General features: G+C 35.8%; 15 protein-coding genes and 1 long non-coding RNA gene across 19 annotated transcripts; 8 read left to right on the top strand and 8 right to left on the bottom strand.

Annotated features, from left to right (window-relative positions):
• Nucleotides 1–5,121: 5,121 nt before the first annotated feature.
• LOC136804583 (thioredoxin domain-containing protein 11-like) lies at nt 5,122–14,645 on the top strand. The gene is made up of 13 exons (XM_067061182.1): nt 5,122–5,316; nt 6,173–6,386; nt 6,891–7,028; nt 7,250–7,333; nt 8,000–8,093; nt 8,542–8,648; nt 9,112–9,180; nt 10,810–10,947; nt 11,560–12,286; nt 12,704–12,849; nt 13,480–13,589; nt 14,186–14,266; nt 14,533–14,645. The coding sequence occupies exons 1-13, from the start codon at nt 5,225–5,227 to the stop codon at nt 14,615–14,617; spliced, it is 2,085 nt and encodes a 694-aa protein (XP_066917283.1). The 5' UTR covers nt 5,122–5,224; the 3' UTR covers nt 14,618–14,645.
• A 659-nt stretch (nt 14,646–15,304) lies between these two features.
• Nucleotides 15,305–16,784, bottom strand: LOC136804627 (uncharacterized). The gene is made up of 2 exons (XM_067061231.1): nt 16,691–16,784; nt 15,305–16,396 (listed from the first exon to the last, which is right to left on the bottom strand). The coding sequence occupies exons 1-2, from the start codon at nt 16,761–16,763 to the stop codon at nt 15,462–15,464; spliced, it is 1,008 nt and encodes a 335-aa protein (XP_066917332.1). The 5' UTR covers nt 16,764–16,784; the 3' UTR covers nt 15,305–15,461.
• Nucleotides 16,785–19,802: 3,018 nt separating this feature from the next.
• On the bottom strand, nt 19,803–65,626 carry LOC136804581 (capping protein inhibiting regulator of actin dynamics-like). Of its 3 annotated transcripts, XM_067061179.1 has the most exons (18): nt 65,408–65,626; nt 55,835–55,905; nt 55,447–55,528; nt 55,132–55,178; nt 54,779–54,897; nt 54,096–54,171; nt 53,712–53,762; nt 53,292–53,351; nt 50,543–50,599; nt 31,936–32,052; nt 30,277–30,386; nt 29,865–30,034; nt 28,628–28,671; nt 26,552–27,889; nt 24,874–24,984; nt 24,418–24,475; nt 21,994–23,477; nt 19,803–21,264 (listed from the first exon to the last, which is right to left on the bottom strand). In XM_067061179.1, exons 1-18 carry the CDS (start codon nt 65,472–65,474, stop codon nt 20,623–20,625), a joined length of 4,704 nt encoding a protein of 1,567 aa, XP_066917280.1. In that variant the 5' UTR covers nt 65,475–65,626; the 3' UTR covers nt 19,803–20,622. The 3 variants fall into 3 exon arrangements, with proteins under 3 accessions (XP_066917280.1, XP_066917281.1, XP_066917282.1); XM_067061180.1 differs by lacking the exons at nt 50,543–50,599; nt 53,292–53,351; nt 53,712–53,762; ... (4 more) ...; nt 55,835–55,905; nt 65,408–65,626 and adding an exon at nt 41,570–41,795; XM_067061181.1 differs by lacking the exons at nt 50,543–50,599; nt 53,292–53,351; nt 53,712–53,762; ... (4 more) ...; nt 55,835–55,905; nt 65,408–65,626 and adding an exon at nt 33,390–33,489.
• Nucleotides 65,627–66,459: 833 nt separating this feature from the next.
• LOC136804580 (ragulator complex protein LAMTOR2-A-like) lies at nt 66,460–76,982 on the bottom strand. Its single transcript, XM_067061178.1, has 5 exons — nt 76,808–76,982; nt 70,052–70,217; nt 69,630–69,719; nt 68,830–68,927; nt 66,460–67,492 (listed from the first exon to the last, which is right to left on the bottom strand). Exons 1-4 carry the CDS (start codon nt 76,873–76,875, stop codon nt 68,874–68,876), a joined length of 378 nt encoding a protein of 125 aa, XP_066917279.1. The 5' UTR covers nt 76,876–76,982; the 3' UTR covers nt 66,460–67,492; nt 68,830–68,873.
• A 1,105-nt stretch (nt 76,983–78,087) lies between these two features.
• Nucleotides 78,088–127,274, bottom strand: LOC136804575 (cytosolic endo-beta-N-acetylglucosaminidase-like). 2 transcript variants are annotated; one of them, XM_067061173.1, is made up of 12 exons: nt 127,074–127,274; nt 125,835–125,983; nt 124,316–124,470; nt 114,262–114,410; nt 113,420–113,585; nt 112,443–112,546; nt 90,769–90,877; nt 90,152–90,354; nt 87,355–87,537; nt 86,760–86,833; nt 86,522–86,559; nt 78,088–79,446 (listed from the first exon to the last, which is right to left on the bottom strand). In XM_067061173.1, the coding sequence occupies exons 1-12, from the start codon at nt 127,256–127,258 to the stop codon at nt 79,033–79,035; spliced, it is 1,929 nt and encodes a 642-aa protein (XP_066917274.1). In that variant the 5' UTR covers nt 127,259–127,274; the 3' UTR covers nt 78,088–79,032. The 2 variants fall into 2 exon arrangements, with proteins under 2 accessions (XP_066917274.1, XP_066917275.1); XM_067061174.1 differs by lacking the exon at nt 78,088–79,446 and adding an exon at nt 85,627–85,752.
• LOC136804574 (uncharacterized) lies at nt 81,023–85,590 on the bottom strand. The gene is made up of 2 exons (XM_067061172.1): nt 85,272–85,590; nt 81,023–83,030 (listed from the first exon to the last, which is right to left on the bottom strand). Exons 1-2 carry the CDS (start codon nt 85,409–85,411, stop codon nt 81,059–81,061), a joined length of 2,112 nt encoding a protein of 703 aa, XP_066917273.1. The 5' UTR covers nt 85,412–85,590; the 3' UTR covers nt 81,023–81,058.
• On the top strand, nt 93,613–97,117 carry LOC136804615 (uncharacterized). Its single transcript, XM_067061219.1, has 5 exons — nt 93,613–94,087; nt 94,217–94,486; nt 94,612–94,729; nt 94,872–96,010; nt 96,174–97,117. Exons 1-5 carry the CDS (start codon nt 93,613–93,615, stop codon nt 97,115–97,117), a joined length of 2,946 nt encoding a protein of 981 aa, XP_066917320.1.
• On the bottom strand, nt 100,799–103,754 carry LOC136804577 (uncharacterized). The gene is made up of 2 exons (XM_067061175.1): nt 102,431–103,754; nt 100,799–101,284 (listed from the first exon to the last, which is right to left on the bottom strand). Exons 1-2 carry the CDS (start codon nt 103,706–103,708, stop codon nt 101,108–101,110), a joined length of 1,455 nt encoding a protein of 484 aa, XP_066917276.1. The 5' UTR covers nt 103,709–103,754; the 3' UTR covers nt 100,799–101,107.
• LOC136804579 (uncharacterized) lies at nt 104,951–109,919 on the top strand. The gene is made up of 4 exons (XM_067061177.1): nt 104,951–105,105; nt 105,602–105,789; nt 106,981–107,092; nt 108,525–109,919. Exons 2-4 carry the CDS (start codon nt 105,610–105,612, stop codon nt 109,493–109,495), a joined length of 1,263 nt encoding a protein of 420 aa, XP_066917278.1. The 5' UTR covers nt 104,951–105,105; nt 105,602–105,609; the 3' UTR covers nt 109,496–109,919.
• LOC136804578 (uncharacterized) lies at nt 120,254–123,516 on the top strand. Its single transcript, XM_067061176.1, has 2 exons — nt 120,254–120,844; nt 122,419–123,516. Exons 1-2 carry the CDS (start codon nt 120,505–120,507, stop codon nt 123,414–123,416), a joined length of 1,338 nt encoding a protein of 445 aa, XP_066917277.1. The 5' UTR covers nt 120,254–120,504; the 3' UTR covers nt 123,417–123,516.
• Nucleotides 127,275–128,019: 745 nt separating the features above from the next.
• Nucleotides 128,020–132,205, top strand: LOC136804626 (uncharacterized). The gene is made up of 11 exons (XM_067061230.1): nt 128,020–128,332; nt 128,598–128,669; nt 128,914–128,985; nt 129,629–129,682; nt 130,001–130,072; nt 130,345–130,425; nt 130,606–130,665; nt 130,912–130,974; nt 131,301–131,344; nt 131,627–131,732; nt 132,043–132,205. Exons 1-11 carry the CDS (start codon nt 128,133–128,135, stop codon nt 132,098–132,100), a joined length of 882 nt encoding a protein of 293 aa, XP_066917331.1. The 5' UTR covers nt 128,020–128,132; the 3' UTR covers nt 132,101–132,205.
• A 4,588-nt stretch (nt 132,206–136,793) lies between these two features.
• Nucleotides 136,794–140,218, top strand: LOC136804573 (cyclic AMP-dependent transcription factor ATF-4-like). Its single transcript, XM_067061171.1, has 3 exons — nt 136,794–136,935; nt 137,877–138,125; nt 139,192–140,218. Exons 2-3 carry the CDS (start codon nt 137,930–137,932, stop codon nt 140,073–140,075), a joined length of 1,080 nt encoding a protein of 359 aa, XP_066917272.1. The 5' UTR covers nt 136,794–136,935; nt 137,877–137,929; the 3' UTR covers nt 140,076–140,218.
• A 2,552-nt stretch (nt 140,219–142,770) lies between these two features.
• Nucleotides 142,771–168,829, bottom strand: LOC136804572 (WD repeat-containing protein 7-like). Its single transcript, XM_067061170.1, has 30 exons — nt 168,613–168,829; nt 168,245–168,354; nt 167,948–168,026; nt 167,424–167,519; nt 167,123–167,207; nt 166,384–166,457; nt 165,720–165,836; nt 165,241–165,351; nt 164,800–164,834; nt 164,443–164,539; nt 163,926–164,008; nt 163,378–163,460; nt 162,677–162,739; nt 162,232–162,308; nt 161,510–161,663; nt 160,924–161,144; nt 159,994–160,189; nt 158,209–158,384; nt 157,648–157,783; nt 152,162–152,500; nt 151,375–151,529; nt 150,553–150,718; nt 150,012–150,196; nt 149,011–149,173; nt 148,165–148,347; nt 147,410–147,771; nt 146,765–146,977; nt 145,043–145,125; nt 144,655–144,859; nt 142,771–143,360 (listed from the first exon to the last, which is right to left on the bottom strand). The coding sequence occupies exons 1-30, from the start codon at nt 168,781–168,783 to the stop codon at nt 143,187–143,189; spliced, it is 4,392 nt and encodes a 1,463-aa protein (XP_066917271.1). The 5' UTR covers nt 168,784–168,829; the 3' UTR covers nt 142,771–143,186.
• A 9,201-nt stretch (nt 168,830–178,030) lies between these two features.
• LOC136804571 (uncharacterized) lies at nt 178,031–178,785 on the bottom strand. The gene is made up of 2 exons (XR_010846279.1): nt 178,479–178,785; nt 178,031–178,259 (listed from the first exon to the last, which is right to left on the bottom strand). It is a non-coding gene; the product is annotated as an uncharacterized lncRNA (long non-coding RNA).
• Nucleotides 178,786–180,738: 1,953 nt separating this feature from the next.
• On the top strand, nt 180,739–181,601 carry LOC136804625 (universal stress protein YxiE-like). The gene has a single exon (XM_067061229.1). The coding sequence runs from the start codon at nt 180,941–180,943 to the stop codon at nt 181,475–181,477; it is 537 nt and encodes a 178-aa protein (XP_066917330.1). The 5' UTR covers nt 180,739–180,940; the 3' UTR covers nt 181,478–181,601.
• Nucleotides 181,602–185,986: 4,385 nt separating this feature from the next.
• Nucleotides 185,987–193,019, top strand: LOC136804570 (ras-related C3 botulinum toxin substrate 1). Its single transcript, XM_067061169.1, has 5 exons — nt 185,987–186,267; nt 190,309–190,380; nt 190,791–190,861; nt 191,248–191,294; nt 191,892–193,019. Exons 1-5 carry the CDS (start codon nt 186,233–186,235, stop codon nt 192,243–192,245), a joined length of 579 nt encoding a protein of 192 aa, XP_066917270.1. The 5' UTR covers nt 185,987–186,232; the 3' UTR covers nt 192,246–193,019.
• Nucleotides 193,020–206,041: the final 13,022 nt, after the last annotated feature.

Raw genomic sequence — 206,041 nt, 5'->3', positions numbered from 1 at the left:
AATAGGATAAATGTTTAATATTTTTTCACTCCGCGCTGATAAGAAGCTAACATTTGGCCTAACTTGATCTTCTTTATGACAGGGCTCGAAATAACGGTCGGACATCGGACATTGTCCGACCCAATTGCTGAAATGTCCGACCCAAATCAATTCTAGTCGGACATCATGTCCGACCCAATTACTTTCAGAGGCGTTGTGAAATTTCCAAAAGAAATTACAATTTACATAGAATTAGTAACTTCTTTATTTACACAAAAGCATGCTTCAAGTAAAAATCATGGGCTTCTGACCATTAATTGGCATTTGTTTAGCTTCTTTGTGATCAATGTGAAATTCTATCAGAAGCTTGTATTAGACTTGAAGTATATAGATTTGGAAGTACATAATTGTTAATAGAAAAATGCGGTAAGATGAAAAAAATCGGTAAACACCAAACTGAATTACCATTTAATAGGTAACACCTTTTAAAAGAAAATTGTTTAGAAAGAAAAAAATTGAAGTGGCTCCACACACTTTCGGTTTATTCTTATGAAAGCTCACAAAAGCAAAATAAGGCACCTGCTTTTTTCCTATTCACTCAAATAAATCGCGATCGTTTGTTTTGATTTTCCTTATAAGGAAATCATGATTTTTGGAGATAGAGGCTTAAAATTAATTAATTAAATTCAATTATGTCTGAGATGATTCATTGTACTAGCTACGTACAGAAACCTTTTGCTTTTAAGTTGAAAAACGAATGTCCGACCCCACATAAAAATCAATCGGACATGTCCGACCCATTTTACTTTAAAAGCCTTAGGACATGTCCGACCCAAATCAATTTTTGATCGGACAATGTGTCCGACCACCTAAATATCGTTATTTCGAGCCCTGTTATGAGTATAATTGATTCAGAGAGTTAAAAAGACGCGGATCTCTGAAGTTGTTCAGAAAATCAACTTTTTCTTCTATTTCTCCTAACTAAGCTATCGATTTTATCTTATTTAGGATAATTCATCCTATTTAAGCGAAATACCCGCATTTCTCCTAATTTGCAATAGTACTCGACTGGTTAAGGGTTGCGAAGCGATCCAGACTCGCAACCTCAATTAACAAGTTGCTAGCAAAAATCTACAAAGATGGCTTGTTGGTTTTGGCCAGTAGTTTTGATTTGTTTTGACAAATTTGATCACCTCCGTACCTCCTCTTATAAATTGAACATGAACTTGACAGTCAGGATTAACCGCCTAAATAGGAACAAATTTTTCGATTTCACAAATATTCTTATCTAGGATATAGGTACTTATCTAGGAATATTTTTTATTCTAAGATTAGAATATTTTAGAAATTTTTATTTTACACTAAAACTAAAAAAAGTCGCATGTATGTATCAATTATCATCTATGTTTTTATTTAGGTATTTTCTAACTGTGTTCCAAATTTCAGAAAGATTCATCAATGCAGTATTGAGTTATTGCATTTTAAAGTTTCCAGGCAGATTCCACTGCTTATTAATGGTCTATTTACACATCAAATCCCGTTTTTTGGTAAAGACAGTACAGTCAAGTATCAATATTTGAGGTATTACGAAAATCGCTACTTTTTGCCGTAATCGCTTTCGTTTTTAACATAAGGTCTTAGCAACGGGTACCCTGGGCATAGTTACGGGGCATTGAGAAAAAATCCTGACATAGAATTTCAAAAAGATTCACGCTATCATATTCTACATTACAAAATACACCTGTTCTATGTTGGGTTTTTTTCTCGGTGTTTTGTAGGCTTAATTTATCGTCATGCAAAGTAAATAAAACCCCCTGGAAATCTTTAGGTTTTGATAAGCAAAATACTTACATACTATTGTTTACTTTTCAGGTATTCATCCAATCAGAATTCACGCTCAGAAACTTTCAACCAATCAAAATTCAACCGTGACGCGGGAAATGATCCAATCAGAATCCCGAAGCTAAAGACTTACAGCCAATCAGAATTTGTTAGCGAGCGGTATTCATCCAATTGGAATCGCGTAACACGAAAGCGAAAGTGAAAGTAAAGGCGGAAATATATTCTTTTTTTGACGTGATTTGCATATATTAGAACAGAAAGAAACGCCAATTTGTCAAAGATTTGTTTAAAACCACCTTATTTTTTCTTGAGTATCGCCTAAATTTATCGAAAAAATATGCTTTTCAACATTAATCTTAAAATGTCTTTTATTGTTAAGTATCCCCGGGGCGCTCAACGCCGAAAGAAAAATAAGCGTGAAAATCGAAAAATTTGTTCCTATTTAGGCGGTTAATCCTGACTGCTTGATTTTGTGCAATCTAGGACCCTGCCGACGCACCGGACTTAACAAACACCGGACATGTGAAAGTCCGGTGTAAAATGAGAATTTTTTTTACCACCGGACACTTTCTACACCGGACTTAAGGAAGTCGGAGGTCCGGTGTCGGAGAAGGATATTTTTTCCCAACGGACAATCAAAACACCAGACATGACCAGTCCGGTGGGTCCGGTGTTTCTTAATTTTTTGTTTCATAAATGTCTGGCGTCCAAAATTCCCATGTATGCAACACCGGACTGACAGCGAACTTATTGCGTCTAGTGTAGCGCAAGGATACTTTTTGCCACCGGACAAATACATCGGACAGTCCGGTGCGTCGGCAGGGTCCTTGCAATGGGCCATTCCAGAAAGAAAAAAATTACCACCTAATGGATGACATCAATTTTTGAAATAAATTTTGGCACAGAATTCCAGGCAAACTTTAAAGAGAAAGTATCGGAATTCCATGAATTTTACATAATTTTGCATTAAAGTATTGGAATTCCATGATTTTTTTAGGTTACAGTAACGGAATTCCACTGTTTTGACAGGTATTTTGTAAATTTGTTACGGAAATTCCGGACTTTCTTGAAAGCAATTTGCTACGGAAATTCCATGTCGTCCATTGGGGGGTAACGAATAAAAACTGGAATGGCCCAATCTAAGACACCAAGTTTAGTTCACTAAATGGACTAAAAGAGCACTACTTCCGCCTGCACACAAGAGAAATATGGCGTGAGAGGCAGACTTATGAAATATATAATCCCCAGCAAGGGTAGCCTGGATATTCATGCTGTAAACTATTTCACAGTCTAGTTTTTGATATTTTATGTTCTGGTGTTTACAGCCTGGTCTCCCTAGGCTAGAGTGTTTTACTTTTACATTCTCATAGCTTCACCCCCTGGCTGCAGGCATCCACTGAAGTACGGAGGTATCATAATTTTAAATGTACTAAAGCTAGTTATGCAAATAATTATTGCTGTAGTACCGTGAAGTCGGGTAACTTGCATCAGTGGAGGGAAACTACTTGCATAGCCATCAAATGACTGACCAATCGAAGCAGCAAAATTTCAAAACAAATCAACTAGGCAGCTTCGCTCACAGCTTTACTCTACCATTTTTGGGCCATTTTTGTTTTGATTTAACTTTGTATGACCAGCCAGCCAGGGTAATCCATACCCTCCTCCAGACGGTTTGTTCCCCCCACCAAATTCTTGATTTTTTTTAATCTCCCCCCCTCTTTTTTTCCCCCCTATGACTTTTCAGTTTTTTAGTTTGCCCCCTCTTTTTTGCTTTCCCACCAGAAAATTCCGAAAATATCAGCTCCCCCCATAGACCCATATAAATTTCTCAAATTTCAACCTGACACAAATGTAAAATTTTGCTGCAAAAGGAATACTAGACAAAATAGAACGAAAATGGGTTAATGTAATCAAACATGCTTAGAAAAGCAGACTTAAAACAACAATGAAATGAAAAATTAAAATCCTAAATAAAATCAAAACAACTTGGTTGCTGAGATAAAGTTGAAGTGATTCCACATCTCCCCCCACCAGCCCACCAAATTTGCCAATTATCGATGTTTTCCCCCCTCTTTTTTCCCCCCTTTATTATTCAAATTTTCATTTCCCCCCTCACCGATTCAAAATTGGAAAATTGGTTCCACCCTCCCCTAGGGAGGAAACTACCCGATCTCACGGTAATTGAATTGGCTATGCAATAGACCGTTGCATTTGCCTGAAGGAGTATATGTAATAAGCCTAGGTAAACCAAGATGACCCAGGTTTAAACTCATCTAGTTTTTTCCCAAATCGCAATTTCATTTTCAGTCATGTTCAATAATTAAAAATTCCAGCATTGCAGATTAATAACAGGAAATTATTTAGTAGGTAGACTTTGACTAACTATGCATCAATGTGCTATTGTTGTAATGTTTTACACTTGATGTATGGTGTTTATTTTTTTGGTATTACTTCTTTTCCTGAAATTTTTTCATGATGGAAGTATAAATTTCCTGAAAGCCAATAAAATTATCTATAAAATGTAATCAATTGCTCAAAGTGAGAGTAGAAATTACAAGGCTTTGAAAAATATAACGTTAACTTCAAAGAGTTCCACCTTCCCAATCACTTACTTTTTAAATATGATTTTTTGTCTTCTGACTAAGCAAAAGTTGTTCTAAAAAGGTTGTCTCATTTTTTTGAATTAGGTTCTAGATAAAAAATAAATAGCTAAAACGTATATATTTTTAAAAAATTTGACAGACTTTTGTCTTTATCCCTCAATAAAAAGACAAATAGGACCTAAATTGAAAAAATGAGGCAACCATTTTTAGATAAATTTTTTACCTGTCATTTAAAAAAAACCGCATCAAATTTGCTATAACTTGTGGGAAGGAGGAACTTTTTGAAGGTAGGAAGGAAGGCTCAAAAAAGTTATTGCAGAAAACAACTTTCAAGATTTTTCTCAAAACTGAGTTTTGTTTACTACAGAAGAGATTTATAAATATAAAAGGAAACAGATGAAAGTTCGACTTTAATAAAAGAAATTTTGGTAAGGTTCAGTAGACACAAAGAGTGAGGCTTTTATATAAATGACAATATTTCGAAAACCATAAACAAATTTATATTTCTGACTTCAGAATATGATGCAGAACCAAAATTTACATCTACTGAACGAAAAAAACTGATTTTGAGTGTAAAGACAGTCCTTAAATTTTTCAATTATTCTTTGTCATAGATTATTGTCTATCGAGAGTAGCAAAGCCTTAGCAATCAAAATTTGTGCTAACATGTACTGTAAGTAATTCCTTTTTTATTTATAGTCAAATCACATTTCTTGAAGATATTAGAACTCAAACATGTTCAGTAACCAACAATTTAAAAAACCAAATATGGATGTTACTGCAATGTTTGTTCGTTTATTATGATTTTCATGGAAAAAAGAAGAATCATAATGTTGTCATCAAGCTCTTTATTTCTTTTGCTTATATGTTGGTGGTGCTGGGAAGCCATAGGGTAAGTCAAAATATATAAAAAGATTTTTTCATTAAGGATTTATTTACTACCATGTACCAATAAATGAATTTTTGTTAGTAGGTCAGAGTTTGATTCAATCGTTAAAGGTTTTGTTTTTAAATAAAAATGATATCGTTTGCTTACTCATCAATTTTATTCACAAGCTTTTTCACATTGGATTGACACAGATGTGGAGCAAGATTGGTCAGAAAGAGAAAAAGAAAAGCATAGTATACCAATAGAAAGACACTGCCCTGATATAAAATTATGTGTCTGATATGAAACAGGAACACTTTAGTAGGGGAAAATTTGTTCATTTTTTTGAGGTCGCTCAATTCTTTTAGTCAAAGCACTTACTATACATTTTTGGAAAGCTAAGGGGTAGGGGAATCAAAATATTTTTCGGATAAGTATGACGCTCCCAGGCAAAATCATACCATAGGGTCAAAAATTGATGAAAATTTGAGCTTGAGAAAACGGAGACCTGCTGTATATTTTTGGAAAGCTCATTATATCAATGATATCAATAAATAAACTTTTGAAAACGAAACTAACCCTTTTCCTTTGAGATTGAAAGTCACGATTGAGCATTCTAATATTTTATCTCAACAAAAAAAAACATAGGTAAAAAGAAGTTGAGAATTAAAGTCACATCAAAAAACAGAACAAGTAAAATAGTTAAGGTTGAATTTATCAAACTGTAGAGCTTGAGAAAAAGAACGAATTTAAGTGTCAGAGGAAATAACATCTGAAATTCAGAACTTTTCATTATCAAACTGTCAAGTTTGATGGAAAGAAGGACCTTAACAGCGTCAGAGAAAATAACATCTCCAACTCATTCATTTTCTTGTTTTAGATCAAGTTCATTTTACAAGAATGATGAGCCAATGATATTCCCGTTGGGTTCAGACTTTGTTGATTTTCGTAATGGCTCAATGGATAGTTTGAGTGCTTGGTTGAGGTTGCATCCAATCACACTTGTTGTTTACTATGCGTCGTGGTCTGGACAATGTCTAAAAGCAGTACCTGAAATCATCAAAACTCATAATGTGATCAGAAATAACCCTGGTGTAAGTAAATAGATGATATTTATTGGATCAGATTGGATCTGGCCTGGGGCTAGGCAAATTGTTCTAGAGATAACTCAATAGTCATTTGGGAGAACGCAATGGGGTGAATTACAGAAAAATCATGCAATGTCCCGTCTGCAACAGGCACTTTTTGAGGGTAAACTTTATGCGTAAGCTTGCTATTAGACAGATATCTTTGTTAATTTGAACTGGAATGGGATAAGTTTATTTCCATCGAATTATAGAGAGATTCAATTATAGAGAGAATTTTATGAGAGTCTCCCATTGACGGGAACTGAGAATTAGTTCGAAAGATTTGTATATTAGAAGTTCGGTTTAGCAAGAGTCCATTGTAATACTGTAATTATGAATTTAAGAAGTTGTATTGGATTGAAACCATTTTTGGTCCCTTTTTTTAGTCACAATATTTAAAAAGGATTCATACGTCACTAGAAAATAGATAGTTATTTCATACACAAATAATAAATTTCATATTATTTTTAGTTGTCTGTAGTTGGTATCAATTGTTGGCACAGTGAATGTCAGAAGAACTTCAATACTCCTCATTTTCCACGAGTATTCTTATATCATACGCATCATCGACCGATTGAGTACTTTGACGAAGTTTTAACCAACAAAATGGTAGGCTTTGCTTTAGTCCAAAGTTAAAGAAATTGGATTAAAGTAAAATTAAATTGGGATTTCTCCCTTCAAAGATTGATTTCATTCTCTTACAGGTTTATTCAGTAACTAAAAATTCAATGATATGCAAAAATATGTGGTGGTAGTGTGAGTATATTCTTTTGACTTGTATTGTTTAAGGAAAGATTATTTATCGCGAATGTCTTTATCTTTTATTTTAGGTGGAATTCTTGATAAATTCAATTCGACCTTTCACACACATAGGAAGTGCAAATGCTCTCAAAAGATTCCAACAAGAAAATGATGTAAGAATATAATAATAATTTCGTAGTTTCTACCGGTCATTGCAGAGCTAACTTTTTCACTTTGTCCGATTACGATTTGAAGGCTATATAAGGCTTATAGTCTTCTCATGTTAATTTCAACCTAATGACTATATTATACTATATATACTGCTTCGAAACAAAAGAGGAACAGATTTAAATTAGAATAGGTGTTTAGCCAATCTAAAGGTCATTTCAGACTTCATAATTTTCTAAGGGAGCTACGCCACCTAGAACCCCTGTTCATCTGCTCAAATTATTTACGCAAAATTATATACCGGGCAAACAAATTTCCTTATTACTGTGATTGTTGTAAAGCATGTTGTATTTGGAGGGGCTCTTGAAATGATCAATTGTTAGTATAAAGGTTTTTCAGGTTTGATTAAATCATATGGTTTTCTAATCATGAAAGAAAACATTCAATTTTGAAGAATGTTTTCAAATATTTTCTTTCATAATGACGGGCTTGATACTTAGTAGCATAACCTCGCCTCAAAGACTTCTATTGATCAAAGTAAAACAGTATCTGGTCATTGAGTCTGTGGTGTATTGGTGGTTTTCCTCACTCACAATTAAATTCCTATTGATCAAAGATTTTTGGGAAGGAATTTTAAGTAACCATCTTGTTCTTTATTCATTTCTTGTTAGAATCACGTTTTATCTTTCATGAGTCCAACAGAAATCCCATTGTCGCGGAAATATAAAGTCATGTTAAAAGTGGCCCTACAGAGTCTTACATATGGTTTGTAATTTTTAGTTTACTTCCATTTACTATCGTATCTGCTTTATTTAGTTTTCAGGTTTCTTCTGTTATTCTGTGTTGTAAATCAATCATGTTTTCTTCAAAGACGCCCCCTTTGGAAACAGTAGTCTATCAATGATCCTCCTACACTATATAAGAACTAAGACTTCAATGGCAAATATATTAAGAACATCCGAAGGATTCAATATTTTTGGATGTTCTTATAAAAAGACGGGTATCATGTTTGAAGAAAAGCCCCCTTTACATTTTCACAAGTAGTAGAGGGAAATCCGTCCGGTTGGGATTTCTAACATGGATTTCCATCCAAATAAGAAGCCTTTAGAGCAGAATTTTCGTGAAATTGAAGTCAAATTTTAGACTTTTTTTGCAGATAAACCAAAGGTGATCGCAACACTGTTCTTTATTTCCTTTGTTCTTTTGATTTCAGCAAATACACCAAAAATCGGTATTATAACAAACAAAGACATAGCATCGACTCATGGACTCCTGAAACATGGTTCTGTGTCTCTCAATTCAAGATTTAACGAGAAAAAGGTATCAGAATGTTATGTTTAGTTTTAAAAAAAAGCCTATGTATGATATTCACGACGTAATGTTTTCTACGGAAAGACCCCGGTTTTTGCCAGTACAGTAGTGGCAAATTTTATACAGCTTTTGTCTAGTTTAAATTTGCCACTACTGGCAAACCGGGGTATTTCCGTTGAAAACATTACGTCATGAATATCATGAATTCGAGATCAAATCGTGTTTGATTGAGCTTATCCAGAAGAAATTATATTTTTGTATTGTTTATTGTGTGTGTATATATTTGTATTGTGTTGAGTTTGTGTATTTTGAGGCGTTAAACACCTTTGTATATCTTTTAATCTCACATTAAAAATCTGAAGAGTTCATTAATTCTACCCCCTAAACTTTATACATAATTTATCATGCTTCATCTCTAGTGATGGTTTGTCTTCTAAATCATTTATTAGTTTAGTCATTTTCTGTGTTTTAGGTATACCCGGCCAATTTTAATTACACGTCGCAAGATATTATCAATTGGATTAGTGCAAATTCTAGAAAGGTACCTGTCATGTCATGTTTTATTGTTTTATATGCGTGATGATACACCTTTCCCGTAATTCAAACTTTTCAGAAATGGCCCGGGTAAATGTGCGTTGTGTACTAAATTGTTTGGGAGGTAAACGAACGCGTTTTTGCCTGCTGCGAGAGGTTAGGAAAAGTGAGTTTTGTTTGGCAAAAAAATTTCCGGGTGGTATAATATCATGAATAGAAAGAACATACTAAAATTTGAGAGGATTTTGATTGACAGAGCACAAAAAGCACAAAAAATCCAACTTTCCCTAAGGAAACGCAGGCAAAAACGGGTTTATTTATCTCCAAACGTCCAAACGGTGGACAACATCAAAATAATGTGCGCGCATCTGTTTTTCGAATTACGGGAAAGGTGTATTCACCCCTTTAAACTTAATTACATGGTTATTGAATAAGTATTGCAATTTTTGCAGATAGCCCTGTCTCATGGACCAGAGGAATATGAGATGGAAAAGCAGCTTTTCTAATTACTCAAAGTTCAACGATCACTTCTATAGAATATTCTATTGTAAAAACGTTGATTAGGTCATTAAGTGAAAGTCCAGAAAAGACGGCTCGCCATACAAATCGGACGGTTTCTACATGATTTGACGATAAAAATGAAAATTTGTTTTTCCTTTTTTGCCGATTACTAGTCCAATTTTTAAGAATAAGGAGCAATATTCTTACCAATGTATAGCAAAAGAAATGCTTAACGCAATGATATTAAATTGGTTCTGGTAAAACTGTCAGAAGTCGAGTAAAATCAAGATGAAGTTATAATTTTCTCGAGCTCTAGCTTTCCATATTATGGTGCGGTCATGATGTGGTTATATCAGTAGAATGGCTAGGAAATTCTGAGCAAGAAGATATAGGTACCTTTTCGTATAGGAGAGGTGTACCCAAAATATAAGCCCCAAAAGTTTGCGCATAATCAGGCTTGAAACAAAAGAATTTTGTCACAACACACTAATTATGCAGATTTTTTATAGCGACAACAAAAGAAACCTATTTACTCGACATAAACTCCCTTAAGGGCAAGAGACCTGGTATAGGACGAGCCGTTTTTCTATTGTTTTCAAGAAGCTGTTTTTCCATCTCTTTACATTCCTCTGCATGGACCCAGTGAGAATTTTGAACAACAGCAAGTGACTTCGTTTGTTTGATACAATAGTAGAGACTTTGGAATTAAAAAATCCAACTCTAATTCCTTCTTAAGACCATGTTCGCACGTGACTGTTCCGTTTCGCTCTCAAATGGAACGAAGCCATTCTATTGGTTACATTCAAATGTTACGTCACTTCTAACCAATAGAATGGCTTCGTTTCTTTTCGGAGTGAAATGGAATCGTCACGTGCGAACATGATCTAACTCGAATACGCCTCGTAACTCAAATGAGGCTAACAATTATAATAAACAGCCTTTCTTCAGTGGCCTTGCAGACAAATCTTAGTTTTACAAAATTTGAAAAAACCCTTTCCATACATCTTATAAAAAGGGAAACTATATTGAAAAATCAATTTCCATTGAAGTGCCCCTTTAAACTAAAACTTTAAGCGTTCCCTGTGAGAGCTCGTTTACCACCGTTTTAAAGTTAATTTCTTTATTTCATTATCAGCTTGTTAATCAATTGACACCACACATTTACGAGAGGGAGTATTATACCAAGCAATTGAAACAACCAGCTTTGATACTTACTTCTCCTACACCTCTCTCGAATCTTGATAATGGAGAGAAATTGGCATACTACCCTATGGTAAGGATGAATTACAACAAACAGATCAATTTCCAAATGCGGTTCGAAAACGTCAATACTAGCTGTATCAGAAATATTGATGAAACTTCGCCGTCCTATTTAAATCCTAAAATCAATGTTACTGTAAGAACGCTAGATGTACTTTATCTATACAAGTATCTTTATATCCTCCCAGCTGGCACATAACGTTGTTTCAACGTTCTTCTAACGTTATATGGACGTTGTGAACATTAGATGAACGTCGAAACAACGTTGTGCCAACTGGGCTGTGAAGTCAGCGTCTGTAACTTTTTGACGCTTTCTGCAGTGATACAAAGTGTCACTGACCAATAAAAAAAATTCTTTGAGTGGATAAATTTTCGCGTGGCCTTTTTGTTCGCAAATCGAAGATCTAAGATTTTTGCGTACACAAAATCATTTCCTTTACTTTGCTTGGGGTTGTGGCGAAAATACTGAATTTTTCGCGAAGACTAAATTTCCGAAAAATTGCCCAAAATTGGCAAAAATTAATCCAGTCGAAATTTAATTCACTTGGTTTGTCTTCAAGTTGCTGGCCAAAATAAGTTGAGAGTCATTCAGTTATAGTTCCGACATCTTTAATTTTTCTTTCAGCTTTATGAAACTGCTACAAGGTACTACAACTGTTCGTCATGCTATCAAGAAAAACGCGAAATCATAAAACGTTCAAAGATGCTACGAGAGAGCGTACTATGTCGAGATTATATCATTCTAAAAGACTTTTTGTATTTATCAGAGCATATCTGCTTTAATAAACAATCTATGATTTGTGGGTCTCAAAATTTATATACGGTCATTGACCCTTACCTGCAAGTAACATACATTCGCTACAGCACACAAAGCGGCCACTTGTCAAGAAGAGTCTATCGTGATGATTACCAGTGGTGTCGTTATAGAGTTGTCAGCGTTTCGTTCTTAAAGAAATACGGCTTAGCTGCAGGTTTTGTAGAAAACGAAGCCCTAAAACTTAACAGATTACCAAAAATGATTACGTTAAAAGATATATTACATGACCTAAATGTTACAGAACCTATAGTTAATATTTTATCAAAAGACTCTACAGACACATTCCGATGTGGCTCTAATGCGCCTTGTTGTCACAAGGGCCAATCTAAAATGCCGCATGGTTCGATCGACGGATTAGCATGCCGCACAAATAAGACATTGAATTTTTACATTTTGGATGCATTTCGTTATGAATATTTAGTGACGAAGGTATTGGGTGTTGAGCATAAAACGAACGAGAGTTCAATATTTATTGTTGATTTACAAAGTAAAACGCATCACCTGATGGGAAGAGAAAAAGCTCCTTCTGCTTTAGGTAAGATTTACACTAACTGGACTCTGAACAATGTTCAACTCTCTAGGGAACATTTTTTCTTCTTCACTTTCGTGGTAAGAACCTTATAAAACATTTTCATAAAATTTTGTTACTAACACTTGCCTCGTTTTGAAATTATTGCCATTGTGATTAATTCCCAGCGGTTTTTATTAAAACTACTTTCTAATTCATTAAAAAAATCATTCAAGGGACATAATAACCATGGTAATTGTTTGAATACGGGGTAAGTGATGTTCGTGACGTAATTTATGAAAAAGTATATTCATGCCAGAATAACAAAATTCTTGCGGCCTTTTTGATCTTCTGTTATTCAAATGTCATCAGACCTAGTATATAGGAGACAATATAAAGCGCCTCGAAATTTTAAGATTAAGTATTTACGATTTTCATCTGCAGAACGATTGATATTGGACTACACCAATGATAACTTGAATCCTCATTACCCATCCATACCTTCACAACAACACAGGCAACCTTTACATAAAGAAATCGTTGAATTATCCAGCTCTTCATTCAATAAAGAAGTTCTTGAAAATGACCAGGTATAATAATATAATGGTATGATATGGAAAGATGATATAGATTACTTTGTATATATTACATCTTATGTTGCCCTAAAAACTTCAGCATGCATTCTCCCAAAAAAGTTTCGAAAACGATGTGCTTTGGCAACCATCTTAGCATGCTTCGAACCTTTATCTACACACTGATCTATTCCATTTAGCGTCATACTTCAACTTAACTGATATTTAGTCGAAAAATTACGGTGTTTTATACATATTCCTACCGAGGCCAGGGCCCTGATTTTATGAGTAAACTCTTTCGCGCGTGGCTCGCGGGCGTCAGAGAGTGCTTTAGTACCACACCCGACCATTTTCTTTTTCTTTGTATAGTTGTTTGTTTGAATGTTTTGTCTGTTTTGTATCATATTTGTTGTTATTGTCGGTCGATTAATTCGGGTGTGATGGTATTTCAGCTTTTGCTGAGATTATGTTGAGGGTAGTGTTTTGATCCATGAGAGATTTTCAAACTTTTCTTAGATATAATAAAGAGTTGACACAATATCTACAGATTTTGTTTCAAACTCAGAGTTTCATGGTGCTAAGGCACCAAAAATGATTAAACTGAATCATGATTAAATATGAGTGAACTCTCTTTTTCTTCTTCTACAGAACGTGTTAGTGATGTTTTACGCAAATTGGTGTGGTGTTTGCAAACCAGCAAACCTCATGTTCTTGAAACTCCTGCACCAACAGAAAGATTCAAAAGTCAAGTTTGCCAGGTAGCTAGAACATCTTCAACGTAAAGACTTGTGAATACCTTTCTTTATTTTTTCTTTTATGTTTTTCCAAGTCTTCATTTTGTACTCTGCCGCTGATTTATTTAATGTTTTCAGTAATGATTAATAGTTTGTATTTTTTATGCCGAAGCCTGGATATGTCTGTCACTAACTGTAGAGAGCCAAATGGTTATATGGTGCTTAAAAGATATTTCGATTTCTTATCTATATTCACAGTAGACTCGTCGCTTATTCGAACTTCTATTATTCGAATCTTTCTATAATTCGAACTTATTCCCAGCCCCCGTCAAGGAGAATCCTCTTAATATACTTTCTATAATTCTCATCTCTCTGTAACTCGAAGAAATAAAATTGCCCGTTCTAGTTCGAATTAGCGAGAATCAGCTGTAAATTATTTCTTATATTTCTTCTAGAAAATCCTTTGTCTTTCAGCAAGGATTTCTGACTTCAGATTTTTAAAAGTGTTTAAAAGCAATCCGAATGTAGAAGCACATAACTCAGCATCAGCGATTCTAATCTCCTCTTGTCTTGCATTTAAATTTAGGATTCTATAATTATTTTTCTTTTCCACACCACAGGATTGACAATGACTTGCATGACTTACCATGGCATCTAACGGCTTCTACATATCCATCGTTCATCTTGTTCCCTGCTCAAAGGTAAAAACACAAAATCTTGAACACCACTGGTCCCTCGAAGTGAATGTTTTTGTATCGTAGTTTTCTAATAAAATTAAATTTAAAGGTACTTTTCATTTTCAAAGAGGATTTTCGAGAGCTTTGATGAAAGTTGTACTTCACGTTTTTACAAAAACGCGAAAAATGTAAACTTTCCTCTCTGACAGGTAAAGCATATTGTTCACTTTGTCACACTGGTTAGTCACAGGTTGACTTAATGAGGACATATTTTACCTTTTATTTTCCAGGAAAGAAGATTCGATAGCATTTCCTACGGACAAAGAAATGACGATGGAAAATTTTGCACAATTTTTATCTACATCATTATCCTAGAAAAATATATTTCAATTTCATTCAAAAATCCTTTTGTATCTTCATTTGTGTTGAATTAGGCAATTGGGCAATATTTTGCCATGCCCCCCCCCCAATATTTTGCAAAGCATCTTTTTTTTTTACTTTGAAAAATCTTATATATACCGTTTAGAGGGGTGAAATAATGGCAAAAAGTCGAAAATTTTCTTCCTCGCCCAACCATGGTGGGCGACATATTTTTTTGGCCCCCTCAATTCGATGCGCACGCTGGGGGCCATGGACCAATGACAATTCAGAACCGTATACCAGATATATTTCGGAAAAGTTCTTTCAAACGAGTAAAAGTTACAGAAAGTCAGATCTGGTTATGACTCGATTTTTTTTTTTGTAATCTGATGGCTTTCAGGACAGCCAGGGCCTACAGACTACTTCCTAATGAACTATAAAATACTTTTCGTCGATTAAATGAAAATGGCCCAGAATCTGCTATATATTCTTACCAAGATTGACCTTGAATCAAATTAATTGAAAATGGTATGATGTACCTGTTTTCTTTATCGGTTTTTCTCTGGTAGTAATAGGGCACATGGGGAACCACTGTTCTAAACCTCAGCCACATACGGTACTATTTATTTCAAGGCCAAGGTTAGAGTCTTATTTCAGATTTACCTTTGCTCTGTCGATCAATATATTTTCCGAATCAATCAAATGGTCAATCAAATTTATCAAAAAGAACGGATTCAGTAGATTGCTTTTCATCGCCTAGATTCCGGGCAACCTATGAACTGATAAAAAAATTTCGAATGGAACTTTTGGAAAGATAGCAGTAGATTACGGACCTATAAACATGATAAAATAATAGAATTTAATTCCTTGTGCAATTCAAAATTGAATCAAATTTTGGCTTTACAAAAGTATCCAAAACAAAACGATTCAAAGAAGTACCTTCATCTCCGTATCGTAGCTTAACCGGATGAATAAAATGTAAATCATCCTGGTAATGACTCCAAAGATACCGGGTGTCCCGGATAACGGAAGAGTTCACTCGCCCGGGTAGGTAAATCCCGTCCAGGAATTCTCTTTCGGAGCTGGTCGAAATCATTCGGAGTATAGTCGGTACAGCAATCTCTAAGAATACATTATTTTCATGAAATATCTTTGAAAGTTTGGAAAAAGTTTTCCATTTGTGTTTAGGTACGTAAAATATATCAGCACGTCCGCGATAACAATCTAATCTTTGATCGGTTGTATTTTCAGGGTCGTGTAAAGTTGATATTAAATTTGAATATTTCGTCATTGCTAATTGTCGAGCTAAAAGACATTTCTTTAAACCCCATCGACTGTTCCACCAATACCAGTGGTCAAACGCGCTCAAATTCGCAACAGCGATTGGCCATTTCGGTCCTTCCCAAATTTTATTTTGATCAAGTTTTAAAAGTGACCACGGGTGTATTAATAAGTCATCGTTGATTAAAAGATAGCCAGTGAAATTTGTATATTTTTCCATTGCGTCTGCCAAAGCAATATAACTGAAATATCCTTTGTGTGACTCGATTTTGTGAACGTTGAATTTTCGAGATTTTTTTGTACCGTAGAATACCATATTAGGAAATGCTCGCTCGTAAAGTGACCTGATCATTGGGATATTGTCGTAAAACGGATGATTAAAATTAACAAGTAGCAGAATATTTTTATAGTAGCCGCTCAAACAAAGTTTATTTGGGTATAATGGACTTCGATGGATGATTTTTAGCAAAGGGTGCTGCTGATTTGTCCATATAAAGCTTGGTAAATAATATTCTGAAGAGAGAAAAATCATAGAATGATATTGAAATGTTATACTTTGCATGCTGTATGTATGGCAAAAAAAGCTTATAATTAGAAAATGAGCTAGAATGCTAAGCTCCCAGGGTTGACCTAATAATTGGAGTTGCTTGTGAAAAAATAGCGCAGATTAATAGGGAACTTTTGTAAAATTAGGTGGAATGTGAACAAAATGTGTAAAAATTAGTTTTCATCGAAATTCGATAACTTTACAGGAAGAAAATACAGTTAGATGAAATTTGAAGATGAAAATATAGATGAAATACAAACCTTTTATTACTATTGTCAAGCAGATAATAAGTATGACAAGAAAACTATTTTGTAGCATTGAAATCTTTTTCATAATTATAATGCCATAGTTTCATTTTTTTATTCAATGTTTCAAAATTTTACCGCGTAAAAAAATCTGCATTATTTTGCACACATTCAGCATAAAACTAGTTTTGTTTTGCTCGATGTTTTGCTGTTATTGTTCCAATATTCGAACAAAAAAATTCGAGTTTGTTTTGAATCTGCAAATAATTTACACCCTTTTACTTTACACTGAATTTTGATAGAGAAGACAAAAAATGACCAAATACACGTTTTTTTATAAAAACAAACTATATAAGAACACAAGGCTTTGATGGCCAAAATGCTAAGAACAAGTTAAGAACATTTTAAGGCTAAAAAACACCCAATTTTTTAGGAAAATGGGTAAAAATCTTCACAAAATAAAATCAGAACATTTTTTCGCTTAGAACTCAAAAAGTTAAGAACATCCGAAGGCTTCAAAAATTTTGGATGTTTTTATAGAAAACGTGTATGGAGGAATGGGATAATTCAATTCAAACTAGCTCTTCCCATAGAATTAAGATTCCCATGTGCAGTTCTTATTGTTCTTATTTCACCATTTTTTGCGCATTTTTGTCTGTAAAGCCTTAAAATGTTCTTAACTTGTTCTTAAGGTGGTAGTCTACCGCCAGATTTCAAAAGTCAAAAAATCACATTTTTTGCAATAACTCAAGAACTTCTTTACATTTCGTAATGAAATTTTCAGGAAATGTATATCAACTATTAACATTTCTAAAAATAAAAAAAAATTCTAAAAATAACCAAAGACGGGGGTAAAATCAGCCAGGGGGTAAAATACTTTATTTTGCTTGTGTCAGGTTTTCTGAATAGTCGGCTTGACCTATGAAGTTAGTTTTTTTTTTTAAATGACTAATATTTAGAAAAGGTCTGGAATGAGTGAAAAAAAAAATTGAAATTTTTTTCCAGGGGGTAAAGAACTGAAAAAAACGCTTTTTTGAGATTAAAAATCAGGAAACCAATTTTAAAAACTTTTAAATCCCATTCAATACACAATCATGTAAGGAAACTTCCCTGAAAATTTCAAGTCTGTAGCTACTCTCAATCCTAAGATATTTCTGACAAGGTGAATGCAAACCCCCGGAAACGCGTTTTTGAGAAAATCAAAGAAAAGGCAAAAGTCTGCAAAAATGGGTATTATTTTAAGTTGGAAAGCTCTTTTCAAAAAATTTCTTCACTGAATACTCATCCAACCAGTCAGGTTTCAAAAGTTAAAGTAAAACATTTCACAAAAATTGATAAAATATCCAAAAATCAACAAAAACATGTTGCGCTAAAGTCATGTATACATAGCAAAGTTTGCGGTAATCTTGCGATAACATCAAATTTGGGTGAAAACAGCCACATAAGTGTGTCAAAATGTTCATTGAAAGTCCAGCATAACTCTCTGTAGGCATGAAAACTTTTTGTGTGCATATTTTTATTCACATAGACTAGATGACAATGAGCAATGAGCTGGCTTCTTGACCGAAGGAAGGCTGTTATGAGTGGCGGGTGTCAGATGAGAATTAGCCTGGATATCCAAGCTCAAAATTTAAGAAAAAACAAAATTTACCTCAACATACAAAGTTCTTAAATTATAGAGCTTGGTCTCCCTAGAGAATGAAAGTGAAAACCCATGTTTCCTAGCCAACCCAGGGCAGCAAAACAGAAATTAATAAAAAGCAGTCTTACAAGATCTAAAACTATTAAAAACATCCAAAGATTACACCAAAGTCCATAAAAAAGTTTGCATGCATTATCATGACCAACCATGTTTTCTTGGAAAATGAACTTGCCTCTGTTTTCTTCTTTTTCATGTTTTCGTGTAACAGAAAGCCCTATCTTCACTAGCAGCTGGAGGACTATCCTATTTTTGTTTCAGAATGCTCCACGCCGTTTAGATTGGTCCTTACGGCTTTAGCAAAGTGAGCGCAAGCAAGCGGACTGCATTCTCATACGAGAATGCAAAACGCTCTAGGGAGACCAGGCTGTAAATCAGAACATAAAATATCTAAAACTAGACTGTGAAATAATTTACAGCCTGGATATCCAGGCTAGATGAGAATGTGCGTCTCCAGAAGTTAGGTCCAGTTCATTATAATGCACATTTCCATCTCTGTTACATCATGTTGTGCTTGGAAATATCTCAGTTACATTTAAATCCACTACAAAACATTATGTGAGCCACCAAAAAGCACACACCGCCTCTCACCGCCTATATGCTCCTCAAAACAAAATGGCGGCAACTTAAATGTTTTTCGTAGAAATCCAGCAACATAACCAATGTACAGCAACTTTATGGCTTCTGTAGAGTCTATTCTTCATTTAAACAAATCATTTCCATCAAAGAAATTAAGTTTTGATCTAAAACCTGCCAAGAAATCTGCAGAATCATGCTAGCAGCTTTCAGCTTGTTTTGATGTGTTACACTACTTAAGCTACCATCTTTAATTTTAAGGATGACGTAATGCCATGGAAAATAATATTTTGACGCCCGAAAAGGGCGTAAAAAGAGCTTTCTTTTGGCGTATCACATTGCTATGTTTCGGCCGAGATTGGAAAAATAAGTCCTTAGCAACGGGATTTTTTCCGTTGCTAGGGCGATTTTTCAAGCACCCAGCAGGACAAAAATGCTCACTGCGACCTGAAAAATAAAGATATCTCTCTGAAATTTCCAGGAGATGTTCAGAAAGACCTAAGGATCTCAAAACACCCAAAAACCAAAATTCGACAATTTTTTCGATGATTTTCCATTTCTCGGTAGACTACCACCTTAACATTTTGACCATCAAAGCCTAATGTTCTTGTATAGTTTGTTCTTATAAAAAAACGTGTAAATCCATGGGTAATATAAGGAACATGAACCCGTTAGTGAATGCCAGCAGCCTTGGAAAAAAGCCCAATGCAGTGGAAAAAATCGGACTAAATATTTTCCTTTAATAATATTGATAATTCTTTTTCATTTTCACCACAATGAAAATTAAACAAAGAAAAATCTAACAATATATAATGATTGGAAGTGAGAGAGAGAGGGCAGACGAGAGAAAAATATAATTTAATGGACGATTTTTGGTTGGAGTAACATATAAAAAGCAACTTATTTGTGACAAACGATAGTCGTTCTAAAATAAACCAACATAATGTAAACAGACCCATATTTCAGGGCTTGGTTTACACTACACTGGATACAATCTGTACATTTTAACTGAACGACTTTTTTTGATTAAAAAAAATGATAGAGATTTGTGACGAACACTTACATTTAAATAAAAAATATAGCCATAAACATAAACAAATAAAAACCTGACCGAAACTTAATGAGTTCCGTGCCAAGTGTAAACAATCCATTATCCTTTACTTAAAAAGTAATAATGATCTATATAGTGTGAACATACCCATATTTCAGGGTTTGTCCTTTCAAGTCCGTAAGTATTGTTCATTTAGGAAATTGCCACCGTAAAAAATCCGTAACGAAAACAGGTAGCCCGTGTTTCAGGGTTTACTGCACTTCATGGTTTTAAGGTGAACAATTCCTGAGAAATAAAAACAAAAAAATCAACACGATCACAAAATAAAAGAAAATAACCATCCAATTCCATTTCATCAATTCGTCCAAATGATATATCAATAAAAAAGGGGAGAAAACAATTGTCCGTTGCTTTTGCTAGTTCGAACAATCCAAAATTCCAATAATCCATCCATTATTTTTCAAAGATCCACAAAAAATATAATAAAAAAACTTAACTCGTTGACACAACACTGTGTTCATCAATTTCTTTAAAAAGGTGTAAGTAGAATGACATCGGGGGGTAGTAATGAGTATATTATACAAAAAAAGAACACTCCTCCGAACAAGCAATGACGAATTCTTAAGAACCCTGTTCTCGTGTGAAATTATTCAACAACTCGCTTGGTAAACAATGATCAACATTTTGCCCGAATCCCGTACTCGGTGGCACTATTGGCTCAACAGGTTTCGATTGTTGAAGCCAGCCAGTCGGGTTGTAACCCGGGAACGCGTTTGCTGTCGGTTGTTGGGGTCCAGGTCCTGGTCCCCATAATTGGCTTGATTGTACCATGGGAGGTTGAGCGGTGGCTGGGAGTCCCCAGTGATTAAATGCTCCGTTCATACCTATGCTTGTTGGAGCCGGTCCTGGCGCTACTTGGCCACCGAACGAAGGTGGCGCGAAACTTTGTTGGACAAACGGCGCCACAGGTGGAGCTTGTGTGGGGTGAGCGGGCGTTCCCCAAAGACCACCCATAGATGAGAAACTAGGTTGGGCGGCGGGTGGTGGTGGTTGTACGGGTTGAATATTTTGCGATTCAATGACACTCATACATTCTTGTTCGTTACTTTGAAGGGCGGTAATTTGTGGATTAGTCATCGCCATGGCGGCTTGTTTTGCAATCGACACTGTTTCGTATTGGGCACATGCCATACCAGGCACAGCTTTGAATTGTAAGAGAGTACCAAAATGTTGACAGGCTGAACGGATCGCGTTGGCGTCCATCTGAAAAATAAAAATCAACATAAAAATGTTTGAAGGTTTGAACTTTTATCATTTTTAAACAAAGGAGTACCACTTAAAGGAAAAGGGAGCTTTCCAGTCAACCTCGACTGCAATTGCATGTTACTTTATACTACTAAACTCTAGCCAGGTGACCTTCAGAGGAGCCCAGTGAAACTCATTAAAACTTGATGAGACGGACAGCAATGGGAGTATTTTCCATATTCCAAGTCGTTCAAGAAACGGAATACGTGAATGATGATATCATTGATGTTTTTCATGTTTTAAGAAGTTGCGTAATTTTCCGCCATTATGGAAGCAAACGTTCGATATGCGTAACAAACCCGGGGGGTTTGACCGACGGGTATGTGCGGCGGTTAAGGGTATGTTTTTCAAAATATCAGAAATGCACTGTAAGGGTGGACTTTTGGGAAAAATTGCAAATTTTTGCTCGAAAATGTTGATTTTTTTTGCTCTAAAAGAGTTTAAAATTTGAAAAAATGCACTGTAAGGGTATGAATTTCACCGATTTTTTTCTGCACTGTAAGGGTGCGATTCTAAAAGCCAATTTTTTCGCCGCACATACCGTCAGTTGGTAAACTCAATGCCCCCCCCCCGGGGTAACAAAACATGAACCTCTATAGAGATTATGAGAAGTATAGGAATGACTGTAATTATTAATCAGCAATTTGCTATTAGACCACACGATAGAGGGAAGATATGAAAATTTACCATGGGAGGAAAGCCTTTCAACAAAACCCAACTGTAGTCACCACTCGCCATTTTTTGTTCACCAATTGCGCCAGGGACAGCTGCTAGACGGGCTTCTAACTCTAATTTCTCTTGTTGTTGCTGTTGTTGGAATAGCTTGGTAGCAAAACTACTTTGAGGGATCTCGGATGGGTTGAGCCCCTTTGCTAGGTCATCATCACAATCGTCAAGGTCGTCAGCATCCGCCATGGATCCGCCGCGCGGTCGCCACGGAACGCCTGGTTTGAATTCGGCGGGTGTTGGTGAAAGGCGCGGGGCAGCGATGACACCCCATTTAGCGGAAACTGGATCGACTTTTTGTGGCGGGAGAGATTTGTCTTTTTCGTCTGAAGAGGGCGGTGTGGTTGGCTCGCTATTCCCTGCTGAACTTGGCTGCGTCCATTGGAGAAGCTTCGATTTCTGTGGTCCGTCTGATAGACTATTGGCTGGAACAGGAGGCTGTGGTAACAGGCTGGATAGGGACATTGAAGAGGTTGCAAGGAGAGGCGTAGAAATACTGGAAGAACCACCGATGGATGAAGTGTTGGCTTCCGATGATGATTTGTTCATTTGCTGCAGGTATTGTTGTATGTAACTATTGGTAACCGTTTGTGATGATGCTGGCGCCGACGTGGCGGAGAAATTGGATGAAGTGGGCGGTGTATCGCTCAAACCTAGCTTCTGGAAATGCATCTGTGCTAGCAAGATTGGATTAACAGGTGGTTGAAGATCACTGTTGCTCATTTTGTTTGGTAACTCATTGCTGGTGGATTGTTGTTGTTGTTGCGTGGCAACCGAAGATGGTGGAGGCTGGATGGGGTTCGGCTGGCTTGGTCTTGATGAACCGATTGGAAGTTTGGCACTAGCCTCGCTTGATTGTTTGTTTTCTTGTCCGATTAAGCCGGGATGTTTTCTAGGCTTTTGTATAACACCAACAGAGTCTGAATTAGGGCCGTTAAGGTTATCCAAGGGTCGACCCACGATTTTGTCTTGCAATGAGTCAGTTGTGGAAGATTGATTTTCTGACATAATGCGATAGCTTGCAGGCGGCGTTGGTAACAGGCCGTCTCCGTTGTATTTGAGTCCTGGCGCAGTAGCCTGCCCGGGTGCTTTTACGGAATTGTCTTGAGGGGAGGTGGTAGAAGTGGCTGCAGGTGCTGCGCTTTCCACTTTTGGTTGCGATGACGTAGAATTAGTAGGTGAAGTAGCCTTTTGGCTCTCCGCGTTCTGCATTTGTTGTAGTTTACGGCGCTGCTTGCGATTCAGTTTTTGCGGCACTAACGTCACGTTTGTCGGACTTGTGATGTCGGGTTTCGTTTGAGAAGACAGCGTCGGATCGTTGGAAGAAGAATTGTTATTTGGCTTTGATTTGTTAGATGAACTTTTATTGTTGGAGTTGCTTGAAGAGGCGCTTTGGGCGGATAATGGTAGCTCGGGCGGTTTGTCCGCCTTCATAAGTAAATCACCTGAAAAAAAGAGAGCAGATTTATTAGATTTCAAATTTATGGAAGAGTATCAGCATGCCAGAAGACAAAAAATACGTTGTTCACAGGTATACATACATATAAACAACTCTCGTCGAGGAAGAGTAAAAAGTTTTCTTCTTCAAGGCATGCAAACTCTTTTACAACTCTTATATGAGAAAAACTCATGCAAACTCTTTTAAATGTGGTATAGTTACCATTTTCACAGGAGTGATTCTTCAATCTTAGATCATCATCAGTGTGAATTTTTTTTTTTAAATAATGATTTAATCAAAGGATATCAAACAAAGTTTGTCATTGGTTGGTTGACAAAAGGCTGTTTTTTGTCGTTTTTTACTACTTTTTAGAGTCAACCAGCAATAATTTTTGTTTGATATCTCTTGATTGAATGAATATTAAAAAAAAAAAATTCATAGTGATGATGATCTAAGATTGAAGAATCACTCCTGTGGAAATGGGAATCATACCACATTTCTTGTGGTATGATACCACATTATCTTGTGGTACATTTCTTCTACAAGAGGTTGATTTTTTTCTTCTTCATTTTCATTTTTATTTATTTTTCAATTTTTTGGCTACATAATATTCCACTCACAAATATCTTTTCAATGAGCAAAAAAATGTAACTTGATTCGAATTCTATCAAAAGTTATAGCCCTTTTTGTATCAGCTGCAAATTATTTTGAGACAGACTTGACTTTTCATTTTTTCTCCTTCAGGGAAATGTATCGAAATGCACGGAATGGAATTTCTTCAGAACATATTGTTGGAAAAATAATCATTTGTTTTATTCTTACTTTTCATGATTTCTTTCTTTCTCTCAAGAGCAATAAATGTAAAACGGGAAAAAGAGGCAGTTAACGAAGAATTATTGGAGCTTCAATTTGGTCTCGCCTTATAGTGAAAAAAGTTTTCAACTTACTGACTGCGCTTTCTATGATTCCATTGTTGTCTTTCAGGGCTTTTTCTGCTTCTTCTCTCTGTGAGGAACAAGGTGGGAAACGAATCATGAAATTGAAATTCGAAATTTGGTGTTAGGCCATGAGAAAAGAAAAAAGGATTTAGATCATTTATAATTTTATATTATTTGTATTTGAAATAATCTAAATCCAAAACTGGTGGCAAACGCCCGGTGTTTTTCGTGTGTTTCCGTATAAAAGATTACGTCATGAATATCAAGGATCTGAAATAATCGTGCGACCATCAGCTATTCTCCAATAACATTTAAAAAAAACTAACTGACAACAAAAAGGAACAACACTCCACTTTGTATCTCCGTTCGTGAAATGATATTATGTCTAGGGAAAAATGTTCATCCATCAGGTTATCAAGAGTAAAAGCAAAAGTACATCACAAATTGAAAAAGTTAAGCCCTTACCTGGAAACCCATGTCTAGGAGTTGTTTGAGCGCACGATTCGTCCATGCGTTACTACCATCTTGTTTAGAGGGAGTATTGGGTGCTGAGCTAGTTGTTACTCTGCCGTCTTTCTGTAAAAAAAGCAAACCTTGGGTTAAGTTGTTTTGTTTTTGATTAAGATGATATCGTTTGCTTACTTATCAATTTCAATTTACAAGCCTTTTACATTGGATTGACACGGATGTGGAGCAAGATTTGTCAGAAAGAGGAAAAGAGAAACATTTGTTCGTTTATTCAGCACTTTGTAACAACAGCGAGACACCGTCCTGATATAAGATATGTGTCTGATATGGAACGTTGTTAACCGGTTAATTTTTTGAAGAGGTTACACAGCTTTCTGCGCAATGCAATTGGTTCTTTTCGCATGACGACGGACCTACATCGGCCAGAGTTGCCCGTCGTTAGGAAAATTCATTGTGACGTCACTTTTTCAAAGGAAAATGAACAATGCGCTGACATCATGGCCCGGTTGTTCTAAAGTGGATTAGCGGCCGATTAGCTTAATTTTCGATTAAATCTCGATTAGCGCCGATTAACGCAGAACCGTCAGTTGTTCGAAAAAAATTAGGCTTAAATCTGGATTAAATCCCGATTAAATTGGCCAAATTTTAATCCTGCTCTGACCCAGGATTAACGAGGATTAAGAAGCTTTTTTCTACAAAAAAGGTGAAGTCGCTGCATTGAAGAGATAAATTCGAACGAAAAAAGCTTTTCGAATGTTTTGGAAAAAATCCATCAAAGCTAAAGGAAACGGTTAACAAATACAATAATGACCGGTTTTTTCGGGCTGTACTGAAAATATTGCCTTTGGTCAACGTAACAACCTCACAAGCTCGGTCGTTACTTTTTTCCAAAACATTCGAAAAGCTTTTTTCGTTCGAATTTATCTCTTCAATGCAGCGACTTCACCTTTTTTTGTAGAAAAAAGCTTCTTAATCCTCGTTAATCCTGGGTCAGAGCAGGATTAAAATTTGGCCCGAATTTCAACCCTCGGACCCTTAGTGGGACAAAAACGGTTGATAATTTTTTACGACCCTTGTTGGGACTAATTTAGCCACATTTCGATGTATTTATGGGCAAAAATTGAAATTTTCCCATTTTCACGACCCTTAATGGGACTAAGATTTAATTTTTCTGATTTTTACAACCCTCAAAGAGACAGCCAGCTTCCAAAAAGGCACCCTTAAAGCAATAATGACTTACAATGACCTTTTTCTCTTATTTTTACAGTAAAGTAGGTATCGAAGAAATAAGAATAACCTCGAAATGCTTTCTTTGAAAGAATACATTAGTATACAGTAGAATATATTAGAATATATTAGAATACATTCTACAGAATACGAAAAGTACCGTGACACGAATGAAGGCTAGAGAAAATTCGTCCGCCGAAAGATCCAAAAGCACAAAAAAATGGCTATTAAGGCTGGGAGTGTAGCATGGAAGTCAATAACGCCATCCCAGATCGAAATTTCAGATGAAATAAAGCGGAAATGCTGAAATAGCCGTTCTCGCTTGAAATAAAATTTTATGACCATGATTGTAGTTGCAATAAAGATTCTATATAAGGAATAGCCCTAAAGTAGCCACTTTCTTAGTGTACCAACAAAAAAAGGAAGATTATTAACAGACGAAACTTACTTTGCTGGGTTTCGCCACCGTCGTCCAACCAAAATCTTCTTCTCCGGTTTTATGCGTTTCCGCACTCCAGTTCTCCGTTTGCGGACTTGTACTTTGCAGCCAGCCGCTCACTTTGGAGTTTGTGTCTACTCTATTATTGACCGAAGATAAAGCTTTGTTCACACTACCGTTTGTAAGGTGTTCTTTAGAATGATGACCATTAGATTTACTATTGTTACTGTTGCTAACGTTCGAATGTTTAGGCTTGGTTCCACTAGGTCTTTCCTGGTTTGACGTATTCTCGTTGTAAGAAACCGTTGCACTTGGCGCCGGACCGGCGTCAAAACTATCAAGACCGGCCCAAGAAGTAATGCCAGGGCTAGCAGTCCGTACATTATCAGATGAATTTTCGAGAACATTTCGTGTAGGAGGAGGTGGGTTAGAAGAAGTCGTAGAATAATTAGAAGAGTTCTGTTTGGCACCATCAGGCCCGTTCCGACGTGGTTGTGCCGACAAGTTTTCTTTCATCGAGTTAACTAATTTAGAAGATTGCTCGGGCGGCGCCACGGGCGGCTTTTCCTCGTTCATAGATGTCTTACTGTTGTCAGATACGGAGTCCCATTGTTTGGCCGAGGGAGTGACGGTTTCCCACGTTGATCCTGTCAAGCTTACACCCCACGACGGGTCGCTATTCGTGTTACCGTTACTCGAAACCATGTCTACTTTGCTTTGCTGTAGTTGTTGTCCATTCGTTGAACTATTGAATAAATTCTTAACAACACTGTTCATTTTCGTACAAGAATCATCTATAACCGTAGTGGAAGATTGAGAACTAATTTGGTTTTGTGTTGTCCTACTTTGACCTCCGTTTTCAGTGCGCATGTCCTGGTCCCAATCTTCTGAGGCGGGAATACCACCCCATGAATTGGCGGAAATGTTTGTAGACGTTTGTATAGGTTGTCCTATAACGCCAACATTGTGTGATTTAGAAGTGTTAGAAGAGGAATTAAGAGATAAATCGGTAGCCGTAACTGTGGTAGAATTCGAAGGTTTGTAATCTATTTCTAGATCCCAGTCCTCAGAGTGATGAAAATTGTTTCTACTCGTGCTGTTGCTACTAGCAACCGTGTTACTAGGAGCAATCTCAGTCCACCCGTTCGTGTTATGATGGTGGTGGTGATCTCTATAGTTCGAATTATTAGAGTTATCGTAATAATTGTCCGAATTTGAAGTAGAGTCCTTGGTTGTTGTCCGGTTTTGTTTCATTTGCTGTTGACGTAAGAAACGCGGAGGAACTTCGCGTGGATATTTACTTTGTTGTTGAGATTGCTGTTGGTATTGTGGTACCGTACGTGCTTTCTGTGGCAAGGAAAAAGAAAGAAATTAAGTAATTGAAAAAAGTTTTCGATGTGGTGTAGTCTACACAATAGACAGATCCAGGCTTTTAGGCCTACTCTTGGTCTATAGGCACTGCTATAGGCGGCTACTAGTGACCCCCACCGGGAATTGCTTATTAATAGGTTTAAACATAATAGACAACATTCACAAAATGTGTTATCAATAGAGATTTTAAATAAAAGAATGTTTAAAACACAGCTGATTGGCTTAGGTTTCGAAACTCTCTATTGTTTCATTAAAACCTCAGTGCGCATGCGATTTATCTGGAGAATTTCAATATTCAAAACAAGAGCAGTGCTCATAGCCCGAAGAGTAGGAGTTTTACGCTCGAAACGAAGGAAGATATGAGATGTGGTGAGATAGCCTAGATGTGGTGTGATTTTTGATCAAATGTATACATGTTACCGCAATCCTTAATACGGTAACACCCAGCAAGCGTTGGAAGCTATTTCTATTGTTTGATATTGATTATTTCATAGCATTTTGTATAACACTGCTACTATGATTGAGCGTTATTTGGGATAAAAGCAAACAGCCGCTAAGGGTGGAATTTTTGGGTTTTCTTTAGGAACGAGTTTGAGCCAACTTTCCCATTGGGGTTGAAATCTAATGAAGAAAGAAAGAATCTTTATGCTCGAAATTTCTTCAGCAAAAAGAAAGAGACTGGACGTACTGTAAACAAACAAGCAAACAGCTTACCTGTGGTTTGGTCTGTTGTTGAATTTTCTCCTTCTCATCACGCTCTGCGAAAGAACGGAAATGCACATAGTTATTACGGAAAGGCGTGTACATTTTAACACCGCGCGTTCTCTTCATGACGAATGAGGAGAGATCTGGTTAAACTTATTTATACAAAGTAGAGTCGGTAATCTTCTATGTATCGAGTTGCTTTGAAGTACGAAATCATTTACGAAGACATTTTTAAAACGGTATGACTGATGCTTGTGTTATCACGTTTTTTGAACCATAAATGAGAGATGTAAAGCCAGCAGAACAGTATATAGGAAATGTCTCTTTGCTTTTTTCTTGTTTTCACTTTTTGAATGCATGTGAATGGGTGATAGAAATACGTTCAAAACCGAAATCTAAGATTAAATGTTAACAAGAGCTGCCGGGCACATACATTCGACGCCTTGTTCATTCATTAAATGTTTTTGATAAGAAACGCAAAGATTATTCATGAAAATTTGTATTGAAAACATGGTAGAAAAGTCAAAAATCTTGAAATTTAAAAGACGAATTTATTTTTTGATTACTACAATCTTTTTCACTTTGTAGATATAGACATTTGCGTAGTTTACGACATTGGCCTAAAGTCCACAATTGGGCAACAACTCTTATTAGAACTAGTTTATTTTTTTCAAAAAACCATTTGTTGTAGTGGCATTCAAAAAATAAGAATGTTAAATGAATCGTATTCATAATATGTCGAATCGCATATAAATCTTTTCGATTTAAGTCGAATGGTTAATGCAAAATGAATAAATTATCAATAGGGAATTCTTCTTCTTTTTGCTTTTTGAAAAATAAAACGAGAATCAGGGGCAGGGTCAGATACGTTTTTTAAAGCACATAATAATTTAAGATAGAATGGCACTGTATGATTTTCATGCATATAAAGTTATAGGCCAATTTCGGGTCAAAATACACTCCACTCTTAAATCATTACAAACCTTATTTTCAAAACATCTTTTCACATTTAATATTTATCTCCAATAGACCTTTAGTTACAAAAGCAGCGTGAATGCTTATAAACGGTAAACAATGTTAAATGTCACGGAGTTATCTTGCCAAAAACACTTTGAAAACGAGACCCGCTATAGATCATACACTCAGAGAAATGCGTATTCCAATCTTACTTCTAACTTAAAAAAAAAAAATGAAATTTGAAATCTGACGGTATTTGAATCTGGTAAAACAACAATGAAGGACGAACCTTTAGTGGTGGTGGTGGTATCTTTCGTCGATTTCTGTTTGGCAGCTTTTTCTTCCGCCTTCCGCCTTTTCTCCTCCTCTTTCCGCCTCTGTTCTTCTTCTTGTGATTTCTTCACTTTCTCCACACGATCACGTTCTTTCAACGCACGCTGTTCACGTTCTTTCTCTTCCCTGGAAAGTGTATTAGGAAAGGGTAGGGTAAACCAATTCAAGTGGTCATCAAAACAAAGACTTAACTCTCAGATGGAAAACGGGTTTGACACAACAAATGAGCTAAGATTCTTAACAATTCATTGATTTGTGCTTGATTTTGAGAGGAAAATGCTTTTTTTTACACTTCGATAGGTGGAAATCCTTCTGAGATGGACGAATCACGAACATTGTCTTGACATTATCACAAAATTTTTGGTTACCTTTCTTTCTTTTTACGATTTTCAGTTTGTATTCGTCTTTGGTCTTCTTCATTTTTCTTCTTCTCTTCTTCCATCTGTTTTTTACGCTCCTGCTCTTGTTTCTTTCGCTCCTGTGGGAATCGGGAAAGTTAAAACTCTTTTATATAAAGCCGCACTGTTGAGTCCTGGGAAGGACGACACACAAGTCTGCGGGTAGATTTACGCTCAGAATTATTTCTTTAAATACTCTATAGATTCTGTTGAGGAGCAAACGACCCGGGGGAGGCAGTGGGTTTACCAACTGACGGTATGTGCGGCGAAAAAATTGGCTTTTAGAATCGCACCCTTACAGTGCAGAAAAAAATCGGTGAAATTCATACCCTTACAGTGCATTTTTTCAAATTTTAAACTCTTCTAGAGCAAAAAAAATCAACATTTTCGAGCAAAAATTTGAAATTTTTCCCAGATTTGCTGAAATTTCCACCCTTACAGTGCATTTCTGATATTTTGAAAAACATACCCTTAACCGCCGCACATACCCGGAAGCCAGTTATTTCCTATGTAAGCTGCGCGGCCCGCATAGTTTCCACGCAAACGCTAGATTTAAAATGACGTTTACCAAAAGATTCCGAAAAATGAGCTACGCCTGTATGGCCCCACAACATGAACGGTTTTTTATACCCTCCTAATGAAGAACTGGCTGCTTAAATATTATTTTGGTAAAAAAGAAGAAGAAATTCAAAGAAGAAGAAATTTAAAGGAGACTGGACTTCCCTTTGCGTAGTCGCTGAAGTGTAAAAACTGAACTTATTAATCTTGCTAATTACGCCCACTATCTTGCTACAACTGAGATTTAGATTATTAACACCTCATCATTTCAAGGCCCCCACTCATAAAACAAGTTCTCCTTCCATTATATAACTTTAACAAAACTTTCATATCTTTTTTAAAAGGACATCAAATCCAAAAGAAGAAGGAAAAATTTATAACTGTACAACTTTAAGCATAAATTTCAAAATGCAAATGAAAGATAGTAAATGCACACACCATACTTCAAAACGACGAGAGAGTGAAAGGGGATTTTTTTTCACTCGAAACAAGATACATCTACTTCATGAAGAAAAAGATTAAGGGGAAACAACATCAAGAAAGGTTTCATCTTTCTTTTTCGTCTGTTTAGTGAATTATAAAAAAATATATACTAAATTGCGAATATAAAAAAAGATGGGGTATAATATAAAACGAAACTAAATGTCTAAACTGTCTAAGATTTTTTTTTCTCCTGAAATTTACACAGCATTTTCTCAAAGTGCCTGATCTATAGATGATAGTATTTTGTGGTGCCAAAGAGTCAAGATAAGGGAAAGAAAATTTAAAATTGATGAAGAAAATGCGAATACTACCTTGAATTCTTCACAAATCTTTTTCTATAAGGGTAACTTTTTTTCTAAGAGACAACCCGAAAAAGAAATTTGGGATTTGACATGACACCACGGGCCAAATTCTTGATTTTGTGGTGTTTCTGTTCGAAAAAATGACGTAATCTTTAATACGCGCATGGGCAAATACAAGGATACGATCTCTCTTCACTTCAATCGAGTCGAATTTTTTGTGCTGATGGAAATTTATCATTTTTAAAAACGTTTTTGATGCCAAAAAGTGAAAAAACAGCTGGTGTACCTGTTCTTTTTCTTCCTCTTTCTTCTTCTTTTCTTCCAGCTCCTTAGCTATGGAGGCCATCTCCAGTTCTCTACGTCTTTGTTCTGCTTGCAACTGTTTTTTGCTCTTCGGTTTGGGCTGCGAGGAGAGAGAAATAAGAGTCGGGAATTAGGTTGGAGTGTTTTGAGGGATTGCGTTTTGAATGAGCGGTTAAGTATAAATAAAGAAACCTTGCTTAGGCTAGAGCAAAAGAAATCGTAGTTTTTCAAAGAAGAAATTTTTGATTTTGATATCATCCTACATAGAGAAAGGTCTTTTGGATTTTTTCCATAAAAGGTTCTTCTTTAGTTTCTATATTATTACGAGGAAATACTGGTTAAACTTAAACTATAATATATTACAAATTTCTAATGATACAACAGTAAAAGTCTCAGTCAAAGCAAGCCATTCAGCTAACGAACATTGCTAATGGAATCAAAACAAATCTTTTTTTGCACACACAAAAAATGACGATATTATGATGGTATCACGCAATGAATCTATTTAGCAATGAATTTTGATGATCCCTTGATGAGCGACCATTATGTTGCTTGGGTGATTAATGAATGAAGACAGTAGGAGCAAAAGGCTAGGGTCTTCCTTTGTTTAGTGCAGTCTATCAAATTGTCATTACACATTTAGTTGCATTTATGAGGTTTTCCTCTAATAAAAAAGCTGTTTCCTACAATGATGGGAAAATCCTAAACAGATTTGTATCGATGATAATAGTGAAGTTAAGTAAATCGGTAAAATCACGACGAAGAACGAAAATTTAACAGGCTAGTGAGTTTCAACCAATCAAATTTCGTATTTTCACTAGCCTAATACATTTTTCGCCCGTCGTCGTGATTATCTGGTATGCTTAACCTCAGTAATATGAATAACGACAATATTCTACAAAACTGATGAAAAAATGCAGTTGATACCAGAAGAGCGGCTGTTTTAACCCTTAAGGCCGATAGAGACTGTCTGTCTATCAATGCATATTTGGAGACAAATCTATACCACTACTTTAATATACATGTTCCGAAATCAGTCATAAGCACACATTATTGTCCCACCGAGAGTTGTCATGTCTGCTTTGCTCAAGATTATACCACTACAGAATCTACATCAAAGTTTCTTTTCAAGCCCAATTTTTCTTTGGCTCACTTGGTACCTACTGGCTTTCCGTAATACTTCGAATAAACGCCTCCCCTCTAGGGGGGGGGGGCGTTCATTCGAAAGAAGTACTTGTAAGTGAGAATCATATGGAGGAAAACTTAAATTGACATATTGACATATTTAAGAACAAAAAGGCAAAACAAGGTTCCCATTCACTTTATTAAAGTGACCTGGGTTAGAAATTATTTAATAAACACCCCTCCTGAACTCCAAAAAATGATAAAAGCCTGGGGCGTTTATTTGATGTAATATGTTTAGGATTTAATGCTCACCTTGTCAGTCCACATAATACCGATCGTCGCATTCACCATAACTGCCTCAGTACCGTTCAATTTTTTTCTTCACTTATGATTTTTTTTGGTATTTTTTTTATCTAATCAAACATTATAAACGTTTTTAGAGCGTAAAAATTTTTGCATATTGATGTTTTTAACTTTTTTGGGTTATACGCAAAAATGTTTTTAAGATGTTCTTATTCTGAGTCTTTTGTGAGATTCGTTATTTTCTAGAGCCTGAAAAGCCTTAAAATGCTCTTATACACTTTGTTTTTCTATAAAAAAATATGTAATATGAACAAAACTTGTGTAAATCTGTTATAATAATTGAAGTAAGTGGCTGAATTTACCTTTTCATTTTTTTATAATATCGCACCCATAATTATCTTTCCTTAAAAATTCGATTTCTGATTCAAACTCGATCAAACGCTATTTACATTTTGTAATAAAACTGGGAGCTCATTTGAAAAGAACTTAATAGAATAAACAAATACCAATGAATCCCATAACCTTCTCCTGCAAATTTATCACATCCAAAACATCGACAAAACCTTATACTTTGACATTCTACTATTCAAAAGTGCTACAAAAAAACAACAACCTATCCTTTCACCAGCCAAAAGAACTTCAAGTACTTGAAGAATTTCGTCATAAATAAAATAAATACTTTTGATAGTCCAAAAGACCCTACACTTCACTATTTGTGTTTTTGGTATCTCGTTTTTTAAGAAATAATTCCGAGATATGCAAGTGAACAGTTGAAATTCAGAGGATGCAACTTATTTGAAATGTTTGATACAAACCGACACAGGGAACGAGTTTCTACGAAAAAGTGTCGAGAAAAAAAAATTAAACCAGATCAAACTGACATAAAAATTCAGACACAAAAAATTCTCCAAATAACTGATCTCGATTGAAATAGATATGCTCTTTATCTACCCACATTATCATAATATTTATTATAAAGCTGGTACGAAGCTCACGCTTGATACAAAGGACTCTGCAATACAGCGAATGTCACGTTTCTCGTTCGCTTTAGCGTCTAAAAACTGACCCAGAACACAGTTTTTATCGATCCCGGTCAATCTCTAAGCGGAATTTTTACGGAAAATTTCACGGGATTACAAATTGACCCATATCGAAAAGTACTACTGTTAGGACATCACTTTTCTAATAACTCTGATCAAAGATGGCAAAGGGTCAGTAGCTGTTATAAATCAAAATTAAAGAAGTTCTTGAAAGAAACCTTTATTCGTCTCAAATCAAATCAAACACATATCGATGCAACAAAATACTTCTGTCCTCCATGAAGGGTTAGGATAACAGATACTTTAGTTTTAAAAATACCACTCTTTCAACATTACACGTGTTGACATATTTTTTTACAAGCAGCCAGATTGCTATGGCTCGAGCCTTGAAATTAGCCAGATTTTTTGTCACTCTCTAGTAAAGTAAAAGCTTTTTAGATAATCTAAGCATTGCAAACAATAGTCATGGACCCAATAATCATATATATGGTATAGTCAGGGGTGGTCAAGGCAAACTTTTCAGAAAGTGAGCTAGAAAGGAACGTCAGCCCTGACCCAAAAATTGGAGTTGCTTATAAAAAAAATTTGTATTGAAATATAATTCGAAAATTTTTCAGTCACACTTGCTTTTAAAATCAGATATACACTTAAAGTGAGACTTCTTAGGATGAAATCATGGTCAAAATTTGAAAAAATTCTAAAAAGCTGAAAATTTCATTCCACATTATCATCTTTCTGCGCAATGCGTCTTCCAAAAAAATTGTTTACTCCCTACCAAACAACATTCTGATACAAACCGCAAAGGAATTTGTTAATCACACGAGAAAATGTTCTTATGCTGGAGAATGTGTTCATCACGTTTATAGATCGTTAATAAGAATTACATTTCCTTGACGGAAACAAGTTTGGAAGCTTATCGAAATATCAGTAAAGAAACAATAAAGAGCAATCATCGACACGTCTAAAGTCGCAACCAGACAAGCCAGGGGCTTCCAGTTCAAAACTCTCCGCTGCTTCATTTGATGGTCATGTCAGTGATTAGTTACACGTTTTTTTATAAGAACATTCAAAAATTTTTAAGCCTTCGGGTGTTCTTAACTTTTTCAGATTTTAAGCCTTAAATGTTCTTAACATGTTCTTATTTTGACCATTTTGTGGATATTTTTGTGCATTTTTCTAAGAAATCGGGTGTTTTAGAGTCCACAAAGCCTTAAAATGTTCTTAACTAGTTCTTAACATTTTGGCCATCGAAGCTTTATGTTCTTATATAGTTTGTTCTTGTAAAAAAAACGTGTAGACAAATTGGATGGTCATGTCAGTGATTAGTTAAGTATGTTCATGATGTGCAATAGTTGGAACTATTTGCTGCAAGACTGCCTGTAAGTCCCGGATTGATGGTTTTATCTGGTTTTATACATACGTAAAGTATCGGCTTATATCAATAATCGCCTACCAACGAATCAACGAAATACTAAATATTTGCCGAAAGAAACTTCAACTCATTCGAACACCACGTTGCCACAGCACAAAGACTTTACTTGTCGTCTATTTCCATTCCAAAATCCACACCTGCATAAGATGTACGTTTTTTACATCTAACCAAAAAACATAAAAACACATACCAAGTAATGACAATCCTACGAAAACACCCACTCTGAAATATTGAATTGCCGGTGAAAAATCTGAAAAAAAATTACCCGGACAAATAAATTATAACTACACAGTCACAACAAAACATATAACACAACAACATGACAACACACGAAAGGCCTACACATTGTTTCAAAGGTTTTTTCGAAGATAGAAATTTAGAGTTCAGCTATATACCAACACATACACATAAAGAAACGTAAATACTGTGGCAGGCATAGAGAAAAAAAAATCACATACGTACTATATTAGAAAGACAAAAAAAAATCTTTCTGATTTGACAGATCAGCAATTCAAAACAAACTTAAGCGATTACGCATCTCATTATCATTCAATTTTCGTGACTTTAAGAACACTTTAAGAACACACAAGAAATGAGAAAAGACATCAACTGAAATTGAGAACTAAGACTTAAGTTTAAATTCAGATTCTTTCAAAACACGCCCTGGACAAAATAATGAATAAGACATTAGCTAGAACGTGAAGATCTAGAAATCTAGTCTGCCCTTTGTACTAACTGTCAAACTCATGTTCTTATTAAAAAAGTGTAGATGGTATAAGAGGCACTCTTCTCCGCCGAGATACTTTACATTCAATCAGCGGAATAGTGTAATACAAGACAGAACGAAAGACTGGAGTCGTTTATAATGCGTGTAATACAGTAGTATAAGCGTTACATGATAATACGATTTTTGTTACGGATTTTAGTTTGAATAAACTAAAATTTGTTCCCTCCATTATTTTTTGTTTTATTTCTACTATTAACAGAGCGATAGTAGACAACCACATGATCAGAGAGAAGGAGTGATTATAAGTGGTACTACTAAATAGACATTTGATTCTCAGATCTGGTCCCTCTCTCCTCATATTACATTTTGAAAGTACATACAAACACTCAGAAAAAACTAAAGGCATGCAATACACTGTATGGAATGTCAGCTTTATAATCATCATTCTACTCTGACTTTTAGACGGAAATGTAAATACAACACAAGCCTCCTTCAAAGCTTTCGGGAAAGTTACAAGACGAAGAATCAACAACGCGATAAGCAACAAGCGCAACGATAGCCAAACTCTTAAATAAAGACTGGGATAGAGAACTACTCAAACAAGGCACAACTCTGCTTACCATTTCTAGCCATAAGTCGGTTTTACTTTCCCCAACGGCAAATACTATTGTGATTTTCAAGTCCTTATTTTTTTAGAGCTCAATGGTGTTTCATTTGAGATCATATTTTGAAACATCAAAAAGGATTATATGGAGATATACTGTCAATAACTACACACATTTTAGTGACCGCTAGACGCTGTCTTTTTTCAAACAGCTACGGGTAGACTGATGATAGGTGTGGTCTTTTTGTATTACTCATACTCGTAGTCGTATAAAGCTTAGCTAGCCATTTCAGCCAGAATGTTACTTTACATTGGGTGAGGTTAAAACCCTTATAATAATAGTTGTACCAAAAAATGGATGGACGAGGATTTGGCTCCAATTTTGACACGGTGACACAAAGTCTAACATCCGAAGTCGTTGTATCGTGACACGCTTGTACGGACAAGATACGAAAGGACATTCGACGACGCACCTAGGGAACTACATGTTTAGACTTAACCAATAACAGCCATAAGCACAAGAAGACATCCTCGATGCTTTACATTCTGAAGAAACCACACTATACGTATTCACAAAATAGTTCCATACTTGCGTAGGCTATTTTTCATGACTTGTAAGTGTACGGTTATCGGGCGCTGCATATCTCCTAATATTTATAACAAAATTTATTTTTTATTATTTATTAAAGGATTTACAGTCCAGGCACACTAGGGCCTCTAAACCGGTCTATCTACATAATGATTACAAAAGTGATCTTGAATCGTAACGTAACGGGTGCTTTATCCATGCCTGAGTCAGTTCTTCTTTAAATGCTTTGATTGACTTAGCATTAACAACATTTTTTGGGAGCTGGTTCCACGCCGATATGCATCTATAATAAAATGATTTTGTTTGCACACCCCTTAATCCATCATCTGAGAAATTAGGGATCAATTCGTAATCATGTTTACGATGGGGACGAGTTCGGCGAGAAAACTTTTTGACGATGGTATTTTTGTCATAGAAGTGAAGGTGTTTGTATATTTGAACCATGTCGCCAAATTGTCTCCTAAATTCAAGAGATGGTAAGTCCAGTTTTCGCAGGCGCTGCTCGTATGTTAAATTTCGTAGACGACGTACCATTCTTGTTGCACGCCTTTGAACCCCTTCAAGTAGGTTGACGTGCTTACGCAATCTAGGTGACCATACAGATTGAGCATATTCCAAATGAGGTCGAACAAAGGTGGTATACAGTGTGTAAAGTGTCCTGGGACATAATTCCTCGAAGCCTCTTCTGATCACACCGAGAATTGAGTTTGCTTTCTTGACCTGTTTCGATATGTGCTCTTCAAAGGTAATATCGGAGTCGATCAGCACACCTAGATCCTTTTCAAGGGAAACGTGTTCAAGTTGGTTTCCATCTAACGAGTATGGGTGTGCATGGATGATGTTCTCGAATTTCCCGAGAGTTAGTACATGGCATTTATCTGGATGGAATTTTAAAAGCCATTTTCTCGACCAATTTTCCAGTTCATTGATGTCCTGTTGGATTGTCAAAGAATCCTCGATTGAGTTGATCTCTTTGACTATCTTCGTATCATCGGCAAATAGGAAAATAGATGAGATGACGTTGTCCGGGAGGTCATTGATATAATAGATAACACAAAGAGAAATGGTCCAAGGACACTTCCTTAAGGAATACCACTTACAACGGAGTTTGTACTTGATCGAGCTTGATCGACCTTTACGAGTTGCTTTCTGTCTGTCAAGAAAGACTCTATCCATCGTAGACAGTTACTTGATATTCCATATCCTTCAAGTTTCTTCAGCAAGCGACGGTAGGGAACAGTATCGAAGGCTTTAGCAAAATCGAAATATATCGTATCAACTACTTTACCATTAGCAATGCTTTCGCAGCACTTATCCAAGTAGTTCAGGAGTTGAGTAACTGTTGATCGGTGACTGATGAAGCCGTATTGTTTATTTGACAATAGTTTTTGATCTTGTAGATGATTCATGATATGCCTCCTTAGAAATGATTCCATCAATTTACAACAACTGATGTCAGGCTGACTGGTCTATAGTTTATTGCTAGATTTTGAGCACCCTTGTTCTTGTAAATTGGCGAAACGTAAGCCATCTTCCATTCTTTCGGTATGATTCCACACGACAAGGTTTTATTCATTATGATCGCCAAAGGCTCGGCTACGTGGTCGACCAATTCTACCAACATTTTGGGATGAATTTCATCTGGACCAAAGGATTTGTTGGTGTCAATCAGTTTTATCTGTTTCTTCATCATCTCCTCGGTGACGAATAGATCACTAATCTTCTTATCTGTTCGTGCAGGGAAGTCTGGTAATTCACCCTCTGGCTCATCAGTAAAGACACTACAAAACTGCTTTTGCAAGATGTTTGCCTTCTCGTGGTCGTCATGTTTAAGAGACGATTTATCGTCAGGGTTCTGAAGAAGTGGCGAAACTCCACTTGTTGATTTGAGTTTACTTCTTACGTGAGACCAAAAGATCTTGGGTTTCTCTTTGGATTTGTCACAGATACTCTTCTCATATGCCCGATGTGCCTTCACCAGCATTCGATTTACTCTATTCCTTGCGAGTACATAGTTGGCGCGGTGATGATCTCGGTAGAGAGGTGAAGATCTTAACCACCTTCTATTCAGCAATTTCTTTCTCTTGATTTCATCTTGCAGGTCCTTTTTTATAGGGATTTTGCCTTTATTCTTCCAAAAGCTGTTACCTACTTCTTTCAGTGGTACAAACCTATTTCTGAGGTCGAGTATAGCTTCTTTGAAAGTTTTCCAAAGATCATCCACTGATGTTTCCACAGATGCTTTCTTGAAACTTTGTTTCCAGTCTCTTAAGCTAAGATCGTTATTCATCGATTGGAAATTGGCCGACGCAAAGATATATCTTGTCTGTACACTTTTGGGGTGAGCGTAACAAGCAAATTTGAACGCTAACGAGCTATGATCACTTTTACCAAGTGGACTTAAGTAATCTAGATTCACTATTTGATTTTCTTCCCCTGTCAATATCAGGTCGATTAGAGATGGGTCATCTGTTCCACGACATCGAGTTGGCTCGTCAACGTGTTGATGAAGATATGCATCTCTCAAAGCATCTAGAAACTTTTCTTCTTTACTATCTTCTATGTGTGGGGTTGTCCAATTTTCCCAATTTATCGTTGGGAAGTTGAAGTCTCCTAGCAAACATTTGTGGGAATGTGTGGGAAAATAGTGTTAAAAGAGTCCTTTTTGGAGAAAAACATCACAAAAAGTGCCATTTTTTGTTTCCAGGCTACGCTGCCTTGCCTTTTTAAAATACGGCTTGAACTGATTTCAAATAGTAATAGAAACATAAAAACCGATCGACATTTTCATGCAATTTCACATAAACGTTAAGTGTATAAAGCGTCTAGCACAAAACAATTTTTTTTCTAGAAAGGAATAAAAAGCACACAGCTAGCATGCTGTGCACAAGCGTGGACATCTGAGCATGACAAATAGTCCTTTTAAAAACTAATCTCAACCGGTGGGAAGTCCCCCTGTATAGTCATTTTTTTCTCTCAAAGATTTTTAGCAAGATTGTATGTTTGATAATATTGTGTTACCTAAAAACCATCCACAAAGACTATGACAACATTCATTGTGACAAAATGTGGGCCTACCCTACCATTCTAAGGACTAATGTTTCAATATTTTGATACATTATGTTGGCTTCGCATCTTAAAAATACTTTTATTCCGATTTTAGATTGTTTTGCAGTTTTGTCGACTGATAATATAACATCTTCCACTCAATGTTATGAGATGTAATCCAATTTAATAGTGAGCAGCAAGCCATCGATGTGAAAATTGTTAAGCTGTGTTGCTATACTCAGAGCGTCTGTGACATACTCGATAAAGGAGTTTATCTTCCAATAATTTTCAAGTTAAAAAAAAAATTGAAATCTTAATACAGTCGAGTCTCATAACTCGAACACTCACGGGGAAAACAAGTTTGTTCGAGTTAAGAACATTTCGAGTTATGGAGTAAGGTTTATAAAGCATTGTTAACTGAAGGGACGAGAAATGTTATTCGAGTTATAAAGGTTCGAGTTATAGAGGTTCGAGTTAAAGAGGTTCGAGTTAAAGAGGTTCGAGTTAAAGAGACTCCGCTGTAGTGTTTCTGACCAGGAAGAAAGTATTTGCCTCATATAAAATAGACACAGAGGTGCCTTTTTAAAAGTTTTTTTAATTCTAGGTATTAGAGGACACGTTAAAAAAAGGACTACAGGATTTGGATACTCTGAAAAAAATCATTGAAGGGCTTACAAAAATCATGAGAAATAGCAGCCTAACCGATCTAAAAACGAAAAAGATACAAATAGGGAAAAATGTAAACTTACTGTATCCAAAAAGTTTTGATAAATCTCAAGGAAATACACCATGTTTTGTTAAAAACCAAGGAATAAAAGTGAAAATAGAAGCCGATATAAAGGATTTCTAATACAACATCAAGGTACGCTTTATCTCGACGAATATACCATCATGTCTAACCTTTCTAATAGACACTACAACATTTGCGCCCTTTCAAAGTTAAGGTCAGCAGTTTTTATACTTAAGTACACAACTGAGCGAAAATGATAGTAAGTTTCATGTAAAGACAAAAAAGGGAACTTTTTCATATAGTATTTCTTGGAAAGATTAAAGATAAAGAGCATTATACATGCTTTTTTATAAGAACGTGCTATATAAGAACTTCAGGCTTCGATGACCGAATTGTTAAGAACAAGTTAAGAACATTTTAAGGCTTCGTGGACGTGAAACACCTAATTTATTAGGAATATGGACAAAAATACCCAAAAAATAGTTAAAATAAGAACATGTTAAGAACAGTTTTAGGCTTAAAACTACAAAAGTTAAGAACATCCGAAGGCTTCAAAAATTTTGGACGTTCTTATAAAAAAACGTGTAACAGTTTTTGACCTGCAAACGGGACTATGACGTCACCCGAATTGAATGGATTCTTGAGCTAAGAATTTTTCAGTTTAGAAAGCGACTGATTTAGAAAAGTTAAAGTAACAAAAATCATATTTTCAAAAACAGCTACTCTTTGAAAAGACAACCCATCATTACAATCAACAAAGCCTGAGCTGAGTTGAGCTTTAAAGTCTGATTTAAAAACAAGGAAATTGAAATACAGAGTAATGGATTGAGATTAGCAGTTATATTGTACCAAAGTTATATAAATATAGATGCATGTAAACCTTTTTCTTGAGCGAAAATCCCTAGGCAGTCACACAAACATGCAAATAATATCATATGATAGCCACTGGTACTACTGTCAACAAAAGAAAACATATAATTAACATTTATCGTATGGTGCAAAATATATGAGCAAACTGGTTGGCTTAGAACGAATACATAAACGTGTTATTCCCCAAAACAGTGCAAATTAAGTCCCAAAAACAGTGAAAATATTGAAGGGAAACGCCGCAAATACAAGCAAAAAATTCAAAATGGTAGATCGAAGGAAGGATTTTCAAAATATAACGCGTTCGAAAAGCCGTAGAACGCACATCCGAAGGTTTTTTGGAATGTCATAAAGTAAAAATTGTTCGTCTTCCCTTTTTTGGAGGAGACAAAACATTTAAAATGTTGGTTTTGATTTTGAGTACTACTGTTGAAATAAACAGTGCATTGATTGATGCTATACATTGGTGGGTTTGCTGGTTGTATAGGTAGAGGTGGACGTTTAAGAAAATTTAGCGTTGCTTTTTCGATCAATCAAGGATCCATTCACTTATTATATTGCATACACATAAAACCTTTCCTTTTCAAGTACAAGCGCGTCTCTCCACACCCACGAAAAACAATTCCTATGAAACTAATAGAAAGTTAGGATAGTAAATTGAACTAAATTGAATCCATTTACTCGTTATATTGTACCAAATAGATCCACGTCAACTTTTCCTTTAGTATAACTAAGAACCTCTCCAAACAACACAAAATAACAAAATCATATGATACCACTTTTACTATAAACATCATGACAACAAACAACACATCACAGAACAACGATGTGCAGCAGACAACTTCCTCTCAGAGACCAATTGATGCAAATTATAAAGTACCCTCCATCATGGTGACTCTATTTCTTGTAAGTAAAACAAACTACACCTTTTTTATGAGAACGATTTTATAAGAGCAATGAGACTCAAATTTACCAAAAAATAAGAACAAATTAAGAACAGTGCTGAGCCTGAAATGACCCTAAAATACCTCAATTAACCCTATAAGAACAGGATAAAAACAATTTGAGGCTCAAAATCGCCAAAAAATAAGAACAGCGGAGCCTCAGCAAAATTTAACTGATTCTTACAAAAAAAAGTGTATATCATTAGTAGTTATCAAAAGGTATAGTCAAAATCTGGCATTGATATCCCAGTACTGTAATTGAGAACTTTTTTAAATTATTTTTTTACATGTTCCACAGTTAGATTGGTTATATATAAAAGTATGGACCTGTTCTTTGACTGATCAGCATTTTTGATGCAAGTAATAAATTTTAAGGTCTCTATAAAAAAGTGAGGCGACGATTTTGTTTTGAAGATAAAAACGATACAATCTTGTATTGGATGCCTCTAAGTCAGACAGTTGATTTTCTGTTTTAAGAAGGTTTACTGTCTAAATACAATGGTTTTTTCCGACTTGTCGCCGATGTTCTGCCGTCCATCAAATCACAGGAAAGTAAGAAAGAACTTCGAGATCGTATATATATCAAAACAAGACACACAAAAATCTCATCACGAATATAAAAAAGGCATGGCGAAGGAGAGACCTCATTATACAGTGAAATGGGACCAATTAAATTTTAAACAACATAATTATGTAAAGTAGAAAAAAAAGGCCTTATCATAGTATCGTCTTGTTTAACTAAATTATTGAGTCATTTGAACTCTAATTACGTTTGTTTTATAAGAACTAGGCTGTTCAAAGAAGAATTGAATCCAACATTCAATCCAACATTTCAAATTCATTGTTGGACGAAATGTTGGACGGAAAGTCGCGCATGAAAAAATTCGGAAAGTTGCATAAAAAGTCATTTGCGCAAAAACGTCAGACATTTTCATCCAACATGATTACGCAAATGCATCCAACATTGAAACCAACATAAAAGTGACGTCAATCTCATTAAAAATGTTGGATAAAAAGTTTGATAGCGATCAAACTTCATCCAACATGATTTCCAACAATTTTCTTAAATTACTGTAACTCCTTAATTTTCAGGTACTTAGCACCATTTAACCAAATACTTGAACAGGTATTAAAAGGCACCCAATTTTACCAAAAACGATCCAAGTTTTTCATGTTTTTCTTTATAGAATATTCTTGATTTCTAATTTAGGGTGAGAATAGCTCTCGTTCATATAATTGAGCCATAATCGTTTTTATCTGCATATGATTGTTCTTATAAGAAAAAGTGTCAAACAAAGGATCAGTTTTTTTTATTGCATTATCTCCTAATAAACAAAGGAGAGACGCACCGCAGGGGTTGGACGTGAGAGTGAATGGCTCGTGCCCTTCAAATCCTCTTTTACGTAACATCGCATGGTATACTAAATACACCCATACCTTGTACACCTTTTTTTATAAGAACATCCAAATTTTTGAGGCTTTCAGATGTTCTTAACTTAAAATGTTCTTATCCTCTTATCCAGTCCTTGTGGCTTTAGTCCTTATGGCTTTAAGTCCTTGTGATTTTTAGACTTCCATAGACTCCAAAGACAAATGACTGAAAAAAATGGATGAACTTCAGCCACACAGGTGGTGGGTGCACCAGAGAGCTCTGGAAAGTTGTTTATAATTGATTAAACCATCTCAAATTATGTTCTAATAGATATCTTCTCGAAAAAGTTGAAGAGCAAAACCCATTGAACCTTCAATCTTCAATCTCAGAAAAAAATAGCCTGAAGACTTTGCAAAAATTCATTTCCTTCAATGTCGAGTGGATTCGGCATCTGGAATTGTCACCAAAACTCTCCAAATCCCATAAAAACTACATTAGCCCTGAGTTTTCAGGTCTTATTTTGAAATTCTTCATGCATTTTTGAAAATTCTACAACCTTTTGTCCGGGATTGTGGGTGTTTTCGAGTCCGCAAAGCCTGAGAATGTTCTTGTGCTTGTGCTATTTTGGCCATCGAAGCCTTATGTTCTTATATAGTTTGTTCTCATAAAAAATCGTGTATGCTTGTATAAATGTAGGAGGTAATCAAGCACACCCTACTAAAATATATCATCAAGGCGCCATGTATAACAAGTGAAGAACCCCTAGACGAATTGGACTTTAATTCATTAAGCGAATTTTAACAATTATACAAAAAATGAAATAAACTTAGTTTTTGACATTAAAATTATGGCCTAAATCACCAAAAAATAGCCGTGCTGATAGGCTATATGTCTAGCCCAAATAAAAATCTCAAGTCCCAGCAATTGTCTTGAATTACTTTAGACGAGTCCAAGTTCAAACGATTAATTCTTAAATTTCAAATTTCAAACTCTCTTTGAGAAAATTTTTAAGAAATAAAAAAATCAAAAATTAGTTGAAAAAATACTAAACACTATAAAAAACAAACACTAAAAATTTCCATTCAAAGAATTCAAAACTTCTCTTTTGTTTAGAATAACGATAAAATTTGTAAAGTTTTTTTTCTCTCTTCAGCTTTTCGAATTAGAAACAAGAAACGTTGCATTTAGTACGGGCGATTTAACGACGTTCACAGGCTAAAACTTCTCTACAAAAATTATTTCAATTAAAAGACGGTATTATACTAGTGAAAAAATATTTTATTCCGGGAACAAGAGGAGAAAATTTCAAAAAAAAATTGATGAAGAAAGAAATTTTTTTGATGAAAAGTAAATCTTGAGTAACTAAAATAGACTCTTCTTTCTCTCACGATATATTAAAAATGGGGTAGGAATATGATAGATGGAGAAAAAGATAATAAAATTAAGAGCCATTTTTTTTAAGAGTCTTCAGGGTGTGATACCTCATCCTCTTGGATTTTGATGAATTTTTGACCAAATGATCCATCACACAAGAAAATAAGACCCTGAAAATTTCACCTTGATATCTCAAGTAGTTTTGAAGATACAGTGTCTCAAAGATAGGCTACTAAGCGGAAATTGACCCCTAAAAATCATGAACTCTGGTGGGGAGCAGATTTTGAAAGCCAATGAATTTTTATTCAAGTACATTAGAAAGCTGATTTACAGTGGATTTCAAGAACTTTTTGTAGGGAATCAGAAAAAATCAAATTGAGTCTCCAAAATTTTCCCCAAAAATCTCTAGCACCTCCTGTAGAGGGCTTCAAACTTTGTGTAATCTGGGTTTGGAAGCACTTTTAGCTGTCTGCTGATGGTCCTTGAGACTTTTTTGAAGCAAACTTTTGACCTGGAGTGGTTTACTGGTGGGTTTTGGCCACAAAAATAACATTTTCAGGATTTCTATTTTTGCGTAACCGTCAAAAATGGCCGAAAAAATTGCTATTTTGGCTGATCTGGAGCAAAATTCAAGATGGCGTATCTTTTTGAACCCCCTACAAATTTTTTTGAAACTTTCAGTAATGCTTTCTTAGTAGGTCTAGTTTATAACCTCAAAAAATCTCAGTGGGGCCTTGAAGTCTCTTAAAGATATGATCAATTGAAAATTTGCTTAACTTCGTTGTTTTTTTCCTCCTAAAATGCTAAATCAGGCCCACTTAAGGGCTCTAAAGGTAAATTTTTGTCAAAATATTGGTTGATCTTCTCTAGCCAACTAATCATTGGCATTAAGGGAACAACTGTAAAAAAATTCAGGTCATTTCCATTAACAGATGACATTTATGACTGTTTCTTTATTTTTAAGTATAGAATATGTAAAAAAATGGGACTGACATCTGGCCTTTCCTACCATTCCAGGGCCTATATTTTCAGGAAAAGCCTCAACCTTTCACAGTTTGGTAAATATTATTCCTAAATATAAGCAGGTTACTTCAACTAAATGGGTTTAACAGTACTTAATTCCTATTCAAAAACTTTTTAGACTCATTCAGAAATCCTACTTTGACAATAATTTGCGCTTTACCGCAAAATTTCTAAGTCCAAGTGTCGTGATTAACTTTAGACTGTCCAATATCTCTATATTTGTGTACACTGACAGCCTTACTTGTTGATTCTTAAATAACTAAGCAACATTACTAGGGTGATATTTTATGAGATACTGCAAACAATGATGTTTAAATCTTCTGGACAAGAAATATTGGACAGTCTAAAGTTAATCACGACACTTGGACTTAGAAATTTTGCGGTAAAGCGCAAATTATTGTCAAAGTAGGATTTCTGAATGAGTCTAAAAAGTTTTTGAATAGGAATTAAGTACTGTTAAACCCATTTAGTTGAAGTAACCTGCTTATATTTAGGAATAATATTTACCAAACTGTGAAAGGTTGAGGCTTTTCCTGAAAATATAGGCCCTGGAATGGTAGGAAAGGCCAGATGTCAGTCCCATTTTTTTACATATTCTATACTTAAAAATAAAGAAACAGTCATAAAATGTCATCTGTTAATGGAAATGACCTGAATTTTTTTACAGTTGTTCCCTTAATGCCAATGATTAGTTGGCTAGAGAAGATCAACCAATATTTTGACAAAAAATTTACCTTTAGAGCCCTTAAGTGGGCCTGATTTAGCATTTTAGGAGGAAAAAAACAACGAAGTTAAGCAAATTTTCAATTGATCATATCTTTAAGAGACTTCAAGGCCCCACTGAGATTTTTTGAGGTTATAAACTAGACCTACTAAGAAAGCATTACTGAAAGTTTCAAAAAAATTTGTAGGGGGTTCAAAAAGATACGCCATCTTGAATTTTGCTCCAGATCAGCCAAAATAGCAATTTTTTCGGCCATTTTTGACGGTTACGCAAAAATAGAAATCCTGAAAATGTTATTTTTGTGGCCAAAACCCACCAGTAAACCACTCCAGGTCAAAAGTTTGCTTCAAAAAAGTCTCCAAGGACCATCAGCAGACAGCTAAAAGTGCTTCTAAACCCAGATTACACAAAGTTTGAAGCCCTCTACAGGAGATGCTAAAGATTTTCGGGTAAAATTTTGGAGACTCAATTTGATTTTTTCTGATTCCCTACAAAAAGTTCTTGAAATCCACTGTAAATCAGCTTTCTAATGTACTTGAATAAAAATTCATTGGCTTTCAAAATCTGCTCCCCACCAGAGTTCATGATTTTTAGGGGTCAATTTCGCTTAGTAGCCTATCTTTGAGACGCTGTATCTTCAAAACTACTTGAGATATCAAGGTGAAATTTTCATGGTCTTATTTTCTTGTGTGATGGATCATTTGGTCAAAATTTCATCAAAATCTAAGAGGGTGAGGTATCACACTTTCTTTATTCTGAAGATTTTTAAAAAAAATGGCTCTTAAATTATATATGTTCCATCCAGACCAAAAATGAACAAAAGAATAAGAAAACAGGAGAATACGAAATTTCAAGGGGAAAATTTTTATGTTTCGAAAAAACTGTACTGTTAGTACCCCGTTCAAGATGACGTCACAATGAAAAGAAGAAGAAAGGAAGAAAAATACGAAATAAAAAGACAGAGAATTAAAAGAAAAGTTGATGATAAGTTATAAATGAAAAAAATATATATAAGAAAATGTATAGATATTATATGAAAATTCGAAGAATATAATTTCGAAATTATTTTGAATTCATGAAGAGATCAAACGTTTTAAAAGTCGTCCCTGTCATCGCCAGGTTGTTTTGTTATTTCGTAAAGGGTAGAATTAAAAAAAAAAGGTATACGGTCAACTTTCTCACATTCGATCCTCTATCATTCGAATATCTCTGTAAATTCGAATTAAATCATTAGTCCCCTCAGCTTAGCCAACTGTATAAAATACTTTCCGTAACTCGAATCTTTCTCTGATTCAAAGAAAATTCTTTGTCTCTTGAGGGGATAGATTAAACGAGTAAACGCAACAGAACAACAGGGCACCAAACACCACAAAATTAGAATCATTTTATAAGAATAAATTCAGTATAGTAAAAACACGATGTAAAGCCCAAAATATCTTTAACAAGATGAGAAGAATATTGTGAGGTTGAAAGAAACAAAAATCAAATGTTTCCCATAAAAACAGATTGTTTTAATTCTTCTCATTCGAGCTGTCTGCTCCAAACTCTCTCAAGGTTTTCAAAAAAAGTGAAATTAACATTTTATAAATCGAAGAGTTTTTTCATTTTCTTTTTCTATATAATTTTTTAGCAAAATAGCGACATTTTTCTTTTTTTTGTTCAATTACATCACAGTGAAACCACATAAACTATTTGACTATCTCTTTAAAACATCTTATCTTATCCATCTTATAATCGATAAATTAAGATCAGCTGATTTTCTGGGCGAGAGGGGAATGAACAAAAAACCAATAAAATGAAAACTAGAACACTCATGATTGGCTATTCGTCTCTTTCAATGTATTTTTTGGGATCCAAATCTTTGACTGTATCCTGACAGAAGAAAAGGGTCAATTTTCAAAAAGATAAAAAGGTGTTTGACCTAAATCACTCTTTTTTGAGATGAATAAAAATGAGCGGGCGTCTTTTAGAAATAGAACAATTACGTCAAATGAAATGCATTCCCAAAAAGACATTTACCAATTTAGATACAAATGCACAAGCGCTTCATAAAAATGAAAACCAATCATGCCTAACCAGGTCTAATGACCTTTACCAGTATTATAGCAACGTACAATGATTTTCGAAGAGAAATATGAGATTCTTTCTGAAGATGAAAATCTGTCCAATTTACAAACAACAATATGTATGACCACTTTTTTTTCTTTCAGCATTAAAGAATTAGATATTATGCCCAAAGTGAGCACAGTATGTCATGTAGGAGGTTAACTGTGTGGTCGTGCCCTGCGATGGCTTTGGTAAATCACAAAAACTTTATTTTATTGATTAAGTGACTAGGTAAAGTTCATAGCTATTTGTAGCAGAATTCCAAGACGAAAATCAAAGGCAAAGTTTGCAGGTTTCCCAGGGTTTCCATGTCTTGTAAATTAGACCTCAATCAACTCGCCCAGAATAAAGCAGCAAATAAATTATGCTGAACGTGAATTTAAAAGCCATGATTTTATGAAGCAAAAGGTACTGAAAAAAGACACTTTAACTTTCTTTGACTTTTCACTGCTGGAAGATGTTGGCTTGAAAAGCTCCACCAAAAACTACAAAACCTGAATGTTAAGTACTCTAGTTGTGTTGGCACACTGCTAAACGGTAAAATTTAAGAACAAAATAATTCAAAAGTGGATTCTAACATACCTTTGCCACAGGAACTGATGCCGCAACTTTTAGTTTCTTTGTCGGTGTACTGTGATTCTAAGAAATGAAAAAGAGTGAATAAATGCTGCAATGTCTTCAAGGTTTTGACAAACGTTTCCACTCAATGTGGTACATTATCAGGAAGAACAAGTGATACTTTTATGGACCTACCTGGTTATGCATTTAACACATATATAATTGATATCTACGTGAGCATGAACGTTAAACAATCATTCAGAACACAAATAGTGACGATTTAATTAAATTAGTCTTTTGTTTCTTATAAAAAACGTTTAGAAACCAAAATTTCATGCTCTTGAAATATTCTTTCATATTCAAGACTTCGAGAGCATAAAAAACATCTATCTCATCAAAAAATTGAGTAATTTGGCTAAGAACATGATGTATGCTTATTAATAGTGATTCTTATAGATAAAGATGCGTTTTTTGAGCTGAAAAGTTCTTCTTTTACAAAAATTTGCTTGACCCATCTTTTACCTACTTTCATGCAAAAAAATCAGAAAAAAACAATGATCCAATATTTCACAAAGCCCAAAAAAACCTTTTTTAGCCGTTTTTTGGCCCAAATTTACCCAAAAACATTTTTTTTTGAAAATCTGGCTCCGTCACATTCGAGGGTTTATAGTTATGCATCTTTGTGCAAAAAATCATAAAGAATGAAAGAGCCAATCTTGAGAAAAGCTAATACCTAAGTAATTGATAATGTGCTTATAAAAAAATATCGAATTTGGCCAGTTTTTCTATAAAAACACTCAAAGCAATCAAAAATGCATGTCTAAATACATATATGCTTCAAAAGTAAGCCCTCATAAGCAAAAACAAAAAACATCTATCTCATAGAAAAATTGAGTAATTTGAAAGAACATTAATGTATACTTATTAATAGTGATTCTTATAGATAAACATGCGTTTTTTGAGCCAACAAAATTTTTTTGCAAAAATCTGCTTGAGCCATCTTTTACCTAAGATGGTACCCTACTTTCATGCAAAAAATCTGAAAAAATTAATGATCCAATTTTTCACAAAGTCCAAAAAACCTGTTTTTTAGCCGTTTTTTGGCCCAAATTTGCCCAAAAATATTTATTTTCGAAAATTGGGCTCCGTCACATTCGAGGGTTTATAGTTATGCATCTTTGTGCAAAAAATCATAAAGAATGAAAGAGCCAATCTCGAGAAAAGTTAATACCTAAGTAATTGATAATGTGCTTATAAAAAAATATCGAATTTGGTTAGCTTTTCTATAAAAACACTCAAAGCAATCAAAAATGCATGTCTAAATACACATATGTTTTAAAAGTAAGCCCTCATTAGCAAAAAAAACATCCATTTCATAAAAAATTGAGTAATTTGACTAAGAACATTGATGTATGCTTATTAATAGTGATTCTTATAGATAAACATGCGTTTTTTAGGCCAAATAAATTTTTTTGCAAAAATCTGCTTGAGCTATCTTTTACCTATGGTGGTACCCTACTTTCATGCAAAAAATCAGAAAAAATTAATGATCCAATTTTTCACAAACTCCAAAAAACCTGTTTTTTAGCCGTTTTTTGGCTCAAATTTGCCCAAAAATTTTTTTTTTCAAAAATCGGGCTCCGTCACATTTTGGGCATTGCCATTTTGCATCATTGTGCAAAAAGTCAGAAAAAACTAATGAGCCAATCTCGAGAAAAGCTGGTAACGAACGGACGGACGGACAGAGGTGAATTTATAGGACCTCCACCCCACCGGGGTAGGTCCAAAAAACTCTTATGAAATGAAAAAGAGTGAATAAATTCTGCAATGTACGGAAGCCCATTAGAGCCAACACCTTGAAGTGAAAAAAAGATTCCGCACTTCTATTTCAATCAGAAGCGCTATTCGTTTTCCTACCCGCTGCAACTTAAACATGAAGCACTACTAACAGATCTTCCGCTCTATGTATTGAATGTGCAGTGTGAGAATTTTTTCCACTGCAGATTAAATCACAAGCGTTACTTGGAATTTTCTGCGCTGCAATTGAAATCTACTTTCGTAGCAATGTCTTCCAGAATTTGACAAACTTTTTCTACTCATTGTGGCACATTATCCTTGAAGTCCCTATAGAAATTATAGTGATGCATATTCTGATTACAGCTTTCAAGTTTAAATATTACAAAGTGATTGGAATTCATTAGGGTAGAATCATTTTTAAAGCAGCATCAAATGTAATGACTACATGCTTTTGAAGTCAGCCAGCTCTGTTTTTAAGCTTATACTAAACTCTCTTCAACACAACTAATGTTGTAATAAAAGAAGCCCTTTTACAAAAATTTGCTACATTTTGCCAAATCATTCCCAACAAATCATCCCAAAGAACAGTATTATTTTTTACGATTTTCTTTTTGAAAATAGGGTCATACAAAAACCAAAAGATATTAACATAGACAAAGCCTAAAGTTTACATATTCTAGCCATAATTGTTATGAGCAGCTTAACCAAGGAGACAACTATTTTCACAAATAAAGTAACCTCTAGTCCACTTTGTACCCTGCCTATTCCAATTGTGAAATAAAGTGGGCATAATGTGGGCTGTCTAAAGTCAATACGTTGCCCTCTTTTGACGTCAATGCAATGACTTCTTTAAATCTTTTCCAAGCATAGATTTTAACTGCCATCTTTGTGCCTTCTTTTTGCCTACTCTAACAATTAGAACAGGCAGGGAAGAAATTCGGGCGTCTAAACTAGAGTTAAGTAATATGTTTGTTACCTTTTCAGATTTTCTATTTTCTTCTTTCTGTTTCATAAAATCGTCTTTTAGTCTTGTAAGCTGGAAAACATTAAAAAGTGATTAATTATTTAATTTCAAATTACTTTTTTCATAGTGCCTTGATAATGACAAAAAAGTAATGATGATTAAAAATTCAAAATAAAATAAGTTTATGAAAAAGGAATAGTCAAATCATATTTTTTTAACATGTTTTCCAGCCTGAACAATTTGGCATGTTGAAACAGGTTGAAAAATTAACTGGACATAAAAAAGGAGGGTTGATCTTCAAAAATAAGACTGACGTAAAAGATGAACAAAAATTTAAGCTGTTTTAAAATTATATAATTTTTAGTTTTAAAAAGTCACAAAAATTTTCATTTTAGCAAAATCATGAAAAAAAATTTGTTAATTTGAGAATACCTTTTCTTGTGTGATTCCTGCAGGTACTGATTTTCCATTCTGTAACCGGTTCTACACAAAAAGAAAGTACTTACATTCAAAAAAGGACAGCGAAACAACCATATCAATTCTTAAAAAAGAGCTCCATCACATTTTGGCCATTTTACATTGTTGTGAAAAAATCAGAAAATAATCTCATGAGCCAATTCCAGGAAAAGCTGGTAACAGAGAATAGACAAAAGGGAAAACTGACAAAGGCTGATTTTTTAAGATCCTCCATCTATCCAAACAGCCTTTTTGTTGGAAAGCAGCAGAAAAGCCCTCTTAAAGTTATTTGGCAGACCTAGCCCTGCCTATTGATTGCTTTCAACATAATAGGATGGGATGAAAAGAAAATAATCATACTTTTAGGATATTGACAAGTTTATTAAGTTCAGCTTCTTCGTCGTCTTCATCATCTTCCATCGCATCTTCTTTACATCTAAGAAAATGTGATGTACAAAAACTGTCAAAATCTTCAAAGAAAGACTCAACGAAGCTTGGAAAAAACATCCAAAAATATTCGGGAAAAGACAATTGTACAATCAAGGTCCGGTTCTCAGAGGCCATCATGTGCCTTAAAAACATGTATACATTATAATAATAATTAACTGGCATATTACATGGTAACAACGAGAATTATTGTTGATGGCGAAAGGTAATAGAGGTAATAATATTATCAGATATTGTTGAGAAAACATCATTGTCTATAATGAGAGCTTTATTTTCTTTGACTTTTAAGATTAATCACATAATAGACCATCCAAATTTAAAACTGTATTGCCAACTTAACTGAAAACCTTACTTGGTTCCTATGTATAGATAGATTTGGAGGACATAATACTTGCACTTGATTTGCATCTCGAATTCGCATGAAAAACTTCTGACAGAGCAATAGCCTTGTCGAAGTCTCAGGGTCTACTCTGAGATTACCTGAGGGTGGCCACTATTCTAATTTTTCTATTACCCTTATCTAAAGCACAAAACCTCTCAAAAGACCTCTCAAAGATTACAGAAGCTATTCTAAGAAATACATGTTTATGATATACCTATATTCATTATCGTTTTGGAATTGTGATTTGCTGTTTGCTTGAGCTGATAACAGTGTGAATAGTTCATTTGTTCTTGTGCTATTTTGAATGAGTTCTCCAAGTAAACTGAAGAAAATCTAAAACAAAAGATTACCAGATATTTATAAGATATATAACAGAATGTTTACACGATTTTATAGTCTAATGATACCCTGTGATACCTTCAATTATCTTGAAAGAAGTTGTACTAAACCCTGCTTTGACAATTCACCTTTTTTTTTATGGAAATTCCAAAAAAGACATAAAAAGCCTAGTGTTATCCAGTCTTTAGCCTAATTAAAGTTTATTTGCACCCAAATTAAAAAACAAACCTCGTCACTTTTGTCATTGTTCCAATCAGCAATATTGCAGCTATCAACTGAAAAAGATATAGGAAATTCCATAAGAAATGACACACTGGTAAAAGTTGAGAATAATTGCTGCCTGAAGAAGGTGATGAGACAATTCTTGGCTGACATTATTTTCTATGTTAACATTTAAACTTCTGGGAAATATTGAAATAACTTAATATAAAATTGGAAACAAACTTAGGTTCTAATGAAACACCTAGAATAAAAATGATTTTACTATAAAATCCAGGTACACAATTTTTCATCAAAGTTCTTAAAAAGTTAATGAAATCATACAATTTTGAGATAATCCTGCCATTATTTTCTTGTATGCTTTACAGGTTTCTTGGTACTTCTGTTTCTTTTCTTGATCAACGCTCTAAATAGGAAAATTTTGATGAAAAAAATTAATTACACCCTTTTCAAATTAGCTTCCAGTCAAATCCAGAGAATTCAAGAGAATATTGCGTTGAATCTATTATTCCTTGGATTATTGTTGATTCTTTTAGGGTTCTAGGGGAGTTGTGCATTACCAGTCATCATTGACACTGTGCTTGTAGGTATCAGCAATTATATTAAATTCTAGAGGGTAAAGATCTGGCATACCTCCCTACACTCTTGTAGTGGTATCTGATTCCCCCAGTAGCATGGGTCAACCTCGTTGATTTGAAAAAAGATGACTTACTTTACTTCCTAAGAAATTAAGATCTGGATGAAATTTTATTGCAAGTCTGGTGAAAGCCTTTTTGATATCAACTGAAAAATAAAAATCATGTTGAAAATAATACAATAAAATTTATGCATTTATATCTAGTCCTGAGAGATAAAACCAAAGCAAAATACTTTTAGGCAAATGTATCTTGATGATGTACATCTTGACAAATTGCGGTTCCTTTAATTTTTACTCTTGATTTTGTCTACCAGATAGACCAGATCCCCCTTTAAAAAGAAGCTATCCTCAACCACAGTAACTTGTTTTGGTTTGCCTAGATAGCCGATACTAAGCGCGGGACATTTTTACCATAGGGATTTGGATACGAAAATTGATCCAAGATGGCAAACAAAACCTCTTCTGAGATTTTGATGTGTTTTTATGAAATCAAATGGAAAATTTTGTGCCATATGTGCTTGTATTGATACAATCTTGTCGTCAAAGTGTTTTGTTGGTTATTTACAAGCTGTGTCTGAAATTTCTAGCCGTATTTTGCAGTGATTGAAAAGATATTCATTGATAATGTTGGCACTTTGGTTTGCATACAGATGAATACACAAGAAAAACGATCAGTGACATCAATGAAAACCCTCTATCCTCTCATCATTTGCTGATGACACAAGACTGATGAAGGCCATTTGTTGTACTACCTGGTGCTGCAGGTGCAAACTTACTTCAAAAGGATCTCAACACTGTTTACAATTGGACATCCGACAACAATATGAAGCTTGATGGGAAAAAGTTTGAAAAAATGTTCAACTAACAGTACCATCAGTCTACCAATCAGATGTTCAGCAGCCCATCAAAATAAAAAGTTCAGTGAAAGACCTTTATGTCCTACTTTCAAACAACCTGTCTTACAAAATGCATATTCAAATGATCACTGTCAAAGTCAAGGGTTTATACACCTGGATTTACAGAACTTTCAAATCGAGGGATAAATCAATGAGGCTCACTCTCTGGAATTCATTCAAACTATTCAAATCTGCACTTGGACTACTGCTACTAGTTATGGTCACCTTCAAAGCAGTCACTGGTGCAAGCCTTAGAGTACCTAATAGTTAGTCACATTGAATGAATTGAATGACAAAATTTGGTTGGTTGATGCTACACTTTTGTAATCAGTCATTTTGTCTCATTTTAAGTTTTCAAGTTTAAATAAATTATTGTCTTGGGAACTTGAACTTGATTCAGGTAACTCTCAACCTTGTTGTTCCAAATACATCCTGTAGATGACTGATGTTGGTTTTTCTGAAAGTTTGATTTCCTAGCAGGCTAGCTGTTTATATCTGTTAAGTGAACTTGCAAATGAATTTACGTTACAACAGTGTATCCTTAAGGAAACACACAAAGATGGCAATACACTTGACTTAGTAGTATGGACAAACAACCATGAATTAGTACATAGCTACTCATGCATCCTAACGAACTCAAACATAACGCACCATTCATCTGTAAATATTAACATTCATAAAACTTAACTATAGAAACAGTAACTGAAACAAACAACAAAATTCCAAGTAAAGCTAAGGCTACACTGGTAGTTTTTTCAGGCGGCTGCAATGCAATTAGCATTGCGTTACAAGCGCGCGATAAATTGCAAAATGTAGCGCGTCAATTTTTTCTGCAATTGCTCTGCAATGCAATAAAAATATTGCAGAATAAATTGCAAGTGTCTGCAACAAAATCAGTTTGAACTGATTTTGTTGCAGAAGAATCTGCAATTTTTTTGACGATGTATCTGACATTCCAATCTTATTATGTCATTCGAACGTCGGACCTTCGAAAATCGAATGTTTTGTAATTCAAATGTTTTGTAATTGAATATTTTTTTGAAAAAGTTGTAAAAAGATTGTGAGTTGTTTTTTAGTAGATAGTGACAAGCCAGACATTCCAGCCAGAAAAAAAACTTTCAGACGAAGAAAAAAAGACTTTGATCATATGTGACCCCCCAAGCGATTTGGAGTACATTAAACATGAGACCGGTATTGGTTTGGTTAATTGTGCGACTAAAAGCTGAAAAAAGCAGCCAGAAGACCCCACAGTACCGTATGGTCCGTGCGGACGATGGTGCGGTCCCCTCCGTTTGTTTATATTTCTTTCGATTGCCGTAAGAATTTCAGCCTCGAGTTCAAACAAGCAAAACAATAAAAACAAAATATCCGCACCATGACATGAAAAAAGAGTTTTAGAATCAAACTTTATCAAATCCAATAATTATATTTTTGAAATTCAAACTCTATTTATATATATAAGTTCCCATTTTAAGGTATAACGAGTCGAGTCTACTGTTTATAATAATATATAATGATTCTAACTACAAGTTTAACTTTATAGTCTACTACTCTTGGAAAACTAATGTGGGAGGGTCTAATAAGAGGTGGTCTTTGGAATTTTAGAATAATATGATAAACAGGAGGGATCGATGCTAATAATCAGAGATAAATCTTTTATATAAAATACAATAGTCAGTATGAGGTCCGGCAAGGGTAGTCTATATAAGCGAGAAAGAACAGAATCATCTACTTCACTTTAGATCTCCTACATACCTTTTCCAAGGGTATGTTATATTTTTAAGAAATCAAACTTTATTTGTTCATATAAATGTAAAAGTTTATAGCTCAGTTTCAAACAATCCTTATTGTGTCTTTACATGATCTATACTTCATTGTTCATTGAGTTTTAAAACGTTTTGGTTAAACAGAATAAAATAAAGGTGTCCATAGTGATTGATTAAATGTCAACTCTAGCCGACTTCCATTGCCAATTGACAGCTCCCTCCAAATTGAAATAGTCTGTAAATTCTTCTCTAATTGATTTAGCTATGTTGGTCGAACGAATTCCATGTCGATCGTTTTCTAGTGAAAAATAGGTTCCACTTGGTACTTCGTTTCTCAAAGACCCCTCGATAAGTTCACCCGAGCCAGTTTCATGGTCAATCAATCCTGCGTGTAGATCAATCCTCCCAACTGATGTCGAGCTTCCCTGCCAATTATGTAATGCGATCGTAGGTAAGGTAATTTTCTTTACCTTTTCAGGACCTAGCGCTATCGGTCGACGAAAAATACGCCATCTATTTGCCAAGATACCGAATCTGTTCTCAGAGATTCGCCTTTCCCGCGATAAGCGATAATTGAAAATGCGCCTTTCAACTGATAAGCCTTTTTGAGGATAGGGTTTCATTAGATAGTTTTTTAAGGGAAATGCATCATCTCCAGTCGCGACAAAAGGAACCTTCATCTTATGTCCCGGCAAATTCTGTGGAGGAGGTAAATTGAGAGATCCATCCTCAAGCGATTGTTTTGACTTGCATTGGTCCCAGATACCGCCGTCTGAATTACGTCCATTCGCACCAACATCAGCATAAAGAAACTCATATTCTGGACCAACCATTGCCAACAAAACTATACTGTCGCTCCCTTTATAATTTCTGTAGCGGGAGCCTGAATCATCAGGCTGCTGCATCACTATATGTCCCTTTGAATAACTTTCGAATGTTTTTGATAAAATTGAATGTTTTGTAATTTGAATGTTTTGTAATTCGAATGTTTTGCAATTCGAATGTTTTGTAATTCGAATGTTTTTCACGTTTTTCCTGGTTCCTTTTTTTAGATGGCTAGACAGCTACAATTTTAGGCGGCTGCAATGCAACAATTGCATTGCAGCCGCCTGAAAAGACTATCAGTGTAGCCTTAGCTTAACTCATTTGAAAAATTCAATTTCTATCATGAAGAAATTGCCTGGGAATCTGTAAAAAATGAACTGTCTCAAATTGACTAGGACAATGAGTTTTATGAATTAAAATCTGTAGAAAAATTAGAAAAACTGTTGAAAATATGCGAAAAAATCGTCAAAAATTTGTTCCAATTAGGAAACCTTACAAAATGAACAAAAATAAAAGAATTCCGAGAGAAAGGAGGATTCTAATGAGGAGGCGTTCTAAGCTAGAAAAAAGATTCATCTCAGCAGATCTCAGCAAGAAACTGTTTTCAGATTAAAAAAGTCAAAACCCAACTTGTTGATATTGAAAAACATTTACAAACCTCATACAGGAAGAGTACTACAACTGCAGAAAAGAAAGCTTGTGAAGTGATCAAACTAAATCCAAAATATTTCTTTTCTTATGCTAAAAGACACAGTACGACCAAACCTGGAATTGGTCCTTTAATAGATAAAACAACAAACAATTATGTGTCTGACAGTAAAAAGATGGCAGACATTCTTCAAAAACAGTACCAATCAGTCTTTAGTACACCACTCGAAAACGCAAAATATAATGATAAAGACAGTGATTTTGTTTTGACTGATATTGATTTTACGAAAGAGGACTTTGTTGAGGAGATTGGAACAATATCCAAAAATGCAGCACCAGGACCTGATGGTTTTTCTGCTATCTTTCTCAAAAATTGTAGCCAAGAACTAGCAACTCCTTTTTGTACAATCTGGAGAGAGTGTTTTGATAACGGGGTAACACCACATCTCTTCAAAGACAGTCATATCATTTCTATTTACAAAGGTGGGGGGGACCAAGGTGAAGCCCAAAATTACCGGCCAGTGTCACTAACCTTGCACATAATGAAAACCTTTGAAAAGATTGTGCGGAAAAACTATGTTAATTATCTAGAAGAGAATAACATTTTTAATGACTCCCAATATGGCTTTTGACAAGGTAGATCTTGTTTGAGTCAACTCCTTGAACATTATGATACAATACTATCATACCTTGAGAGAGGTATTTATGTCGACATAATCTATTTGGACTTCAGTAAGGCATTCGACAAAGTTGATCATGCAATTTTGCTACATAAATTACCTCAGCTCGGGATCAAAGGAAAGCTATTGCAATGGATTGAATCGTTTTTGAAAGGCAGAAAACAATCTGTTGTTGTAAATGGCTTCAAATCCGAAAGTGCAACTGTCATATCAGGAGTACCTCAAGGAACAGTACTTGGGCCAATTTTGTTTCTTCTTCGATGATTTCTGATATTGATGATAATATCCGGTATTCAATCCTTGCAAGCTTTGCTGATGATACTAGAATGCTTAAAGAAATCCAAGGAATAATTGACACGTTCAAGTTGCAACATGATCTCAACATAGTATATGATTAGACTGAGAACAATAAAATGAAACTAAATAGTTGTAAATTCGAACATTTGAAATACAGTAAAGATACTGAATCAAAAAGTTTATCAACCTATTTCACTAACAACAAAACTGTAATTGAAAACAAAAACTCTGTCAAAGATCTTGGAGTGTGGATGAATAGTGACTGCTCATTCACAGATCACATCAATAAAATGATAGCAAAAGCTAAGGACATTTCTAGTTGGATTTTGAGAACACTCAACAACAGAAGCAGTGATGTTATGATAACGTTATGGAAATCCTTAGTTCTCCCTCACCTCGACTACTGTTCTCAGCTTTGGTCACCAAACAGCACCCACCAAATTGAACAGATTGAATCTGTACAAAAGAACTTCTTCAATAAAATCAAAGGCCTTAGTACTTTTGATTATTGGGAAGAATCGAAAATTTTGAAAATGTTTCCTCTACAAAGGAGGAGGGAGAGATACGGAATTATTTATATTTGGTCGATACTAGAGGGTATAGTACCAAATTTCAGCCACACTGAAGGAGACGGCACTGTAAAAGGTGGTGTCTCGTCTTCAACTACAAGCCATCATGGTCGAAAATGCCAACTACGAACAATCGAACAACGTAGCTTTCACAAATTTATTTGTGAGAGCTTAGCTGTACAGGGTCCAAAACTCTTCAACAGTATTGGCTGAATCAAATGCTCTTTTCGATCAAATTACACGTGTTGGGCTCAACGAGCTGGACAGACGAATATCATCGAATCAAACTGAAGTATACTGAAGTAAGTATAAGCTCTAAAGCTCTAAAACAGCATCTAATAACATTAAAACCAGAGTATGATTTTATAAAGTGCACTTACAAACATCAATATGTCAGATGTAACAAAATTAATAAGAGCACTGTCATCATTGACAATAAAACAAAGGATTTTCTGTCAAGAGTCTTGTAAACATTCCAACAACTTCCATCGAAATGATCTGTTACAGCTTAGTCTACCATTTTTTTTAGAGCGCGGTCCGAGGATTGAGCCGAGTATGCTCGAAGAACGCCTGCGAGCTCCTGCGGTACAGTTGAAAAACTTTAATATGTCAATCATCTTCTCAAGCGTAGAACACGCTAAGCGATCCTAGCGTTACGATAGTGTTGCAGATTGTCAGTGGTGGATAGTATTCAGTTATCATTATCTCTTTATTTTCATTCCTAGAACTTTTGCAAAAAAAAGGAAAAATAGAAAAGTTGTTTTTTACTGCCTTCTATTCACATACTGTACTGGGTTTGAAAGATCTTCTATGTGGCGTTTTTTTTGCAAACTTCAAAAAACTGATCTTTGTCCTGCTTAATTGCGGGTCTTTAGCCTAAGTGCTTGCATGCAGCATAGGGTACCGTAAGTTGGTCTAATCTCAACATCCGTCTTCTAATTTCGACACCCTTCTTTAGAGATAGGAATAATATGAAAATCGGAATCGGTGATTGAAAAAAGATTTATCCTCCCTTACAACTAAGCAAATGAAATAATTTCGACCTTTTTTTAATTTTTCAGCTCTAGAAAAGGGTGTCGAATTTAGAGGAGGGATGTCGACATTAGACCAAGTTACGGTACAAAGTCCAAACATGTTTTTTTCCGAAATTTTTGCATGAAGAGTTAGGTCTAGTTTGACAAACTGTCTAAGGGTTGAATCTTTTGATGTGAGCGTTATTTTTCAAAGAATCCTTTCTGATTGGATGAAAGCGCTTTACCTTCATAATGATTGGATACTTCTTTTCAAACAATCAAATGGCAATTTTTTGATTGGACAAAATAAAACAACTGATATTGCCGTGATTGGATAACAAAATCTTTGGTGCTTTCACGGTTTGTGTAAACCGCAGGTTACAGGTCACAGGTTACAGGTCACAGGTTACAGGTTACAGGTCAGTGATGACAGGTTGACTCTAATCAATGTCATTGCAGAGGAAAATGTTTGGAAAACACAAAGAATTGTCAAAAACATAATTCTCAAGCAATTTCATCCATATAAAACCATTTCAAACATCAAAATTTAACCATGTGCTTTTATTGATCCTTTGCAGTTTGCGCCGTGTATAACGCAGACCAGAAAATATTTGAAACCATATTATACGTATAACAGGTATATTACATATTGTAATGTTTTTAATGTTATATGATGGTTACATATAATAAAACACATCACTCTAAAACTACCTTCTCAGAGAACTCACGAGCTTCTGATTGGTGTAATTTTATATCCAGCCATATTGTTATCATCACATTCGGTATGCTAAATATTTTTGGTGTTTTTCTCTTGTAAGACATGATATTTTGTGATTCTGTCAATATTTTTGTAAAAAATTGTCATTAAGTCATTAAAATAACAATTGAATGATTAATTAGTTTCATCCTTCTAAAACCACTCTCTTAGGGACCCCACAAGCTTCTGATTGGTGCCATTTTATATCCATTCACACTATCCACATCACATTTTGCATGATAAATATTTTTCGTGCTTTTGTCTTGTTAGGTATCATATTTTATGATTTTGTCATTATTTTTGTAAGTAAGTGTCACTAAGTTGTTATTCTATTCAATTGTCATTTTATAATATCTAAATAACATGTATTACTTTTTTGTAATTTAATGCGTTATGTATTGATGTTATGTTATGTATATGTTATGATCTTATTATCTTTTTTCTGGTCTGCACTTTGTTGACCTGTAACCTGTGACCTGTAACCTGCGACCTGTAACCTGCGACCTGTAACCTGTAACCTGCGACCTGTAACCTGCTGTTTACACAAACCGGTGCTTTCACGAGCGTTTGCGATTGAACAAAATGTTTTCTAGGGGGTGAATTTTTAGTTTTTCTTCTATTTCTTCATGTTCCCCAATCCGTGGAGTCTTCATATATATATATGGTGAAGATCAGAGATCTGACCTCAAGGAGAGAAAGTGTTGAAAATACTAAATAAAATAAAGATGAAACATAAAAAGGCACTAATATTTTTATAATTATACGTTGTTTTTTTTCCATTTTTTTGAATTTTTCTAAATATATAAATCAAACCAGTCAAACATCCTGTCAAGAAATGAGAATTTTATGCGAAAAAGAACCAACAAACCAATAGATATAAAGTTTAAAAAGCCAAGCAGAAAAACACAAACACCAAAACCCACTCAAAAACCCAACCAATGCAATCTGGAGTCCCTGACTTGCGACAGGCGCAGCGACTTTAAACATGTTTTATGGACGTCCAACACTCAGCCTCCCCCAGATTGCATAACCCTGAACCGACCCGCAGTCCAAACAAACTATATATACCACAGGAAAACTCATGAAACCTGCCAACTTAATTTCCTCAATTCAAATTTGTTTTCATAACTCAACCAAGTTTATCAATCATACTTGTCATAACATGTCACGAGAACTTTCACTGATAGCGCACCTTTTTTAACTTTTTTGTTTTCATTCAAAATGACCGGACACCGATTGGAGAATTAGAGAACACCCGTCGCCTAACTGCCTATTGCCCGATGGGATTAACAATTAACGAGTGTGTAACTTTCTGCCGCGAGAGTGACATCAAACAGTCCGTCCTTTTGCCACTAATTTGGTCTTCTTCGTTCCAAACATTGGCGTGTCAAAGATTTAAAAGCCTACTCTGTGCGAAATAGAAATCATGTATTTTTTAATACACTGTTCATTAACTCAAATCAAATGACTTTGGAGGTGGCCAAATTGTTGTCCAATGTTTTGTCAGATAGTCCCAAGATAGTCTTGCGTCATCGATGACTTACGACGCATCATCTCGAAATGGAAACACATGGTATTTTTATACCAAGCTAACTTAGATTCTTTAAAATTGTCTTCCGTTTGGATCTTGGAATTTCAAAACTTGGCAACAACCATTGACACTTTTTAACCCAAGACTGTCAGGAAACAAGTCTAAAGTTCCTGGGCTCCATGGCAAGACTTTCAAAAAAGTTAGTCTGCTGACACATACCCTGAAGTCAGGTAACTTACATTAGTGGAGACTAACATGAATACTGTAGCCATCAAATGACTGACCAATCAAAGCAGCAAAATTTCAAAACAAATATGAACTACGCAGAGCTTCGCTCGCATCTCTACTCTACCATTTTTGTTTTGATTTAACTTTGTATTTTAATGCCTAGACAGGTCATTCATTTGAGGGCTATGCATGTTAGCCTCCACTGATGCAAGTTACCCGACTCCGCGGCACGGTAGATCATCTGTTGATCTTTGTTTTTTTTTATCAGGCCATTTTTTTTCTAGAGGACACCAGATAAAGATGGTCTACTGTGAAATATAGTTTAAATATGATATTCACCATGGTAAATCTTGACATCAGGTTTCAAACTATACTAAACTATAAACAGGGAAGTTAATTACAGAAGTAAACAAAGGAAAATGGTTCACTTTTTTGTACCTTCGGTAGCTGTGGTATCGAGCCCTAAAACATCATACTCTCTCTTTCTTTCGTCAATCCTTGGCATGTCTGGATCAAAGGGCAATTTTCTTGGTATTGCATGCGCCCTCTATTACAAGTAAAACGCAATATCTAACAGGTTTTTGATTTAAATTCTCAGGTGATCTTTCTATCTTTACAGTTCAAGGTCTTTTCATGATTTACCTTTCCCGTGAATTTGGTGTACACTACTACGGCGATTACAGCTTGTACGAATCTACTATTGAAATTCCCTGAGAAATTTTAGATCGCCGTAGTAGATTGCTCTATCGTTTCTCTTTACGTTCGGGGAGAACAAGATGGCGGCTTCCGTCCTACGTCACGAAGTTGCTAGTCCCAGTCAAAAGGCTTTCAGGCGTAACGCCCCTTGCGCGCCCAAGGGGACGAGATAGAATTTGGGGTATGTCGTATGTCTCGTTCACTAAAAAGGTCTAGGCTCCTGCTTGGCATCAACTAACGGATTCGTGCTTCTTATAGACTATCTGTGGTTTTGTAGAGCGATTGAGAATATGAAAAATCCATTTTCGCTAGCCTGAGGATTGTGTGGCCACAAGCATCGTTTCCAGACTACTTTTGACAGATAGAATTAGAATGGGTCACAATTTACCCTTCTCAGAAAAGCATCATCATGTTCTTATCGCCACAATTCTTAGTAGTAAGTACAAATAACTTCAATTTGCTAATTACTATTTATTCTAATGCCATCCTATTGACTTAAATTTCTTATTTTGTCCATGCTTATTATATTGTTAAATATAAACAGGTGAACTCAATTATTATTTTAAAACAATTGTTAGACGGTCAGTTTCAATGCCGGTGGGCTTTACCGACTAAAGTCTACGCAGCCGGACAACCATGTTTGCCGGTATGCTCGGTAGAAAGTGCGGAAAATAAGATATCTGTGGTATTCTCTGGCGTCAGTCAGTAACGTAAAAAGAACCTGGGATACACGGGGACGAGATTAGGCTTAGGCATCAAAGACACCGGGGATTTAGGAAATAGAACGCGAAATCAAATTGTTATAAATTATATTACGTATCGTATTGAAAAACAAATGAACTGATGAAGACAATTAACAATTTCTAAGAAATGAAATAACTATAAAATTAATTAATTAAAAAAAATTCTTGAAAAATACTTTTTCAAAATTTATAGCCATTAGAATATACCAAATATTGTTTCTTCCTGAACACAAACAAGAGGATGTCGTCATCTTGACTAAAAGGTATGTTTATTTGTCAAAAATAAGGTTTTAATTTGAGAGGGGAATTCGAATACTTTCCGATAGTATAATAGTCTAAAAATTGGTTGGTCACGATGGAATGACCCCAAATTTATCGCAATCAATAGCATAATACCATTATCAAATAGTTGCAATTGTTAAGTATCGGTGGAGTCTCCACATAACTCGAACGCGTACGGGAAACACAAATTTGTTCGATTTATGGAGTAAGGTTTATAGGGTATTGTTAGCTGAAGGAATCATAAAACTTATTCGAGTTAAGGAGACATTCGAGTTTGAGGAGTCGAATTATGGAGATTTAACTGTATTTTCTATAACCTAATACATGTTTTTTCTTGTATAAGCATAACGTTTAAAATAAGCATATGCAGGCTCAGTTTTTGGTACCCAAACAATGGCTCTATTGTTTGAGAACAATAGAATGCTAAGCATAATGCGAGCCTGACATAGGGACAGACACTTACTTATAAAAAAAAACATGTGGGAAGCTTAATACATCATCATAATTGAGGATAGGAAATACTCTCGAAACAAAACGCCAAAACATCATTTTAGCGCCATTTACTTACATACAAGTAATATTAAAAATGCATTTTGTAGGTAGTCAATCAGTCTAATACTATCCATTCTTTGATAGTGATGTCTACTACAAAGTTCTGTTTTGCCAATTCTCGATGACATTTCGTTGGTTCCTTAGAATATCAACGAGTTGTCCTCGTTTACACCATTTCCTATGGAATCTCGTAAGTAACATTCATCGTGCATGGTTCAAAGGGTTTTCGTTTGGTGTTTGCTGTGAGTGACTTAAAAACAAAATTTAATAAAATCATAAGTAAGACACAATAAGCAGCCATTCTAATTCGCGTCGGCATTCGGTAACTTTGGCTTTTGCCGACCTAAAAGTGCTATACATTTCACGGGAATTAAATTTCGCAATCTCATCTGCGAAGTTTTGGGCCTATTTGTTTCATCACTATTTTTGCTACATTTACTGTAAGTGCTCTCATTTCAATTTTGTCTGTCCAAATCTGTTGCACTTCTTGTAAATAAACATGCAAACTCCCTATCAGCAAAAATAGTAAAAACTTCAACCTTCTGCAAGCAAAGCAAAATCGCTATTTCTTCACAGTAAAAATTGCATCTAAAATCAGACTGGATGATATTTTATTAGCCTGATTGCCGATTTTGAACTAATTAAATTAAAGAAGTGAAGAGCTGAAACTGTAGCTTGCTCCACGCACAGGTCTATATCTGATTCAAAATAGCAGTTACTTTCATAATGGCGGGAGAGTGGCCACACAGTTGAGAATAAAAAATGGATCCATATATACTTTTTAAAATTCATAGTACAATCAGGGATCATCAAGGCAGACAACAAAACTTGCAATATTTGCTAGCATTTTCACACTATTAGCAGATAGCATCTACAGCATTTATAGTAAGTGAAACAAATAGGCCATTTAAGATTTCGCGGGGACTTAATTTCACGGATGGCCCTATTTGGAGATAATATGTTGACGATTTTGTGCCTTCTTCTACCAAATCATGCATATTGGTTGTTGAAATACGCGCTATAAGCACTTCTTTGATACCAGTAATTTTAAAAGTAGTTTATTTGGAAATTCATAGTTTTGTTTAAAAATAAAGGCCTTTCCAAATTTCCATTGGGACTTAATTTCGCGGATGACACCTTAATCTGCGAAATCCACGAAATTTTATCCCATTAAAGTATCGCTTTAGGATGGATTGGCTGTTTTACGTATTAAATAAAACCTTACGATTTTGGTGTCCCTCCTTTGTAAAGTACCTTTTTGGACGTCACATAACATACTAAGCAGGGTAATCAGTACTTTTTGACCGATGCTGTGACCGCCTTGTAGTAAGGCTAGAATGTACAATGTGTCCCAAAAAAAAGCGGAAATTGACTTGCTTACTTAATATTTCAATCTCAAAACCTATTCAATCATCTTAGGCATTGAATATCTATTGTTTGAACAGAGAATTGGGATCTTATTTTAATCATTCTAAACCCAGTTTAAATAAAGATTTTACTTTATATAGAAATTTGCCCGCTTTTTTTTGGGACACACAATAATTTCAAAATTACAGAATCTTTGGTGAGTTTGAAACATACACATACCTTTTTTTAATAGTGAGACTAATTGTAATGTGATGAATGGTTTGTTAAGCTAAAGAGTTGTTCAATGGTTCGTGTAGATATTCAGCCAATTTTTCCATCTGAAAATCAAGAAGAAAGAATATTCACAAAAATGTTTTTTTATAAGAACATAAGGCTTCGATGCCCAAAATATTAAGAAAAAGTTAAGAACATTTAAGGCTTTGCGGACTCTAAAACACCCCATTTTTAGGAAAATGGTGAAAATTAGAACATGTTAAGAACATTTTTAGGCTTAAGACTCAAAAAGTTAGGAACATCCGATGGCTTTAAAAAATTGGATGCTCTTATAAAAAAACGTGTATGTCACATCACAGGGGACGAGATGGAGCTTTTACAAGCTCTTATTTGATTTGGTTGGTCGTTAACCAGTAATAAAACAACTTTGCTACTTTATTACTTCAAATGACCAATTGTTAAAGTATCTTATAAAAACTCCATCTCATCTGCATCATAGATGTAATAATTGTATACTTTTTTTTTATCAGAATAGTTCTTGATGTTACTCACGACAACATGTTGTCAGATGTTACGCGTTAGTGTAAGGCATATTTAAACACTGCAATGCATGATGTAATAGAGAATAGTTTTCCCAAGAGGCAACATCTCGAGACCAACAAGAGGAAAGTAACAGATAGAAACATTTATTTTACTAGCAATATTTCCATCCACTTACATATCTTTAGCGTGCTAAATTTTCAATGTATTATGAATCCTCAAAGAACTGATTTGCTACTTTGACTGGGTATAATACGTTTGCTCACCTTAAACTTTAACATCCCCAAGCCGACGGTCGGTTGAGCATACATACATAATAAAACAGCAGAAATTTTCGTAACAGCAACTTTTCCTTCCTAGAAATAAATCCAAACAAAAATATTAATATTACACATTAGTTGATTCAGCATTGGGCTAATTCCAAAAAAAAAACCGTACATAGGAGTTGGGGGATATATTGTCCAGGGAAAATACTTTGAAAAACCATCATATCCACCGGGTAAATTTGCAATATCCAGAAGCATTTTTAATCTAAGGGGCCATTTGATACTTTTCCAGGGTTAAAAGACATGTCGGGTGAAAGATAGAAATGTCCTGGGTAGATTATGGGAAAATATCCTCTGCATCCTGGGAATGTATATAAGTGAACCAAACCTCAAAAACTTGTATCAAAAGTAGAAAAACAAACCTCACAATCCATAAACATAACTCTTAAGCCTTCATTATTAAATGCCATTTTTCCTCCTTTCTCATAAGCACCCCAGATATTGGAAGCAACAGCAGCTGTAATCTTTGAGTCCTTGTTCACATTAGAGCCAGCATACGCCAACAAAGATCCTTCATTGTTTAAAAGCCTAACAAAAAGAATATAATATATATTTTGAATATATAAACTGGTACCTTAGCCTCGATCACTAATATCAATATTATTTAAAAACTTTAAGTGTATTAATTTTGGTGGGGATTAAATCTGGCAGGTTTGGCGGTTTTTGGTAAATCAGCCAAATTGAATACCCCCAAATTTGAAAAAAAAATCTTTTTAAGATAGAAATTCTATGAAAGCATTTTGAAGTAAAAAATGTTAAAATACCAATAAGTTTTGATTTACAAGTGCCTAAAATTTCCCCATCTTGCAAACAAAATTCCGACCAAATTATACAAATTCTATCATTGCCAAATTAAATACCCGCCAAAAATCATATTTTGGCCATCTGCCAAATTAAGTACAAGCCAAAATTATGTCAACAAATTATGTTAAAACGCAACAAAAATATGTTCAGATTAACTTTTACTTTGGAGTTCTTCCATAAAAGACACTAAAATCAAATCTGATGAACTAAGAAATTATAAAACTACTTGACACCACCCAAATATTTTCAACTTTTGGCAAATTTGTCCGTGTGATAACCAAAAAGTTTTTTATCAATGCACACAAAATAACTTGAGATTCTTGAATGTTGGCCAATAAAATTTCTCATAACATAACAAGGGAAGTGTAATGTCTTGTATTAAACCAAATGACGAGTGATTTTTATAAAAGTTCTCTCCTAATTCTCGTTCTCGACAACAACGTACGTCCTTGACTTTTCAACTCAAATTCGAAACATTTAGAGCTTGACGATAATCAAGAAAATATCCAAATTGTTTTGCTGTTGAAAAAATGTTGTTCTTTAACCATTATTACAAGCATACATTTCCATCGTGGGACTCCTTTCCTCTGCTATCTTTCCCATGCCATATGTCATCGAAACAAAAAAATAGAAAAAGACTGATGTTATCAATCGATGAATCCAATGATGGAGGGTTTCTTCTCCGAAACCAATACTGTATCATCTGCATTTTGAATTATCAATCTAGAAACTTTCAAATACATCTCTGAAAAATCTGCAACTTTTCAAAACAAAACTTCTGGATCGAAAATGATCGAAAAGTTTTGTTTTTGTGTGAATATTTTCAGCGGGAAGTTATCAAATGTTTTTGTTTGAATCTAACGTTCGAATTAGAATTTCGAATAAAAACATTCCAAACTACACAGAAGCAGAAGAAGGCGGAAGTAAGTTTTGAAACAAAAAGAGGACATTTTTTTTGAGTCGACAATAAATTAGTTATCACATGACTTCTCGTGCAATACTCGATATTTTACTCGTTCCGAGATTTTACCGATATTTTTCCTCGCCTAAAGGCTCGGAAAAATATTACGGAAAAATCTCGGAACTCGTAAAATATTTCTCGTATTGCACTCGAAATCATGCGATAACTAGTACATATTTTATAATATTAAAATCAATAAATGAATTGAATCAGGTGAGAGCTTTGGATAATAATATTACAAAAGAAGTGATCAGAACACAAGAAAGTAATATGTCAAACAGCTGAAGTCAATCAAAGTAAAACAGAATGTGTGCAACAGAGTCACATTTTTTCTAAAAACAATATCTCAACTTCTAAAGTATTTTTTTCATATTTCAAGCTACAAGTTTCAGGTTTTGACTTCTACATTGAGAGATTTTGAAGTTCTTGATTCATCTTTAATAATAGTTTCCATTGTAGCAGCTGAGGAGCACTTGATAAAATCATTCAATGAGATGATGTTAAGTTAAAAATTGAGTCATAGGGATGAGTGTTAGCATAGATTAACTAAGGTTAGGTTAGGTTCTTCTTTATTAAGGACTGTCTGTCTTCATCCTTGGAATATTTATTTTGGTACTTTCTCAAAGCTTTTTTAAACCTTACTTCAGTGGTTGGAAATACCATGCTCAAAATGATAAAAAGATACAATCTATCTTGAAATATTTGGGATACATCACGTTCAGAGTTACCTCTTGCCTAAAAACTTACTTTTCAAGAGATTCTACCGGGTTTACCACTAATAAGTTACCCTCTTTGATTTGATATTGTAGGCAGTAGAAAAGAGATTTCTCAAAGATTATTTCGGAATCATTCAGAGGAAAGTTAAGCCTAACTTAAAATTTGGTGTGTTACTTTTTAATTTTACTTCATTAGTTCAAAAGTTATGTTCAAAAACCTAAAATATCAATTTTAAAAAATGGCAGAAAAAGGCGAAAAGCGAGAGTATTAAATTGATTGTGATAAATGGCCCAAAATGATTTTATGCATCACAAAATGTATTTTCATTATGTAAAAAGCACTTATTTACAAGATTATGCATCCCTGTAAATACATTCCATCATCTGTGAGTCGAGATGAGCTGCAATAGTTCAAATGAAGCATTTTTCTCAAAAATCTCCACCTTTCTCAACGATGGTGCACACACAGAAAAACTTTTGGAAACTCTTGGGAAGATGTTGAAAATTCTGTGGGGTTTGAAGCATTCGGCATCTTGTTTATGCCCAAGGGAAAAACAGAAGTAAAAAAAGACAAGAGATAAAGAAAAAATAAAGAGTGTTACAAGGAGCAAGACATTGTACTTTAATGTTTTGGTAAAAGAAAAGTCGTTTCTCTCATAAAGTGATACCTTTGTTTTTAGCCTTTTTTGACATTTTTTAAAATTGACATTTTAGGTTTTTGAACATAATAATATTTGAACCAATGAAGAAAAATTAATAAGTAATACACCAAATTTTAAGTTAGGCTTTCCTCTGAATAATTCCGAAACAAATTCTTCTGCTACTGCCTGCAATATCAAATCACACCCAGTATATAATGCTACGAAAAAAGGTTGCCTTAGTTTTCTTTAATTGAAGAAAAATTTAAGGTTACAGATAGGTCAATTTGATTATTTTTAAATCATTTTTTAAATTATTTTTAATCATTAATTGTTTAGCATCCTTTCTTTGATGAAATTGGACTGGAGTGGTTAAAGTGCAATTCAATGGCTTTCTAAATATGTAATTACTTTTTCGACATATTTTTCTAATTTGGAATTATGACGCAATTTCAAAAGACAAACTTTGAACTTTGACGAGTTACTCTTCAAATCTACTGAATATTTTTCAATGAAACCTTTTGTATTCGAAAGCCCTTGTTCTCCCCTACAAAACCATGCTCCGCTTTATCATTTACACGCCCTATTCAAAAGATATTTACTTTTCATGTTATGCGATGTTAAAAAACAGGTTTTTCACGTTTAAAGCGATTTTCTCCACAACAAAACCTCGAATTAACAATCGGAGGCAGGGTTTTGCTATTCAATCTTTTCTGAATAGAATGACATAGGTTTCTGAAATATCGACCAACCAGATCTTGTAGAGTAACCTTTCAAAGTTGGTATGTACACTGGATTTTTGAAGAAATTGTGATTCTGAGTTATTTCAAAATTTAAAATATTTTCATCTTTACCGAAAAATTCCCCCTCTTTTATTGAAAAGTAAAAAGACCATTATCAGGGCTGCAAATAAGCGTCGGTCATCGGTCAATGTCCGACTGATAAAGCTATTTGACCGACTGAAAATCTTTTGTGTCGGTCGTGATGTCCGAATGAAAAAAGGAATAAACCATTAACTTGAGAGTTGAAAATAAATCTCTTACACCCTTGTCTCTTACTTAGCCTATTCGATTGACTAAAAATATTTATTTGCAGCCCTGCATTATTCCATTGTAAGACTTTATAATAGGGATATCGAAATAATCGTCGCTTCCCTTTACAGTTTTCTTTTACAATTCGAATAAAAGGCTCAATCAATAGGGATTATACATCGATAATGTTTTTAGCATTTTTTGCAATTTTGATACATTTTTAGGTTTAGGGAGATGCATCATTCGATGGTCTGTAAAATGTTGAATCTTTTACAGCAGAAAAAAATTTTTTGATGTAAAAAAAAGATTTTCTTCAAAGGAGCCCTATCTGTAACCTTAATCCAATCGAACAAAAGTGAAGGATTTTGTTAATGAATCAAATTGTTTGAAGAGTCTTGCATGATATCTTTTTGCAAAATCCATGTTGAGTATCTGTAAGAAATTGACTTCAAAGCCTGGAGGGCTAGACTTGAGACTCTTGGATGGGAGATGAAGTAACTTTAAAAATGCAGTCCTCAAAAAACAAATGAACTGCTAGATATACAATCCATCGTAATGATTGCGGTGCATTCTAGGCACATTCTTGATGGGAAATAATTGGCTTTTAAAAACACTCTTTCTTGCCTGAGAAAGGTTAGAGATTCTACTCTAGCACTTTGGGCTTTAAGCTCAATGCTGTAAGGAAACGCATATTTGGACTTTGTACCCTATGCTGCACGCAAGCACTTAAGCTAAAGTCCCGCAAAAGCAGGGCAAAAATCAGTTTTTTGAAGTTTGCAAAAAGACACGACATAGTTTAAGATCTTTCACGTATTTATTTAGTACAGTATGTGAAAAGAGCAGTAAAAATACAACTTTTCTATTTTTCCTTTTTTTTTCCAAAGTTCTAGGAATCAAAATAAAAGTATAATGATAACCACCAGACCAATAGCCGGGTGGTGGTGTCTTTTTTTCCTTTAAAAGTCTGAAAAGTCAAGTTGGTATTGATGGGGGTGGGTCCCCCTTTTTTAGAAAAAAAGAGTTATCCTCGGTTGGCATTGATACCAAAATAGGGGTGGGTACCCCTTTTTTTAAATAATATGATTCAGAAAGTTGGTATCCATATCAAAATGACAGCAAAACTTTCCTAATTATTGCCCTTATAGCTAGAAAATACCCCGAAAAAATTAAACAGTCTGTATTTCTTTATCATCTTGGTCGTTTTTGTATAAAGGTAAAACTCTAACACCAAAACAAACTTGATCAAGTAGGATGTAGTATAAGTATCAAACAAACCAGAGTAAATAAATCTTATTTTTCTTTTTTCTTTTTTGTGAAAATTCGAATTTCGAATGTGCAAAGTACATTTGAAAGACATTCGAATTTTCGAAAAAAATATTCGAAATTTTAAAACATTCAAAAGTTTCATTGGGTTTGTTTTTATCATATTGTCAGTTTTCAGTCATTTTCTATTTTAGTATAATGACATTTTTTGTGTTGTGTTGAAGAAAGAGTATTTCAAAAATGAGTTTTTTTGAAGTTTCTCTTAGTACCCTGTTTGTGTGGGAGGGGATGGGTCCCCTTTAAACAGCTTTTAAACTCAAATTTGTCAGATTGGTATTGGTACCGTGAGATTGGGTAACTTGCATCAGTGGAGGCTAACATGCATAGCCCTCAAATGAAAGACCTGGCTGGTCATTAAAATACAAAGTTAAATTAAAAATAAAATGGTAGAGTAAATATGCGAGCAGGGCTGCGTAGTTGTATTTTAATGACCTGCCAGGTCATTCATTTGAGGGCTATGCATGTTAGCCTCCACTGTCAAATTCAAAAAATCATGTTGGTATCGATACCAAATTAAGGGGGTGGGTCCCCCCTTTTTCTGAAAATTATGATTTTCAAGTTGGTATCGATACCAATTTTGGGGTGGTGGTGTTAACTTAGCTCAAAAGGTCAAAAGTCGGGTTTTTGGGCTATGGGTTGGTATTATAAATGTTGACCCCCCCTCTGTCGTAAAGCTATAATCGCTTTGCGTACTCTTTGCTTGAGAAAATGATTGACGGATTAAAGTTTTTCACCCGTACGGGAGCTAGCAGGCGTTCTGCAAACGTTCTCGGCTCAATCCTCGGACTGCGCTAAAAATGGTAGACTTAGCTGTGATAGATCATTTTGATGGAAGTTGTTGGAATATGTTTACAAGGCTCTTGACAGAAAACTGTCAATGATGACAGTGCCGTTATTAATTTTGTTAGATCTGACATATTGATGTTTGTAAGTGCAATTTAAAGTTTTGATTCCCATTGAAGCAAGACTCATATTCTGGTTTTCATGTTATTAGATGCTGTTGTAGAGCTTTAGAGCTAGCCTGCCAGTCAGGCACATTCTGGCAAATGAACGGGGTGAGCATTTGCATGGGGTATTCGTCACCCAGTGTAAATGATATGAGATAGGACGTCTCAGGCTAAAAGCGTGAAAATGAATAAAAATGAACTTCAAACTGAAAATGGGAAAAAAGGAAGAAAACTGGGAACTTTATTTTTTCGTTAAAAGTTTCTTCAATCTTCGAATAAAAAATTGACCCATGGAAAAAAAATTTCATCTATGCAGTTCTTTGAAATGAAGCAAAATATTTCCAACCCGGTTCAATTGCGTGGGGTATTCAGTGCTATTACATCACTTTTGTTTTTGACCCCTTGCATTTGCCACCAATCAAGTGAAAAATACCCCGTTCATTTGCCAGGATGTGCCTGACTGCCTGCCTGTGTCCCAAAGCAAAAACATGCCCCAAATATGTGCAAGCCAAGTTCAGGTCATGTTTGGGACTTTTTTAAGTTCAAAATTTCCAAGTGACCTGAAAAAGTTCAGGCCATACATCCGAGTGTCAAGCCAACACGCACCTCCAAAAAACAAAATTCAGCAAAACTTTTTTTTGAATAGCTTTTGCTCTTTGGCTTTGTGGTGGTGAACATTTAAAAGCTGAAATACTCACATTGTACTGATGACACCATCTGAGTTTGCTTGTCCCAAAACTTCTGACAAAACCTTTGGTTTAAGCATCGCTAATGAATGATTGAAGCAAATGAGAAATAAATTCAAGAAAAAAATTGAGAAAAATTCAGGATTCACTGCTCGGCTATCCTTTTGGATGTTTTGATCGGAATCACGGGATATTGCTAAATCAAATCCTTTTGAGCACCTCCTAAAAAAAAATAATCCCACGATCGCCCGCCCGCCCGCCATTTAGACGCCCTCATTCTTTACCAGTGGGGGGCGGGGGGCGGGGGGCAAAAGAAAAACGAAAAAGACTACAGGGAATGTACAGAATGAAGTAATAGTTGTCATCCCCCCTTGGGGGTGGGGGGTACTTAGCAAAATGGGTACCGGGTATGTGTGCGAGCCATCATAATAATAATAAGGGTCCCTTTTTAACACTTCTTTTCACCTCTAAAATCGTAAGGAGAGACATTTCTGTATGGCTGACCCGTGCGGGATTGCATTTATTTTTCTTTCTGTTTATTGTGTTTTCGGAAATACTCATTTATTTATATGTTCCCTTGTTTAATGTTACTAATACTATGAAATATCATTTAGTCAAAAAAGTTGGATGGATTCTCAAAAACCTAAAAAAGGTTGTAAAATTAAACAACGTTTTTTGAGGGAAGAAGCTTCTAGTCGTTGAAATTCAGAAAAGACACGCAACCTCACCTCTTCGATTCTTTTTTTTTTTTGAGCTGAATTTTTTGTATATGGGTCTGTTTTCAACGACTAGTTTACTAGTCTAAATCAAACGTCAAACGGTGATGGTATTGACGAAAATCAAAATTTCCTCTCTCAAAGGCCTCAAAGGGTCGCGATTTTCAAAAATTTGGACAAAATGGAGTGAAAATGAACAAAAATTTTAAGAAAAAGCCTCTATAGAAAACTCTATAAAAAATCCCAAATATAAAAAGTCTATAAAAAGTCCCAAAAACGCCAATTTTTTCTTTCTCTACAAGGGTAAGCTAAGAGGGTTCGATTTTTGGCTCGAAAATACCCGTCACCACGGCGCATCACCCTTCCCCCCGGCACCGCGTAAGATTTTATCCAGCCGCCAGTGGGGGTAAAAATAACAGACCCAAACTCGATGGGGATTGTTGGGGATAGATATTTTTTATGGCGGGGGGGGGGGGGGGGGGGTCGAATTCCAACTTTTTCTAGTCGGAAAATTTAGTGGGTGAGGCCATTTAAAATAAATTCGGGCATATAAAAATGTAAAACTGTTGCTTTAGTGTGTTGTGCAATTATTCGGCATTATTAAAAATTTCACTAGAAATAATTTAATTTATAAATCTGAAAAATAGTTAATAGGCAAAAAACATAGGCTTCGGAAAATGGGCTAATGACAAAAAATCATATAGAAAGATACAGATAAAAAATCAGAATTGATACAAAAGATAATAGTCAGGAAGAAAAGACACTATTATTCTGCTACAGACAGTTGCATGCCACTTTGGTGACAATCTTCAGGCGGCATGAAACTGTGAGTAGCAGAATAATGAAATGTCTTTTCCTCCTGACTGAAATCGCTCTACTTATGTATCGAGCACTGTAAAAAACTGAAGAAATACTTACAAAAGATAATATAAATACCTCTGTAGAAAAATACATACAAATACGCCATACAGTTAGGCAACATCAGCTCTGACCCGCAAAAATTGAAGTTATTTTATGAAATGTGTACACGGTGACATATCTTTTTGATTCTGTTTTCTGTCTAAAGTGAAAAGTATCACTTGATCTGATTATGCAATAGAGTCTCTATAACTCAAACACGCACGGTAAACACAAGTTTGTTCGAGTTAAGGACATTTTGAGTGCTAGAGTTTATAAAGCATTAGCGAGTTTATGTATGTGTGTTTTTCAGCGACGGAGATGGCAAGGTTCTAATTTGAGTAGATCCTGACCAGCTGAGGACGACGGTAAATCAGCACTTTTACCGTCCTCGATTTTGCGGGGCGGAATTGTGGGTTTTTCCAAATCGCTTCAGTCACCCTACCGTCCTCAAAAGTGCAAATACATAAACTCGGTATTGTTAACCAAAGGGACGACAAAACTTCCCAGCTGGCTCACAACGTTGTTTCAACGTTCATTTAAGGTTATATGGACGTTGTGAACGTTGAAACAACGTTATAGAGGTTCAGGTTATGGAGACTCCACTGTAATATCATATATCGTCTAAACCAATAGTTGATCAATTCTGATAATATTTTCACAATACAGTTTTGTGTCACCATTTCCATCATTCGAATAAATTTGGAATTTCACTTCTCGACGTGGAGACGAATTTTTCTTAATGAGAAAGTGTCCGATTTGATAGTGACTTGCGAACGCGCGGCCGATGAAAAAATCCGTTTTTGATGAATCAATTTTATGAGTTTTTCCCGTAATATCCTGAATAGCACAGCATGCGGACGCATTTAGGCAAAATATATTATACGATCGGGCATTTTCGTCCACTTGCCATGACAGCTGAATTTCGATTTCAATAGTTTCGTCATTTGCATTTTTGTTTAGAGCTTTGTGTTCGATAGTAAGTTGGGTGGTGGGTGGTTTTTCAGCATCCAAGTTTCGTTCGGAAGCATCAATGATCTGAAAGTCAGACAAATTGTTTATCAGTCTAGCATGTTAGACCAATAATCGGGAAAAAGTTATAGTAGAAATTGGCAAAATTAATGGAAGGGATAAATTGCATACCTTAAGGGAAGAAATTTTTGCGGGAAAAAATTTTCGCGGAATTTAATTTCGCGAATCAGAGTCTCAAAATGGCAGATTTCGCAGAATTTAATTTCGCGAATGAGCCGATTTCAAGAGTTTCACGGAATTTAATTTCGCGATTGAGAAATTACAAAAGGATTCTTTTTACAGAGAAAATGTTTTTGATATTTTTCATCGATTCCAAGACATATTTCAGTCACATTAACAAACTTTAACAACAAAATTGTAACATCAAATATGAATTTTTTTATGATAAGTCATCGCCGTCTTCTTCCTCCAAAATCGAATTTCGCGATAAATGTTTTGCCACATCCACACTCAAATCCAGGCCTCATTTAAAATACACTATTAATGATCGTGATGGGCGCGTTGACAGGGGATATAAATTCTACCAATTTTATGGCACGTAAATGCGTATGTCTATATAACATGTTTTGTAAGTACCTTTCTGGTTCGTACTTAATAGCAATTCATCTTCTACAACCTTAGATTCAAAAGGAGATATGTTCAAGTTTTCTAGGTACCAAAAACGCTAGAGCGAGCGAGAGGAAAGAAACTGTAACCGTAGTCACTGTTCCACAAAATGTAGATTTTTTCAAATGAGCTTTAGATGTATCAACAATTCGTATGAAAAATATTTCAGATGGTCCAATACCTCTCAATACCAATAATCCATCTTTTAGGTAATTATTTTAATTCACACTTTTTAAAAGAAGTTTAAATTGACAATCCGTAAACTAGAAAAGTCAAAAAGTCGACAAAAATTCTGTAAAAAGTTAAGCTGTCTCATGAGTCGGTGGATGGGCGGAGGAATTTATGGGCGTTGGTCGTTTTTGGGCGGACAGGATGTAGCACCCGAGAATGTCAGTAATAATAAAGTCAACAGAATATCATACACATTTTATTTCACCCCTCGACATATTCTGTGGAACAGGGACTGTCTTTAAATACTGCGATAACTGGCATGCACGACCGATCATAGACTATGTTATGTCTAAGACGAATCACTATCTAAGAAAAAAGCCCAAAGCCGAAGAAAATTCGCAAACGGGTTTTTTTGCCGAAAAGAGTTAACGTCTTCTTCGAAACTCTCCCGCCGATTTTTTCCCGTATACCGCCATAATCGTCTAGACCGATCAAGAATATTATTTATTTTCCGGAGTAGATAAAAGAGAAATGTAGTTTAAGATTTTTTCTCATCATATCATGGGAAAGACTTTTAAAATGATAGCAATAAAATTAGAGGGGGTTTATCTAAAGAATCCTGCATTACTAAAAATAGACAAAAATAACGACAATTTCACAACCCCCACCCACCCCTACATTCCTCTTTGGTTATCACGGGAATTACTCTTTAGAGGAACAGACTGGGAATATAGAAACAGAGATTCAAGCATAAATTTGTTTTGATTGTATTTTCTTTCTGTTTATATTTCTTCAAATGATTCAAATCTTTAAAGTACAAAGGGTTCTGGGGGGGGGCGATTTATGCTGATCCAGCACTGACAGGGGCTGGTTCTTGCGAGGCAGCTTCAGTTGTCACTTGAGCGGTCTCAGGTGGGGTATCAGCCTGGTTAGCATCAGCTAGTTGCTCCTGACTGGCTTCAGCAGTAGCTTCTGGTTCTTGGTTAGCTTCAGTAGCCTCTGATTCAGGGGAGGGTTGCGGGGCAGTTGGCTCTTGGGCAGCTTCCTGTGCAAATGGTTCCTTGGTAGCTTCAACAGGGGCAGAAGCTTGCTCTTGACCGTCAGTAGCCAGTTCAGGAGAAGCCTGTATGGATGGGGCGGCAGCTGGTTCAGAAGCAGATGGTTCTTGAGTAGCTTCAGCAGGGATGGCCCCCACTGTTTCTAATACAGACTCTTCAACATCACCAGAGGTTTCAGGTACACCATCAGTGGATGGTTCAGAGTTAGCTGCTGGTTCTTGGGAAGCTTCCACTGATGTTTCTAATGGGGCTTCTACATTCTCAGCAGTCGGTTCTTGGGTGGATTCGGGAACCGATTCACCGGCTGGTTCCTCTTGAGCCACGGGAGTCTCAGATGGCTTATCGGCCTGGGTACCGTCAGCTTGTTGTTCCTGACTGACTTCAGCAGAAGCTGGTACTGAGGGGTTAGATTCAGCATTGGCTTCTGATTCAATAGCAGTCTCTTGGCTTGCTTCTTGGGGTTCAGGGGCTGCTTCAGTAGTTTCAGCAGGAGCTGCTGGCTCTGAGGAAGCCTCAGAATCGGGTTCAGTAGCCTCAACGACTTTAGGTTCAGCCTCAGCTGAGACAGTTTCAGCAGCAGGCTCAGGAACAGATTCAGACACTTGGCTGGCTTCAGTAGGTGAATCTTGTGTAGTTTCAACAGCTTGTGCTGAGGAAGTCATTTTAGCTGGTTCAGTAGAAACAGCGGCGGCAGATTCGGTCTTAGCTTCAATTGGTTTGGCAAGCTCTTGGCCATCTGCAGCTGGTTCAGGAGAAGCCTCTTGTGTAGCTTCCTTAGGTTCGATGGCCTGCTCTTGGCTGTCGGTAACTGGTTCAGGGACCTCAGTGTGGGTTGCTTCTGTGGCAGGACTCTCAGCAAGGGCTGAAGTCTTTGCAACAATCTGAGGGCACGAGATGTCTGCCTCAACGATTACAGCATCCTCTTCAAATTTACATTCCTCTTGAGTTTTGGATGACACATTTTTCAAAGCATCTTCTACTAGTCGGCTAGATGCCTTTGCGAGAAGCTGGGCGGTGTCTTGGGCGGACATCTTATCCTTGACTGAACGGACTGATTGGACGCTTGTATTTGGCGTGGGTGGTTGCTTTCGACTTACAGTCGAGGCTTTGCTGCGTGCAGACGTGATGTCTGATTTACGGGACTGTACGGAAGCAGTTTTCGCCATTACGGAGCTCTTACGCGAACAAACTGACGACGTAACCTTAGCTTGGCTCACCTTGGTAGTGGTCTTAGATGCAGCAGGACTCGCTTGTTTCTCAACAGAAGCGGTGGATCGAGTAGCAGTGCCGCTTAGTACACGAGCTTTTGTGCTTGATTTACGCTCAGTCTTGATTGAAGATTTTTTAGCAGCAGCAACGCTACTTTGTTTCTTCGCTACCTGAATGGATGACTTTTTCACGGCAACCGAATCTTTTTTAGAAGGTGCCTCGATAAGCGCCGCAGCAACGGATGACTTTTTCTTAGAAGCACATGTTGTTGATACTTCCGAAGCAACACTTCCGGCTGCGGATTGACAAGGTGGGGACGCCGCTGATTGACCAGCACAGGGACAACATCCCGAGTCTTTAGTAGCCATTTCAGCTAGATCGGACTCAAAGTCTTGCATCTTAACGATGGATGTCGCGGGAGCATTATAAGTTTCGACCGATTTTTGACTGTTGGTAGTCTCAGCTGTGGCTGTGCGTGTACATGAAGGAGAGGTCTTGTCGCAGGTAGCAGATGGTCCCTTACAGCATCGTGACTGAACGCGTTGACTGAAATGATAAAACAAGTATCAGTGAATTTTTGATTGAACAAGGTTTTTATATGGCTAGTTACATAAATCATATGTTATTAAAAGAAGTAACCGTGCAGGAGAGTAGTTTATTCTATCAACATACACGGTTATAATGTGCAAAACCTTGAGCATTAGACTTTAAAAAGTATAGGTATAATCTATAGCATAATCTTTCCAAATTAAAAGAAAAGAGAAGATAGAAACATATCAAGATAGATCGAAAATGAATGAAAATGTTAGTTTGTCACTGCATTCATTAAAGAGTGGCTCCATAAATCTAGTGTTAAAGAGTGTCCCCTCCCTCCCCTACCAGCAGTTAGATAGTTAAGGATCCTTTGTTTCACTTCTGACTGCGTTCCCAAAGTTAATTTTTTGCTTTTATATATGTAACGGAAAGAAAGAAGCTCCGTAATAGTCAGATAGCAGTCACTATACTTGTTTTCCACTCCTGTCGGAAGCACAAAAATATGAAAATATTATTGGTGTCGCAACCCCGGCAGAAGTAAAAAATGTTTGTGAGTTGATAGACTAAAATTTACAGAAATTTAAGGTTTATTATCAAAAAAGGCCTTGGATTATCCAAAATAAGAGATTTCCATGCCCTATTGGTGCATCCCTATTTGTTAGAATGGAAAGAGAGTCAAAAAGCTTTTCGAACCTTTCGCTAGTTCGAAGAAAATCATTGGTCCCTTCTAAATATCGAACTAGACAGAATCAACTGTAAGAAAAAACACAAACATAGGACCAGCAAAGAACAAAGACGAGATAAAGAAAACAACAGCAATGACAATAAAGAAAATAAATAAACAATCAACCAAACAAAATAAACAAAGAAACAAATAAAAAAAAAGAAATGAGACATTAACAAATTACTAACAAAGAAATAAACACATTTTTAATTCTAAAAGTACAAGGGTTTAAAACCTTGCCCCCAGGTGATCAATAGACATAACAAGAAGCCCGTGGGGCGTGAAGGCCCAGCAACTTAAAATTATGAATATGTAGGCAGAAGAAGAGGCTCTCCTTGATGAGGTTGAAAACTAAAATCACCGAGGAAGTTAGACTGTTATAGAACGGTGTTGAAATTAACAAAATTGGTCATGACAGTATTCATAAATTCAGTAAATTCACTGAAGGTTATTTAAAAGCCATTGCAACGTCTATCAAGAGTTATTGATTTGATTCTTATAAAGTATATGCTTATAAGAAAAATAAATATGCTCATATTGTGCGCCGTCCCTTGTTTACTTTGAAAGAACCATTACCGAAAGAGTATATCACCGTCTATCAAGAGTTATGAAATTGAAAAAAAAACAAGACGCTGTTATCGCAAACTTTTGGCGAACCGAACCACAAACCACAAACCACAGACACTTCTATTTGAAAGGCCCTTTTCGCTACGCTGGGCCAAAAAGCACAACAACATTAGGCACATAACTTGTAAAAAGTGGACACGAACATGATGGAGGGGCTAAAGTCTTAAACTGGTAGAATAAATCTGCTTTGATCATTATTTCATTAGTCGGGAAAGCTTTGGTCTACCTGGGTTTTCTGGGTTTATACATGTATCAAGAAGATCAAACTATAGCTATGTATAATCTATCTATCTATATATTTAAGTAACATCAGGCCCGAAGGCCAAATTTTCGCTACATATAAAATACAAGATTGTTTAATAAAATAATTGATAAATATTAAAATCAAAGGGCTTAAAAGAAAAGGGGTGATAAGTGTGTACAAGCTTGGAAAGTGTAAGACTTAAGACTAAGAGATTAAAGTTATGATTGTTTATGAGTTTGGTAGAATTTGAATGCTAAGAAGTAAGATTAGTACTATAAAGCAAACGTCGGTTAAAGCCTTTCTATGCTTCTATTTCAATTTCTATTTGGTTGAATTGCAGGAGACTCTGAGGCCCATTTTTGAAACTATAGACACTTCCCAAGAGCGCCCCTTCAGCATCTTGAACTGGCTACCCGATTCCCCTCACATAGCATGAGTTGTCCCTGACGAAGGTTGGTTTACTTGTCAAGTGAACCGCTGCGAGTGGGAATCTTAGCCTTAGGTGCCTGTGCAGAAACCAAGATAATGACAAATATACAACAGCATCTGTTGTGCAACAATGCTGCGGTAAATAACGTAATTTTTATTCAAGCAGCTCAAAATCTAATCAATGTAGATAAAAAGAAAGATAAGGAGATAATAAAAATCATAAATCTACCTGAAGAAAGTCGCAGCAAATTCTTCGACGTCGGCCGGTTGCTGAATAAGGACGTCGCGAGCCAATGCTTCCAACATGGCTTGAAAGCCGGAAGGGATAACCAATGTTTTTTTGTTTTGTGCGGCGCTTGTGTTTCTCATATTTGTTATGTTTGTGTGAAAGTAAACAAAATTTGTTTGTGTGAAAGTAAACAAAACAAAAAATTTGCTGTGCGAAGATGTGTGTTGGTTGGTTGAGTGAAGAAACCCAGAGAAAGATTTGTCAGTCTGCAAACTTGTTTTGTAGATGTTTTTTGTCGAATTGACGTCAAATATATTACTTGGCTGAATATAAAGTTTTTGACGTCAAATATATTTAACCAATGCGCATAAATTAAGAAAATAGATTAAAAGTTAATTGTTTCATTCCTAACCATGTGAGAATATGCGAAATTATGGTAGTTGATTTGAGTAATTTATTACATCGGAAATGTTTCCATTGGCTACGAGAGATGAAAGAATAATTTAGAAAAATAAGCTTTTAAAATGGTTGCCTATGTTTCTAAGGCAACAATAATTTTATTCCGGGGGGTACTAGGTTTGCGAGGTGACGGGTATGTCCGAGCAAAAAATTGAAAATCAAACCTTAGAGAGATGAAAAATTGGCGTTTTTGGGACCCTTAGAGAGACGTTCTCAAAGTTCTTATCGATTTTCACTCGATTTTTGAAAAATCACGACCCTTTGAGAGGAGGAATTTTGAATTTCATGATTTTTGGACCATTACAATGAGGAAATTTTTTTTCAATGTTTTTTTTTACCCCATTGAGAGACTTTCGAGGGTATGAAATAAGGTGAAATAACCCTTATGGCTCGCACATACCCAGCACCCATTTTATCTAAGACCCCCACCCCGGGTTTACATTGTGACCTTCAAAGGACACCAATATAGCATCAGTATCCTTAATGGGGCCCCCAGCCGTTTGCATGAGTGGACTTTATCGGTTGCGTGAATACGTGAAAATTGTAAAAATAAAAAAGTGCGCGAATGCGTGAATTGAAAAACTTGCGTGAAAATCCACTTTTGGTTATTCCGTGAATGCGTGAATTTTCTCTTTTTTCCATTGATTTCCCGATTTTCCCCAAAGATTTTCCAATTTCCTGAAAAATCGTGTCTGTGTGAAACTTTTTATGTGAATGCGTGAATTTCGAAAATAAATTGCGTGGTTTCGGGAGTCGAGGGTCCGCTGGGTGCTTCTCTAATAAATCTATACCTTAAATTCGCCAAGTAAGAATTGAAATCTTCCACGCCCTGAAATCAATAGCGAAAAAATAAGTTATAAAATAAGACCTAACTATGACTGCAAAACTATACCTAAATTCATACTGAAATTTTGAGAAACATGCAATTGTTTTCAGTATATCTGGAGACTGAGCAGCTGGCTTATTTTTTGCATTGACATCAAGTTCAATTGAATTCTTAAGTAAACTACAAGAAAACTATTACTTTACCGTTATTTGTGGATTGTAGATGTAGCTGAATTTCTTTAATATGGATATCTTGGTTAAGCTTATGACGATGTTCTCTGAAATGTATGGAAGTGAACCAGATAGAGAAAAAGAAAAACAGTAAAGTCTCTATAACTCGAACACGGGAGTTTTTGTTCGAATCGTAGGATTGTTAGCCTATACTAGACGTCACCCGCGTTTTTTTACGCAATTGACGAGATGAAAAATCCCGGTTTTTAGTGAGGTGCTCGCTATAGGATTGTAGGATCCATTGCTCACTCTTACTAAAGTTTCCAGTTCCGCTGCAATGGAGCCTACTCGTGTGTTCAAGTGGAACACAAATTTATTCGAAATATGAAGTAAGATTTAAGAACTTAAGGTACCGGAATACAATACTTATTCGAATTAAGGAGACATTCAAGTTATATTCTCCAGTTAAAGAGACTCCACTACCACTACAATTATATTTGACTCTTTGAGATCCGGTCCGCACACAATTTTCATCGGTGCCATTTCAAAGCTAACAATTTACCTAGGATTTAAATTTCACAGGGAGGTTACAGTCTGTTTATTTCAACGATCGGGTCGCGTAACTTACTGTATTTGCCATCTATTTTGGACTGATATCGTATCATAAGAATCAAGGACCATCTTGTCTCCATCTCCGCGACACAATACCAATTTAGGTTGAGCATGGTATTCAGAATTGTTCTTATAAGTGAGCAAAATGGTTAATTGCGATGCTTCTTTTTTCGTCAGACGTAAATCAGTTTTGAATAACCTGAAATTGAAGTTTGTTTGTTTGTCAATGTTATTCATTGTTGTCGCTAAAAACCTGTTTCCATCTATCGCGCCAGCATGTACGCTAGGCCAAAATTTCCTAAGATAGCACATTGACGTCACGAATTAAATTTTCTTGTACACAAAATGCTCACGCTCTTGTACGCTTTTGTGCTCTTTTCTACACTGAAAACTTTTTTGAGCGTACAGGAGCGCACATCTCAATTGGTAATTTTTCAACCAATCAAGAAAGAGAAAAACTGCTCAGTAAACAAAAAAATGTAAATATACAGATTGTGTTCGAGTCCACCTCTTTGTTGATGGAAATCAAACATCGATCGCGCAGAGTGTGAGGCCAAATGCGTACGCTTTTGTACGCTTTTGTGCTCTTTTCTACGCTGAAAATTTTCAACTTTTTTGAGCGCACAGGAGCGCACATCTCAATTGATAATTTTTCAACCAATCCAAAAAGAGAAAAACTGCTGAGTAAACAAAAAAATGTCGCGAGTGTGAGGGCCAAATCTATTTTAAGAATTTCGGCCTAGCGTGCACGCTCGCGCGATCGATGGAAACAGGCCTTAAACCAAACAGCTGCAAACAAATGACAACTGTACTTAAATTTTAAACCTTTAATACAGGGTTGGTCTAAAAAGCAGGGTAGCCAATGGGGTAGCCAATTTGGCTAGGTTATGGGGTACCTCTTTTTGCCTAAACCTTTGAAATCTGAAACCTGTTTAATGTGGAAATAACTATTACAACATCTTGTTAATGATTCCATGTAATAAAATTTAAGATTCCTTTCGAACTTCAGTCACAATAGCCTTTTTTCCAAAGGTACTGAACTTTGTTACTTCTCAAGAGACCTGGCGCCATTTTGTCTTCCTTCTTGTCTTCGTTTGAAAATTTACAGACCCGAATAAATAATATATACAAAACAGTTTTTAATATTTTATATTTAGATTTTATTTATGTTTTTAATTGTTATTTCCGTGAAGCTGTAATTCGATGATAATAGCTTTGGAATCGCCTTTGGGCCATATGATCTCTAATCTTGTCATATCTTAACAATCCTTTGTTATTCAATCTATTACTTAATTTAAATCATGTTTAGATGTTTCAAACAATTAATTCCTTTTAAAATTTTTTAATATGGCAGCTTATAATAGGTACAAAAGGTCTTTTGAAATAGGTCTATTATAATGAAGCTCTATTTCTTACTCCTCGTGCATTAACACGTGGTAATTTATATCTTTGTTTATCTTTGGAATCATACATGATCAATTTAAGTATCAATCAGATTCATGCTCCCTGGTCAGTAAAATGTGGTTCTATGCATTCATTTTCGGTATTTCTATTCTGGTCTGTAAAATATTTAGGTACCCCACAACCTAGCCCAATTGGCTACCCAAATTGGCTACCCTGCTTTTTAGACCAACCCTTTAATACACTCCAACTTAATTTCAATACACGTTTTTTTTTATTAGAACACCTAAAATTTGGCTGAGCCTGGATGTGCTTATTTTTTTAGCAATTTTCAGCCTAAAATGTTCTTAAATGCGTTCTTAATTTTTCAGACTACTCTAAATCGACAATATGATACAAAATAAAGAGCACTTAAATTTGACAAAATTTGGACAATATTTGACTCTTGACTTTTGAAGATCCACCCCTAAATTTGGTTAAAACTGCTTAAAAAGAGGAAAAAATTGTAGTTTCTTGTCATTTTTTTCCAAACTGAGGCTGGACATGTTCTTAAGATGTTCTTAATTTTTCGACGAATTTCAGCCTATATGTTCTTATAAACTAGGTTCTAATAAAAAAAAAAACGTGTACGTCAGTGTCGCGTAGATTTAGATTTTAAACCTTCAATTAATTTCAACTTCATTTCAATACATCGGTTTCGTTTACCCGGTTGGTCCACTTATATTTTCAAAATCCTTTTTGGATTTTCGAATTTGAAATCTCCGACAACTAAAATCAAGACATTTTCCACCACCATCTACGCTGATATTTAGATCCTTCATTCTATTCCTGTACCAATTCTCACCGGGTTTCTAAGACAGGGGTGTATTACCAGGGTTCAGGCAGACCTTCGAAAATAAAATTCCCTGAGTTTCCCTGAATTTTAATCAATTTTCAAAGGTTTTTTCCCTGAGAAATTCCTCATTTTAGCAATTTTTTCCCTATTTTTTCCCTGAGTATCAAGCAAACCATAAAAAATAAGCATAGTCAAAAGAGATGTATCTTTAAACAAAAGGCACACAAATCAAATGGTAACCTAAGGTAAAAATTAAAGCTACAAATACTGCATATGAATAAACACTTTAAAACTAAAAAAACTTTTAAATCTGTTTTTTCCATTCATTCTTCAAAAAATAAAATTCCCTGAGTTTCCCTGAGCAGACTGGGAAAAAAAAAATTTTCCCTGGGTTTCCCTGAGTTTCCCTGATTTTTCTGAAAATTTATCATATTTCCAGGTTTTCCAGGTTTTCCAGGGTCTGTCTGAACCCTGATTACATTTTCTAAAACGAGGAAAAGGTTTGCCCCAAGACTAGCGAATTCGCGAGAGTTGACCATATTACATTTTCTTGTTTGGAGACACTCGGATATCTTACCTAAACATGACGTCATTCGTCTGTTCTGCATCTTCAAAAGTACCGGAAAAAAACAAACAACCATTTCCGTTGTACGCATCGTCCGTTTTGTAAGCAAGTTCCGTAATGATTGGACATCCGGATATGACTTGATACCGGTTGGTTGGGAACGTTGGCTGCATGTCGGTCAGACTTAAATTGGATATTGGTCGGTTACTAATTTTCTAAAAAATTTATTAATAAAAATAATATTTTTAATATTTCGTTTAAGATGATAAAAAATGATAGGCTTCTATAGCAAGAACTTAGGGCAAATGGTAGTCTAGCAAGCTAGACGACAAATTATCAATATACCGCATTATCATATCACGTCTACACTACTGTATTGCACGCATTATAAACGACTCCAGTCTAGGCAAATGATAAAAAAAAACGGCAAAATACTTCTTTCAATATATTTACACGTATTTTTATAAGAACATCCAAAATTTTTAAAACGTTCGGATGTTCTTAACTTTTTGAGTTTTAAGCCTTAAAATGTTCTTAGCTTGTTCTTAATATTTTGGCCATCAAAGCCTTATGTTCTTATATAGTTTGTTCTGTGTATCAATTCTTTACTGTAATCTTAAAGATTTTACCTTTCCATTTTTGAAGAGAGAATGACCATAGCCTCGATTGAATGTTGTCACCATGGGTAACCGATTGATATAATGCGGATAAAGGTCATCGCTCAAAAGCTCCCAAAACCTAAAAAATAAATGTTAAGAATTCTAATGTAGAATCTTGACTTCACAAATGGATATTTTCACAGTCTTTGACCCAACGAACCAAGTCCAGATCCCAGCGTATCAATCTTTTTGGTGGAAAAAACGGTAACATTGGAAGAGGGAGGGGGGGGGTAAAGTATGTACCTTATCAATGTTGGGGGGAAAGTGACGAACATTTTGAGGGGGTGACGAAATTTTCCCCCGACTGCAACCATGGTTTGCGCCGACGGGCCGGAAAATTTTCGATTTTGACCGGTCTTATTTGGCTAAAACAGCTTCCTTTTTGTTCTGATTTTCTGAAAGAAAACTGTTAAGTTTGTTTGTTTTAAAAACAAAATAGTATAATTAGACTAATTTAAGTGTCCATCTGTCCCCTCTTAGAAAGGTTCTAACGTTTTTATTGGCACGCGCACAGAAAAGAAAAAAATAATTAGGTGAAGAGAAATTTTTTATTTTACTTTGCAAAAAAGTGGAGGGGCCATGGCCCCCCGGCCCCCCGGTGGCGCGGGCCCTGGTATCCACTATCGAAATCAATAAAGAATTTTCTATCAAATCTTTAAAACCCCTCTGTGGTCGAAACGAGTGTTATAAACGTCCAGAAAAGCCCAGATTTATCAGCCCTCAGACAAAATGTCCTAAAATACTCCGAAATCTTTAAAAAACACAACATCGAGTTTTGAAGTTTTTTGACTTTTGCTATGAAACCTCGAAATCACTACATAGCCCGTCAGCTAGGACCTAAAAATTCGGTTTTTCGTCTCCGGAATGGGAGTAATCCTAAGGTGGTTTTTTGGTATCCTTAGACATCCTAGTTATGGAAAAAGTTGGTCGACCAGATCAAATCGGTAGCTTAATATTATTTTTAGGCCCAAATGTGTGGCTCGGTGGTGTGAAATTACAGCAAAAAAATCGCTATTTTGGGGGGTCTGGCTAGCTTGATTCTGCCATAACTTTTGATCTAATAGTGTTTTGTGCTTGAAATTTGGAGGAGTTTTTCATCATTATATGTTAAATTCAATGGCAAAAATTTTTTTTCAAAAATATGTAGTGGGGACCTACAACTGGCCCTTTGAGGCCGGTGAAGACCTAAAAATGAAATTTTCATACGTGATCTATATTTTTGAGCGTATATCATGATGAACAGGCCGAAATATCTTGAAAATGCTTTGAAATAGTTCACAAAAGTTCACTAACATGAAATATATTTAAAAAAATTATATACTGGTCCTAATTAGTTAAAGGTAAGAAAAGATAGAACTCAAAATTCTCAAAAAATCACTTTTTTAGCATTTTCTATACAAAAAATGTCATATCTTTTCATTGAATGATCAAAATCACTTGAAGTGTTAAAGAATGTTTTCTTTACTGAACCCAAACTAGAATAAAGGGGTAGGGTCCCAAGACAGGCCCTCAAAGGCGGAATAGGGCTGCTGGTTAGAGAAAATCACTTCATTTTTATCATAATAATTATCCTCCATTATCTCTTTTTCTTCACAATAATATCACAGTAATTAACACGTTTTATATGCAGTGCAGTCGATTTTGTAACATGTTTTGTGTGGGAAATACTTTCATATTTTACAATCAAATTATGCTCTCAATATTTATAACTAGTGGCAGTGACAGACTAACAACATTACGGTTATGTTTTTCTTGATTGGCTGAATTTTAGACAATTATAATCGATCCACAAAATCTTGGCTTTTCGTGTTTTATTTATAATCGATTAAAGATACTTTTTATTATTTCAGATTGAAATGAAATTTAATAAATAGATAAAATGGTTAAAACAAGTAAGAAAAGGAAAAAGGATGATGACGAAGATTGGGTTCCAGAAGGCAAAAAGAAAAAGGTAGTTGCAAAGAAGAAATCCAAGTACGCAGGTCAATCTTGCTTTATACACATTACGGACTCTAGCGAAGACTTGACAAAATTACCCTCTTCTGAATCATGGAAGAAACTGTTGGAAGCCGCTCGAATTCGAAACGATGAAAATGTATTGGAGTTAGAAATTCAACGTAGTGCTGATGGTGGAAATGATGATTACCCTGATATATTCTATCATTTGAAGTGTAGAAATGCATACACCCACTGGAAGACTCTAGATAACATTTTAAAAGTAAGTATATTTTAACAACTGACAGTTTGTCACAGAGTTCTTGGTTTAACTAACCCAAGAGAATCCGCAAGTCACCACTGACTTATTTTGAATGATATGAGACAGGGGTATAAGAGATGTGATATATTGATTTTCACTAATGGTTATACTAAATTATATTTCAGAGCACCCAACCACTATTCACCAACGAGAAAACCGATTACGAAAATGTTGAAAATGAGCCTCCGAGAAGAAGGTCATCACGTCATAGTTCTGTTGAATCGGGAAGCAGTATTCTTCCAAAAAAGTGTATATTTTGCAAAGCAGACAAATACGTTTTAAGCAGTAAGACACGAGAGATTCTGACGCCTTGTGTTCAATTACGAGCAGATGATAAAATCAGGACATTGGCTCAGGAAAGATTCGACTCTGATGTTCTTGCTGTCACAAGCGATGAATTAATAGCAAAGGAAGCCCACTACCACTTTACGTGTTACAGAGATTATGTCCGCATTCGACCAAAAACGACGAGAACCAACAAGAACCATGTGGTGACACCGATACTGTTTTTGACGATGGAGATAACGATGACCTTACCGATCTCCTCAACTGTCTGAATGATATACACCAGAACACCAGAACCCGAGATACATCGAATTAAAAAATTTCTACAATCGTTAGTTAAATCAGAAAGTGGGAAGCGAAACATTCGACGAACCATCGAAAGAAAAACAAACGACTTCGTTTTTCTCTCTCGTGGTAAAACTATTTTCCTCTACCCATCTTCGTGGGAGAAAGAAGATATAGTGTCAGAATTGTATGAGGCCAAATTGAAACTTGCAGAAATCGATCAAGCTCAGGAACCAAAAGCGGTTGTTTGTCAAAGTGGCAGTATTATGAGGAAGGAAATAAAAGACATTGACTACACAATGCCATGGCCACCTTCTCCTGAGGATATGAATGCCATCGATTTTCAAATACCAGAACATTTGGATTCATTCTTATCAGTCTTACTTTCTGGCAACATCAATTCTCAATCAGATCGAGTAAATCGACTCAAACTTTCGTTTGCTCAAGATCTCGTATACGCAGGTATGTCGAACCTTTTAAAATACTTGAACATTGTAGGGATGTTGCTGTTTAAGAAATTTAAATTCATTTCATGATTTTACAAAATATCTAGTTTCTGCTTTAAACCAAATTATACTATATCAATTTTAGTGCACAACGGAGAGAAACTGACACCCAAAAGTTGTTTATTGGCTTGTCAGATCAAAGACTTGACGAACAATGTGGAACTAATACGCACAATGAACAAATTGGGCCACGGGATAAGCTATGATGTGGTTCAATCGTTACTGACAGAGGTGGCTTACCAAAAAGTTGACTCAACAGATGGAGAAAAGGTTCAACTTCCGGAAACCACCGAAAAAGAAACGTTTGCCATGCTTGCTGAAGATAACATTGATCGCCTCGAAGAAACACTATCTGGTATGAAATTAAATTATTCAACAATTCCAAAATCATTTCAAATAACAATATCAATACCCTCGGCGTTTTAACATCTTGGATTTCTTTAAAATATCAAAAGAAACCCGTCATGTTATTTATTTTAGGGGAAGGGACGACACACAAAGTTAATTCAATCATTATCCAGCCAGACGTGAAGAAAACAATTGAAATCGATGGACGTGGAGGAAGTTTCACAACGGAGCCTGTACATACAAAGCGAAGGTAATTGATTTGCAAACGAACATAATGGATTTCTGAATTGCTCTTGATCTGTTTATGATGATGGATTTCCGTAGTCTGACCGTTTATGTTAAAGCATATTATTTCAGCAATGAATAAGGCAAATATCTTGTTTCCCTTTTAGATCTTTTAAAAGCACCCCGACGTTGCTCGAAGATTATATTCTTGGAAAAAGGGTTGGGCCAAAGGCAACCTCAGCTGCCAAAGAAGATTCTTTCGCTGATATCCTCTGTGCCGATCAAGTCCATCTCTATAACACATGGGTAGCTTTAAGAATCCACCAACCAATCATGCAACACGTGCCAAGCTGGACAGGCTTCTTTATCAAGATAAGGCAAGATATACCTATAAGACCCAGTCAAGTTGGTTATCTTGATTGTTTGGACGCCCCCGCCACTGAAATGTCGACGATCTATCACATGCTGGAGCGGGCTATACGAATCAAAGATCAACTCAATGTCAAATCAATCGTTTGTGTTTACGATCAGGCGATCTATGCTAAAGCGTATCAGATAAAGTGTAAGGAGCCAGAGAAGTTTAAAAGCGTCTTCCTTATGATGGGCACATTCCACATCATTATGACCTTCCTCGCTGTGTTGGCTACCAGATTCAAAGACGCTGGACTGAAGGATTTAGTCATCCAAAGTGTTCTTGTCGCCGAAGGTTCAGTTGATACAATGTTTTCGGGATCACGGGCTTACAAGAGGGCAGTTAGAGCATACAAGATACTGTATGAAGCATTTTCACGTTTGTTACTGGAAAAATTCAAGAAGGAACATCCTAAAACTGTCAAAGCGTTGTATGACAGCATTGGAAGCAAAACCATCGAAAATTACACCGATGTTGTATCTTCAACGGAAATGCAAGAAGAATATTCCAACAAACTCGTTTCATTCAAAGAAAGTTTGTCTGACAAAGGAGATCTTCCAAAGTTTTGGTTAACCTTTCTTGAAATGTGCGAGCTGCTCTTCAACATAATCTTTGCAACTCGAAGTGGTCATTGGTCACTCTACCTTGTTTCGCTTAGACAGGCTTTACCTTGGTTCTTTGCATACGACCGTCCAAATTACTCGCGTTACCTAACTGCTCACTACCAAGAACTGACACACCTCAAAGAAGATTTTCCTGATATTTACGACGAATTCCAAAGTGGTAACTTCTCCGTCCAACTGTCATCTGATAATCCTTTCGGAAGAATGGAAGCTGATAAAGTCATCGAAACTACAATCAACAAAGACACAAAGACACCCGGTGGAACAACAGGTATGTGTTTGATTTTAACCAACTACTTTAAACAATGACTGGAAGACATTGCCTGAAAGCTAGTAGCCTAAAGCAGATTGTAAAAAAAATAGTTTTTAAAAGAACTTTGTTTACTGAAAAGTAAAAACTGTCCATTTTCAGACTTTTATTGATTTATTTTCAGGCTTCAGTACAAACCACGGAGCTGTTCAAAGATGGGTTCTCACTGCAGCATACAGAGCGGAAGTTAGGAAGCACATGCAGGAGTTTCTTTCCATGTCAAGGAATTCCAAACACCCAGACCTTAGCCCTGCTCGAATCAGACGGGATCAAAAGGATGTAAAGAACGTCAAAGATACAATTGATTCAATGTTCATCAATCCTTTTGAAGAATGCGATTTGATGAGCTTGACATCTGGTGTTGCGCCCACAGAAGAGGTTAAAGATCAACTTCTTGATGCTGAAATGCTTGGTGAAAACGCTTTGGTGAAATTCCAACAAGAAAGATTACAAAGTAACGAAGTTGACTTCTTCGCAACGTTAAATAGGCTTAATTTGGGTACTTTCACCAAACTATTGAGGAAAACAGTAAAGATGCCAAATGGTAAAGAAGCTCAGTTCTCAACCCAGAGCAACATTTTTGGCAAGATTGCATTAATCCAACAATTCCGCCAACTCGACCTCAAAGAAGTATTTCGTTTTCCGCTTGGTCCCGTTCCATGGTCTTTGGCTGAATCCAATGGATCACTAAACAAGACAACGAAATCTTCATTGATGCATCATTTGGAAAAAGATGTTGCCCCTCAGCAGAAAGTTGACAAACCATTTGCTGCGATCATCGACGGTATGGCATTGGTACGAAAAGTAAAACCAACAGGACACACTTATCAAAGTTATGCAGATCATCTCCTAGCATCGGCCATATCTTCCTCTGGAAATGCATCACGAGTGGACATCGTTTTTGACGTTTATCGTGACAAATCGATCAAAAATGCAGAAAGAGAGAGAGAACCGAGAAAGTGGAAAACTGGAGATCAAGAAAATCATTGGCTCTCAGAAGATCAAGCAATTCACGTCTCTTTTGTCGAATGGCAAAAACAAGATGGCACTGATTCGATACCTCGCTGAAAGATGGAAAGCCAACCATACATGTATTGGGACGACTAATGTGAATGTTGGCTTTGATCAAACCTGTATCAACATTCAGAATGATACAAACGTATCAGAATTGTTCTGTAACCACGAGGAAGCAGACACTCGTTTGATCTTTCACGCCAAGCACATATCCCAAACCTTTGACAAAATTGTAATTCATACCCCAGACACCGATGTCCTGCTAATTGCTCTTGGGCTCGCCAATAAAATCAACTGCACGCTTTTTATGAAAACCGGCGTAAAGAACAAAGCAAGAATCATCAGTCTGGATGGAATCGTAGAGTCACTGGAAACCAAGTATGGAGTCAAAGATACCGTCAACGCATCGAAAGCACTCCTTGGATTACATGGGTTTACTGGCTGTGACACGATCAGCTCATTTGCTGGGAAAGGAAAAGTCCAGCCAGTGAAAACAATGATGAAAGACCAAGATTACATCAACCTTTTCGCCAACTTTGGAGTGTCACCCGAATTGACGGAGGAGCAGTTCGAGCAAATCCAGAAATTCGTGTGTGACCTATATGGTCATAAAGAAGACGACACGAACATTGTGCGTTACAAGATGTATGCAGCCAAACATGGTCATCTGGACCCGAAGTCAATACCTCCGTGTGCTGACAGTCTCAGGCAACACAGTATGAGAGCCTCATACCAGGTTTACATATGGAGGCAATCATTGGAGAGTCATCCAGAAATTCCATCTCCTATTGGATTGGGTTGGGATGAAAATGAAGGAGATTTCATCATTTCGTGGAACCATGTCAAACCTGCACCTGACGAGGTGCTTGAAATGATGTTTTGTACTTGTACAAAAAAAAAAGATGTGTGGCTGGTTCATGTCCTTGTGTAGACAATTCTTTAAAATGCACAGATGCTTGTACGAAGCAAAATTGTGATAACTTCGTGGTTTTTGAGTTAAACAACGACGATTTTGATGAGGGGGATGGTTTTGATGAGGAAGTTAGCGACGAGGAAAATGATTTTGAAAGTGAAGAAGAATCAAATGAAGATGAAGATTATGATGAAGTCTTCATTTAATGAACTTTTTTATTATTTAAGTGATTTTCTATATTTATTTTATCTACTTGTCTATTATAAACTATACTTTGCTTTTGAGACTATTCAAAATATCTCTGAAAACTTGAAAATCGGACCAGGAATAAACATACCATTTTTGGCCTCAGACGGCGTTTGAGAGCCAGTCTTGGGACCCTACCCCTTTATTCTAGTTTGGGTTTAGTAAAGAAAACATTCTTTAACACTTCAAGTGATTTTGATCATTCAATGAAAAGATATGACATTTTTTGTATAGAAAATGCTAAAAAAGTGATTTTTTGAGAATTTTGAGTTCTATCTTTTCTTACCTTTAACTAATTAGGACCAGTATATAATTTTTTTAAATATATTTCATGTTAGTGAACTTTTGTGAACTATTTCAAAGCATTTTCCAGATATTTCAGCCAGTTCATCATGATATACGCTCAAAAATATAGCTCATGTACGAAAATTTCATTTTTAGGTCTTTGCTGGCCTCGAAGGGCCAGTTGTAGGTCCCCACATCAAATTTTTGAAAAAAAATTTTTGCCATCGAATTTAACATATAATGACGAAAAACCCCTCCAAATTTCAAGCACAAAACACTATTAGATCAAAAGTTATAGCAGAATCAAGCTAGCCAGACCCCCCAAAATAGCGATTTTTTTGCTGCAATTTCACACCACCGAGCCACACATTTGGGCCTAAAAATTATATTAAGCTACCGATTTGATCTGGTCGACCAACTTTTTCCATAACTAGGATGTCTAAGGATACCAAAAAACCACCTTAGGATTGCTCCCATTCCGGAGACGAAAATTTCACCTATCTGACCGACTAACAGTGTTAATTAAAATGTAAGTAAGTTTGCAACCGAAAAAGTCGAAGGCGACCCATAGGCTTCCTCTTCCTTAGATGTCTACCTGAAGGAAGGAGTTTCCTTGACCCCTCTCTATAGTTACTAAGCATCGAGCAGCAAGGCATCAACTACCATTTTGGGATCTTTAGAATAGGGTCCAAACCCACAACCTATTGCTATCTTCGAGCTACAGCCGCTTACAATATTAGATTCCACCAATTTTTGAATATCTCTCCATCCCCAACATAAGTATAGGGCCTTTTAAGAGGCGGAGTTTCGCGGTTGGCGGAGGGACGGAATCCTGTCTTTTTTTCTGCGGAGTGCGGAGTGCAGAACTTGTCGAAAATTTGGACAGGATTTCGGAAATTAGGTTCTTGTCGGAGACGGAGTGGGGAAATTTTAAATTTCGTTTAGACAGTATGTCGGAAATCAAAGAAAAAATTTGACGGAATGGCGGAATGGGGTTGAAGCCCTCCCCTTTGAGGTTTGTAGTTGCTAAATTGTTCTTCTTATCTCAGACTATTTTCACCATTTACAAAAATATATTCATACATAGTAGTGGAGTCAAATAAAAGATACAGAAACAATAGTTTCCTTTTTTGGTGTTTATAAGTATTGTGAATGCCACAGAAACCTCCGGTAGTTAAACTTTCGTTGAAATTCCAAGGGATTAATTTTTAAATTCTTTCAATCAGATTTTCGTACTTTTTTGGCCAAGTTTGTAGACTTTTGCACAAAGTTAGTTCCTCCTATTTTCAGCATTTTATCTACCTTATCGGCCCTTTTTACGTCGGCCCTAATTTAACGCCAGCCCCTTTTACGCCGGCCCTTATTCCGCCACAGCCTAATTTTGGGCTTACGCCAATTAGGGCCGTAAATAACGCCAAAACTTGTAAAAATCACTATTCAGGCTTCAAAACAGTAAGTATTAATTAAAATTTACATTAAAATGTCATCTTTCAGTATTAAACTGTTGAAAATTTCATTGAAAATCATTGATTTTCGTGAAGTTTTGGATATAGAGTAAAAAAATGGATAGTTTTCATCCTTTAATCATGCCTAAAATCCTTTAAATTGAGAAAAATTGGTCAAAAATTAACGCTGCTTTTAGGAAAAAATTTTGGCCCTTTTTGCGCCGGCCTTTTTAACACCGGCCCTTATTACGCCAAGAGCCCACAAATAACACCAATAAGGACCGGCGTAAAAAGGGCCGATAAGGTATACGATAGATATTTCAGGCGCAAGAAATTTCGCTAAAGTTTGGTTCACAACATACTATGAACGGTAGATTGGAGTCGTTTATGATATGATGTGATACAGTAATATGGGTGTTAGTTGATAATCTGATGACTGTTGCGAGATAATATCAGTTTTTATACCAGAATTTGATCCTTCAACTATTTTTTGTTTGCTTTGTACATACTTTTTTTCTCGAGCTAGGTAAGGGAATTGTTTGTTACCGCTGTTTTCTGTTTAGTTTTCTTAAGACCTTTCGAATAGAATACATGATATATTCTTTGATAATAATTTTTTTTTAATTAGCCTTTGGAAATGAAAATCTCCATCCATGTAGTGTTCGAATGCTGAGAAAAGTAACATATAGCCATTTTGATAAATTCTTTTTCATTTTTTGAAACGTTTTTCAGTGTTAAGCTAATCTACTCAAAATTATCTTTCCAACATTCGTAGATTAACATAAAATATATTTGCAATATATTTGAATAAATGTCGGAAATTTAAACTAATGAAATTACAATTTGAAACAAAATTTCTGTTGAATAACTTGGGACTTATAATTAGACTCAGTCCATTTATTGGCGCTCTTAGATTGTTGTAACTATAATAATATGCATATACAAAACTTCAAATGAAATATTGAGGTAAAATCTTCAAAACACTGCATTACTTGAAGTTTGCATCAGCATGCGACATTTCCTTATTTCTCGATAGATTAATTAAAAAATAATTTTTTTTCAAAAAGTTGAATAAATAATTTTGTATGAAAATCATTTTCAATACAATTCACTGTTCATAATTCCAATAAATATTTTCTTCTCAAAGAGAGGCTGCTACCAAACAGGTTCCCATTTACATATATGACCATATCTCGATAATCCACATTTGCCAAATGATACTTTATCCACTGCTACTCCGTTCCTACTTATGTATTGACAAGTTGGGAATTCGCCCTCTTCCAAACTCACCCCAATTGATGGCGGATGGAGGGTCACGCCTCGTTTCGTTATCTGAAATCAAAGAGATTATGTATGAGATACACGTTTTTATAAGAACATATTCCTTAATAGATAGAAAGGCATAAAAGAAAACTTTACATATAGTTCCTTGATCAAATGTAAGGAAAATACACGCTTTTTTATAAGAATATCTTCTACCTTAAGGGAACTTATTTTGGCGGGAACTAATTTTGGCGAATTTGGCGAATTTAGACGAAATTCGCCAAATTTAGTTCCAGCCAAAATTAAATATTTTGCTCACTCGCCAAAATAAGTTCCCGCCAAAATTAGATTTTTTGTTTCCTTGCCTAAATAACCCCTGAAATTCATCAAAACTGCTCAAAATAAGGCAAAATAGAACAGATTTACGCTGTCATTCGCCAAAATTAGTTCCCGCCAAAATAAAAAAAATTCACTATTCGCCAAAATTAGTTCCCGCCAAAATTAAAATTTTTTAAGATTTTCGCTGCTCGCCAAAATTAGTTCCCGCCAAAATAAGTTCCCTTAAGGTATAAGAATATCAGGGTGAATCGTAAAAATACCCTAAGAATACCCTATAAGGTGAGTTTCACAGAATTCGATAAGTATACAGTCATTTTGAATTTGGTTAACAGGAAAACCTGCTTCTTTTGTTAGTTAGACTTAAACTGAAATCTTGAGGTTGAAATATAATTTTATTTTTTAATTAATAATATAATTTATTTTCCCAATAGACATTCAAGTCTCCAAACTCACAAATTGATAATTTCTCGTGTTTGTATAAAAGTCAAGTCTAAAAAAGTAAGAATACGTTAAGACTATTTCACCCTCAATTCTTTGATAATTTCTTAAGAATACTTGACCCTTATCCAAAGTACACTATTCTTATAAAAAAAGCACCCCTTAGACCAGGGCAAATTTTTGATATTATGCTCCTAATAGGGTGCAGAATTGAAAGAAGAAATTTGCCCTTCGAATATCCTGCAAATTTTGAATGAATCGATAGAACTTATCAAGGGCCCCCTTTACTAACGGTTTTTTCGAGGTCTGAAAATCAAATATCTGATGCTACCAACGGATTTAGCGTGAAAAGTAGATAAAGAAAATGGGGGTATTTATTAAGTTTCTGGACCACCTGATGCCGAGAAATGGCATCTTTACCAAAAGAAGAATGGTTACCTCGACTGTTGTATGTTTCTGAGCATCAACAAAAGCGATTCCATATTTCATCAGACCACCACCAATACAGACAGCTTTTGGTTTCAATAAATGATCCGCGTATGTATTCACCCAATCGCCCGGCCGCACGTAAGCCATCCCCGTTGTTTTCTCAACACAACCAATGGATTGATGGGACAAAATTTCCGGGCGGAAATGATAGTGGATGTTTCTATGTTCTCCATTAAAAAGGACACAGAGTGAAGCAAATACAGATCCCGTTGCTAGTTCGTAATTACCAGCTTCATTGTCATTGCAAACAACTTGTTTTCCATATTGAATATCGTAGGGTGTATATTCGATTCTTTTCCTTAACGATATACCCAATCGCCCACTATAGATGGCTAACCAAAGTGAATGCTGAACTGCAAATCCAAAATCACTCTTAAGTCCATCATATTGGTCAAGCCTTGAGAACCAATCATCGGTCAACATTGCTGATGTACACGCAGCCGCCACTAACGCCCCATCTAAACCATCCCAAAGATCAAACACATCAGAAGGCACAAAGTTCGCCCAACAGTCACCGCTCTTACATATGTAAGGCGGTTCAAATGAAGTGGTAGCTCCTCTTAACTTTTCAATAAGTTTAGCAACCAGCATCAATATATAAGAAGGTGGGCCTTTCATCTTTGGGATTTCACTTGACGTCCAATCTAAAGCGGTCAAACACCAATCACGAACATCCCTCATTGTCCCTACACTCATGCACCCCTCACGGAGTTCCGCCACGCACGAGGCATCACAAAATTGCGTATTATAGTCTCCATCAAGATCTCTAAACTCAGGTACGTTGACGTTTTTAAAAAGGGCGCCTTGATACCGATCCGCCACGCTTGTACCTTTCAAAAGCATCACGTCGAGCATTTCACCAATGATAGCAGAAACACCTTCATGATACACACCAGGTCGTCTTGGATAACAATCTTCTTTTATATCAAAACATTTCCTTAATTCAACCTCATCAAAACTATAAAAATCTGCCCTCATAATATTCCGCCCATTAACGGGCGTATCTTCATAATAACATTTACGACACGGAACGACACCTTCGAAACAGTTTTGTCTTGTTGTACTTTTACAACCTTCTAGTAAAGCACACTCGCCAGAAGCTATCTTAATGTCACGATCTATAGGCGCGCCACCACCACCATCACACTCGCCAGGCCCCATGCTAGCCCAACCTGTTAATGCATCCATGAAAAGGCCGAACATACCACCGGCCTCTGTGCGCCCCATAGACCCAATCAACAGTAATGAAGACAGTATTATCACTCGAAATGCATTCATGATGTTTGCTGTATCTATGGAAACAAAAAAAGTAATTATTTTTTACTTAGCTCAAGGCATACATCGTATAAAATACCCTGCTCTAGAATCATATAGCTTATAGAAATCTAAAACCTTGTTTAAAGGGGATATTTACAAATTTTTTGATTTTTGGACCCTTTCAGAGAGAGTGATCGGCTTATAACCTTTTTAGAAAGATTTTTTCGTTGAAGGAAAAGGTTCTTAAGTGTCCCCTGGATAACAATTTAATACGTTTTTTGTAAGAACAAAACACTTCGATGGCCAAAATATTAAGAAAATGTTAATGATATTTATAAGGCTTCACAGACTGAAAAACAGCCAATTTCTTAGGATAATGGACAAAAATACTCAAAAAATGTCGAAATTAAGAATATTAAAGAACATTTTTAGGCTTAAAAAATTCTGGATGTTCTTATAAAAAACATGTAAATGTGTAACTGCGAAGAAAACAAAGATTTTTCTAATAGCGGAAAAGCTTACCCCTTTATCGACGAGTTGTCCAAAGTTGTTTGATGAAAGTGATTTCAAAATTCTTCAATGAAAAAAAATAAAAAGTTAGAAACAAAAGAATATGTGTGCAGCAAATGTTATGATTTGGTAACCAAAGCATCAACTAATCAATCGCATCAACGAATTTGAAAAGTAAAAAGGAAATGTAACAACATTACTAGACCATTCATTGACCAGAATGCGAATAAATAATTATATTGAAGAAATTAAGGAAATAAAAGTAGCTAGCCGGTACAACTTAGTTGGTATTGAATATAACATGTACGTTGAAACAACGTTCAGAGAATCAGGAAGCTAAAATCACCAAAAATAATTATACTGCAAATTATAATCACAAACTTTTACGCCGTTAAAAGTTCATAACCGAATCGTAAATAATATATATTGAAAGAAGACGGGAAATTTAAGGAAATAGACGTTTTTTTTATAAGAACAAACTATATAAGAACATAAGGCTTCGATGGCCAAAATGTTAGGAGCAAATAAAAGAACTTTGGGGACCCTAAAACACCCAATTTCTTAGGAAAATGAACAAAATTGCTCAAAAAATGGGGAAATTAAGAATATGTTAAGAACATTTTTAGGCTTTAACTCAAAAAGCTAAGAACATTTGAAGACTTCAAAAATTTTGAATGTTCTTATAAAAAATACGTGTAGAGATCATACCCATGCAGATAAACATATTTATGATTTTTACTCATGCGTCGATTGTAATATTTTTTTGAATTTTTTAGTTTTGTATAATGGTCTAAATAATAATTTTCATATTATTCAATCATTATACACAGAAAGAGTAAAGTTTTTGACAGCTCAAGGTGAGCATTCTCTTCAACTTCTTAATCTATTTTAATTGACAAACTATTTAGCATGAGAGTACATATAATATGTCCATGGGTGGGTGGGGGATGGGTACTTGGGCAAAAAGGGGTACGGGATGTACCGCTGGCCAGGATACCTTTTTTCACCTCCCTGAGTCCCAGTTAGGGTCGTAAAAACACCAAAATAGAAAAATAAGTCCCTCGTAGAGTATGGGGGGGGGTTTGAAATACAGAAAATTTTGAAAACATTTTGGAATTTCAGTCCCATTCAGGGTCACTTCTTTCGGGGTCACTTTTAAAACGGAGTCCCACGTAGGGTCCATTTTTCGAGCTTCAGTGGCACACCCCGTCGGTCGGCCAGGGTAATACCCCCCCGGACAGATATGTACAGTAGTTTCAACAAATTCCTCTGGACTTTTGAATTACAAAAATTGACCCATGACTAATTTGATCATTTGGCAAAATCTCAAATACCTATTTATTTATTTTTTAGTGTGGAGGATGACTCGGTTTGTACTGTTATTAATTGTGATTGGGTTTTCATGGAAATCTGTTACCATGGATACAGATATTTATGACGAGCAAGAAGTGGAAAAAGAGAAAGGTCTGGAATGGGAAGCGGCAGGGATGTGTGCTTCTATTGCTGGATGTAAAACAAAACACCATGCATGCTTTCTGATGGTAAATGGGCCATTCCATTTTATATCCAAACAGGGGGGTTGACAAACATTTCCAGGGGGTATAAAAAAGATTTTTTCATTTTTACAGGGGCTAAAAGGTTACTTTAGGCGTACAAACTTTCGCGAGCAGAAACTTTTGCGAGGACGAAAAATAGTGAAATTCACGACATTTACTTTTGCGAATTAAAGGGAAAAATATTTTTCGGGAGCATAAACTTTCGCGAATCAAGACGTAAAATTGAGAATTTTCACATGAAAAAATGGCTTAGAGGGACAAATACTTCTTGGATTGGCTTGAAACATTTGTCCTTTCACCGTCCAAAACCCCCTACAGATTCATTCCTCTTTGGTTTTCAAGGGAATTTACTACATATGGTTTTAAAGAACGACAAATTACGCATGCGTGTTACAATGCAGGATTCTTTAGAGGAACAGACTGGGTACTTGCTGGCCCCTTCTGACCCCTTTTCATAACGTTATGAAGTGTCACAATTCTAATTTTTTGTTAAAAAAATAGTTTATCCTAAGATCTGTGAAATACTCTTTGCCTGTTGATATGATATAGAAAATTGCCAAAAGTCGTTACTCGTAAAATAATTGCTTTATCGAGATTTCTAAGCCAATCAAAATACTAGTACAGAAAACTGTGCTAGGTCATAGCGTCAGCCTGTTAGCTATAGGGTTACACCCTCAAAAAAGCCCAAGAAAAGGTGGGGGCTAAAGATGTTTCAAATATTTGGGGTGACCTAATGTACTTGGGGGGGGAGCTGAAATCTCATCATTTAACGCAGGGGCTGAATACTTCATCTTAATGCTTGGCTTCAATTACTCAAATTAAAGCCCATGAAGCTGAAAAGTTTTCCCTTGCGGCGCAGTATTTTTATATAAAATGAGCAAAATATTTTATCTTAACCTTCGAACTGCAACACAATTTACATTGAATAGCCCTTTTTTTGTGGGACAAACTTTTAAAAGGGTCGAAAACTCTGGGGACTACCAAAAATTTCATGAATCTTTGGGGGAACTTAATTGGCAACAACCATGAACTGTTATAGTCATGGTCCGTCAAAAGAATATTAAAAACTTGGCCCCGCCACCTTCAGGCAGTATTAGAGAGAAAATATTTTTGTCCGATATTCTGTGTCTTGAACAAAAAATGAGATAAATTTTAATTTTTTTCTTGTTATTTTAGGACGGAAGATGTCGGGAATTGTGTTACCCAGATGGACCAGTCAACGCGCGTAATATTATGAGAGCAGATTTCTATACCTACAACGAGAATACCATCAAAGATTATCCAGCAGGTAATAGCGAGTTTATTATGTTTTGTTTCATGTAGCGGAGACGGTTAGTTTTTGATTTTCTAGATCCTAACTGACTGAGAAATATGATAGAGTAAAGCTTTTATCAGCCCTAGATTTTGCACCTCAAAGATGTGAGTTTTTCAAAATCGTTTCAGTCACTCTTCCATCTTCAAAATGGGTAGATACATAAACTTGATGATCTAAACATAACTAGGGCTCACTTCAACCTTTTCGAGGCGCTACGTAGCCTGAATGAATGTATAGTAGAACTAACTCGAACCTCTACAGGGTGTCCGGAAAAAAGTATCGAGTTCAAACATGATTCTGAGTAGAAGGTTGTTGCGTGTGTTTAACAAAATGTAAGAAAGTATCTACCAACACAATAATTGTTTTTACAACGGTCATTATGATTAAAAAGAATTAACTAACTTTCTTTACAATTTTCATGGCGTTAAAGTTATTGAGAATTGTTTTTTGTAAAAGCTATTCATAAAAGATGTCCCATGACAATTAAATATGACATAGAGAGAAACTTTGATAAACATTGCAAATTTAGTGTGAAAACACACACAAGAACTTTCTTTCTATAGAAGTGGTACGACTCGATACTTTTTTTCCGGACACCCTGTATAGTGGAGTTATAATTGTATGATAACTATATCTATAACTCCATAGTCATTATAAAAAACCCCGGTCTGGCAATGTATTGTTTTAGCTTTTTGTTCAATTTTCTTTTGTTACAAACAAAAGACAAGTTGCGATTTGCATACTTGTTGATCACGTTATCAAAATCTCCTCTTTGGGATTGGTCTATTTTCTAATCACATGATCAAAATGTTTGCAAAATATGTCGATTTTGGTACGTAAGCTCTATCTTTTAACAATAAAAAGAGACAAAAGCCGTCAGACCAGTGTTTTTATAATGACTATGATAGCTCGAATATCTTCTTAACTCGAACACGTTTTGTAGTCCCTTCAATTAACAATGCCTAAAAAACCTTATTCCATAACTCAAAATTGCCTTAACTCGAACAAATTCGAGTTCCCCTTGCGTGTTTGAGTTATGGAAATTCCGCTGAGCTACCTAATGTTGCAATTATCTTTGGTAAATCCAGACGGGAAATTCAAAATTAGAGGAAACGCTTAAGAAATTGTTTTCTTCCAATGCTTGCAATAGACCTTTTCATAAATTACGTCACGAACATCCCTTGCCTCGTTTTGAAATTATTGCCATGGTGATTAACTCCCAGCGGATTTAATCAAAACTACTTCCTATTCATAAAAGAATCATTTAATGTCCCAAGGGAGACAATCACTATGGTAATTGTTTGAATACAAGGCAAGTGATGTTCATAACGTATTCATATCATATTATACTATTGGGACGGAAATGTAAGTTAAAAATCTCAGATAGCATATTTTTGCTTTCCAGGAAGTCCTATTAAGGAGATGTACGACAACATGATCTTGAAAGGAACAAGTGTAGCCGATTTGTATCAAGGAAATGTGTTCAAACGAAATAATGTACCCGTCACTCAAGGTTTAAAAAGCAAGTATAACCACAAGTTTTGTAACGCGGCATGTGTGACCACACTTCGAGGAGGTTGCAGAGCTATGGGTGTGTTTAAGAATGCTCATGATTGGTGTTTAACAGCTCTGGCATGGTTGGATGATATTGAAAACCTTGAAGGTCCCTCTTCATATGTTTTGAAATTGGTTGCCGATTTGATTCGAGATTCTACGAATAGTTTAGATTCTATGCAAGGGGTTTTGGTCGCTTCCGCAGCTAGTTCCGCCATGTTGACTTCAGACTGGTGGGAGAATGGTAACAAGTTGTTTGGAAACGAATTTGGGTTTGCCGTACAGCATTCTCTATGGTTAGCGATTTTTGCTGGCCGCATTCGATTCACGCTTCAACCAAAAGTACCTGATCAACCAAACATCGGAACCACAATGCTTTGCGATGTTCAAGAAGCTGAGAATTTCGAATTGGATTCTGGGTCAGTCTACGCGAGTATTTGCACCTTCCTAGATGCGAATGAACACATGCGTTTCAGACCTGAAATTCATACGAGGAATTCGATTGGCTGTGTTGAAAAAACAACCGGTATGGCATTTATACGGGTGGGAGATTGGGCAAAACCGACGGCAACCGCAACCTGTATTGGAGGGGAGTTAAACAAACACGGTATCGCTTTCCAAGATTCCATGAAGCTGATCACTGTTGAGATTACCACTCGAGGTGTAATACTTTTCCCACCATCCATTAAAGAGAGTTTGAAGTCCATGACAACAACGCAATGCACCACGGCGAAAGGGAATGGGCCGAATGAGAATGGCATTCTGGGTAAATGTGGATTACAAACTGTAGGTGGCATTTGTAATTGGTTTGCCGTATGGTAGCGAAAAGCAAAAAAAACAAAAGACGTTTCAAAATTGTGTAATACTTAAAAATAAAATAATACAGCATCACCGGGGAATAGGGTTAGTGTCCGCTAATTAGAAGTGTCCGCCTTTTAGAAACTTTTCAATTCTGTACTCTAATTTTGGTATAAGGTACTATTAAGGAATTAAGTATGTAAAATTTTGGTTTAAAGTGCTTTTCTAGAGACACTAGGACATGGAAGAACAAGAGAATGATTATTCAAACAAACGCATTAATTTACTTTTTATAAATCATAGTAGTCTTGAGGACCCTGTAAATTTATCATTTTTATGGCATAAGCAAATTCACCGACTGAATAAAGGGATCGCTACAAACGTCTATAAGCAATTTGTTCAGTGAAACTTTGATGTGTTTGAGAAATAAATTGTTTGGATAAATCAATCCTGTCTAATCTTTTAAGTCTATGACCAGTCAAAAATGTCTGTACATGGGAGGGTTGGAGGATATAGTGTCCGGGGGTAGTGAAAAATCTACAAAATTTGCCCTGCCCGGGGGGTAAACTTGCTCTGTTTGGAGGTAATCTTGCTCTGTTTGAGGGTTACTTCGAATGTACAGGGGGTCAATTGACGCCTGTCCCAGGGGGTCAGAACCTGCTGTCCGTGGGGTCAAAATTCACTATGTCCGGGGGGTAAATTTCTAAAAAATATTATATCCTCCACCCCCTCCCATATTCAAATTCTTTCTGAAAAAGCTCATTGGGTGTCCGCCATTTGGATTCTTTTTTATGAGGATTTAACAAGGAAATGGCCCGGGAAAATAGAATTGTCTGCTAATTAGAGGTGACCACTTTTTTTAGAGCGTCCGTTAAGGTTTTACTGTATTATAAAAGATTTCTACATTAATATTGTACGTTAAAGTGAGGATTTCCTCTAGCCTGTATTGTCTAAATTTTATCAAAAGCCCACGAATTTTGTGAAATTTGATGTTTTGCTTTGAAGTGCTGGTCTGGCTACCAGTACGGGTTGTCCTGAGTTCGGAGTAACGCGGATGAACTCAGACCAAGTATCGAGTCGCTTTTCGCCAACCCGAACCCACCTCACTTATCCGTTTTCATAGTAAGTTTTATATGGATGATAAAGACTTGTAAACTTACACGAAACACATTGAAACAGTTTTATGTTTTTTATTTCTTGTGGTACTCTATTTACCCTTCTAAAGCTTTGTTAACCATTTGGTATAATCACTACCGAGTTTACGTATCTGCCTTTTCTTGCGGCGGAAACGATAAGCTTCTAATTTGTCTACATCTTGACTGACTGAGGACGACGGTTAATCAGCACTTTTACCGGCCTTGATTTTGCGGGTCAAAACTGTGGGTTATTCCAAATCGCGTCAGTCACTTTACCTCAAAAGTGCAAATACATAAATTCAGTACGTTTATTATGTCAGTATCTTAAGTTTGCTTGTTTGTATTTTTAGTGAGTTTAGAATTACACAAAATAAACATGTTAACTTTTAGCCTGGAGATCCCTGCTCTGATTTCTTCTTTTATATACTGATGGTGAAATGAGTAGCATAGTTTGAGGTATGAGTTTAAAGGGATAATCAGATGGATTGAGGTATTCAGATTATAGAAACCTTCTGCGGTCCTTAGTAAAAGCTTAAAGTATTTTTGCGTAAAACAATTTTCCAAAATCGAGAAATCAGAATTCGAAATTTTTGAAAATGGGTTCTTACACGGTTCTTACGTTGAAATTATATTGTTTTAATCCTAAAAGCCAAAAACTTGTAATTTAAATGTCTCGACTTTGAAAAATAGTTAGGCAAAAATATTTTGAGATTTTGCTCAGCTGAAGTGAAAAATCCCACTTGCGAAATATTACTAACCTTCTGATTATCCCTTTAAGTACCCACCTCCGAATGTCAGTTGATAACTTATCCCGGGGTCCACTTAAAGCTTTTTTTATAGACTGGATGTCGCGATTAAGTGACCCAGTAGTATATGGTAATATGCATTTGCTTAGGTAAAAGACTGTAAAAGAATCCACCAGATTTTTGTTGTTTTTGGAAGGTAAAAAAAGAATGAAGTAATGTTTTTAATTGAAAATAAGGGATTCAAAATTGATGTTTGTTTCTCATTCATAATTATATTTATAAACTTCAAGTAGCTTTTTTGTTATTTTGATTTTAAACATTTTTTTTCTAAATGGTAACCTCGTCAAATCAAAGATGTTATAGATTCCGTTGGAGTTTGATTGAAAAATATTTATTGCCAAAAGAGGGTTTTCAGGTTTTACTTATAAAAGCGGACGTTTCTTTCCATGATGGCGGAAGTTGCGTGATTTATTTAAACTGGGGAACCTCTAAAAGTGAAAAAAGATCCAGGTTGGCACTGGGGTATTTGGACCTTTCTGGAGTTGGAAATATAGTAAAAAATGATTGCACAGAAATCTGTTAAATGATGATGCTATGCGCCATATGCACCGTACCCTACGGAGCGAGCAACTCACCAAAAACCTGGATTTTGCATTACGTTTCTTGGTGAGTTCCACTTTAAAGCCAGTATATCTATTCATGAGTCTGTTTGCTTATCCTGTAAAAACATTCCACACCTCCATTAAAAACGCAGACAATTCATTCCAATTCTTATTTGACACATTGCAGTCAAAACATTGTAAACTCTCTGCGTCTGGTCATTAAAATGTTATATTAAAGTGAATACATTGAAGTGTTGAATCGAACAATTAAGTTACGTCACGCGCTATATTTTGCATTGATGATTGGTTGAATAACTGCAATCTTTATGCAAGCTCAGCGTTTTTGAAGCAGCGATTCAGACCTCGGAAAACATAATGTCAGTCTGGCTTTAATGATTTTCTCATGACGTTATATGGACGTTATAGGGATATCAAATAGACGTTGTTTTGATATTTCATGCCGGTTGGCTATCAAAAGGAAACTTACATTTCATTGTTGATGTGATAAACTGATTCTCCAAGCTTCTCATACACCCAACCGAAAGCAAAGATGGCTGCAGATAAATCATGCTCTCGAATTATTTTCAACGCCTGAAAAACGTAACAGGTTTAGCTAAATCTTAAAGAATAAAGGCCAATAAAGGGTAAAGGACTGAATTCTATATCCCTTAAATATAATTCTACAAGAGGTGATATCAAGCGAGAATAAGTTTGCTCTTTTGATGATATGCACCATTGCAATGTCTTCTGACTTTACATCATAGACCCAACAGCTGATTGGTTGTAAGTGACGTAATATCAGTCAATACGTCAATTTCAACCCAGCAGCTGTTGGGCCTGTGGAATACATACATTGCAATGGTGCATACCATGAATTGAAACCAAAACCGCAGTTTCTGACAGAACACATCGAATCATCTTCCAATCTTTCTTTAGCGGCCAACAAATGACCATTGGAATGTGACAAGGTCACAGTTCATAGTGTCCCCTTGTAGTGGCAAAAATGCCAAAACGGGGGAGAAAAAGCTTTTTTGAAGATCAAGGGGGAAGGGCAAAAATTAGATGCGATTGGGATGCGAATCTCTAGATGGGGGAAAAGATTCAGGCTTCAAAGCAGTAAAATATAGCATATTTTATGTATTTTTAGCAAAACAGTGTAAAGGCATGCCTTTTTCAAAGAAGTGACTCGATGTTTTATCCAAACATGTCCATTTTTAGGCAAAAAGCATAGAATTGGGGACTTCGAGGCTTTGGGTAAAAAGTCTTGAGATATGATGCGCCCCTTAGTAGCTTTAATGTAGCAATTTTAACCACTCCAATTAGAAGACAGTGTAAATGAGTGAAAGTGTCCGTTGATTAATCCGTTAGTCAGAAGTGTCCGAATTTTAGAAACGGGTCAACAATGTCCAATAATTAAAGTGTCCGCCAATTAAAGATTACAAGTAAGTCTAAAAACATACCTACTTTATTCGTGTTCCAACCTCCGCCTCCAGGACACCCCCGCCCAAAGATATCAACGCCCACGTAAACATCATGTTTTCTTTGTTTAGCTTGTGCTAGAGATTCTGTCAGATGAATAGGTGACCAATTATAGTTGAGGAAGATACCGTCACAAACATCGAAGAACAACCTGTGAAAATATGATAAATAATACTCTATGGAGTCTCTATAACTCTAACAGCGAGTGGAAAATGTTCGAATGAGGGAGACATTGCTAAAATCAATACATTCAATGGACGCTTTTTTGGTATTTGGGGTATTCGGATTATTATTGAAGTCATTGAATGCATTTTAGTACTAATAATCACACGGTCGATCTGATGCTCGAATCTAGACTGCGGAGAATCCGTGAGGATTGGTTGAAATTGCTTTTGGACGCCAAAAATCTTGAATTTACACCTTTCTGAAAGTTTAACCCTCGCTGAGATCTCTAATATGTATTTTTAGTTTTATATCTGTCTAAACAGGATCAAAAGTTACAGCCAAAGTGGGTCTATTTCAACCATTTTTTGCCTTTCTTTGCCTTTTTTCTGCTATTCGTTTTGATTCGATTTGCCAATTTTTGAAATAGATTTATGCTTGGAAAAGCTTAAAGGTTTCGTTTTTAAATTAGAGTCACAAGATTGGGGAGCAAGATTGGTCATAAAGAGGAAAAGAAAAACATTTTTTTGCTTATATCAGCATAATATAACAATAGGCAGACACTATCCTGATATGAAATATGTATCTGATACGAAAAAGAAACACTTATAAAATATAAAACCTGTAAAGTTTCGTGAGTAGTCCGTTCGGGATTGGATTCATACCTATTGTCAGCACACAGCTTGTTCTGCCATCTTAGTTGTCCACTTTTGATGACGCTATCGTACCATATCACTTGTGCATCATTATTTGATTTATGCATTTCATCTGTCAAATGTTTGACCAGATACACCAGTTGATCCATCTCTTCATCCTGGAGAAGGAGGTGAAAAATTTTTTCTCTCTTTAAGTATTTCATCATCAGCGGCCGTACCTTGAAAGTAGACCATCCGGGGGGCACTTAAGGTAAACGACCTACCGTACGTAGGTACTTTTTCCAAGCGAAAATGAACAAAGATGAGAAAAAGTGCACACTAAGGGTGTAACATTTGGAAAATCTGATTATATTTTACCTAAAGATTTTCAATAAAATGCACCGTAAGGCTTGATTTTTCGCCTAAATTTACTCAGATTTGGCTAAATTTTCTCTGCACTGTAAGTGTCCGATTTCAAGGGTCTAATTTTGGACCATACAGACAGTCGTGAGAGTATACAGCTACGGTGCACAAGGTTGGGGGTTTCAATCCCAAGCCGGGTCATACCAAAGATTCTCAAAATGGTACTTAATGCCTCTTTGTTTGATGCTCAGCAATTAAGAGAAGGATAAAGGGTAAGTGATGCAATCCAGGGAGAAAGAGTGGCACCCTCCCCTACCTTCGGGTAGATAGCTATTGAAAGAGGGGCCTTCAGATATTGCTAAGCGACATCCGGTTTTTTTCAGGTCATTTCGCCTTCTTTAAATCCAACACAAATGGGTTTATACTCTTATCAACAACTATTTGAGTACATAGATTTGATTAATGATATTCAAAGGAACTTCACAATCTATTACGTGTTTCAGCACGTCACATTTCCGATTCACCCGATTGAATAAATATGTTTCCCGAAAATAGAAACCGATATTTCTCACAAATAGCGGAAGAATTTTTAAATGCATGTCATTCTTTGTTAAAAAGCATTTAAATGCAATTAATTATAAAATGCGAAACCGGAACATATTTTTCTTGTCTTGTTGTACAACCGTTTCTACATAATATACACGTAATAATTAGAATCTCAATTCTATACTAAGCCAATTATACAGAGAAACTGTATTAGTGGAGGTTTTTCTACAAGCAGAAGGTTATTTTTGTAAAGTTGATAGTAAGCTCGAGAAGTGTACAAAACAGTTTTGACAAAAGAACGGACTGCAATTTGACTAAAACCTAAGAACCAATTAAGAACTATCTGAGAGTCTCTAGATATAACTAGAAAGTTTCAAGTCCATATACAGCAAAATGGTTGAATATACTTAATCCTTTTTTTTAAGTAATTAATTTTTTTTACAATGGAGTCCCATTAACTCGAATGTCTCCTTAATTCGAACAAGTTTTATGGTCCCTTCTGTTAATAATGCCTTATAAACCTTACTCCATAGTTCGAAATTTCCTTAACTCGAGCAAACTTCAATTCACTGTGCGTGTTCGAGTTATGGGGATCCATTGTATAAAAGAAAGTGTATATTGAATTCTTTTAACGAAATTAAGTCGATATAAGATGCCGGTTAGAACATATTTTTTTAAAGAACAAACTATGTAAGAACATAAGGATTCAACGGCCAAAATATTAAGAACAGGTTAAGAACATCTTAAGGCTTTAAGGACTCTAAAACACCTCATTTCTTTGGAAAATGGACTAAAATATCAAGAGAATGGTGAAGAAAAAAAACAGGTTCAGAAAATTTTCAGGCTTAAAACTCAAAATATTAAAAACATTCAAAGGCTCCAAAAATTTTGGATGTTCTTTTAAATAAAAACTTAGTATTGGAAATTGACGTGAGAGTAAGTCCATTTTAAGAGAGGAAGAAAGGTGGCGAAAAATTTTTATCCACTTTAAAACATCTATACAATGGAGCGTTATAACAGAGCTTCTTTTTAACCAAACACTGTTCTTTTTGCCAGGTTCTCCGTCCTTGAACTGTTTTAAAGTAAAGTCAACTTCCCTGTCAAACGGACCGCCTTTGGGGGTAGTTGTTTATAATTTGAACGGAAAATACTCTCCATATACTGAGTAAAGGTATTAGTTGAGTTAATTGGAAATAAGCAAAACGGTGGAGTGCAAATTTAAAAAGGGTAATTAAGTTGAATGTCCGTATGATGCACAGCGGAACATTTTTTATATCATTTTTCTCTTTTCCAAGTTTTTTTTTTCAGTTTTCCTTTATTTGTTTGAGATTTGAATCTGACTGGTATCATGGATTAGCTTGCTACGATGAGTTTTTTTTTGAGTCTTTGACAAACAAGAGATTTTAAAATAAACTGGTTACAATGGCCGGATGCGAGCCAAAAGTCTGGAATGCGCCATAGCCATAGCTATCCAGCCGCTGTCTTTCAATAAGTTAATTCAAAAATCTAGGTGTTCGAAATAAAATGCAATAAAATTGTTGTGTGAAGAAATTTAAGTATGAATTGAGAGTTCTGAGGGAAAGGAGCACTAAAGAAGAAAAATATGTGTAAAATAGCTTGCCTCTGTCAGAGCTTAAATTACAGTTGTAAAAAAGAGCTAAATGTGACGAAGGGGTGTTAAATCTCAGGGAGACTGTTCGTTTTCAAAGAAGCCTTTAAGGAGCTTAAGGAGCGTTGGCTGAATGGTCAAGGCGCCTGCGCCACAAACCAGGGATTCCCAGTTCGAATCATCGCTCTTTCCCTGTGTTACGTTCAGCTCATAGATATCCGATCCGGTTGACCGTGGATCTCGTGAAAACAATCTAAAAGTCCTTCCCAGCTGGCACACAACGTTGTTTCAACGTTTATCTAACGTTCACAACGTCCATATAACGTTAGATGAACGTTGAAACAACGTTGTATGCCAGCTGGGTTGACTCCATCTATAACCTTCTTCACGTGGATTCAAAGTTGACTTGACTCTCTCTCTAATTCGATCTAAGAACCGAGCATTCTTTTCGAATTATAGGAAGATTTGAAATACAGAGAGTATGTCGGATGACTTTACAAGCCGAGGGGACCAATGTTTTAATTCGAATTAGAGAAAGATTTGAATAAAGGAGGTTCGAATTAGAGAGAGAGTTGAATGTCATCAAAGTACAGTTGACAGTCGATAATTTGACCTTCAAGGGACCAAAAAATTTTTTTTCTACATTAGAAAAACTTAAAGTAATCGAGGTTAGAATCAGAGAAAGATTAAAAAAGGAGGTTCGAATTAGAGAAAAATTTAAGTAGTGAGGTTCGAATTAGAGAGAGTTGACTGTAATCAAAGGTGATATAAAACCACGCTTGTAAATCACATATTAAACCCACACCCAAAGAGACGAAAATGACTTCAGTTAACCGCAACACGAGGTTTAATTATAATTATTGCCAATCAAAATAGAGAGAGAGGCTTGTCGAAACAAAAATCGTGTCTAATAGCAGTTAATCTCGTGCCCTATGTCAATGCAAGTTTAATTTGAATATTGATGGGAGATAAGTTCTATAAGAAATATAGCTAATTTATGAGGATATATGTTCTGCTGTTGCGTAAATGTTCTGCTTTTGTAAGGAAATAATGGAAAACAGTCAAAACAGAAAATAAATTGGCTGCCTCATGTTGTCATTTTCGTATACTTTGTGACTTCGTCAGCAAAACAGTCACCACCCACCTCGCGGGGTAAACAGGGTCGGATACAGGAGGTAGGCTATCTTATTAATGGAGAGTAATTAGTTTCCATATAAGGTAATACGATAATAAAGTACACTCTCCTCCATTGGTTATAGCCTCCCTCTGTATCCGAGCCAAATAGTTGTTCTTTTGTAAGAAAATATGGGAAACAGGCGATAGTTTTAGGTAGTTATCATTTTATGTGACGAAGAGGATGGTTTTTGCTCTAATCGATATGCATCATTAGTGAGGATAATTAAAGGTTTTGTTTTTAAATAAGGGTGATATCCTTTGCTTACTCATCAATTTTAATTCACAAGCTTTTACACATTGGATTGAGACGAATATGGAGCAAGATTGGTCAGAAAGGGGAAAAGAAAAACATATTCTGCTTATATGTCAGCACAGTATAACAATAGGCAGACACTGTCCTGATATGAAACATGTGCCTGGTATGAAACGGAGACACTTATGTAAAAATAAAACCTTTAATATGATTGGACGATCTCATCATGCTCACGATGTTAAACTAGTTAAGTTTGGAACTTGGAAAATCAATCGTAAAGATAAGCGTAAAAACCATAAAAACATACTATGAATTGCTTGTGATTTTTTTCAATTTGATTTCTTGGTAAAACATATGGAATGACCAGAAAGACGGATTAGGAAGTGCATTAAGATGAATGTAGCCCGGGGTCCACTTAAAGCTTTTCGATAGACTGAATGGCGCTGATAAATGGCCCGGTGTAATTTGGCAGGCTCCATTTTTTGGTTTCGCTTGAGGTGGTAGAAAATACGTGCCACTAGATCCAGTCCTTTTTTGGAGAAAAAAACAAATAGAAAACAATGACCAATAGACCAATTTTTTTCAAAATTTTCGGGAATTCACATGTTTTTATTATAGTTTCAAAAATTTTGATGGGGTTTTAGAATATATTTTATTGATTTGTTGTTTTCTTATTATTTCTGAAAACGAAAGTGAAAAAATTCAAGATGACAATATCCTCTATAGTCTACTTCACTGGACTCAGTGCCATCAAAACATGAAATCATCCGAAAGCAAAGTTCAGTCAGAAGTAGACTCTAGTCTAGTTGGGATGTGGTACATAGAAGTTATGAAAATAAGGTAACTACAACAGAAAGTAAATTACAAATCACGTGGTCTTATAGGTCCATACAAACACTCGTAAAGTTCTCCTAACTTTCGAAAACTGGCATTTCAGTAATATTTTCACTTCCTTGTGATAGTAAGAAGCTTTTTGTTCAGATGCACATTTTTTAGATGGAAACTTGTTTTGCTATTATTGTATCGCACCAATGAATGTCGAAGATCATCAAGAATTAATAAAGTTTTGTTTTTAAATAAGAGTGATATCGTTTGCTTACTCATCAATTTTAATTCACAAGCTTTTTCACATTGGATTGACACGGATGTGGAGCAAGATGGTCAGAAAATGGGAAAGAAAAGCATTTTTTTGTTTATATCAGAGGCAGACAATGTCCTGATATGAAACATGTGCCTGATATGAAACGGAAACACTTATGTAAAAATACAACCTTTAACACATGGATAAAGATACTCCGTGGATATGTGGGGGGAATCAAAGGTTTATGAATACACTCTTTTTCATAAGAACGATTTTATAGGAACAATGAGGCTAAGAATCGTCAAAAAATAAGAACAATTTAAGATTAATGGTCGGCCTAGAGTGAATGAACTTTAAGCAATTTAAGGGGCAAAGTAGTAAAAATCGGGTATAAATTACTTTAATTTTGCACCAAGAATAAGAACAGCCGAGCTTCAACAAAAGTCTTCTGAATCTAAAAAAGATACTACATGGTGAACAACGGCTTTCGGATACTTTGGAATCATTTTTATTCGTATCGCTTGTATAAGCATTCTTTAGTGTCTACGCCCGTATAACAAGGTGGATATGCATGGAGGAGGTTAATGTAAATCAAATACAAAGTCTCCATAACTCGAACAAGCACGGGGAACGCAAATTTGTTGGAGTTAGGAAATTTTGAGATACGGTGGAGTAAGGTATTATTAACTGAAGGGACTACAAAACTTTTCGAGTTAAGGAGACATTCTAGTTATAGAGGTTCGAGTTAAAGAGTTTCCCAACTGTAATATATTAGCAAGCGCCTGTCTTTCCTTGGACACAGGAACGCGGGAATAGTGCTTATAAAGAGCTCTTACAAAGAATAGAAATTGCCGCGGCAAAGTGTATTCAGTGAACATATAAACATAGAGTCCATTGCAAGCTTAAGCTGCAGTGAAATACAACGACGTGGTCTACCGGGTCTACCACTGTAAAAACAAATTAGTGAACTGCTCAATATCATAGAAGTAGACATAAAAATAGTAAAATTTGTTGTTTTAGGGTATAATAAAAACAAAAACAAAAACAAAACCCCTCATTGGTAGAGGTTGACAAATGACGCTCTGAACATACTGTTGATCGACGATTAACAAAATCTGTGAGTAGACACAAAAAGAGACTCTCCGAAGTTGAAGTTCTATAATAATATGGATAAACCAGAGAAAATGATCTGGTACGAAACAACGAGACAATAAAAAATTGATTTGACCAAGCTTGGGTCAAAAGATGTTCAACCATTCGTATCTACCATTTGTGTCCAGGATAACTGTTTGGGTTTGTCTCGCCCATTCATGGATCATATTATGTTCAATTATCTACGTTGAACTTGAAGGCGTACATCGCACCAACCACACCCTACCTTTAACGGAACCCGATTTAGTTTCAAACACGTTATCGGATTTAAAAATCAGTTTATCGGAATTGAAATCGGATTCAGCCAAAAAGACGGTTTTCAAACGAGAATATAGAAGACGAACAAAAGAGAATGAGGTTTTGAAGAAGAGACGAGAGTTTAATGATGTTTCGAAAACCTACGTTTTTGTTTTGCTGGCGCATAGCGGAATAGGTCAGATTCTGAACTTATAGCATTTCGGCCAAAAGCTGCATAAGAGATTGGGTTGAATGCTTGAATGACAGAAGGGTGCCCAGTAGTAAAACTTCAAATTAATTCACTAGAGGAAAGAATCAAGTAAAGCAGGCCCAATTTTTTTCAAATTTTTTGCTTTACCATGAAACCCAATCCAATTCCTACGAGTTTAGACCAAACTGGGCTTTGCCCTCCTATATAGCTTATGTCTAGTATACTCGTCATTGGTACTTAAAGGGTTAAGGATTTCAATGTAGCGACTTCTAACATTTTGACGTCATTTATTTTTGGTAAACTCGAACCCAGTCTTCTCACGCTTTAAAGCTTGATATCTGAATAGCGCACCGCGCTGAATCTAAAAATAGATTTTATTTTTGACATAATCATTACTCTCGATGTGTTTGTACGAGTTCCAATCCCATTAACCTTTGCGCTAATCTCTTTTGCACGTTAATTACATCGTTTGACAAAAGATATATAACAGCTTGCACGTATCTTTAATTGAGCCGCTTTGAATTGTGGGATTGCAACTCGTACAAATGTCAAAAAAGTGAAAAGTAATAATTATGACGTATGCATTGCGGAGCGCTATAGAACCCTCTTACAGTTAGTCCCAAAAAAAAGCGGACAAATTTAGTAAAATCCTCAAAACTCATCATCTAAGCTAGTCTTAGAATAAGATAAAAATTCTCTGTTCAATCAATAGATATTCAATTCCAAAGATGATTGAATAGCTTTTGGAGATTGAAATTATTAAGTATAATGAGTCATAATATTCCGCTTAAATCACGAGGGTTTTACTTCATCAAAAATTTGTCCGCTTTTTGGGACACACTGTGTTGATTTGATTCCTCATCTGGACAACAGTGAAGAATCTGGGAATTGAAACACTGTGCAAAAATTTACTAACTTCAAAGCACCACTTTTTAATGAAACAGCTTTCAAAACAGCAGTGCACTAGTCTCCCCCACAGCATACAGCCTGACCGTAAAAAAAGACACACAGTCGTGTTGTTATTAAGTTCAGAGGCAAACAGCGCTCGTCAAAGCATCTTACAATTTTTAAGATCAAAATTGAAGTAAATAATCAATAGAATAGTTATTTGTGTTCTTTATAATAGTAAACCCTTTGGTATTGTTGATATCTGAGTGTAATACCCAGTAAAAAACTGAAACACTGTTTACTTTTACGCAATAGCAATTTTAGTCAAAATTCATTCTTTTATCTGGGCATCAGCTTACCAAAACACCCCTATCATAGATCCGGGGAAAAAGGCGCAACTGATGGCTAATTTCAGCGCCCATTTGCTTCCTAACACCCTATTAAAATTAGCCATTTTCAGCCCAAAAAGAGGAAAACTTTTGTGGTCCCTCGCTTCCGCAACTGTTTGAAGAATATTTTCCTTAAAAGGGAGCGCAAAAATTGAAATGGAAAAGCAAACACTATCGTTTGAAAGACCTGGACACGCACAAGTAATCTTTAGTGAGTTAAACCCTACTCCTCTGTGGCAAGGAATACAAGAAATATTATTTTTCTGTTTTTTTTTTCTCTAGGTCACCATGGCGATATGAGTTTACAGACATGGCAGTCACAGTTATTCTACATCTTCACAATGCCTTTTGGCCTATTATTCTATTACGTAATGGTCCACCATTTAGCTGTTGAAATTTTCGAGCTCGATGCTTATGCTACTGTCTCGATATACCAGAAAACTCAACTAGCCTGGACTGTCGACCAACGTGAATTGTATGAAAAATTCAAAGTCTTTGTGTTCGCAGTATTCAGGCTATTTGCTTGTATTTATTTACTAGCGCTACTGGCTATATTCAGTGGACGATCGTATATCGATGGTGTATATCTACTCTTAAATATGACTTTTTTGGTGTCAAGTGTAAACGAGGCTTTATTTCCGTACACCGATATCCCGCATTCGATAGTAGCTTTTGTAATGACTGTATTGACATTTAGCGTAGTTTTGATTTTCTATACGGCTCTATATTCACTATTCATCATGTTTCGGTATAATAACTTCCAAGAATTATATGAAATGTTATTCACAGACTCAGATCAAATGGATGATGTACAAACGTTAGACGATGACCATAATGACGTCATTAAAAATGGTAGAAAAATCAAAAATGGTACCGTAGAAATGGATGATGAATTTTGGTGGGAAAAAGAAGAGCCAACTCACAGTGCTAGAAATTTCGGCGAAGTTGGTAACAGCAATCTTTTGAAACCGAATTACCGACTTTTAGCACCATCCTGGACTATAGATTCAAGTGCAACGAGTGAATCGTCGGACTATACCGACGACAATAATGTCGGTCAACTACCGATAATTTCTCGGGAAACGAAATCAGATGTCGGTGACTATCAGACAAAACGGAAAACACCACCGTTGACAGTTAATATTCCTCGAGCGGCAAGTTATGCACCGAGTATTGAGATCACAACACCGACACCGAGTCCCGATCACGGACCGAAAAAAGACTATTTTGAATATGCACAGTCGGCGCATACGAATATTTCTTCACCACCAAGCGAATAATAGATAGAGTCACATAAATCAATTTTAAGCTATTTTTTGTTATTAATTCTTTTAGATTGTTTTTAAACTTAGGAGTGAAAAAGATGCACCTAATTCCGAATATTATTTTTTATTGATTCAGAATTTTAAATCTTGATGAGAGCCTAGATGTTCTAGCCTGTTAGAGCCTCTAGCTGCTAGGGATACAAGCAAGGGATTCAAATGATTATAGTCCAATCAAAATGCAATGTGATTACCACGTTAGAGCTGACCTGTTCAACTCAACAATCTCCTCCCTAGAGTATCCTACTCTACATTTTGATAAAAGGCTTTGTAAGATCTAAAAGTCTAAGTAAATTTCGAGACCCGTATTACAATAGCGTAGCCAAGAGGGGCGCAAAATTTGTGTAGGAGAGCAGATTTTTATGACACTGTGATTATCTACTCATGGTATTAATAGATAATTAGAGTGTCCTAAAAATATGCTCTCCTACATAAAATTTGCGCCCCTCTTGGCTACGCTACTATATTAGCATGTACCAAACCTGAAAGGCAGAATTTACTTTTTGAAAAATCTTACCGCGCCTTAGCCAGTGTCTTCCAAACTAAACCAAATTTTCAATTTGTTAAAAAGCTGTAAAAACGGTATGCGTCTTTTAGACTGGTCGTGTCTCTCTTTGCGAAGAAAAATTGACACAGGTTAGAGTACTATCGTCATCATAGAGAGACATACTCAGACCATGTTCGTATGTAACGGCTCCGTTTCACTTCGAAGTAAAATGAAGCTATTCTATTGGTTAGAAGTAACGTAAAACTTAAATTTAACCAATAAAATGGCTTCATTTCGCTTTGGAGCGAAACGGAACCGTAGCGTGTGAAGGTGGTCAAAAGGAGTTGGGTACGAGTTTGGGGCAACTGACCTCCACGTGGCATTCAATGTTGACCAGCCATCCTTCAAACTTCATTTTTGTTGCTATGCCAACCAAACATTTGACAAATACTTCAACAGCTTCTTTACTCTTCAGCACTTTTTGCAAATTCTTTCGCCCTTCGTCCCATTCTGTTATAATGGTACCTTTGAAATGGAGCAGAAAAAAACTAGTCTAGTTAAATAAGCCCGTACTCGCAAGGCTAGGACACACATATTCTGGCAATATAGCGTTTCCAGCACATTAAAGGTTTCGTTATATTTACGGATTTTAAGTTTGCCTTGGAGTTTTTAGTTATTGAGTCACAACCTAACATCAGATTTATCCTGGTGACTGAATGGGCTTTTCCAGAAAAAAATCGTGCACCCCCTGTTGAGGAGGTCCATTTCCGTTCCAAGGGGGTAAGGTTTGAAATGCAGTGGAATTCCATAAGGGTAGACGAAAATCCGTCAAAAATAAGCGGAATTCCAAGGGGGTAATGATTGAAAATTTGTGAAAATTCGGAATTCCAGAGGGGTATGATCCTAAAATTGCCTGGAATTCCAAGGGGGTAGGTCACAAAAGGTTGGACCTCCTCAACAGGGGGTGCACAATTTTTTTCTGGAAAAGCCCAATCAAGCTTAGATTTCTAGGCTACAGAAAAACAAACATTTGTTGACATGTTATGAATACCGTGATGGCTTGATGTAACCTGAGGAGGCAAAAAGGAAAAATTGACAATTGCGCGCCATTACAGTTGACGCTCTCTAATTTGTTGTTGTATTATTTGTCAACAAAAAAAACACTCATAAACGACGCTCTAGATTCGATAAGCTTCTTTATTCGATGAAAATCTAACTCTTTTTGAAAATCGAGTGGGAGACCGCCAATTGTACTAGAAAGAACCCTCTTTGAAGGCGAAAAAGAAAGAATAGTTAGGCCATTATTGGTGTTCTCGAGTACCTAATGGCAAGTCTTTCTTTTCGGCACTCCCTAGAAGGATAATCCGCTTGAGGGATACTTGCCACTGTTTATACCATTACAGCGTTGTTAATTTCCTTCCTTGAGAAGGATCGAGGGTAAGTGGAGCAATCCAGGGAGGAGGAGTGGCTTCCTCTGCTAGCTTCAGGTAGATAGCTATCGAAAGAGGGGCCTTCGGCTCGCCACCGATTGTGGGCGCAGACTTACTTTTACCTTCTACAGATAAAGCATTACTTTTGAGGAGGTAAAAAAGTCCCAAAACGGTGACTTACAGACAGGTTCGAAAGATAGAACACCCCTGTGTCACAGACCCGCTTGGACCCCAGTCCCACTGGAAAATTTAGCAAAAATTTCGTCTCCGGTAGGAAAATACCTTGGAATTCCATTGGGAAATTGGGAAATTGACTTATATTTCCCATTGGGAAATTGACTTATATTTCATCCCCATTGGGATTTCAATAGAAATTTTTATCCCCACTGAGGAATAAAGTTCTACCGGGGCTACGAGACAGGGGTGTGATAAATGTTCATATTATAGAGAGTGAGTTACCGATCATTTTGACACCATTCTTATGAGCAGCGTTGATCCATTGAACGGGAGGAATGGTAACGAAATGGTGACTGAAATAACAAAACACATCCACCAAATGCCAATGGTAAAACGAATAACAATCCGTTGATGGATAACCTTGGTCAAATCTAAAAAAAAGGACGATTTTTTAGAAGAATGTCAATTTTATAAGGATATAAAAATGGACTCCATTTCATATCAAATTAACCTAATCATAATTGATCTTGATAATCAATATAAATGCAATCTAAAACTAAGATTAATATACTAGGCTTGTACTAATATAGTCGAACGTGCGCAACTCACTGGGCTCAACTTCAGTGCCTTCAACCTATTCATAGGCCCAATTGTAGAACCCCAGATATTCACCCAAGGAACAAGTGTGCAACATTTCAGCCAAATCGAACAATTTTTGAAGTCTCCAGGCTGACACAAAGGTTTAGCCTCGTTTTGGCGAAAAACTCGTCCCCAGGCCCCAAAAATCTAAATTTTTGAAAAATGAAAGAAGAACCCTCAGATATTCACCCAAGCAACAAGTGTGCCAGATTTCAGCCAAATCGAACAATTTTTGAAGTCTCCAGGCTGCCCCAAAGTTTTGGGACATACACACACACAGACACACAGACATTCTCAGATTCTAGGTAGCTCAACTGAAGTTGAGAATAGCCTCTATGCTGCTGACAAAGTACAAAAACAAAATAAAAAGTTTGTCTATTTAAAAATGCTGCGTAGCCAAATGGTAGGAGATACGTTAATTGATGTGCTTTTTAACAATTCCTTTTACTTTCGCGGGCAGAAACTTTTGCGTTTTTCGCGATTTTGATCCTTTTTCGCAAAAGTTTCTGCCAGGTAAGAAATTAAACCTAAAAAACGCTTAGGGTAGTATAAGGAGCACGAATCCGTTAGTGGATGTAACCTAGGTTTTGCAATATTAGCTAAATTTTTCGTGTTTTATGAGTTTTTGTTACCAAAAAAGGTACATCTTATATGGATTCGCGAAAGTTCTATCTGTGAAATTTCGGCTAAAATCATGATTCGCGAAACTTAAATTCGTTAAATTTCGCAACTTTTTGACCTCGTGAAACTTTCTGCCCGCAAAACTTTCTGCCCTTAAAAAACTCGTTTTATCTTAATATTTCTGTACAAAGTCTCGTCTTGGCGAAGACTCGCACTCCTAGGCCACAAAAGATTTATTAACTGTAATTCATTCAAACATACCTATCCTGCAAATATCCACCTCTCATATCATGACATAAAAGTGTTTTTGGTCGATTTTCATCCCTTGACCACAAGCTTTTGTCATATTCAACAACATCTTTGGCTGTTGGATAATCGGATTCCCATTTCAAGAAATTTTCATGGTCTTTGTATGGTTTGGTGAAAGGCTCGTTACTCGTTTCCATGACTATTACGTGACGCTTAAATATAGAAAATATGAATTAGTTAGAGAAAGCAATACTCCAATACTTTAATTGAGTAAATTTTCGCAGGACTTAATTTCGCGGATTCCGTAGGCTGGAGGAATACACTAACGGATTCGTGCTCCTTATATTACCTGGGGTTTTGTAGAGGTCTGCTATTCAGACTACGGATTCCGCGGATTTGGGAGTCATCCGCGAAATTAATTCCCAGTGTAAATTTGAAAAGGCCTTATCCGCGAAATACTTTTGACCAAATACTTAAAAATTTTCAAATAGCTACTTTTCAAATGTTAACTAGTATCAAAAAAGTGCTATGATGCGTGTTTCAAAAACCAAAATGCATAATTTGGCAGTAAAAAGGTACAAAATCGTGAAAATATTGTCTCCCAATAGTATCATCCGCGAAATTAAGTAACCGCGAAATCTTAAAATTTCGCGGATGAGCTCAAATTTAATCAACGCGAAAATTAACCCCATTAAAGTGATTAAATAAATTTTCGCAGGAATTAAATTTCGCCGATGAGCATTAAGAACGTCTAAGGACACAAAAATAATTCTTAAAGACGGTATTTATTCTCCGCAGAAAATGCTAATTTTTGAAGCCATATAGCCTCTTGACGGGCAGCATACAGTATTTTTTTTTAAAGGCTGGTGTGAATTCTACAATGTTTTTAGCGTATTATCTATTGGCTATCAGAACTCATTAGAAGTGACGTCAATTTTTAGGTCATGTAATTTTAATCATTTGACGTCAAATTTTTTTTTGAGAAGTGTTTAGAGCTCAGCGTTTTGCAAAAAGAAACCATTTGTATTTTAGTTAGTTAATTGTAGTAGTTCAGTTCTGATAAGTAAGAAAATGTCAGAAATGGATGTTCTTTCGTTAGCTTATATTGAGCTTGAAAAAGCAAACGAGCGGATAGAGTTTCTATCTAAGGAAACTCAGCGATATAAAAATAAATGTTTTTTGGCGAGCGTTGCCGCAAACGCCAAAGAACAACAACTTCAAGAATGCCGACAAGAAAATGTTGCATTGCATATCAAATTGGCAAAGCAAAAGTAAGTCATTGAAAATGTTTCATTCTCAGATATACAAGTAAAATAAAGAAAAGCTACTTCCGAGAGGGTGTGATTGTTCGTCTATTGTCTTATCGAGGTACTGGAAAAGCGCGTTTCGTGTATTGTTCCTAATTTTACTACTCTAGCTTATAATTTAATTTTTCTATCTTAGTTTTTATAAGTTACCGTTTTTGTTTTGTACAAATTCAACTATAGGTAAAGCCTGAGAGTTGATTTAGATTAAGAAATTTCTTCTTCTTTTTAGGACCTTTAAGAAAGCATTGAAGGCTGAATCAAAGCCCAGTTTTAATAGAATGACGGCACGACCTTCTCAACCGTAAGCCCTATATTGCTTTTTTTTGAACACTTTTGAAGAATCTTATCTTAAAGCTTCACTAATTTTTTTTTGGGAATGCTATTCGATTTTAACATTTGAACTATTGGACACAATCCAAATCATACCTGCAACGATACGATGTCTTTAAACTCTTTTTTGATAAAAACCAGTATATAAATTCTTTCTCATCTTTTTTCGTTCTTGATTTTTCTTCAACTTAAATTAATTTTTCAATCTTTTATAGCATTCTTAAAAAGCAGAAAGTTGTTGAACACAAGTTAATGTGCCGGGATGTTCGGTTGAATGATCCTCAACAGTGAGTTGTTTTGTTTGCACATGATAATTTTTTTACGAATATTGTAACACCCTCTTCTCACAGACCCGGTGGGGTGGAACCTTCTCCCACTGCAAAAATTGGCCAAAATAGCATTCTTATTGGAAAGCTTTACTCCCATTTTTGTCCCCGCTGATAAAAACCAAATAAACAAATCCTCTATATCACTCACTACGTTTCCCGACTTGAAAACAATGGAAGTCAAATCCACAGGCATAAAAACCTTGGATATCAACCCACATTACGTTTTATACCCTTATTTTTACCCCCACTGGCTGAAAAAGTCCTACCGAGTTTGTGAGAAGGAGTTGAATGGTAATTGAGTCGAGGGCGAAACATTCTTATTAATTGGAACAAAAGGATAGTGGATTATTTCAAACGCATTCTTACTTTCTTAGACTGAAATGAACGTTTCTGGGGCCCCCTGTTTCTGGGGCCCCCCGTTTCTGTCACGGTTTTTAAATCATGGTTTTTAAAGGGCGCCTAGCAAATTTATTCATGTTTTTCATTTACTGATATATACTGATGCTTATTAAAAATGTAAAATGTGTTTTCGTACAAAATGTACTTCAGAGCAGGTATTTTTTATCTTTATGAGATAAATATCCTACATTCTTTTTAATAGGAAAATCACTCGTGTGATTGAGAAATGTGGCTCATCAAAAGAATGCCCAAAAACGTAAGTTGAACTTTTTTCTATTTGGTTGAGTTACAAAAGGTTTTTTGAGGTCCATTTTCGCAACTATAAACGCTTTCAATGAACCGAACTATCTTGAACTGACTACCCTATCCCTCACATGGCATGGCTTGATCCGAGCAAAGGTTTGTTCACTTGCCAAGTGAAAAACTGCAAGTGGGAATCGAACCTCAATCGCCTGTGCAGCAACCAAGATTAATGACCACTATACCACAGGGCCTTTCAAACTTTCCTTTTTTCTCCGGCTCAATTTCACACTATAGTTTTCCAGTTTAAAATATTTGAAATTTGTCCTTTCAGGTTTAACAAGCAAAATAATGCTGTAGTTGTGTCGATAGCATGTCGAGATTACCGATTGAATGACCCTAAACAGTAAGTTTAAATGAAATTGAAGTAGCAAATGATGTCTTGAATGCCTAATACAAAGGGGACTTTTCTTGACGATCGAGAATAAATTTAGGCAACCAGCAAATATCCTGGATATCAATATTTGAAAGTAGCAAATAAAAGTCTCGAATATCTTAATAATACTTATGGAACCTGTTTTGGTGAGAACTTATTTTGGCAAGCGGCAAAAATCGTTAAAAAAAATAAAAAAAAATAATTCAGGAAGAACTGATGATTACTTAAATATTCTTTACTAGAAAAATCACACGTGTGCAAGGAAATTGTGGTGCATCAACCAGTAACCTTCAACAAAAATGTAACCCCGAGTCACAAATCGAGTGAGTTAACTTGAATCACTTTATTTTCTTTTTTATAATAATAGGGGTAATCTATCTGCTCAAATACAAAGGACAAAATAGATTTTTAAAAGAACAGTGTGAAAAGTTTGCCCACATTTAACAACTCTAAACCCCTTTAACCATAGACACGCTTATAAGATCTCTTTTTTCTATTTTCAGAAAGCCTGTCCAAATGAATGGGTATCTTCTCATACCGGCTTCATTCCTTCCTCACATGCCGTAAGTTAAAAAGATACTTTGATTTATGCCTCTTCTACACCCCTGTTGGACCTACTCCACTAATTATAAAATCTTTTCATCTCCCTGAATAAACCACTTACGCCACCAACCAAACCACTTTAGATGAAAATAGCCAAACTAAAATGACGCAGAATCGATAGCTTATTCAAGTTTCTTACAATCTGTGTCTGATAAAAAGATGTATAGTTATGTCTGACTAATATATTCCTTTTCTTTTTTACATAGAGGGTGGTCTCATGACGAGGTTTCTGTAGCCAGTTCCGCCCATCATGACTTCAGACTTAACAAGTAAGTATTCGTGGACAAGGAGTTTAAATACTTTTAGCTTTGATGTTTGATGTTTAGTCTTATCTTTTCTGTATACAAAATTTTCTAATATTAATAAATACCAGGCCCTTTACCAACCCTTCATTATATCAAAAGCTCTGGAATCACTTCATTTCATTTGAAAAAATATTTTATTTGAGAAAGCAAATTTCAAATTTCAAAACCTGAAAAAATGCTGAGCCTTGTGTGCCCAATCAATTTTGATGTTTACATAATTTATACAAAAAAAACGGGATCAAAGATTTTTTAAATCATCATTTGTGACGTATTCTTTATGTTTTTTTTAGAGGTGCCAAACATACAATCAACAGAATGGTCGTTAATCCAAAAGGTATAAAGAAACCATTGTTCATTAAATTCCACATCCATTGGAGAATAATTACCCCAATTTTGCCAAAACGTCTGGCCACATATTATATCACTCTAATAAAGTCTGATTTTCGTAAAACTGACACTACAAGTTGTTGAGCTTAATTTATATCAGATGCAATATTATATTACTATGCTATATCTGAAAGAGGACAATATTGTAAAATACAGTTGATTTAACTAACTGTTTAGTATATTAATATGCTATATATCATAAATTGGATGTATGTTTTTTTATTCTTAGATGAGTATGAACATCGATTGACCACCACCAATGTTGACGAATGTCCTTTCGATATCAACGATAGTCATCACTCTAAAAAATCAGCTGTCAAATGGGGCGATTTTGAGTAAGTTTTATTATTTTTATCTTCTTTAAATGATCAAAAATCTGTCTCAACATATCTACAGCTGGGACAAAAAAAGGCCTGTAACCTTCGATATCATTTAAATAACATTTTGTGCTCGTTGAAAAGATATTTAGGAGTGGAATATATATCAGACATAGAAAATTGAAAGATTATTGGGAAACGAAGATGATAAAATAAAGAGCTGTTGTATCTGTTTCTTTGCCACTTTGAAGGGGTACCACAATGAGTTTCTTTTTTTATCAAATTATATTATCAGCAATTTGAATACCATTCATCTTTAATTTTTTAGATACAACGACGATGAAAAAGTAAACTTTCAAGAAATCTTGGAATTCGAAGATATCTAACTTATCTTAATAAATTATTCTTGTACATAGCTTTTAAATAAATTATTCCTGTATATATCTTTTGTAAATATTTTTCAAACTTTAGAACCCAATTTTTTATATAAATAAAATTCTTAAAAACCCAAAGTTAACCTTATTATTTTTTGTTCACCAACTTGTATCAGCATAATACCATAACCTTCAAGAAAAATTTCAAGTGGAAGTTGTTAGGTTTTGTAGAAAAGAGACCACCTGGCAGTATAGACTTAAACTTGTATATCAAGTTTACGGGATTTCGAGTAACAGGCCAATTTTACTTTCGTTTTGAGTGGTTTCATTTTCGATTTCAAGCCAACATCTTAGCAACGGGGTGCCCGCCCATAGTTACAGTGGTTTGTGCAAAAAATTAAACATAGAAAATTTTCCAAATCCCTCGCATCAATTCCTGCTTCCTTCAGTAAATTGAAGATGAGAAAAAACCTAAGCCACGGATCACGGACTGAAACAAATTTATGAAGGGTGGGATTTTACAGCTGCCCGTCGTGCAAGGCACTGAAAGGCCACAGGTGCCAAAAAGAAGGCTGTACATGTACATTGACAAGTAATCCCTGAGAGAAGTTTATATGGAAATCTGCAACAAAAATTAAAGTGGTCTCTTCTACTGATTGCTTCCTGGTGCTCCTTCGCAGCTGTTTATAAAATTTCCACCAATGAGGTTGCTGTATTTCAAATGGCCCTTCTTTTTGCACCCGTGGCCTTTCAGTGCCTTGCACGACGGGCGGCTGTTAAATCCCACCCTTCGTATACTTTTCTCAACCTGTTATTCTAAGGCTTAGGTTTTTTCTCATCTTCAATTTACTGAAGAAAGCGGAAATTTGATGGGAGAGTTAGAATTGTCAACAAAGTGCCGTAAAAAATCATTGAATATTAAGAAAAACCTTAAATCTTTAATATTTTTCATTTTAAAGAATTGGTGCAAAAAAGTGAAACGTTAAATTGAAATAGGGGATTTAGAAAACTTTCTATGTTTGTTTTTTTTGCACAATTCCCTGTTGCTAAGATGTTAGCTTGAAATCGAAAGTGAAACCACTCAAAACGAAAGTAAAATCGACCCGTACTCGAAATCCCGTAAGCCAACATCTTAGCAACGGGGTGCTCTCCCATAGTTACAGGGGTTTGTGCAAAAAACTAAACATAGAAAATTTTCCAAATCCCCCATTTCAATTAATGCAATTAAAAATGGAACTTTTCCATGTTTCACTTTTTTGCACCTATTTTTCAAAATGAAAATATTTAAGATTTTAAGTTCTTCTTTTATTCAATGACTTTGTGTGGGTGGGTGGAATTTTACAGCCGCCCGTCGTGCAAGGCACTGAAAGGCCACGGGTGCCAAAAAAAAGGGCCATTTGAAATGCGGCAACCTCATTCCAGACGGTGTCAATCGAACTGTTCGATTATCGAACTAATCAAACTTAATCGAACCCTATCGAACGATAGCTGTTCGATTACCGAACCTAATCGAACACCTATCGAACCGGGAAAACTTTCGTAAAGTTCGATGACTGTTCGATTATACGATTATAGTTCGATCCCAGTTCGATGAATACGATTGAGGTTTGATCAGTTCGATTAAGATCAATGAAGTTCGATTGGTTTGATTAAATCGATTTATACCTTGCCTTGCCGCCCAATTTTTTATTTATATTCCGAGGGCGTATTGGCGGCCGCCCACGGGCCATTCTCGCGGGCCATCCTATCTGACATGTAAACATGTGTTGTGTCAACTTGCCAGCATTGTATTGTTGTAAAGGGAAAGATAAAAGAGGCAAGACTAGCCTAGTTTCTAATCCAGATATAGGAGTTTTAGTTTGACTGACTGTCAATCAATCAATTGATGATCAATTGAGACTTAAGATTTTGAAAAATATTTGATTACCCATCTATTACCAGAAACAAGTGAAATCTGAACCATCAATCGGCTATCGATTGGTTATTATTGATATTGATTGAAAAATAAAATAAAAACAGACAGAAGAGAAAAATCTCAGAAGAGAAAACTCCATCGTTAAAGCAATAAATGAGCTGTCTCCATCATCTTCTGCAGGACCTGATGGATTTCCAGCTATGTTTCTCAAAAAATGCAAAGATGAGTTATCCGTTCCACTGTGTTTACTCTGGAAGAAAAGCCTAGAAATAGGTCTTGTTCCAACTGAACTGAAAAAATGCACCATAACACCAATTCACAAAGGAGGAAGCAGATCTCTGGCTGCCAACTACAGACCTGTTGCACTCACCTCGCATGTGATAAAAATTTTCGAGAAAATATTGAGAAATCATATTGTAAATCACATGAACAACAACGACCTTTTCAATCCAAACCAACATGGTTTCAGAAGTGGGAGATCCTGCCTTAGTCAGCTTCTCGAGCAACACGACCTCATTCTTGACATATTAGATGAGGGTTTGAATGCAGATGTTGTTTACCTTGATTTCTCAAAGGCTTTCGACAAAGTCGATCATGCAGTTGTACTTGGGAAATTAAAGCAATTGGGTATATCCGGACCAATCCACAGATGGATTGAATCATTCCTTACTGAAAGATATCAAACAGTAATAGTAAATGGTGTCAAGTCCAAAGCCCAGAAAGTAATTTCAGGAGTCCCTCAAGGCAGTGTATTGGGACCTCTTATATTTCTAATATTGATTGGTGACATTGATGAAAAAGTACTGTACTGTGTATTGAAATCATTTGCTGATGATACACGTGCCACCAAATCAATCAAAAACACAAAGGATGTTGAAATTCTTCAAAAAGAACTAGAAAAAGTCTATGACTGGACTGAAGAAAACAACATGAAACTAAACGACACAAAGTTTGAACTTCTACGCTATGGTCCAGATGAAGAAATAAAAAAAAACCAAACTCACTACAAATCCCCTTCAGGAGAAAATATCGAAAGGAAGAAATTTGTGAAGGACCTGGGAGTACTAATGTCAGATGATGCTGTCTTTACACATCAAATAAATTCAGTCATTGAGAAAGCAAAAAACTTGATTTCCTGGATTCTGCGGACTTTCTCTTCGCGTTTACCCCAACTAATGATTACTCTTTACAAATCATTGGTTATTCCAGTCATTGAATATTGCTCAGTCCTATGGAGTCCAAGTGCTGTTAGTTCTACCCAAAGATTAGAAGAAATCCAAAAATCATTTCTCAAAAGAATAACTGGCACTCCAAAAAACTATTGGGATTGTCTGAAAAAGCTAAAACTTTACTCACTTCAAAGAAGAAGGGAGAGATATCGGATCCTGTATACATGGAAAATAGCTGAAAATCTGGTTCCAAACATCAACAATAAATTTCAATTCAAGGAACTCCCAAGATTGGGAAGGATGTGTGTTCGCACCCATAGTTCAAAACTACATGATAGCACTCTTGTTGTGCAAGGTGCTAAATTATTCAATTCAATGCCCAAGAGTATTAGAGATATGAAGAATGTTACAGTCGAAAAGTTCAAAAACTCTCTAGACAGACACCTCAGTTCAGCTCAGTTCGATCCCAGACGAGCCACAGATTCATGGTTACACAGGGTGCAGGAGAGCCGACTCTAACTCCATTCTTGACATGAAAACTGTTTAGCTGCTGACATCCTTCCTTATTCAGGTTTGATGGATGCAGCATTGTGGTGTGAAGCAGAAAGTTTCTTGCCAGAGCATGAAGCTCGAAGACAACCAAAAGTAACCAAAAGTAAGTAAGTATACAAAACAAATTGCCAATTAGGGACGTTAAAGATTAAAAGGACTAATCGAAGAGCAAATAAAAAGATTACAATTCGAGAATTGATTGATGGAAATTAACAATATTTATACCTTTACAATACACCTTTCCCGTAATTCAAATTTCTCAGAAATGGCCCGGGAAAATGTGCGCTCCACCGTTGTGTATAAAATTGTTTGGGAGGTAAAAAACGCGTTTTTGCCTGCGAGGGGTTAGGGAAATTGGGATTTGAGCCTCTAACTTTTGACAGCGACCTTCTTTTGGCAAAATATTTTCAGGGTGGTATAATATCATGAATAGGTTGAACATACTAAAATTTGAGGGGATTTTGTTCGACAGAACTTAAGAAAAGCTCAAAAAACCAACTTTCCCTAAGGGAACGCAGGCAAAAACGGGTTTGTTTACCTCCAGAGACCAAACGGTGGAGAGCATCAAAATAATGCGCGCGCATTAGTTTTACGAATTACGGGAAAGGTGTATTGTGAAGATCAGCACAAGAAAATGTGAAAATGTTGGAGAGATCGGTCATATTCAGTCCGCCATCTTTGCTCTTGGAAGACCGAGAAAACGAAAGTGGATTTTAAATTGTAAACGAAAAATAGACGGGTGTTAGCAATTTTTTTCATATAATCACTTTTCATTTATCATCATAAATTTTGCATATTTAGAGCAATGGAAAGTATACAATTTTATTTTTCAGTTTATAGATTAAGTTTTAGTACCTTTAACGGGACAAATAAACTCTTCGAAATAGGTTTAGTTCTACCTTTGAACCCCTTGAAATGTCGAATCCAAAGGTTATTCATCCATGTGAATAGCGCATGGATATTATTCTCAAAACATTGATTCGAATTCACGCTGATTGGTTACTTCTACATTTTACACGATCTGATTGGTTGTCGATGACGTACATCCTGAAAAATTGCATCAGCAGACGATTTTCTTTTTATCTTTGTTGATTTTCAGCGTCAGTCAGTCGTCGACAAGAAAACAAGATGGAGTAACGTAGAAAGATTTTCGCTTTACTCCCCAACCAAGCAGGTGCTTGCACTTGAAAAAAAATAAAGAAAAAAATGGCGTAAGTGTTTTCTCTTAAAATTAAACTTTTCAAATAAGTCTATCACTAAATGTTCGTGTTAAAACATTCCCTGTAGCATCCCATGTTTAAAAACCCTGTTCAGTGTACCCAGTTCTTCTTATTAGTTTCACAGGTTCCTTCATTTTATATTATATTTTTGCTTTACTTATACCTTCAAACAGAGTCTTTAATTCAACATGTCTTTGGTTCTTGATATAAATTATTTTGAAAAGTTCTGGTTTAATATATATCTATTGACGGTTTTGCTTAAGATTCCCTTCCTTTTTACTAAGATGTTCTAAGATTCCTCTGCCACTCTTCTACCAGAAAAAGACCAGAACTCATTGTAGTTGATAAATGAGCTTTGGAAAGTAAGGCAGGAAGTAAGGAAGCACAAGACTAGCAGTATCTTTAGAGGAAAACCCTCATGCTGTCTTCCCGTGAAAAATAGCAGAAAAATCCTGGAAAAGTGGTCAAGAATCTAAGTGCAGTCGAATGGGGGACTCTTATGCAAAACAACAATTTTTTCATTAATCTCATTGTATTAGAGAAATGACCAAACAGAGGTCTGCCTAAATTTCATTACCGTTGATTCTGCTTGCAAAAGTTTGCCTAAAGTATCCAGTTCTTCTATATCAGACAAATTTCCCTCTCACTAAAAAGATTTCTACTGAAGATTTCTACAAAAATGTCCAAAAAAATTTTGTGAGGTCAAATTTTTATGAGAATAACCAAAATTTGCAAAAACTGAAATTACTATTATTATCAATTATCAAAGTAAAATTTATGGAGAAACTCTGAATAGGGCACTTTGATAAGGGGTTTTAGCCTAGCAGAGCCTAGAATACGTATAGAAAAAGAAAACTTGGAATCCTAATATTTATTTGATCTGGAATTTGCTTCAAATTATTTAGTCAACTATTTATTTTCTTCACTTTTAGCTCCCAAAATGGATCAAACCGCTTCGCCTCTGGCACCTTAAACAAAAATAATCATGAGCAGAACAAGAATCAGTTCGAAAATGGAACACAACAACAAATTGAATTCGCTTTCGATGCTTCCAGGCAGCATCCTCAATGCCTGTAGTTTCAACAATGACACCGATGCCACCTTTCAACTTCTCTTCAACAACAAATCATTGGAGAACGAGAAACAATCGTGCAATGGATATGGTGTCAATAATATTTCAAGTAAATATCTTTGTTTCAATTTTATTTAGTCCACCTTATTATCTTTAATGAGCAACCCTAACTTTATTCCTAGCCAAGGTTGCTTAGTATATATCAGTAAATGTGAGAAATTGGCTATGATCATTCCTGACGTTATATTATTTTATGTCTATAGGGTCAAAGGGCTTTAACTTTGTCATAGTTAGATAAATCTTCTAAAAGTTTTCTTTATGGAATAATAAAAAAGGATCTTGCTGGCAGGGCTCAAGCCTATATTAAAATTAAGATGAATTCAGATGAATTCACAAAAAAATTCTACATAAGCAGCTGTTTTAAAATTAATGTATACTCTATTATAGGTGCTCTACTATCCTTTAAGAGATAAGCGATGAAACTGCATCAGTCCTCTGATTCAAAAGTCACTAAGATATAGACATCGAAAGAGAATTTTGTGATCATTTATTTTGCATTGAAGATGACAAACAGAAATTAAGATAAATTTTGTAATAATTAAGTGAAAGTTTGAAGAAGAGCACATGACTGACTTCCTTCGACTTTTGATTGGTTGATTTTCTCTGATTAAGGAAAAGGAAGTTACTGGTTTTGTAGTAATTATAGAAATTGTTGTCCTAACAGTTTTCGATAAGAAGAGCTATCCATTTTAATTTCTTTATATCTCGTTATATAAACTTCCTTTGGTAATTTAGAATCCTGTGATTCAAAAAATAGAAATAAGCTAATTAAAGATTTGGACCTTGTTTTGTTATAACCCATAACCATCAATCAATCTGTAAAATCGTTATTGACAAATAGATTGCAGTTATTGCCCTGCTATCTTTCTAGCTTATTAACCATGTAACAATTATCTCCCTGGCTGGCTATTCAAATATATCTAGAATTCTTTGAATAAGAAAATCCTTTCAATTAAAGGAAAGAGGCTCATCTGTTAGAATGGCAGAATAGTTTGGATATAAAATAAGTTACACTAAAGGTACACTGTTGCCTCATATCGCTCTTTCTTGCCAACTTGATAATCTGTTGCACCCAATTATTACTTAACAGTGCTCTCTTTCTTTCTTTTCTTCAGAAACCAACAACTCTTTGTTGAAAACATTAGATTTCATTGATTCCAACATCAACGAATATCCATCAGTGAAATCAGAAACCTACACTCTGGATGATCTACTAGATCTGGAAAATGAAGAGCTGGCACAAGTCCCTTATTACTATGACAACGCATCTTTTGATGACGAATCATTATTTGTACCATCAACTGAGATTCTAATGGATACTGCCTTAGCTTCGCCTTTGTCATCAAGCAGCGATGAATCTTGCGATTTAAATGATCTCTTATTTATGTGCGATCAAGCTGCAGAAACCCGGACCCAAGAGCAGCCAGCTTCTGTTCAGGAAGTTACCGACCACCAATACGCTCTTTTGGAAGATGCTCCAAAAGCAGACCAGGAAATCTCATTAGAGGATATGCTTGCTGGTAATACAACAGATTTAAGTGCACTTTGTTCGCTTTTGTTTCAAGCAAAAGGAATTGAAACACCTGAATTTTCTGCACTTGAAGAACAACCGACGACTGTTCTCGAAGAACCAACAGTCAGTGCTCCATTGTCTCCAGCTTCTTCAGTTACGTCTTCAGAATCTGAATCTGAATCACGTCCAGCCCGTTACAAGCCATACAGAAAGCAAAAGACCCCCGAACAGAAATTACGTAAGAAAGCTCAGAACCGTACCGCAGCTACTCGATACCGAGTCAAGAAGAAGGATGAGTTAAAAATTATGACGGATGAAGCAGACAAACTGGAAGAAACCAACAAGGATTTGAAAGGGAAAGTTGATGGATTACGTAATGAGATAGATTATTTGAAGAATTTGATGTTGGATGTAATTAAAGCTCGATTAGCGAAAGGAGCAACCCCTGATGCTCTTCTCTCTGCAGCAGCTTTAATGTTAAAATGAAAATGAAGTTTTCAATTAAAGAGACAATGTTGTCATTTTATGAAATATTTTTTTGAACCATAGACATTGTGATTTGTTTCTTAGTTTTTGTATATAGTTTGTTTGTTGAATAATGGGTTATCTTGCTCCTTCACATTTAAAAACTCCGTCTCAGAATTTCCTATCCTATCCTAAGACAAATAAAGACAAATCACTATCTCAGAAATAAGCCCAAAGCCGAAGAAAATTTGCAAGCGTTTTTTTTTTGCCGAAAAGAATTTAAAGTCCGTAGAGTTTGCCAGTCTTCGAAACTCTCTTTCCGTATAACGCCATAACGCCATGTTTCCCGCCTTCACTATCACTGTAACGGACGATAACATCGTCCAATCCTGTACTTATACGGTGCCGTTGTTTTGCATAAGATTCCTACTTCCGCACAAATATGCCTTTACCATCTCTAGCGGTAAAAGTTGAAAAATAAGCTTCGGAAAGTTTGGCAGTTTCGTGAGTAAACACGAGAATTTTCCGTACCTTTAGAAACCTTTTCGAATTTCATGCCGGTTATCCTGGGAAAAATAGCGTAAAGTTCCCGGAAAAGTAACTAGAATCTTAGTGCGTAAATTAGAATCGTATTCAAAACGACGATAATGTTTTCCCAGATTTTTACTTATTTTTGCGAAAATAACTTAACTGACCTTTTTCACGTCCGTTTGAATTAATTTGAGCAAATTTTAATGTGAAAAACTTTACAGAATCGTTTAGCGCCTTTGTCCCTAGTAATTTATAGCGTATTTTACGAAATCAGCGGGCGAGGCGACCTTTTTCCCCGATGTGTTCTGAGAGCATATTTCAGCTAAAAATTTGCTAGTACTTCAGTACGAAACAGTTGTACAGCGTAACGAGTAAGAAATGTTCGCCAGCCCAGGGGTGAATTTTTCCTCTTCCTTACTTCAAAGAACAGTCTTCTCTCACCACGTTGGATAGAGATGAATGAAAATGAAAATTTGATGAAAACAAAAACGAGGAAAAGAGTTCCCTGTACTTCCTGCTAAGCTGGAACAAGCTGATTTCAATCGAATATTTTTTTTTGAAAATTCACTAAACAAGTAGGGGTGAAAAGGGAAACTTAAATTTTCTGGTTGCAATAGATATTTTAACTTTTGGGTGTGACGGAGATAATTTTACTATGACTCTTATAGAACTGTTAATAGAAATTATCAAGTGTTTGAGGTTTAGCTGTAGAAAGCATTCGTAGCACATAACCTACCAGAGAGTTTTAAACACTTTTGTCGCAAGGGAAAGAAGTAATTTGGAGAAAATGTAAAATAGCCTTCCTTGCCAATGGTGTAGGCGTTTTTAACTGGAATTTGAAACAATTAGCGTAGGTTTTTTGCCAACTCACAAAATGGCAGGAATCAATTACCGTTTTATTACAATGGCAATCGCGCTATTAACTTTCATAAGTGCAATATCATCAATTGTGTCTCTTGTTTATACACCGTTTGAAGGATGGGATTTAGAAGAATTTCATGACGAGGATAAAGAAACATTTATACGACGGATTGTAGTTCATGCTTTAACGATTCTTTCTGCTTTATTGGCTGTTCCTGTGACGTCATCAAGTATGCATGTCAACGGGCAACGAAAAATGATGCTACTCCCTTTAGTGTGTAGTTTTATAGCCTGGATAGCATCCTCATGTTATGATATTGTTGCCATGATAAGACAAACAAAAATGGTAGATGAGAAGTGGGCAGATTATATTGTCATAGTGATGCTAGTTATCGGCTCTTTCTTGAAATTTCTATATATCATCGCGTTAATGTACTATTTTGATTACTTACGTTTGTTCACGCAGGCGCCGAAAACAATACAAGCCACCCAAAGACCAATCACATGGAGAGACAGCAAAATGCCTATTGGTCACGTAGATTTGAAGCGTCTCACTTTCCCAAACAGAGAGTCAATGGATGATGAATTAACGAAATTATTTTCGAAAGAAATCGGTCTCGGTTTTCCTTTCTTGAGTAAGAGAAGATTGTCTTCAACTTCCTTGACTTCAAACCAATCCAATAAACGTATGTCTACAAAGCTGGGAACAAATATGGCCACCATTGCAGAACATTCATAGTTACGTATAGTATTTATAAAATTACACTTCACTTCTAGTACTACAAATTTTTCTTATAAGAACATCCAACATTTTTGAAGCCTTCGGATGTTCTTAACTTTTCGGATTTTAGTCTAAAAATGTTCTTAACATGTTTTTATTTTCACTATTTTGTGAATATTTTTGATCATTTTCCTAAGAAATAGGGTGTTTTTGAGTCCACAATGCCTTAAAACGTTCTTAATTTGTTTTTAACATTTTCACCAGCGAAGCCTTATGTTCTTATATAGTTTGTTCGTATAAAAAAACTTGCTCAAATTCATGCAAGTGAAAATTTATGATAGTTAGAAGCACGCTTTAATTAAATCCCACACCAACAAAGGTAGGATTTACCTAATACGAAGAGCACTTTTTTGAGCGCCATTGTGATTATAAAAGGCGAACTAAGGAAGGAACTGATTAAGTCTCGATCCAAAGATAATTCTTTTTGGTACAGGGCTGCTAAGTCCCGTGCCTAATGGGCTCTTCCAGAAGATGTTCGAACATGGGGGGGGGGGGGGTGAAGGATAAAGTGTCCATACAAAATGAGAATATACATTAATTTTTCCAATCTTTAAAGTGATATATTTTGATTTTTGAAATAAATTTGATAGTATAATTGTACTATAATAATATTTTAAGTTACTAAATATATACAAAGTGACAAAAACAAACAAAAAATGTAAAAAATATTCATTTATCATAAAAAAAATCTAAAGATTTAATTTCTGGAAGTTTTTTTCAATGGTCATGCCTTCAAAACTAGTTGCTCCCAATATCTACCGACGGCCAACAAACTAATATTTTTCAATCTTCTTAAAACTAGCGGGTTTTCAAAAATAACCCACAGTCAATACAAGAGGCAACCGTAAAATTTACTGAAAATAATTCAAAGAATCTAAATTTAACACATTCCCACCCCTATAAATGATGAAAATATCACTATCCAGAAAAAATAATTCAAAAAGGAATAAAAACCGACGTCATATTTGGTATTTGTGTTGACTTCCGTCGCCAAGCAACAGTATAACATGTTTCTTAGCAGTCCATAAAATTCGGACACTTTTACCGACGTTAGGGTCGTCCGAAATTAAAGTCGAATACGATTGTATACAGCGTACGGTTGAACTCAACATTCCAAGCAAACTTGAACTTGTCTGAAAGAGACGATTATGAAATTTTATTAGGCTATTCATGATATGCATCATTGCAATGTCTTCTAATATTAGATCACGGACCCAACTACTGATGGCTGCAAGTGGCGTATTTACTGACTTTACGTCACTTACAACCAATCAGCTGTTGGGTCTAATCATAGTGTCCTCCCCCCCCCCTTTATGAAGAACCAATTTTCCAATTTTGAATGGGTGAGGGGGGAAAATGAAAATTTGAATAGTAAAGGGGGGAAAAAAGAGGGGGGAAACATCGATAGTTGGCAAATTTGGTGGGGGGAAGTGTGAAATCACTTCAATTTTATCTCAGCAACAAAGGCCAGTCCACATGATATCATGTGATTAGATCATGATTGAAAAATTAACCAATTTTCGTTCTATTTTGTCTAGTATTCCTTTTGCAGCAAAATTTTACGTTTGTGTCAGGTTGAAATTTGAGAAATTTATACGGGTATATGGGGGGAACTGATCTTTTCAGAATTTTCTGGGGGGAAAGCAAAAAAGAGGGGGGAAACTAAAAAACTGAAAAGTCATAGGGGGAAAAAAAGAGGGGGGAGATTTTAAAAAATCAAGAATTTGGTGGGGGGAACAAACCCTGGAGGACAATATGTCTATGGTGTGATGTCGAGGACATTGCTGTATTGCAATGTCTCATGGTTTCAGCCCACTTTTCAGGTGCCCCCCATTGAGCATGGTGCCCCCAGCAATTTAGGTCCCCTTGAGAAATTGCTTTGAGTTAGGTACCCCCATTCGGCCAAAAAAATTTTTTTTGAATTGACACTTTTTGTTCTTTTGTCATTCGTAAAATCTTAATGATTTTTGGGGTGGTTTAGTACAAAAATTCAATAATTTGAAATATTTTGAAATATTCGATTTGGAAAATATAACCAGCCCCCAGAGCCTCCATCAAGACAGCTAGGTACCCTTAATGAATAGGTAACCCCAAAGAATTGCAAGGCATTAGCCCCCTCTACTAACCTGGCCTAGGTGCCCTTCAGATTTCTGGGGGGGGGCTGACACCATGTGTCTTCTAATATTAGATCACGGACCCAACTACTGATTGGCTGCAAGTGACGTATTGACTGACTTTACGTTACTTATAACTAATCAGCTGTTGGATCTATGGTGTGATGTCGAGGACATTACTGTGTTGCATATCTTGAATACTAGATAACAAGAGGAAAATCTTATTTCGCAATCAAAAATTAAATTAGAGAGTATTTGAGTATTTGCGGCGAATGAAAAATGAAATTAAAAGGAATTGAAATATGTCCCTTACCTGATAAAAACTTATCTTCTTGTCTTTAGCGGAAAAAGAAGCGAGCACTTTTCCTTCGGGTGAGAAAGCGAGCGCCGTAATTGCGTTTTCGTGAGCGGGAATAAGTTGACAACGTGACGAACGTAATTCGTAAAGCGCAATGTGTCCCACGCGTGAACCAACGGCAAGACGGCGAGTTGTGGAACAATAAGAAACCATTGGAAACCTGTTAGTAAAACCAAAAGATAGTTTAGGTTGTCGTGCCTCCCATTTGTCAGGCCAAGCTAACTTGTCGGCTAATTTGTTAAATAAGGCAAAATGAAATTTAGGATTTCAAAAAAAAAAATTGGGAATTTTCACTTTTTTTCAAGAAAGTTGGGTGCTTGAAAGGTTTAAGAGAATTACGTACTTGAAAATAGAGGGGAAAGCTTCAGTGATTCCACGGTCCTTCAGTTGCTTGAAATCTAACATATGCACAATGATGTCCACAACCTGTACAATAATAAAGTTATTTATAGTTCATGTTATGACACCCTTTCTCACAGGCCCGGTGGGATTTTTTTCAGCCAAATAGGAGTAAAAATAACGGACTTAAACTCAATGGGGATTGATATTCCCAAATCCTTTGTATGGCTTGGGGTTTCAATTCCATTGAGTTAAAGTCAGACAAGTGATACTTTTATGGACCTACCTGGTTATGGATTTAACAAATATAATTGATATCTACGTTAAACAATCATTCAGAACACAAATAGTGACGATCTATCAAAATTAGTCGTTTGTTTCTTATAAAAAAAACGTTTAGAATCCAAAATTTCATGCTCTTGAAGTAATCTTTCATATTCAAGACTTCGTGAGCAAAAAAAAAACATCTATCTCATTAAAAAATTGAGTAATTTGGCTAATAACATTGATGTATGCTTATTAATAGTGATTCTTATAAATAAAGATGCGTTTTTTGAGCTGAAAAATTCTTTTTTCACAAAAATCTGCTTGAGCCATCTTTTACCTACTTTCATGTAAAAAATCAGAAAAAAACAATGATCCAATATTTCACAAAGTCCAAAAAACCCTTTTTTTAGCCGTTTTTTGGGCCAAATTTGCCCAAAAACATTTTTTTTCAAAAATCGAACTCCGTCACATTCGAGGGTTTAAAGTTATGCATCTTTGTGCAAAAAATCATAAAGAATGAAAGAGCCAATCTCGAGAAAAGCTAATACCTAAGTAATTGATAGTGTGCTTATAAAAAAATATCGAATTTGGCCAGTTTTTCTATAAAAACACGCTAAGCAACCAAAATTTCATGTCTAAACACACATACTCTCTAAAAGTAAGCCCTCATGAGCAAAAAAAACATCTACCTCATAAAAAATTTGAGTAATTAGACTAAGAACATTGATGTATGCTTATTAATAGTGATTCTTATAGATAAACATGCGTTTTTGGAGCCAACAAAATTTTTTTGCAAAAATCTGCTTGAGCCATCTTACCTATGATGGTACCCTACTTTCGTACAAAAAATCAGAAAAAATTAATGATCCAATTTTTCACAAAGTCCAAAAAACCCGTTTTTTAGCCGTTTTTTGGCCCAAAAAAATTTTTTTTCCAAAATCGGGCTCCGTCACATTTTGGCCACGACCATTTTGCACCTTTATACCAAAAATCAAAAGATTCCTATGATTCAATCCTGAGAAAAGTTGGTAACAGACGAACGAACGAACGGACGAACGGACGGACGAACGAACACAGGTTAATTTATAGGACCTCCACCGGGGTAGGTCCAAAAAGTCAATGGAGATGGTAAAAATATCACAATATTTTGCAGAAGATTTGTTGATTTGATTATTTTCAGTGGGGACAAAAATTATCAATATTACTTTCCATTCGAGACGAAATTTTGGCCAATTTTTCCAGCGGGAAGGGGTCTCAATGGGTCTGTGAGAAGGGGATGTTTTAGGGATCTAAGCTTACATATAATAAGTTGGAACGTTTTTATGAGCTAACATAAATTACAAATAGAAAAACATAACATCGAAAGCATTCGAACCGGCAAACAATAAAACAAGGAGTGAAGAATCGAAAAAGAGTGTTGCTGAAACGAGAAAAGAAATGACTTTAAAGAATAACTTACCTCTACAATAAAATCGACCACTTGATGCTGACTTTTATCAACCATTAGCTCCATAATTCTTAAGATCTCAGACCTGGCGTTATGAAGAGTATTAGTGGTTTGAACTTCGGTAGACGATGAAGGTTGATGACGAACGTGCGAATAGACGGCTATAGCGGCAGGTGACGGTTGTGTGAACGACATTGACGAAGATGAAGCGACATGACGTGCCACCTGAGAGAAAAAAAAGAAAAAAGATAGCGCTTAAGTAGCTGAGAGCAAAAATTACTTGATTTTGGTTTCACAAACTATGTAACACTACTTAATTACAACTACCTTAATTTTCGCGGTAACTAATTTCGCGGTAACTAAATTTCGCAGTAACTAATTTTCGCGGCAGCTAATTTTCACGGTAACTGATTTTCGCGGTAACTGATTTTCGCGGAATGCAATTTTTATTATAAATTCTCAAAAACTCCTGAGAAATTGAATTGAATTTCGACAAAAAGTGGGTGTCAACCGCGAAAATTAGTTCCACAAAAAGGCCAATTTCATACACTCGCAACGTGAAAATTAGTTCCCTTAAGGTATCTCGAATGTTCGGTCCACTAAGGTTCCAAATTGAGCCGGGTATAATTCAAAAGAATTGGTGTAAAGTAGTAGTACCTCTTTCGCTAATGTAGTGATACAAGCTGACGGTCGTGCCGTTGCTATGAGTGACAACGAATGTTTTGATGACCTCAACAAATCTTTAGCGGCCGTTAGCGAGATCGAGCGACCGCGATCAGTACGTATCTGTTGTTCGATATCGGCGCAGAGTTCAAACAATCCAATCAATACTTGAGATACGTCGATGTGAGGCTCCCACAGGGCGAACCCACGCCCCATCAGATCAATAGCCGCCCGACGGATGGCGCTGAATGGTGATGCGGATTTAGAAGCATCTTGTTGACGTTGGTTTTGTAAGAGCGAGGTGAGAGCGAGCGCCGTGTTCCGCACAACTGTGACGTCCATAACACAATCGGAACCTAGATGAGACGAGATGAATAATACAGTAAACTCTCTCTAATTCGAATCTCTATTAATTGAGTCTTTCTGTAATTCGAGCTATAATATTGGTCCCCTCAACTGGAAAATGGTTTTAAAAATTACTCTCTGCAATTCGAATTTTTCTCTAATTTGAATGACATTTTTGGTTCCTTAAAGATCGAATTAGAGAGAGTCGACTATAATGTTAAATTTTATCATCTATATTTTGTTTGAGGCCTCGTTCTTCCCTCAACAAGTGCGATTAGCACGATTATCTCGACAAAACTCAACAAAACACTGGTTCGGATAGGTAAAGAACTGAATTTTTGTCAACTGATAGCAGATTTTCAAGCAGCTCCAGTATCGATTAACACAATACATAGTTCACTTACTTTGACTTTTGGACGAGTTGATGGGATCTATTTCTTTTTGAAATTCCGCCCCGATGACACCTAACATTATGATGGCAGTGGCATGGCGGAGACGAGCGTCACTGGCTACCATTTTGCGTGTTGTCATCATCACCATGGCAATATCAGTGCGGTCCTCTTCAGCCGTTATAAAGACAGTTTTTTCTGGAAAACAAAAAAAGAAATACACTTTTTTTAAGAAACAATGTTATAAAAAGATCGAGCAAAGCCTAATTTGAGTTTCTTATATGTAACAAGCAAAGATGTCTGAATAGCTGATTAATTCAACAAAATTCTGTCATCAAAATTCTTTCAAAAGCGTTTCATCAACTCTTTTGCTGGGGAAAGCTTAAGAATTCAGTTTCTAAAAATACAACCCCTTCTTACAGACCCGGTAGGATTTTACAGCCGGTGTGCATCACAACAGGTCTGTGAGAAGGGTTGTAAGAATCGATTACAAATATCGGTCAACTAAAATTGATCTCTGGATCATACGAGACTTAAAAAAATACTTTAATCGGAATAACTTTCGCGAGATTAAATTTCGCGAATTGTTTCCATTTTCGCGAAATAAAAATTCGCGAAAACGAGTGAGATTCCTGACTTGCAAAATTGAATCCACCAAAAAGTTTTTAAAATTTCAACTCGGCCAGACTCGGCGGAGAAACCAGTCCAAAGTCTCCGTTTGCAAAAATGGCAAAAATGGCTATTTTTCAGCTGTTTTCAAGCTTATTCGCGAATTTTTCGAAACCCTGACTCGCGAAATTAAATCCAGAAAATTTCGCGATTTTTTTCGCTCGCGAAATTTAATCCGATTAAAATACCCACCGTCCTCGTTATTGATATATTGTTCTAGATCTTCAAATCCCAGGTCTGCACTATCCATATCTTGAGGTAAGTGTGGCGACCAGGCGTCGATGAGTTGTTTGCGGCCGATGGGGCCGATGCGTCGTAACTCCCCTAGTAGTATGGCCTGTGCCGCTTCCCGAATCTATACAATAAGAGAGATAAAATAATGATATATTAAAGATACAAAATAAAATAGATTGTATATCTCTTATTTCTTAGTCCTATATTCTTTGCCAAGGAAAGTCAGGTGATTAATTTTTAAGATTTCATCATTTCAGAAAGAAACACTATGGTTTTTAAGTTAATAAAAACTTTTATTTGATGAACAATTAACCTTAAGTTAGTTAAACCATTTTTCCTCTATTTTCACCAAATTCTGTTGTAATGCTGATGCAAAGAATAGAAACTGGCATAGGAGCAAACATCGCTCCCAGTTTTTTATCCTTATTGATAGCGGTAGATAATATTCTCTGGCGTCCATCAGCGACGCAAATTTTAAGCCTAGGAACAATCCTGGTTTTGTATGGAACATTGTGCCAGCACACTAACACCAGAAGTTCTCGGTTCGAGGCCAAGCTTCCAGGAATCAGCCCACCCCCTGTCAACAAAGCTTGAGGATTGCAATTATCTACTACCGCAATAGAATCCAACAGCTCTGTAGACGGGGGAGGGTTTTTCACAGTCTTCAGAGGCCAAGCTTCCAGGAATCAGCCCACCCCCTGTCAACAAAGCTTGAGGATTGCGATCATCTACTACCGCAATAGAAACCAACAGTTCTGTAGACGGGGGAGGGTTTTTCACCGTCTTCAGAGAACAAGCTTCCAGGAATCAACCCTGGTGTTAGTTAGGGCCAACAAAGCAGGAGGATTATCTTCTGCCGCAATAGAAATCAACAGCTCTATAGACAGAAGAAGGTATTTCAGAGTCTTCAGCCAGTGCTTTTTTTAAAAAGCGCTAAAATATTATGATTAAAGTTGTACCTCTAAACATCTGTCTTGCCATCGTCTGGCCAGAATGTGCAACAGGGGTGGTCGATAAGACATTCCTTGCATTGAGTCTGGTAGCATACAACAATGAAGAGTTGCCAGTAAACTCCAGCCAGCTTTAATCTCTGAATTGATCATGCTCCTTGCTGACGTTGTTAGCGATTGAGATTGTGTTAACTCTGTTTGAAAAAAGAGAAAAAGCTTTCCTCACCCATGACAAGTCTCTCAAAATGTTTTAAAGGGACTATTTTCATATTAGGCCTAAAGATGCCTTCTATGATCCTAAGAACAACTTCCAAGTTATTTGTTTTTGTGGTTTGTTTAAAAAAAGAACAGAAATTCGAAGCAACAAGACACAATTTCGTAATTTCAAAATCAAATTTAAAATCTGTGGGAGTGATGGCAGTCGAAAAATTGGAAAGTATAAGCGTAATATGATTATCACTTTAAATAAAGGATACAAATAGATTAACATGCGAAGAGACTGACCCAGTCTTTTATAGTAAGAATAGGTGAGCTTTAAACAGGAAAATACCTTGTTTATTCAGTCTAGCATAGTTCATGGACATGAGGGTGTTACAAACAGCGACAATGCTGATCAAATGTTGAGTTGTTAGAGAAGAAGAGAGTTGCCAGTGAGTGTTGAAGTAGGCTTTCGATGAACTATCATCGTCGGTGGATGTTCTTGGAGTTTGTGGTACCTTGAAATGTAAAAGAGAGGCAATTATCAACACCCTTGTTCTTTGCTGAGGATAGCTGATAGCTGGGAGCTGGGAGCTGACAATCTGACAGATATTTGTGCATCAAATGGAGGCAAAAACGACTTAATCAGTATTACACACAAAACACTGAAGTGAAGTCGCATTCTCTTGTTCGTTTTCATTTTCATAACGATTCTACAAATTTCTTGAGGTTTTATACGGAAATACCATTTCTTAAGCTTGGCCGAGACCCATGAGATGAAAAGGAAGAACAAAAAACTACTCTTATTACGTATTACGTATTCTGAACGTAGTCTTTACGCAATAGGCTTACTTAGTTGGAGTTTTACGCTCGAAACGTAGGAAGATATGACGTAGCCTATTCTGAACATTTCTATTGATAACGCTTTTGTTTCGACTTTGATTCGGTCGTTAGAAAATCTAAAGAGAAGCTAAAGAAAAGGAGGCTCGTCACGTGAAGTAGGTTGATCACTATATGATATTGTTTTCAAGCTGTTTTTTATATCTCTTAACAATCCTCTGCTGAGATGGAAACCCGTATAAGACGAAAGAGCCTTTCTCAATGTGAAAATAAAACATGGACAAAATGACGAAATTGACTCCTTGAATTTGATCTAAAGTCAGTGTATACATACATCTATTCTTTCTGTTTCGCTTTGTCCTTTTTCTGCAGTTTCGCTCCCTTCTTCCGTATTGGGCGTATTTTCCACCCTCCAGCCAGGGAAGGTGAGCGATAACCGCCCTCTGGTTAACAAACCAAATGAAAGCGTCTTTTGTGGTTTCAACATACCTGAAAAGTTGAAAGAGAATAAAATACTGAATCTTGCCCTGGTGAGAATTATTCACGATATTCATGACGTAATGTTTTCTACGGAAAGCCCCCGGTTTTTCCAGTAATTTTATACACCTTTTTTGTCTGATTTTGAATTTGCCACTACTGGCTAAAACCGAGGTATTTCCGTAGAAAGCATTACGTTATGAATATCATGAATTCAAGTTTCATATCTTGAGAAAACCATTTTTTACCCCTCGAGTTCATTTATAATGCTTCATAGCTTCAGACTTTCACTTTTTTTTTAATTTGATGATAAAAATACAATTTAATTGGTATACAAAATACAGAAAGGCCTAATCACAAACGGGAACTTTTCATGAAAACTCTTACGCGCAAAGGGAACGCAAATTTGTCCAAATTAAGGAGATTTCGACTTATGGAGTAAGCTTTATAAGGTATTGTTGACTGCAGAGCCATACAACTTATTCGAGTAAAGGAGACATTCGAGTAAAGGAGACATTCGGGTTAATGAGACATTCGGGTTAAGAAGACATTCGAGTTAAGGAGACATTCAAGTTATAGAGGTTCGAGTTAAAAAGACTCTACTGTATAATAAAATGAATCAACAAAATCAATAAAACTCGTACCTAGTTTTGATTTGCACAACTCGTCTAAATTCGGGTCCAGTCCCCAACTATGTAAACAAGACAACAACAACTGTGCAATTTCGTATATCTTTGAATTTGTCGGTTTCCCGCTCGTTCCTTTGTTCGTAGAAGCGTCTCCACTTTGTGTTGACGTGACGGGTTGTCTTTTCGGATTATTCGGCGCGTCAATCATAGCAATGAAGCGCGCTTCTTCGTTTAATAATAGTTTGATAAGAGCTTCCGGGTCGAGAAGAAGAACATGGATTTCCGGTTCTTCCCGACTCGTCCGCAATGAACAAACACGGAACGGAGGTAATGAGTACGATTTACTTTCAGAACCTGTTGTGATATAGGGAGAGACCAATATAAATCATTATTCCAATATGCAAAAAATAAAATTAAACAAAACAATTTACTGTAACCGACAGCGACATGAAGCTATACCGAGTTTATGAATCGGAGGATAAATCGAAGGAGACGATATAAAGCAAAGTTGACTTGTAGCCAAAATCGCCGTCCACTTTCCTCGACGACAGTAAAAACACGAAAATACCGTCGTCTGTTTAAGCGAGTAAGCGAGCCGTACATCAACTATCGACTTTGTTTTACGTCGACTTCACTAGACTGGCACGCCAGTCGGGCTGGAACGGTATCACGTGGGAAAAGTGAGCGTAGGAGTTAGGTAAGCGTAGTATGAAAATTTGTCGGCGGCAAGGGCTGAAAGCCCGACTGAAGCGAAACCCCAGGAAGGAAAAAACGGCTAAGCTGAAGCCCCAATCTTACAACACCAGATTTCGGCGTTGTAAAAATGAATGGACTTTGAGAAATTCGTGAAATGAGAAATGAAAACTTCCGTCAAAGTCGCAGATCGTGTTGTTTTGATTTTTGAGAAGAGAAATGGCTGACTTCTAGTGGAAATTTTTATTTGAAAAGATGTTTTGTTTCTTGTTTCTTATTTGAAACAAGAAACATCTTATATTCTTTGGCTCATTTTTGGTTGTTTTTTGTTTTGATTTGAGAGGCAAGAGAAGATGGAAAATCTTGTAACATCAGTTATCAGAACTTGTTGACTTGTTATCTTTTCCTATTCATAACTCATTCAATTTTAGGAATGGAGTATTCAGATTGCAAACACTATGGACTGTGAGTTGTTTTTTCATTTCAGCTTTCTTTTCCCTAGGTTTACATGTGGTAATCAAAGGGATAACCCAGGTAAAGTAGCTAACAATTATTTATAAGACTTTTTAATTTTCCAGGAGGTCAAAGGTTCTTTATCAAAAATATATGGTTGTTGGACTACCAGAGACTACTACACGACACTGACACAATGTCGTACGTATTGAAAGTGCTAAAAACTTTTGTGAATATCTACCTGGTTATCCCTTTGTTTTGAGTTGAATACGTACCGTATCTACACGTTTTTTTTTATATAAGAATACACTTTATAAGAATGTCCATGATGAAAATGGCCAAAAAACTAAGAATATCCTAAGAATATCACCATCATAGAATTTGGCTACTGAAGCTAAGAATGCCATTTTAAGAGCATTTTCAATTATAAATTATAAATTATCCTCAAGTACGGCTCACTCCTTTTACAAAAGTGCCATTTTATGCTTGAGACGTATGTACAAAATGTTAAATCTAGTATGAATTAGGATCCTACCCTAAGAATGTACTGTAAGAATATTTTAGGATGATTTTCCCCAAAAAGTTAAGAATATCCATAATGAAATGGATTTACACCATTCTTATAAAAAAAAGAAGCGTGTATATCCCTATGATAAAATTACACAGTTTTGAGTAGAAATAAAGTTATGGTAAAGCAGCACTGACAAATTTCTCCAAAAAATATTTTCTTTCAAATTATGAAATATTAAAAGTCTTCTTACAACATTTAAAAATGATTATGTTTTACTCAATTCTAGTATTTTTTTCAAAACTTATATGCTTACGTAGTGGGAAATTTAGCAGAATTTATGGAGAATATTAAGAATTCTCAGTTTGGCAACAAAAATTTCTCAAATGTACTGTATTATAACTTTAAACATTTACATATTTTTAAATTGCCAGATTAGTGTGGCAAGAAAACTCTAAAAAAATTTAGCCATAAATTTTCAAGTGTGAAGTTGATTTTATAGTACACATACTTACAATTTACAGAAAAATGGGTGATATAATTATATATATATATGTCACATGTTCAACAACCCATTTTTTCCACAGCTCACTTGTTCAATAAATTCTTGTCAAGTATTCTTAGATTGTAAACTTTTATTATTATTATTATTAAATTGGATGTCGAACAAGTGGGTTGTGGAACAAATGGGTGCCAAAATGATCGACAACCCAGTTGATTGACAATCCACTTGTACGACAATCTATATAGTTGTTCGAGAAAAGAGTGTCGAACAACCATGCAGTCGAGCAAATGGGTGTCGAACTAATAATTGTCAAACAACTGGTCCAACAAATGTAACGTCGAACAAGTATACTGTCGAACAAGTGGGATTTCCCCAAAATTATAGTTGTACGTAGATGAAAATTTGTCAGAATTTATATTACAGTGAAAATTCAGAATTCTCAGTTTGACAACAAAAATTTCTCGAATAGGTAATTTTAATCTACATTATTATATTAAATTGTAAGATTCGAAACAAAAAGGTTAAAACTGCTCACCAGCAAAGCAAATTGTAAGATTAGTGTGGCAAGAAAACAAGAAAACGCTCTTTGAAGACTTGTAAGGATGGTGCTTCAAGTCGTAGCCGATCTCCGTATGAGTAGTTTCTATAGCAACTAACTAGCCTTATAGCTCTTCGTTGGACGCCCTCGATTGCATTGATATGTTTCATTAGCCTTGGAGACCATACTACATGTGCATATTCCAAATGGGGTCTGACAAATGCAATGAAAAGCGTTCGAAACATATCTGGTGAGAGAAATTCGAAGCTCCTGCTAATCAGGCCAACGATAGAGTTAGCTTTCTTGATTTTACTGAATATATGGGCTTCAAAGGTCAGGTCACTATCGATTATCACTCCTAGATCTTTTTCTTGGTCAACATGTTATAGAACAGATCCTGCTATGGTATAGGGATGGGCATATTTGATGTTCCAAAATTTACCCAGTGTTAAAACATGACACTTGTTCGGATGAAATTCTAAAAGCCAGTCCTTTGACCATTTTTCCATGGCATCAATGTCTTCCTGTAGCCTGAGCGCATCTTCGGCGTTGTTTATTTCTTCCACCAGTTTTGTATCGTCAGCAAACAGGAACATTTCTGCTTTCGTAGCCTCTGGTAAATCATTGATGTACAAAACAAAAAGTAGTGGACCAAGTACACTTCCTTGTGGAACTCCACTCATAACTTTACATCTTCTCGACAATGTTCCGTTTACCTTTACATATTGATAACGGTCAATGAGAAAGGACTGTATCCAGTTGAGCTCCGATCCTCTGACTCCATAAGCATTCAGCTTTTTCAGCAGTCTGCGGTGTGGTACGGTGTCAAAGGCCTTCGTATACGTATAGCGCTCTTTCCATCAGTCTGCAAGAGATGGATGTAAGACTGACTGGTCTATAATTTTCAGCTAGATTTTTGCTCCCTTTTTTATATATTGGTGACACATGTGCAACCTTCCATCCGTCTGGCAGAGTACTTTCATCAAATGATTTAGTCATGATTGTATAGAGCGGGACAGCTATGTAGTCCGCTAGCTCCTTCAACATAATTGGATGAATTTCGTCCGGACCAATTGACTTATTTGGGTTGAGACCTTTAAGTTCTTTTTTGACAATTTTCAAAGTGAGATTAAACTCTACTTTAGAATCGGTACGTGATTGAAACTCCGGAAGACTATCATCGGGCTCGTTCGTGAATACACTACAGAACTGATCCTGTAGTATATCAGCTTTGTCTTCGTTCGTATAGTGAAGAGAAGATTTATCCTTTGGGTTGCGCAGGAGAGGCGAGATCCCAGATTTTGTTTTCATGGAGTTACGAACATGTCTCCAAAATATTTTTGGACTCCTCTTTGCTTGCCCACATATCCGTTTTTCAAGTTCCCTTTTTACCTGTGTTATCTTTCTGTTAGCTTCGTTCCGTGCAATCACATACTCAACTCTAGACAGTTCCTCTCTACTTGTACCGATCGATCGTATCCACTTTCGATGGAGACACCGCTTTTCTTTAAGATATTGTTGGATTTGCTGATTTATTGCAAATCTTCCTCTTTTCCCATGGACTCGTTTCGTTGCTGAAAGTGGGACAAATTTGGCCCTTAGTTCCAGTAGTTTTTCTTGAAACATCTTCCAGCAACCATTCACTTGATGGTTTCAAAGATACAAACTAAAATAAAAACAAACCTTTCGCTGTGACGCAACGAAGATACCAAAGTGTCAACCAAACTGAGAAATTTGATACACTGAACCAATTGAACCACCAAATAACAATAATTGCTTTTATACAAAATTGTCCGAATTGTTAACGTTAAACACGAGCAACGGATTCAGAGTAATAGAGGTATATAATTATTTTTACAACTCGCACGTTTTTGATCTCATTAATTGACATGTTGACATTATAGTCATTGTTAGATGTTTTGTTTCAAGAGTTCTTGCAATAGTTTATTGTTCAACTTGTACGTTACATTCTGACAGTCAGGACAGGTTATTTTTTGTAGCAGTGACTCCAGAAAGCAGCCTGGCAGTAATGACATTGAGAGTGACGAGAGGGAGAATCTTTGGAGTTTCTTTAAACTAATCAAGTTCCTTAACAGTAGTCTGTAAGTACTAGAATAAAAAAGCAAAAAGTATTTAGGTGGAACCAAAGTATTTCTATACCTTGAATGAAAGAGGCTAGTAAAAAGCCCCCAAAAACACAACATATACCACCAACCTGCATAGGGAAACTGAATAATCCTTGTACACTTTTGATGATTGTAGAAAACTGAAGCTAGATTGCAAATACTTACCTTCTAAGAATGTATCAATAACAAAAACAACTAAGATGTAAAAGTTTCAAAACTTGAAAAGTGGCTCCTCCACTACCCAAAATTCAAAACAAAGTGGTCTGTCGGCTTTTCTCCCTCCAAATTTTAGGAAAGCACTCCTCCGTTCTCACAACCTCCAAAAATGAAGCCGTGGCAGAATGTTCTAGTCTGTTAATCAGCAGCCTCTCACCAACTTTTGCTCGCTCTCCTACGCAGCTCCTATTCTAGCAAACGCCCACCACCTTTATGTTCCCACCCTCTCACATGATTAATTAACAGACTAGTTTGCTACGTCTACGACTTTACTTACCTTCGCCCTCGATATCCTCCAATACATAAACTCGCTAATGCATTGGTAAAAGCGGTGCGATAGAGCTGGTACAATGGCCTTTTGTAGCAAAAAAACTTGAGGTTGAACCATAAAAGATGTCTCACATATAATGGCAATAATCTACATGAAAAACTTTGTTTTTTAGAATAAGGGAAGTTTTATACCTGAATGTTGTTGTGTTTGCGAAGAAGAATTGCTATTCTGTTGCCCTGACGAATGACCTTTATTTAACGCCCCTTGCACGTGTTGGTGGATGGCGGAAACTTGGGCGGTGACATGACTTTTCATACGCTTCACTACCTGAAGTAAATGAAACATAAAATCAATTTACAACAATAAGTTTAATGGGAAGATTAGCTCTTCCAGAAAATATTTGTACATGGGTGGTTGAGGGTATATATTGGATATTTTGTCCCGGGGGGGGGGGGGGGGGTAGTAAAAATCTGCAAAATTTGCCTTGTTATCGGGGCAGACTTGCTCTGATTAGGAGTGACATCCGGGGGTAAATTTCCAAAAAATGTTATATCCTCCACCCTCAATATTCAGATTCTTTCTGGAAGAGCCCAATGATAATACTACAGACAAAACTTTGATTTTTGTTTTATTTGAATCTCTTAGATTTGAACGACTTGCAATTTTACATACGTTAACAGAACTTTTAGAATGTCAACTATTGAACAAAAAAATCAGAGTTCTAAAACAGATTTGGTAAATATAAAAAATACCTGTGGTGTTTTAGTGATGTCGATGGGTAAGTTACTCGCCATGTTCGTCAAATGTTGATTCAACCGAAATTTCCGTTGAAATTCACGCAGAGCCGGTGAAGGGGCGGACGTTTCACCGTTACACGATTCCAAGATCTCCATGCCAACAGTACCAGCAACACAACGATCAAGATGGCCTGATGAAAAAAATGTAAAAAGCAGTTTTTATTTTGGACCGGTAATAAAATTAGCAGATTTTCTCCAAGTTCTTCTTGATGGATTTTCAGACGGAAAAGTCTTCTTTTGTACCTCGCTAAGACGAAAGCCCATCAAAGACAGGGAAAAGAATTCCATAGCTTCAGCCAGATTTCTAGGTCCCCCCAACAAAGTAAGGTCCCCCCAATAATTTAGCTCCCCCCAAAAAATCGCCTTGTGCTAGGTCCCCTTGAACACTTGGGGAAAAAACAAAAACATTTTTGTTCTCTCGCCCCTGTAGAGAAGTCAATAAAAAATATATGCGAGTACAGTACTGATAAATAAAAACTCAATTTTACTTGTATTAATATTTATCTTTACAAATCTTTTGCTTTTTATATTTGATTTAATAGTAAGATAAGAGATCTTTTGAAATTAGCTGAACAGCCCCCAGAGTCACAGTCAGATCATCTAGGTCCCCCCCAACAATCTAGGTCCCCCCAAATATTTTGGTAATTTTAGCCCCCAGGCTCTTTAAAGGCCAAAATATTTCTTAGCCCCCCCCAAAAAAATAAGGGGGGGGGGCTGATGCTATGAATTCGAATCATCCTCAACCTTAAAAAATGCTAATTCCCAAGGTTTCCACTTGTTTTTAGCCCTGGAAAAACTGAATAGATTTCATTTCTATTATCCATTTCTAAAAGATCACCCTCCCTTTCTTTATGAAAATCTACCTCTTTTATTCGGTCTCCCGTAGGGTTTCGCCCCCTCCTTAAGAAAGGGGACCCAGTTTCTTCAAGATCTACCTTAAGGGAACTTATCTTGGCGAAACTTATTTTGACGAGCGGCAAAAATCCTGAAATTTTTTAGTTTTGGCGAGAACTTATTTTTACGATTGATGAATTTTTTTAATTTTGGGGGAACTAATTTTAGCGAATGACAGAGAAAATGCGTTCTATTTTGCCTTATTTGAAGCTTTTTTAGACTAGTAAACTAGTCGGTTATTACTTATAATAAAACTGTCAATCAAATAATGTAGACACTAATTAAATATTCAGCGCGCATGAGAGAAAAGGAAAATAACCGACTAGAAGCTACTTCCAACGCCTTTTTTTCTTCACGTAAAATCGTAAGGAGAGACATACAGATTTCTGTATGTCTGACCCGTGCGGGATTGCATTTATTTTTCTTTCTGTTTATTGTGTTTTTGGAAATGCTCATTTATTTATATGTTCCCATGTTTAATGTTACTATGAAATATTATATATTCAAAAAAGTTGGATGGATTCTCAAAAACCTAAAAAAGGTTGTAAAATAAACAACGTTTTTTGAGGGAAGAAGCTAGTCGTTGAAATTCAGAAAAGACACGCAACCTCACCTCTTCGATTCTTTTTATTTGGAGCTTGAATTTTTTGTATATGGGTCTGTTTTCAACGACTAGTTTACTAGTCTAAAGCTTTTTGAACTCAAGAAGTTATTTAAGCAAAATACCAAAAATTTAATTTTGGCGAGTGAGCAAAATATTCAATTTTGGCTGGAACTAATTTTGGCGAATTTTGTCTAAATTCGCCGAATTCGTCAAAATAAGTTCTCTTATAAACCGATACATACCCGTTTCCATCTGCCAGACATACACTGATCCATCGGAGCATCCGACAACCATAAAGTCATCTTTCACTCTCCACCGTATCGTTTCCACAGGAAAGGTGTGACGGCTCGCTAACAGGAGAACTTTGCGTTCACGTAATCCGCACACAGCGACGGAGTGGTCTTGACCCACTGAACAGATACATTGAAGAAAACGATGCTGGGAAGAGACAGGTAAAATATAAACTATTTATATGCACGTAACTACTAGGCTACGCCATACCTTCCTCCGTTTCGAGCGTAAAACTCCTATTGTTCGGGATATGAGCACTGCTCTTGTTTTGAATATTGAAATTCTCCGGATAAATCGCATGCGCGCTGAGGTTTTAATGAAACAATAGAGAGTTTCGAAACTTAAGCCAATCAGCTGTGTTTTAAACATTCTTTTATTTGAAATCTCTATTGATAAACATCTTTTGTGAAAGTTTTTTACTATGTTTAAACCTATTAATAAGCAATTCTCGGTGGGGTTACTAGTGGCCGCCTATACCAGTGCCTATAGACCAAGAGTAAGACCTAAAAGCCTGAAGTTGTGTATCGTGTGGACTAGTAACTATTGACTATATGTCAACCAAAAGAAAAATAACATGATGTATTCTTTATCGGAGTCGGCTCATGCATTCAAAAGGTTAAAGGTTTCGTTTTTACACAAGTGTTCCCGTTTCATATCAGCCACATATTTCATATCAGAACGGCGTCTACCTATTGTTATATTATGCTGATTATAAGCCAAAAATGTTTTTCTTTTCCTCTTTCTGACCTATCTTGCTCCACATCCGTGACGATTCAATGTGAAAAAGCTTGTGAATTAAAATTGATAAGTAAGCAAACGATATCACTCTTATTTAAAAACAACAACTACTGGTTCTCTTGTCACGAAAATCACTAACTCACATTGCATTGCGGGGGCGTGACGAACAGCCTCAATACTTCACCACCATGACAATTGAAAGTATGTAACAACGTTCTACTCGACAAGTCCCACGCGCGGACAGTGAAATCAACACCTCCAGATATGAGATAGGATTTATCATATCGTGGATTCTCATCGTGAGGGTATAGAAGACATGTGATACTACCCACGTGACCGGTTAGGATGAGGTGATGTGGAATTTCTACCAAAAAAAGGCGTAGTCAGAACTTTTCATTAGATCCTTTTTTTCCTAAGAGACTCTCCTTGCAAGTTTAGCATCACAGTTGTAATTTTTAACACAAAGAAATCCTAGATAGGATGAATGAATATTTAAGAAATCTTTTAAGAATTAAAAAATGCAAATATGACAGAATGAAAATCGAATTGGGGTCTCTGTAAAATTGGTAGCTGTAGATTAGAAACTATAGCAAGATAGCTTTGACTTTCAGAGGACATCTATATTAGTCTGGTTTCAACAAGTAGGTCTGAGACATCTCATTATATGACTGATTGCAATCAGACATCATAGGGATGCATCACCCAAAACAATAATCCCAATAATTTTACCTTTATGTTGCGTTTTGCTTTGAAGTAGCTCGTTGATGACTGCACTTATAGAATCAATAATCACGATACTGCCGTTAGACCGTCCGCATACTACTTTCCCATGAGACGGTAAATACAGACTATATGTAACTTCGATTGCATTCTCCTCTACACCCTATTAAAATAGATTTATTAAATGTTTTGTTCATTGAACAACGGCAGCAGGGCATGACTGTGCCCATTTAACTTAGAGAGCTAAACTTTTTTTGAGCGATGAAAAAACAATTCCAGGGAATGAACTTTAAGTAGAACAGCTTTTATCTTTAATTTCGTTTTGCCTGTTGTGTGAAGAAGTTGCAAAAAGTCACTCCAATCTCTTGATTTCTTTGACATCCAATGGGCTCTTCCAGAAAATGTCCGTACATGGGGGAGGGGTGGAGGATATAGTGTCCTGGGGTAGTGAAAAAATCCTTGTCTGGGGGGGGGGGGGGTAAATTTGCTCTGTTTGGGGGTAATTTCGCCCTGTTTGAGGGTAATTTTGAATGCCCAGAGGCTTGTCCAGGGGGTTAGACCTGCTGTCCGGGGGGTTAAAAGTCACAATGCTCAGGGGTAAATTTCCAATCGATGTAAAAGAAGATGCTTCAAACTGACCACCAAAAACTTATATTTCTTGTTTTAAAAAAGAAACTAAGCGTACAAATTAAATAGGGAAAGTTATCTAGGAAAAAAAAACAATTACATACCAGACAATCCAGTAGCCCTGAAGGTCGACTCTCTTCCCATACATCCTTCAATAAACAGCTCGCGTTCACTTCAACAACTAAAATGAGAGAATGAAAAAGCGAAGTAAGATTATACGCTTTTTCATTCAACCCAGTTAATCTTAGTCAAGGTTCAAGTATTCTTATTTTCCACAACTTCTTAGCTAGTTCTGAAATCTAAAACTGCAATTGTTCTCAGGTTTTAGCCTAAATTTGGCCTCGTATTACAATTTGTTCTTGTAAGTTTTTAATCGTTTAAAAAGAAAGTGTGTAAAATGGAAATTTGATTCATTACATTTTGTAAAATATCACAATTATCGAGATAGTATAATTATAGAAAATTGATTTTCACTCATTCGAACTCAAATGGAAAATCGAATTCGTTCGCAACACAAAGAGATTCGAACCGCCACTTTATCCTACTTACCACGACCAGAACTCTCTTCAAGTAGAACAGTCTTCCGAACACCTTCGTCTGATATCGTCACTTCTGAAAATGTGAAAACAGTGCGAATTATCAGAACGAGCCTGGCAAATGTAAAGAGACTCTTCTCCATTTCTAACCAAATTACTTTAATGGGATAAAATTTCGCGGGGATTAAATTTCGCGGGTGGCACTATTGGGCGGCAATATTTTCACGATTTTGCGACTTTTACTGTCAAATCATTCATTTTGGTTGTTGAAATACACATTATTAGCGCTTCTTTGATGCCAGTAAACATTCAAATAGTATTTGTTTGACATATTTTGAGTTATGTTTAGAAATGTTTCGCGGATGAGGCCCTTCCAAATTTCCATCGGGACTTAATTTCGCGGATTTTCGCGGATGACACCCAAATCCGCGAAATCCGCGAAATTTAATCCCCACGAAAGTTTATCCCATTAAATTACACGGCGTTTTTACCCATGTTATTGTGTTATTGGCCAATGAAATATTCAAACAATCAGTATCAACAGAACAGTTAGATCTTCGCAAACGATGATATTAATGATGTTTTCATTTATACGGAAACACTGTATATTTAATTCAAAACTTATGGCAGACGTCCAATGTTTTTCGGGCGTTAACGTATATAAGATTACGTCACGAATATCATGGATATTATGAACATTCAAAACTAGCTTACCAGATGTTTTACTGTCCATTCTTTGTAGTTTGGATAACTGTTGATCTTCCAATTCGCTGTCAGGTACTTTCCACACTCGTACTCTAAAAGAAATAGTAATTAAAAAAGGTTTTACTTGGTATGGTATTATTTGTCTTATAGCTATCTTTAAATTAGAAGCTAAATTTCATATTAAATTGACCCAGACACATTGAGAGTCTCCTACTCCAAACTTACAAGGAAATACAAGGTCATTTAAAACTCAAATTCTTATCAGCTTGAGTATGAGCAAGGATTTTACTTTATTTTTGTTAAGCTGGCGAATGAAAAATTAACTCTGGCGATTTCTAGATTCTAGACCGGCGAATTCTTTAACAAGTGCAGTGTATTGATTAGCATAAATATGTACTTGAGGCGGCAAACCGAACTTTTCAAACTGCGAATTTTAATATTTCTCGTGCCTTGAATCTGTGCTCCTACACAAATTTTGCGCCCCTCTTGGCTATGCTCCTGCGTATGGCAGTAATTTACCAAACTTTTGTCAACTAATGACATTATGGTCTTCTTACCCTCCGTTAAGTCCTTGTATGAGGAGCTTATAATACGGTCCTCTCCTCCAATACGAGAAGAACATTGGGAAGTCCGTACAGTCCTGCAAGAAAAGAAAGAAAATGAATGTTTTATCAATACACACTTCTCGAGATAAATGAACAGCATTGCCGACCTTCAAATGAAATAATTATTTCAAATGGCATTTACCCACGTTTTCCCAAAAAACCGTTTTTAATTTTGATACAAAAACCGCAAATGCGTGCAAACATTAATTATGTCTGACGACGTTGAAGTATTATAGCAGCAATTCGTTGAGAACGAGGTTCGCGATTATTTTATGTATTTGGAGAAGAGCGCATTGGGCTCAGTTAGTTTTACGTGAAGGACGTGGTTTAATATCAACATGAACAGAGATTGATTTTAAAAAGCTGAAGTTTCAACTCATTACATGCAAGCTTAGACTGGATGAAAACGAATTTAAATAAAATACTGAAAATACTGAGAAATAATCATTTAAATGTCATCTATATATACCTGTCCTGGAGAACCAGAAAATTCACAAAGTAGTGCAGGTGTTCGAGCTGTCTTCTCCGACAAATGAGTATCGATTTGTTCAGAACCAAGAAGATATCTAGAAACGAACCAAAAATCAAATTAGCGCTTCTTAACAAGGTGTGAGATGATATTTTTATAGAAATTTATTTATTTATTTAAAATATTTGTTAATACAAATTTCCACCACGATCAAAAACACCATAAAAGAGGCTATGTTTTCAACTATATATCACAGAAATGTTCATGGGGAAAGGATTTTAAAAGGAAAAGAGGCTGTAAAGGAACGCAACTGATAGTACTCTTGCAAATTTTAGAAAAAAAGAAAAATGAACAAACCTTGATGGTAGTTTATACAAGTATGCTTTGCCAGCCTACAAGGAACAACAATGTCATAAAGTTAAGTCTTTTAAACACTCGCTTTTATTTTTCCTTAATAGAGGCCCCACTTTGATCACGATATCAATCACGCAATTTTCTGTCTTCAATCACGATCACGTAAATCCTGGTAAATCAGCAAAAAACTTGGATAATCACGCATCACGGCTCAAAAAATTTTCAAATCACGATCACGCTTTGACCTCCGATAACGCAATCACAAAGAAAACATTTTCAAATCACGTAATCACGCCAGAATAAAGTCTCTATCAAGTCATCACGCAAACAACTTGGGGGGGTCTCTCAATAAGCCAATAAGCAGGGAATTATGAAGTAAATGAATTTTAAATCTATGAAAATTGAAGGATTCGATATAATTTCAAAGTGATAAACAGTCGTCACCTTATTCCATATGAGGACCCTATTGGTAGCCACAAAGTCTCCTTTCTTCAAGGGAACTTTATCAGGTGCTGGAAGAGCTGCCAAGAAGCTGAAATCACCGGCATTGAAAAGCTGAAAAATTAATGAATGATAAAAAAATGACTAAATAAATGCAAAAACGAACGAGCAAATGAATGAACGAATTCATTTTCGAAACTTTTTAAAATTGTAAGAAATCAGATTTTAGGAAAAAAGGTAGAGTTATAGGTAGACTCAGTATTCTCGAATTTCACCAGGGGGTGAACTAAGCAAGCTTAGCTTATAAAACTGAATGTGGAGGGCTTAAACTTGGAATGTCCCTGTGTCTAACTTATATAATCATTCTCTAAAGATTTTTCACTTTGTGTTATTAGATGTTAGGTAGTCTAGTGTTTGTAAATTTTGACCACAAGGAAAACAAAATCTGATATGGAAAAAAACTGTTTTTCATACTCACTAACCTGCCATGTATTACTGCTAATGATGAGAGCAGTGCGTTGAGTGAACGGGTTTACACATAAACATTTGGCTTTCAAACAATCCAACGTTTTAGATTCTTCTTCATAAACTGTTTCACCCTGGAAAAATTTTTACAAAGTTTGACAAGTTAAAGGATAGGTGCTTCCAGTGTGGATTGGGTGGCTCAGTCGGTAGAGCAGTTGCGGTGTAAGCCGTGAGTTCGAATCTCACTTCAGCTTTCAGGTTAGTAGATAATTAAACTGAGTAGCTATTAAACTGAGGTCAATACGCAGATATGTACGTGTTGGCACTAAAATATATAGCACCGTCAAATAATAATAAAAAGATAAGTTTGCCATCATAACCTAATTAATAAGACATGATATTATGGAATATCACAAAGCAAACCAAAATTGATTTTTCAGGGTTACACTTTGGTGACCAGAAAGTGTTCAACACGATGTAGAGCGAATCATAACAAATATTCTTCTAACTAAGAAGGTATTGGGTGCCTTTATTCCTTTTACATATACATCTAAATTTTAATGTTTAACCCTTGAATTCCAGGCTAGTATTTCCAAGAGACTATAACATAATTGTACAGTTGTAAATGCCTTTGCACTAGTTGAAAGTTTTTTAACATTTCAGGATCTCTTATTTTTCTACCTTGTTTTCAGATGACGCTTTCAAGGTCCACACTTTCAAACAATTTGATACAGTGATACCAATTAAAACATCATCTAGTGGAACAAATTGAATTCAAATAATGCAATATGTATTTTTTGTCAATTGAAAAATAATTTCTCGTTAGTATGTAATTTTTTGTCAATTGAAAAAAAAATTTCTCGTTAGAGGAGGTACACAAATCATGCTCGCCAATACAATAGCGTGATGGACTGCTATGTTTTCAAAACATATACATGATTTGAATTTCAAAGGGGGCTTATTTGGTACTTCAGGATTTGATAAGGTTTTTATTATCTATTTAGACTATTGTGACTGACCAAGCGATTTAAAGTACCTGAAAATCGGACCGGTCTTAGTATGGTATCATGAGTGGTCTAGTAACGGTCAATTTTCAGACCTTTAAAAAAAATCTTACTTTGAACGGCAGCTCATAGATGCTCATGGTCGTTTGTTTGACCAGTCTGTGCTGCTAGTTAGTGTTTGTTAGTAACAATTACATCATATTATAAAAGGATATCAACCAGTCAATTGAAGAAGGTCTTGGACCGGGCACTTCAAAGTAGCTACTAAATTACTGGACTTTTGGTAAATTTTTCCGGTCATTTACCAACCCTTAAAAGACCGATCCGATTTTCAGGTACTTAAAATTGCTCAGGAAATCAAATTTTGGCAAATATAAGTGACTTTCAGGCTATATTCAATATTTTCAAACCCAAACCTTTAGTTCTGGTTCCTGTTGGCCGAATAACACAAACAGTCGACATCCAATTAGGTGACATTCTTGATTTCAATGAGTACAACACCTAAAAAGTAATTATTAAATATTTATAAATGAGTATAATTCAATGGTGCCTTGCCATACAATAAAAAGAAACACAATTGCAAGCTGTAATTGTCCATGCTCAATGGCATCAGTTTACAAACTCATTTTTAAAATTGGTGTTAAAAAATCATTACCAGATAAAAACATGATTGGATTTTCATATAATGTCTAAAGAACCTTAGAAGTGATAGAGTACCTGAAGTGTAAGGGAGTCCAGCACGTACAAATCATTATACATTCCATGTAAAACGAGTCTCCACTCTTTGATATTGCCCTTGGATATCTGAACTGACTAAAATTTGAGAATAGATAGGAAAATTAAAAAAGGCTTATACAATCAAAAACATTGACTAATTTCAATGATACAAAGTATTGAAGAAAAAAACTCAATACATAATTATGTGATTTAGATATAATGATGAAATTTTAGAGATATTTGAGTTTCTAATAAATCAACAGGTATGCTTTCTTTCACAAATTAGCCATCCTTGTGATAGATATACGGTAATTGCCGTGGGTATATATCTCCTGGCTCCATAGAGTATTTACTGTTACTACGTGTTATAGAAACTTGAAACTTGAAGTATTTACTGTTATAGAGACCTAAAGAAGACACGTAAAATGTGGATATATCGTTATCGCTACTAAAATGTGTATGTCCATGGTATGTCCTATTTTTGATTTGGTTACATATCTTTTTGCTTTTTATGTTTCACTTACTGTTATAGATGTGTGTTTTCCAGGTATTTGGTTGATTGTTAAACATAGCCCATCTTCTATATCCCATACACAAAGTTCCCTATAAAAACAAAATGAACATAAACATATTTTGTGCATTTTATTGTATATTTGTGCTTGAAAAGAAATGAAGCAAGTTGCCTTGAAAAAAAAGCATTCACTTGGGAGTAAAATCTTAAAGTGTGTTCATTTTAATTGATAACTGAGTGTTGTTCTAACTATCATAAGCCTACTTTAGGAAATTAATACCTGCACAATCTAAAAGACACTAAAACTTACCCATTGGAAGATAAACTGACAATGTTTGGATGTTCAAGGTTTCCATCTGGTGCACATGCAATAGAAATGACTTCAGCACCGTGAGCAAACAGTAAATTTCGTGGAACAATCTGAAAAGCATAAAGGTGTTTGACTTAACAGCAGTATATGTAAGATTTATTTAAATACTACTAAGTTATTTTCAAAAAATCAAAGCGAAACTACATAATAACTGTATTAAAGGTTTTAAGTCAATTTTATTTAATTATCTTTCCCTAAAATTCAATTTTTGAAAGTTTTCGCAATTTTCCAAACATCAGAGAAACTTCTACTGACTAAAGTTTTGAAATCTTCATCAACTTGATTAAAAATCTCTCAAAATTTCCTACCTTTAAACCAGAACCTTCTGTGTGGCATAAATCCCATATTCCAAGTTGGCCTTGTACTGTCCCAGTAATAATGGTCTTTTGATCATATGTGCATGCTATGCATGACACAGTGTGAGCTGGTTGTTTGCGACCCCACAAAACCAGTGGTACAATACTTGTTGAATTACTCATTTGGAAAATTATATCATTTTCAATTTCACTATTTAGTATAATACCATCTGTCAGTATTAGAGAAAAAAGGTCAAACAATTACTTACAAGTCTACATTAAGGTTTTCAGCGGCAATGTAATCAAAGCTTCCAAAAACAAAACAATCAATATATACCTTTTGGTGTTTCCATCCTCAATTTTGAACCATATGCAATAATGCAGAAACGAAAAAGCTGTGGTTGGATTTTGTTGCAAAATATGCATAATTATTCAGCTTTTGATTGATGAAAAAATCTTTTACCATACCCGGGAGTGTGTATCTCTAACAAGATCTTGTGCCCACTTGAGGTCGTCATTAGTTTCTTGCTCAGTTAATCCGTGAACTATGATGTTGGGAGACCTTTTGAATTTATTGTTCTCTTCCACGTCCTCCTCTCGCCATGCTTCACGAATTGCTTCCTTCATTGTTGTTTGTTTTGATTCGGATGTTCCCGAGATCTTAGTAGCGTCAGCGTACGACTTATTTAAAATGAATTTTAGCTCAGTTTTGATCAGTGTTTCTACATCCTCTTTGAACTTCTCCATGTTCGCATCCATTTTTTTGTTCGACGTACTCCAAAGTATGGAGTGCAGGATTCTTGTCCATTTTTTTCTTCAGTTCTGCAAGTTCTTTTTTCTTTGAATCAGCTTCAGTCTTGCTAGCTTCACATTTCTTGAGAATTTCTTTCTCCTTTTCTGCTTTCACCTTTATGATATTTTCACAGTTCGTAACGTCTATTTTTAATGATTTGACTTGTTGACTTGTAGAAGGATACTTGTTGGCGATATTCTTTGACATTTCGACACAGTTTATGCAAATAAACTTGATGCCCTTCTTTTTATCTTTGATAAGCTGTATATAATAAGCTGGAAGTTCAGTGCAGGAGTAATGTACACTTCTCATGCATTCGGTACAGTTAAAACGGTCCTTTTTATGATCTGTGATGCAATGCGATGGACGGCATGTTTGAATTTCTTCTATGCTTGTATTGAGCTTGCCAGATGCAGAGGGTGATGGTGATGGTGGACTGACTCGGCTACTGCGAAGAATCTTCTTCATTTTGGTTGATGGTGAAAGAATTTTCGAAAGATTATAAATTTTTGAGAAAAATTTCAAAAATTCTGTTGAAAAAACTCGGAGCTCCAAAAAGAACGTCTGAACTCGAGAAAAATATTTGACGTCTAATTTTTTTTTTATTATCGAAACAAAAGGATCAGTCATGCCGAAATTCCTTTCTACACGTCAGCAATCTACTTTTTATAAATATAAAAACTAGATTGTAAGGAAGATTGTAAAAAAAAATAGCTGTTTTCTTAGACGACTACATTTAAAGTTATATGACTGCTCGTCACCCAAAGCACCTAAAAGCCATTAGCGCCAACAATTAGGACCGGTTGTTAACCTTCATTATACGCGGCAATTTCATTGGTTGAAATTTAAAAAAGACTTTCTGATGGAGCGAATTACGAAAGCCACTGAGAAGAAAAGACCACTTTTGTTTTTATTGCAGATTTCGATATAAACATTGCATGGGGAATACTTACGTCAATGTGTATCATGTGTCAACTGTGTAAGCATTTTATTGTTGGAATAGAAAAGAGTAAAATAGGTAAGTCTAGCCTAGCATAATTGTCAGCTGTCAGGGGTGTAAAAAGAATATGAGAGCCTATTTTCAAAAACAAAACACACACGGTATTTCCCAAGCTGATGACAACACTGGATTTCCAGTAAAACTTCAAAATGCAATATCTCAAGTTTGAAAAATAGTTAAGAAGACCTATACCCCGCGTTGAATCAGAAATTTCATGGAGAATACAATGAATGAGGGGAGTTTTGAGGCTTTTTGTTGACTTTGAAAACTGGCAAATTTTTTCACGATTTAGCAGTTTAGGACCTGATGATGTCACCAAAAATAGAAAATGTAATGTGTGTAATATCTTTGCTATGGTGCAAACGGGTTGTTTTAAGTATTTATTAAGTATAGTAAACTGACATATGATCGGCAGTGTAGCTGGACCTTCACCATGCCAGGATTATGATTTTACCAGCTTTTTAACAATTTTCGCCTCTCTAACCCAAATCCAGCAACCTCTTTACCTACGACTCTGATTTTAACACCCAACAGTCGGGTGCATTTTGTCGGTGCTATATCTTGGGCCCTCTTAACAGCACCCCACATGTAAAAACGGGTTCTTTTTGCTACCGCCCCACGTCGCATGTAGTGGCCGCGCGGCGTTTTTGGCGAAACACTGAGTTTTTGTATGTGTGTTTTTCAGCAACGGAGACGGTAAGGTTCTAATTTGACTAGATCATGACAAACCGAAGATGAGCACTTTTACCGTCCTTGATTTTGCGGGTCAAAAGTGCAGGTTATTCCAAATCGCTTCAGTCACTTTACCGTCCTCAAAAGTACAAATTTACAAAATCACAAATTTAAGCACCCAACTGTCAGGTGCACTATTTGTCGGGTGTTTTCGCAAATTTAGAAATTTCAGCACACGACAAAACACTCGACAGCACCCGACTGTCGGGTGCACCGGCAGGGTCGTCTTTGCCTTTGAAAAGGAAAATTGAATTAGAGTTTTTCAGCTGCTGAAAAAAGGCATTGTCAAATTTTTTTCATCTTCACAGGATCAAATAGATTCAGAGGATCGATTCTCAGCCACATAATATATACATCTTTTTGTCAATGGGTTTTTTTCTGACCTTCCTTCCTCATTTGAAGAAAATTGATCTCTTTGTTCCCGAGCGGGTGAGAAAAAATGCAGGGTTTGGCAAAAATATTTCCCAACTCAAAATTGCGAAGTTAAAAATTTATAAGAAAACGCCTATTTTGCTACCCACACATTTGTTTATCTATTGCCTTATCAACTTGCAAATTTATTCACTCATTCATCTATTGCTTTATCTACTTGCCACTTTGCTACTTAATTCATTCGTTTATCTATTTCTTTATCTACTCGCTACTTTATTCATTCGTTTATCTATTGCTTTATGAATAAATAAATAAATAATTTAAAGCTTTACAGGTTTGCAGGCCACCGTGAAGACACATGGGCCTCTATAAACCGCTCGTACTTTTTACAATGATCTTTTTGAAAAAGAGTTTTTTTCGCGGGCTCCCCAGGACTTTCCATTTTGTGTTGTCTCCTTTGATTCTAACATTAATTTTTTCGGCTTCCTTACACCATTCTTTGATTATTTGTCTTTCAATTTTGGTCAAATCCTCTGTCACTCGGTAAGGAAAGCCTTTTGCTTTTGTTATTACTTGCAACACTGTGTTCTTGTCCTCTTTGTTCGTAAATGTGACTTTGATTGATCGGTATCTCGCTTTATCTTCTCTTTCTTTCGTAATTTCCCAATCCGCTGCGTCTCGGTAGTCTTTATATTCCTCAGATGGAGCCGCCAACCAATAATTTTATCATGGAAAAATTCTTTGTCCTTGATTTTCGTTTCTTCTTCAGATTCATCTGTCGAATCAGCTGCTCCTCCTGCTTTTCTTTTCGAATTGCATCTCCAATGTTTTTCTCGATGTCTTTGGATATGATTTTAGCGTAGCTCATTGGTGGTCTTTCCTCTTCTTTCTTTTCGATGGTGTTTTCAATCTTCTTTTCAAGCGTGGTTATTCTGGTGTCGATAGTTTCTTTCATTTCGTTGACCATAACATAAACTCACAACTTTATTCACTCGAGTTTATCCATTGCTTTATCTACTCGTTTTACTTCAAAACTTCACTATACTTTGCTTTGTCTATAGTCAAAATGAAAATATTTGAGATTTTAAGTTCTTCTTTCATTCAATGATTTTTTACGGCACTTTGTTGACAATCTAACTCTCGCATCAAATTCCCGCTTTCGTCAGTAAATTGAAGATGAGAAAAAACCTAAGCCACGGATCAAGGATTGAAACAAATATATGAAGGGTGGGATTTCAAGGCCGCCCGTCTTGCAAGGCACTAAATGGTCATGGGTGCCAAAAAGAAGGGCCGTTTGAAATATGACAACCTCATAGGTGGAAATTTGATAAACCAGACCCTCGCGCTGCCCCGCGCTCGATAGGATCGATCAACGGAACGGCTCGATGACGAATCGATATGTGATCAATGGATTACTTAACAATCCGGATAGGAGATCGATGGAAGATTCAGCCATTAAAAAGTCTTGAGTATCGATCCTTCGTTGATCCATTATCGAGCTTGTATTTCAATCGAGTATATCGATTCGCCATCGATTCGCCATCAATCGTTAATCGATTTGTTATCGATCGTAAATTGAGATCGATAAAAGATTGATGATAGATTGATAAATAATCGATAACTAATCATAAGCTTAAAAAAATCTTGAGTATCGATCCTCTATCGGTCTCCCATCTGAATCGTTAAGTAATCCATCGATCACATATCGATCCGTCATCGAGCGCCGGGGTCTGGGTTAAACAGCTGCGAAGCCGAAGGAGTGTTGGGAAGCAATCCAGTAGAATCTAGAAGAGACCACGTTTTTATTGCAGATTTCTATAAAAACTTCTCTCAAGGATTACTTGTCAATGTACATCAGTGCGTCATAAACAGCGATATTTCGATTGCACGGAAGCGCTGCAAAACACCAGCTTTTTTGGAGTTTTGTCTCGTTTACCCAAACGCTTCAATCTCGCGTAGGCTTAGGGGTCAAGACTAGAACCCCCAATACGAGACATTTGCCTGACAGAAAAAAAATCATCATCATCAATTTTGATAATTGTTAGAATCGTTTACTCACTGGAAATACGCAACTTTCTGAAGTTTCGTTTTTTTTCGGGTGTGCTTCATTTTAAAAATAACGAAGATGAAAAGTTACCATCAATCCCGCGAGTAAAAGAAAGTATTCCGACTAGTCTACGAAAAGTGCACTCGCCACTCGCGCGGCAAATAGAATATCTCGCAAATTAATATATGCATAAAACTGACGAGATCCTTTCTTTTTTATGCTTAGGTGATGTCACCATCGATCCTGACTTGACAATGGAGAACCAAATTTGGCAATGCATAATTATTACAAGCGGCCGAGAAAGTTTGTGTGACGCAAAATTGCGCGATAAACGAAGCCCTAGAAAAACGCCCACTGAAAATTGAAACTAGGAATTTATTGAACATTTCCCTAATGAAGTATCAAACTTTGTTTTTTGTAATCATTATAAATTCATAATTTTTAAATACTATTTTTTGAAAGTCAAAGGACAATGAAAGCGAATTTAAGCTGATTTGGTGGATATTGGGCGGATGGGGGTTTTGCACGTTCCGATATCGGAAATTAAACGAGAGTAAAAGATGGGGGCGTCTAAGTATGTAATATTAATTCATTACTTTTTTTTCGCGAATGAAAAATGAATTTTTGATTTTTGAATTTATTATAGAATATAATATATTATATTTGATTGTCAATGCCAAAAGATATTTCTTTACTTTACGAATAATCTGCTGTGTTGCTTTGCCACTTACTACCCCCGGATTGTTTTAGTAGGCACTTTATTTGGTCACGTAAATAAAAACACGTGTACCGTAACTTGGTCTAATGTCGACATCCGTCTTCTAATTTCGACACCCTTCTTTAGAGATAGGAACAATAGAAACTGAGGAAGGTTGGAATTGCTGATTGACTTTGATTAGCGCGATGAGAGGAAAAATCAGTTAGGAGCACTTGGCGAGTTCCTGTATGCGGCTTCAATCAAAAAATCATAACATCACTCATTAAAAAATGGGGTTCGTGTCTTTTCGCACTTTTTTTAGCCCAGACGATGTAGCAAACATAGTAAAGCACACTGTGCTTTTAATTGGCTGAAATCTTTTTTTGCGTCGGAAAAACTTTTTCAAACTTTCAGCAATGATTGACCAAGCTGTTACAATGAAAATTATCCAGAGCATTATTTTCTTATCTTCTTCATTTTCAATGAAGCACTCGAAGTTTACTGAAGGTAAGCACATAAGATATTCTTATAATTTTGATATTCATTGAAACACGCTTCATTGTGCGCTGTGGTGGAGTACATGACGTAACTCGCGCGGCAACTAACTCGCCTTCTGTTGGAAGATCATATTGGGCGTTTTGGCGTTACCACCCTCGGAGCAGCGGGCGCCTTTGTCTTTCCGCAACTCTTTCCATCATTTTAGATGGCCTTAACAATAGATCCAAAAGGGCGCCATAATCTTGGAAGATAATTTGTTTTGGTCTCCGGCTTTGGAAAGTAGCAATGTTTTTGGTTGTTTTCGATGGAAAATTTTTTTTCTCAAAAATTGTAGTCAAGAACTAGCAACTCCTTTTTGTTCAATCTGGAGAGAGTGTTTTGATAACGGGGAAACACCACATCTCTTCAAAGACAGTCATATCATTCCTATTTACAAAGGGACCAAGGTGAAGCCCAAAATTATCGGCCAGTGTCACTAACCTCGCACATAATGAAAACCTTTGAAAAGATTGTGCGAAAAAACATTGTTAATTATCTAGAAGAGAATAACATTTTTAATGACTCCCAACATGGCTTTCGACAAGGTAGATCTTGTTTGAGTCAACTCCTTGAACATTATGATACAATACTATCATACCTTGAGAGAGGTATTAATGTCGACACAATTTATTTGGACTTCAGTAAGGCATTCGACAAAGTTGATCATGCAATTTTGTTACACAAATTGTCACAGCTCGGGATCAAAGGAAAGCTATTGCGATGGATTGAATCGTTTTTGAAAGGCAGAAAACAATCTGTTGTTGTAAATGGTTTCAAATCCGAAAGTGCCCCTGTCATATCAGGAGTACCTCAAGGAACAGTACTTGGGCCAATTTTGTTTCTTCTGATGATTTCTGATATTGATGATAATATCAGGTATTCAATCCTTGCAAGCTTTGCTGACGATACTAGAATGCTTATAGAAATCCAAGGAATAATTGACACGTTCAAGTTGCAACATGATCTCAACATAGTTTATGATTGGACTGAGAACAATAACATGAAAAAAATAGTTGTAAATTCGAACGAAACATTTGAAATACGGTAAAGATACTGAATCAAAAAGTTTATCAACCTACTTCACTAACAACAAAACTGTAATTGAAAACAAAAACTCTGTCAAAGATCTTGGAGTGTGGATGAGTAGTGACTGCTCATTCACTGATCACATCAATAAAATGATAGCAAAAGCTAAGGACATTTCTAGTTGGATTTTGAGAACATTCAACAACAGAAGCAGTGATGTTATGATAACGTTATGGAAATCTTTAGTTCTCCCTCACCTCGACTACTGTTCTCAGCTTTGGTCACCAAACAGCATCCACCAAATAGAACAGATTGAATCAGTACAAAAGAACTTCTTCAATAAAATCAAAGGCCTTAGTGCTTTCGATTATTGGGAACAATTGAAAATGTTGAAAATGTATTCTCTACAAAGGAGGAGAGAGAGATACAGAATTATTTATATTTGGTCGATACTAGAGGGTATAGTACCAAATTTCAGCCACACTGAAGGAGATGGCACTGTAAAAGGTGGTGTCTTGTCTTCAACTACAAGCCGTCATGGTCGAAAATGTGAACTATGAACAATCGAACGAAGTAGCTTTCGCAAATTTATTTGTGAGAGCTTAGCTGTACAGGGTCCAAAACTCTTCAACAGTATTCCCTCTGACATACGAAATATCACTGGCTGTTCAAAAGATTCCTTCAAGAAACGACTCGATAAATATCTGTGCTCTATACCCGACGAACCTCACACTACGTCGCGACAAACAAGATTGGCTGAATCAAATGCTCTTTTCGATCAGATTATACGTGTTGGGCTCAACGAGCTGGACAGATGAATATCATCAAATCAAACTGAAGTATACTGAAGAAGTAAGTAAAATGGTAAGAACTTAAGTTTACAAGTGTCATTTAGTTTTTGCTGGCTTATCGAATAGCAGGATCCTGGATGGTTTCCCTAACTGAAAATCTTTAGTCTATCAGTGATTTCGACCTTCTTATTATTCCTATCTATAAAGAAGGATGTCGAAATTAGAAGACGGATGTCGACATTAGACAAACTTACGGTATATGTTGAACCCGACTGTAGACTGAACAAAATTGCAATTACATAAATTATTGTGGAAGTGAACGCTTTAGACCAATGTTTGGGAAATCAAAAAGACAACTTTTGTGAGAATGTTGAGTTTTGTTCGTATGGCTGTTTGTGACGCACTGTACATGTACACATGTGTTGTGTCAACTTGTCAGCATTGTATTGTTGTAAAGGAAAAGAACCGGAACGTTCCGGTGCTTCCGGTGCAAGATTTTTCCGAATCGAGCTGCACCGGAACGTTCCGGTGCTTCTGGTGCATGATTTCACATGCAAATACACTGGGTTTTTGGAACTCTGTGCATTTGCAGAGGGTGGAAAATTAGAAAATTTAAGATTTTGCAATGGTTTTACAATCAATTAACATCATTCTTTTTGTTTAGAATCAATATTAAGAAGATGAATCAAATTCAATAAGATATACCAGGTAATCCTTCTTTATTGTCTTTATATTTTGATTTGAAAAAGAAGAATTGTTCCTTCTTATGCTGGCGTAAGGCTGTGGCGAAGGAGTTTATCCAAATGCGGAACATGCGAAACTTAGAATACGGGCATTGTGAGATAACGGTGTTTAATAATCTCGATCCTGCCACTCCATACTTATTTTTAATTCTCCAGCGGTCAAGTTTGGATGAATTACTTCTTCTCTCGCCGTTTCTTCTTTTTCTTTTTCATTTCAGTTTTCATTTTTATGGGAACACAATTGCGATCATCATATCCAGGTGAGTGAGACGTGTATTTTCCACGTCGTAATATCATAATGACACACATCCATTGGCGAGGGCGAGAATATGCTGGAAACCCTCTGGAGAATACCCTCGTGTCAGAGATCCGGTGGAGCCCCTCGCCCCACTGGAAAACTTAGCCAAAAAATCGTCTGTCCGGTGGAAAAAATAACCTGAAATTTTAAACCACTTTAAAAGAACCGAATGACTTTACCCTCAGTGTGGTGGAAAGATTGCACTGCAAAACCATTCTCTCTGTAAACTTAGAGCTGGAATATATATTTTCTATCCCAATCGGGACACTACGATTAGATAAAAATTTTCATCCACACTGAAGGAAAAAGCTCCACCGGGACGGCACTGAGACAGTGGTGTATGTGCGTGAGAGAATGAAAACAACGCCCAGAAAGAAAATAAAGACCAACGAAGTTACAGTCTATATTCTATTAATTTGATTGTAATGATCAATGGCCTCATTTTTATTTTTGGCCACTTTTTTTAATTTTGTATGTATTTCGTAACGTATATTATTTTATAAATTGTTAATTTTAAAATAAAAAAGGTGCGTTCTTATTTTCTTCTTCACGACTCTCGAGCAACACGCTCTCCCTGAACAGCTCATAATATGGTAACAATCGGTAACATTGGTGGCGACACTCTAAATAAAGAATGAAAATTAAAGTTATGACTGTGGAAGATCCGTGGTACGGTAGATTTTGTTAGGCTTGAAACTAGACAATGTGACCGTCGCTCAAGTCTGTGGATAAACTGCCAAAGTTACGGTAACAAGTAACGCAGGGAAGCACAAAAATTGATCTAGATTTCAACATAGATCTAGATGAGATAATTGTTTCATACATACAACAATGTAACTTACGCTGTCTAAGGCTCTCAGGCACTTCTTGAGTTTAGTGAAATCCGTCCGTAATGATTGTGATATTGACGAATCGTCTCGGCTTCGGTTGATCCATTTTTCCTGAATAAAAAGAAAGTAAAAACATTATTTGAACTTGAACTTATTATTTACTTTAAAGGTATACTAATTTAAATATAAGATCATATAAAGATCAGATGCGTACTTCTTTGTTCTTTATTTATCGACGATGTTCCCATGTGTGATGCACGTGATCATTTTTTATAATTGAGCAAAGTCCGCCATATCGTATTATTCCCGACTAGCTCTATCACTGGATAGCCCTGTATCTGACGATCATACCTTTTATTGCGCAGTGATCAAATAAAGAGTTCGGTTGGTACTGGCTAATCACATTTTTTTTCGTGACCCTGTCTAAACTGCTTTTTAGAGCGTGCGAAAATCCCTTGCACCGGAAGCACCGGAAGAGCACCGGAATTTTCCGGTGTGAAAAATGACGTTTTTTTAGCTGCACCGGAAAACACCGGAGATTTCCGGAGCGCCGGGAGGGTCCTAAAGCTCCCAACCCTACCGGTGCCCTACAAGGATCCCTACGGGATCCCAAGTTAGGTCTCAGGGTACGGGGATGCCCCTAAGACAGGCTTCGGCATATTAGGCGTGCGATCGCACGCGCACGCCTCCGCACACGCCTAAAAGCCTTTTAGGCGTGCAATTTATCACACGCCATAAATCATGAAAACCTAGCAAGGCGTGCGACCAATCGCACGTGCAAAAACTTATTCTAGAAATATTTTTTCTGCTTGTTGAAAGAAGATCAAATATCATTTTCTACTTTAATCATAAGAACCAAATAGATGAAAGATAAACTTTCCTTTACTCTTTCAAACTGCTATATGTATACAAAATTTCTTATAAAAAAGTTACTCTAATGGATACACATCTTCTCTCTCCTCTTTCTCTCATACTATGCTTTGGTCTTCAATAAACAAGCCTTTCTCAAAAATAACTTTTGCTGCACGATTTTTCGTCTCTCTAAAACCTTTTTAAAAAAATCACTTTTGCTGTATGATTTTTCCTCTCTCAAATCTTTTTCCTTCCCTCTCGCATGCTATGTTTATGAGGTCGTTGGTTTATGACAATAAACTAGCTCTTCTTAAAAGTTACTTTTGCTGCATGATTCTTCTTCTCATTTGTTTTCCTAAAGTAAAGTATTCTCCTTCTTGATTATTCAGTGCTCTTTTGGTTTCTGTTTTTGTTTTTCAAATATGAAGATTGAATATACACTTTCTTCTTTCCTGTTGTCTAGTTTTTATGTAGATAAAAGAAAGATCATTCTTAGGAATTGTTCAAAAGTTTGTGCCTCATCATTGTTAATGATGTTTATAAAATAAAAGAAAAAAACGATCGCACGCGATCGCACGTCTAAAGAAAATGAGGCGTGCCATGATTCGCACGCCTAAATTACTAAAAATTACTATGTAGGCGTGCGATGATCACACGCCTTCTTTTTTCTTATGCCGAAGCCTGCTAAGAAGGCCTTCATCGGCCTTATATTGTGACTCTCACGAGCTCCAACCCTAACCCTAACTGATAATAACCGAACCCCCGTCTAGGTCCGCAGATTGAAAAATTTCACTTGCATCCTGGTGGATGATATCGTCTGCCAACCCAGTCAGTCAGGAGTATAATATAAGTCTTAGACTAAACTGCCTCAGAAATTGGAAATCCTGTGTGTCGTCCGCCCCCTTGCCCCCTTTTACAGACAAATTCTGGAATGGCCCATGTGAACAAAGTTAAGAAAGAAATGAAAAACCAAGCTTTCCTGCCTGGTTTAGAGTTGTTTAGAGCTTCCACCCAAGAACTGTTAAAAATTATACCAAGGATATGGATGCAGTCAAAATTCTTTGCTGAGAGGCGCCTGATCAGTATCAGTACAATCGGCTCTTGCAGTAATGAATAAGGAGTCCATACTGTTGATATAATGTCACATCGTCAGCTTATAATGTTCGCATATCAAATACAGAGAAAAAGTTAGATCGGTGCCATCTCATTATAATACATACTACATATTGATCAATAATACAAGTCTAATTATACCGACTGAATAGGCTTCAAAACCGTATCCATCAAACTGGATTATTACGGGGGTAACTTGTTTACAATTTTTGCGAAATTTCATTGGCTGTGACGCAGTCACATTCGAAAATCGTGCGGACGGACATGGAACAGCATGTAAACAATGAATGAAAGTGAAAGTGTACATGATTTTCAGAACGTTTCACCAAGGAGGTGGAGGGAGAGGACGTTTGACGTCCTTGGTTTCACACACACGAAAAAAAAAACAGTATAAATTTGAAATCCTTTACAACTTTTCCAAATTGGAATAGAAAGACTTCAGTAGTACACAGCTTACATACTGAGAGACCTTTTTCAAAAACTTTGATATAATATTTTTGAAATTAAAAATGGAAGAAAACAAAGAACGAATGTTTGTTTTACCGGTAGATTCGTCAAAACATAGCGAGAGAGCCTTCGATTGGTATCTTAAACACATACATAGACCTGGTGATCGTATTGGAATAGTGCACATTCACGAGCCTCCTGTTTTAAATCATGAAGCATTTGGTGTTTTGGGTAAATTTTATGAAAAAGATGAATTTCAAAAAGCGCTCCAGAAGAGTATGAATGATTCAAAATCACTTGTGCAAAAATACGAGCAGAAAGCTACGAGTGCTGGAATCGAAAGCGAAACCATCGTAAAGTTAAATCAACATGGTGCAGGGCATACTATTTGTGATGTTGCTGCAACAAAAAATGCAGATGGTATTGTCATGGGGTCAAGAGGATTGAACTTATTTCGTAGAACATTACTTGGAAGTGTAAGTTCTTACGTTTTGAATCATGCTAATACAACAGTGACAATTACACCACCTGAAAATGCCCATCAACACCACCTTTTGGCTATTCCTAAAGATGATACAGAGATTTCTACAATTTTGTAAAAAAATATATATAATTACATAGTTTATTATTTTGAGAAAAAGCAAGTGGCATCACTGTAAATTTGGATCAATATATTGTAAGATAGATGTACGATAAATGGTGAAAAAGAATGCAGCTATCACATTTTGATTTTCTCATTTTTTTAATGACGATTCAAATCCGAACGTACTCCTTTTGTTCTCTTTTTTATGATTCTTATAGCACCAACTAGCCTAGTTAGCACCAACCAAATCAATCATACTCTTTTTATATATTTTTTGCACTCACGAAATTGTATCAAAAAAATTAAAAAGTGGTGCAAGTGGAGTACGAGATTTGAAATCATTATTTCAAGAGCATCGCCTTGTATTTCATTTTTATTATAGACCAAATTTAATGGAAAACTTTTGGATTTTAGCAATTGAATGCTTCCTATGCATGTTATATGAGCGTGATTAATTACGTGCGTCCCGTGCCCTCGTGGGTCGTGCCTTCGTGCCTCGTGCGTCCCGTGCCCTCGTGCCTTCGTGCCCTCGTGGGTCCCGAAAAAAATGACGTGGGTAGTTCGTGGGTCCCAAAAAAATGACGTGGGTAGTTCGTGGGTCCCGAAAAAAATTACGTGGGTAGTTCGTGGGTCCAAAAAAATCTCGTGGGTAGTTCGTGGGTCCGAAAGAAAATCTCGTTGGTACAGTTCGTGGGTCCGAAAAACATATACTTGGCATCCCCAGAATTATTATAGAAAATTTGGTTAAGTTGAGGTGCAAAAAGTCGATGGTTCGATGTCACGAAGGGGGAGGCTTTGTATAAATTTGTCGAAAACTTTTTACAAAATCTTGTAAACACAAACGATTAGGCTCTCGATTAGGCTCGCTATGGTCAGAGCCCTTAAATTTATCTGTTATGTCAACAGATGCGGAAAAATTTATTTTCGGGTTATTTAACCGATCTATTCAGGTTTTTATTATAAGTGATGGATATAGTGTTAATTATAAGAACTTTCTGAAATAGGCAGGGGTTTTTTAATATTTTAATTGAAGTTTGGCATTAGAAATCCTCTCATATCTCAAGCATCACACTGAAATACAACTTGAAATTTTGCACAAAGACAGTCTGATAGTGCCATGTTTCCCTAGTATAATTTTTCTTAATATTCAATGTCAATTAATTTTGGAAATTTGTATTCGAAAATGGTGTTTTCATTTTGGCGAGATCGTATGTTGTCTCAAAGTATAGCTTTAAGGAGAACAATATCCGATTAAACTCTCAAATTTATCCCAACAAATTCTCCAAAAAAGATTCCGCACAATTACAAGGACACACGTGACTACTGAACCCACGAAATCATTTTCCGGACCCACAAAATCAAATCTTCAGGACCCACGTAATTTTTTTTAGGACCCACGTAATTTGTTTCAGGACCCACGTAATTTGTTTCAGGACCCACGTAATTTTTTTCAGGACCAACGTAACTTTTTTGAGGACCCACGTAACTTTTTTGAGGACCCACGAACTACCTACGAGGGCACGAAGGCACGAGGGCACGGGACGCACGAGGCACGAAGGTACGACCCACGAGGGCACGAGGGCACGGGACGCACGTAATTAATCACACTCATGTTATATTATTACTTTTGGTGAAAAGAAAATTCTGCGGATCCTACCGAAAATGAAGTTCCCGCCAAAATTTATTTTTTTCCAAATTCAATTCCCGCCCACGAGGGTACTATGGTTGGACGTTGGGGGGGGGGGCAGTTGGAGAGTTATTGTATAATGACTGGGTATATGCGGGCTTCTGGGGCTTCTGCTCATCCTCTAGCGAAAAAAGTTTCTTATAGAATATAGGAAGTATCTATAGAGGTCTGCGATTCAGACTAAAACCAACCGATTTCTAAACGACGGCAAATGCCGCCAAAAAATGGCTTTCATTTCAAAGTCAGATCTTTACAGTGCAGCCCTATTGAGAAATGAGAAGGTACCTTTACAGTGCATTTTAACAAATGTTTATGGCCTGATTTCATATCTTAGTCTACTGAAGCCACCTGAAAATGAGTCTGAGATGACAACACAATGTGCAAACCAAATCAAAATGTGTGTGTAGTCAAAAAACTATAAAGATACATTAGATTCTTATTGTCAGACCTTTAATTCAGCAGTCCCCAAACACATAAACACACCCTTACAGTGTACCCAGCTAAAAGAAGATCCTTGTAGTAGTGTGCTATATCAAAAGTAGCTTTGCCCCCGGGAAAAATCACCAAGATACTCGAGGGGTACTGTACTAGGGTTGTAGGCTTGGTGCCGCCCCAGTTGGTACATGGGCAAAAATGGGTACGGGATGTGCCGCTGGTCAGGTACCTTTTTCACCTCGATGAGTCCCAGGTAAAGTCGCAGCCCTTCTAGGGCGTGCCTACCTTTTGGGGGGGGGATTTGGAAACGAGTGTGGAAAAATATTGAAAATTTTGGAATTTCAGTCCCATTCAGGGTCACTTTAAAAAAAACGGAGTCCCAGCCACGTAGGGTACATTTTTCGAACTACAGCGGCACTTCCCGTCGTCGGTCGGCAAGGATAGTACCCCCCTCAGGCCCAAAATTGGTTGTAAAGGGAAGATTTCCAGGGCGATCTAATGGTTCTTTTATGTAAATTTAGTGCTTGGTTGGATTTAGAAAACATGTATGAGTATAGTATTCCATCCGTCGTATTTAAAACCGGGGCACTCGGTATGTGCGGGCCAAAAATTGGCTTTTAAAATTGCACCCTTACAGTGCAGTAAAGATTTGTGGGAATCATCCCCTTAGAGGTCCATTTTCCTCTCCAAATTTCAACCTTTTTCGTGCAAAAAATTATCAAAATTCTAGCATTTTTGGGCAAAATATTTAGATTTTTCAAGAATTTTCTGAAATTGAAAATATGAAATGAAAGTTTTTCCGACCCTTACAGTGCATTTTATAAACATTTTATGGAAACGGATGGGGTGGGGGTACTTAGGCAAATGGAGGGTACGTTATGTGCTGCCCTTAAGGGTACCTTTTTGGGTCGAAAAATAGGAAATTTTCAACTTTTCACCCCCGGAAAGATCGAAATTTGGTCAAGTTTGTCCCGCTAAGGGTCGCAAAATTCCCAAAATTTTCGTTTATTTTCTTCTTTTTAGTCCCGGTAAGGGTCCAAAGGTCGAAAGTCGGGCGGCACCCCCCCCCCGTCAGATCGCAACCATTGAGTTTCAAGCCGAAGGCTAGAGGTCAATCTCTAACCTTTCTCAGGCAAGAAAAATTGAAGCCTTAAAATATGCGCCGTATTTTTGATGACGGATTGAATCTAGCAATTCCTTTGTTTTCGAGTGATATATTTTTCAAAATGAAGCGGTAAATTTTAGTTTCAATCTGTCATTTGTGTAAAAAACAGGCGGGTCGCTCAAGGCCGCGCAACTTTGGTAGGATTTGTTGGCTTCTAATCCTACCAAGGAGATTGACCTCTAGCCTTCGGCTTGAAACTCAATGATCGCAACCCTAGTACCCCCGGGAAAAAAGAAAAAAGGTATCTTTGCTCTTAGGGCCTGCTGCCCGTCGGTCATTTTGCCCCCCCCCCTGGATCTAAAATCAAAACATATAAATTTTGATCGAAATTAGATAGTAGTAGTGGTTTTGTGCTCATTAAAAAAAAAGATAAAAGGGGGGGGTTTCATGGTTGGCGGAGGAGCGGAATCGGCCCTTTTTTCGGACGGAGTGGCGGAATTTGGCGAAAATTTAGACGGAATTACGGAAATTGGGTTCTCTGACGGAGACGGAAAATTAGACAATTTTAGTGCGGAAAAACGGAATTTAGCAAAAAAATTTGCGGAATTTCGGAATTGGTAAAAGATTTTCAAAATTTGCGGAATTTTCGACAAAAATAATGAATTTCAAAGGAATTTTCGGTGACGGAATTTTGGTTCAATTTAAGACGGTGTGACGGAAATTGGAGAAAAAATTGGCGGAATTACGGAATCGTGTACCCCCTGAAACCCCCCCCATAAAAAGGAGTAAATTATCAAATACAAAGCCAACAAAATTCAAAAGATGAGGGTGAAAAACGATTTTCTGTTTTGAGAGAACGTTTTGAAAAATGTATGAAGGCCCCTATGAAGTGAAGATACAATTTATGCTTTGGGGAACCGATTTCTCAATACTTCTGATTATTCCTTTGTAAACCTGCTTAGGTAAGCCACTTTCGCAAAATCTAGACGACCGTTGTATTATATTTATATTGTCGACTATAACTGTATGTGTATGCAATAATACTGTAGGAATAAAGTAAAGACTGTAAAGTAAAACCAAAAGCATGCAGCAAAAAGTATTTTGTTTTGTTTATGGTTTTCGGTTTTCCGTAAGATTTCCCGATAAAATCATCAGTTTCCAAATATGCGGGTCGTTCGACAAATCACAGACTTCAAACGACCCGCAAATTTCGATGCATCGTAAGCAAAGCCGAATCGAATATTCTGGTCATTAAAATTAAAATTTGATTGTGGTGGATTTCGAATTCGTATCTTTGCGGGGGATTTCTTTAAAAACAGGGCGGAGTATCTGCCTTGCTCATCACAAACTCGCTGGAAGGCATTCATTTTCGTGTCGAAGGGCTGAAACAAGCTCAAAAAGTCTTATGATTTTGGAAGTATAAATAGATCTGGTTTATTCGAATTGAAGCCAAACTTACCAAAGGAATTGTCGTCGAAATTTGGAATAATTTTTGTTATTTTTTATTTGAATATTAGAAATTAAATCATCGCCAAAAAATAAAAATGCAAGCAATCAAATGTGTCGTTGTTGGCGATGGGTAAGTTGAGTATTTTGAATCTGATTCCGTTTTCATAACCTTAACCTGTACTTCATTATAGCTAGATTGACTTTTGAAAGTTTTATGTACTATAGTTTTAATTCACATTTGAATTTCCAAGTACGACATGATTTCAATTGATGCACAGTTATCTAAAATGCTGGCATCATTTTTTGAAGCCTGTTGTGTGTTATCCTAGTCTCGGCTAGTCTTGGGAAGCCATGTCATGTGAGGAGAATTTTTTTGGAAGTCAGTCCTAGAGTTGTTAACAAGACCTTTGATTCTTTTAACATGTTGCAGAGGACGATCAAATAGCTTGATAATTTGGCCACCTCACATCCTTAAGCAGTCGGGTGTTTAAGATAAAAACTGCAATTATTGCTCTTTTCGGAAATTATTGCCGAAAACGGCAATTTTTTTAACGATGAAATGCTGAATCAGCAGAAAAATAAAAAAGTAAATAAATGAAAATTGCCGTTTTCGGCAATTATTGCCGTTTTTGCAAATTAAAGTTGATTTTATTATTGAACACGTGGTATTTGACACCCTCGCGATAAGTAGGCCCACTGTGCCTTGTTTAGTTTTGTTTTCAACTGGTTTTTGTTGGAAATGCAGATAGCAAAATCGAGTCATATGTAAACAAATTTACAACGGGGGTTTTGTTATCTCTTTCTGGCTGTGTTTCGGCATCGATGCAGGATCTTTTAACTTATTATTTTAGAACTTTTCATGTTATTGAGCAACGAAAAATTGAAAAAATCACTTTTAAAAATCCGAAAAACCTTTTTCTCGATGCAATTTTACTATTTTCAAACACCTCTGACATCTTTGCCCTTAAAAGGACAACACATTTTGCTGATTCAGCATTTCATCGTTAAAAAAATTGCCGTTTTCGGCAATAATTTCCGAAAAGAGCAATAATTGCAGTTTTTATCTTAAACACCCGACTGTTAAGGGATGAGAAAGATATCTCTAAAGAAGGGGGTGACAGATCTAGGAGAGTTTTCAAGTTTTCAAGACCAACTAACTTTACTATAGATAGATATAAAGGTGTCATCAATCGAACGAGTTGAGCGCCGAATCAATTGAACGCAATTTAACACAATAGAATAATTGCAATTTGATTGTCGAATTGTATTCGAATTGCAATCAAATATTACCCAGGATTTGCTGTTCTATTGCTTCAATTCGATTATGTTCGATTCGATTATGTTCGACTGATTCAATATTATTAGATTTTATCCTTTTATCCACTTTTGTATCCAGGACAGTGTCAATCGAACAACTTCGAACAAGGCTAGTCTTGGGAAGCCATGTCATGTGAGGAGAATTTTTTTGGAAGTCAGTCCTTGAGTTGTTAACAAGACCTTTGATTCTTTTAACATGTTGCAGAGGACGATCAAATAGCTTGATAATTTGGCCACCTCACATCCTTAAGGGATGAGAAAGATATCTCTAAAGAAGGGGGTGACAGATCTAGGAGAGTTTTCAAGTTTTCAAGACCAACTAACTTTACTATAGATAGATATAAAGGTGTCATCAATCGAACGAGTTGAGCGCCGAATCAATTGAACGCAATTTAACACAATAGAATAATTGCAATTTGATTGTCGAATTGTATTCGAATTGCAATCAAATATTACCCAGGATTTGCTGTTCTATTGCTTCAATTCGATTATGTTCGATTCGATTATGTTCGACTGATTCAATATTATTAGATTTTATCCTTTTATCCACTTTTGTATCCAGACAGTGTCAATCGAACAACTTCGAACAAAAATCGCAATCGAACCAATCGAACGTAATCAAACGCGATTGAATAATTGCGATTCGATTGTCGAACGTAATCGAATCTTAATCGAACGGCCGATTCCTGGGTAATATTCGATTGTGTTTGATTGCGTTTGAGTAATGTTCGATTGATAGTTGACTATGTTTGATTGGTTCGATTGATTGTCAATTACATTGGATTAATGTTCGATTACGATTATGTTTGATGACTTTGATTGCGATTAAATCAAATTGGATCACTCTGTTAGAGCTTTTTAGCGTGGACGGCCGAGTGCTTAAGTACCATACCAAAGCGCATAAAATCTAATACAATTGAATCAATCGAACGTAATCGAATACAATCGAACGTAATCGAAGCAATCAAACAGTAAATCGTGGGTAATATTCAATTGCGATTCGATTGCGTTTGACAATCGAATTGCAATTATTCGATTGCGTTCGATTGATTCGGCGTTCGATTCGTTCGATTGACACCGTCTGGTTGTATGGTACCGTAACTTGATCTAATGTTGACACCCCTCGTCTAAACTCGACACACTTTTCTAGAGCTGGAAATAATTGAAAGGCCGAAACTATTTTTCTTTGCTTAGTGGTAAGAGAGGAAAAATTCTTTTTCAATCACCGATTCCAACTTTCATATTATTCCTATCTCTAAAGAAGGGTGTTGAAATTAGAAGACGGATGTCGAGCTTAGACCAACTTACGGTACTTAAGCGCTCGGCGGCCCAAGCTAGAAAGCTCTAACAGGGTAATCCAATTTGATTTAATTGCAATCAAACTCATCGAACATAATCGTAATCGAACAAAATCAAAGATTAATCAAATGTAATTGACAATCAATCGAACCAATTGAACATAGTCAACTATCAATCGAACTAATCTAACCTTACTCGAACGCAATCGAACACAACCGAATATTACCCAGGAATCGGCCGTTTGATTAAGATTCGATTACGTTCGACAATTGAATCGCAATTATTCAATTGCGTTCGATTAGTTTCAATTGCGATTTTTGTTCGAAGTTGTTCGATTGACACCGTCTGTTGATATGAGATGAAGTCCTTGATATTTTCTATGTTATTTTCTTGTGGAACCACAGTGAATATCTCTAAAATCTGTAAATTTCTAAATAGTAGCTCTATAACTACAATGTATCCTTAACTTGAACAAGTTTTCTTTTTCTTTTTTTTTGTATTTCCGCACGTGTTCGAGTTTTTGAAACTCCACTGTAGCTGAAATTTTCCAAAATCCTCGAAGGCCATTATAGCCATGGCATTTAAAGCAATTAGATTGACGATTGTAGAGATTGAATAGAAAAGTATATGACATAAGTGTATACAGTCAGGGAAATCCCTCAATCGCGGTAGTAATTTTTTGCTGCAAATGCGTTATAAACATCACTTTTACATTTTTCATATACTGCTATTGCAGTATATTCATTTTGTATATCAGACTCTTTCAATAAAAAAAGCTTTCTTGTACAATTTTTTACAGTCAATGTTTGTTTATCTTTGTTGACCAGCACTATATCTGGTACCGTGAGTGGTCCTAAATCCGACAGCCCTGCCTAAATCCGACAGCCCTGCCTAAATCCGACAGCCCTGCCTAAATCCGATGGGGTCTTTCAAAGATACAAACTAAAATTAAACTCACACTTTTTTATCACATTAATTGACATCTTGACATTATAACCATCTTGCTAGATGTTTTGTTTTGAGAGTCCTTGCAATAGTTTATTATTCAACTCGGAGAAGGAATGTTTGTAAACATAGAATTTTTTTCATAACAGTTATTTGGGGTGTCGGAATTAGGCAGGGCTGTCAGATTTAGGACCACTCACGGTACAATATAGGACACTAGTGTATTCTGTAAAGTCATTGAGCAGGATATTTTCATTTAATAACCTATAACTATTTATTAGTGATGATCAAATAGAATTAGTTGTTGAGCTACCACTGTTGAAATTTCTTTTTGAAAAAATTGCAGAAAATTCTTGACGAAACAAATTTTATTTATTGTTCTATGGCAAGACCTTCAGAAAAATATAGGTCGGTCAGTAGTTATAATAAGAATAAATCTCTTAAAATCTAGGGTCGGAAAATCAAGATCTAACCGGATCTAAAACATTTTTGAAGCAGTAAGCCTATTTTTCAAATTCATCAAGTTCTTGGATGAAATTATACACTTTTCAAATTGTTCAGTTAAAAACATCTGCTAAAAACTTATAAATATGATTTTCTTTCATTTTAGTGCCGTTGGAAAAACGTGCTTGTTGATCAGTTACACAACGAATGCCTTTCCTGGTGAATATATTCCTACTGTGTAAGTAACTTCCTTGTCAAATAAACCAAACCATTCTAATAAGGCTGGACATTGTCTGTTGGTGGCCAAAAAGGGCAACTTGTTTAGTAATTTCCACTAAGAAGGCTTACAAGTATGTGCTGCCCTTAAGGATGCCTTATTTTGAGTCCTTGTAATCATAAAGGTTGAAAAATAAGAAAATGTTAACTTTTTGCTCATTGTGTATGATCATAATTTGGTCAGACTAGTCTGTATTAGCCCATATTTTCCTTTTTTCCATCCTTTTCAGTCACAAAAAGGGTCAGAGGGTTGAAAGTTGAGCAGTACAACCGTCAGCTAGCAACCCTTGTACCAACCACCTCCCCCTGGAGCAGATTCTTTATAGCTTTCTATCAATTCTCTCATTATCTCATTTAAAATACTTCTTACAGATTTGATAATTACTCAGCCAATGTTATGGTAGATGGTAAACCAATCAATCTTGGATTGTGGGATACAGCAGGTTGGTTTTTAATCTTTTACAAAAATGATTTAAATGTCTAACAGTTTTAGGACAACTAAACGATTAATACAATGTGTCAATTTTGGGATCTTAGATCTTACAGAGCTTTATTGTGACTCTGTTTTTATATGTGATCATAACATAATCTGTGATAATTAGTCACAACTTCAAAATTTCATATTTGAAAAGCCTACTGAAAATCTTCTTTACATTTTCTGATTAGCAATCAGGTAGTTCGAAACCTTCGCTTTTCTCAACCAATCAGAATGTCTTATTCATTATTTTTTCAAGAAGTCTAAAAATAATATGAAACCTGTTTTTACTGGAGAGAATTTATGTAGAATGATTTCATGAATTACATACTAAGGTATAAATTTAATTTCTAGGTCAAGAAGATTACGACAGATTGAGACCCCTTTCATACCCACAAACAGTAAGTGCCTTTTGAAGTCAATTTTACTACTTTATACTAAGGGAACTAATTAAGAATAGAGAATGAAAAATTGAATCATGAAATATTTTGCTAGCACTCATTTTGGCATGCATTATTTTTTTTAATTTGGCAAGCAACAGGGTGAATTTTCTCTCTAAAGACGTGTTTAAAACGGAAATGAAGGGCTATTTTGGAAAACTCACCAAATCTACCAAGATTAATTCTAGCCAAAATTAGTTCCCTTAAGGTATGTTGTTTCTTGTGTCGCGTATTTAGTTTTTACAGCTTTTCCAGAAGACCCAAATTCATTTAGGTTCATTATTTCCAACATGAACAAACTCACTGAGTTCTGTGGTTGCTTTAGCTTTAAAAGCTAAAACCATTGAACTTTTACATAGTTATAATGTATGTTGATTCAGCATATTGAAATAAATAGAATCTTTTGTAATGAATAAAGAAAAATGTGAAGCAAGATTTTCTTCTTCTTTTTATTTACAAATTTGAAAGGACTCTTTTATTAAAATTTTGCTGACATCAGTTTCAGACGAGTCGGGTGTATATATAACACCGTATAATTCCTTTAATTTGCTTCCTTAGGATGTATTCTTGATCTGCTTCTCACTGACCAGTCCTGCATCTTTTGAAAACGTCCGTGCAAAATGGTTTCCAGAAGTTAATCATCACTGTCCTAACGCACCAGTCGTTCTTGTTGGTACAAAGCTTGATTTACGAGAGGATAAAGAAACAATTGAAAAATTAAAGGAAAAGAAATTAGTGCCTATTACTGCTACTACCGCTTTACAAATGTCAAAAGAAATCGGAGCTGTCAAATACCTAGAGTGCTCTGCTCTCACACAAAAAGGACTTAAACAAGTTTTCGATGAAGCTATTCGTGCTGTACTTTGTCCTAAGAAACCAACTAAAGCAAAGAAAGGATGTACGCTGTTATAGAATCGGTTTCAAAGAAGCACAACATACCCTTCGCACTGTTATTATATGTTGACCCCAAAGTAAATTAATATACATCGCAATCGACTCCGAAAGCTGGCCATAGTTTTGCTGGGTTTAACTGGACCAATCTACACTAAGCCAACAAAGTGATTTACACCTGACGTGATTTTATCGGTATACAAATTTAATGAAGATACACATTTTTTATACTGATGTACGTAAAAAAACTGAAACTTTATGGTTTTCAGTATTTGATATTGTTGTGACAAGGACTGTCTCAAAAAAGAGTGATAAAATTATTGGAAATTGAAACAAAAGATTCAAAGACAAATTTTCCTTTTTCATCTTCAAGTGTACATTTTGCAATTTTCTTCATATTTTGTTACATTTTTGTCCATGTTTTTTTTTGCCTTTTATTTTTTTTGGGGGGCGCGAATCTATCTTTCAATACATCTAAATTTTGACGATTTCTTGGAATTTTGTTGTCTTAGTTTTTAAAATCTAGCTCTCACGACATAAATTTTGATACTTCTCTTCAAAGTAATAATCAGTAACAACTTGAAGTTGTCTGTAAAATTTTTATTTATCAAGGAAAAAAGTCTTGAAATTCTAAGGCTTTTTTTTGATAGATACCATATATATAGTAATAAAATAATAAATTGTATTCTAGAAAATTTTTTTGCTCTCTGTGTAATTCTAGTCTAACACGTGATTTTTTATAGAAAAAATGTGTTTTTATTTGTTCCAGAATAATTGCCCAATTTTGATTTGGAATTTCACCTGGTGAATTTCTATATTGTTTAGCGATACTGAATGATCTATAAAATGAGATGCCTTGGAGTTTTTACAAGATACTTCACTAATTGGTCATCTAAAGTGATAGAGATGACGCGTTCTTTAGAAAAAGTAATAAGATTCTTTTATTACATCTTAACGACCAACCAAATCAAATAAGAGCTTGTAAAAACTCCAGCTTGTCCCTATAAAATACACCTTCTAAAAGCAATTTTAGTCTGGAAATTACAAATTACATTACGCATTGTTGTAACCTCATTTCCGTAGCACAATTCTTTTGAAATTGTAGCAAACTTGTTTCGAAATCAAATTGACATTTCTTATTGTCGAGGAATATCAAATTTCCATATTGGTTAATATGATGGACAACATAACAATTTTATGTGTTAATCAAATCATGATTTTTTTCTTGTTTCAGATGTCAAATTACATTCCCTCATTTTGGCCAAATAAGGGATATTTATTCTGTGGATACTAATTATTGGTTAAAAGTGATGTCAGAATTTTGAAAGAAAGTTTCTGTCACAGAAATGGAATAATCATATTCTGGGTATGAGAGGAAATAACATGTCTACTTTTTGTCTTGTTTTCAAAATTCGGAAACGTGCATTTCTTTCATTATCTTTGAAAAAGAATTTTCAAAAGGAGAGAATTTGAAAAACATCCCAGACTAAAAAGTTCCTAATGAGAATTTTTGAAATACATGTATGATCGGGGGGGGGGGGGGGGGGTCAGTAGTAAAACCTCAGACAGATGACGTTTACTACGGTGGTGGTGTGACGAAAATTCGAAATTTACAAGAAAAAAAATTACTACCCAGGGTTAGTTGAATACTAAAATGGGTAGTCTAGTATCTATATGTTAATTGTTGAAAAAAATTTACTACCTGGGTAGTTAAAACTGGTAAAATAAACCAGCTGCGCTGGAAGGTCGCCTGAATAGAATAGCTTAAAGAGCTTAAAAGTAAAAGACGAAAAGCTTAACAGTGTTTAACAGATTTGCGAATGTGTAAAATCGTTAAAAAAGCAACGTGCTTTTGATTCAAAATGAGATTGGAATCAACCTGACAAATATTCTTCAGAAACAAATATGTTATATAATATTATTTTTGTCATCCCTAAAATCTTAAAGGTTTTCAGAAAGTTAACATTTTTCGAAACTAACATTAGGGGTAGAGGTGAAAATAGCCTAAATTTGTTCTGAAGAGATAAAAAAACCGTTCGAGTTAAGGACACATTCAAGTTATAGGGCTCGAGTTTGAAGACTCGTGTTTAACTTTTATCAATGAATGCTTCTTGTTTGTGTACAATAAAAAATTGCTGCTAGAAAGAATCAATAAATTATTATAGTAAATCTATATAATAATACAGTTGAAGTAATCTTGAACAAAAGTAAAAATTTTGGAGGGAATTTAATGTGGCTGCTGGCTTGAAAAATTAAATTTGACTGGAATTTATTTGCCTTAAAATAGATAACATGGGGAAGAAAACAATAATCTAAATTTGGCGGTGGATGGCAGTAAAAGTTAAATTTGGATGATTTTGGTCCAATCCACCAAATTAAATTCCCGCTAAATTTACCATCAACTGCTCTAACTTGGGACTATCTGACAAAACATGGGACGGCAATTCCGCCATCATTTCACCGAACCTCCAAAGTCATTTGATTTGAGTTAATGAATGACATATTAAAAAATACATGATTTCTCTTTTGCACCGAGTAGCCTTTTAATTGAAATATGAAAAAATCTGTAGTGGAACACGTGCGAATGTCTGGAACGAAGAAGACCATGTCAGTGGCCAAACGATGGAGCGTTTGACGTCACTCGCGCTGCAAGTTACACACTCGTTAATTGTTAATCCCATTGGGTGATGGGCGGTTAGGCGGCGGCGGGCGTTCTCTAATTCTCCAATCGGCGTCCGGTCATTTTGAATGAAAATAAAAAAGGTAAAAAGGGCGCGTCCTGAATCTCTTTGTGACAACAAATTTGTTTTGATAATTCCACGCCACCAAGTTTATCAACCACACTCTCTGTCATAACATGCCACGATAACTTTCACTGATCAAATTCCCTCTGAAAAAACTTTTTCGGCCATCCGCCAAATTAAATTCCCGCCAAAATTTCTTCTTTATGTAGCTGCAATGCCCCTGCAATGTCACGTTGTGTAATTAAAAGTCCAGCAAATATCTTTTGATAAATCCATGTTTAAATGGATGCAACGGAAACAACAACAATAATCAAAAGGGCCATTCCAGAGAAAGAATACATAACGTCACTCTCCTTTTTGACTAGATGCCAGTAGTAACCTACATAGAGACAGTTGTTCAGCCGGGCATAGACTCCAATAATTGCAATTGACAACTGGACAGCCGACAGTTGTATGTTTGTTGAAGAAATTTTAAGTCAATACTCGCAATGGTTACACAAAATTACTCGTCTTGGAATGGTGAATCATCGATCAAATCTTGCTTTAGCGTTTAGGTGATGTTCTTTTGCTTCACTTCATCTAAATGCATTGAGTGATCTTGGTTGGGACATGATATCAACTGTTATCATAGATTTCGGGTAATTGAAACAATAATAAACTTAAGAACCATAAATTTCAATTTCAATTTTGAAGAATCATTATTGTAGTTGTAGATTTAAAATCTACATCAGGAATTATCTGCTGCTTGCACTTGTAGTAGACAGAACTTTCGACAACTTTCACGAGGCTTTTAATTATCTCCGTTATTTAGATTTCACTAAACAAGTACGCTAACTACTACGGAGCTAATTAGAATCTAAATACCGCAAATACTGTCTGATAAGTTTGCGTGGCGCAATATAACGGAGATAAAACGGCTTACACAAGAATTTACGCGGGAAATAATTTCCCGATTCCCCGAACATTTAATTCCGAATCGGGCGATATTCCAAGAGTCTGGGTGGTGATATGTAAAAATTCGTAAAAATCCTTTTACTACTCGTATGTCTGAGATTTTACTACGACCCCCCCCCTAGTATGATGTGACTCAAGAGATTAAGGGGGTCGGAATCATTGAGTTTCAAGCCCGAAGGGCTAGAGGTCAATCTCTAACCTTTCTCAGGCAAGAAAAAGTGAAGCCTTAAAAAATGCGCCGCATTTTTGACGACAGATTGAATCTAGCAATCCCTTTGTTTACGATCGATATTTTTTTCGAAATTTAGCGGTAAATTTTAGTTTCAATCTGTCATTTGTGTAAAAACCAGGTGAGCCGCTCAAGACCGCGCAACTTTGGTAGGATTTGTTGGCTTCAAATCCTACCAAGGAGATTGACCTCTAGCCCTTCGGGCTTGAAACTCAATGGTCGGAATCATAAGATTAAGGGCTCTAGCCTAGTTGCTTTACACTTTTTCTGGGAAGTGAAAAATCATTGAAAATACCCTTTGAAATGTGATTTATTACAAGGCCAAGATACTTGTTCAACCTTGAGTCCTATATAAATTGGATTAATCTTGCTTTATAACATTGTTTCAGTCCAGACACAATATTCTAAAATCTGTTGAATTTGTTACACACAGAATTTTTCAAGTTATGCAGTCAAATACTGTGTGAAGTAACTTTCTCCTTTTAAAGCAAACATAGGCTTGTGATATCAAATGTATGTAATCAAAACAAAAACAAGCCAATGCCTGTTTTTTTTCTCGCAGTATTTGATTCAGTTGTAGATAATGAGAACTTTAATACGATCCTATTAAAATAGCTGTGAGTGGCACAGTCAGAGCTATTTTCTGAAGACACTGCACTATAAATCATTAGCTTCAAAATTTAATTACGGTTTCATATAGAGACAACTATATAAGTATGGAGTCACGAGATTACCTTTACCATGTACCAATATGAAATTAGCAATGACCCCAACAACGTCGGCGTTGTTCTACTTTAGGCGTACAAACTTTCGCGAGCAGAAACTTTCGCGAGGTCAAAAAATCACGGAATTCACGATATTTACTTTCACGAATTTGAGGAAAAAATATTTTTTGCGAGCATAAACTTTTGCGAATAATGAGATCTTTTGAATGAAAATTTTCTTAATAGGGAAAAATATTCGATAAAGAAATCCGATAAAGAAAAAAGGAATTAAAGGATAAGAAAATGCCGAAAATTTGGTACGTATTAAGATTTCAAAGTTTTATGGATTTCCAATATTTTTGAGACTTTTTTTCGAACATAAACTTTGGAAAATTGCCCTGTTAAAAAGACATTTTCTTTTGCGAAAAAAGCCGAAAGTTTCTTCTCGCGAAAGTTTGTACGCCTAAAGTAACCTCTGTTATGTAATTAATTTTCGATTTTTAACACTTAGGACCTCAGGATTTCCGGATTTGAAAGCTCCAATTTGCTCCAATAAAGAATATAGCCACTGAACTCCTCCAAAATCGGAAATAGCAATTCTCGCCCGAACTTAAATTCGGAAAAAGAACCCGTTACAATACACTAAAATCTCAATATATTTCTACCATGATTGTAGATGATTTTTTGGCGCGTCCACCTACTCTCAGAGGAAGTAAGTAAAACGAGAAAAATAGGATTATTTTAAGTCAAATTTGAGGTAAAATTACGAAATATTCATAACACATTTGCTGCAGACTACAAGTATACTCGTTGGGTTAAAGGGCTATAACTTTTGATACACTTCAAGGCCCCCTTTAAAATTTCAAGATTGACAAGTACTATGACCTTGATATGGATTATTGAAGGCTACCTGCTGTGTCTAGTTGGTATTTTACAGACCAGAAAAGTAAACTTGACCAAAATAATGTATTGACGATTGACTTGTTCGATTTGACTGAATTTCATTATTGGAGGCTGATTTGTCAAATAAAAGAGACCAGTAAAAGAAAAATTCGTTTCTATGAGTATTTGGTACTTTGCAGACTGGTTTGTAAAATACATGTTGACCACCTGCCGGAACTCATGAACTAATATTGGAGACCTCTGCGATGTAGGCTACGTCATATCTTCCTTCGTTTCGAGCGTAAAGCTAAAAGCCTGGAGCTGTCTATTGTGTACGAGGGGTAAATCACTCGAAAAATTATCGTACACCTATACAAAAAGTCAAAAAAAAGTCAAAAAAGTCAAAGAAAAGTCAAAAAGTCAAAGAAAAAGTCAAAAATTCTTAGAAAAAAGTCAAAAAGTCAAATAAAAGTCAATTAAAAGTCTTGTAAAAGCCAAAAAGTTTCTTGAATGGGAGGATGGGTGGAGCAAAATTTATGGGAGGTTGGCGTTTTTGGACAGATTTGGGCGGAAAATCTTAGGCGCCCAAAGGCGGTGGGCGTTTTTGTCGGGAAAAAATCAAAATGGAAGTTTGAAAAAAGTCAAAAAAAAGTCAAAAAGTCAAATAAAAGTCAAGAAAAAGTCAAAAAGTCAAATGAAAATTCAAAAAGTCAGAAAGTATCGTACACCTTTTTTCAAGTGATTTACCCCTCGATTGTGTAGACTATCTGCGATGAAGTAAGATTTATAAATATCAACACTTCTCTTATCTTCTCCAACACTCCATCGCAGTGGTTGTTTTGAAAAATCTACGGCAATAAATTTTGAAATCAGCCGTAGATACTGGGTCTGTGTACAGACAACAAAGGATCGTGATCTCTAATCATTGAGTGGGTTGTAATAGACAATATCGGCTTATTCCGAATTCTCCCCCGAATGATAACCCATGATGCATTGCGCAAAAAAATTCACGGAAAGTCGATATCGTCCGTGAATTTGCATCCAGTTGCATCATGGGTAATCATTCGGGGATAATTCGGAAAGCCGATATCGTCTATTAAAAGAGACATTTTGATTCATTGCTCTTGTCTTGAAGGATAAGATGTGAGATATAATCAGGAGTAATACCTCGTTGAAAATTTAATTTTAAGTGGATGATTTTGAAGCTTTTGAAGCTTTTGAAAGTTTTTATAATATTTCAAATAAAAAAAATGAAAATTAAATTTTCTTCTACAAAGCCAAAAATCTTAAATTTGTTTTTGCCAAAATTTTGCTTTTGCAAATATGTATTCAGATTTTTCATATCTTTCTTGGAATAAAAGTTACAATATTTTACTCCCGTTAATAGAATACCAAAAAGAAAAGTTTAAAGCGTGCGGCTTTTCATGTCAATTGAAAATACCATTTTTCCCTTGTGGTTTCTGTATTCATACGGCATAAAATTTATCCGACCTAAATATCGGTTTTTAGCCGATAATAGACCTTTTCATAAATTACGTCACGAATATCACTTGCCTCGTTTTGAAATCATGACCATGGTGATTAAATCCCAGTGGATTTTATTAAAACTACCACCTATTCATAAAAGAATCGTTTAATGTCTCAAGGGACATAATCACCATGGTAATTGTTTGAATACGAGGCAAGTGATGTTCGTGACGTAATTTATGAAAAGGTCTATTCGATAGAGGGTTAATACAAATTTTTGACCCAGCATTTTTCGAAATCTTATCGTTACTACGTTTCTTGAAAGCTTTGCATGACTTGGTAAAAACAGTAGGAAGTGGTTGGTGACACGAAAAATATGTTTTGGACATTCTTTAACTCACCCGAGCGTGGTCCTGAATATATATTTCTTATAATGAAGGAAAAAGTTCTTTATCATGAGTACGGCTTTTGCCTTTGATATGACATTACGATTTTCTACCTGTGGTTCCATATTTTTATTTCGCAGTTTAGCGCTTCCCCGTACGTCATCAAAAATAGATTCATAAAAGCAATAGTAGGATCCGTAGGATCCGTAGCAAGCTAGGGTTTTTTTTTGGAAATTCTTCATATTCTATAGTAAATCTCTTTGATTGCCGACGGGTGGTTATTTTTCAATCATTATTTATGATTGTGTAATGAGCCTTGTAGATTTCTGAAGATATTTCCTGTTTTTTGAACTTCCGTAATAATAAGAGTTGGGAAATAAATTCCTAGCAATAAGAAAAATTCTTATTTCTTAACAATAGATAATATTATCAAAAAAAAAATCATCTAAAAATTTGTATTGCAATCAATTTAAAAAAATCTCAGGATAAAACGGATTTCCATAAGTTCTTTAGGACAATTGTTCTTTGGTCAAATCTCCATGTCCTATGCTCTTTTAATTAGTAGAGTGTATAAAAGTAGAACCCCCGGACCAGAATGTAACCTCATACTTTTAGACTTTTTTAAGGGTCTTCTCTGTTTAAGGGCTCGAATGAAGAACCCAAGGATGGGAGTAATCATTTTCTTGGTTTTTCGAACTTTGTCTTGTATAATTTGAATTAATTTGAACATATATAAAGTGTATCTCATCTTTGCTTAAAGTGGACCAACTACACACCCTTTCCAGCAAGGAGGTTAATGTTGGGCAAAGGAGCCAGTGCTATAGAATCTTTCAAATCGTTTGTGGTTCACGCTCCAAAACAATCACAGCCGAATCATTAATAGAGCGTGAGAGAGACTCATTCGGTGATTGATTGAACTTTGCTTAGGACCTCAAAAACGAGTTTATATATTTACCCTTTTGAGGGCGGTGAAGTGATTAGTAGATATACTTCCTAATATAGAAACCCTTTTCGCTAGAGGATAAACAGAAACATACGAAGTGATTGAAACAATTTGGAACAGTCTAAGTAAAATTGCTTATTTCCTATTACCTTCGGTTAAGATCTGGAACATTAGAAAACTAACCATCTCCGTTACAGAAAAAGCAGCATACTCGTTACAGCTATATCTCGGGCAGAGTTAGCTTTAAAAGATTTAATATACAAGCATAATGAACTACCTTGTTGATTATAAGCGATTTGAAGCTGCTGTAAACGAAGTCCACTCCTACAACGACAAAGTTTCTTACTTAAACTACGTAAAGACGTATCGCAGCATAGCTGAGAAATACAAAAAAACATGGGACCAATTTATGTCGCTTATCAATATAACAATGAAAGGCCATTTATCTCAAGATCAGATCAACCACATGAAACTTGCTCTGGAATACGGGAAACTTGAAGAATATCGGATAGAAGTCCAATATTATTGTTTTCGATTTTTCGTCGCGCTAGCTGTATTCGGTATCCTTGGCAACACATCCATAATGGTGCATTTTATTCGGCAAAATATAATAAAGAACAGAACTCTGTCGAAAATGAAAGCATACCATTTTTTGGTCACGCTACTAGCATTAGTTGATGCTCTTTACTGTGGTTTCCTTACGTTTAGTAATTATAACGATTGGCAAAATAGTAGTTACCCACTTAGTGAATTTGCTTGCGTATACGCAATGCCGTTTGCGCACTACATATTTCCGTATCTATCTTTATGGTTAGTGGCTTTTATTTCTTACGAAAGGTACAAAAACATAGTTCATCCGTTTGCAGAAAAAACGACCGTAAAGATATATGCAGCTCTCTCATTCGGTGTTATCTGTATTTGCGCTGGATTGACGTACGCGCAAATTGAAACGTTATCTCCAGTTTTACATGGTGAGCCTGGTAGATACAACTGTTATCCGATATGGGATGTAGATCTATTAAATTTCCATTTAACTTTCCTGTTTGGCTATGCATTACCGTTACTTAGTTCGACTGGATTCATGTTGTATTATTATTTCAAGATTTCACGTTACATGCAACGTGAATCAAGAAGGGTTCAAAACGTAATGGAAGTCGGTGAACATATTCAAAAGCGTAATAAAAAAGCGTTGAAAGTTCTATTATCTTTAATTCTAATTTTCATCCTTACCATCATGCCAGCTCGAGGTTTTTACTATTTATGGCTGAATTACATTTACTTTGATTCTGAAACTGTTTTAATTCATTGGAATTGGAAATTTTGGATTGTTGTCGAATATATATCATATGTATTAAATTTGTTAAATAACGTTTTGAATTGTGTTGTTTATGCCAAAATGATGAGTGATTATCGGAAATTTTTGAAGAATATTTTTACGCTTGGTTTATTGAAGCGGAAAAGTCGATGCGAAAATTTCAAAAAGCCTCAAAATGTCGCCTTGGAAAGAAAAGCAGATTAGCGAGTTCAATATTGGGTATACTTATTACAAACATATCACTAAGAAATCTTATGGAAGGTTGAGTCCGTATCCTTTCATCCGTATGCCGATGATCCGGTGGGAACGTTAGGGGAACGGTGTTCATGCCGAGTAAACTTATATCGGGAAATCTGGAAATGGACTCAATCTTTCCGATAAAGTGGTTTATTGAAACGATAGGTAAATTGACAATGTTTTGGGGCTATAAGCCGTCAGCAGTCTAATTCAACAAGTACGAAAAATTATCAAAATTGATTACTTTAATAAATGAAAATGCGTATAATAAACGGAATGTAATTCTCAAGACAAAATGAATGACATAAAAACAAAAGGAAACCAAGAGCAACAGAAACGAGATAAAAAGAGACACGAAACAAAAAGAAAAGACTAAATGATGAAGTAAACCACTCACGTAGACCAAGCACGAGAGCAGGCTGGTTTCCCTGCCGTGCCTCGGCAGTTTACAGGGGGTAATATGTAGGTGGTTATGTCCTGTTTTTTTATGGGTCTGGGTGTTGATTTTTGTTATTTATAGGGATATAGTGGGGATTTTCAGTTTCCCAGTGATTTTCCCGGTTGGGATGAAGCACAACAAGGTTGGCAATGGGGATAAGAAGTGTCAAGATATTGTCTTCCATTACACCTTTTCGACCGTGTTCGCGCAGTCAGGCGCGCGCGACTTTATTATTTAATTTACCACCCTAAACTCGATCCAATCCTTTTTTTGCACTTTTTTATAATATGTTTAGGTGCAAAAAAAGACTGGTTTTAGGGTGGTAAAACAGACAAAAATCCCCGTGCAGCAATTGGCTTCTATTGTCGAAAATGTGTATTTTCCTAAGCAGAACAATAATGGCGAGTCGGTTTTCTTTGCTGGATATTTTGCTTTAGATTCAAATAAGCAAGTACCTAGTACATCGTGTTTTGTAATTTATTGCACCTAAGTCTTTGATTGCCTCTTCTTTTGTTCTGACAAATATTGTTTAAATAAATTTTTATTTTATTGACTTTTAATCCATTTCAATTCTCTCAATTAAATTCTAATCACGGTTGTCTACCATACTTGGTTTCTACCATTTTAGAATTTCTCTGAGTTTTCAAGCCTTTGCCTGCAGAGTTATATCTTTCAAAAGTGAATAGGCCTCACTGAAGAGATATATAGCTCTGTATTCAACTTTGCCCAGATAGGGCAGTTGTACAATTTTATCTAAGCTTCAATCATCAATTTTGATCTCAATCGAGCAAATAAACATTTTGGTCGTACGTATATTTTTGCAAATTGAAAATTATTTTTTTATTTCTTAATTTAGTTTACGTATTATAAATAGGACGAATACACGTTTTTTTTTTTATTAGAACACCTAAAATTTGGCTGAGCCTGGATGTGCTTATTTTTTTAGCAATTTTCAGCCTAAAATGTTCTTAAATGCGTTCTTAATTTCTCAGACTACTCTAAATCGACAATATGATACAAAATAAAGAGGACTTAAATTTAGCAAAATTTGGACAATATTTGACTCTCGACTTTTGAAGATCCACCCCTAAATTCGGTTAAAACTGCTTAAAAAGAGGAAGAAATTGTAGTTTCTTGTAATTTTTTTCCAAACTGAGGCTGGGCATGTTCTTAAGATGTTCTTAATTTTTCGACGAATTTCAGCCTGTATGTTCTTATAAACTAGGTTCTAATAAAAAAAAAAAACGTGTAGCCATTGGGATATATGTAAGTGCCTGAAATACAATTAAAAAAGTAAAATAAAAAATATTTGTGAGTGGAATATTATCATCGTAAAGAATTTGGAAAGAAAAGAAATATGAAAATAAAATATATGGTAGAAAAATGAAGAAGAAAAAAATTAACTTCTTGTAGAAATGTGGTATAATTACCATTTTTACAGGAATGATTCTCCTGTGAGTGATAATGATCTCATCTTAGATCATTATCACTGTGAAATCTTTTTTCAAAATATTCGTTCAATCAAAAGATATCAAACAAAGTTTATTGCTGGTTGACTCTATAAAGTACTGAAAAACGACAAAATACAGGCTTTTGCCGATCAACCAATAAGAAACCAGCGACAAATTAGATATTACCTACAAATAAGTTTTGTTCAAATCGGCACGCTAACAAATATAATAAGCAAGAATAAACACGCGACAATGTTGCAAATCTTTTTGCATAACGTGCTACAAAGTATTAGGGTTTTACTTCGGTAATACGTATTTCAGATATTTGTAAAAGAAGCACGAATTCGTTAGAGGATGTAAGCAGCCTACTTCTTGTCCTGATGATCTTTTGCGTGTTCCGGAAAAAGTCAACCTACTCTCAGAGAAGTAAGTGAAACGAGAAAAATAAGATTATTTTTGAAGTCAATTTGGAGGCAAAATTACGAAATATTCATAACACATTTGCTGCCGACTACGAGTATACTCGTAGGGTTAAAGGGCTATAGCTTTTGATACACTTCAAGGCCCCCTTTGAAATCTCAAAATTGACAAGTGGCTATGACCTTGAAATTTACCAGTGGTAGATATGGATTATTGAATGCCACCTGTCTAGTTGGTATTTTACTGACCAGAAAGTAAACTTGACCAAAATAATGTATTGACTGATTGACTCGTTCGATTTGACTGAAATTCGTTCCTGAAGAGTAATTGTCAAATAAAAGAGATCAGTAATAGAAATAATTATATGACTGATTTTATTTAGGTTGCCCGCTCTTATCCTACAGCGGATTATTATTTTGTAGTAATACCCCGCCAGCCAAAAATTTCTGATAATACGCCCTCTTTTCCGCCGTCCCGCCACAAACAAAACGCAGTAACAACAAAACTGTTGAACCTTTCAGGAGAAATTAAGATTCTTCACTTCATTTTTAGAAGTAATATTTTTGATCAAAACCATTTTCTCCTAGTCCTAACATAATTTGTGTTTTCAATCTCTTTCAATTCCAGACTGGTGTTAAAACCACCTACAAACAAAGAGTATGGTTTGGTTACTCCTGTGATCTGTTTTCCTTGTTGTGGCGGAGTCCGCACCCCAAAAACGATTACCTCAGAATAATGAGCGTTTATTTTTAGGATGGTTTGACTTCGGTAGAGGATCTCCTTTAGGACATGAAGCTTCAGGTTTTGAAATGTTGATATGTGAAGTATCTCGAGTATCTAGCTTTCCACGGTTTTCTGGTGACAATGATGGTGAACGACTGGGTGTTTCCGCCGGTGGTAGGGTATCCTTGATGTTATTTTCTGGTTGCAATCCAAAGTGGATATCCTTGACTGCATTTGAATAGACAGGCAGCTGAAGACATCAAAAAAAGTGAATCAGTGAAAATTCGAGGGACAAATATTGAGTACTTATTTAGAAATCTTTATAGTTTAGAGAGTTAGAAAAATTTACTCGGCGTGTTTAAAAATCTTTACCGGACGTGTCCGAGAATAATTTATTAATTGATGACGTCACAAGCAAAAGTGAAAAATTGAAGTTGCAAAATTTCAAAGTTTTACATACCATTCGAAGCGTTTTTTTATGTAGATTTCAAATCACATCAATCTTAATAAGTAAAAATTTGAATATGAAAAGTTATTGAGGTCCCTAGCTCTTCTATGACGTCATTTCTAAAAAAATGCCTCATTTTATAAGGAATTACGATCTCAATTTTCTCGAGTAAGGCTGAGAAATCGAATATACCCGTTTAATTGTCTTCTATATAGTTTTTGACGAGCTTTCGAATGGTGTAAATTATTTTTCGATTTGATGACGTTGAAATTTGACATTTTTAGGGGGTGAGAGGGTCATGATTGACCAAAATCACATGTCAAATTTAAGTCATAACTTTTGAAATCTAAATTTTTACCTATTGAGACTGATGTGATTTAGAATCTAGATCGAAAAATGCGTCGAATGGTATAGATATCATTATTATATGCTGAAATCAAATTTTCACTTTTGGTGGTGACGTCATCATTTGACA

The sequence above is a fragment of the Clytia hemisphaerica genome, unplaced genomic scaffold, assembly GCF_902728285.1.
Source record: "Clytia hemisphaerica strain Z4C2 unplaced genomic scaffold, Clytia hemisphaerica genome assembly, whole genome shotgun sequence".
In the NCBI taxonomy this organism is placed as follows: domain Eukaryota; kingdom Metazoa; phylum Cnidaria; class Hydrozoa; order Leptothecata; family Clytiidae; genus Clytia; species Clytia hemisphaerica.
Note: the sequence above shows the minus strand (reverse complement) of the source record. Positions and strands in the feature narration are given on the sequence as shown.

Excerpts from the sequence above, each read along its gene's own strand:
- LOC136804579 (XM_067061177.1), top strand. The coding sequence starts at position 105,610 with ATGACTCGGTTTGTACTGTTATTAATTGTGATTGGGTTTTCATGGAAA. Across the intron at positions 105,790-106,980 it reads ACCATGCATGCTTTCTGATG|GACGGAAGATGTCGGGAATT; the intron begins GTAAATGGGCCA and ends TTGTTATTTTAG. Across the intron at positions 107,093-108,524 it reads CATCAAAGATTATCCAGCAG|GAAGTCCTATTAAGGAGATG; the intron begins GTAATAGCGAGT and ends TTTGCTTTCCAG.
- LOC136804572 (XM_067061170.1), bottom strand. The coding sequence starts at position 168,783 with ATGAGTAATTCAACAAGTATTGTACCACTGGTTTTGTGGGGTCGCAAA. Across the intron at positions 161,664-162,231 it reads CAGGGCTACTGGATTGTCTG|GGTGTAGAGGAGAATGCAAT; the intron begins GTATGTAATTGT and ends CTATTTTAATAG. Across the intron at positions 150,197-150,552 it reads TGCTAGACTGAATAAACAAG|AGTTAACACAATCTCAATCG; the intron begins GTATTTTCCTGT and ends TTTTTCAAACAG.
- LOC136804574 (XM_067061172.1), bottom strand. The coding sequence starts at position 85,411 with ATGAGAAACACAAGCGCCGCACAAAACAAAAAAACATTGGTTATCCCT. Across the intron at positions 83,031-85,271 it reads TTTGCTGCGACTTTCTTCAG|TCAACGCGTTCAGTCACGAT; the intron begins GTAGATTTATGA and ends TTATCATTTCAG.
- LOC136804573 (XM_067061171.1), top strand. The coding sequence starts at position 137,930 with ATGAGCAGAACAAGAATCAGTTCGAAAATGGAACACAACAACAAATTG. Across the intron at positions 138,126-139,191 it reads TGGTGTCAATAATATTTCAA|AAACCAACAACTCTTTGTTG; the intron begins GTAAATATCTTT and ends TCTTTTCTTCAG.
- LOC136804583 (XM_067061182.1), top strand. The coding sequence starts at position 5,225 with ATGATTTTCATGGAAAAAAGAAGAATCATAATGTTGTCATCAAGCTCT. Across the intron at positions 6,387-6,890 it reads TGATCAGAAATAACCCTGGT|TTGTCTGTAGTTGGTATCAA; the intron begins GTAAGTAAATAG and ends TATTATTTTTAG. Across the intron at positions 14,267-14,532 it reads ATCTTGTTCCCTGCTCAAAG|GAAAGAAGATTCGATAGCAT; the intron begins GTAAAAACACAA and ends TTTATTTTCCAG.
- LOC136804625 (XM_067061229.1), top strand. The coding sequence starts at position 180,941 with ATGGAAGAAAACAAAGAACGAATGTTTGTTTTACCGGTAGATTCGTCA.
- LOC136804627 (XM_067061231.1), bottom strand. The coding sequence starts at position 16,763 with ATGAAAAAGATTTCAATGCTACAAAATAGTTTTCTTGTCATACTTATT. Across the intron at positions 16,397-16,690 it reads CTTGACAATAGTAATAAAAG|AATATTATTTACCAAGCTTT; the intron begins GTTTGTATTTCA and ends TTCTCTCTTCAG.
- LOC136804581 (XM_067061179.1), bottom strand. The coding sequence starts at position 65,474 with ATGCCAAGGATTGACGAAAGAAAGAGAGAGTATGATGTTTTAGGGCTC. Across the intron at positions 32,053-50,542 it reads CATCAGTTCCTGTGGCAAAG|CCCAAACCGAAGAGCAAAAA; the intron begins GTATGTTAGAAT and ends CTCTCCTCGCAG. Across the intron at positions 27,890-28,627 it reads AACAACAGACCAAACCACAG|AAAGCACGTACGGTACCACA; the intron begins GTAAGCTGTTTG and ends TCCTTGCCACAG.
- LOC136804615 (XM_067061219.1), top strand. The coding sequence starts at position 93,613 with ATGATATACACCAGAACACCAGAACCCGAGATACATCGAATTAAAAAA. Across the intron at positions 94,487-94,611 it reads CCTCGAAGAAACACTATCTG|GGGAAGGGACGACACACAAA; the intron begins GTATGAAATTAA and ends TATTTATTTTAG. Across the intron at positions 96,011-96,173 it reads GACACCCGGTGGAACAACAG|GCTTCAGTACAAACCACGGA; the intron begins GTATGTGTTTGA and ends ATTTATTTTCAG.
- LOC136804575 (XM_067061173.1), bottom strand. The coding sequence starts at position 127,258 with ATGGAAACGAGTAACGAGCCTTTCACCAAACCATACAAAGACCATGAA. Across the intron at positions 86,560-86,759 it reads TCTACAATCCACAAATAACG|GGCGTGGAAGATTTCAATTC; the intron begins GTAAAGTAATAG and ends TATTGATTTCAG. Across the intron at positions 79,447-86,521 it reads TCTTACTTGGCGAATTTAAG|ATCATTGATGCTTCCGAACG; the intron begins GTATAGATTTAT and ends TCTGACTTTCAG.
- LOC136804570 (XM_067061169.1), top strand. The coding sequence starts at position 186,233 with ATGCAAGCAATCAAATGTGTCGTTGTTGGCGATGG. Across the intron at positions 186,268-190,308 it reads TGTGTCGTTGTTGGCGATGG|TGCCGTTGGAAAAACGTGCT; the intron begins GTAAGTTGAGTA and ends CTTTCATTTTAG. Across the intron at positions 191,295-191,891 it reads CCCTTTCATACCCACAAACA|GATGTATTCTTGATCTGCTT; the intron begins GTAAGTGCCTTT and ends TTGCTTCCTTAG.
- LOC136804577 (XM_067061175.1), bottom strand. The coding sequence starts at position 103,708 with ATGGGGCGCACAGAGGCCGGTGGTATGTTCGGCCTTTTCATGGATGCA. Across the intron at positions 101,285-102,430 it reads AGAAACATACAACAGTCGAG|ATAACGAAACGAGGCGTGAC; the intron begins GTAACCATTCTT and ends CTTTGATTTCAG.
- LOC136804626 (XM_067061230.1), top strand. The coding sequence starts at position 128,133 with ATGTCAGAAATGGATGTTCTTTCGTTAGCTTATATTGAGCTTGAAAAA. Across the intron at positions 128,670-128,913 it reads ACGGCACGACCTTCTCAACC|CATTCTTAAAAAGCAGAAAG; the intron begins GTAAGCCCTATA and ends AATCTTTTATAG. Across the intron at positions 128,986-129,628 it reads CGGTTGAATGATCCTCAACA|GAAAATCACTCGTGTGATTG; the intron begins GTGAGTTGTTTT and ends TCTTTTTAATAG.
- LOC136804578 (XM_067061176.1), top strand. The coding sequence starts at position 120,505 with ATGTTCAACCATTCGTATCTACCATTTGTGTCCAGGATAACTGTTTGG. Across the intron at positions 120,845-122,418 it reads GCTGGCGCATAGCGGAATAG|GTCACCATGGCGATATGAGT; the intron begins GTCAGATTCTGA and ends TTTTTTCTCTAG.
- LOC136804580 (XM_067061178.1), bottom strand. The coding sequence starts at position 76,875 with ATGCTTAAACCAAAGGTTTTGTCAGAAGTTTTGGGACAAGCAAACTCA. Across the intron at positions 70,218-76,807 it reads GATGGTGTCATCAGTACAAT|GCTTTTAAACAATGAAGGAT; the intron begins GTGAGTATTTCA and ends TCTTTTTGTTAG. Across the intron at positions 69,720-70,051 it reads TTATGTTTATGGATTGTGAG|GAAGGAAAAGTTGCTGTTAC; the intron begins GTTTGTTTTTCT and ends ATTTATTTCTAG.